This window comes from Armigeres subalbatus, chromosome 3, assembly GCF_024139115.2.
Source record: "Armigeres subalbatus isolate Guangzhou_Male chromosome 3, GZ_Asu_2, whole genome shotgun sequence".
In the NCBI taxonomy this organism is placed as follows: domain Eukaryota; kingdom Metazoa; phylum Arthropoda; class Insecta; order Diptera; family Culicidae; genus Armigeres; species Armigeres subalbatus.
Window position 1 is genome coordinate 374,747,198 of NC_085141.1, and position 274,669 is coordinate 375,021,866.

Sequence of the window (274,669 nt, forward strand, 5' to 3'; positions counted from 1 at the left end):
CTTTCTCGTACTCTAAGTACGAGTAAAGGCTATATATTCGCTCCAAAAACAAACTTTTTATCGGAAGCCCGGAGACCCATAGTGTTGTATATCAATCGACTCAGTTTTTTTCTAAACAATGGAGGGGGAATCCGCTCAACAGACATCCTGGGGAAGGAAGCGCGGGGTTAGGGACCACCTCCAAAGGCAAACGAGGGAGGCAGTACTACATCCCCGACCCGCTAAACCGTTTCCATTGCCGCCAAGTCTATCATCCCTATCGTACCAGAAAGTAATGCCTCGAGGTTAGCTGCGTGTCCTTGCAGCATCGAACATCGTGAATCACTTTTTTAGAAGAACACCATGGTATCGTGCCAGTGCATTGCCGGCTTTCCATGTGGCCTTAACACGCCCTATGTCCTCGGAAGGTCCTCTGCACGACAGGTATCAAGAATGATTATGCCGCGTGCACCCCAAATTGACCTCTCTGTGATAGGGTTTATTCGCCAACACACAGCGGGACTTGCCGATGCGGTGCCTACGCTTGCCCCAGCCTTGACGAGGACCCCTTTCCGTCCTCGGGCTCGGAACCCGCCTGGTTGACCGACGCCGCGAAAGCAACGATACCATGTTGTTCTTCGCGCGGCCACTTGTTCGATAAAAGGATCGAGTTCGACCACAGGGCACCGGTATGATCCATGAAGCCGACTCCGAACCCTTGGATCACCTCTAATTAGCGCCTGAACTAGCCTTTCATAGAGTCCACGCGCCACCTTCTGTGTAGCTTCAAGACGATTTGGGCGATAGTCGGTAAAACGGCGTTCCAGCTAACTTCATCTTTACACATCCTCCGGACTAGGTTGTCCGGGGTAGTGTCCAGACCACATGTGGCAAGCATGTAGTCACGCATTGTGCGAAAACGTAGGCACACGAACAACACGTGTTCTGCCGTTTCCTCTAAACCTGCGCACAACGGACACTCGGGCGAGGCCGAGCAAGCCAGCTACGTTACTTGCACTGTGATTTTGCAGCACACTTTAACGCCAGGCACATCGAACCCCCCATGGGGTGCTTGCTGTTCACAGCTTTGCTGGAACAAATCAAACAATTGAGAGGGTTCGTGCAGCATTGTGCCTTATGTCCCTCCAATCCGCAGCGACGGCAGAGCTTGCTCCTGTCAGAGCTATTGCAGTCCCATTGCTTGTGCCCAGGTTCCAGTCACTTGAAGCAAACTTCGGGTTGCTCGTATATGCCGACAGGGCACACCGACCATCCCACCTTGACGCACCCTAACTTGACTACCTTGGTGGCGTCCGCTGCAGATAGCCGAACCAATGCTGAACCTTTCCGTAGCCGAACGGCTGCGGTGGGCGTCTCCACTTCACACTGTCGCCGCAGTTCCGTGTCGTGCTCTGCGAATTCGGTGATCTCGTCCAGGTCTTTAACCCTTAGATTCACCTCCGTCGTGAGTGCCCTCACCTTGACCGTCTCGCCTAGGACTTCCTCCGCCAACTTCTTGTAGGCGGCGCCCTTTTGCGAGACGCCCCGCTTCAGCTCGAGAATCATCTCGCCCATCCGGGTACGTCTTATTCGACGTACGTCGGCGCCGAGTTCACCGAGCTTGACGTCACTCCTCATCGCCTTCCAGACGTCCGAGTACTTAGCCTCGTCCGTTTTGATGACAAGGGCATCGCCCCTGGAGCTATTGGCGCCTACCCTAGACTTCTTGCTACCCTCATTCGCCTGAGCCTTGTTTTCGGCCCTTGACGTCTTCGGTTTCCTCTTGTTCTTGACCAGGGTTCAGGAGGCGTCATCCCCCTCTATTTCCCTGGTCTGGTGCGGCTGAGAGCTCTCAGCCTGCTGTAACGCCTTACCACCGTCTTTCCTGGGTGAACGGACCTCTCCAGGTCCTTCCTCCTCCGGTTTTGGAGGTACCTGGCCGGGGTTCAGCTTCCCAGCCCCACTACCCTTGTTCAGGGTAGTAACCCTCCGCGTTTTGGAGTGGCCCCCAGGAAGCTCATCCCCTGGAAACTGTCTCCTCCGTTTTTGTGTCTGCTCCGTTGGAGCAATCACCCCCGACGCGAATACTTGAGCCTCAGTCTGGGTAGACTTTGGCACCACCGTCTTCGCTGGCACGCCTTCGGTCGATTCGACCTTGCCCGAGTCCGCGAATCCTTGGGCCACAGTCTGGGTAGCCCTCGATTCCACGGATTTCACGGGTTTACGCTAGGCCGTCCCGACCACCCTCTCCAGCTTGGCGTCCAACATCGACTTTCGAAGTTTCAGCAAGCTCCCCTTGAGGTCCTTACTGATATTATGCTTCGATGACGCAAAGTCGATAATGGCGTCCAGCTGTTCCGTCGCCACCTCGAAGGCCGAAAGCCCATCGCGTTTACAGTTCATCGCCCCTACAAGCCATGGGCCGTCCATAACCTCTGCCGGCGTAGCCGAGGAGAAGGTTTAGTGACCTACTCTGGCGCTGCGCACCGCCCAAGTAACATTTCAAGTCTTATTCCGCTCTAGAAGTGGTTTTCAAGATTAAATTATAAGATCGACCAAACAAACTCACTATAACACTCAGATATGGCCTCCCTGGATAACCGCTATAAACCTATTATAAGAGTATTAAAAACCCCCTTTTAAACTACCCGCGAAAAAGGGAATTTGGCTGCGGTAACTGTCAAAAAAGTTGCTTTGAAACAGAGAAATAAAACTTTGCCGAAAAATAATAACTAAGTATATAGTTGATGAGGATAATGATGATAGAGGTTACAATATAATGTTTTTACAGGATTGTCGTTCATTGTACCTTCATTAAAATGAAGTGCGCGTTCGATTTTATGGTGAAAGCTAATGAAAAAATAAGATTAATCACCAAGCGCTCTCAAAATAGTGTAGTCTTAGGCAATCAAATAAAAATAGTTAAAAAAGCAATATCGTAAATCTTCACTGATTGTGTTGATTTTCCATTTCAGTATATTTTTAATGCAAAACAATTTCCAAAAAAGTAGATTACGTGCTGAAAACATCGTCAAATCATGAAATCCAGTGATAAATATCACTGACTTGAAAATGCCTGTACCTTTTCAACATGGCCATCATCAATTTCGATCAGAAAAATGCTGTTCTTATTACAAACCGTTTTAAACTCTTCGCAATGCAAATATTCTTATTGTGGTGATTCATTTGACCACATTAGGACACAAAATTATGGCTTTATTCGAGCTTTGAAAATATGATTTATTACGCTCTTCATCTCAATCGTAGAGCTGCTCATAAGGTCAATAAGCATTTGACGTTTAAAGCTTTTTCAGCATATTTATGAGAGCTTTATTGATAGCAATGAGAACGACAATAAAACTGAGCAACTAGCCATGGCGATTGCTATTATAAATCCATTATAGGAATTGAATAAATTCAAAAAGCATGGAAATTGTTACTTGGGCGAGCTGCCGACTATTGCCTCTGGCCTCCTAGGCGGAGACCTGAACAACCCACCTCTTGCGAAGGGGTTGTCGCCTACACTACTACCACTAATTGAAGAATTGACTTGGTTTTCCATTTTGGTCCCACGAGTTGCTCGGAAAAAGAGGTCCACCACGCCAGAGCCCAGCATGACGCGGTAATGGAAAATTACTGTGGAGGGTGCCCAGGTACCCCACAAAATCCGTTAAAGGCCTAGCTCATTATTTCACCCCTCTGGCCATGCATCCCCTCGACACAGGTCGCTTAACGCCTTGGGATTAGGGGTTAGGGACGATGGTCCCTTTGGTCGCACCCACTCACTCTAGATGATGTCAGAAGGACAACAGTGCCCAGGCTGCACTACCAGTCAAGTACAAAACCCTTAGTTGGCGGTCGATTGTCATCGGAGGACCAGTGGAAGCGTGAGATTGGAACTTGTGAGGACCAGAGCTGTGTAGGTCGCTCCTGCCCAGATGTCAACTCACCATTTCGCAGCCCCCGTGTGTGCGTGGTGTGTGTGTGTGCGCACAAAATGCCATAAAAAACATTAGCCAAATTTTCACATAGAAACTCTTAACCGATTTTCTTGCAACAAGTTGCATCCGACAGAAACTGAAACGCTGTCCATCACTATTGAATTTCATAAAAATTGCAAATTGCAAAAAATAGATAATATTAAAATAGTTATGAGACATAGTCACATAGAACAATAATGTCTTATAAAAAATGCCTTGCATCTATGAATATTTTTAAAGTTCATCCGTGGCTTGCTCCCATTAGGAGTTTCATCGTTTTATAAAGATGCTAGTTTTGCACGCATTTAGGCGTAAGTGTGCTCTTCGTTCAGTTTCATAGTACTATGAAATTGTCCGAAAGTCAAAATTCGAACATTGGAAATTCGAGAAACTTTTGGCAGCACCATCTGTCGTCTACTAGTGTAAATGTATCTTTTTGCGCGAGAAAGGCACCATCACCGCTAGGTGGATTAATCTGGGTTTTTTTACAATGTGCTTTGTGTTTGTTGCCTATATGGATTCGCATTATGGGTTTTTCACAGTGTACTCTGTGTTTCGTCTTTGACGTTCAGCTTCGGCTACTCTTGTTTAATCTCAACTTCAGGTTAAATAATGGTGCACTCTGTGTTTCATCTTTGACGTTTGTCCATTGTTACGTCCTCAGTGTTTTTTTGTGACACCTCTCTTCAGTCCCTAGCTTAATGTGTGTGAGTCTACATAATTGGCTTTCCTATAAATGGTACATCATATGCAAATGCATTGTGTGATTTATCCAGTATATTTTATGCTTTGCGTTTTACAAAATCGTATGTATTATTCATTGTATCCTCCTTCTCCAGAAATCTGTTCCATTCTCCTTTCCAACTTCACTTCCTCTTCCTTTCCCGTTTTCACTTCCTTTTCCGTCAGGTAAATGATGAGAAAGGCCAGTGAAGGCGATGGCACACATCTCCCAAATTGAGGGAAACGTGCCTCCTGAGCCGACGTTCTGATACATCGCTTCTCTTCATTTATCTTTAATTATAATCATATAACTTTTATACCATACCACAAATTTGGTAGCCTTAGAGAAAGATTAGTTGATTATTGATCACTATGCTTATTATTCAATTTTATTATTCATAATCATTAATCATTAGACCTCTTCATGTTTTCAAAAAGTATCAAAAATTCAACCGGTCAGCCCAGAATCACAATTCTTATGCCAAACTAAGTCTCCTGTCAAATTTTCAGCTAATGCGGATACAATCTCGAGGTGGCTCAAGTCGATTTACTGTTTTTGGGCTATTTTCAATTTTGGAAAAAATCTAACAAGAGATATAAACGTCGAAAACTATCGCAACAGCCTCTATACGGAAGCTTTTGGTTTATTTTACAAGTCTTGTGAACAGTGCGATTCGTTCCGTTTACGTTTTATCCATGTTAAAGTGATTTTCAAGCTTTTAAGTGCATACAAATACTGTTTCCCTCAAAAGTCGTTGTTCTACAAAATTCCTGAATTTATGACAAATGATTGTTAATTTATTATATTATTATTTCTCTTTTTTACCTGGGAATTTGAGTAATATAATTGCCAATGTGCGATTTACCGTTAAATTCTTAAAAATCAGAAGCTGAACATTTGTCATAAATTTGCACGCTGAGATTTCTTCAAACAAGTTATTCAAACAAAGAAGCTTCGATTTCACTTGTTACTTCGATGCACTCAATGTTAAAAACATGCAGACATATGGTGAAATTAACAAAATTTGGAAGTCGTTTGTTGTCAGCATCAAATATCATATAATAAAATAAACCAAAAGCTTCCGTATAGAGGCTGTTGCGATAGTTTTCGACGTTTATATCTCTTGTTAGATTTTTTCCAAAATTGAAAATAGCCCAAAAACAGTAAATCGACTTGAGCCACCTCGAAATTTTATCCGAATTAGCTGAAAATTTGACAGGAGACTTATTTTAGCATAAGAATTGTGAATATGAGCGGACCGGTTGAATTTTTGGTACTTTTTGAAAACATGAAGAGGTCTATTAAACATTAATCGCATCGATTGTTGATCAGTTATCCTACACATATTGTGTCAACATTTTAATCACGATCGGTAATTATTAATTTGATCGTTAATCATAATCATTAATCATAGAGTTGAATGATTTAATCACATATTTAATTATAACAAATTTAATGATTTATTGGAAGCTTTATTCATTAACGTTCTGCTTTAATATAACTGTTTTCCGATGTGTCCGAGGACGTTGAGTTTTGCCTATAGCTTAAGTTTAAAAACAGTTTTTCGTTGTTTTATCGGAATTATGTAAAATTTTGTTAAAAAATGCTTAATGCTAATGTGAATATCCATTAACATTAGCATTAAGCAATTCGCACAAATCCGTAGAGGGTACAAGCCTATAGTGGACTGCTATTATGACTTTCATCCGTTACCGCAGATATTGATTTGTCTGATATTGTCTGACCCTTATACTGCCGTCACACGCATAGTTGTCCCATGTTTGCAGGGATTTCCTATGCGACAATTATGCGTAGAATGGCAGTATAGACTCGGAAACTATTGAGCCGATCGGCGTAACCGCCCTAGAAGAGGGAGGGGCTCTCATACATGTGAAACATATATTTCTGCATACTCGAGAATTAATCAAGCAAATGGAACCAACTCTGACATGTAGAGGTTTTTGAAGACAGCCCCTCCCCGATCCAGAAAGGAGGGCTCCCATACAAATGAAACACACATTTCTGCATAACTGGAGAACTAATCAAGCGAATGGAACCCAATTTGGCAGAAGTTGTTTTGACGTTTGATCTGCCATATGAAATCGAATCGCAGAGCAAACGTTGAAAATTTAAATTGTGAATACATAATAAACTTTTTAATTATGAGCGAGACGAGGTTTGAAGGGTCAGCTAGTAATTAATAAAATGCAACAAAAGTATGACAGCTTTCAAACACAAATAGATTTTTTTTGTTTAACTCTTATTTTTCTATTGGAAAGTTTAAGTTTTTGATTGCGAAATTTAGAAAAAAATCTGTGGAAAATTTATGAAAATGTTGCTTCATCCGCGATTTAACAAATTGGATTTCAATCATTTGAATTCGGATTCTGATCAGTCGAATTCAAGCTTGAGCAAAATCCGAATTCGATCAACTGTTTAGTGGCACTTATGGATAGCGTAGAATTGACCCTGCCTGTAATTTTTACAACGCATGTTTTACAAAACCTAGGAAGATTGTTTTATCCATTGTTAGAAATTAGAAATGTTTGTCATCAAATTGTGGCAAAGAAGAATGGAAAACATATATATTTTTAGCCAAATGTCATCCTCGCCCACAATGTACTTTAGTTTGATATGGAGTTCAATTCAGAACGTTCTCCAAGGTGTTTCATCGGTTAAATTTAGCACTCTCTTCAGTCGAAGCAAAAAAAAAACATTGATTGCGGAGAAAATGTCCCCACTTGACTCTTCACAGCTTATTAATAGCACCAACATCATCCTCTTCATATTCCAATAATCGCCACCAGGTAGTCAGCATCCCCGAAATAACTGCCTCTCAAATGCCGAAGCGGAAAATGAGACTCATCGTCCGCCCGTACCCAACCTGCGCTGCCAACCGACAAACGATCCGGCAGCGAACAACACCCGGCCAGCCAGCGTGCAGAGATGACAGCATAAACAACGTCTTTCCCCCTTCTCGCGTCATCAAACTCCGGACGCGACCTCTCCAAAGTAGCGTATATAAATCACAAACGATCTCATCGGAAAATATAGCTTAACATTAGGGTGGTTCAAAAGATCCAATTTACTTTTTGATGAAAATTTTATTGTCTTTGAAGTTGGCGCAATTTGAAGATTTTAATGAGCGACATGTAGGGAAATTGATTTTTGCACCACTCTAGTTAGCGTAGGTAGCAGCGTTGAACGGCATCAAGTCGTCACGAAGGAATTCTTCACACAATTATTCTAGAATAATAAACTGGCGGCGACGTGGCGTGCGTTACTCACCGTCCATTTAAGAATTCCTCGGGAAATCTCGCTTTTCCTTTCGCCTCGGGGCAAGCTGTTGCGGCCAATGCAAGTCGCGCAATATGTACCTAATCCACCTACGCACGAAATGTTCCCGTACTTACTGTTGCTCGATACAATTGCTGCTGTGGACGGTGGACTACCAAGGGAAGATCCATAGATAACGTTACGCGCAAATGATCATTCTCGAGCACTCTCCTTTTGTCACGCGTTGCAAAAAAAAATCCTACATCTTTTTTGAAGCATGACTTGAAATATGGAACTCCCACATAATGCATAATGAACTGCTCTGAATGCACTCCGAAACAAACTGATATCCAATCTCTAGTTAGTGAGAATATTGAAAATAAAAATGAACAATATACTTTTACTGACTGTAAATCTCTGCAGGTGTTTTAAGCTCCCTAAAATGAACACTTCTTTTAACAGCCATATAACATTACAGCATTGAATGCCTGTTGACGATAGGCAATGAGAAGTCTCAATTTTGTGAATCGATTTTTATTAAAGGATTACAAAATTCCTAAGGCAGGATAGAATGTGTTATCAGTCATTTTAGGTTATTTTTATAATGGAAAGTACTTACTGTAGTATCTTTCTCACTGCTATTTGGCTATCAATCAACGATTTAGTTTTTAAGATACTAGTCTGTATCGCGTGTAGGAGCCTTAATAAAGTCACAAATAGTTATTTTATTCTTGTTTTTTTGTTATTGTTGCATGTTTAGCTTACCGTGAATGACAGGTACTATTTCAACGTGGTTCTTAGGCTCTTTAGAATGGAACTATTCTGCATGCTTTAGGATAACAAATTTAGTTTAAGTTAGGTAATTGAGTTCATTGTTTTCTTACCACTCAAAGTAGATAATAACAAATTTAGGTAGGTAAGTAGATAATAACGAATTTAGCATAAATTTAACTTTAAGTAGGAGTAACAAATTTTTAGGAAACAATTCGACCAGCTTCACTATTGTTCTTCTCTATTGTTGACAGTTATTGCCCGGTGTACAATCCCTTCTATCGTTCGCAGGTGTGGCAGAGGTTAACGTGAAGTCTACAGGGGTGTATTTCGGTTGTTAGACGTTGCGCATTCAACATTCCCCTCTTCAATGCACCGAAGATCCGTCTGAGTTGTATTTCTGCCAACGCCAACGTCTAGTACTGCTAGCTTAACCGCTGGGCGTTCATATATCCCAGTAACCGTCTGCACCGTTGCCCATCTGACTTGACCGTCTGGTGCTTCCTTGGTGGAGATTACTCGTCCTCTAGGCCAGCAATTTCGGGGCAACCTTTCGTCGATAATTACCACGATATCGTTGATGTTGATCGGCTTCACCTTCGAAAACCACTTTGCTCTACGAGTCAAAGAAGGAAGGTAGTCGTGTAGCCACTGTTTCCAGAACTGGTTTGCCATGGCCTGTGAGAGGCGCCAATTCAGTTTCAACGAAGTAGAATCGTTTTCGAGGCAGGACCACGGAAGTAGCCCGTTAGAGGATCCAATTAAAAAATGGTTCGGAGTCAACACTGGAGATTGATCATCATCCAGAGGAATTTCGGTGAGAGGTCGAGAGTTTACGATAAATTCTACTTCTACTAGCATACTTTTGAGCGTTTCATCGGTTGGCAAGCGATTTGACCGTAGTTTGTCAAGGTTCTGTTTAACCGTACGAATGAGCCTTTCCCACGCTCCGCCCATATGAGGAGACAACGGGGGAATGAAGTTCCACGTTGTCCTGGGTGTAACAAATTCCGATGTAATCTTATTGTGATCCAACTGTGCGAATGCGGCCTTTAGTTCTTTATTGGCTGCCACGAAATTTGTTCCTCTGTCGCTGTATATTGCGACTGGGATTCCCCTCCTAGCAATAACGTTGCGAAGAGCCATGATACAAGAGTCAGCTGTGAGTGAATGTGCGACTTCTAAATGGATAGCGCGCGTGGTCAAGCAGGTGACTAGGACGCCCCAGCGTTTTTCCACTCTTCGGCCAACTGATACCGTAATTGGGCCGAAGTAATCCACCCCCATGTGACTGAACGGACGACTGTATGCTGCAAGGCGCGCCGGTGGTAGGTCACTCATCAGTGGTGGTTGTGGACGAGCTCGAAGATTTTTGCAGACTTGGCAGCTATTTCGTACCGATTTATAGATAGCCTTTAGACGAGGGATATAATAGTGTTGTTTTAGCTCGTTAATGATGGTCTGGTGATTCTGATGCAGGAATTTTTGGTGGATATCTTGCACGATGAGTTTGGTAATGCTGTGTTCCCGGGGCAATATTACGGGATTAGCGACACTGCTATCGATGAATCGACATTCGTTGGTTCGTCCTCGTATCCTTAGAACTCCTGTTTCATCCATGAATGGGCACAGGCGGAACAATGAGCTGCTTCTAGGAATTTTGTTTGTTGATTCGTGGTGGTCCATAGACAGAACTGCGATCTCCTCCCTATACGAGTGTCGCTGAGCTATTTGGTACATGTAGCTTTCGGCCTTGATAAGCTCGTCCCTTGTGAGGGGCTACAAGTTTTAGCCGTCCTCCGTGTAGTCTGCTGCATGTTTCTGATGGCTCTGAACACATACGCTGTAGCCTTCAGGAGGGTAGACCATTGGCTGAAATGGCTTGCGTCGATGATTGGGTCGAAGACCTTGAAATGGAGGTGTAAGTATGGACGAAGCTCTGTATTAGTAATTCTAACAAACTGCGATGTTGCCGGCCAGTCATCTTCGCGTTTCCAAAGGAAATCGGGTCCACGAAACCATCGACTGGAGTGTCTAAGATCAGGAGTGCTCTTCCATTTCGTTCCCTCGTCCGCTACGTTTAGCTTTGTCGGCACCCATCGCCAATCTGCAAGATTTGTCGTTTCAAGGATCTCACTAATTCGTACTCCTACATACTGGCTGTAGCGTCGATGATCCGAATGAAGCCAGCACATGACGTCTCTGGAGTCCGTCCAGAAGTAGCGTTTTTGAACTTTAACGGATAAAGACTGGAAAATTGTGTCCGCCAATCGTACCCCGATGACGGCGGCTTGTAGTTCGGACCGTGGTATCGACAGGAATTTGAGCGGAGCCACTCTACATTTTGCACCAGCTAATGCGCATTCCACGGTTTTCTCTTCCTGAAATCGTAAGTATACGACCGCCGCGAACCCATTCTCGCTAGCGTCTACGAAGGTGTGCATTTGAATTCTACTTCCCCCTGTGGAGGTAGCTGTTCGATAACATCGCGGTATCTTGATGTCGGAAACTTTGGGAAGGACCCGAAGCCAGGTGAGCCATTTTTCGTAATGTGAATCATGGATCTGTTCATCCCAGTCAACGGACGCTCTCCAAATCTCCTGTAGAAGGCTTCGGAGGAACATTAGAAAGTGGCTGATAAAGCCGATAGGGTCGAAAACCATCATTAGTGTCCTTAAGACCTCGCGTTTTGTTGGCCGCTTATCTCCGGATAACAGATCGGCGTCGAGACGGGCAGACAACTTATACGTGAAGCAGTCTGTAGTAGTGTCCCACCACATTCCGAGAACCTTTTCGGTACCGTTAGCTTCACCAATGCTCATGTTTATTTCCCTAGCTCCAGATAGGGCCACACCTCCTTCTAGCGCAGCAACCACTGCACAATGGTCCCAGAGTCGAATCTAGCAAGACAAAAATGTTTGCGCCAAAACTATTAGTTTTAGATATATAGTGGCTTTGGGAGAAAAAACCATATTTTTTGACGATTTTTCTCCATGTAGTGAAATTAGGGTGGTACCTATATTTCAGAAGTTCATAATATCAACTTTCAAATTTTTCGGTAAAGACTTGTACAATAATCCACAAAGTTGTAGAGCAATTAATTTTGAGCAACTATGCCGAAGAAACCATTCTTCTATCACTTATGGTTCGCAAGTTATGAGTTTTTTAATAAATACGTTAGGGCGGTCCCTAAAAATCGGTATTCTTCACATAACTTTTTATACATTCATTTCTCGGATAACTTTGTTCCGTGCACTTTTATGACTTTTGAAGACGCACATTTTTGTTAAAGAACCATGGATCTATCTCTTATAACAAAAAAGTTATTCGAGTTTTTGTATGAAAATCATGTTTTTTATATGCGTATATTTCAAAATGGAGCAAACCGGTTTTCAGTCTACTGGGTCTATTCTTCCGCTCACACTTTTCTGCGTTCATGGTGGGAAAACTGAAAGAGCGTTTTTTGTTTAAAGCGTTTTATTCCATTTTGAAAAAAATATGTTTTTAATCGAAAAACGGCTATAACTTGGTAAATAAACGAGATAGGTCCATGGGTCTTCAACAAAAAGATGTGCCTTTAGAAGTTCTAAATGTGGTCCATACAAAGTATCCCTCAAAAATCAATACATAAAAATATATTTATAAAAAACGGTTTTCGTAAGGAAATAAACGTTAGCTAGATCAAAGAAGGCTGGTCGACAGAGCGTATGATTTTTTTTGACGTTATTGTGCCTTGCCACAAAAATTACAACTTTCGTGATAATTTTCCAAAGCTCTCATAGATGTGAAAAATTTCTCCGCAGTACAAATAGCACGTGATATCCAAGCATTTACCGCTAGGATGCATCACGTGGCGGCCAAATGTGAAGATTTGATTTTAACGTAATAGTAATAAAAACATTTCAGTAGTTAACCATTGGTCATCTTCGCTTTCTTCCACTGGCGATACCGAAAAAAAACTAATCAAAACAAGGTAGGCTTGTAACAAAGGCTATACTTCAAAGGATTTTAACGCTACATCCATCAGAAAACCAAGCTTACTTCCATTAATATGCATAGTAGCCTGTTTTTCTGTTTGATGTTTAACATGGAACACAAAAGACATGGCAGACTCAACGCGTATGTAAACATTCAGTATGAATGATCCGGTGAACCGAGAAAATGCGTTCAGTCTACATTTATCGATCTAACGTTTATTTCCTTACGAAAACCGATTTTTAAATATATTTTTATGTATTAATTTTTGAGGGATACTTTGTATGGACCACATTTAGAACTTTTAAAGAGACATCTTTTTGTTGAAGACCCATGGACATATCTCTTTTATTTATCAAGTAATAGCCGTTTTTCGATTAAAAACATATTTTATTTAAAATGAAATAAAACGCTTTAAAAAAAAACGCTCTCTCAGTTTTCCCACCATAAACGCAGAAAAGTGCGAGCTTTTGAATAGAACCAATAGATTGAAAAACGGTTTGCCCTATTTTGAAATATACGCATATGAAAAAAACATGTTTTTCATACAAAAACTCGAATAACTTTATTGTTATAAGAGATAGATTCAAGGATTTAACAAAAATGTGCGCCTTCAAAAGTCTTAAAAGTGCTCAGAACAAAGTTTATGCGAGAAATGAATGTATAAACAGTTATGTGAAGAATACCGATTTTTAGGGACCGCCCTAACGTATTTATTAAAAAGCTCATAACTTGTGAACCATAAGTGATAGAAAAATGGTTTCTTCGGCAAAGTTGCTCAAAATTAATTGCTCTACAACTTTGTGGAACATTGCACAAGTCTTTACCGAAAAATTAAAAAGTTGATATTATGAACTTCTGAAATATAGGTACCACCCTAATTTCACTACATGGAAAAAATCGTCAAAAAATATGAATTTTTTTTCCCAAAGACACTATATATCTAAAACTAATAGTTTTGGCGCAAACATTTTTGTCTTGCTAGATTCGACTCTGGGACCATTGTGCACTGCCGGGGAGTTGGAGACCCAGTTCCGCATTTCGAACCCTCCAGAATGATGAATGTTCTTTACGTCGACCGCCAGCTGTATGGCCTCCCCCTCCGTCTCAACGCTGATCAGCATATCGTCAACGTAATGCTGATGCACGATTGCGTGAACGGCGTCTGGATATTCGGACTCAAACTGCTTCGCATGGATGTTTTTAACGTACTGTGCGGTACTAGGAGAACAGCACGCTCCGAATGACATTACCTGCATCACATAGATACTGGGATTTGTATCAGTTTCCGTCTCCTTCCATAGAAAACGTTGGCAGTGTTGATCCTCTGATCTCATCAGGACTTGATGATACATTTCACGGATGTCGCCAGAAACTGCGACGCGGTACTCACGGAACTGAATCAAAACCGACAAAAGAGATGTCAACTGGTCTGGCCCTTTGAGAAGGACAGAATTTAGAGATATTCCGTGTGAGGTTGCGGCGGCGTCCCAAACAAGTCTAATCTTGCCGGGTTTGTTAGGATTCAGTACCGGAAACATAGGGAGGTACCAGACCCTATTTGGGGATGCCGACAGTTCTTCGGCGGATAGTTTCCTAATGTAGCCTTTGCGCAAGTAGTCGTTCACCTTCGCAATTAGTTCTTCAGCTAGACGGCTATCCTTTTGCATTCGTCGATCAAGGCATTCCCATCGCCTTAGCGCCATCGATTTGCTGTCTGGAAGCCGTACTTTATCGTATCGCCATAGAAGACCGGATTCGTAACGCCCATTTACCCGTTTGGTTAGCGTTTTCAGCAGCTCGTTTGCCCTTTGGTCGTCGTTGGATAGCAGCAGTTTGATCGGTTTGCTAATTCCTAAGCTTTCCAGGGAAAAGTATTGCTTCATAGCCTCATGTAGTTTTTCGTCTGATTTGGTTTCGCATTGACAACGTTGAACGCTATGGTGGCTCACTTGATTAGCACCGTTTCTGGTTTTGGAGCAGCAGCCGTAAATCATCCATCCCAAGCGAGTCTTCACTGCTACGGGCTCGTACGATTTTCCTTCGCGACATTTTTTCACATTTCCTAGACTTGCATGGTCCAACCCGATGAGAAGTCTTGGGCTTACATCTAGATATGATTAGATGACGATATTTTTCCTGCATTTCAGGAACTAGAAGTGTCTGCGGTCGAATTTGAAGATAGACAACGGTGTGCACTTCGGAGAGCATAAACCGCTTCGACGAATTTCTGACGTTTGAAATCTGCAGGCTGACTATTTGAGAAGAATTTTCCGTCTTAATAGTATCTCCCGTCCAGCGAAAACACAGTGATCGTTTGGGTCCTTGAACACCCAGTTCATCGGCCAGACTTTACTCCATAAGTGTGACTTCCGAGCCGTCGTCTACGAAGGCGTAGGTTCTCAGTGTCTTGGATGGACCATGCAGAAGGACTGGAACAATTCTGAAGAGGATCTCGGACTGCCCTTGGTGGACGTTACAGCTTGTGCTGGTAGTTTGACTATTTAAGTTGCGCGAAGATACTGCCGACGGCGTAGATGTCATATCAATCGATTGCCTTCCTCTGCTGTGTAGAAGTGGGTGGTGCAAATACGAGCAGCCATCGGTGCCGCATTCCCTTTTCTGCTTACAGGGTCCATTGTGTTTCCTTAGACACTTCCGGCATACTTTGAAATCTCGTACCACTGCCCATCTAGAGTCACAACTGAGTTCCTTAAACTGTTTGCACTGCGAAAGAGATGAACAGCTTCCTCTACAGGCAATGCATTCTCTGCCAGACTCCTTCGATAAGTTCTTGTAGCTCAATTGAGAATCTGACGATTTTCTCACAAACGATCGGTTCTCTTCGGAATGAAGATTCAGATACCCGTCTCTTTTTTCAGTTCTAGTGCGATTTTCGGTACATGTGGATACCGAAACAGCGCTAGCGTCCTCCGCAATAGAACGTAGCCACAAACTAAAGTCCAAAAGATTAGGAGTAGGGTTATTTCGAGTGTTCTTGGCCCAATCTAGTCTTAGCGTCGGTGGTAGCCTCTCAACCAACTCATACCTTAATGACGCGTTATACATAAAGTCCCCTATCTCGCATGCCTCCACCGTTGCGACTAAATTCTCAACACTCAATGCGAACTGAATTACGGTATCCAGCTTTTCGATATTTGGACTCCGCAGTAAACGAACCTTTCTCACGATTGCCTGAATAATCGTTTCAGGCCGCCCGTATAGCATCTTCAGGGTGGACATCACTCCTTGCACGTTTGAGGGGTGTAGCAAACGGCATTTTATTGCTTCAAGAGCCTTTCCTTTAAGGCATTTACGGAGCCTCAGCATATTTTCCTCATTTGAAAATCCGCATAATTGGGTGGATGAATTGAAGACCGAAAAGAAAAGCGGCCAATCTTCTGGATTCCCGCTAAAGTCCGGCAAATCCTTCGATACGGCTTGTCTAGCGGCCAGCTGGCTCCGATTCAGCTGATACATGCCTCCGCCTTCATTGATCGTCGCGGGGTACTGCAACGATTCTGCTCTTGACTGATGCTGCCGGACCGGAGTGGATCCTTGCCTAGGAACAAAGTTTGAGCTCTCTGGAAAGATTACTCCTTCACTCCGATCCACGGTTTGAAAACGAACCTCTGAACGAGCGGTTTGCGGGCAGTGCATACGCCGCTGGTTTGAAACTGTCTCCTCATGTGACACTGCTAGCGGTAACCGTTGGTTCGGGACTCTACCACATACTGCATGGGCTGAAGACCTTGCCGTAGAATATCTTCGGGTTGTAGATAGCGATATCTGTGGTTCTGTGTTTCTTCCTATAGCGTTCGTATCCGTATTTTCTTCCAATTCGCACTCGTCGTCAGGATTCAAGTCGACCAGACCGGAATCATCACCAACCTGCTCAGTAAGTTCTATCCACTGCTGTACCTTTGACGCGTTGTCTGCAATAGATCCTGGATCGCTCACTACGGATGATGTCTCACTCTCCAACTCCTCCAATAGGGCGTACTTCTGCTCCAAGTATTTCATTTGCAATTTCCTTTCTTCTTCGAGTCGTTTTAGTTGCAGCTCGATTCTTCGCCTACCAGATGATTTGGTCGATGCTGATTCGTTGGGGGGTGGATTGGAATCTTGCTTGGATTTGTTTTCACTGTGCTTCACCATATTACGAGTGGGGTTCGGAATTTTGCTAGGGGTCTTCACTATAGTCACATGTGTGCAGCTGGGGCAAGACCAACTCACTTCTGCTATTGATTCACTCACGTCGACGCAATAGAAATGGTACCACAAATCACATTCGTCACATTGAACCATTTGGTCACTATCGGGCTCATCACACAAACCGCAACAACTGTCAATCTTATTGCGTACGCGGCGCGGTGGGTTTCGTCTCGCGTTGACATGACCATGGCTAGACTTCGTATTATTATCGGTAATATGTGCACTGACGTGTGCTGGCTGAAGCTTGGGGAATGCACCTTTTTCGGTACTCACCGTTCCAGATGCTGTTACCTGATGGCTACCCAAGTAACACGCTTAACCATACATAGGTTTATATGATCTGTTTATAACAAATTTGGTTGCCTGATTTTTGGTTCGGACACTTCTTTATAACACATTTAAACCGAAAAAAGCGCAAGAGGTGGAGTCAATATAAAACCTATTGAAGTTACATTTGATTCATTTTTGGAACATATTTATAACCAACGTAAAAAATGTAAATACATAGATCTACAGCAATGCATTAGTTCCAAACATGGACAACAATGTCTGCTTTGAATGCCTTATGATAATAACTACAAATAAGTATACATGCTCATAGATTATGTGTTTGTATAGCAGAATTTCGTCTTGCGGTTTTAGTTTCATGACAAACTAGAACATTCTAGGCCTGTATTTTTCAAACGCCACATGGAAACCACAATACTGACGTAATAAATTTCAAAATTTGGTCCCTAAATGTGAAGCCATATTGGCACACCAGCCTTCCTATCTAGGGTTACCAAATGTATTTTCATGAGAGATTTTTTTAAATGTATTTAATTTATTATTTAGCAAAAGAGATTATGAACTACAGAGAAAGATTGCCGCTGCTATCCGAAAAATGTTGGGTACAGAACTGTCAAATCGTATGGATTTTTTTCATGTCCCTATCCCAGCCAGCAAAAGATGTTTCGGACAGAGACAATCTTTCTCTGTAATTTATAAGTTTTTTATTATTAAGTTTCCATCCTTTAAAGAAAAGTTTCAATATTTAAAAATGACCTTTTTCGAACTTATAGCGCAGGTGTTATCAGAATTAGACATAGAAATCATTTTTTTGTACACGTACTATTTTCCTCTAATAGGCTAATAGTGATCCTGATGCTCGGAGCCAATTTTAAAATTACATCAACAAATGTATGCGATGAAAAAACTGCTAATTCAAGAATCAAGTAAAGTAAGTTATGGTTCATATTGTGGAAATACTAGCGGATTTCCATACAATCAGAAATTAGTTTCAAATAAATTAGTGAATTAATATTGCGTCGATGCGCATCGAACATGTAATACTACGACAAAGCTTTGTCTTTGTTTCGTGAATAATAATGCAAATTATAATCAGGAATCTAATCTTGATTACAAAGGTAGCCACATAACCCTAACAGTTATAAAAAAAGGGCGATGTAAAGCTCGATTTTTGCTTTCCTGGCGTTTATCACAAGAACGGAGATTTTTCCGAATACTTTAGCCGTGCATTCATAGTACATAATGCTGAATAATTTGACGTATACGCCGTTTCCTAATAATGATAATTGAAGATTTTGATTCATCGAAATCTTTAAATAAAAGATTTAAAAAACTAGATGTCGCAATTTGGCGCATACGTAACTTTACCTGATTGAAAATATGAAAAATTTTCAGACTGGCAGATGGGAGATTATCAATACAATCAATACAATCGATATTTTTCTACAGCAACCTGGAAGTTAAATGTTTGAGATAATACACATCATTAAACTATTACAATTAATATAATTATACAACATTTCTCGGCATTTGGGAGCCCTATATAATATCTAATTCTCATGTTTTAAATAAATATAGTAAGCAACCGATAAATAGCATGACAGGAATGACAGCTACGATTGATAGTAATACATAAGGTTTATTATAGTATTTCGGAAACAATAACAAATGGACCACCGAAAAGGAAATTTTCTTCAATTCGATTCATCCACGGTAAATTAGGAAAGACTCTTCCATATTATCAAATATGTTTTTGGTGAAGCTTTCCAAAGACGATAAGAAAAACAAGTAATACTTTTGTTCATAAATACTCTTAGCTGACCACTAATTGTTTCCCAGGTTCCTAGGCAGATGATTACACCAGAAGGAATAAACCAGTCCAGATATATTTTTTTTCCAGAATATTATTTAGATGAGGATGAGGACGCATATTTTTCACGTGGAAAACAACTTCTCAATAATTGCCGGATCAATTATAATCAGTTATCAGTTATGCAAGTTATCACCGATTATGAACTAGTGAAATAAATAAAAAGCTTTTCTGGTATTGCAATATCATCTGTTATAATTGCGTTTCAAATTTACTTCATAGTGCCATCACGTTTTGTTATTATGATTTAATTGAGTTCGAAATTAGTTGCAACTTTGCTCATTTGAAACCAATAGTTTTAATTGCGTAAAATTGAAACATTGGAGGAATTGTTTAAGAGAAGACATTTGGAGACAGTATTATCACCAGTTCAAAACTTATAGTCACGATCAATCTTAAATATAACTCATTAACAACTGCTTTTATCATTTTTCTAATATCATAATGTTGCATGTGTTACTTGGGTAGGAGGGGCACCAGCGATAACCGCCGACTGAGACTTACTTTCTTGTTGGACTACCTTCTGCGGTACTGACTGTCCAGATGGGACGATATTCTCCAAACTGCCTCGCGTCTTCTCCGGTTGAACGGTTTCTTCCGGATGGTTCATGCTGGCGATATCCACTCGTCCATCGCCGACTCCGCTAGCGGCTCGGTTCTTTTGAGAACTTCCTTTCGACCGTATACTCGCCATTCCTGTGCCTCTTACAGAATTTTGTAATTTGTTGACGATAGGCAATGAGAAGTCTCAATTTTGTGAATCGATTTTTATTAAAGGATTACAAAATTCCTAAGGCAGAATAGAATGTGTTATCAGTCATTTTAGGTTATTTTTATAATGGAAAGTACTTACTGTAGTATCTTTCTCACTGCTATTTGGCTATCAATCAACGATTTAGTTTTTAAGATACTAGTCTGTATCGCATGTAGGAGCCTTAATAAAGTCACAAATAGTTATTTTATTCTTGTTTTTTTTGTTATTGTTGCATGTTTAGCTTACCGTGAATGACAGGTACTATTTCAACGTGGTTCTTAGGCTCTTTAGAATGGAACTATTCTGCATGCTTTAGGATAACAAATTTAGTTTAAGTTAGGTAATTGAGTTCATTGTTTTCTTACCACTCAAAGTAGATAATAACAAATTTAGGTAGGTAAGTAGATAATAACGAATTTAGCATAAATTTAACTTTAAGTAGGAGTAACAAATTTTTAGGAAACAATTCGACCAGCTTCACTATTGTTCTTCTCTATTGTTGACAGTTATTGCCCGGTGTACAATCCCTTCTATCGTTCGCAGGTGTGGCAGAGGTTAACGTGAAGTCTACAGGGGTGTATTTCGGTTGTTAGACGTTGCGCATTCGACAATGCCATGCAAATAAGATATAGGGGAGAACAAAGTACACCCCTTGAGCTCTTTCGGTGTTTTTACCAATAAAAATAAGAATATCGTCATGATCTACTATTCAAAACAGTGTTTTTGTCACTTTCTAACGCGTTCAAAATATGTTTTTAAAATGGGTCTAGGGCAAAACGCCCGTAAGTTATGTAAAATGACTCAATTGCATGTGAAACAATGGTGAACGCATGGTTGTTTGTTTTGTCTCAACGGATGGAACGAAGATCTTACGGATGCGCAGTGGCGCGTGTTTTGAGCGCGTTTATTTAATAGTACCTTCATTATGCAATTTGGCGTAATAGTGTCTTCGAGACATTTAATCATGTGCTTTTCTGGAGGTATTCAACTTTTTTTTTGTTTGGGGCGTAGAACCACTGCGTCCATTGAGTTGAACTTTTGTGGTATACCCCTGATTACTATTAACTATTCGCATCTTCTAGGTTGATCACCATTTGTCAAGTAAACAACATAAGACGCGTATTTTCCCAGTCCGGTATAATTGAGGTAATAAAATCCACTACCTTTCAAGGATTTGCAGTCCAAATATCTCCTGGTTGCATAAAGTCACTATTTAGAAATTTAGATCTACCTTTTTACAATGGATCACAACTGCAAAGCAGATGTTCCGAGGTTTCACGTTCCATGTTACAGAAACGACAGATATCATTCTGAATCTGGCCAATAGTTTTCAAGTGATATCTGCTCGGGCAGTGTCCGGTTATTAGGTCAGCAAAGGTACAAAGAGCTCTCTTGTTGAGCTCCGAGAGCTTTTCGATTACTTTAACATTGGGAATTATAAATCTCTTTGATTGAGCATACTTTTTGGCAACTTACCAGTTGGTCATCAACCTTTGTGCTTCCCAGGATTTCAATTCAATTTTTATGGTACAGTATGATATACCGCAGAAAGGTTCTGGACCAATAAACTGTGTGTTTGAACCTCGTTTCGCAAGCTCGTCTGCCTTTTCATTACCTCCAATGCCACAGTGTCCTGGAACCCAGTACAGATTTACGGAGTTCTCTTGGCACATCTCTCGCAATGAAAGAATGCAGTCCCAGACAAGTTTTGATGTACATTTAAAGGCTCCCCCAGACCTAAACGACCTGAACGTTGTCGCGACGGCGACAACTAGTCGCCACGATTCTATCGTTCGGTCACTGCAGGCAATGTTTAATTTACGCTTCCATACCAATGGCGACAGAATCGCTGTCGCCAAGCGATGGAATCGCGTCGCGACTGTCGCATCGCGTGTGTTTGGGGGAACCTTAACGCTACTCAATGCTCCGCTTGGAACACCGTTGGATAGTTTCCCATTGCCACTGAGATCGCTATCCCAGGGCCGAAGATTCCTGCTCCCGTTTTTGTTCTTTTTTTTAGCCATCTGTGTAGCATTTTATGGAACCTCCGACATCCCAAACCATACGTGATGGTTCATATATGTTGTAAGGAATGTCATAGTTCTCCAGAGGTTTCATCCAGTCTCCACTCGCGGCCCGCGAAGGTTTTCTGAGAATACACTACGTGTGGCCCTTTGATAAGCAATATATGACACCGAAAGCTTTTCATCATTCCGAATATCTTGGTGTACTTGGGAATCTGTCAAGTTCATATAACTATGATGTTGAAGCACGATTTATATATCGTGGATAGTTCATTTCATGGTATCATTATGGTTCATGAAATTCACAGCTTCATACACAGATGATATGTAGGCCGACAGCAAATATACTGCGATGTTATCGCCTCGGGTTATGATAACAGCAAATTTGTTTTTAATTGCAGATTTAAAGGAATCCAAGATTGAACTAATGGAAAAAATTATGTTGTCATATCTTCTTCTTCTTCTTATTGAGCAACGTGGACAGCCCGTCACTTTTAAAAAACATCAATTTGTATGCCATCCAGTTCAGCCATTCTCTACATTTCGAGTTCTTCTGATACCTACCGATTGGGAGCTGTAGTTCTGCTACCATCCACGCCATTGTCGTGGACCTTGATTCGCCAAATCCTTCTAAGTGGTTCCCAAATCAAACAATGAGTCTGTCATATTTTTCCTCTTTCAGTTTTGGGTTCTTGAAAACTTCTTCTTGTTCTTCTAATTTTCTTCTAATTTGATGAGTTCGTCATGCCATCCGTTGTAAGAATGACCTCTTGCCCCGTTGACACCCGCCTTTTATACAGTTTGGCGTTGGCAACATTAATGTGTTGTTTTTTATACATAACCACGCCTACCATGATGCAGCAAGTCAAACTTCTGGAAATTGTGATCAGGGATTGAATCCTAAAGAGAAAGAGCAAGTCTCTCACTTATCATCTCTGTATACATTTACGATATGTAGCATACCGCGAGAATCTTTTTTCGCAAGCTGTCATGATAGAGAACTGATTCGGGATGTTATACCCCATGTTAACCAGTTATACCCCAAATAACTGGACGGACTTCGTGAAAACCGTACCACTCGTGTCAATCCCTGCCCTTCGTATTACTCCCTCCAAAGCGATGTTGAATAGCAGACACGAAAGACCATCGCCTTGCCGTAACCCTCTACGCGTTTCGAAGGGACTCGAGAATGCCCCTGAAACTCGAACTACGCACATCACCCGATCCATCGTCGCCTTGATCAACCGTGTCAGTTTATCCGTAAACCCGAGTTCGTGTATAGCTGACATAGCTGGTCCCGATCGATTGTATCACAAGCGGCTTTGAAGTCGATGAACAGATGATGTGTGAGCACGTTGTATTCGCGGCATTTCTGCAATACCTGACGTATGGGGAACACCTGGTCCGTGGTAGAGCGTTCACCCATAAATCCCGCCTGGTACTGCCCCACGAACTCTCTTGCAATTGGTGTTAGTCGGCGGCATAAAATTTGGGAGAGTACCTTGTAGGCGGCGTTCAGCAATGTGATTGCGCGGTAGTTGCTACAATCCAGCTTATCGCCCTTTTTGTAGATGGGACTCACGACACCTTCCATCCACTCCTGCGGCAGAACATCATCCTCCCAAACCTTGGTAACCACCAGTGCAGCGCTCTAGCCAGTGCATCACCACCGTGTTTAAACAGCTCTCCTGGTAGTTGGTCAACTCCAGGGGCTTTGTTGTTTTTCAGCCGGCCGATCTCCTCCTGGATTTCCTAGAGATTCTGAGCCGGAAGTCGCATGTCCTGCGCGCGTGCTCCTAGGTTCATTACCACACCGCCACCGTTGGCTGCCATATCGCCATTCAGGTGCTCTTCGTAGTGCTGCCGCCACCTTTGGATCACCTCACGCTCGTTTGTAAGAAGGTTCCCGTTTATGTCTTTACACATATCGGGCTGTTGCACGTGGCCCTTACGTGAACGGTTCAACTTCTCATAGAACTTTCGTGCGTTATTAGCGCGGTACAGTTCCTCCGTCTCTTCACGGTCTCGATCTTCCTGCTGGCGCTTTTTCCTCCGGAAAATCGAGTTTTGTCTGTTCCGCGCCCGTTTGTATCGTGCCTCGTTCGCCCTCGTGTGGTGTTGCAGCAATCTCGCCCATGCTGCATTCTTCTCCTCAACTAACTGCTCACATTCGCCGTCATACCAGTCGTTCCTCTGATCCGGAGCCACCGTGCCTAGTGCAGCGGTTGCGGTGCTTCCAATGGCGGATCGAATATCTCTCCAGCCATCTTCAAGAGATGCTGCGCCTAGCTGCTCTTCCGTTGGGAGTGCCACTTCCAGCTGCTGCGCGTAGTCTTGGGCTAGTCTACCGTCTTGTAGCCGCCCAATGTTTAGCCGCGGCGGACGACTCCGACGCGTGTTGATCACCGTCGAGAGTTTTGAGCACAGACATACTGCAACGAGGTAGTGGTCGGATTCAATATTCGCACTGCGGTAAGTGCGTACGTTCGTGATGTCGGAGAAGAATTTACCGTCGATTAGAACGTGGTCGATTTGGTTTTCCGTTACTTGATTAGGTGATTTCCATGTGGCCTTGTGGATATTCTTGCGGGGAAGAAAGTGCTTCGGACTACCATTCCGCGGGAGGCTGCAAAGTTTATGCATCGTTGGCCGTTGTCGTTCGATACGGTATGCAGACTATCCGGTCCGATGACCGGTCTATACATTTCCTCCCTTCCTACCTGAGCGTTCATGTCACCGATGACGATTTTGACGTCCCGCAGTGGGCATCCATCGTATGTCTGCTCCAGCTGCGCATAGAACGCTTCTTTCTCGTCGTCGGATCTCCCTTCGTGTGGGCAGTGCACGTTGATGATGCTATAGTTGAAGAAACGGCCTTTATCCTCAGCTTGCACATCCTTGCGTTGATTGGCTGCCACCCAATCACGCGTTGGCGCATCTTTCCCAGCACTATGAAGCCGGTTCCCAGCTCGTTGGTGGTGCCACAGCTTTGGTAGAAGGTAGCCGCTCGATGCCCGCTTTTCCACACTTTCTGTCCTGTCCAGCAGATTTCCTGCAGCGCTACGACATCGAAGTTGCGGGGATGTAATTCATCGTAGATTATCCTATCGCAACCTGCGAAGCCTAGCGACTTGCAGTTCCAAGTTCCAAGCTTCCAATCGTGATCCTTTATTCGTCGCCTAGGTCGTTGCCGATTGTATCGAGTCGTATTATCTTCTATGTCGTTCGTAATAGTTGTTTTAAAAGGTGGCTTATTGGGCCTGCGCAAACCTCCTGTCTCGTCGGAGGGCCGTCGTGTCAGGGCTGTTTAGCGTCCCACCTAACACCAGGACTTGGGCTTGTGCGCTTTGAGCGGTACACGGTCGCTTTGGCGGAGCCTATTTGTGGATTCATGCAGCTTTTTATAGAGGTTTAACAGGGCCCACTGTCAAACCCCAGCACATCCTAGGCAGGCGCCACAACTCGCAGATGGCCTGGGGAGGGATCGTCAAGCCCTTGGACATAGTCCCTGCTGCCCTCAAACTCGCACTTGTATACAAGTTTGATAAATTTATTATCATGGCTTGTTATGATTCGGAACAGTTTTTGCCTCTCTTTTATCGTTAGTCGTTATCTATAGGGCACTGCACGGAAAGATCTCTTTCTCTTTCGTTCTTCACAAATTTTGACGTTTACTGGCCTTGTTGTTTTCTAATTTCTTTGCAGCGAGAAAGAGACAAAGTAGTCCGTGCAGTGCCCTATTGAGAGCGATTTCTGCAAACCCTGATTGTGATGCAAACACTGAAGTGGCGGATTTATATTTTTTAATTGTTGAACGAAATTATGTATCAATTGGATTGATGTTGTATTCATTGATCATGCCTTATTCTCTACACTTCTCGTCAGCTCCGTGTGAGAGACCTTTTTCTTATTAGAAGGCATATAACTGCCTATGGTTATAACTACCCACTCGACAATTGTGTTAGACTTTTAAATATTGATAAGAAAATTATTTTGAGCTTTTTAGTGGAATGTCTTCACTTGTCATAAAACGAGTTTATACCATCCCATTGAATTCCACCACTTAATTATATCTTGACAGATACGTATTTCGACCTCAACAGTAAGGCCGTCTTCAGTGTCTCGTACGAGTCACTGTCGAGTCAAGTACGAGACACTGAAGACGGCCTTACTGTTGAGGTCGAAATACGTATCTGTCAAGATACAATTAAGTGGTGGAATTCAATGGGATGGTATAAACTCGTCTTATGACAAGTTTTAAATATTATTATTATTATCGTCTTTATTTAAGAGGTTTTCAGCCCTTGACTGGCTCACCTCTAAACTTTTAAATAATGTTAGTGATGTTTTTGATTTTAGTATGTCAAAGTCCGTGTTTAAAAGTAGACTTAGGAACTTAGTATAGTATAATCAGTCTGTGGAAAGACGAAGACAAGAAATAATTTGAAATTTGAAATTTGATCGTTTGTCCAACAGCCCTCCATACACTGCACAGTGGGAAAAAATGTGCATAAAGCGACAAAGAATTGCGTATCTCAGGAACGCAACGAGATTGTTCTAATAAAATTAGTGGTCCTGACACAAAAAAGTCTAAGGAATCGAATAAGAATGGTTTCGAGGGCCGCACGAAATGTTTTACCCAAATTCCCCATTTGAATACGATTTTCATCGCAATTTACCCAGTTTTTTCGTCACAATACTGGTACAAATTGTCAACAATGGCTTCTCTAATGGAATAAAGTATGGGGAATTGAATGGAGGGACTTATTTAAACCTGAAAACTAAATAGTGACCATTTTGCCCTGATTCCCCATTTTGATATAAAAAATTAACAAAAATAATTTGTATCTCTTTACAATTTGTTTTTCAATTCACCCGGAAGTACTTCACTTGATTGAAAAAGTCTGTAGAAACATATAGGTTATCTGGATTTAATAATACTAGATGTTATAATGTACATTTTATGATGTTTAATGTACAAGCAGTCCGTGCAGTGCCCTATTGATTTTTTTATTTTTACTATGCGAAAAATTGAATGCAAAACTCTTTTGAAAATGAATTTTTTGCGAATTAACTTTTAAATAGAAAAATCACTCTTATACTACATTCAAAATAATTTATTTTGACTTTGATAATGCTTCGATAGAAATGGGCTTGAACCAGTCATGCAAACGTAATCACAATACATTTTCTTCAACACATAATTAGGATAATTCGTTAAATTAAAACGGCTAAAATTTTGTCTATTTTGAGCACACGTGTTTTTCTTTTGGATGTTCAACAATAGGCAACAATTTTAAACATTACATTTATACATTTGGCGATTTCCTCTTGTACCTATAAAGGTATGAAATTGATTCAAATCCGTCAAACACTCTGCTCAGTATAGCATTCCGCTATTTCTCATCTGTTATCGTACACGCATCAACTCATGAAATTTGTAAGATCCACATATATCTGACCCAGTCAATTTTCACTTGTATCAAGTAAAGATAGTTTTAATAACAAATCAATTAAACATATATATTTTTTTATTTACACTTTAAATATATGTATCACCTTTGCTTGGTAAAAGTTGAAAGTGAGCTGTTTCTCATATCTATCTCTTATTTTGCTTCATCGCAATAATGATATTGGGCTTGCAGATTTAATCTCCTGTTTCCAGAAAAATATAGTTGAAATGAAATCCAGATTTTCTGCTAACCTCGAACGTAAATTAATACTTTGAAAAGAATGGTAAATTAGCGTTGAATGACAAAGCGAGAAAGGCATTATCACAACTAGGCGGAACGATTCATTTCTCGTTGAAAAAAATCGGAACATGACTTATCGAATGCATATTCACCTATTTGGTAGGTAGCGCGCTGTTCACAATCAAAGAGAATCGTGGAATAGAAGTACCAAAAATGTGGCCTTGATCAAGAAGCACTAACTTCTGGATGCTATTTAAATTTCTATCATTATCGAGCTGAACCTCTTTGAAAGTAATTGATCTATTCGCAGTCGGCAAAATTAGTATTCTTTTATCGATAAACTGTGTAGGATAAAAGTATATTCACTTGCCATAAGACGAGTTAATACAATCCCATTGAATTCCACCACTTAATTGTATCTTGACAGATAAGTCGAGTCAAGTACGAGACACTGAAGACGGTCTTACTTTTGAGGTCGAAATACGTATCTGTCAAGATACAATAAAGTGGTGGAATTCAATGGGATTGTATTAACTCGTCTTATGACAGGTGAAAACATTCCACTAAAAAGCTCAAAATAATTTTCTTATTAAAAGTATATTCATAATACAGTAGCGTTCTGAAGGTATGTATTTAACTAGCTGTGAGCTAATTACAAATTTATTTTCATTATTTCTCATTATTTTAGCCTACATCAGTCTCAATAACGCGTTCATAGACACGTATAATTTCCTACGAATTCGATATGGTTTGTAATCGGGACGTTTTTGATATTTATGTGACGAATAGGAAACCGAAATATGCTCTTGAATATTTGAGACAAAACTTAGCAGAGACAGAGAAAGTTATTCAGCATAGTTTCAATGAGTGGAAACGGAAGTTTGAGTCTCATTGGAAAAACATCGGGAGCAAAGGGAGGTTTCTCCAAAGAAAAAGCGCTTGGTTGGATTCATCATTTGTGGTAAGAATGAATAGTCCATAATAGTCCGTATACTAGAGCTATTCGAACAATTAATTCATTCTTGCAATCTGCAACTTCGATGGGCTATGGAAATTATTTGAAATGACTAACCCATTATATTTGCTAAGCAGCATTCACTAAAGAAAATGGGTTTGGGTTTTCCATGCTTTTCTATTTCTTTATGCTTAACCAAAAGCTTTCTTGAACAGCAATCACTAGGGTTCTTTGATGAATTCCACATGCATATAAAGTGAGAACCCATGTGATAATTTAAGTAAACTTATCGTGGAATGCTGCCAGAAATAAATAAGTCGATTCATTTAGTTCCGACCATTCGAATTTTGATTTGTTTGATTTTTTTTCCTTCGCGTTCGTTTTGTCCAGCCCTTGAAGTTTTGGTTTACTAAAAGATTTCGAACCTCGTATTGAAAGTCTTCTTGAAAGTTCTTTTTTCATTCACTTGGTTTTTCTACTTAGGACTATGTTGCTTTGGAAACCTTTCAATGAATTGTATGATACAGAAAAAATATTATTTGTTTTTCTTTTGTTTTAAGATTCCTTCATTGAAGCCAAGCACTCGATTATCATCGGGAAAACCGCTTCAAAAGAATCATAAACTGAAGCCAATTGTTATTCAGTCTGCATCATCTGAGTTCCAACAATCTCATGCTCAAAACCTTGCTCGAAATCATTGTTTGGGAGCACTATTGAGAGCTGCTGAAACAGCTGCGTATAAGAATGGAAGTTCAGCTACGAAAACCATATTGAAATTGTTGAGAAAGAATAATGAAGCGTGGGCAAAGCAGGCATTATTAAGATTATTAAACCCGGAGAAAGAACAACTTTCGGCTGAAAAATGCCTTATGTTGAAAACCATGATTCGCCTGTCTAAACGCAAATATACGGATATTGCTACCTTTATGAAGAAAGAATTGGGTCAAAGATTCATACCTTGGAAGGATATAATAGATTATAGAAATAGTATCATTCCCATAATTAAGAAACCAAATGAATCAAAAGGTTATTTGTCGGCACAAGTTACGATTCGAGACATGTTAAAAGCCGATGTCAAAAGAATTATGGACCTCGAGGATATTCGAGCAAAACTGGATGCCAAAACTGTAGAAGGACCAGTGGAATGTGTAATGCACGTTTCGGCGGGTCCAGACTCTGCAACCGGCTTCAGTCACTACAATCAAGCAAAATTCCTGGCACATGATGATTCCCTGTTCACTGAACATTATATGAGCATGAGATTAGAAACTAGCAATCAAACTTTATACATAGTTCCGAATCCACAGTCGGATACATTCTGCCGAGTGCGCACTATGTGCTGGACTAAAGAAATGGATGATTTGACTCGTGAAATGTATAATAAGTTTTTTGAGGAGATTGACGAGATAAATCTAGACCCTGTACATGTTGAAATCGATAATGTCACTCTACAGGTGCGTGCAAAGGCTATCTACTCGATGATCGACGGAAAAGCAGCAAATGCAATAGTGGGTAACCGGAATACCCATGGTTGCCCTTTGTGTCCACCTTATTATGGCATCAACAAAATGATTGGTCCATCATTCTTCCACAGCAGGTTAAACGCGGTAGAGTGGCTAATGCGAAATGCGGCGAAGAAGGCTGTTCCTGGTTATCCTGCCCAAACTCATCCTGAAGTGAGGAAAGAAGCGCGCTCTCAGGCAGATGAATTAGAGCAGTACTTTAATATGAACATAAACCGCCCGAAAATTGGAGGATGGGGTAGTTCTAATAATGGTAAAATGGCGCGAAAATTGCTTGAAAACTCGGAGCAATTTGCATCAACTCTCAATATAAATGCTGGATTGGTAAAAAATTTAAAAATCATTAGTAGCCTTGTACTTTCATCCCGTAAGCTCAAATCAGGAAAAGTGAAGGAGCTTTGGGCAATGAATTTCCATTCATTAAAAAGCTACCCCCATGCATAAATAAATATACTCATCTGGCGGAGTTTGTGGACAAATTGGTGAGGTTTTCAGTGTGTTATAAAATTAACTACTATATTTTCTATTATACAGTCGACTCTCTACATCTCGATGTTCTACATCTCGATATCTCTCCCTATGTCGATGGTTTCATCAGTCCCTGCAATCTACATACATATGGGCATCCTACATCGCGACAACCTCCCTATCTCGATATCTCTCTATCTCGATGGGCTCTGATAATATTTTGTTCGGGATTCACTCTCCTTATGTCGATATGTTAAAATTTTTAGGCTACTGGACCATCTTTGGACAATAACAAACATATCAACAACAGGAAACGACATTTGTTTTGTTGTCGTTTTTCTTAGCAACGAGCTTTTTTGGATCTAGTACCCATTTCAATTTTCCTTCCATTCCTCGATCTCTCCCTATCTCGATGGTCCCTTCAATATCGAGATGTGGAGAGGCGACTGTATATCCATATTATAGCCATATACAATGAATTTTGTTGATGAACAATCTGGTGAACGATGCCACAAATGCCACAAATTTTCTAGACCGCACCTTTCAAGAAAAACTTCAGCTGAAGATAATTTGATGGACATGATGAGGGAGGCATTAACTTGGTCCGATCCGAAGATGTCATATCTTGCGTATCGGTCATATCGTGCAAAAATTGAAAAAAACCCAAATTTATCCACCAGTGGTGATTATGCCTTTTTCGATTCAACGTGTTGAATTCGAATTAGTATGGTAAATGCAACGTAAATTGCCTACATTTAGGCGGTTCATAGCTTTGATGCGATTATATCACGCTGCTTAAAAATAACTCAACTATGAGAGTAATGGATTGCGTCACGGCTAAATTGATTAATGATTTAAAATGTGCATGTACACAGCGTATTTGATAAAAGAAAAATAGAAATATTATTCAAACCGCATGAGATATTAGCAAACAAAAACAATAGTGTCCAACTAGGAAAGTTTCTCCGTCGAATGAAACTAGTTGCACTCGAATCGGTCAAGTCCTTCTATATGAAACGTGTTTAACAATAAAAAAATCCCGGGGCTACACACACACACACACACACACAGTCAGACATGTGCTCAGTTTTTCGAGCTGAGTCGATTGGTATATAACACTATGGGTCTCCGAGCCTTCTATCAAAATTTGGCTTTTGGAGTGAAATTATAGCCTTCTGGTACAACTTTGTTGTACGAGAAAGGCAAAAAAGGTGATTTCGAAATGATAGAATATTTTGATCAAGAAAAAGAAGAAATTAAATTAACGAACAATCACGGTTATACTGAGAGTAACAAAAATTCCGGAAGCGACGAAAACGACAGTAGTGATAGTGAAAGTGAAGACAATTTAAGCGACGACGAAGATAGCGACAGTATTTGAAATGGATGAGTTTATACATATGAGATACAGAATAAATGTTCCAAATACAGATTGTTCTTTACTATTATTAATAGTATATACGTATTGCTGCTATAACGTCATAGCAGCAATAACCTAATTGTAACTATTAGTAGTATCAACAGATACGTACACTACCCGATCAGGAATGCATAACAAAATTATAACTCAATTCTATCAATTGTTGTTATTTAAAACAACGTGTGTTATAATTAGATAATTCAATAAAAATGTGTCTTCGGTCAGTTTTATTTCATATCAAAATTATAACAACATTAGTTATGAATATTTTCACAAAATAATTGCCTACATTTTTTGTAGACATTGGAAACAAAAATCGGAGGTAATCACCTTCAGTATAACTTGAACCCGCTCGATATTAATACAAAGCTGGACCAAAGTTAATTGCCTACATTATGGATGGAAATCCGGCGTGGTAGCGTACCAAATTTCTATCCGTGACGTAGGCAATTACCTTGAAAGTAGATTTTTGTACAGAAAAATCATATCAACGTTTGTTATAATGTTGATATGAAGGTATCAACCTCTGTTTTAATTATGTTACGGCTAGAGGTATTTTTTATATAATTTTTGTTATTTTAACAACTTTAACAACACATTTATAACACATTTTGTTACAATATTAATAATAAATATTAATTAATAAATAACTCCCCTTGTTATAATTTTGTTATGCATTCTTGATCGGGTATGGTCGCTTTTCATGCTGTTTCTTTACGTGATTACGTGAATCGTTTTCTACGCGACTATTTTACGCGGATTTAAGGATTCACACGGCTTTCTAAATTTATGCGGTTTTTCTGTAGCGAAAACCCGTTTTTAAGGCGGTTTTTAAAAAAGGTAGGGTACGTAAAAATCACGATTTTCGTTGAAGTCTTTTATACGTGGTGTTTTGGAATTTACGCATTTGCATTCAATTTTTCGCATAGAAAAAAAAAATCAATTATAATGGGAAATTGGGGTAAAATGGACATTGTAACATCTAGTATTATTAAATCCAGCCGAAGTAACATTTTAAGTTTTATAACGCTCTTCACACTTAAAATAAATCGCAGATTTCTGTGAAATTTCGCCGAAATCCCAACAGCAGAACTGTTCGGTGAAAATTCTACAGATTTTTTGGTGGTTTTGACAGTTGAACAAAGGAAAATACCGCAGAAAATCGGTGAAATAATTACCGAACAAATCTGCTGTTGAGATTTCGGTGAAATGAAGCAAAATTCACTGAAATCTGTGAAATGATTTAAGTGTGTTGAAGACCACAATTAACTCTACAAGAGTGTTAGAAAACCAGCATAAAACCAAAATGTTACTAGGGCAGATAACCTATATGTTTCTACAGACCTCTTCAATCAAGTGAAGTACTTCCGAGTGAATTGAAAAACAAATTGTAAGGAGATACAAATTATTGTTGTTAATTTTTTATATCAAAATGGGGAATCAGGGCAAAATGGGCACTATTTAGTTTTTAGGTTTAAATAAGTCCCTCCATTCAATTCCCCATACCTTATTCCATTAGAGAAGCCATTGCCATTGCATTGTTGACAATTTGTACTAGTATTGTGACGAAAAAACTGGGTAAATTGCGATGAAAATCGTATTCAAATGGGGAATTTGGGTAAAACGGGCATGATACTCATTCGTGCGGCCCTCGAAACCATTCTTATTCGATTCCTTAGACTTTTTTGCGTCAGGACCACTAATTTTATTAGAACAATCTCGTTGCGTTCCTGAGATACGCAATTCTTTGTCGCTTTATGCACATTTTTTCCCACTGTGCACTGTGTTGGCAGGATTTAAATGTCATTGACTTACCTATCGCCATGCATATTATGTACCATGCCAAGTTTTAGAATAATAAATATTAAAGCATTATCAATAGGTTTTTATTGAATTAGTTCTACATCCGCCATTACGCTTTTTCGTGCGAGGTACCCCTTGGGACCAGCGAAGGTATCCCCAGGGGTACATGTACCCCAGGTTGAGAACTGCTGCTCTAAACGAATGTGAAAGCTGGGGACATATATCAGGACACTTTTAAATTTATCATGAGTCATATAAATCTTTGGCATTTTTTTGTGGAAGGCAAACTGAAACCTATTTTCAAGTTCAACTATCAATTTTGACATCTTTGAATTCATAGAAAACATCTCGGGACACTCGGAACCGATTCCGGAGACCTTGTGGAAAACTCAAATCTGTTTTTTAAAGCAGCAGGTAACATATCAGACTTTCTCGGGCAGCAGGGACTATGTCCAAGGGCTTGACGATCCCTCCTCAGGCCATCTGCGAGTTGTGGGGCTTGCCTAGGATGTGGTGGGGTTTGACAGTGGGCCCTGTTAAACCTCTATAAAAAGCTGCATGTATCCGCAAGTAGGCCCCACCAAAGCGACCGTGTGCCGCTCAAAGCGCACAAGCCCAAGTCCTGGTGTTAGGTGAGACGCTAAACAGCCCTGACACGACGGCCCTCCGACGAGACAGGAGGTTTGCGCTGGCCCAATAAGCCGCCTAGAAAACCAATCATTACGAACAATATAAGAGATAATGCGACTCGATATAATCGGTTAGTCTGCACACCGTATCGAATGACAACGGCCAACGATGCATAAACTTCGCAGCCTCCCGCGGAATGGTAGTCCGAAGCACCTTCTTTCCCCGCAAAAATATCCACAAGGCCACATGGAGATCACCTAACCAAGAAACGGAAAACCAAATCGACCACGTTCTAATCGACGGTAAATTCTTCTCCGACATCACGAACGTCCGCACTTACCGCAGTGCGAATATTGAATCCGACCACTACCTCGTTGCAGTATGCCTGCGCTCAAAACTCTCGACGGTGTACAACACGCGTCGAAGTCGGACGCCGCGGCTTAACATTGGGCGGCTACAAGATGGTAGACTAGCCCAAGAATACGCGCAGCAGCTGGAAGTGGCACTTCCAACGGAAGAGCAGCTAGGCGCAGCGTCTCTTGAAGATGGCTGGAGAGATATTCGATCCGCCATTGGTAGCACCGCATCCGCTGCACTTGGCACGGTGCCCCCGGATCAGAGAAACGACTGGTATGACGGCGAATGTGAGCAGTTAGTGGAAGAGAAGAATGCAGCATGGGCGAGATTGCTGCAACACCGCACGAGGGCGAACGAGGCACGATATAAACAGGCGCGGAACAGACAAAACTCGATTTTCCGGAGGAAAAAGCGCCAGCAGGAAGATCGAGACCGTGAAGAAACGGAGCAACTGTACCGCGCTAATAACACACGAAAGTTCTATGAGAAGTTAAACCGTTCACGTAAGGGCCACGTGCCACAGCCTGATATGTGTAAGGACATAAACGGGAACCTTCTTACGAACGAGCGTGAGGTGATCCAAAGGTGGCGGCAGCACTACGAAGAACACCTGAATGGCGATGTGGCAGACGAAGATGGCGGTATGGTGATGGACCTGGGAGAACGCGCGCAGGACATAATTCTACCGGCTCCAGATCTCCAGGAAATCCAGGAGGAGATTGGCCGGCTGAAGAACAACAAAGCCCCTGGGGTTGACCAACTACCAGGAGAGCTATTTAAACACGGTGGTGAGGCACTGGCTAGAGCGCTGCACTGGGTCATTACCAAGATTTGGGAGGAGGAAGTTTTGCCGCAGGAGTGGATGGAAGGTGTCGTGTGTCCCATCTACAAAAAGGGCGATAAGCTGGATTGTAGCAACTACCGCGCAATCATATTGCTGAACGCCGCCTACAAGGTACTCTCTCAAATTTTATGCCGTCGACTAGCACCAACTGCAAGGGAGTTCGTGGGGCAGTACCAGGCGGGTTTTATGGGCGAACGCTCCACCACGGACCAGGTGTTCGCCTTTCGCCAAGTACTGCAGAAATGCTGCGAATACAATGTGCCCACACATCATCTATTCATCGACTTCAAAGCCGCATATGATACAATCGATCGGGACCAGCTATGGCAGCTAATGCACGAACACGGTTTTCCGGATAAACTGACACGGTTGATCAAAGCGACGAAACCCGCAGAGGGTTACGGCAAGGTGATGGTCTTTCGTGTTTGCTATTCAACATCGCTTTGGAAGGGGTAATACGAAGAGCAGGGATTAACACGAGTGGTGCAATTTTCAATAAGTCCGTCCAGCTATTTGGTTTCGCCGACGACATAGATATTATGGCACGTAACTTTGAGAAGATGGAGGAAGCCTACATCAGACTTAGAGTTTCCATCCCGGGACATTATTTATTTTTATTATTTATTCAGACTAAGGCCGAAGTGGCCTGTGCGGTATATAAGAGTCTTCTCCATTCGGCTCGGTCCATGGCTACACGTCGCCAACCACGCAGTCTACGGAGGGTCCGCAAGTCATCTTCCACCTGATCGATCCACCTTGCCCGCTGCGCACCTCGCCTTCTTGTGCCCGTCGGATCGTTGTCGAGAACCATTTTCACCGGGTTACTGTCCGACATTCTGGCTACGTGCCCGGCCCATCGCAGTCGTCCGATTTTCGCGGTGTGAACGATGGATGGTTCTCCCAACAGCTGATGCAATTCGTGGTTCATTCGCCTCCTCCACGTACCGTCCGCCATCTGCACCCCACCATAGATGGTACGCAGCACTTTCCTTTCGAAAACTCCAAGTGCGCGTTGGTCCTCCACGAGCATCGTCCAGGTCTCGTGTCCGTAGAGGACTACCGGTCTAATTAGCGTTTTGTAGATTGTCAGTTTGGTACGGCGGCGAACTCTATTCGATCGGAGCGTCTTGCGGAGTCCAAAGTACGTACGATTTCCAGCCACTATGCGTCTCCGAATTTCTCTGCTGGTGTCATTTTCGGCAGTCACCAGTGAGCCCAAGTACACAAATTCTTCTACCACCTCGATTTCGTCACCACCGATGCAAACTCGCGGTGGGTGGCTCACATTGTCTTCTCTTGAACCTCTGCCTATCATGTACTTCGTCTTCGACGTGTTGATGACTAGTCCGATCCGCTTAGCTTCCCTCTTCAGTCTGATGTAGGCTTCCTCCATCTTCTCAAAGTTACGTGCCATAATATCTATGTCGTCGGCGAAACCAAATAGCTGGACGGACTTATTGAAAATTGTACCACTCGTGTTAATCCCTGCTCTTCGTATTACCCCTTCCAAAGCGATGTTGAATAGCAAACACGAAAGACCATCACCTTGCCGTAACCCTCTGCGGGTTTCGAAGGGACTCGAGAATGCCCCTGAAACTCGAACTATGCACATCACCATCCCGGGACATCCCGGGACAAAAAATCCCGGGATTTAGGAAAATTCGGGATTTCCCGATTCCCGGGATATTATTTCTGAAATCCCGAAAATCCCGGGATACCCGGGACAAAAAATACTGATTCATTTGGGGCCATCCAGAAACCACGTGGTCATATTTTTGAAGATTTTCAACCCCCCTCCCCCCATGTGGTCTATCGTGGTCATTTGGCAGACCCCCCCTCCCCCCCCCCCTTTGACCACGTGGTTTTTTTTCAAGTACAAAAATTAAAAAAAAAACCTATGTAACTAAAACATGGTTAATCCGATCAATTTTGAAGATGGACAATTTCAACTGATTCAAAATCAAACTAAAACCCAGCATGGAAATTATAAATTTTCATTATTTCGAAAATTTTGATGATGTTATCATGTTGTAATGTGTATCAGGTATTAGGTTATCTAGAACTCGCATACCTTCGATGCATCATGAGGATACAAAAAAATTCAGACTCGCGAATATGTTATAAAAATTTCGACAAAAATTTGTAATGGTTTAGAAATTTTCCAAATTATCCCTATATTTTTTAATTTCTTTATTGGTGATTTTTTTAAATACATAATTGCAATTTTTGTTTTTGAAAGTGCTAATTTATTATTGTTCTGTGGAAAATTTTCAACTGTTTATGGAAATTTTGCATTATTTGCAGTAATTCTACATTTATTTACATACCCTGATTTCTTTATTGACAATTTCCTATTCTATTATGGAAAATTTCTATTTTTTCTCTAATAAATAGATTTTCAATCTAGAGCTGACTCATCTCTCAAAATTTATAATTCTTCATTGAAATTTTATTTTGATATTGACTCGTGGAATCCAATGATGCCATACTAAAAATATTTTCTCGGTCACTCTGATGACTTTCGAATAACTTCCCAAGGAACTTCTATTCCACATCTCAAATATGCTTCAGTAAATGGTCCTTTCATAAGCGACTCATAGAGGAATGAATGTATTATAGATCAATTAACATTTTGGATTTCGGATCATTCGATTTATCCAATTAACCAAATTATGAATGATGGATGATATAATATCCCATTAGGTCCATTGGGTTGATATAACAATTGTTATTTGTACAAGCTACTATAGACTTTTTAGTTAAGAAAATTATTTTGAGCTTTTTAATGGAATGTCTTTACTTGTCATAAGACGATTGTACCTTGACAGATACGTATTTCGACTTCAACAGTAAGGTCGTCTTCAGTGTTTTGTACTTGACTCGACTTAGGTTATACAAAACTTTTAGGTTTTAAAAAACGTCCTGGAAGTCGTAATGTTTGAACTACTTAATCATTCAAGTCCGGAAACCCAGTGCTTCTAAGGCCCTACAAAAAAGTCATAGTCATTGTGCAACTTGATGTTGACTCAAGATAATTTTGGGTACCTTGTCTCTTGGATCTCATGTTAATGGAAATTAGGATCATATGCATTACAAATGGACATTACAAATGTCATGATTGATCACCCGAGATGTCGTGGGCTGAACTTGAGAGCATTTTGGAGTACCTTGAGCATTTCGTATTCCTGAATATTAATCACTGGCTTAACGTTCAGGATGACCCATCTCAGTCAGAATTATTCAAACATTTCAACTTCATTTGCATGCTCTTAGAATCGAAATCTTCCCAAGGTTTCAGATAGCTGATTTTTCAGGGTCAGTCAAATTTGAGCTCCCATATTTTTTTCTGTAAAGCCAATATCTAGATGAACGATTTTACTGAAGAAAATGGTGGCCTAGCTCTCTTTTGTAATTTAATAGACAATCTAAAACGCTGGGCATATATGACCCATCCGTCCTGAAAGGGTTGAGATTTGTTTTGGAATTCAATTTCAACCGTTATTTTAACACTATTTATTAACCTAGATTGTTTTAGGAATTGGAGTGTTTTTTTTTCTGGAACACTGCCACTTTTTTTTTCATATCGCAGAACTCTTCTTAGTTCAAAGACCCTTTTATGAATTTAAAAAGCATTTTATTTAGAATTTAATGTTGATTTTTAAATGCAAACTTCTCAATGTCTTAACCTTTTTCATACGCACTACATACTAGAATTTTGAGCATTATTGATCGAAAAATTTAATAATGCACCTAAATGTTCTAATTAGGTGCATTATTAAATTTTTCGATCAATTATCCTAATTATTCAGTATCATAAAAACTAGGCTTCTCAATCCTAAATTATTGCCTACATTTATTGCTTGGATTAATTTTAAATTCCAAGATCTTCCTAATTTTCAAGAATAATTATTCTGGAGTTGCAAGGGAAACCCTTCAGAATATTTAGAAGAAATTCTTCGGAGTCTCCACGGAAAAATCTTCAGTATTTCAACGATTTTTTTTTTTAATTCTGTGGAAGAGTTCCGAAAAATGTTCGGTAGAAATTTTGAAGAACTAGAAGAATCCGCAGAAGGATCAGAAATGCATATTTACGATGAAAATTCCAATGAACATCAAATTCCGAAGAATTTCCAGTATAAATTAGAAAAAAAATCCAGCTTACTTTTTTTACAGAATCTCTAAAGATTTTTTTTCAAAATCCTGGGCAACTTTAATGAATCTTCAAAGGGATTTATTCTAAATTTCCAATAGAATTTTTTTTCGTTTTTCAAAAAAAAATCTTGGAAATTTACAGCAGTTTTTTTTTAATTCCAAAAGAAATTATTCGGAATACCGTGGGGTACCGAAATCCTTACACTTAAGCACCTTAGTATATGAAAATGTCATTAGAAAATAGGAATCGAATGGAAATAAAACGTTTTCCATTGACATAGGAGCATGAAGGCTTCTACTTTTGAAGTGTTTCACATTTACTCATTACACTACGAAAAACATAACAAAATAATGAATAAAATCAACTACTTCTGACTTGAACCACCGTGGACGGATTTCGAATCAATGGATCTAAATCCGTACAGCTATTTTTTAACTAAATATTTTAATTGAAACAGTCTGATTGACTAAACTACTACTGTAAATAGTTCAATACGCACCTTGAGAAGCGATCCCTTCGATTTGTATTCCGCTTATCTTATGTAATGATTCGCAATTAGCAAAGAAACACAGTTACTTTTGGTGCAATAATGCTCTACCCGACGTGTTGAACTTAATTTTAAAATTGAAAAAACACTTTAATAAAGAATTTTAAAAAAAATGTTCTACCCAAAAACAAGGGTAGGGAGGCAAAAACTCCGCGTTTGGTGGGTGGCGATTTGTTTTTCATTTTTTCTGTTTTAATTTCAAAGCCTTCTTTCCCTTTCTATGCCCTAAATGCTTACTGCCAAGTATCTGAACAGGACAAGATAAATTATTTCTACATTAATTAACTTTAACCCCTTTCAATTTATTGATATGTCATGAGGTGGACGGATTTCGGTGCTGTACGGATTTCGGTCCCGCACGGTATGCCAAAATATTTCCGATGGAAATTCCTAAAATTTTCTAGTAGAAAATCGAAAAAAGTTCATCTAAAACACCAATAATGAATTTCCCGAGGATATTCCGATGTTTTTACAAGTGGAAATAACGAAAAAATTGTACTTTTGTAGTACTTGTGAAGGTTGTACTTTAGAAGCAATTCCAATAGGAATTCCTTAGAAAATTAAATCAAAATTTTAAAGATTTTCTGATATGAAAATTCCTTAAAATTTTCAAATCATTTATTGTGCTTCTTTGCATGGTAAAGATTTAAAGCAATGTTTAGCTGAACCTACAAAGAAATCAAAATGACTTTCCGAAGAAGAATGAATTTCCCATGAAATTTTGGAAGATTTGGTGCAAATTCAAAAAAACATGAACCTTGAGAATTCTAAAGATTTATTCTTTGAAAATCCAAAGTATTTTTTGAAGATAATCCATAGACTCTTCCGTGGAAATTCTAAATAATGCCTCGAATAAAAAAATACTTGGAAAATTTAAAAAATGTGATAGAATTTACAAAGAGCGTACAAATTTTCATTTCAAAATTCCAAATTTGAAAACAAAAATCCAAAAACAAAAAATCATCGGTAATATCAAAATGTTTCATGTGGCATTGGCTATTTAATTTCTCATGAAAAATCAGAAGATTTTTTCTTGAAAAATTAAGAAGTCTTCTTCTTCTTCTATGGCTCCATATTCCAACTGGAAGTTGGTTCTGCTTTAGCTTATTCTATTAGCATTTCCTCAGTTATAAATTGAAAGTTTTAAATGCCAGCCATTGTACGATTATATATCTTGTGTAGCAAGTACGATGGATACATTATACCTAGGGTGTCGACAATGTTTGACACCCGAAAACATCCTAGACAGGAACGAGAATCGAACTCGTCATCTCCGGATTGGCAATCCTACGCCTTTGCTCATAAGACTAACTGGAGACTGAACATTTTGAAGTGCACTCCCTAAAATGTTCGAAAAACTTATTTTGGAAATGAAAAAGAATTTCTGGTGAAGATTCGGAAGAACTTGTCGAAGAAATTCATTAGAATGTAAAAAAAATATGAAATATGAACATTTTTTTCCACCGAAAATTATATGTATATCCCACGAGACTGTTTTGAATTTTCAGACAGAATTCACATGGATTTTTTTCGGCATTTACACTGGAGATGTTTTGTTTTTTTTCATGACCAATGTGTAGCAAAATTTACAAGCAAAATTTTCCAGAGAGAATTGTTCAAAAAACATTCTGAATGCTAGCACTTTATCAGGATTGTGAAGTAAGGTCAAAGTTTTTACAGGAAATTTCTTTACTGGATTTTTCCTGAATATCCACAAGAAATTCTTTTGAAGATTTTACTTGGATTATTGTAAAAACATGAACAGTTTTCAAAATTGTAGCTGTAGTATGCTGATGCAAAAGTGTCGGCGGCGTGATGCCGAAAACCATCTGCGGCGCAATTTTTAAAAAATACTTTTTCATTTTTCTTTCCCAATTTTTTTTGTGGACATTGAGACTGAAACGCAACCTGTTTTACGTTTATTTTTTTATGGAAATAGGATCTAAGACTAAGATGGTCAAATAACTCAGATATGCATCGGCGTTGCGACCGACGCTGCGTTACCGGGTTTTCTCGATGCTTAATGCTAAATTCTTTTTAACACTGAGTTGAAAAGACGCTACGTGGGCATCGGCCCTAAGATGCGCTTTGCGTTTAATGATAAAATCATTAAATTTTGATGATTTGTATTTTTTACACCGCTATTGTTATTCACCAAAAGTTTTTCGTGTAAAAAAAAACCACGTGGTTCGAGAGCAACACCCCCCTCCCCCCATGTGGCTTATCGTGGTCATTTTCCAAACCCCCCCTCCCCCCCTATATGACCACGTGGTTTCTGGACGGCCCCTTTCCGGTTGTCAAACAGTGTAATTTTTCTTTTTACAAAAGCTATTTGTTTTGAACGCGAAACCCAACTTAGGTGATAAACTCATATCATATTTTTATACCTCCCATCAGACATGATTTTTTCCAAGTTCGTTTATTTGGTAGGCTCAGACATGAATACGGAGCCAAGGTTCTTTGTGATGCACAATCGATATCATCTTAAATTAGTAAGAGAGGTACAGACATGAAAATATCGGAGATAGTTAATAGAACACTTTCACAAAAAATAATAGATTCCCCTATATTGCCGCTAACCGCAAGTCGAGCACATCTGTATATGGACGCTATATACATATGTGCTCGACTTGCGGTTAGCGGCAGTATATGTACCACTCAATAAAGGGCTACTGACTGATACTTTGTCCAGCAGCTATAGCTCTCTATTGCTAATCTCCTCGTGCCGCCCAACATTGAGACAGTCTTCATGAGCTTCTTGCCACCAAAACAATTCTTGATTCAATTCATGTCCTTCCAATTGACGTTAGTACAACAATCTTTCCAGTACATGCACAAGTACAAGTGGACCCTGATGCTCTGCCTAATTTTTTGGTGTATCGCTTCGATTAAAATCAACTCTTCTCAACAGGCTGCAATCAATTTGTCCAAATCTCGGCTTATGTCAAAATTGTATACCAATTTTAATCGCGTAATATATTAACAACAACGTTAAATTATCGAGTTAACTTACGTTAAATTATCGAACTCCGATAATAATTGAGTTGATTCATCTTTATTGCAGCAAGCGATTACGTTGAACACAATTAACTTTATCGGCGATAACGATAAATTAACGATTAACATCAAGATTTGGAAGCGATCTGTTCAAGTTTAGGAAGAGCTGCAGCTCTTGGCAAAAGTATCAATAAGTAGCCTGCCATGGGTTCTAGTATTGTGTTTTCTTTGTGAGGGGGTTCCCATATCTCCAATAGGTTATGGGCCCAGTGCGATTCTACTGCGCATCTTCCATCTTTCGTCACTAGGGTATTGAATGCAATCCCAGTAACTGTCTAAACCCAATGCATATTCAAAACCATGCAAACAGTCAAGCCGACTTCAACTGCCAGCGAACCCTTCTTCTCGGACTCGGCGATCATTTATTTCAAAAGGGTACTCTACCTTCCGAGAAAAACGTGAATATTATTTGCTTCTTGAAGTCGTTTTTTTTAAAGGAATCGATTCAAATTTCGAATTGAATTGAGTTTCAATTTGAAATCTGTATTTTCTGGCCTTTCTAAAATATGAACTTTACCCCTGAACATTGAATAAAATCATTTTTAAATCAAAAAATAAGTTTTCTAAGGAAACATCGAAAAATCCCGGGATCCCGGGATTTCCCGGGATATACGAACAAGTTCATCCCGAATCCCGGGACAACGAAAATGGCCGGGAAATGGAAACTCTAATCAGACTGAAGAGGGAAGCTAAGCGGATCGGACTAGTCATCAACACGTCGAAGACGAAGTACATGATAGGAAGAGGTTCAAGAGAAGACAATGTGAGCCACCCACCGCGAGTTTGCATCGGTGGTGACGAAATCGAGGTGGTAGAAGAATTTGTGTACTTGGGCTCACTGGTGACTGCCGAAAATGACACCAGCAGAGAAATTCGGAGACGCATAGTGGCTGGAAATCGTACGTACTTTGGACTCCGCAAGACGCTCCGATCGAATAGAGTTCGCCGCCGTACCAAACTGACAATCTACAAAACGCTAATTAGACCGGTAGTCCTCTACGGACACGAGACCTGGACGATGCTCGTGGAGGACCAACGCGCACTTGGAGTTTTCGAAAGGAAAGTGCTGCGTACCATCTATGGTGGGGTGCAGATGGCGGACGGTACGTGGAGGAGGCGAATGAACCACGAATTGCATCAGCTGTTGGGAGAACCATCCATCGTTCACACCGCGAAAATCGGACGACTGCGATGGGCCGGGCACGTAGCCAGAATGTCGGACAGTAACCCGGTGAAAATGGTTCTCGACAACGATCCGACGGGCACAAGAAGGCGAGGTGCGCAGCGGGCAAGGTGGATCGATCAGGTGGAAGATGACTTGCGGACCCTCCGTAGACTGCGTGGTTGGCGACGTGTAGCCATGGACCGAGCCGAATGGAGAAGACTTTTATATACCGCACAGGCCACTTCGGCCTTATAGCCTATTCAGATTACGCCATTAATGACATAATAATTGGCGTTTCAGGGTAAATACGCTTTATGATGTCATTATTTACGTAATATTCCATACATTTTGCGCTGTCAAAAGATACCCTCTAAAAAGAATTTATTACGAACAATTATTACGAGAGAGCTTCCGTTCTAACTGGAATGCAGGGAGAAATTCAACAAAACAAAACTGACAAGCGTCACGCTCTCTTTACCAGAGAGAAAATTCTCTCTGTTTTCATTTCGTTTCGTAGTTGACAGTCATGCTCTTTCTGTCGCACCAGGGTCGAATGCATGTTAGATGGAAATCTTCTGAGCGCTGAAGAATAACTCGGATTGTGATGGTTTTGTGGAAAGCATTTTATATGATGAAAAATAATGATGATAATTATTTATTCTCCACTTATTCAACATGAATTGTTTAAAAAACAGATGCTCTCTAGAATTAACATGAAGTATTTAACTTAAACCTAGATTTAATAGAACAAATCGAATAAATTTTCAAAGTTCAAGGGCCAATGCGGAAGACAATTTAAAACGTAGGAATGGTTGTAAAACGAATATATTTCATGAATAAACATGATTTCATAAATTGTTTCAATTCTGCTCCTTGAATGGCTTAATATACTTTGGATTTCAACATTTTTCACGTGGGACAACTGTACGATTTGAATGGGTTTATACATATAATTTATACATATTCATCCAACATCCAGTTTAAATTATATCACATTGACACGATTCGATTTTGTTAGAAGCTGTATCATTGATTGTCGAGTAGAACGCAATGGTTCAGTTTCCATTTTTGAAAAAAAAAAATTGCTGAGTTGCCCTTCATACATGGAGATACTGGTGGAAATACATTTTAGTTCGATAATATTTCTTGAAAATTAGTCCAATCGTCCTTTTTTTTTCATTCCACGTCGAGCATCCGAGCGAGACGGTTGTAAGTCCGCGTACGGTCTGCTTCTCTTTTGGTTTTTTTCCTGAAGTACAGGTAGAGGTTTTTTCCGAAAGTGTTTTGAAGCATAGTGCTTGAGTGGAAGTGGTGCTTAGCTGAAGCAGTTAAGTAGCCATTTCGTTGCTTTTGCAAGACAACGCAAAGTTTTGCAGTTTCTTCGGCGTCCATCGCAGGCGCAGGCATCATCGCCCCACGCCGACAGTCATCACATCATCCATCGTGCGTCTCCACCAACACAGACGCTGCCGTCCTGCCACCATCCATCCACCCAGTTGCAGTGTTGTCTGCGGCAAGAACACCAACAACAGCGTGGTTCGCTTCGACCGCACCACCGCCCCGGCGATTGTCCATCCAGTCAGTGTGTGCTGCCAGAACCGTTAGCCGGCGACACAGCAGTGTGAACGCAAGTATTCACTTGAGCTCCCTCTCGTTGTTCCCCTCTCTTCTCCATCTTATTGGAATAGTTTTTTTCCTTTTTCTTTAACTCGTCTTGTGTGTATGTGTGTTTTTTTTTCTGTCCTTGTGATAAGTGTTTAGTTTTAAAATAAATTGTGCCTCGCTGCAGCGGCGCATTTCGTGTCCGCAATGCGCGAAGGCGAAGTTGGCGGGGGTACTTCGTATTCCATGTCAGATTCGTTGCATTCGGGTGTTCCAAACCAAAATGAAATGGACACCAGCAACGCTAAAATTTCCTCTACGAGCCCCCGTCCCAAGGTCTACCCTCACGACTCTAGTGGGCCGTATGTTGTTTTCTTTCGACCCAAAGGCAAACGTTTGAATATCAGCCAGATCAGCAAAGATCTGGAAAAGCGATTTTCGTCTGTCACGACCATTGACATGGTTGGGTCCAGTAAACTCCGTGTCACGGTCAGTGATCGCAAACAGGCCAACGAGATTGCCACCTGTGAGCTTTTCACTCTCGAATATAGGGTGTATTTACCGTCAGCAGTGTGTGAGATCGCGGGGTGGTGACGGAGGAAGTATGACATGCGACGATTTGAAACAAGGTTTCGGTCGTTTCAAGAACGTTTCTTTGCCTCCTGTTACGATACTGGATTGCAAACAAATGTATTCGGTGTCGCAGGAGGGAGAGAAGCGGAGTTATTCCCGTCTGACTCTTTCTGCGTCACTTTTTCCGGGTCCGCACTGCCTGACTACGTAGTGATTGGCAAACTTCGTCTACCTGTTCGGCTGTATGTACCGAAGGTGATGAATTGTGTTAATTGCAAGCAGCTGGGCCACACCGCTCAGTACTGCTGCAATAAACCTCGCTGTGCATCATGCGGAGAGAAGCATGTGGAGGGCGCGTGCAAGACGGCACCGAAATGTGTCTATTGTAACGAAAGCCCTCCACATGCTCTTGAAGCTTGCCCAACGTACATACAGCAGCGAATACACCAGAAGCGGTCTCTCCAGCAGCGTTCTCGGCGAAGTTACGCCGAAATGTTGAGGAAGGCCGCTCCGCCACTCGTTTCTGACACCATCTACTCGTCTCTTCCTTTGGACGATCAAGGTAGCTCTGACTCCGAGGTTGGAAATGGAGTTCCCTTTGTTTTCAATGGCTCAACGAGGAAGAGAATAAAACAGAGCCAGCGACCCTCAAAAAAGCCTAGAAAACAGCCTCAAAGTGAGCCCCAATCCAACATGGTCAAATTCAAAGCGGGTGGAAATACTCAAAAACGTTCAACTTTTGTGGTTTCACATCGGGATGATCGAGAGTTTCCACCGCTTCCGGGAACATCTAAAATCCCAGATGCCCCATTTTTTGCGATTTCTCAGCCAGAAAGAGAGCATACAGAGCGAGCAGAAGAACTCCCGAGCGCTCCAATGTTCACACTTTCTGGGATCGTGGAGCTCATCCTCAACTTCTTTGATGCTTCCGACCCCGTGAAGAACATGGTCAAAACTGTTCTTCCTGTTCTGACTCCTCTCCTGAAGCAGCTGGCTTCGAAAATGCCCCTCCTCGAGTCATTTGTATCCTTCGATGGCTAACTTAGTCAATAAGGGTAACATGATTTCGATTCTACAGTGGAACTGTCGAAGTATTCTTCCAAAATTAGATATTTTTAAATTTTTAGTTAACAAATTACAATGCGATGCTTTTGCTTTATGTGAAACATGGCTAACACCAGATATGAACCTTCATTTTCCTGATTTCAACATAATCCGCCGCGATCGGGCAAATCGATATGGAGGGGTGCTTTTAGGGATAAAAAAACAGCACTCCTTCTATAGAGTCGATCTTGCGCCGATGTCTGGCACCGAAGTTGTCGCACGTCAGGTGATTATTCGAGGAAAAGACCTCAGTATCGATTCGATATATCTTCCTCCAAACACCGCGATATCTCGAAGAGATCTCTCGCACATCTGCTCGGTTATGCCCGAGCCACGGTTGCTCTTGGGAGATTTTAACTCCCACGGAACAGGCTGGGGGGAACTGTACGACGACAACCGTTCATCAATGATATACGACCTCTGCGACGACTTCAATATGTCAATTTTGAATACAGGAGAAGTTACACGAGTGGCTCCTCCAGCAAGAGATAGCCGTCTAGATCTTTCCATTTGTTCGAGCTCATTATCGTTGGACTGCACTTGGAAGGTGGTCCAAGATCCCCATGGTAGTGATCATTTGCCGATCGAAGTTTCGATTTCCAATGCACATAAGCAATCTGCTTCCATCGATCTATCATATGACCTCACGAAGCACATCGATTGGGGCAAATATGCGGACGCCATCAGCGATGGCATACAGTCTATAGAAGCACTTCCCCCGCGGGAAGAGTACAAGTTTCTATCGCAGTTGATTCTTGAAAGCGCTCTTCAGGCACAACGTCGGCCGGTGCCAGGAGCTTCGGTTCGTAGGAAACCCTACAGTCCGTGGTGGGACATCGAGTGTACGCAACTTTATCGCGAGAAATCCGCCGCGTTCAAAGAATTTCGGAAACACGGGGCGATCGTTCTTCACAAACGATACACCGCGCTCGAAATCCAGTTCAAGAAACTGGTCAAAGTGAAGAAGCGCGGATATTGGCGCACTTTTGTTGAAGGTTTATCGCGCGAGACTTCAATGAAAACTCTGTGGACCGTCGGGAGAAGAATGCGCAACGCGTCGTCCGTAAACGAAGATCGTGAAAGCTCGTCGCGGTGGATACTTGACTTCGCAAAGAAAGTTTGTCCGGATTCGGTACCGGTGAGGCAAGAGCTACGTGATGCTTTTGCAGACAGGGATGATATGGATCGTCCCTTTTCGATGATTGAATTCTCACTTGCTCTCCTTTCATGTAACAATTCCGCTCCAGGGATGGATAGAATCAGGTTCAATTTGCTCAAAAACCTCCCAGACGTCGCGAAGAGGCGCTTATTGAACTTGTTCAATCAGTTACTGGAGTGCAACATTGTTCCGGATGATTGGAGGGAAGTGAGGGTGATAGCCATCCAGAAGCCAGGAAAACCCGCGTCGGATTGTAACTCGTATCGCCCCATCGCGATGCTATCATGTCTTCGGAAGCTGTTGGAGAAGATGATTCTCTTCCGGCTAGACAAATGGGTTGAATCGAATAGTTTGTTGTCAGATACACAATTTGGTTTCCGCAGGGGCAAGGGAACGAACGACTGTCTTGCGTTGCTTTCTTCAGAAATTCAGCTTACTTTCGCTAAAAAAGAGCAAATGGGCTCAGTGTTTTTGGACATTAAGGGGGCTTTTGATTCAGTTTGCGTCGATGTCTTATCTGACAAACTCCACGAGTGTGGACTTTCACCAATTTTGAACAACTATTTGTACAATTTGTTGTCAGAGAAGCGTATGAGTTTTTCTCATGGTGACTCGGCAACTTCACGAATTAGCTACATGGGTCTCCCCAGGGCTCATGTTTGCTTCTTTACAATTTTTACGTCAGAGACATTGATGAATGTCTCATGCCAAATTGCTCGTTGAGACAGCTTGCAGATGATTGTGTTGTATCCGTTTCGGGGCCAACAGCGGTTGATCTGCAAGGACCGTTGCAAGATACTCTGGACAATTTGTCCACTTGGGCTACGAAGCTGGGTATCGAATTCTCTCCGGAGAAAACTGAGATGGTTGTCTTTTCAAAAACATAAGCCGGCAAAGTTCCTACTCCAACTAATGAGTAAGACAATCACTCATAGCATGTCTTCTAAATACCTCGAGGTCTGGTTCGACTCAAAATGTACCTTCTGGAAGCACATTGTGTATCTGACACAAAAATGCCAGAAACGGATCAACTTCATGCGATCAATAACCGGAACATGGTGGGGAGCGCATCCCGAAGATCTTATGACGTTGTATAGAACAACCATTTTGTCGGTCCTCGAATACGGTAGTTTCTGCTTCCAGTCCGCGGCTAAAACACACATGCTGAAGCTTCAAAGGATTCAGTACCGCTGTCTCCGTATCGCGTTAGGATGTATGAATTCGACACATACGATGAGCTTGGAAGTACTTGCGGGAGTACTGCCACTAACAGATCGTTTCGCGGAATTATCGCTCCGGTTCCTCATCCGCTGTGAGCTTCTCAATCCATTGGTCATTGACAACTTCGAGAAGCTGCTCGAACAAAACCCTCAATCTCGATTCATGAGTATTTACCACTGGTACATAACGCTGGAGGTAAGCCCTTCTTCGGTAGATACCAATCGTGCTAACTTCTTAGACTCTTACAGTTCCTCTGTTACTTTTGATCTGTCCATGAAGCAGGAGGTTCATGGAATACCAGACTTTCTGTGTGCGGAGGTCATACCTCCATTATTTGCAAGCAAATACGGGCACGCCAGTGAGGAGAGAAGCTTTTTACAGACGGGTCAAAATTGATGACTCCACTGGTTTCGGTGTTTTCAACGTTTTTCATAGCGCCTACTTTAAGCTCAAAGAGCCTTGTTCCGTGTATACTGCTGAGCTAGCAGCTATACACTATTCACTCGAGCAAATCGCATCCCTACCTCCTGACCACTTTTTCATCTTCACCGACAGTCTAAGTTCCTTGGAGGCTGTTCGGTCAATGAAACCAGTTAAGCACTCAGCGTATCTTCTGAATGGGATACGGAAAGCTTTGAGTGCCTTATCACAACGGTCTTACACAATCACCATGGCTTGGGTCCCTTCTCATTGCTCGATCCCGGGAAATGAGAAAGCGGACTCTTTGGCTAAGGTGGGCGCTATGGAAGGTGATATTTACGATCGGAAAATCACCTTCGATGAATTTTTCACATTAGTTCGTCAGGAAACCTTGAACAGCTGGCAACAGAAATGGACAAATGGGGAGTTGGGTAGATGGCTGTATTCAATTCGCCCGCAGGTGTCGAAGCGTCCATGGTTCAAAACATTGAATATGGGACGAGACTTCATTCGAACCATGTGCCGTCTAATGTCCAATCACTACACTCTAAATGCACATCTTTTCAGAGTGGGGCTCTCGGAAGGAAATCTCTGTGTTTGCGGCGAGGATTATCAGGACATCGATCATGTCGTGTGGGCGTGCGAGGAGCATCGTGGCCCCAGATCTGCGCTAACTGAACATCTCCGGGTCCGAGGAAAACAACCAAAGCCTATTAGGGAAGTGTTGTCGGGCCTTGATCTCGAGTACATGTCCCTGGTCCACCAATTTTGAAAGTTGCTGATGTAAAACTGTAATCATTGCCTGCCCATTCCCTTGTCTGTCATACCCCATATCGAATGTCTTCCTCTTGTTGTACATTTCCATGTCTGTCGTTAATCCCTTCCGTATGTCTTCCTCTCGTCGTTGTCTCCCAAAAAGTTTGTTTGTCCGTTACAGATGTAAAAATGCGAGGAACGTCAACTTTGTGAACATCAGCATCGTAATTACTTAAGCACCCTAAAATCCTTTCCTTTCCTACTGTATTATTGTATTCCCTAACCTCGACTAAACCGCGAGTCTTTCGGTTCCCCAAAACTAACACTATGTATAAGAATCAAGAAATGTATTGTTAAACTTGATTTCGGCTCCGTAACGCTTCACGGCAAATGAGCCTTCCAAATAAACGAAAGATAAAAAAAAAAAAAAAAAAATTCCCAAAAGTATCTAAATTTTTCTATCAAATCTCCGTTCGATCATAGTACAAAATCAAAATACTTTTTAAACTTAAAAATAAATTGAGGAATAGTCTGATTCCCCGAAAAACGGCGCACCCAACTAATGAATGTAGCTTCGCTCATTATCCTTAATGAGAGCTTCAAATATTCTTCGAAAATCCTTTTCATATTTTTTTATATTTTTTTTCGTAGAAACTTTGTTCAGAAAAAAAAATTTGGATTGTCGCCACACAAATGCTTGATTTCGCAAATTAAATTTTAAAACTCTCCTTGAATTCAACCCTGTATTAGCGTGCAAATGAGGAAGCATGGAAACGTCAAGATATATTATCTTGCTGCAGTCTGAACACCTCGTAATAATTGGATACCCTCTCACTTAACAAAGTCATAAATAGCCCAATCTGAATAGGCTATTAGTCTGATTAAATAATAATAATAACATATCAGACTTCATGATGCCAACAATGCGTAAATTTGTGTATGACAAACTCAACAATAGACACTCTAATGCCCAGAGAAATAAAAAAATCCAACCCAAAAATTGTATCATCTACCCACACACTTTGTACTTTTGCGGATAGAACCGGTACATTCGGTGAATCAAAAGAAAGCTATAATAAGATGTGTGAAATATTGCTACCCAATACGAAGTAAATGTAGTGTCGCATCCTTCTCCACGCAAAAAAAAATAAAAAATAATAAAACAACAAGTCGGAGACGCAACGTGACGCACGTCTCGGTGATTCCATGATTTTCCTGTGGGGCAATGATGGAAAAAATCCGAATTCGCGGCACCATTCTGTGACCATCACTCATGGATAAATTTAGCACATAATCAGCAATGCGTGTCAGTCACCTTTGCCGACAGAATTAACGGGGAGAAATTAAACAATGTTCAGAGTTGACCATTTTACGAAAAAGTTTTATTCAATTTTTAGTTGATATTTACAAGCCCTAAACATTTTACAACTTCCAAATTTGCTTCTATTTACAGTTTACAATTGTCATATCAATGATTGGATCTTCTGTTCTAGTTGAGTTTCTCTTAGCTATACATAGTATTTGGATTCGCTTATTTCAAAGTTTATGTTTAATATTTAATCTTTCTCCTTCTTTCTACATCTTTGACTAGATCAATCTATTTGGTTTAGTGTTCTCATCTTACAACTATTCATTGTTCTCCTGCGTAACTTATCGTTCGGTCAAATTATCACCGATATCGCATCGATTATAATCAAAGTATGTCCAGTATTCGTTCCGTATACTGCTATGTATCTCGAAAAAAAGATCAAATGTACTGCATCGCAATTTCCCTGCGATTTTCCATGGCTGTTCTGGTCACGAGAGTGGGGGTGTTTATAAGTCGATTTATAATTAGCCGTCGGTGCGAACTTATTGATGGACTGGACGTGTTTTCGTCTGAGATTGACGCAGCTCCGCTGCCTACTTAGGTGAGATGATTGACTGTGGCTCGAATTAATTGGCTTGATTTGCGCGTTGTGACGGTGTAAAAAGGGCGAATACCTGCCGCGGAGAAAGTTTGTCGCCGATTTATTCGCAGCGTTTTAATTGGCCTGCATCCTTGATTGGCGAGAAAATGTGTCACAACCGTTGGATGATGAGTTGGGATGATGTTGATGGAAAATGCGTTAGTTGAGATTTATACGTGGGTGGATTTGTGGTCGAATTACGTCGGTCTACTGACTGTCAACCGGTTTTGTCGCTTGCACGGTGGGTTGGTTGTAATTATTTGCGTTGATAACTTATTAATGTAGGTTTTTCTTGCGGAAAATTAAAATTGCCTACACTGCTCTTTGCATGTCCGTCCCATATCGAAAAACAGCAAGTAGAGAAAATATCAATTGAAATATTTTGACAATTTTCCGTTATTTCGCGTCCGCAAATATCTTTCAACTATGTATTCATCATAAATTGGTTAGAATAAGCGAGTTTAATTGAGTTAAGTTGAAAGAAGTCACTAATAGTATTTTTCCATGACGGAAACGCTAATGTTACATGCGCCACCCCCTTTTCTTGGTTTATATTCCACATTTTGTCTCAAAATCGTAGAAAGCTGAAGACAAACAAAATTTGTATGCCGTCAAACGAAAAATCTCAGTCAAAAACTCTGTATTACAAAGAGAAGTCCAAGAAGTAAATGCGAACAATCGGTGATAAGAATTTCAGTTTGGATACCGTTCTGTGTGGGATGATAAACATCCGATCGGTTTAAGTATCAACCCCAAGCAGGCACTGAATGTTATTTTGTCAGTCATAGGTACAGAAGCTGTGCTAGACTGACTTTCCAAGCCAGCCAGTTTGAAATATTTTGTCAGAATTTGGTTTATTTGAAAATAACACAAACAACTCATGCCTGCTGATTTCTAGAATTTATAATTTTATTATTTTTTCGCGACGTTTTTCTGCAACTTATAGTGCATTGTTCTTTCATGCTAAGCACATGCCGTCCTTTGGGGCAGCAGGGACTAAAGCTTGATCCACTTAGAATTTGGCCGCACGAAATTAGACATTTCTTTGCCGAATAAGTACATAAAAAGGTGGTTCAGGTTTTATTATACAGGGAATTTAATAAACTTTGAAGGAAAAAATATCGAAAAATGATTCATTAGCATTTCGGATTAATTTTCGGACTTTTCTCTCAATACCACTAGTTATTTTTTGCGCAGTAGAACGATCAACTTAATCTGCCATTTTTTCACACCTCTTCTCCTTATAAGATGGTTTTCTGATTGTTTTGTACCATTTCTCAAGTTTCCCTATGATAATTGCCTAATATTTTTCGTTGGGACGAAAATTTGGGCATTTTGGTGGGTTGATAGTTTTTTCAATAACGTCATTATCATTCGGTTCATACCATTTTATTATATCCCGTCTGTAATGGCAGCTTGTTAAGTCAGGCAACACCGGACAGTCGTGTGATTGAATCAATGGCAAAAATCGCTTCTGAAGACACTCCTCCTTGTATATTTGCCCATTTATGGTCGCTCCAGTGATGAAAACTTTAGTTTTCTTTCCAAAACTGCAGAAGCTTTGACATACCATCAATTTGTGGGCAATCTTGCCTATATATACATATTTCAATTTTCCTGGGGCATTCCGTTTGGCAAGGTAAAACTTGTATCCCGGGAATTGAAAGTCAATTTTAATATTAATTTCATTGCCTATCAAAATACATCAATTGTATTTCATCAGGACTTGCTCGACCAGCATTCTTGCGCGATGTTTGGCAACCAGGTTCTGTTTCAGGGTCCTGTTGGGACGCTTACTGACATCATACGACTTGAAACCTTCGCGCCGACAGATTATTTTAGCTGTGCTGTACGGCGTAGTGAACCTTTTCGCTAAATCACGCAAGGAAATCCTAAAATGGTTCCGAACTGCTCTGCAGACTTTCACTTGTAGTTTCTGGTCGTATGTTCCATTTCTACGATTGTTTTGTGCTACGCGATCCAGCAATAGTGTTTCCCGATAACGTTTGACAGTTTTTACAGTCAATTTCGCTAATTTTAGATACTTTGAAATCATTCCTCCTGACCATGTTGCATTTCCAACGTTAGTGTGCAAAATTTGTTCCCATCTCTCGCGTTCCATTTTCGATAACTTTTGAACGTGAGCATCAATACTGATGAAACTTTCACCATAAATTAAACATACCTTCCGCAACGATGTGATGTATTTTACTTCTCGGTACGTCCACCAGAGGCGCCGCAGTAATTGGAAAGAAACGGCCAAATACTAAGTGGATCGAGCTTTATGTCCAAGGGCTTTGCGACCCGTCCCCAAGTGACTGCGAATAAAAGAGTCTGCCTAGGACGTGGTGGGGTTCAGCAGTGGGCCCTGCTAAATCCCTCCCAAAAACCACAAGTGTCCGTAAGCAGACTCATTCAAAGCAATTGTGTGCCACTTACAAAGCACAAGCCCAGGGAGTGCCATCGGCACATAAGGGTTGATTTCAGTAAGATCCTGATTATGGTATACTGGATGCATGTTATTTGATTATGTTTTTGAATACTGCAGTATTGTGAAGCGAGGACTGGACATTCTTTTCTTTTAGAAAGGCCGGGTGGCACCGTCTTGAAACGGGGAATGGGATAATGGTCATTGTGGGGTTTGTGTAAAATGCCTTCAGCGTGAATCACACATCAGCGTGTCAATCGGCGAGCAGCAAACCATGACTTTGCCTCTTCTAGTCAGACCTCCGCGGCGTGCACACGCATCCACGGAGTGTCGCTGTCATAATTACGTTCCGGCCATTTGGAGCTACACATTTTCGGCAATCCTGCCGGTCTATTTTTTGGATCCTGTCGCTGATTTCATGAGATGAGTTTAATTCAACTGCTTAAATTGTGACGAGTGATATAATTCAGTTTACGAAATCACAAGGTGCGTCCCGAAGACCGTGGGAAAATGGTTTGTGGTTTGCTAAATCACAAGACGCGTTCCGATGACTGTCGGAAAATGGTTTGTGGTTTGCGAAATCACAAGACGCGTCTCGAAAACCGTCGAAAAATGGTTTATAGTGGCGCGTCTGAAAGACCGCTGGAACATTTTTCCAGCTTTGTGCTTTGAAGAACATCGAAGCCTCGCCTGGAAGACCGTAAGAAATTGGTTTGTGGTGTGCTAAATTACAATGCGCGTCTGAAAGATCGGTGGAAATGGTTTGTGGTTTAGAAAACTATAGGGCGTGTCTGAAAGGTGGCCGAAAAAATGTATTGTAGTTTGTGAAACTACAAGGTGCGTATGGAAGACCAACGGAAAATGGTTTCAAACTTCAAAGTCCTGTGAGCATTGATTTTGATTAAACAAATTTAGATTTCATGAAGCCACTTGGCGACGTAAGACATACCAGTTGAGCTATGATATAACGAAATCTGAGAGAAGTGGAGGAATATTCAATGCTGTACTGTTCAAAACTGTTCGGAAAGCCAAATATATTATTTAGAAATCTATCTTGGAATGTAATGATTTAGTAGCCATAGCGGGATTCAACCTGCTGGAGCAGATATATTGGAGTTTGAAAAATAATAAGGTTGCTGGATTTTACAAAACTATTCGGAAGTTTGAATTTATTATGCGTAAGATTAGTTTGAAGTTAATGACTAGCAGTACTAGTTGATAACAAATGGTTGATGGTGTACTATACGCGAAACTAAAAGTTGGATTAAATGTACGGATTTGGATTTGGAACAGATTTTAATTGGATTTTGGATTGGCTTTGTATTGGATTTGGATTGGATATGGATTGGATATGGATTGGATATGGATTGGATATGGATTGGATATGGATTGGATATGGATTGGATTTAGATTGCATTTGGACTGGATTTGGATTGGATTTGGATTAGATTTAGATTACATTTGGATTGGATTTGGATTGGATTGGATTCGGATTGGATTCGGATTGGATTTGGATTGGATTTGGATTGGATTTGGATTGGTTTTGGATTGGATTTGGATTGGATATGGATTGGATTTGGATTAAATTTAGATTGCATTTGGATTTGGATTGTATTTGGATTGGATTTGGATTTAATTTAGATTGCATTTGGATTTGGATTGGATTTGGATTGGATTTGGATTGGATTTGGATTGGATTTGGATTAGATTTGGATTGGATTTGGATTGGATCTGGATTGGATTTGGATTAAATTTAGATTGCATTTGGATTTGGATTGTATTTGGATTGGATTTGGATTAAATTTAGATTGCATTTGGATTTGGATTGGATTTCTATTGGAATTGGATTGGATTTTGATTGGATTTGGGTTGGATTTGAATTGGATTTGGATTTGGATTGGATTTGGATTGGATTTGGATTTGGATTAGATTTCGATTGGATTTGGATTGGATTTGGATTGGATTTGGATTGGATTAGGATTGGATTTGGATTGGATTTGGATTGGATTGGATTTGGATTGGATTTGGAATGGATTTGGATTGGATTTGGATTGGATTCGGATTGGATTTGGATTGGATTTGGATTGGATTTGGATTGGATTTGGATTGGATTTGAATTGGGTTTGGATTGGATTGGGATTGGATTTGGATTGGATTTGGATTGGATTTGGATTGGATTTGGATTGGATTTGGATTGGATTTGGATTGGATTTCGATTGGATTTGGATTGGATTTCGATTGGATTTGGATTGGATTTGGATTGGATTTGGATTGGATTTGGATTGGAATTGGATTGGATTTGGATTTGGATTGGATGTGGATTGGATTGGATTTGGATTGGATTTGAATCAGATTTGTTTGAATTGAATTTGGATCAGCATGGATTTTCTTATCTTTATTAATTTGTTCTTAAATCTTATTAGTAATGAAGTTCAACACCGCTTACACAGTTAACAATTCTGAAAATTACATGACATGAAAATATTTAAACGCTTGTTTTTGTGTTCAATAGCCTCTATATCTACATCCAACTTTTTCTTGTATGCAATATTGAATACAAGCTCCATAGTAACTACGTCCTGTAATTTTAAAAAGCGATGGAAAATTGAGTCGAATCGAACGGAGCCTTTTTGTTACATCATATATGCTGTAACATTTTTATACTGTGTAGTTTTGGATTGCATTTGGCTAAGCTTTGGAAGGAATTGTCATTGTATTTGACAAACAAAAGAAGGCCATTGGCTTCGCAAACGTGTTGTTCTCTAATCATCCAACGAAAGTATGATTCACGTTTTATCTTTCGCGACCCACAGTTTGGGAACCCACACTCTGAATCATTGTTCTGGTATTAAAACCATGATGTTGAGTCAAACTTATTTTGGTGTGCAGTTTTCAATGGAGTTAACCGGTTGCTCAATTGCAACCTATGTTCACCTTCGTCTCATTTAAATAACCCAGGAGAAAAACAAGCATTGTATCCTATGCTAGAAGATTTTTTTTGCGTTTTTAATGAGAGAAGAAGGGAAATGTGGGGTCAAACCCCTATCAGCGTGTCTTAATAGAATCACACATCAGTTAGGGCCACACAGTCAGGCTGTCTTCCATCTCATAAAACCGTGGCGGGCTTTGAAGCAATCCTGTCACACAGTTGTCAAACTGCGTGGGGTAGGCACAGATGCTCTTTCCTTACTAGCGCTGATCTGGCTCTGAACACGAGAGTGTCAACCCTCGCATGACCTCCCTGCATACCGCAAGGTATGCATAGATAACCATGGAATCAATAAGGCGCCAAAGGTCGCCGGGGGGAGGCGAAGGTGATGGCCATGGTGGGTTAGAAGAGGTGCCGGTCGACGTAAAAATGGACGGGCCCCCTCTGACCAAGGTCATAAACTCAGTGATGAGCAACCACGAGGATAGCGGAGGTCAGACAGGTGATTACTGACGTTTCAGATGTAATCATGTCCTTTCTGGGTAGCCGCGTAAACTACAGTAAGGTTCTGCAGCAGGCCGTATTGACCTTCTGGGCTTTAGTCGTGAAGGCGAAGTCGGAGTGGAAGACTTTGCTAGAGGTCAGTAAGAAGGCGGAGCACACGATCCGTATTCTTACTGAGGAGAAGCGGCTGACGGAGAGCCAGGTTGCGGAACTTTAAAAGCGGATGGCCATCAGCGGTGCAGCTCTGAAGCTAAGTAGGGATTCATGTTAGAGCCCTATGCCCAGTTTTGAACATCCAGTGCAAGGGTCTGGATGAGATAACCGAGGCCGGAGACCTGGTAGACGCACTGAGAGATCAAAGCAATGTCGAGATCTAGGAACCCGCGATTAGGTTACGCAAAGGCTATGCGGAAATGCAGGTTGTCTCAGTCCAAGTACCTGTGGCTGAGGCAGAGAAAGTGCTGGATAAGGCAAAATTGAAAGGTCTGGTCGGTGTGTTCGTTGTGCACAAGCCAACTAATTCAGGCCTGTTATATTATAGGTGCCTAGGCCACGGCCATAAATCCTATGACTGCAAGGGACCTGACCGCAGTAAGCTATGCCGTAGGTGTGGAGCTGAAAACCACCAAGTTCGCACCTGTAAGACTACACCAAGATGTCTGATCTGTCCCCCGGGCACAGACAACAGGCATCTTACCGGTGCTCAGGCCTGTCCGGCCTATAGAAGCGTCCAGACATGCAAGTAATACAAGTAAACTTAAACCACTGCAAGGCAGCTCAACTGCTGCTACAATACCGCATCCCTGTTGGGAATAGCAGATGGATAGCGGACAAGTCCGGTATGGTGTGAATCTGGACTTGTGGGCGATACTTGCTTACTTGATACTTGATGAGCTACAGCTCTTCTTGTGGGCGATACCCCACATAATATCATTTACTGACGATGAGGGTTTTGTCATAGCGAAGTTTATTTTTGCAGCTGCTACTGTCCTCCTAGATGGAGTATAGAGCAGTACACTAGGGTAGTCGATATTCTTGCGGCGAAACTAACTGGTTTAAAACCAGTAGTTGTAGCAGGTGGTTTCAATGCGTGGGCAGTGAACTGGGGTTCCCGGTTCACTAACGCCAGAGGTCATATCTTGCTAGAGCCTCTAGTGGTATTAAATGTAGTCCTGTTGAACCAAGGCCAAGTGCCAAAAGGTGATTCATGTATCAATGTGACCTTCTGCAGCGTGGGATGTTCGGTGGAACCATACTAGAAGGTTCATAAAGGGCATAATTCCAGTGACCATCAGGAAGTACGTTTTATGGTCGATTATACCTTCAAAGGAACCACAAGGCGGGTCGGTGCTACTGATCCAGGATGGCGCACATCACAGTTTAACCCGGAACTGTTAGAGGAAGCACTACGATGGGAAAATCGGACTACAGGACTAAGCGGCGACGAATTAACCAAGGTACGAAAACGTGCCTGCGACATAACGATGCCAAGAAAGACCAAGTGTACTGGTGGTCGAACACGATTGCAGATCTTCATAGAACCTGTCTTAGAGCTTACAAAAGGTTGTGACGTGCTAGGACCGACGCTGAAAGAGTCGATAGATGCCGGGTATTCCAGTCAGCGAGTAGAGCTCTGAACTACAAGATAAATTGTAGCAAAAAAACCTACTTTGAGCAGCTGTGCAGGATGTCCAATGACACCCTATGGGGGGATGCATTCAGAGGGTTAGGGACAAAAGGTCGAAAGACAAAACGTCGAAAGACAAAATGTCGAAGGGACAAATGGTCGAGAAGGACAAAACGTCGAACGGGACAAAAGGTCGAAAAGACAAAACGTCGAACAGGGTCAAAGGTTGAAAGGACAAAACGTGGAACGGGACAGAAGGTCGAAAGGGACATAAGTTTAAAATTGACAAGAAAGTGAAACGGAGAGAATCAATCACGCACCAGAGTTGCGCTACACAGTATAGTAAAAACTATGCTCTTTTATTTTTACAATTTTTAACAATTAAATAAAATTCATTCAATAAGTACCACTAATAGATGGATGTTTGACTGTTTGAGTTTTCTAAATGTCAAATGTCGTGTATTATTAGCCGGTGTTTTTCCAATGCGTGCGCCTGCGTGGCTGCGACGTGCGCTATTTTGACAGATCGAAGTGACATTCAGAAAATCTAGATATTCATGTATTATTGGCACTCGAATTTTATTTTACTGTTAAAAATTGTGAAAAATAAGAGAGCATTTTTTGCCAACTGTATAGGACAACTCTGTCTCACGAAATACAAGCTTTATTCATTTTTTATGACCAATCTTTTTCATCTCTTTCAGAACTATCGGGATATTCATAATATTGTCTTATAGTAATTACCCCTTCTTTGCAAATTCCTCATTCTTCAACTTTGATTGATTAGATGAGTGCGTTATTTGAGCTTGAAGTTAAATGCATTTCATAAATTCTTTTGGAATACACCCAACTTGTTTTTAATAAATTTTTTGTCCCTTTCGACCTTTTGTCCTTTTCGACCTTTTGTCTTGTTCGACCTTTTATCCTTTCGACCTTTTGTCTTTTCGACCTTTTGTCCTTTCGACCTTTTGTCATAGATTCGCATACAGGATAGTGATGGCTAGGACCAACAGCACGCCTCCTGAGAGATCCCCAGAGATGTTAGCCAGAATAGTAGAAGGGTTGTTTCCGAAACATGAATCATCGAACTGGCCCGCTACACCGTACGAGTCAGTCGACGTGGTACCGCTAGTGACTAACGAGGAGCTTATCGTAGTCGCAAAAAAACTTTAGCTTAATAAGCTACCAGGCCCAGATGGTATTCCAAGCCTGGTCCTTAAACACGCCATTCTTGCTAATCCAGATATGTTTAGGAGCTGCCTCTAGCGATGCCTGGATGAAGGTAACTTTCAAGACCGTTGAAAACGGCAGAAATTGGTGCTATTGTCGAAGCTCGGGTGATTCTTCGGCATACAGACCTATTTGCCTACTCGACACAGCCGGGAAGTTGCTAGAGAGGGTGATCCTGAATAGATTGTCGAGCTACACGGAGTGTGCTGGTGGCTTATCTAGCAACCAATATGGTTTCCGTAAAGGCCGTTCTACCATCGAGGCAAAATTTCAATCGGTAACGGACATGGCAAAGGTAGAGCGTGGTTTGAATAGGCGAGGTATTAGGTATTGCGCATTGATTACACTTGATGTAAAGAATGCGTTGACCAAGGCTAGCTGGGGAGCTATAGCTGATTCCCTGCATCGCTTGAGGATTCCGGATTATCTGTGCAGGATACTGTAAAGTTATTTTCAGAATAGGATGTTGATATACGACAGCGACACCGGTCAGCAGTCGATAGCAGTGTCAGCGGGTGTTCCACAGGGATCGATCCTCGGACCGGTTCTGTGGAATATCTTGTGTGACGGAGTATTGCGCTTAAGAACACTCCGCACGGAATCCCCTCATGTTTTCAAGGGCACACCACTCGATTCGGAAGCAACGCACAGCTGTCATTTTTGTTTTTTCAATTTTGCTGCGTCGCAGCATGCGTGAAATAATAAAAAATGACAGTTGTGCGTTACTTCCGTATCGAGTGGTGTGCCCTTGAAAACGCGAGTACTTTTCAATTTGGATTCCGTGAGGAGTGTACTTACGTCTCCCGGCCGGTGTACAAATAGGAGGCTTTGCGGATTATGCAATGCTACACTGCAAAAATTCCACACATTTTTATTGGCAAAAATCCATTAATTTAAAGTTATTAATTAGTGCACACATAACCACTCTCCACGCGAAGTACAAATATAATCTTTAATCAAATAAAATGTATGTGTGGTCTCTAATATGCAGTTATTGGATTTATGTGTGGGTACAAATTGCGTATATTTGGGTCGCCAAATTGCAAAAAATTATGTGTGCGACAAATATATTCAATATAAAGAATTTTTTCGGTATAGAGGTGACGGGTGACACTCTCGTTGAAGTCGAACTGAAGGCTTCGTATGCGATTGGCAGAATAGAGGAATGGCTCAACTCGAGGAGGTTATCCCTTGCACATCACAAGACCGAGGTCGTTGTAGTGCATAACCGCCATGGGTTGCAGCAAGCGAGGATAAGAGTAGGGACCTGCACAGTCAACTCCGTGAGGTCATTAAAGCATCTGGGTGTGATGATCGACGATAAGCTCAATTTCACGAGCCACGTCGATTATGCATGCCAACGGGCATCATTGGCGATGAAGTCTTTATCACGAATGATCGGGACAAAGTGGTAATGCCGCGTCACTCGATAAAGAAACGCTATGTGGGCATCGGGCCCTACATAACATAAGAACACGTGAGCTTCCTTTTGTTTTTAAAATTGTTAGTTGTTAAGCGCTCTCAATATTGCTGCTTAAAAATATTCAATCGAGAAAACCTTGAAGAGTCGTGAATCTTGCATGTTTGCTTTTCACGAATACTATGTAAGTAATACGTAAAGGCTATAAGATCGCTCCAAAACCGAACTTTGGATAAAGATCTTGGATAACCATAGTGTCATAAGCAATCGACTTAGCTCGACGAACTGAGGTAATGTCTGTAAGTCCGTGTGTATGTTTGTGTGTGTACAAAAAATGAGAGACACACTTTTTAGTATTTAGCTTTTTCTGATTTGCTCGCAACAGGTTGCATTCAACGAGGAATGTGGTCTAGTTTTTCACTATTGAAAGTGGGCCTAAATGCCAATGCGTTTTGGAGTCCTACATACGATGACAGGAATTTGGAGAAAATGGAAAAATATCAATTTTGTTCTAGCTTCTATGATGTGCGTCTATTAGCAAGTAGTAGTAGCGGCCATGGAAGTCGTCCAATACAGGTCAAAACATATTTTTTGTGGTGGAAAAACTGAAGAATAAACATATCTATATCAAAATTGTCATACATTCATGGTTGTCTTTAAAATAAATCCCGAAAATCACCCCTTTTCAGACCGCCAGAGTGTACTAACTAACCCCTTAAAGCACTTGTTTCACCTAATAAGTAATAGCTGTTTAAATTTGAAAACATACTTACAATATGTTGTGAATTCTGTTATTAAGTTAAATGAAAGCACGTTAAGAAAAAATTAATCATTCTGAGTATTAAATGCTACATGATATGTTGCGTAAGGGGAGCAATTCATGCAAAAATTATCAAAAAATTCAAACCAACTTTATTTTATTTTTCCTGCTAGAATATTTTTAAACAACCCTTATTCGAAAGTTTGGAATGTAACCTAACTTTGGTGAAGAAAAATCCGAGGTGCATTGGAGTTACATAATATTCCGCTTCGAACACGGCGTGCGACAGTCAAACATGCATTAATTGTCAAATAACTCATTTAGATTGTTCATTGTCCATGCATTTGGGGCTCGATGGCATCGTCTGGTGTTGGACAGCTTAAACTCATTAACGGAATAATGGCCAATGAAGTTCATCTGGACGTATCCAGTATTTTGCGCTTGATAATGGCGGCCGAATGAGTGCCTTTTTGACATTCAAGAGGTAGAAAATATTTACATATTTTAATCAATGTAGGCCTTGATTTATTGCAAAACACTGGCACTCATTTGTTATCAACAAATATATGTCAAATATGTTCCATTGTATTATTCAAGTAATTGGTAATTCTTCTATGGATTTTTGGTAATAATTTAATTTATTTTCTAGCATAACTGCAAATTTAAAAGCATGTTTCTGCTTTATGAACCTTCTTGAGCAGAATCCCGAAACCCCCTGATTTACTGGAGCGAGTCAACGGCGAGAAAGGTGGTTTAGATGTGATTCCGTATCGATGGTCATTGAATAATGCCGTAGGACGGAGGGCTCGATCGGTAATTCACTGGCGCCGGTTTATGTTACTAGCCGCGGGGCTTTGTAAGCGTCGGGGCCTGTAGACCGCAAATGGGAAGAGCTAAGGTTCCCTGTGATGGCGTCTATTTGCGATCCCAATGATGGCCGCATCAATGTTAGGAAGGGTTTGATGAACAAGTTCAGTCGGGACTCGCGACAGCAGGTTTGATAATTTCAGAGTGCATATGATTACGACCCTGGATCGTGGACCTCCGGGGGCTCCGTTTGATGGAACAACGTAGCTAGATACACCATTCAGAAGCACGTGAATGACTACGGAATGGCTACCTCCGGATACACGGGCCACTATGACCGTTCACCTGCACTTCAGCTGCATGGAAAATATATGTCCGGTCGGAAATTTGGGAAAATAAAACTCATTACAGCTCAATTCAATCGTCACCGAAATGTGCTTTTCTTGGTAGAAAATGCCCATTCTATTATTTTGATGCTTCTCGATTCGCAGGTTCACATCAACTGCCACACCAAGCTTTTACCAACACCTTCCCGCCCAAACCAACAATTACTTTTCACTTCTTGCATCCTTGAACTGGATCAATGGATCTCGTCACCCACTCGGCAACCAAATAATGTAATCGAACATGGTGCACCTCGCGCATATATCGACTGAACCATGCGCATCAATATAAAACGATCGTTGGAGTTCGTAAATCAACTTCACAATATGATACCTGTTTGGAATAGTCAAGGATCTACCCAACGTATTATTTACTTCACCCTTTTCAAAGTTGGCAGTTTAACCAACAATTAGTTGAAACTTCTTAACAATACTCTATTTTGCCGTAATCATGATTTGTTTGTTACCCGCCGTAATCATAAATTATTTGTTACCCGCCTGTAAAAGTCTAGTGGTGCCGAGTTGATCAAGGTGGATAAGTGGATAAGCATGGGAAATGCAGGGAAATGCTGGAGGTGTCTGTCTAAGTCGTCTAAGTACATGCAAATCAGTGACCATAATGCTCAAAAGTCCCCTTTAAGTATTCCTTGATTTCAGTAAGTCGAGCGTAATGAATCCATTCCTGGCTATCGTCTCACCCAGGTGTCTGGTTGCAGATTTCGTTTCCCTTAAAAGCACTAATTATAATCATGATACATTTGTCGATATTCTGTTTCTTATACCTACTATTCCTAGAAAATACAATAAATTCATTACAAAAAAGCATGATGAAAGTATCAAACCCATGTGTAACGTGAAGGAAATATTTGACATTTCGTTTGTTTGTTGATACCGGGTGAGTGCCAATGTTTTTCAATGAGTCAAGGCCTGCATTGATTGAAATATGTAAATATTTTCTACCTCCTGAATGTCAAAAAGGCACTCACCAGGCCGCCATTATCGAGCGCAAAATACTGGATTGAAGCAAAAAAAATCAGAAACCGTCTAAAAACTGAAAATGTGCCGAAGATACACATTCCAGCAGCATGGAGACCTAAACCATACGTCAAACCCGGTATCGCAATGATTCAACGAACGAAAAATTGACGTTTTGGAGTGGTCAATCACCTGACCTTAACCCAATAGAAAGTTTACAAAAAGAACCATGGCTCCGTAAAGTGTTATACACGCTGGAGCCTACCAAATAAACGAACTTAAAAAAAAAACAAGAAAGTTTACAAGTTTGTGAGTTGGGAGTTTGTGTTATTTTTTCGAGTGTTTAAAACAAAACATTTAAGTAATCTTCTAGAAAGTTTCTTCGAAATGTGAATGATTTTTAGTGATTTTTAATATTTTCAACCCACCGCGCAATCAAATCAACCTTCAACTGCTGCAAAGTCTGGAAAATGAAATCCTTCGAGTCCAAGCCTGACGTTCGACCGTGAATCAGGAGGCAAAACGGTTACATTCTGCTCTAGGTACCTATTAATTAACGTCACTCAATCTCGTCGAACGGACAGCACTGTCACAGTCGTCATCAGACAAACGTAAAACTCTTTACCTACTTCTTCGTCTATTTAGCGCAGCTAAACTCTGCTTTTGTGTTTGGCTCGGCTTCTGCATTGCATCTAGAGAGCAGCATAATTTTGTTTCAAAAGCGATTTTCTATCGATGCCTGGATTTGTTTTTTTCCCCCGTTTTGATTGTGATCTACGATTTCCTTACGAAAAAAATATTCCTATATCTACAAAAGTGAAGCTCCTCCACTGATTCTTATTCGTAAGCATCTCGTACCTTAAACCTATGACTAGTAATGGAATGCCCTTAGCTATTAGCGCCACCTCGTCGGAATTAGAACAAATGATTGGCCGCGGTAGTTTTGTTCAACCCCCCGAGCGGGTCCAACAAGTACCCGGCGGCTCCACCGCCTGCTCCCAGCAGCGAAGAGAATGGAGACGACAACGCTGCCACCGCATGGTGATGATGATTCTGCAGATTGTGATTCATGCCCAGATGGTTCACCGCCGAGGACGCCTTCTGGCTCTGCAGCAGAGGATTGCACGAGGAGCTCCATTTACTGCTGCTGCTGTTGTTGTTGTTGGTGCCGTGGTGGAGCGACCCAATGCCGCCGCCTGCTGCACCACCACCGGGTCCACCGTGGTGCGGCACCGCCAGGCCGTTCAGATCCGAATCGGAGAGTTTTCCTAAAAAAGGAAAATGGGGAAATGGCATCGTTAGGGCGATCGGTATGGGATAATAGTTTTGGCAGTTACAGATGGCTTTCCCGCATGGATGTGACGATGTGTGTTTTATGGAAGTTTAGTGTATCATAATTCATAATTCATTGACTCGCTGTGATGGAGTTTGTATGAAGTTAGGGGACGTAACAATCGATAACAAGGGACATGCAGTTCACATGAATTGTTTTCGACAAAATATTACACGGATGTGGAATGAGGTATCACCAAATGCTTTCTGGTTACCAAGCAGAAAAGTTGCAGTAGTCTTTCAGTTTTCACTTTAGCAATTTTGATTTCCAAATGTTTGTTCAATTTTAATTGAGGTAAGTAAAAAGTCGTTCTGCCTGGAACCTCGTTATTCAAATGCTCAATTTGAAGCGATTTGGATCACACCATTTTTGTTCTGCTACTTGGTTCTATTTTTCTTTTCTTGGAGATCTTCTCTTGGCACACTTTTGAAAATGGAAAAAAGCATTTCGCCACGTCTCTTTTAACAGAAACCATTTAGGATTTTCATTTTGCTCCGGATAAAACAGATGAATTTCCTCAAGACGCTTTAGCTACCTACTGCTAGTTTGGTATGGGGTGTGTGGGCCCTTCGCATCACCCTCATCCATTGCGTCTATGAAGCAAGAAGCAAGCGTATAAGAAACGGAACGCACATCACGTGTGTTTGTGCGCGTATTCCGTATACGATGCGAAGACGGCCTCACCTCCAGACTCGACACAGAGATGATGGTGACTCTTCAAGGCGCGACATTTTCCGAAATTATCTGACGTTAATTCGAATAAATGAACGGTGTAACAAGCAATTTTCTTGATTAAACAATTCCATCCATTATTCAATCCACCGACTGCCGCCTCGGTGTTCGTCTGGTGTTTAGCTGTGGCTGAGGGTGGATCAAACACACTTTAAAAATCGCGTCTCTTAAAATCGCAAGTTTCTATTTATTTGGTTATCTCTATGAAAGAATTCCACCAGTAGTTCTTATATTTTCCGATCAACCTATTTTCAACATCAAACAGTTTCTATAACCAAACTAACATAAAATTGGCAACTTATAAAGCATTAACCACCCTAACGGATAAAAAGACAATCGTAAGAGCCTTACCATTGATGGGTTTGATATCTCCATTGGACTGGTGGGAGGAAGCACTCGAGTTGGGCGTGGTGGAAACATTGGACAGCGGTGAACCCGGCTTGATGTCCTTTGGGGTCGTACTGCCGCCACCGCCGTTATTGGACGACGATTTCTGCTCGCTCTTCACCGAGGACGAGTCCTGGTTGTTATTATTGTTGTTGCTCGTATTACTATTGTTGTTGTTATTGCTTGAAACTTTCTGCTGGGCGATCCGTTCCTGTTTCCGGAACTTGGCTCGTCGGTTCTGGAACCACACCTAAAGAGGGCGAGAAGGGAAATAGCGACACATTATAACCTCAGCTGTAACTAATTATTAACGGTGCTAACGGGTGCTTATTTTTCATGATCGCACTGAAACGTGGGCGTTTATGAAAACAACATTTGAAACTGAGCATAGGAGGATGATGGCACCAACGAAAGGGGTGCGAACGGATTATGTCGCGACATTTATTAGCGCACATTTCGTTGGCTTGTTTTCTTTCTTGCGTGTGACAACGATGACTATTTTTTGAGGTTAGGTATGTCACGAACACGATACTGGTCTGAAGCTTGACGGCGGTGTGTCGTGTCAAGTAGCTGTCGGTCGTCGAGGAAAGAAAAGGGTCGTGGCAATGGGATGGAATAAATTCAAATTAATTAGCTGGTATTTGCGAGCAGATTAATAAAATGGCAATGCGTTTGTCGACGGGAAGTTTTGTGAAAGGAGACTAATAGCACTCGTTTCTGGGTTCAAGAAAATTTTATTGGTTTGGAAAAAAATATTAGAACATTTCTGGCTGCTAAATGACTTCAGAGAAAATAATATGCTGAACAATGCTAAAGTCTCTCGAGAACAAGTTCAAGTTTTTAGATGGTGTTGTTGCTTCTTGATAATTTGACATAAATGACCTTTCGTTCATACTTTTGTGCATTTCATTCGGGATCATCTTTTTTCGATCCCCGACATCAAATTTTTAACACATGAGACGATGTTAATCGTTATCAACTGTACCTCGGTGCCCATTTTATTCCAATATTCGGCTGTCGAGGCTTAACATATTCATTGGGTACCGTTCCACCTTTGGCGTAACCCAAATAAATAATTAATTCCAAATCCCCGCGTTATGCACTCAAAAAGAAACCAACCCAAGGGACCCGCCGCAATCGCTTTAATTCGATCCTAATTCGATTTGCGTTCTCCACCTCTCGATGCGAGTTGCGAAGAAAGTTTGGGTCAAATCGATCGACCCGGCCGCCGGAAGGCAACCGAAGAAAAGTCGTAAAGAAACCACCGATTTTTATAGTTTACAACCCCGTTCTCACCGTCGACGTCGTTGTCGTTGTTGGTCGCCCGAGGAAAACGTTCGCTGATTGAATTACAAGTTGGCGGGATTGCAAAATTTCTCTGCGATCATCAAAACCCGAGCCCGTTTGTTAATGTTCGTAGTGCCCGTGCATTCGTCCATATATGAGAAATCGAAATGTGCCAATAAATATTTTTACGGCCATTAAAATTCACACGTACGCAGTAGGCCATAAAAACGGAAGATTCCTCAGTCGCACGCAGTAGGTACTCTTAAATTTTGTACTGACAGCATTAAAGCGATTCAGCATTGAACTGAACGAACCAAAGCAGGCTATGCTGGGCGTAGCCAGGAGAGGAATCCATTAGTTTATATTTTTGTATGCTGGTGATCAGAAGATTTTTCCCGTGAAAGAAGCAAAAAGAAAAAAAATCTGTGCAAAGTGAAAAAAAAAATCGATGAAATTTCCAGAAGAATTTTGACGTGGGACTACGTCTGTGTTTTCTATAACGGGGAAGACATTGCGATTGCAAAAGTCTAAAAACGTTACGAAAGTATTAAAGACTGATTACAGTTCGACTTATATTTTATAGTTGTTAAGTGTACGAAGAACGGAAGACAGCTTTTCCCTTGAAAAAGACCCAATAAACGGGCCGAAACGTCGGGCAATGAGAATATAAACCCGTTTGAATATATCAGACTGAAAAAGCCAAAATATATCAGTATTAAAGACTTTGAACGAGAAAACGGCTGAGATATTGCAGCCGTTCCTCGATGGAATTTAAATTTTATCGGACCTTTCGATCAATGTAGAGTCAACGTTTCTATATAGTCTCCTAATAATACCGTAGGGGACCGAAATCCATCCAGCACCGAAATCGGTCCACGTCATAAGCTATCGATTAATTGAATGGGTTTAATGTGGCCCTCCTTAGCTGTGCGGTAAGACGCGCGGCTACAAAGCAAGACCATGCTGAGGGTGGCTGGGTTCGATTCCCGGTGCCGGTCTAGGCAATTTTTCGGATTGGAAATTGTCTCGACTTCCTGGGCATAAAATTATCATCGTGCTAGCCTCATGATATACGAATGCAAAAATGGTAACCTGGCTTAGAAACCTCGCAGTTAATAACTGTGGAAGTGCTTAATGAACACTAAGCTGCGAGGCGGCTATGTCCCAGTGTGGGGATGTAATACCAATAAGAAGAAGAATGTGAATAATTCATAAGTAACTCATCCCATCCTGTTCATATACTATACTAGACAGTAAGCTTCTAAGTCAGTTAAATGGAAAGTAGGCTTTGAAATTAAAACATCATAAATCTAAAACAACACAAATCAAAAACATATCCCCGCTCATCAAACGCGGAGTTTCTAGTCCATTCGTTCGTGTGGAGTACATAATTGAAGAAAATGTAACTGTGCTTTAATTGCAAACTGCGAATCGTATAGTAAGATTAGCGAAATACAAATCAAAATGATCGCATCTCAAGGTGCGTACCGAACTATTTACAGTGATTCGTATTGAGCTATTTAGTCAATCAGTCTGCTGCAATTTAAATATTTAGGTAAAAAATTGCTGTACGGATTTGGGTCATTTGATAAGTCCATTGTGGACGGATATTGATTCAGGAAAAATTGATTTAATTCATTATTTTATTATGTTTTTTTTTGTAGTTTTAAATGTGACTTAACTTCATGCTCCTGTATCAACGCCAAACGTTTCATTTGCATTCGGTACTTATTTTCTGTAGACTTTTCCATATAAGCACCTTAAGTGTATGGATTGTGACGCCCCACGGTATTTATTTTTAATTATTTATCATCGATAATTGTTAAAAAGGTGCGTTTAGGTTAAAGGTTAGTTTAGAAATAAGTAAACCAACTAATCCCGTTTGTGCATCCCAAACACAGCCATCAAAATCGAGCAACTTGCAGGTTTGGCTTCGAAAAATATCGATATCGATTCAACGATGACATCAATTCAGCCTCAACCATGGCGTCTGCTACAGTTTAGCGATACGTTATCGTGTGGTCGATGAGAATAAATCGAACAGGAAATGTCTTTGAAGAATCACAATCAAAGTAGACGCAATGACGCATCGAGTGATGATTTTTTTCAACAGCACTCGAATGGAATTTGCCCGCATGCTGTTACAGTCGCGATTCGCTGGTTGGGCCACGACCTCGGCCCAACTAACGAATTCGGTTTTTAGTTGGGCCAACTGACAGCCATTTGAGAACGTGTATTTCGACTTGAACATCACAAATGATGTCCAGTGACGCCCAATCCCGTTTTCCGTGTTTACATTGAATTTTGACGTACGGTTGCTTTTTAGTTGGGCCATGGCCCAACTAGCGGAGGCCCAACTAAAAAGTGACCCAAGTATTAAAATCTCAACCAGCGAATTCCGACTGTAGTGATTGCAAAGGTGTATTATTTAAAACCAGTTCATACCTCTTGAAAAGGAGGCTTCCAAGCCTCTTGCAACTGGGCTTCCAAAGAATTCTGAGCTCCTCGAATGGAGGTTTCTGAGCCTCTGAAAAGGGGGCTTCCGAGACTTATGAAGGGGTTTTTTCGAGCCTCTTGAAATGAGGATTCGGGCATCTTGAAATGACGTTTCTCAGCCTTTTGAAACTAGGCTTCTTAGCTTCTCGAAGGAAGAATTCCGAGCACCTCCAAAGGAAGTTTCTGAGCCTCTTGAAAGGAGGCTGGCTGAAAAAAGAATTCCGAGCCCCTCGAAAGGAGGTTTCCGAGCCTAATGAAAGGAGGCTTTGACTGTCTTAAAATTACGTTGCTGAGCCTTTTGAAAGTAGGCTTCCAAGCTTCTTGAAAGAAAAATTCAGAGCCCTCGATAGGGTTTCCGAGCCACTTGAAAGTGAGTTTCCGAGCCTCTAGAAAAAGGGGCTTGTGACCCTCTTTCCACATTTGAAACCTTCCTATCTTTTTGAAAGGGTGCTTCCGAATCTCTCGAAGGGGGCTTCTAAGCCCCTTGAAAAGGGTGCTTCCGACTCTTTTTAAAAGAGGCTTCCGAACCACTTCAAATGGGGCTGGCTGGAAGAAGAATTCTGAGCCCCTCGAAAGGAAGTTTCTGAATCGCTTAAAAGGGTGCTTCCGAGCCGCATTAAAGAAGTATTTCTAGACTCTTGAAGGGAGGCATTGATCATTTAGAAATGACGTTGTTGAGCCGTTTAAAAGTAGGCTTTTAAGCTTTTTGAAAGAATTCCGAGCCTCTTGAAAGGGAGCTTCCAACTTTCTCAAAAAGGGAGCTTCCGAGCCTCCTAAAACTGGCCCTTTTGAAAAAAGGCTTCCGAGCCACTTGTGGAGGTCGGCTGAAAGAATTCCGAGCCACTCGAAAGGAGGTTTCCGAGCCTTTGAAAAGGAGGCTTTTGAGCCTCATGAAAGGGGTCTTTCGAGCCTCTTGAAATGACGTTGCTGAGCCTTCTGAAAGTAGGCTTCTAAGCTTCTCGAAGGAAGAATTCCGAGCCCTCGGAAGAAAATTTCTGAGCTACTTGAAAAGGGGCTTCCAACTCTCCTGAAAGGGGGCTTCCGACCTTTTTAAAAGAGGCTTCCGAACCACTTGAAAGAAGGCTGGTTGAAAGAAGAATTCCAAACCCCATAGAAAGGAGGTTTTCAAGCCTCTAAGAAGGGGATTTGAAAGAAGGCTTTCAATCCGCTTTGGAAAAAAGCTTTTATGCGTCAGGGCTTCTGAACCTTCAAATTCAATATTTTAGTTAAGAAGTATATTCTTAACATATTTCATGATTTTGTTTCGATCAAGTAGATTACTTTTGAAGATTTTTTTTAGATTTTTTGACCAACACTGTGTTGGCTTATTTGATATGTTTTGATTTACTGATTGCTATGCATATTATGTACAATACAAATTCTTGCAATATAAATAAAATTAATAAAATTATTAAGACTTTGCCAATATTTTTTATTGGAACTGTAATACGCCATTACGAATTTTTGTCCGAGGTACCCCCTGAGGTCAGCGAAGGTACCCCCGGGGTTACATGTACCCCAGGTTGAGAACCGCTGCTCTATCTGATAGAGGACAGCTCATTTGGACAGCAGGAATTTGCCTTCCAATATTGGTTTACAAAATAAGTTACGTCCAAATCGCTAATTATTTCCGAATTTTGGGCCAATAATTTAAGTAAAATTACTTTTCTAGCACTACACACTTAGTTTTTTTTCTACTACTCGGTTAAAATCCGCAAAGCCGCGCGCCAGCAAAATAAATAACTGATAATCCGGCAAAAATTACATTTGTTAGCTGATTTTCGGCAAATCATTTGCTGATTTTCAGCAACTTTAACAGAGATCTCGGAAAAAATATGTTTGTTTGGGCACGGCTGCGTGGATTTCGGTAAAAGTTTAACATCAAGAGTGTAGGTAGTTTGCCTTAATCATATGCAAACAATTTGTTATCAAAGTGATCGTTGTATTGTGCCTTGCAGCAAAATGACAACTTTCGTGATCATTTTCCAAGGCTCTTATAGATGTGTAAAATTCATCCGCAGTACAAAAAAACACGTGCCAGCCAAACATTCAACGCCAGAATCCAGCACGTGGCGGCAACATTTTCAAAAATATCAACGTATCTTTTTTCTGTAAGTATGTTTTTCTTAGGCGAGTAAGTGGCGCTTATTTTTTTTGCGACTAAAAATAAGCGGAAGAGAAGATTTTTTATGAGCGGCACAATATTTCTGTATATAAATAAATTCATTCGTTGCTAATCACTGTACCTTTTCAGACGTTTCATTTCTATCAGGTTATGAATAGGATAGCTTCTAATAAGCGGCCTATAATAAGCCGAAAATGAAAATTTTTATCAAGAAGTTTTTTTTCTGAAACATGTCCGTAAGAAGAACGGGAGATGGAGTATTACTACCTCAAGATGGCGTTGCAATTGAAAATGTTCGTGATTCTGCTTAAGTCAACGGTTCTGGCAGCCAGTAGAATGTGGATGGTGGAGGAAATTAGCAGCAATAAAGGTCGTGACGACTATGTGGCGTGAGCGATTGGAATGCGGATGGTAATGATAAAGGAAGAAACCTGGCGTGCCATTAATTTTCCTGACAACGTTCAGATCAGTGACGACCTCTCGGACCGTGCCTTAGCGACGATTTGACGGTGTATCGAAATGTACAATTACAGTCTGGTCCAGAACGCTCGAACAGCCAAACAAGCTGGGACAAGTCTCCGAATGGCATTCCAAGACAGCGAGAAGCATAGGAAGATTAGCCTGCTGCGGAAGCTGATGAGGTTGTAGCTTGAAGGCTGTTCATCCGTTGAAGAGTATGTGGATAAAGTTTTGACAACGAGCCAGAAACTTCAAGAAATTGGTTTTCCGCTCGACGACGACTGGATGTCGTTGATTCTCACGATGGGACTGCCGAAGAGATATGAGCCAATGGTCATGGGTATGGACGCATCAGGAGTCAAGTGGAAGGCGGATTGGGTAAAACCGATGATTCTCCAGGACGTGACGTTCGAGTCTGGTTCTGGAACTGGCGCATCAAGTGGCAACATCTTGTCCGACACAAGCGGTCAAGAAAAAGGACAAATCAAACATGAAATGTTTCAAGTGCGAGAAGCTTGGGCACTACGCGTCGGAATGCCCACAGAAACCGAGTTTCAAGAACGAAAAGAATTTCCTATGCTTGAAGAAGAAGCCACTGCTGGCATGCTGGCAGAATGGAAACTAGATTCTGCAGCTGGAAACCATATGTGTAGGGACGAGGCTGCTCTTGAGGTGAAAAGCAATTGTCGCAGTCTATCTACGTGGCAGACGTATCCGATATAGCGGTTGTGGTCGTAGGCAATGTCGAACCTTCTATCTGCAAGTCGCATCTGTCAGAAAAGTTATTGCATCAATTTCGCCAAAGATGGGTATGAAGTCAAACACGAGTCTAGAAAGAGAGAGAAATTATCACTACGGGACGTGAGGAGGATGGCTTAAACTGAATCAGGTTGGACAATCGAGTGCACGTGTGCACGTCCTGCTACCAATAATCTGGAGTTTTGGCATCGACGTCTGGGCCATTTAAATGTAGACAGCATGAAACGAGTACCTGCCATGGTGAAAGGAATGGAAACTCCGAATGGAATGATGTCAACATGTGTTCCATGTGTCGAAGGGAAGCATCAACGGTCACCATTCAAGTCCAGCGGCTCAAAAGCGAGAGAGGTCCACGATGTGGGAACTAGTATTTCGTCGATGATGCCAGTCGAATGACTTTCGTCTATTTTCTGAAATCCAAGAAGGACATGTTTGAAGCGTTCAAGGAGTTCAAGACTTATTCCGAAACGCAGACCGCAAGAAATTGAAGTGCCAGCGGACTGACAACGGTGGAGAGTATGTTGGTAAACATTTAGTCGAATTTCTCAACACGCACGGCATTCGTCACGAAACAACAGTACCTCACAATCCGGAGCAAAACGGGCTAGCTGAACGCATGAACCAGACGATTCAGAAGCGAGCTAGATGTATACTGTTCGACGGAGAAATGGAAAAACGGTTCTTGGCAGAAGCAGCGTCGACAGTTGTCTAACTAATCAATCGTTCGCCGACGAAGGGCATCCCGATCGCCCCCTTTGGGAAATTTACGGGAAGCAAACCGGACCTATCAAATCCTCGTGTCTTGGAGCTAGAGCAATGTCGTATGTTCCAAAAGTCAATTGATTAATTGGCTATTCGGGGTGTTCTAAGGCCTATCGAATGTACAATGAGACAAGCAAGTTTTTTAGAGCCGTGATGTGGTGATTCTTGGTGAGCGGTATCGATTGCGGAAGAAATAGATTCAACCGATAAACCTGGGAAACTGATCAGCCAGAAATCATGGATGGTGATCAACACGGAGGAGTCGACTACGATGATGGTGCAAGCCGCACTGAAAGGGAGAATTACTGTTCGCCGGCGGGTAGTGTACTAGAAGTCACTGGATTCGCAACAGCCGCTTGCGCTCCCCTCGCATTTTTCTCAACAACCTACGATGAGGCGCAGCGAGAGAAAGCGCAGATTTCTAGGCAAGTCTTAAGATTTTACTGTATCTTGCCTCAAGTTTTCGCAACATCACAGTGCCAACGCAACCATGTGGGACGTAATTTGTTATTCGAGAGTTTGGACAGCTGGTCGCGCAGTTGAAACTCATCGATTACCAGATTTGACGCTGTGACAGCATTTCTCCAAGGCGATCTGCACGACGAGGAGATATTCATGGAACAACCTGAGGGATTCCAGTGCAAGACAGCGTCGAAGAAAGTTTGCCGGATGAAGATAGCTTTGTACAAACTGGACAAGAAACTGAAGCAAATGGGATTGAAGCGCTCAAAGTTCGATACGTGGTATACAACAAGGTGACCAACAAAAAAAATCATCATTGCGGTGTTCGTCGACGACTTTTTTTTGGAAAAAATATTTTAAGCTCTTTTTAGTGGAATGTATTCAACCGTCTAAAACGAGTTTAGTACTTTCCATATAGTTCCACTAAGTTTTGTTATCTTTGCAGATACGTATTTCGACCTCAACTGTAAGGTCGTTTTCAGTGTCTCGTACTTGACTCGACTTAGTCGCAAGGTCAACGTCGTCTTGGCGTATGACCTAATTTGGCTGCATCTTTGAGTTTTTATTGTTGATTCAGAAGCAAATCAGAAGAATTCCTCGTGTAATTTGAAGAAAGTTTTACAGTAGTTTTGAACATTTAAAATAATTTAGCCGAATTCTTTAAAAAAAATTTCAGTCTTTGGAGATGGTAATTCTGCAAAATTTTCAAGATAAATGCTACAGAAATTTAGCTGAATGAAAATAAATAAATAATGGGACATTGCAGACAAGCTGCGAATTTTACTTCAAATGATCGATTCCACCTCTCCAGAACGCAACACACTAACTACGCTCATGCTGCCGGCCTCATTCGCCAAAAGTTGACAGATGTTGGCAAGCGTTACGTGAGCAAACATTCGCCAGCACCACCGCACCAGGATGATCCGAATCACAAGGCATAGTTTGTGTACGTGGCAGGATCGTCGGCCTCTGCTGATTTCCCTGCCTGAAGGCGATAGCTTTGGTTTCTCCTCGGGTTGTTTTGCTGTTGGTCGACCGGGGCGATAATAAATGTCAATCTAACACAACAACAACAACAACAACAGCGGCAAAAACTGTGGCGGAACCCAGTAGGCCGGGGGTTGGACACCCCTCGTTCATTAGAAACGCCGCGTCACAATCAACGGGGTGGGTGCGGTGGCGAGAAGGTAACGAGCGGAAGGGTCCAAAAAGCATCGGCAGGGTGACTGGAAGCAATAAACTAAATACAGAAGTTAGCGCGGGTAGCAATGTTTATCCTCTTAGCGGGAATAACGAAGCACTTGTGCCAATATTTTTACTTCATCATCGCTGTTTGATAGCGTGGTGGACTTGAGATTGGATATATCAGACTACACGATGATTTTTTCTCACATAATAAAGTTCAACATGATATCTGGTGAATCTTTGTATAATTTCGCAAACTAAAATTATTTTAACATGAAGTTCATTCGAAGAAGGAAAATTTGTCAATTTAAGCAACAATCATTCTGAAAATATTTAGCGTGTATGAAGAAAAATGCAGATACAGAAACGTAGTGTCACAAAATTGTATTGTTAAGCAAACGATACTGTTTTTGCGCGATGAGTTGACATCTGTGTTTAACCACAATCGTTTTCTTCATAGCCTACTTAACTGAGAAAATTTTAATTTTAATTTTATATTTTTACCCAGAGTTCAACAGCAGAGATCACGGTAATCAACGCAATTCGGTAATTCAGTTGTAATTACCAAGTATATGAGGTAATAAGTTTTACTGAAATTTTGGTAACGATTACCAATGTAAAGTATGACTAAGTCTGTACACAGTTTTCCCGAGTTTCGTAAAAATCAATTCTAAAATTCAGCAATTAGAAATTAAGTAATTTTATTATTTTTTTATTCAACGTTTGTACACCTATACCTATACGCTTAGACACATACCCAAGCAGCAAATCTCAAAATTCTGTATTAAACCTGGAAATGTACAGATTCTGCAAGATCTAAAATTAGAAATATTAGCTTTTTACTAGTATTGATTTATTACAGAATTGTAGAAATTTGTTAATTTGTTTCTGTTAAAATATTCCAAAATTGTATATGCGGAAAATTAAACAGATTTTGCAAGGGTTTTATGCAGAACTGTATTAAAATCTGCCATTCGCTGGTTGGATGCAGTCATGAAAAACAAATCCTGGAAATTGGCCAAAAAAGGCTACGATTATTAAGGCTTCAATCATTACAATGTTGCGCGTGGTTCTATTTACATTTTCTTCGTCGAACATGACCAATAATCTAACTTCGCTAGTCAATGATTCCGGTATTCGACTAGATTGTGTACAAATTGGATTGGATCAACTCTATTCTGACTGCATAACAATTGAATTTTACTAAACGTTTTTCTAGAATATTTCCGAATCTAAAGAACGCTCTTGGCCTCTTTGAAGCCTCTGTAATATGAACGCCTCAAATAAAATGGTTTGCATCACTAATGCCCTTATATTTTTGTGAATGTGTATTAGACAATGTGAGAAATCTATGTTGTTAAAGTGACAAATGCCAAAGATGAAATTTCCCATACAGCAGTCTTTCAGTCAGTACAGTGGTTCGCTTCTTGGCTGCAACCTTGTTCGGAGGATGGCCCTTACAGTTCAATCAATTATTCATTTCATTAGGAAATGAATTTTGATTTCTGTCTGTCGATCTGTGGTCCGCAGCAATCCAGTGTGGTGGCACATGATTCTATCCCAAAACTGACCGGTTGTTCGTTGGTGGGTGATGGCTTCCGTTTTGTCTGGCAAAAATGACCGGAACCAATTCTGTCTCTAAAGGAAAAGTGAATACAGAACATGACGAATTCTTTCTTCAATCAGGCTCGAATATTTCTAACTATGACAAAATTATTCTCTTTTAATTTATGGCAGTAAATACCAAATCTATTTACTGTTACTGTTAAATCACATGGTAATAAAAATGTTATAAACATTTAGGATTTGTTCAAAATTGAAAAAATGTAAATCGTGTAAAAACGGAATTCTGTGTACAACGAAAGTTTTTCTACTAAATTACTTCTTATAAACATTAATGATGTTCAATGTTGTTTTTTCATGGGCTCATAACAATAATTGTCTACTAATTTATCATACACTGTTTTAAAAATTAAGTCATGTGCTAATTATATTTCGGTAAAATGGTAAAAAACAGATATTCAATTCAAAAATAGATGCTATAAGTTGTAGTTTTCACTGGCAGCATTTCTTATACAAATAAAATCAAAAACGTGTAAGTGTAAGTCACTTTAATATGTACAATTGATATAATTTTATTACCAAAAGTTAATAAGAGAGGGACATAAGTCAACGTACTCGTGGTGACTCGAGGTTAGGTTTACAATGTTTAAGGAAGGACGGAGCTTAGGATTCGGGAGAAAATATATGTTGGTCATAACTTCTGATCCGTCCAATTTTCAATAGAAAACAATGTGACACGATTTTGAGTCGAATGCATTCTCCATCAAATGTAAATTGTTGAAATGTTCTAAAAAGTGTGTTCATTTTTGGACACACATACACACATATAGCATTCTGTTACCAGTAATTTAATCAATCTGTGTGTCTTAGAAACCATGTTGAGGGCCTACGCGTATCGAACACCTGGCTAGCTTCTCATTGGAGCACTTGATCGATTTATTGGCCTTTGAAGACACTGAAGCTGTTGCCTCGTTTCTATACGAGCGGTAGCGTTGGAAAAGCCATTTGCGATGAACTTGAGAAGAGTCAATTCTGGACGATCACTAACTCAAAACCAGTTTCACTAAATCCATGATACTTCCGAGAAGATTAGCTTCGCGTAATTCTGAATCCAGGATATTGTGCTTCCAGTTGAAAACCGAAGTGAGCTTTCGCGACGATTGAGTTTTTCCTTATTTCCTGATGTCGCAACTGCAGCGTGACTAGTGCGTATCTATGCGACCGCCGTGCGGCATCATGCGCACTAGTCGCGACGCAGTTGCGACAAAAGGAAAAAACTTTATTGTTGCGAGAGCTCACTTCGGTTTTCAACTGGAAGTACAATACTTCCAAGAAGATTTGCTTCCATTAGGCATTCCACAAGGAACCGCAGAGGATTTATTTAGGGATTCCGAAGGGAATGTTTTAGGGATTCCAAAGAGAATCTCTTTAGGAATTCCAAAATTCCAAAGGGAATCTCTTTAGGGATTCCAAAGGGGATCTCTTTAGGTATTCCAGAGGGAATCTCCTTTGAAGTTCCAAAAGGAATCTCTTTAAGGATTCCAAAAGAAATTGCTTTAGAGATTCCCAATGGAATCTCTTTAGGGATTCAAACGGAATCTCTTCAGGGATTCCAAAAGGAATCTCTTTAGGGATGCCAAAGGGGATCTCTTTAGGGATTCCAAAGGGAATCTCTTTAGGGATTTCAAACGGAATCACTTTAGAGATTCCAAAAGGAATCTCTTTACGGATTCCAAAAGGAATCTCTCAAGGGATTCTAAAAAAAAATCTCTTCAGGAATTCCAAAAAAAAATCCCCTTAGGGATCCCAAAGCGAATTTCTATAGGGATTCCAAAGTAAATCTCTTTAGGGATTCCAAAGGGAATCTCTTCAGGGATTCCGAAGCGAGTCTCTCTGCGGATGTCAAAGTGAATCTCTTTAGAAATTCTAAGAAGAAACTCATTAGGGATTCCAAAGGGAATCTCCTTTGAAGTTCCGAAAGGAATCTCTTTAAGGATTCCAAAAGAAATTGCTTTAGAGATTCCTAAAGGAATCTCTTTAGGGATTCAAACGGAATCTCTTTAGGGATTCCAAAGGGAATCTCTTTAGGGATTCCAAAGGGAATCTCTTTAGGGATTCCAAAAGGAATCTCTTTAGGGATTCCAAACGGAATCTCTTTAGGGATTCCAAAGGAAATCTATTTAGGGATTCCAAAAGGAATTTCTCCAGGGATTCGAAAAGAAATCTCTTTAAGGATTCCAAAGGGAGAATCTCTTTAGGAATTCCAATGAAAATAATTTCAGGGATTCCGAAGCGTATTTCTTATGTTTCATACAAAAGCTGTGTCATAGGGGGAGGAAGGGGGGTTTTGGTTGAAAATGTCTAGTTTTTGCGTTACGTAATTAATGGATCTTCCCTTAGGGATTCCAAAGGGAATTTCTTTAGAGGTTCCAAAGGGAATTTCTTTAGGGATTCCAAATAGAATCTCTTTAAGGATTCCAAAGTAAATCTCTTTAGGGATGCCAAAGGGAATCTCTTTAGGAATTCCAAAAGGAATCTCTTTAGGGATTCCAAGTAGAATCTCTTCAGGAATTCCAAAAGAATCTCTTTAGGGATTCCAAAAGGAATCTCTTTGGGGATGCCAAATGGAATCTCTTTAGGGATTCCAAAGGAAATATCTTCAGGGTTTCCAGGATTCCAAACTTTTTAGGGATTCTTAAAGGAAACTCTTTAGGGATGCCAAAAAGAAATATCTTTAGAAATTCCAAAGAGAATATATTTAAGGATTCCATCCTTAGGGATTCCAAAGGGAATATTTTTAGGAATTCCAAAATAAATTTCTTCAGGGATTCATTAGGGAATCTCATTAGGGATGCCAGAGGGAATCTTTTTAGGGATTCTTAGAAGAAACTCTTTAGGGATTCCAAAATTAGAAATTGCTTTAGGGATTCCAAACGGAATCTCTTTAGGGTTTCGAAACGGAATCTCTTTAGGGATTCCAAAAGAAATTTTTTAGGAATTCCAAAATAAATTTCTTCAGGGATTCATTAGGGAATCTCATTAGGGATGCCAAAGGGAATCTTTTTAGGGATTCTAAGAAGAAACTCTTTAGGGATTCCAAAATTAGAAATTGCTTTAGGGATTCCAAACGGAATCTCTTTAGGGTTTCGAAACGGAATCTCTTTAGGGATTCCAAAAGAAATCTTTTTAAGAATTCCAAAAGGAATTTCTCCAGGGATTCGAAAAGAAATCTCTTTAAGGATTCCAAAGGGAGAATCTTTTTAGGGATTTCAATGGAAATATTTTCAAGGATTCCGAAGCGTATTTCTGATGTTTCATACAAAAGGTGTGACATAGGGGGGAGGGGGGTTGAAAATGACTAGTTTTTGGGTTACGTAATTAATGGATCTTCCCTTAGGGATTCCAAAGGGAATCTCTTTAGGGATGCCAAATGGAATCTCTTTAGGGATTCCAAAGGAAATATCTTCAGGGTTTCCAGGATTTCAAACTAGGGACTAGGGATTCTTAGGGGAAACCCTTTGGGGATGCCAAAAGGAAATCTCATTAGGGATTCCGAAGGAAACTTCTTCAGGGATTCCAAAGGGAATAACTAGCGATTCCAAAGAGAATCCCTCAGGGAATCGTCCAGGGATTCCCAGAGGAATCTTCCAGGGATTCCTAAAGAAATCCCTCTGGAATTCTCAACGAAATCTTCCAGAAGAATCTTCCAGGGATTCCCAAAAGATCAAGCAACAAAATTAACTGATAATTGCAGGCGAAATTATTGAACAAATCGCCAACAGCGCCATTAGAGAAAGCTAAGCTAATGGATTTTGCTTTATTAAATAAGAAATTAGTGAAAATGAATCGGATTATTAAATATTATTAATTGAGAAAAAATAGAAAAACTCCATGCGAATCGACACACGAAACATTGCACCAGCAGTTGCTCAACATTTTCTACTTTGAAATGAAATGGAAGCAACGAGTACGTAAAAAAGATAATTCGTGGAAAAGGAGAAGCGACGTGATAACTTATTTTGTGGAACTAATGTTAATTTAGTTATTTTTTTACATTAACATGAGTTGAAATTTAAATTTTATTTATTTTATTAACAATTATGGTCAAAATAAAACTCATACTGGTTCTCCAATCAAATAACTTAATTTAATTTCCAATGTTTCCAAGAAAATTCATATTTTTAACATGAACATATCATTTTCCAATCTTAGGAGCTCCATTAGATAAACTTATGAAATGCTTCATCCAGGAGTTCATCCCATTTCATAAGGCTAACTTATTATTTTCAAACTGATTCCTTGTGGCTAAATTTCATAAGGCAAGTTAATGAACATCGAAAGGTTTTTTACGGCAGTGAATAAACACTATGGATTTTTTTATCACTTTGTTTATTTATTAGGCTCAGTTGTTTATAAAAACTCTACGGAGCCAAGAGCAAATTGTTGTAATGTTATAAAAATATAAAATACAATTAATAATACGATCTCCGCACGCACTTCTTCTTCGGGTGTGCTACAGAAGCGGAACTTGATCCGGAGCCTGAACCGAATAGTTGAGCCCGTCGCTGACTTGCCGGTGGATGAGACATCGCTTCCTTTATCGCTATAGCCACCTCTTCCAATGTTACATCATCTTTTTTCCGACGAACCTTTTTCTCCGAAGCTATCGACTGCTTCTCTTTTCCAGTTTTCGGATTTTCTTCTGGAACTTCGATGATGTCCTCATCCGACATTTCCGAGGATATGCGTCCTTCTTCTTTTTCATATACAACGCAATATGTAGAACACTTCATTTTCTTTCCGGACTGCTTCCGCGCTTGAGGACACGAATCTCTCCGATGACCAACTGCTTGACACCGGAAGCATGTATCCCTAAGTTCGTCGTAGAATTTTTTTCCCTTGATGCAGGCTACATCTATCGATGGAGAAATACTATTTCAAACCTACATATATACATTTTGAACACCAGTGTACAGATGTCCTAATCCCAATTCCGAGGGAAGTTTCTATCATACAACGTGATCAACTTTTCCAAACAGTCCGAGCACCAGCGATAAGCTTTCATCGCTAACCTTCGGTGGCAAATCACGAACACGAACGTAACGCACATTCGACCCTGCGATTTCCATTCGCACCTCTACCGACGTTCCACTCGTATAAACAAACTTCCTCGGCACTGTGTTCTTCTTCATCGATTCTTTCATTGCATCACGGGAGACGAATTTTATGTACAGTGAACGATCATGTGCCGTTTTGTACGCTGTATCCATCAGCAATAGATCAGTGTCTAGTTGCTTCAAAAACCTCGTAATTTCAGCCCAAGATGGCTGTGGACTGCCTACTGGGAAACGGAACTGAAATTGATTGAAACATTGATGAAAACTTTATCACCCATTTCGTTTATTTACTGCTTTCTTCACGACAGAAAAGCAGCACCGGTGAGATAATATAATCGGAACGAGCGATAAACAACCCTAAAACAAAAACGCGTGACTGCTTGATGGCAACAAAATAACAAAGGCTGCACAAAGCACGAATATTCCGTCTGTACCTGACGACGACTGCTACTGGACTGAACACTATGGATTTGTGAGTGTTCCTAAGCATAGCTTTACGTACACCTAGTATACGAAAGGGGTCAAATAATCTTGAAATGCATGAACATTTAACTTATTCCAATACTTCAGATTCCAAAGTGCATTCCTTTTTCGAAAACAGCTGGAAAAAATCTTTTCGGATTTGTTGAAGAATGTTTTGTAAATCCTCAAAATTATCCGATTTTTTTTTGTTTTTTTGTTTTATCGACCCGAAACATTTACAAACTTATTCCACAGTTTTCACCACAGCAAAACTTTGTACAGAAATATACTTCACACCAATACTACGATAAAATTTGAATGATTCACACACTAACACGGTTAGCGCGCCAATTGTCATTTTAGGCTACGCGGAAAGTTATTTCTTTCATTCGTGAAATCAATTCTTATTTGGATCCATTAATTACGTAACGCAAAAAATGGCCATTTTCAACTCCTAGTACCCCCTTGTCACACTTTTGTATGAAGCATCTGAAAATTTTGTATGGATCGTCACACCTTAAGTAACCCCTTCCCCCTCTAAGCGTTACGTAATTTATGGATGCTCTCTTTGCCCAAATGGTTCCATTTTCCGGAAAATTTAATTTACAGGTGACCAGTAGAAAACAATTAAACGGATCGTCGAATGCAAAAGTCTTTCGGTCGAGGGTAAATGCTCAAAAAATGGAACAAGATTCCGCGTCCGTACTCAGCAAAACGCTCCGATAGAATAGAGTTCGCCGCAGTACCAAACTGAATATCTACAAAACGCTCATTAGACCGGTAGTTCTCTACGGACACGAGACCTGGACGATGCTCGTGGAGGACCAACACGCACTGGGAGTTTTCGAAAGGAAAGCGCTGCTATGGTGGGGTGCAGATGGCGGACGGTACGTGGAGGAAGCGAATGAATCACGAGTTGCATGAGCTGCTGGGAGAACCATCCATCGTTCAAACCGCGAGAATCGGAAGACTGTAGTGGGCCGGGTACTTAGCCAGAATCCGGTAAAAATGGTTCTCGATAACGATCCGATGGGAACAAGAAGGCAAGATGCTCAGCGGGCAAGGTGGATCGATCAAGTGGAGAACGATTTGCGGACCCTCCGCAGACTGCGTGGTTGGCGACGTGCAGCCATGGACCGAGCCGAATGGAGAAGACTTTTATGTACTGCAAGTCCTTAACGTGTTCATTTTACAACCTATTTCTTAGGGTGTCCCAAAAAACACTATGTTTGAAAAGTCATGGTGCCCAAGCCTTAAATCAGGCCTGCCCAACCTTTTCAAGCCACGTCAATTTTCAAAATGGCCCCTTGCTGGCGGGCCAAAAAATATTCGGTACACATTTTTTATACATTTTCAAAATAACCAAAGTAATTTTTTTTAGAATGGTATTTAGTTTTGAAGAATGGCTAAAATTGTTTAAAAAAAACTAAACATGATTTATTTGCGTTTGAACAATCTCTTTTGTGTGTGCTTTATTTTCTTCTCTTTTTATGTAAGTAACAGGACATGGAATTGTTGGCTTATGTGCTAATTGGTTTATGTAAATATTGAAAGCTCAGTGCCAACCCTCCCTTCCTGCTTAGTTACGGTTAGTCGACAACTAAGAAGCTTTACCTTAATGCAAAAAAAAGTATTTTCGGTATGTGCGGATGTGAGCGTGTATATGTGTCAAAAAAAAAGCGTTTCATACGGCCAAACACCTTTACAGTCTCTTAAAATCTTACTATTGACTCCCCCGAAGCAAACATTTGTCATCACATGGGTCTCAGTTTCGTATTGGAAGTATCCGATTGTTCCCGTAAATCTAGTTTTAACATCACCTGCAAAAATATTCTATTGTGGAGTACTTGGGTCATTGAATAAATAAATCTTATCAAAATTAAAGCCGCAGTGGTATCCTGTCCCCAAATTTTACTTTAATTTATAAAAAAAAAGACCGAGGACAGTTCTTTTTTCCGATTATTGATAAATAATCTAGGGTTGAATCATTTTTCTCGAATTAAATTCGATATTAGTGTCAGAAAAGTATTACTCAGCGGATTACCTAAAATTAATTTGATTCGTTCCAGTATGAATTTCGTTTCTGGTTGAAATAAAATCTGTCATGATTTTGCAGTACGCGATACGTGTAAATTTATTTGAAATTCAGTGAAAAGCAACCTAATAGCCTATTCAGATTACGACCATTTACGAAGTATTTGAGATGATAATTGACAATGAGAAATGAAATGAAAATAAGATCAAGATACTCTTTATCATGTCAATAAATTCGTAATCTGAATAGGCTATTAGTCTGTTATTGAAGAAACCGTTGTTATTGAAAAATCTAAATGATTGAATTACACATTGTTTCCCTGAAAAGGTATTTAACAAACAGGAAATTGATTTGGAAGAACTTTAGTAATAATTCATGTAACAACTTTCTATTCTCCTTGCTACTACGTAATTTAAGAATGCGAAAATGATAGAAGATGCTTAGAATTCCCATTTGGTGTTACGTTACTTGCACAAAGCCTTCTCTTCAATTGATGAAATTTTCCCATATTTGATTCATTATAAATCATATTTCAAACATCCCTGTATCGCATCCTACTGACCTGTTGACAGATTTATCCTTCCACATAAGTGGGATAATCACCCGACATCCATTCACACGCTTCTCATCTATCAAACGGTAGGTACTCCCGAAATGGCTCATGAATCGATTAGTAACACTTGCTTCACACAAACACCCCCTTTATTCGGGTCCTGCTCCTGTGATGGAAAAACGGCGCCTTACACCGAAGCGTGCACAAGGACACAAAACGACAAAGAGCCCATATCGAATTGCAATCGGATACACTTGTTCGTCACTGGCTGCTACGGAAAAAACGAAGGCACTTCAGGAACCAACAGAGTGGCGTGACACATTGACATCATAATAATCGCATCGCTCACAGGACTATGCTGGATCCTTCTCAAGTGGGAAATCGCTCCGAAAATAGGGAGAAACGCTTCGTTCGGCTTTTCTTCTGGCCCTAAAAGTTGGGATGTTGATTACTGACTGAAAGATAAGATCTATGGGCTTTCCGGATGGACAACGAAAAATATTCGGAAAGTTTTGCTGCTCGGTGTGCTGGTGGTGGTAACCAACGTGGGAACAAGGCGGAAACTATTCCCGGAACGAAGTAGGCCGCGTGCGACGGAGGAGTGGGTAGAACAAAGTAGGTGTAGGTATCCAATTTGTTGCGGTGAAATATTACTTTGCAAAGAGGCAGAAAGTGGCTTGCAATCAATCATATTTTTTCCTCTGTCTGGGAACTAAAGAGTGAATGCTGACGGTGAGGAAGGATATCAATTTGTGTGCTATTGGGAGAAATTTGAAAGAAAGTATTCGAGTTTCTTTAGAGCCTACTGTTTTTGGCAAGGTTTATGGAGTTTTCTTGCTATCAGTTTTTTATTAAGCATCCACCATTAGTAATTGCAGTGAATTATAGTAAAGTATGCAAACAATTGGTCTCAGTTTGAATGATTTTTGGCAACTGAATGGTTTTTCAGATTTGTGTCAAACTACACGTTTTCATGGACAGCCAGATTTTAATAGAATAGCAAGCACATGGAGTACGGTTAAGTCAGGCATTTTCGTCTTTTCGTCATAGTCTCGAAAACCAATAAGCTCAGGAGAACCGTAAGCTCAGGAGAACCGTTTTTTTCCAAGCTCGTTTATTTGGTAGGCTCAGGCGTGTATAACACTTTACGGAGCCATGGTTCTTTGTGATATATACAATCAATATCATTTTATTATACAGTTAATAAGAGAGGGGAAGGAGCCAGCGTACTCGTGGTGACTCGAGGTTAGTTTACAAAGTTTAAGGATGGACGGGGCTTAGGATTTGGGATAAGGAAATTTCAGCTTCTCATCCGGGCATTTGGCGTCAGTGACGATGTGGCGTGTCGTCATGCTCGAGGAATGGTTCGACTGGGAAGGAGAAACGTTCTGCTATAGTGGAGTTCTACCAATTGGATGTTGCTTTCGTTGGTTTTAGCCCCTACGACGATGGACGGAAATACCTGCCGTGTCCCTACCAACTTGATTATTGAGACTTGAGATTGATTTTCTCACTTTACTATTGCGTTTTAATGGTTTTTCAATATACTCAAAAAAACAAATGCAAACTCTTTCTTATAAACACAGCAGATCTTAAAGCAAATCGATTAATGAGAAAATCTTGCAAATCGGTGCATCTGCTCGTGAGTTAAATTGCCTCCAGGACAATGTAAACTCATTTTTGTATATATAGAGATATTTAAAATTAATAAGATGGCAAAATATGGCCGGATGTAGAAATGGTTTCCACCGATTTGAAAGTTCTTTGCATATCAGGCAATCTAATAGGATACGTTGAAGATGTTTTTTAAAGCTTTATTCAGGTGTTTTTTTTATCTTAAAAATAAGTTCAACACCGTAAACGATGAAGATGTAATAAGCCGACCTATCCATCTACTCATCATGCCAAGGCGTAAATCCATGACTCACGAAGTAATGATGAAAATCTTAGCATCCATTCTCCCTATCTACATTCAAACTTATAAATATTGGTACATTGTGTTTCCATATTTTTTCATGAATTCAACCACTCGCCATCGTCATCGTTTGAGACAGCAAGAAAAACCGAAGTCGAAACCCGTTCCTTTTTTCCTTCTGCTTTCCTCCACCAGCACCACCACCAACGAATGTCAGAACATTGAAACAATTTAATTCATCACGGCAAAACGTCCTGACGGTCGTCGTCGCCGAATGGGTACCCACACTCCAAGCAGCCGCCAACAACACCAACAGCAACGGTTTACTGGCAGAGAAGTAAAACGATTGTTGTTATTCGCGAAGGTTTCTTATTCTTCGCCCTTCTCCCGTTTACTTATCGTTCATCTTCTTCGCCCACGCTGCGACAGGCACCCTCGTAGATAGGAGAGAAAAACTCCTTCGCGGAGCATTAAAGTGGGTCTTAACCTTTCCGTCCCCAACGTCTGTTTTTGAGGGCTTTCAAAAATCTAAACTGCTGTAAAAATCGCATTTCTTGACCGATTCTTTCGCAACAAGTTGCATTCCATCCGGATGGATCCCAATTTTTGATTTATACTAGTTTCGAGGCCATCCACAGTACGGTTCCAGAATTATTCCAGATTCCGTTGGGGTCAGTTTTCCCCGGAATAAGTGGCCATTTACGATTTTAAGTTAAAACAGGTCGTGCGACACCTCAAACTTCATGATTTCACAAACCAATGTTGCGAATGATATTTTTGGAGTTCCTGGCCCACTCGGACTCAATCTGGCCACATCGGTTACAATCCGGGGACCTACGGAATGGCCATTTTCTAAATTGATTCAAAATAGGTCGTGCGACACCTCAAACTTCATAATTTTACAAAGCAATGATGGGAATGATATTCTTAGGGTTCCTGACCCACTCGGATTCAATCCGGCCACATCGGTCACAATCCGGGGACCAACGGAATGGTCATTTTCTAAATTGATTCAAAATAGGTCGTGCGACACCTCAAACTTCATGATTTTACAAAGCAATGATGGGAATGATATTTTTAGGGTTCTTGGCCCACTCGGATCCATTCCGGCCACAATCCGGAGGACCTACGGAATGGCCATTTTCTAAATTGATTCAAAATAGGTCGTGCGACACCTCAAACTTCATGATTTCACAAAGCAATGATTGGAATGATATTTTTAGGGTTCCTGGACCACTCGGATTCAATCTGGCCCCATCGGTCACAATCCGGGGACCTACGGGTTGGTCATTTTCTAAATTAATTCAAAATAGGTCATGTGACACCTCAAACTTCATGATTTTACAAAGCAATGATGGGAATGATATTTTTGGGGTTCCTGGCCCAATCGGATTCAATTCGGCCATATCAGTCCCAATCCGGGGACCAACGGAATGGCCATTTTCTAAATTGATTCAAAATAGGTCGTGCGACACCTCAAACTTCATGATTTTACAAAGCAATGATGAGAATGATATTTTTAGGGTTCCTGACCCACTCGGATTCAATCCGGCCACATCGGTCCCAATCCGGGGACCAACGGAATGGCCATTTTCTAAATTGATTCAAAATAGGTCGTGCGACACCTCAAACTTCATGATTTCACAAAGCAATGATGCGAATGATATTTTTGGGGTTCCTGGCCCACTCGGACTCAATCTGGCCACATCGGTCACAATCCGGGGACCTACGGGTTGGTCATTTTCTAAATTAATTCAAAATAGGTCATGTGACACCTCAAACTTCATGATTTTACAAAGCAATGATAGGAATGATACAAGGGCGTAGCCAGAGTGGGCAGGTTGGGGCAAAACAACTCGAAAAGTTTCGGGCTCAAGAATTCTCCTTGAAATCCTTCTAGAAGCTCCCCTGGCAACTTCTAAATTCCTCCGGGAAGTAATCCGCAAATTCCTCTGAAAATCGTTCGAAAATCTTTCTCATGTAATTGTAATTTCTCCTTATCTAGAAACCCCTCACTAAATTTGTTTTTTAGGAAATTCATGAGGAAATTCCTTGAAGATTTATTTTCTTCTCCAATTTTTCCTTCAAGACATTTCTTTGGCTATTCTTCCAGAAAAATCTCCGGCATTTCCTTCAGGAATACATTCGAGAGTTCCTTCAAGAATACAAACGGAATTTCCTTCCAAAATTCCGCTAGAAGTTTCTTCAGAAATTTATGACGGAAATCCTCCGATTTCGCTCCACAATTTCACTTGTAAATCTATAAGAAATTCCATCAGGAAATTCTTCTAGGAACTTCTCCGGGCATTCCTCAAGGAACTCTTCCTTTAATTCCTCCAGGATAACTTTCAGGAGTTTTTTCGGTAATACCTCCATAAATTTAATAGCGCAATCCTCTAGGATTTCATTCTGGAATTCTTTCCGCTATTACTTCAGAATATCCTTCAAGAATTCATCTAAAAATTTCTTTACAAATTTATCCAGGAATTCGTCCATATATTTCCTCGGAAATTCTTCCAGGTATTTTCCCGGGAATTGCTTCAGGTACTTGTCCAGGAATTCCTTCAGGAATTTCTCCCGAAATTTTTCCGCGTAATTGTCCTGGAATTCTTTCTGGACTTCATTAGAAATTCACTCCAGAATTTCATTCGGATATTAATTTAAAAGTTCCTCCAAGATATCTTTCAAGAGTTCTTCCAAGAAATTCTTCAGAACTATCTCCGGGAATTCATCCGGTAATTTCTTCAGCATTTCATCTGGGAATTTCTGTATTAATTCCTCCTGGTATTTTCCGGGAATTCCTTCAGATATTTATCCAGAAATTCCTTCATGAACTTTTCCAAGAATTAGTTCAGGACTTCCTTGTGAGAATTCTTCCGGAAGTGCTTGTGGGACCTCCTCCAGGAGTTTTTCCACGAGTTCCTCCGAATCCCTCCAAGAACTTCACAGGGAAATCAAGAAGGATATATGGCAGGAATTTTACGGGAAATGGGATTTCGGAAGTTCCTCTAGAAATTCAACTCCGGGTATTCCAACGACTGTTCCTCTGAAAATTTCTCCGGGAGTTCCAGCAGTAGCTTCTCCGGGAATTCATCCAGGCTTTTTTTTTAGAATTTATCTACAACATTCTCCAGAAGTTCCTCGGAGAATTTCTCTGGGAGTTGCTCCGGGAGATCTTTTGAGAACTCTTCCAGGAGTTCCTCTTGGAATTCTTACGGAAGTTCATTTGGGAGTATATCCAAAAGTTCTTACGAGAGTTACTCTAGATATTCTTCCTGTAGTTCTTGAAAAAATTCCTCCAGAAGTTCCACCGGAAGTTCCTCCGAAAAATCCTCTGATATTTCTCCGGAAATTCCTCCAGAAATTCCTCCAGGAGCTCCTCCGGAAATTACTCCAGGAGTTCCTTCTTAGAGGAACACTCGGGGGAACTGCCGTAAAAACTTCCGGAGGAATGCTTATAGAAACTGCTGGTGGATCTCCCGGAGGAATTCTCGTAGTAACTGCAGAAAGAGCTCCCGGAGGAATTTCAGGAGGAACTCCTTGCAGAATTCCTTTGGGAGGAGTTTCCAGCTAAATTTCTGAAGAAGGACTAAATGATTTCTTGAAAAAAGCCTGCATGATTTCCTGGAAGAGCTACTGGTGGAACTCCCGGGGGAATTCTTGAAATAACTTCGGGAGCAATTTCTGAAAAAACTCCTGAGAGAATTTTCAAATGAACCCCCGAAGGAACTGACAGTGAAACTACCAGAAGAATGCTCGAAAAAATTCTTGGATAATTCATCTTATGCACAAATCTCGTCAAGCTGAAACCTTTCTAGGGGTATGTAGCTGAGCTGGATCATCATCATCATCAGAGGACCTCCCGGAGATTACCTTCAGGAGCTCCCAGAGAAATTCTCGGTGAAGCGTGGAATTCCCGGAGGAACTCCAGGAGAAATTTTCAGAAAAACTTCAGAAAAAAGGACTTATTTGAGGTTTCTTTGGTAATTAATCTAGGAATTCCTCCGAAAATTCCATTGTTGATTTCAATTACGGTATAATTTCTGTATAAATTTTCGGTGAAATTGCTGGGTCCCTGGATTGTGACCGATGTGGCCGGATTGAATCCAAGTGGGTCAGGAACCCTAAAATATCATTCTCATCATTGCTTTGTAAAATCATGAAGTTTGAGGTGTCGCACGACCTATTTTGAATCAATTTAGAAAATGGCCATTCCGTTGGTCCCGGATTGGGACTGATATGGCCGAATCGAATCCGATTGGGCCAGGAACCCCAAAAATATCATTCCCATCATTGCTTTGTAAAATCATGAAGTTTGAGGTGTCACATGACCTATTTTGAATTAATTTAGAAAATGGCCAACCCGTAGGTCCCCAGATTGCGACCGATGTGGCCAGATCGAATCCGGGTGGGTCAGGATCCGTACAAATATTATTCCTATCATTGCATTGTGAAATCATGAAGTTTGAGGTGTCGCACGACCTATTTTGAATCAATTTAGAAAATGGCCATTTCGTAGGTCCTCCGGATTGTGGCCGGAATGGATCCGAGTGAGCCAGGAAACCTAAAAATATCATTCCCATCATTGCTTTGTAAAATCAAGAAGTTTGAGGTGTCGCACGACCTATTTTGAATCAATTTAGAAAATGGCCATTCCGTTGGTCCCGGATTGGGACCGATGTGGCCAGATTGAATCCGAGTGGGCCAGGAACCCTAAAAATATCATTCGCATCATTGCTTTGTAAAATCATGAAGTTTGAGGTGTCGCACGACCTGTTTTGATTTAAAATTGTAAATGGCCACTCTTCCGGGGACAACTGACCCCAACGGAATCTGGAATAATTCTGGAACCGTACTGTAGATAGCCTCGAAACTATAAATCAAAAATTGGGATCCATCCGGATAGAATGCAACTTGTTGCGAAAGAATTGGTCGATAAATGCGATTTTTACATCACTTTAGATTTTTGAAAGCCCTTAAAAACAGACGTTGGGGACGGAAAGGTTAAAGTGGAACTCACTTGAAGCGGAAATCCATGAATTAGCTTGACGAACGATTTTCTTTTTCTTTCTAAGTGAATGTAAAAAATGTGTAGAATGATAGACAACACTGAGAACAATTCATTTTTAATATTTAAACTGTCTGAGGCACATATGCACAACGATCTCGGCTAGGATGGTCCAGTTCTGAAGATAATTAGTATTTCTTACTTATAGTGAAATCACTAATTCGACAAGTTTATCTGCAATCTAGTTCTAATCCGACGAACAATTCGACCAGATTCATGCTGTTGGTCAGAAAACCAATTTTAAATCGTTCATTCATTTGGGAGGATCAATAAGAACATCAATTAACTTATTCTACTACACTGAATTTTTTTAAAGTAGAACTACGTCTGTCTTTTCGATATTGGGGTAGTTTGCAAAAAAACGAAAAACGTCAGAAAAAAAAAATGATACACTTTGGTCGTAAATATCTTAGCCGTTTCTCGATGGATTTTCGATTTTCTTGGACCATTCGATTAAGGAAGAGTTAACGCTTCATACCCGATGTACAAGTCGTTTATACGCGGTTTGTTTTACATGAATCGTTTTTATGCGATTTTTTTCACTCGAATTTCTGGATTTCCACGGTGCATACAGACATATTTTGGGATTTGCGCGGCTTTTACGTTGTTTTAATTTATGCATCCCATATCCTCCGCGTAAAAATCGACTCCAGTGTGTTACAATATTTATTTATGATAATATTTATTGAAAATTTGCTAACAGTTTAGCAATCGGTTTCGGTGAATCAGTCCATCTCGTAAGTGCATCACAAGCTTCTTCTTCCATAGCACTACATTCCCACTGGAGCTTTGCCTGCTTTTCAAGTTAGTAATCTATTGGCATTTCTTAAGTTATTAATTGAAAGCTTTCTATGTCCGCCATTGCATTAGTATGTACACTGAATTCTGTTTTTACACGATTTACATTTTCTCAAACTCATTCTAAATGTTTAACGCATATTAATTACCATGTGTTTTTCATTGATTTATTCAGGATTTTTTGGAACATGTTGTAAAAATTGTGATGGTAAATTGAATTCACACGATCAAAAATACGAGTGAAAAAAATCGTGTTAAAACAGAATCTTGTGTATCTTGTGTGGCAAATAGAATGGATACACTATGTCCAGGGTGTCAAGAATGTATCCCACCCGAAAAATCCTAGACCGGATCGATAATCGATCTCGCCATCTCCGGATTTTGCACTTTTTTGCAAGGCTAACTGGAGACCTCATGCCAGCATAGACGTCACATTAATGCAATTTACATGCCTTTAGGCGGTGCAGTTCGTTTCTGCTAACTTATACGCGCATTTTCTCTCGAAAGCTTGGGGGCGTTTGACGGCAGCTTCTCGCTTACGTCTATTGATGGCAGTAGGGCAGCACGGAATCTTTTTCGCTCGATTACGCTCCTAGGTGTCTGCCGGAGTAAACGCAAAGGCCGACGCAACTCACGTAAAGGAATTATTATTATTACTAAACTGTCAAACTTCTTTGTCGCGTCTACTCTGACTTCCTCCATAGGATGACCACCAAACGCCGTTGACAGCCCAGCTTTCATGATGGGCTTTTCTGTAATGAGCCACCGGGGTTTTAGAACTGACTAAGTGGCGGAAGATTAGCCTCTGTTCCAGTTTGCGTCGGTGATGGCTACAGCGGTACATTATCAGCCAGGGTTGTGCTGAATCATTCTCATACGATAATAATTATCGTTAATTAAATATTATTGGAATAATCATTTGATAACTTTTCAGGTGTGAAAAGTAGGCGAGTTTTCATCTGCGATAGCTTTTCAAAACACAAAATTATCATTTTAATGTAAACCTAATTAATACCAATTTAATGTCAGATATGAAGTTCAATCGGATGTTTGGCATTGTGTTTTGGTGTTATGTAGGAAAATAAGTTTACAATTATCGAACGATTCTTACTCTTTAGCGAGTTTTTATCAATTGATTATTTGGATGTGTGATCGCTTATTTCGATTATTTGAAAATTTTATTTTTGTCATCCTTTTCAAATGTTGGTCTAAAAATTATATATGCACATTACCAGGGTTTGTAATGCTCACAACGAAAACAGATTCACCCTGGACTTGAAAAACGCTGGCTTTAGTCTCATCGAACAGAAAAGTCGAAAACCTGTACATTACATACAGCTACGTAGTTCAACGTCACCTTTGCGTACAACCCGATTGGGTTGCACCTTTGATTTTTTTACACGACTTATGCGCAGGCATTGCAATATCATCTGAGCACAGGATATTATCTTTGGTTATGCAAAGATATTATCCCTAATCAAAGAGCACTCTGGAAAGATATTATCATTTGAGCATTCAATGATGATCCAGATAGCCAGCGTGTTTCGGGGTTTGTTCACGTTGCGAGGGCGTTGCTACAACAAAAACAGTGAAAAATGTTTCTCCATGGCGAACATTGCACTTTGTTTACTGAGCAGATAGATAACTAAGATCGATATCGATATCATCAGTATCTTTGCTCAGAGGATCGAATGATGGGATAAAATGTAATGTTATGCGTGTGTGCAAAAGAAAATCGTGTGAAAAAATTGAGTATTTTCGAGAAATCGTGTAAAAATAAAATGCACATTTTTTAAAAGTTACGACAAAATTATGCACAGGGTCTTCTGTTAATTATGATGGTACATATTATGTACTGCTCCGGTTATCCAAGAATTCCATAGAATATAGCGTTAAGGTCTGCTTGCATAACCAAAGACTAGGTGGATTGTTTTGCATGTGATGCATGCCCTTTGTAGATTATAGAATAGAATGTATTCGCAACAGAAATTCTTAGCCATCCGAGAAATCCTTAAAGTAAGGCCTTAGGGTCTACACGCGAAACCAAGGATCATTCGGCCTGTTTCAAATATAGTACATGCCCAGGTAAAGGACGTTTTACGGACCCTCCGTAGACTGCGTGGTTGGCGACATGCAGCCATGGACCGATCTGAATGGAGAAGACTCTTACGTACTGCACAGGCTACTCCGGCCTTAGTCTAAGCAACTAAAATAATAATAACATGCAGTCAGGCCTTAAGGTCTACACGCGTCACCAGCGATCTTTTGACCAATTTCAAAAGTGGAACATTCTCTTTATGGTACTCAGAATACAATGCGTTCATGACATATGAACATGGTCATCCAAGAAATCCCTGATGTCAGACCTTAAAGTCTACATGCGTAACCAAAGATCTACTGACCTGTTTTTAATATGGTGCATGTCGTTTTTGGTAAACAGAATGGAATGCGTTCATGACATATGGGTATGACCATCCATCAAATCCCTGAAGTCAGGTTTTAAAGTCTATATGTAAAACCAGAGATCTAGAAGTCTGTTTCATATATTGAATATGAATATGAAATAGAATGCATTCACGATATATGGGCATGGTTATCCCAGAAAATCTTGAAGTTATTTTTGAAGGCCTACACGCGTACCTATTAAACAGTTTCCACCGTGGGACATGTCCTTTGTGGCATGGTCATGAATGGAATCCCTGAAGTCAGTAGCCTGAGAACTATTGGCATGTTTCGGAACATGCCCTTTGTGGTACATAGAATAGAATGCATTCATGGCATGATATGTGCATGGTCATCTGAAAAATCCCTGGTGTGATGTCTCAAATCCGGCACACGTAACCGCAGGTCATTTGGAAAGTTTTACAGAAGAATTTGTGCACTACTTATGTCCTTGGTCATAATCTCCACTTGAGTTTTTCTCGTATAGGTCGGACTCGATTATCCGATATATTTTCACCAGGAAAAAAAAATCAAATTTGCAAGTAAATAACGTAAACCTATGTTTTATTTTATTCGCAGTGGTGTAGTAAGAAATTATTTAGGAAAATTTCGGATTAATCCACCTAGCGGTATCGGTGACTTTCATGTGTATTATGTAAAAATAATATTTTTGCAATAACTTTCGAGTCCACAGTTTGATCCTGTCAATTTTCAATATGAAATGATAAGACAGGATTACCATTTGAATGCAACTTGTCTGTTAAAAATAGCTGCCGAAAAATAACAAAAATTGAATTTTGGCCATTATTTCTGAACTCAAAGATTGATCTTGTAAATTTTCAACAGAAAGCAATGATCTGTCCGTTCCATCAAATTTTCAATAGGAAACAATGTAAAGGCTCCCTCAGACCTAAGCGGTTCCATCGCCGTAACGGTTATAACCAGTCGGCGCGATTCTATAGTTGGGTCACTGTGGGTGACAGAATCGCATTTGCCAAATGATAGAATCGCATCGCTTGTATTTAGGGGAACCTTAAATGTTAAAATACCCAACAAACAAATCGAATAAGGAAAGTGCCACAAAATTGAGTTAGATTTTGTGCACTCAAACACACAATTTATTTATTTAATCAGACTAAGGCCGAAGTGGCCTGTGCGGTATATAAGAGTCTTCTCCATTCGGCTCGGTCCATGGCTACACGTCGCCAACCACGCAGTCTACGGAGGGTCCGCAAGTCATCTTCCACCTGATCGATCCACCTTGCCCGCTGCGCACCTCGCCTTCTTGTGCCCGTCGGATCGTTGCCGAGAACCATTTTCACCGGGTTACTGTCCGACATTCTGGCTACGTGCCCGGCCCATCGCAGTCGTCCGATTTTCGCGGTGTGAACGATGGATGGTTCTCCCAACAGCTGATGCAATTCGTGGTTCATTCGCCTCCTCCACGTACCGTCCGCCATCTGCACCCCACCATAGATGGTACGCAGCACTTTCCTTTCGAAAACTCCAAGTGCGCGTTGGTCCTCCACGAGCATCGTCACTCAATCAAACACACAAACATCACCTTAATTCGCCGAGCATAGACGGTCGGTAAATAATACTATGGATCTCCGAGCAATCTAAAATATGTTTGTTTTTGGAGCGAACATATGGTCGCGGTTCTGCCAAATCACACCAAGCGCCAACAAAACATGCCGATTTTTCAGCCCAAGCTTTTGTCAACAAATCTACTTATGAATTGATATGAAATGATTTCCGTTTCTTTGGACGTACAGAATATTATAAGTCAGTTAAAAAGTTGCTTATTGCGGTTTGGCTCTTCGACCATATAGCTTTTCGGTACACTTCGTGTTCGAGAAAGACACGTTGTAAGCGTTACGAAATTGATGGATTATACCTTAAGGGGGGATTATTCTGCAAGTCAGATTCCTTTCTTCAAATGCCGAATTCAATTGTATCAATTGCACACTGGGCCACGGGGCGGAGCTAGCCCGACAAAATACCTTGGAGCTTAGGGGATGCGTAATTTTGAGCTGGTGTCTTCGGAAGAGTGTCGTGTTTTAAAAAATTTGAAGCTCAGTGTCGAGCATTAGTTCAAATTTTCGCCGCATAGGCGGTGCTGCAATACAAACTTTTTTGTTTTACGTTTTTGAGCTTTGGTGTCTTCGGCAAAGTTGTAGAACGTAAAAAAATAACTGTAGTCGCCGAAGACACCTAAGCTCTATGTCTTCAAATTGCTGAGATATAGTTAAAATTGTAAAATTTCATTGATTTTTATATTTCTCGCACTATTTTACCCAAAATTGCAAAAAAAAGCTAATCACACGCGGCAGAACTAACTGATTTACACAACTGATTATGGTTATGGTCCATGCTTGAGTTGTTTTTACTGTAACTTGGTATAAAAGTATCATAGAGTTAGGGAAGTTATTGAATTCGAAACATTAAACTATCATATTAAGATAAAGGAACCGATCAGAGTAGTCCATATTTTTATCGAGTAACAAAACACACAGTACACTAGGGTGGCTCAAAAAACACTTTTTCAAATTTTTGATGGGCCGCCCTCTTATTCGCTTCTATTTGATGCCCTGATGCTCTGGACAAAATTTCAGCCAAATCTGTCAACGTTTTGGCAGTGCTAAACTCGTTGGAAGTTTATATGGAAAAATGTATGCAGAAACATCCAAAAACAGTGATTTGCAGTAGGACGGCACAATTTACGATCGACGGCACAATTTACGATGCATAGCATTCTGTATTAAATTCTCCAAGATCTGAATGAGTATCATAGTTCTTCATCGTACGTTGTGTAGTTCAGCTGCAATTTACTATTTTTGGATGTTTCTGCATACATTTTTCCATATAAACTTCCAACAAGTTTAGCACCGCCCAAACGTTGACCGATTTGACTGAAATTTTGTCCAGAGCATCAGAGCATCAAATAGAACCGAATAAGAGGGCGGCCCATCAAAAAATTGAACAAAGTTTTTCCCATACTAATTTGAGCCACCCTACAGTACACTAATAAAAATCTACACATTTTTATTGGAAAAAATCTAAAGAAATTTCCAAATAAATTTTATGTGTGCGTTAATAACCACCCGCTATTGGAAAATCCACATAAAGGTTATTAGTTAATAAGGGTTATGTGTGTTTATACATATATGCTATGCAAATTCATATAGCCGTTATGTATGAAATGCTATGGTCAAAATTTATGTGTGCGACACATAATGGATATGATTGGATTTTTGTCAGTGTACAAATCATCGGATAAAGATCGATTTCAATGAGTTAATGCAATCTAAACGCATAACATGATTGACATTTTTAGTCATATATATTTGTTTACGATAAATTCAGTCCTACTACTAGGATGTTCAATTGGGTTGTTTAGCAAAGAAAAATATGAGATTTTTTATAGTCTAACATAAAAAGCATGCTTAGCTAATCTCGAGCAAATTTCTATTTTATTTGTAAACCTTTTATTTACATTTTTATACAGCAAACAATAAGCCATTTCAATCGATAAAATGACAATAACATTCATAGAATGACAGTTGGCCCATGCAGCATAAGATTTTTTTTTAATCCCATATAAATTTAAAATGCAAATTAAAAATAGTTCCGGGGCTCAAAAAATTCTGAAAAATGTGGTTAGGCTCAGTTTTTTATGCAGATTCAGAATATGTAAAAACATATATACCACTAAACAACCCAATTATAGTTAATATTGATAATCGATGCACGATAACGTGTTCTGCAAATATTTGCCACAACATATCGATTGAGAATCGTAGTAGGCAAAGCGTATGCTGTTGATATTAGTATACATATTTATCGAGGGTTATGCAGGTGAGATTTCAAAATCAAAACATTTCATCTTCATTAATTATGGTAATAATTATCCGATAATCGATATGGCTCAAGGTAAGTTATTTTAATCAGTTTATACATATCATACATTTATTAGTTTATCAGTATCCAGTATCACCATACGAACAATTGTCGAGAAACCAGTTTCCTCAAATGGCCAGAGATTTCTTCCCAGAATCAGTGCAACAACTATTGAAGTGTGCAAATAGAAGCATTTTCATAATTGTTTGTAGATTAGTCATTTTTTATTATTTTTTCCTTCATATGTCACGTTGTCCAATAAAAGTTGTAGTCTGGGAAAAATAATAGAAGGCAACTGAAGCAAACTGACTGCAAACTCGTTTTCTTGGTTAACCATGATATGTTTGCTTTGACCCACTAATGTTACTTTTGTACCAAACTTTAAAGCTATTTAATATATTTGATATCAAAAAAACATGATATGTTTTAATATTCAGGTTAATATTTCTCTTTCAACTTGATGAAATATCAAAAACTCTTGCATAAACCATGAGCACTATCAACTGTGACAGACTACTAGGTATTAATAGGTTATCTTTTACATTTTTCGTAAATAGTCCCAAAAAATCGAAAAAAAAGATGAAACTCTACAATTTTTACTATATCTCTGCAAATAGAAGGAATACAGCTTAGGTGTCTTCGGCAACTACAATTATTTTTCCACGTTCTACAACTTTGCCGAAGACACCAAAGCTCTAAACCGTAAAACAAAAAAGTTTGTATTGCAGCGCCACCTATGCGGCGAAATTTTGAACTAATGCTCGACTCTGGGCTTTATATTTTTTCAAAACACGACACTCTTCCGAAGACACCAACTCAAAATTACGCATCCCCTAAGCTCCAAGGTATTTTGTCGGGCTAGCTCCGCTCCGTGGCCCAATGTGAATTGTAAGGACTTCGGTGCTGATGACGCATTTCGACTTTTCGGTTTTACACATGGTCCTCAATGGAAATTGTACTAGAACGAAACGTTTTATCACAATGTCGGGGGAAAGAAAAAATCTCTGCTCCTTTTTTCACGTTTGTGTCAGTTTGTGAACCACATTGGATTGATATAAATGGCATATCCGAAGATTTTGTCTCAAATACAACAACTTAATTGACAATCGATCAAATAATTACATTAAGCATTAGCGTGATTGATCGCCACCGGTTGCTACTCCGTTATTGCCAGGTTCTCTGTAATTACACAGAGAACCAACAGAAGAAGTTTGGAACTAACATCATCTTCAATGTGTGGTGACCCAAAAATAAGCAATACCAGCGCCGGCCGTGTCCGAATGCAGGTCAATTAATAGAATTTGATAGAAGCCGACGAGTCATCTGCACTTTTATGAGAAATCTCGGGGATGTTGGATATATGGGACAGGGAGTGTGTGAATCCTGTCTCATTGTTTCTTATTGAAAATTGGCCAGATCGGACTATGGGATCAGAAGTTATGGCTGAAATGCAAACTTTTACGAAAAAATCGCGTATTTATCTTCAACTGATTTGGCCGCAATAAGTTGCATTCGACGTATAATCCTGTCCCAATGTGTCCTATTGAACCCGAGTAGCACAATTTAGACCAATTTAGTTGCAACAATTCATATATGACTGGATTTGGTCGTACATAAGTGACAGCAACTCGTTTACGACAAGTGTGCTGCTTGGGAATATTGGCCAGATTGAACTATGGGATCGAAAGTTATAGCCGAAACACCATTTGTGCCTTACTCGTATACAAACTATACGAAAAGGCTATATGTTCGCTCCAAAACCAAACTTTTTACAGAAGGCCTGGAGACCCATAGTGTTATATATTAATCGACCCAGCTCTACGAACTGAGATGATGTCTGTGTGTGTGTACGCGCACCAAAAGTGCAAAAAGTTTAGCTCACTTTTTTGGTATTTACCTTCAACCGATTTACTTGCAACAAGTTACATTCGATGCGGAATCATGGCTTATTGTTTCCTATTGAAAATTTGGCAGATTGGACTATGGGCTCAGAAATTATGGCCAAAGTGCTTTGTGTTATAAGAAAGCGTGTAAAATAGTCTAGCTCACTTGCACATACCCTCAATCCATTTACTCGCAACAAATTGATTGGACGTGGAATCCTGTTCCATTATTTTCTATTGAAAATAGTCCAGATTGGACTATTACCTTAGAAATTATGGCCAAAATATTTATTACCTTTCTTGTGCAACAAAGTTGTACCGAAAGGCTATGATTTTACTACGAAAACGAACTATCGGATGCTTCCACACTGATATACTTCCCTCCCTCTTCATACGGGAGTTTGGCAGAAGGAACGTCATGAGATTTATATCATAACAAATATTTCCCTCCGCTCGCTTGTTTTTTGAATGACTTTTTCGTTTTCTTTTTGTGTAGTCGGAACAGTTTAACAAACATCCAAGAGTGATATCTTTAAACTATATAACTGGGTAAAATAAAACAGGTATATGTACGTCAAAAAGATTGGAAAAGGAAAAAAATTGTCGAAATACTTATTAGCATATTGTAGATCAAGTTGAAAATCGAACTGAGGTCTCGCGACAATCGCATTTTCTCACATTTCCGGATGTTGTAATTGCATCGCGAGTAGTGCGAATCTGTGCCATAGTCGTGCACCACCATGCGCACTATTCGCGATGCAGTTGCGACATCCGGGAATGGGACAAACTACCATTTTCGGTTTTCAACTGGACCTACAATATCTTTGCTTGAAATAATCCGATTTTCATAGAACGGACAAAGAAATTTTTCTATTTTACCCCTAGCTCATCTATTTTCAAGCACACACATTTTACGAAGGTCGAGAAAGGCACCATCACCGCAAGGTGGGTTAATCTGGGTTTTTACGTCGGTTTTGAAGTCTACTAAGTATACGTAAAGGCTATATGATCACTCCCCATAGTATTATATATCAATCGACTCAGCTCGACGAATTGAGGTAAAGTCTGTTTGTGTGAATGTATGTATGTGTGTATGTGTACAGAATTTTGTAGACACACTTTTTAGATCTTAGCATTGGCCGAATTAACAACAACAAGTTTCATTCGATGGGAAATCCTGTCCCATTGTTTGTAATTGAAAATTGGCCAGATTGGACTATGGGATCAGAAGTTCTGGCCAAAATACTATCTTCTATTAGCAAAACACGCTAAAAAAACACTCACTTATATTTTTTAGTATTTTTTTTGTACGAGAAAGGCACCAACACCACTAGGTGGAATTATCTGGGTTTTTTACAAGGATTATACAATTTACGCAGTTTATATACAAACTGAAACAACATTTTTGACAACAACGAATGGTTTTGTTGCCAAAATCGTATGGGGTCTGTACTTCAAACCTACTCCAACAACACATTTTTTGTCCAAAAGCGATAGTGACGAAATTGGGCTTACTGAAACTGAGTTACACATAACCACCGATCCCCTCTGATTAGCCTCGCTTGGTAAAATGGCCCAACAGCGAACAAACGCTAAAGCTCAACAATAAACAACATATGAGAGGAATTCACCCTGCCCTGTACGTACGCGCTTCCCCCGTTTTATAATATTGATTGAGTTGCTGTTGCCCGGGTGTAAATTGAATTGAATAGAGAGCTGTAATGGTTCAACGGTACTTGGCCGTTAATCGCCGAATAATACACAGCCACCCCTCGTTTTTAGCCCATGTACGGGAGCTCTGCCAGCAAGCCAAGGGGAATGAACAGGTTCCTATCGAGTCGTTAAGGATTTTAGGAAACGACGAAGGGAAATCACTTTCCCGGTTGGCTTGGCTGATAGTTTCCGATGTTTATTCAATTAACTTTACACCACCAGGCACCAGGCGGTATCAGGATATAAAGTGATGAGCTCGTCAAATGGGAGGGTGGTGCCTTTCCGTGGAGAAGATAAAAAAATCATCTGACACTTTGTTCCGCTGGACGAGCGGTACTATAGTGCGAAAGATCATTAGATGCATGTTTTTTATTCATTGCCGGTCATGTTTACAAGAAGATTTACGGACGATTAATCGATGCCTGCAAGGTGCTGACAGCTGGGAGGGTGAAAGGATTCGGTTTTAGTGTTTTCGTTTGACATCTGACACCACATATGGTGCGTGAAAATATTACCAGAGGGTGAGATTTGTTCATCAATATTTTTTCTGCACGTTTAACTTGAAACAAGACGGTATCGGAAGTCTGTTGAATAATATTTATATATGTCGGAAGCGTTTGCAACACTTCCCTCGCAAATGTGACGACGAAAATCAGTCTGAAAATTGAATTGGAGTTCGCAATTTAATTATGTCACATTATATCAGTCAGTTCAAAGTTGCCTTCCATCAGTTGGACTACCAATTCGGAGTCCATCGAAGCGTCCCACAGTTGGGGAAGCAACTTCCGGAAAATGCAGAGGCCATTAATCAATACCTACGCATTATTATTTGTCAACAATCAAGAGGTCGAAGCATCGCATTCTGCAAGTGCACAGATAAAATATACAAACTGCCCGTGCTAGGATAATGGTTCTCAAGTTAGTGGCCAAATCCTAGTCCTGACCATAGACGTGGGATATCCGTGAAATATCGTTAACTAAAAATCATTCACAACGTCATTAACGAATATTCACCTGTCAAAAAACGAATGAATATGTACTATTCTTTTCAATTACACTACTTGATTAATTGTTCTAAACAAAGCTATAATAATGATTTTCTCCACATATCAATGATTAGGCGGCTTAAAATAAATTGTATTGTAGTGCATCAGACACCGAAATACTTTCCAATTATCAATTTTTCAATTAATGCACTTTGCCACTATGGACGAAGTGTAATTCCAACGAACGGTTGATCAATTTATCCAACATCCCCTACTTTGCTGGCCAAATTTGGTTGTTCAAATCGATTTTAAAATAATGATCGAACATAAAATTGAGAGTCACTTTTATGAATCGAAGCATCCTTGCTTGATGCGCCTGATCGGGGAGATGGGTACCACGAGCAAAAAAGCAGGGGGGAGGGTGTCGGATGGTTGGAACACGATGTTGATGTTTTCACTTCCCGTACGCGCGTGGATGAGTTATGATTCGCTGATGCGAATCGATTATTGATATTAAAATTTTCACTGCACCTCACCGAAGCTTTGGCACCTGATCCAATAGATTTCCATTTGCGAAATGAAATTGGAATTTTGGGAAAACAATTCAACAGTCTGTTTTTTTTGGTAAGTTTGAATTTTTCGGCTATCGTCACTGACTGCCGAAATGTGCCCATTTGTTATTTTATGAACAGATATCGTTGGGCACCAGGTCGACGAAATGTGGCGGTCTATCACTAGTCTCACTAGTTGCATTTGTTTTTGTGTGATTGTGGTTTTTTGTTCGACGGAAAGATGACGAAGTGGGTGCAAATCGATCGAAATGCGGGTAAGTCAATCATGTCTGGTTGCATAATAATTATTTACGATTGCATGCGGCGGAATTGCGGACGAGGCGCGTCACGCATGATTGAAAACTTTGCAGAGAGTTGCTGGGGTGTGAATTATTAAAAACAAATCTGAATTTAATTGCGGTTGAATTTTGCACACATTTATACTGTTTGTGTACTGTGGGTGCAGGACATTATGCATAATTATGTTTGGAAGCATTTTAAATTATGTCTAACGTGTTTAGTGGAATGTTTTCACAAATCTACAAGAACACCTAACGAGATAATCATTGAGGTATCATTGGCAACTCGTATAGCACATCAATCCCGGAGGGGATTCGTCTAATTGAATTTCATCTAGTCCCGTCAATGCCACACCTGCTGGTCGTACAAGCCATTTCCCTACAGGTCGTGGCAGAAACTCGCTGGGGGATGACCGTCCAGTCAGCTCGCAAATCTAGGCAAAACTATCAATTGTGCGACGGACAAGCTATCAATTTTCGGATGCGTTTGGTTGACACCAAGTTGTCCTGCCAGAAGTGCATCCACATGCAGACAAGAACACGTGCATGAACGCGTGCTCTTCGTAACGATCCGTACACCTGCTACCGAATGCAGTGCAGCACACTTATTCACGTGTGTGTGGGCAAGTTAAGAGGATTTGGTGGAACAGGCAGTTGTTGTTGAGTTTAGTTGGTGGATTAGAATTCGACGATTCGAATGGTGTGAATAGAAAACTATCACTTGTGTTGTGAGAGTTTCAATTTTACGGTGCACATTTGAAGAAAGGCTTTGTCAAATTGATCGAAATTGAGCTCTGAATTAATGGTATATGAAGGTATTACCAACATAATAATATCTATGGTATTACATAAAATAGTTTAAGAGAACCAGATTTCTTAAAAAAAAACTTATACTACTACTACTGCTCAAGGGTTGTGCCCGCCGCTGAGAAATACAAAAACACAAGCAACAAATACTAACGATAATGTCCTTGCTTCTATTTGCAGAGCACAAAGACAATATTGCAATCAATTTTATCTGCAACAAACAGGGGGACTGTTTCCTTTTCGATCTCTCTGAACATATATTCAACTCATCGCGAAGAAAAGAAATACAGACTAATCTTGTCGCTTCCTCTTGCTAACATGTGTGCCAACTAATGTAAAAATCCGCTTCAATATCGGGTCCCAGATCTTCTGCTGCTTTCACCGATTCATCTTTAAGCTCCCTTTAAGTTTATCGGCTAACTCCGTTAAGCAATGGTTCGCAGATGTCGTCTTAGACTTGATGGTGCTCGATTAACCTTCTCCAATGCTATGTCTGAAACTTGATTATGCATATGTACAACATGTGATAGATTTAGTTCGGAAAAGGTATTGGATGGTAACCGCCCCTTCGGTGGGCTCTGATCCCACGACCCCAGTTCGCATGACAGGTGCTTTCCCTACTAAGCTACGAAGGACCTCCGTCGTCCACCGCAGCTTAGCGGGTACTGATGAAACCAAATTCCCAGCACCAGGTATCAGCCGATCTCTCGCAATACATTTTCAGAACTTTTTGTACACAATGTCAACCAAGTAGGATGAGTATTTAATATTGTCCGGCTCCTACACACTTGCTTCATCAGCAACGGCGCTCAATGAAGTAGGGTTGTGTGAGGTTGTGCCAGTTTAGTCGTCAGATCCCAACCCGACCACACAAGCGAAGAGAGATCGCCACTCGAGTAGGGATAGCACCTGTCATGCGAACTGGGGTCGTGGGATCAAACCCCACATAAGGGGCGGTTACCCTCCAATACCTTTTCCGAACTAAATCTATCACATGTTGTACATATGCATAATCAAGTTTCAGACATAGTATGTAATTAATTTCCACTCCGGGTGGCTTAATACCCGGCATATAGGCAATTAACTTTGAATGTACCTTCTCCAATGTTTAAGGTGATTATACAATCAAGCCATGTGGTGAATTTCAAATTCACCACACGATTTTCTACTCCTATTGTCAAAAGTTCAAATCTAACGTAATAATTGTCGCACAATGCTGAAATTAAAGTCGATTGTTAAGCATGAGTAAGCAAACGATCTACGGATGTTTCATACCCATGGGCATTGAGGTTTTCTCAATTCGTGCTCTTGAAAAATCACTAGAAAAAACACGTGGTATCTAAGATGGCCGATTTGTGGCTTTGTTGTATAACCACCTTAAGCTGGGGAAACTTGGGAAGCAGCTACTCGAAAGAAATCACAGAGCTCTCACTGAGCTTATTTCAACGACTGTGAAATAATTGCATGAAGAAAAAACACGTCAAAGTCGCTTCATGGACTTCCTAGCCGAGTGTGGGCCCTGATGGAAGTCTAAAGTTTCTGAAATTGAATGCTTGTTCTGTTGAGAACGCACTTCAAGTTAAAGTCTTCATACCGGATTTCCGACTTCTGATCGATCGAACTCCAGAGGTTGGGGTGTGGCAATCGTCACAACGTGTACTGTCGAGCTTCAGGTAACCACCATTCAAGCCATATTGGAGTTGACATGAAAACCACCGTAGGCTTCATCACCACTGTGTGGTGGTCCTTCGTCTGAAACATTCGGTTCGCTATATGCACTAAAAACGATCTGTCCAAGCTGGGGTGACATTGCGCATCTCGAATCGAATCACTCGATTCGTACGTTTTTGCATTCGTTTCGAAAAAATTGCGGCATTATGTATTTCGTTCGACTTCATTCAGTCGCAGTACAAGATTTCGAATGGTGCTGTACTAGCTCAATCGAGTATGTTCTGTCAAACGAAATGTAAACAGAGAGAATAAGAGATAGCTGTCTCCGTGTTTATCATGCCGCCCGCTGGAGAGACAACCTTCAGCGCATTGCGAATGTGAGTAAACAAAGAGAATAAGAGTAATTTCATCTGCGTATAGCATGTTGCCTGTTGGAAAGGCATCCTTCATGGCACGAATTGGCAGTTAATTTATAAACAAGCAAATCGTGCTCAATGACTATAAAAGAAATATTATTTATTGAGCAGTTGAACCGATTAAAACATTATGTCGATACGACATGTTTTATAAATTGAGATGTAGCTACGACACAAATTATAAGTTACTAGTTGACCCGGCAGACGTTGTCCTGCATAGTAGGCGAGAATGTGCGTTCCGAACTGCCCATGCAAAGTTCGCATAGGAATCACAACTTTAGTTTTTCACGATTTGCTCAACTTTAATCGTAATTTTTGCATTAGGAAATATCATATAAACCCGTCGGAAACTATAACGAATGTTTCTGCTGAAGAAATGAAAAAAATCCATCCAGCCGTTTTCGAGTTATGCGGATACGAACACAGACCATTTCATTTTTATATATAAGATAATAAATTATAAGCAACTCGGCCGTACGAAAATCATTTGTTTTTGTTAAATGTCTTGGCTGTGCATGGCTTTTCTAAAGCATTTGTTTAGTTTGATTGCTGTAATTGTAATCAAGTGTCGGTCTTCCACCGTCATTAGTCGTCTGAGTACACGCGACCGCATGCAGCAATCAAACTCATCAAATGCTTCAGCATTTATTATATTTATTCGAGTTTATGCCACATATACAATTTTGAGCTAAATAATTTAAAGCTAAAAAAGGATTCGATAATAAATTACTTTGATGTTTCCATGTGTTTTAGTTAGATGCACTTGGGTCATTTCTTGCGCGTTTTTTTTTATTTAACTCAACTATTTTTACGTAGATTTTGGAAAAATATACGTTTTTACGCAGATTTTCCCCATAGATTTTTCACGCGGTTTATCGAAATTGTCAAGAAATACGTGAAAACTGCAAAAAAAAAACGATTTAAGTTAAAGTCGTTTTTACGAGGATTTCGGGATAATTAGAGACTGCATATTGTCTGGAAACTTTAAAAGTAGGTATACTACTGACATAATTTCCTTCAAGATACAATAATGAAACATTTATACTCTTTTCGTAGAGAAATAATAACAAATATAATGAAAAACTTTCAGCAAGAAATGACTCTCGAACAACATTCGAAAGCTATAAAGGTGACGAGTGATTTTCATTCGACTTGAGTCGTTTTTCAGTGTGCTATCGAGTCTCCATAATGCCAAAACATCTCGTTATTCTTGTACCTCCTCGAGCATACTCGAACGATGAGTCGTTTTCGAGATCGAATCGAAAGCCGTAATGCCAAACATGTTCGACTCGATAGAATTACGTTCGAATCGAGATGCACAATGCCACCCCTGACTCAGGGGCGTAGGCGTTACTTAATGACACTGTATATGTATATGAATCAGTTTAAGAGTCCCCCAGACCAAAGAGATTTCATCGCCGCGACGGCGACAACTAGTCGCGGCGATTCTATCGTTGCGACGCTGCTGGCAATGTTCGATTTAAGGTTCCCCCAAACACACGCGATGCGACAGTCGCGACGCGATTCTATCGCTTGGCGACAGCGATTCTGTCACCGTTGGTATGGAAGCGTAAATAGAACATTGCCGGCAGCGACCGAACGATAGAATCGCGGCGACTAGTTGTCGCCGTCGCAGCGATGTAATCGCTTCGGTCTGGGGGAGCCTTTACGCTTCCATACCACCGCGGTGGTATGGCCGGTGCACCGGCGACAGAATCGCTCTCACCAAGCCATATAATCGCCTCGCGTGTGTTTGGGGAAACTTGTATGTCTTGGGGACGCAAAATACGTACATGAAACCCATAATTTTCGATAAGGCTTTCAAAATTCTTGACAGGTACTCAGAAATGATCCATAATTGTCTGTCGTCTGTCTCTTTCCTTCCTTCGAAAAAGTGTGGTTGTGTTAGTGCAACACCAGAAATATCACAAACACTCATTCAAAAACCCAGATAAATCCACCTAGCGGGGATGAAGCCTTTCTCGTGAATTATACAAATAGTTTTTTGGCCATAACTTCTGAGCTTAAAGTCCGATATGGCCAATTTTAAATAGGAAACAATGGGACAGGATTCTGCGTCGAATGCAACTTGCGGGAAAATCGATTAGGGATAAGTGTCTGAAAAATGAGTGACAAAATTTTGCGCACATGCATACACACACACAGATACATCACCTCAATTCGTCGAGCTGAGTCGATCGGTATATATCACTATGGGTCTCCGGGCCTCCTATAAAAAGTTCTTTTTTGGAGCGAACATATAACCTTTACGTATACTTTGTATACGAAAAAGGCACAAATATGGATTTATGTGATGATGATGATGATGATGATACTACCATCTATTGTAGCAAGGCACCTGCCGATAGCACTGGCCATATCTGACAAACGATTTGATCATAATTATGCTATTGTTTGTATTTCATCAGACTCCTGTATGAAGGGCCAAAAATGGGTGGGGTGGTTCCATAAGCAAAGACGCTTATGCGAATCCACGGGATGAATAGAGAATCTCCTTCCAGAAGAAAGTTCGTACATACAATATTATAATGTAGCCCTCGTTTCCCAGATTGACCCAATAGATGGGGAGAAGAGCCCGCCCTTTATCCACGAGATGTTAACAATAGGAAGTTGGCGATTCCACTCTTCCTATCCAAATCGCTTCAATCGGGTGCCCTGGTGTTTTTTTTTGTATGGGATATAATCATATAGTTTCAATGTAATTTGGTAAATATATATAATGGAATTCTCTCACCAAGTTTCAATTCCATGTCCTGGATGAGAAAGGACCTTTCATCAACGCCTGCTAGTTTCAGAATTGAGGCACAAATATGGATTTATGTAGGAAAATAATTAATTAATCGAGTACTCATTGTTCTTTGCATATATCTGCTAAAATAATTAAGTAATTTTGATTTTGAGGTGAATCCTCGCCGAATGTACAACGTTTGGGGTGAATATATTTGCATAAGTGCCTCTCAGCCTATAGACAAAGAGCTGAAATATGCCTCAACTCAACAAATCATTGGCTCCATGCACACATAAACACCGCAGTTATTTGACACGTGATTAGAAAAAAGCAAAAGATTAAATTTCTTGTTCGGTTGATCGTTTTTAGCATAAATCTACCAAGATTTTAATATTTCTTAATTTATTAACACTAGTACCCGTTCGTTTTTTAGTTTTCAAATGTCCGTTGATAACTGAATAGTTGTTATCCGTAGTGCAAATAGTGGAAAATGATAAAAAGTGTCCACTATTATAGCGTAAATAACCCGTGGGTTGTTGATGGCGAAAACACAGCAGATTAGGCGATTTAAAATTCAATATGCTGATCTCTTTGTTGTTGAGTTTGTTGAGTTAAGGAGTATGGGTATTGTAAATTGCAGATAAGCAAATAAATTTAATAAATTTAGGGAACTTTGTGCAAGCTTTGGCTGTATAAGCAAGGAAGTCATACCCACTGCCGCAACATCTTTTCATGAACAATTTTCATGCGAAATTGATCAAAGTACCCACGATGCATCCATTTGGTTGTCTGAGATAGAAATAGACACTTTGCTCGCTATCTTATGACGGTAAGCAAAAGGTCTTTGCAGTACTCAGATATCCCTGTTTTATATCATAGTAGGCCAATTTTTATACTCAAGATCACGGTATACAGAAAAAAGGTAGGCTCGTACAGAAAATGACATTTTAAAAGTGACGTGATTGCTATCGCATTATGAACGAGTGCAAAAGAAGTCCAAACTAAATTGTTGAGCGTTGGCTTGCTTTGTCTCGAGCAGCGATAGCAGTGACATCAATTGTTTATAATGAAAATTGATGTTTACGTACGTGTCGATAGTGCCTTGTTTTTGTATGCCGTGCTCAAAATCAATCAAACCAGAACAAAAAAAATTGACACTCAAGGAATAAATAAGCACTCTTATCAACTTTATGACAAAGTGGTAGATTATAGTTTAAAGATGATTTGAGAGGCTCCTGTGAAAGGGTGCTTAATTAGTTACAGTTACAAAGTTACAAAGTTTCCTCGTTGGGTGGATAGTGAAGAGCCTTAGCTATCTGCACCACTTCGTTCATCGTTGCCGAACTCCGCACCGAGTAGCAACTGAATGCAGAGTTGCAGTATATATTGTAAAAATTACGCAGAAAATGAAGCAAGTGATATTAAACACTTACGCAGAATATTACAAAGTGATTTACATTCTGCGTAAGAACGTCGGACCTCACAAAAACGATTGTAAGACCCTCAAATAAGGCAGTCCCATTAGAAATCTGTCACCGTTTTTAAATGAAAGAGGAGTGCTGCGAATGCGTAGTCGGATGAACGAAGTTTCGGCGTATGATTCTATGGATTCTCAAAATTCGGTGATAGTCCCGCGGAAACACGCGGTGGCGACCAATTTGCTGATTCACAAATACCTACAACGTTTCGGACACGCTAACGTTGATAATGTCGTGAACGAGTTGTGCCAAAGGTTCGTGGTTAAGAAGGTCGTGAAGCAGTGTATATGGTGCAAAGTCAACAGAGCGAAGCCATCCGTGCCAAAGATAGCTGTTCTGCCGCATCCTTGGGTAATGGGCCAAACACAATTGATACGTTTGCGTGCGTTTTGACAGTTTTCCCATGGAAAAACTGTCAAAACGCACGCAAACGTACCAATTGTGTTTGACCCATAACGCCATAGTTCGCCCGTTTACAGTCACAGTCCTGGATTGCTTCGGGCCATTGATTAAAACGTGCCGTCGATGTAACGAAAAACGGTGGGTGGCACTATTTACATGTTTAACCGTACAAGCCGTACATGTGGAGGTAGTACATACATTGTCAGTAGAATCATGTAAAATGGCGATTCGCTGTTTTATATCTCGGACATCACAACAAATATTCAGCGACAACGGTACTAATTTCCGAGCTCACGAGATTGCCGAAGAAATAAAATCCATTAACCAGCCAGCACGTTCGCAACACTGAAATTCAATCCACCCTCCGCTCCTCACTTGAGTGGATGCATTCTAATATGCGAGTTTTTTGTCTTTATTAGCAAGACTTTCAGCCATAGCACACTGGGGATTTTCAAAAGCAAAAGGCTCGAAATTCAATTACTCCAGCTGACGCTGCAAAATTTCCAGAGAGTAGATGTTTCCTGAAGGGAAAAAGTGCGATAAATCGATTGCAGGGGGGTTTCGTGCTGGTCAGACCACTTTAAAGTGCCCATTTTGCCCAAATTCCCCTAAAAATCACAATATTTCTACTATGCCTTGAACTGACGCTGATATTTTTTCAATAATTATAAGTTTCTTGAAGCGAAAAAGTGTGATAAATCGATTGCGAGGGGTTTCGTGCTGGTCAGACCACTTTGAAATGCCCATTTTGCCCAAATTCCCTTGAAATCACAATATTTCTGCTATGCCTCGAACTGACACTGATATTTTTTCAATAATTATTAGTTTCCTGAAGGGAAAAAGTGTGATAAATCGATTGCGAGGGGTTTGGTGCTGGTCAGACCACTTTAAAGTGCCCATTTTGCCCAAATTCCCCTAAAAATCACAACATTTCTACTATGCCTCGAACTGACGCTGATAGTTTTTCAATAATTATAAGTTTCATGAAGGGAAAAAGTGTGATAAATCGATTGCGAGGGGTTTCGTGCTGGTCAGACCACTTTGAAATGCCCATTTTGCCCAAATTCCCTTGAAATCACAATATTTCTGCTATGCCTCGAACTGACACTGATATTTTTTCAATAATTATTAGTTTCCTGAAGGGAAAAAGTGTGATAAATCGATTGCGAGGGGTTTGGTGCTGGTCAGACCACTTTAAAGTGCCCATTTTGCCCAAATTCCCCTAAAAATCACAACATTTCTACTATGCCTCGAACTGACGCTGATAGTTTTTCAATAATTATAAGTTTCATGAAGGGAAAAAGTGTGATAAATCAATTGCGAGGGGTTTCGTTCTGGTCAGACCACTTTGAAGTGCCCATTTTGCCCAAATTCCCTTTAAATCACAACATTTCTACTATGCCTCGAACTGACGCTGATATTTTTTCAATAATTATAAGTTTCTTGTAGGGAAAAAGTGTGATAAATCGATTGCGAGGGGTTTCGTGCTGGTCAGACCACTTTGAAGTGCCCATTTTGCCCAGATTCCCCTACAAATCACAATATTTTTACTATGCCTCGAACTGACGCTGATATTTTTTCAATAATTATAAGTTTCCTGAAGGGAAAAAGTGTGATTAATCGATTGCGAGGGGTTTCGTGCTGGTCAGACCACTTTATAGTGCCCATTTTGCCCCAATTCCCTTGGAATCACATTATTTCTACTATGCCTCGAGCTGACGCTGATATTTTTTCAATGATTATAAGTTTCCTGAAGGGAAAACGTGTGATAAATCAATTGCGAGGGGTTTCGTGCTGGTCAGACCACTTTGAAATGCCCATTTTGCCAAAATTTGCAAAAAAAAAAATCAGAACATTTCTACTATGCCTCGAACTGACGCTGATATTTCTTTAATAATTATAAGTTTCCTGAAGGGGAAACGTGTGATAAATCGATTGTGAGGGGTTTCGTGCTGGTCAGATCACTTTAAAGTGCCCATTTTGCCCAAATTCCCCTGAAAATCTGATATTTTTTCAATAATTATAAGCTTCCTGAAGCGATAAAATGTGATAAATCGATTGCGAGGAGTTTCGTGCTGGTTAGATCACTTTGAAGTACCCATTTTCCCCAATTACCCTGAAATCACAATATTTCTGCTACGCCTCGATCTGACGCTGATATTTGTTCTGTAATTATAAGTTTCCCTAAAGAAAAAGTACTATAAATAGATTGCGCGGGATTTCGTGCTGGTCAGTCCACTTTATCATGCCCATTTTACCCCAATTCCTCTGAAATAACAATATTTCATTTGTGCATCAAACTGACGCTGATGTATGGAACCCTGAGTTTTCATTCGAGACATGTGTTCTCTTCTAAGACAAGACTGATAAATGCTTAAAAGTAAGGAATGACAGAGAGGGGAAATGCATGTTTCATATCCTACCTTACCGTCAGCCGTGAAAATGCATTCTTCGGAAAAAGAGATCATATCTTCTCTTGCCTTAAACCGAGGAAATGTGAATTTAAAATAAGAATCATATTCTTTCTTGCCTTCCGCCAGGTTAATGCATCCCTCAAAGAAGGGATCATATATCCCCTTGCCTTAAACCGAGCAAATGACTGAATTCAAAGAAAAAAAAAATCCAGATTGATCCGCCTAGCAGTGACTTGTTTTTCTCGTGCATTATTAAACAACCCAATCAAACAATCAAATGCATTATCGGAAAATTCGTTGAAATGCTGAATTATTTGTGACATTAATTTTAAAATCACTAAGTAAAGTATTATTAGCGTGCGCGTTTTATGCGAGATTTTTTATTATATCAGAAAGCTGCAGAAACGTTCTGGTGTTATGCGTCGTAACTTGCATGCAATCAAAGCTTGCGTTTCAATTGTTGTACATACTAAACTGCCGTTATACGCATAACTGTCCCATGTATATAGGAAATCCAAGCAAACATGTGACAAATGTGCGTATGACGGCAGTAAAGTCGTGTACTAAATCAAGTAGCTTGTATGAATTGATACTTCAAGGCATTTTATGGCATGCTATAACTTAATTACTATGTTTCATAACTATTTTAATATTTAGATTTTTCGGAATGCGCAATCGTTATGAAATTCAATATTGATCAACTACGCTTTATTCTCTGTAACTTGATGTAAGAGAATCGGTTTAGAATTAGTATGTGTATTTACACGCACACACACACATACACACGGACAAACAGACACTTACTCAGTTCGTCGAGCTGAGTCGATTGGTATATAACATTATGGGTCTCTGTTCTCTGAGCTTTCTATAAAAAGTTCGATATTGGAGTGAAATGATAGCCTTTCGGTACAACTTTGTTGCACGAGAATGGCATAAACCATATTCCCTCTTGCCTTCTGCTGGGCAAATGCTTGACTTGCCTTAAGCAAAGCGACTACACGAATTAAAAGAAGGAATCAAATATATCTTATATCTTCTTATTATTATCTTCCCTTGTCATAAACCATGAAAATACATCAGTTGAAAGAAGGAATCAAATTGATTAACATTGATTCAAGTTAAAAAAAATTACTTTAGAAGCATTTGAATAAAAGGGATTCATATCTTCCTTTTCCATATGCCGGGAAAATGCATCCTTTGAAGAAAGAATCGCACAAGACAAAGTATGTTTTAACAATATGTTTCTACCTCCTGAAGAATGTTCTTCATTGAATTTTATTGTCTTTTCCGCAATATTTCGTAACATTTTTGTTGAGAAAATATCAGCGTCACTTCAAGGTAAAGGGAAAATATTGTGATTTTTAAGAAAATTGTGCAAAATGGACACTTTAAAGTGGTCTGACCAGCACGAAACCCCTCGCATTCGATTTATCATACTTTTTACCTTCAGGAAACTTATAATTATTGAAAAAATATCAGCGTCAGTTCGAGAAATAGTAGAAATGTTGTGTTTTTTAGGGGGAATTTGGGCAAAATGGTCACTTTAAAGTGATCTGACCAGCACGAAACCCCTTATCAAACTTTTTCCTTTCATGAAACTTATAATTATTGAAAAAATATCAGCGTCAGTTCAAGGCGTAGCAGAAATATTGTGATTTCAGGGGAATTAGGGCAAAATGGGCACTTTTAAGTGGTCTGACCAGCACGAAACACCTCGCATTCGATTTATCACACTTTTTGCCTTCAAGAAACTTATAATTATTGAAAAAATATCAGCGTCAGTTCGAGGCACAGTGAAAATATTGTGATTTTTAGGGGAATTTGGGAAAAATGGGCACTTCAAAGTGATCTGACCAGCACGGAACCCCTCGCAATTGATTTATCACTCTTTTTTCCTTCATGAAACTTATAATTATTTAAAGAATATCAGCGTCAGTTTGAGGCGTAGCAGAAATATTGTGATTTCAAGGGAATTAGGGCGAAATGGGCACTTCAAAGTTGTCTGACGAGCACGAAACCTCTCGCATTCGATTTATCACACTTTTTCCCTTCAGGAAACTTATAATTATTGAAAAAATATCAGCGTCAGTTCGAGGCATAGTTGAAATATTGTGATTTCAAGGGAATTTGGGCAAAATGGGCACTTCAAAGTGGTCTGACCAGCACGAAACCCCTCGCAATCGATTTATCACACATCACATCACATCACATAATTATTGAAAAAGTATCAGCGTCAGTTCGAGGCATAGTAGAAATATTGTGATTTTTAGGGGAATTCGGGCAAAATGGGCACTTTAAACCAGCACGAAACCCCGCGCAATCGATTTATCGCACTTTTTCCCTTCAGGAAACATCTACTTTCTGGAAATTTTGCAGCGTCAGCTGGAGTAATTGAATTTCGAGCCCTTTGCTTTTGAAAATCCCCAGTGTGCATAGGCTGGCTCGTCTCGAATATGATAATTCTAATCATTAAACCAGCAGCAGCATTTAAACGACGAAGAACTGATGACCTTTCTAGCAGAAGTCGAAATGATTGTCAATTCTCAACCATTGACATTTGTACCGCTGGAGGATTCGACAGAAGAAGCCATCACACCTTACAACTTCCTGCTGATGAGTTCGAGTGGTGCGAGCACTTTATCACGAATTCTCATTACCAAGGAAGTCCACTTGAGAGTGAACTGGAAGCATTTACACTAACTACTGAACCAGTTTTAGATGCGGTGGTTCCAAGGCTACCTCCCAACCAAAGCACATCGCACAAAGTGGTTCAACGATGTTTGCCCGCTTCAGGATGGAAATCCAGTCATAATAGTAGACGAGACGGTTCGTAATGGCAGGTTACGATCAAGTAAGAAAGGTTGACGTCCAAACATCATCAGGAGTGTTCCAGTAACCTGCGATCAAAGTAGCCTTGCTGGACGACCTTTTCCAAGGCTCTCATAGATGTGAAAAAATTCTCCGCAGTACAAAAAGCACGTGCTATCAAAGCATTCATCGCCACAATCCACCACATGGCGACCAAATTTTCAAAAATATCAAAGTAGCTTATTTTCTGGCAGTATGTTTTTCTTAGGCGACTATCTGGCGCTCATTTTTTGTTGCAATTAAAAATAAGCGGAGGAGTAGAGATACAGACTTGTGCATAGAGTGAAGCCAAATCTACCCATTGAACTGTCAAACCGTCTTCCTATCGAGCAAAGTAAATAAATACTTGTTGATAGTGCGAAAGTATTGCTATCACCTGAAAATTATTATGCAAAATAAAACGTAATAAATGAAAAGTCTTAAATTTGTTTCAGAAATCTTATATATAAAAATGAAATGGTCTGTGTTCGTATCCGCATAACTCGAAAACGGCTGGATGGATTTTTTTCATTTCTTCAGCAGAAACATTCGTTATAGCTTCCGACGGGTTTATATGATATTTCCTCAGTCGGAAATCATTAGTAAAGTTGGTTAAATCGTGATAAACTAAAATTAAGAATCGTATGAAAATTTCGCTTGGGCAGTGTACAACGCGCATTTTCGCCTACTATGCAGGACAACGTCTGCCGGGTCGACTAGTAGCTAATAAAACACTTAAATACACCTCCCAATAAAGTAGCAACAAGAAACTCACTTGTTTGCAGTATTGGAATAACTTTGGTAAGGAATTAAAAAGCTTTAGAAGTGATATCTCAAATGAAGTCACTTGAAGGATTGAGACAAAATAGAAGTTACCGAAATAACAACATGAGCATTTTCCAAATCAATCCAGGGCAATCCAATCTCGAGGTGGATGTGGAAATGGATGGGATGTAATTTACGCACTATTTTAACTTTTTTTAAATGGCAATTCATTTGCATTTTCTAGCTGTTGTATTCGTTGATTAATCGGAAATCTGATTTCCCACCACCAGCATGGATAAGAACACGCTGGAATGTCGCTTTGGCTTGGAAAAGATAAAAGTTTAGTTTAAAATGCGTTGCGTAGAACACGAGCACTATTTGGTGCAGGGGTTGGTTGTAACATTTTAGTTTAAGTATGAAAGAAGTTTTCAAGTAGATCGAAGCTCTTCAGGTCTAAAGTAATAAATTTGAATAGAAATAGAAATAAATTTGAATAGAAAAATTAATAAATACTGTTCCAAAGATAAAGGGCCATTGCGGCTGGCCACTTAGCATGTAAGAAAGACTGTGTATCAAAAATAATTTTGTAAATAAATATTACTGCGTTGCAGCATGCGTGAAAAGTAATTTTCTGTTGGGTTGTCTATTCGTCTATTTATTGAGATTTGTAAACAAAATCATTAACTGTGATGGTAACATAGCGATAATGATTAGACTTGGCGAGGCGATTCAGATTTACAAACTAATTCCAAGTTCAATGCGATCACAATAAAGCTTAAAGATACAGGAAATTAATTTTGAATTTCAAATTAAAGTTGCGTCTAAGCCTATCAACTCATTATTATATAAACTCATCGTTTATTCATAACTGTCTATTCACTAGAGCTACTAAATATGCACAAAAATGCAATCTACTTCCCTGTACAGCACAGTCCAGTCATTCCTAATGCAAGTACCAAAAATGTGTTGTCCATTTCTAGCTGCGCTTCCTCATCATTCCCGCCGCTCAATCCTAGTTCTGCTTAGGGGGCCGGTTTCGCAGCCCCATGTCCGGGGCGTGTGTCATTTCCTATATAAATTTTCAACTCCCAGTGGACTAACTAATTATTTAAATTGTTTTGGAGACTGCTTGCTGTCAATGTTTTGGACCTAGCAGCAGCCGGCCGAGTGTTTAGAAATCTGACAGTTTTGCTACATGTTTGCTGCTGCGTCGGACCGGTTCAAAATAATCAGACCCCGGACCGAGACGATCAGTGTCGTCCGATTTTGTGGTTCCATAATTTATTGGCTTGTGGTGTGATGTGGAATTATATGTGGCCTGATGGCCAGACCGTGCTTGGAATACACTCCCACCATTGCGTAGCAGTGGTTGTTATGGGGTGAGTTGGTGGAAGTAGCCATTTTAGTTTATCTCCTCTCCACCCACATTTTGAGCGTTATAGGCTGCGATAATAAGTAGGGGAGATACGTATGAAAAGCGCCGGTTGGGTAAAATGCGCCACCACGTTTTCTTGGTTATTAACCCAAATTTTGTCTCAAAATCGTGAGCGGCTAAAGCCAAAAAACATGTTATTACGCAAAAAAAACTAAACGCAACGTTACGCAAAAAAATTTAAAAAATAAAATGTTTTTTTTTTGGCTTTTTCCGATGCAATTTTGGTGTTTACGTCAACAATGCTTTTCTTCACATACAAAAAATATTTTCTTCTTTTTTTTTATTAGTCTAAAATATTGACTACCTAATTGACTGAAACTAATCTTTTGCAAAAGAGTGTGACTATTTCAGTGAAAAATATTGGAATATTTTGATTATCATTTTTGGGTGGAGCATATTGCCCAGCGTCGTTTATTTTAAATGAAAATGCAGTATTTTGGATTAAATCGGTTTTCTTGTAATATTGCTGTTTTTTCTTAAAAATGGTTGGACCATATAATGACTGATATGCTTGATTATTGATAAACACTTCGAATTTACACTCGGATGAAATCACCATTAAATTAAGAGCTTAAATTAGGGGGCGCATATTGAGAGCATCTCCCCTACAGCATTTTTCCCAATAATACATTGCATGATGATGGAGTTATTTCCAAAAACCAATCTTGGAATTAATATGTGTAATGCAACCCGAACCAGCTCAGCAATGCACTTGCAAAAATTACTCTGCAAAGGACCTCAGAATGAACTAAAAATGAGCTAACAATTACACTTTAAGTTATTTTGCAATAAAGTCACACATTGGGCATCTTAAACCATGTGCTTTTTTCATTTTTTTTTCTAAGAGCACGAATTGAAGAATCATAACGAACAAAGTGGTTCTAAAGTTCCGGTTACAAAAGTATTATGCCAGATTTTTACTCTTGGAAAAGGGTGTGCAAAGGACATGTGTTGACTTTTAAAACTCTCTAGTAAAGAAGCGAATTTCCATCTAATATGTAAGCTGAATGTACCGATTCACCAGTATCGCATCATTGGAATAGCCACTCCAGCAAAATGTGTTAGGGACACGCGGCTGACTGCGGTTAGATCGCCAGGATTAAAATAACCCCTTTTTCCGGTGGCCGGTTTTCACCTATCCGCGGCCAATCATGGCAGAGCCAGCGCATTAAAGTTTACGAGCGCCAGTTTAGCATCCATTTTCCCCATTACCATCATCGGTGGACTGTTATTGCTGTAAAATAACACTCATTATTTCCAAACACAAAGCCCAGCTGTCGGCGGTGAAGCTTGGACGTGCCTCCAGCAGCAGCGTGGTGGTAATTTGGCATACAACACAGAGCCGAAGGAGGTGGCCATTTTTGCGCCATTTCTGCACATATGCTGTTGTTCCGAAAGTTACGATTATTCGCAGAACTGGTGGACCGCCATTGCCGCGGATTCCAGTTTTGGCTTGAAAGAGTGGAAGCAATGAGTTTGCAGGTATCATTCGCAGGAAGAAAAAAAATCGAGCATCCTTCGGTTGGGGCTCGGATGTGGACCGCATCAGAACGAGGGAGTGAAAAGCTATTCCAAAAATTATAATTTCCATCCGTGTGGTTTCGAGCACGGGCAAATAAATTTCAATGACGGTGCTCATATGCAGGAAGCCATACGGTGGATTTTAGATGGTAAAAGGAATAATATTTTGTATCATTTCAAAATGTATTGCAATTTTTATAATAGACCAAAAAAAAAATAAGAAGGATATACAGTAGACTGATTCAAATTTTGACTTTCTCGCTCCTCTGTGCTTAAACGATTACATTTGTTATTTTAACAATCATCCTAAATTTTTAGCTAATTTGGTTGTAATTTGAGTGAGCACGCGCAATATTAAGTTTGTATGAAAATCGATATGAAAACAGGAACTTTTGTGCAAACCGTTCCACAACGCTTCCCATCAAGCTTAAAAAAAAAACGTATGAATAAATTGGCTACATAGCAAATTTAGCAAAGAAGCAGCTCATCTTTGTTGCGAAACGATTTGATGCTTACAAAACAAGTTATTAAGGAAACGCTGAATCGTGGGAAATTCAATTTAACATGTAAAAGAATAACATCAATATCAATAATGAGCATTTTTGTTCCCTATATAACGTTGCTTACAAAAGTCAAATCGCTTCGCAACAACAACTGCATTTCAACTTAGAAAGTGTTCTATGAATTCGATGCGTTTATTAATAGTTCATGGGCCACCTCACGGAACGATCTTTTACATCAATAGCGATTTTCATAGTAATTTTCATACAAGCTTCAAATGACGTGTGAACAATCAAATTACATCCAAATTAGCTAAAAATTTAGGAGGTTTATTTAAATAGCAAATGCAATCGTTTAAGCATCGGGGCCGTAGCATAAAGCCCGTCGTACATATAAAATACTTGAAAGCAAAATAATCTTTATAAAATTTAGACCAATTCTGTTTAAATATTTACAACTACGGTCATTAGTACTACTCATTTTAGGATAACCAGCTTGGTAACCCTACAGATTTTGGACCATCCTGGCTACATTTTCTTCAATCACTGGCCAATGCGTTACGGTTCAAAGCAAACATTTTAGAACGTACACTATAAGTTCATGTCAAAATTTTGAATTTAAAATGCTATGATACCACTTCTCGTTTATTTTTTCATTCTTTCGGAATAGTGAAATGTGACAATCTCACCTCTGTTGTGAATGAATCTGTGAATGAAACGGTGCGAGTTCCTGATAGTTAAACTTATTTGTATTGTTTGCATGATTCATTTAGCTAACATTCAAATTGATCGTATTATTCGTTTTATGCAATTAGGCAGAGCGCTCAAATTTGCTTAAAATGCCTACATCTTACTCAGGTTTTTTATTATTCCCCACAAACTGACAGACGATTATCATAAATTTTTCCATAAGCTTGAAACAGAATTCGTCGAACTTGCTCAGATTTCAAGTGATGTTTTTACTGAAATAATAACAACATACGAACACAATGTGAGTTGAAATTGTTGAGCTAGGGATCCTACATTCAGAGATATTGAGTACTGTCAGAATCTGTGCCAAAGGAGCATTGTTATTTTTCTTATTATTTCTAGTTGTTGACTTCTACTGTAGTGTTGAATTTCGAGATTTTTCGGCTATGCAGTCTAATTTATTAGAACATATTTTTTAATTTGGTCCAGCGTTTCGTCATCGGGTTCGATGTCTTCTTCCAGGAGAAAAAAGTGATCGATTTTTGTTAAGTATGATAGGCGTTCCATTACAAAGAGCAAACAATTTTTTTCCCCTGAAGAAGACATCGAACCCGATGCCGAAACGTTGGACAAAATTTTAAAAATGTGTTCTTATAAATCAGACTGTATAGCCGAAAAATCTCGAAAATTTATTATTTCTGTGAATTTTGAAATGATTTCAGTTCTTCACTTTAAAAGCATTGTTGAGTAAAATACAGTCAAACCTCCATGAGTCGATGTTCTATGACTCGATATCGACTCATGGAAGCAAATTATCCCATATTAAAACATATTTTCTGGGTTACTGTGATGGCCCCTTCAAACAGATTTCCAAAGATTTCCTATTCCACATGTCGATATTTCCATGAGTCGATGGTCCCTTCAATATCGACTCATGGAGGTTTGACTGTATGCCTCAATAGTACGTTCAAATCTTCCATTTCACTTATTATAGTTCTTTTGGTAGGTATCCAATTAAATATCTATCCTCGTTCTCGTGTCCATGAGGATTTGACTAGGATCACTAGAATACACCAAAGTAGGCTTGTCAAAATTCCTCAAACTCGCTAGAGTTTAGGACGAAATAAAATTGGAAACCAACAAACACGTGTTTCAAGCAGAGTTACTGTGCACGTGCTTCAGTTGATGGTGCACGAGACGCGTCTAAAGCTTTCGCATATGAACGAAGTAGGTGATGCGCTTTCCCAATTACGCGCCTCTGCCTAGTTGCTGTGTGCCTCATGTGAAGCGCATGCGATTCGTCTCACGCGCTCGTCGCATGAGCTGATCACCTAGTGACCGAGCGCTAGGAAAAATAAACAAGGACAAGTCAATTGTATCCTACCACCGATGCAGTTTTGTTGGAAGTACTTGCAGCAGGTCCAGATGTAATTTTCGCCCATTTTTTAACATAGTTTGTGTTATTGAAAACATCGTCCAAAAGGTGTGTGCGTGAAATTCTAACGATTTCAAATGCTCTTTGTAGCTTCCAATATACAAGTTCGCCGTAGTAATTGATTGGATTGAAGAATTTCTTGCATTTTACGAACCATACACCTCCATTAGCGCATCACTGTTCACCGTAAATAGAATTTTGCTGCTTCGTCATCATGCTTTCCATAGAACCTAAGACCAACCGAAAATGAACTCAGAACGACGCGGCATATGAACCCGTTCATAAACACATAAAAACACATCATCTTAGACATGGACGGTATACTCATCGGTGTTAAGATCTATTTGGCGAGCCAAATGCATGTCATACTGCAGCAAATTCAACCGACGAAATATCGACACCACCCATGCACCTCTACGGTATTGATGTACGCAGAACTTTGTCGATGTCAATTGATAACGCCAATAACATGATTGCAACATACAAACGTCTTGAAGACTATTCAATAATGGTGACATATGTTAATGTATACATCAATAAAAAGTTGAAATATATTTTTCTCTGAATATGCTCTAACCATTTTCCTTAATAAATATTTTAAAATCTAAAAATACTCCTGATAACCTTATCCAGCAGATTATTGTAATTTTTTGTAAATGTGTTTTTACGCCAGTTTTGATGGTATGTATATAATAGACATCAACTTTCCACTGGGTTGATAAACTTTTTTGAACTGTGACGTGCTATCTTACATTACATTTCCATATAATACCATTCATATAATCGTGGGACGTTGGAGTCAAAGTACAAGACTGAACTCATTTTTTATTTCAGCAATTTTTCATTATTTTAAAAAGTAAAATGACTCCGAAAAAAGCACGTTTCACATTCACAACAAAGGCGAGACTACACGAACGATCCAGGACCAAACGAATCCCGGAAGGTTAAATCAGACACACAATGACCCCAATATGGGAATTGGAAGCTGGTTTCGGATTGAGGCAATTCACTTATTTAAATATACGATTGAGAGCACATTTTCATTAGTTTTCATCATAAAGTTTGTGTTAGTAAATTAATGAAAACAGGAATTCGAATGACAAACTTTAAATTAAAAGATGAGAAAGCGCGCGGCGACGAACGCGGGGCACGCGCACTTGAATTTTCTTAAGTGTCACATTCAAGTCACGCGCAAAATTTTGATTCGTGCGTCCTATAGATAGTAGAATCTATAGATGAGCGAAAGCATGGCTGAGTCGATTTTTTTGCCCGTGCACACGCGCATATGACGTCACAGCCCTTAACGTTTCCATTGAAATCGTGACGTCATGCTCGTTTGGAGACACGTTTGACAGTTCGTTTGGAGACAGAGGATTTATCTTCGCTCATCTATATATTCCACTATCTATTGTGCGTCCCTTCACTGTTCAGCACACTTCGATTCTTATGTGCTATGAGCTGGTATAGTAAGAGTCTCAGTAGCACATTTTTGTTCGCATGAGAATAAAGTAACTCTGGTTTCAAGTGAGTGCTTGTGCTGCAGCTCGGCGTTGCACTACCACGTCCACAGTTATAATTTTGTGGGAGACGGAAAGACACAAATGACGTTGATGACAATATGAGAAACCCTTGGAGAAACCTCTTTTTTGTGTTCAAATTATATTTCTTACATCTTAAATAAAATTATCATTAGTAACAAACAAAGTAAGGAAGAGCTAAACAAATTTGTTTGGCTTAAAGCCCCAAACGCAATACAACGGAACGGCAACGGAAACGAAAAAATTGACATTTAGTCCATATATTTTCTGTCAAATTTTCCGTTTCCGTCGCAGTTCCGTTGTATTGCGTTCGGGGCTTTACTCTTACTGATAATAATTTTATTTAAGATGTAAAAAATATAATTTGAACGCAGAAAAAAGGTTTGAACAACATGCGAGTGTGGCCGTGGCGTTGGGTGAAAGACAATTCATCAAGCCTTCGGAGCGATGCTTTGTATGTGACGAAAATCGAAAATCATTAATTAATATAATAAATTTTCAAAATCTTATGAGTTCTTGAAGAACGTTTACTAAATTACTGCTATTTATTAAATATTTCATTATTTCGCGGGACATTATCTTGAAATAAGTGAAACGCGGGACATTTCGCGGGACTCTTTTCAGCGCGGGACAAATGGCGAAATGCGGGACTGTCCCGCGAAACGCGGGACGTCTGGTCACCTTATGTCGATCTGTGATGTCGTCTGTGATGCATCGTCCAAGCAACTGGGCGGATTTTGTTGTTGTAGGGGCTGAGAATTGAACCCATGACCACTCGCTTGTGAGACAAACGTGGAGACACTACGCTGCGGGATCATCCAACATTTTTCATGTCACTATTGAACACATACAAAGGGTAAGTGGTAACACAAAACGACTATTAAAATGTCAAAACGTTGCATAGCAAACCAAAAAAATGCATGCAATATGACGATGTGAGAATAGAAAACCTGCAAAGGTGTACTCTTCGTAAATGTCCTATGAAGTGTTTATTCAGTTCATATTGGTCTTGTTTATATCTTCGATCATTTAAATGAAATCTTTTTACAACTACAGTGGTGTGCTTGTGCAATAGCTTAACCATCGAGCATGACAGCATTACACCTATTTTGCTCCTATTCGCAAGATTTACAAAAGAAACACCTCGCTACCCATGAGTTACATTTCATTACGCTGTGAAATATGTTCCACATTCCACGCAAATATGGAGCTGGAAACAAAAGGTTTAGGGTCATTTGGCCGAATGCGTTTGGTCATATAGTTGCAATCTCTTAATTGTTTGCGTGAAGTGAGAAGTGAAATATACGAGCTGAAAAGTTAATAGTTAAAAGTAAAAGAAAGACTGAGAAACTGAGTAGTGAGATGAGTGCAGTAACAAGTGAGAAGTTAGTAGTGGGAGGTGAGAAATGAGAAGTGAGCGATGAGAAGTGAGAAGGAGAAAATATTAAAAAACAGAAGCAAGAAGTTTAAAGTAGGAAGTGAGTAGTGGGATACAATGGATAAAAAAGGAATATAAAAAAGGAAGAAAGATTAAAAAAGAAGATAAAATAAAGAAAGAAATGGAGAGGAAGATGAAAAAATAAGGGAAGAGAAATAATAAGATAAAAAACTCAACTTAATTCACCGAATGGTGATACTGCCTTTCTCGCATTTAGCCAAGACACCAACCTTATATGACGCTTATATAGTTCGATTCCATTTTCTTAATAACTTTTAAACGCAATGATCGATCGTTATCAAATTCAATAGTGATCAACAAGGCTTTATCCCCTGTCGAATGCAACTTGTTGCGAGAAAATCGGTTAAGAATTACTATATGAAAAAGTGGCTAATGTTTTTCGGTTTTCGTGTGCACACACACACACACACATACACACGGACAGACAGACATTTGTTCAGTTCGACGAGCTGAGTCGATTGGTATATAACACCATGGGTCTGCGAGACTTCTATAAAAAGTTCGATTGTGAAGTGAAACGATAGCCTTTCGGTACAACTTTGTTGTACGAGAAAGGCAAAAAGAAGGCAAAAAAAAGAAGTTTTAAGAATAAAGAACGAAGAAGAAAGGAGAAAGAAATAATGAGGAAAAAGGATGAAAGTACAGGGAAGGAGAAAGAAAGTGGCAGGAAGGCATAAGGATTTATTTCACAATTTGCAATTCTCAAATCATACGTTTCCTTCCTCACTTTTCACGTCTCACTTCTTACTTTTTATCTGGGTGCTGCGGATAGAGCCGCTTTTCTGCTCTCAAGCGAGTAGAGGGATATTTTGAAATCACTCCCAGAGGTAAAATTATTTTGTAGTTACTTGGCTGTTAAACATTTCCCGCTCTTCCGATTTCTTTTTCCATGCTGTATGAGGACGCACAAATGTGCAAGACTCTACATGGCTTTGCGATGGTTTATATACATTTCTGCTCCGATCAGCTGCTGAATCTCGTGAAATTTCGTAACGAGTGCTTTTAAGTGGCGTTCCTACTAATTTTCCACTCGAAATATAATGTGAAAATATTTGTTACGAAGAGTACAAAATTCAAATTAAGTTTATTTTTATTTTTCCCCAAATAATAACAATACTTCTCAATATAAGATCCTTAACGAACAAACCCACAATCTTCAATGTTTGGCTCCGGCACAATAGAAAATTTTGGCTTCAGTTTGACAACCAAATCGATTCTATTCGCACCACCCAGCACCACAATCCAATCCAAATCCAATCCAAATCCAATCCAAATCCAATCTAAATCCAATCCAAATCCAATCCAAATCCAATCCAAATCCAATCCAAATCCAATCCAAATCCAATCCAAATCCAATCCAAATCCAATCCAAATCCAATCCAAATCCAATCCAAATCCAATCCAAATCCAATCCAAACCAATCCAAACCAATCCAAATCCAATCCAAATCAATCCAAACCAATCCAAATCAATCCAAATCAATCCAAATCCAATCCAAATCAATCAAACCAATCCAAATCAATCAAACCAATCCAAATCCAATCCAAACCAATCCAAACCAATCCAAACCAATCCAAACCAATCCAAATCAATCCAAACCAATCCAAACCAATCAAATCCAATCCAAACCAATCCAAACCAATCAAACCAATCCAAACCAATCCAAACCAATCCAAACCAATCCAAACCAATCCAAACCAATCCAAACCAATCCAAACCAATCAAACCAATCCAAACCAATCCAAATCCAATCCAAACCAATCCAAACCAATCCAAACCAATCCAAACCAATCCAAACCAATCCAAACCAATCCAAATCCAATCCAAACCAATCCAAACCAATCCAAACCAATCCAAACCAATCCAAACCAATCCAAACCAATCCAAATCCAATCCAAACCAATCCAAACCAATCCAATCCAATCCAAACCAATCCAAACCAATCCAAACCAATCCAAACCAATCCAAACCAATCCAAACCAATCCAAACCAATCCAAATCCAATCCAAACCAATCCAAACCAATCCAAACCAATCCAACCAATCCAAACCAATCCAAACCAATCCAAACCAATCCAAACCAATCAAACCAATCCAAACCAATCCAAACCAATCCAAACCAATCCAAACCAATCCAAACCAATCCAAACCAATCCAAACCAATCCAAATCCAATCCAAACCAATCCAAACCAATCCAAACCAATCCAAACCAATCCAAACCAATCCAAACCAATCAAACCAATCCAAACCAATCCAAATCCAATCCAAACCAATCCAACCAATCCAAATCCAACCAAATCCAATCAAACCAATCAAACCAATCCAAACCAATCCAAACCAATCCAAACCAATCAAACCAATCCAAACCAATCCAAACCAATCCAAACCAATCCAAATCCAATCCAAACCAATCCAAACCAATCCAAATCCAATCAAACCAATCCAAATCCAATCCAAACCAATCCAAATCCAATCCAAACCAATCCAAACCAATCCAAACCAATCCAAACCAATCCAAACCAATCCAAACCAATCCAAACCAATCCAAATCCAATCAAATCAACCAATCCAAACCAATCCAAACCAATCCAAACCAATCCAAACCAATCCAAACCAATCCAAACCAATCCAAACCAATCCAAATCCAATCCAAACCAATCCAAACCAATCCAAACCAATCCAAACCAATCCAAACCAATCCAAACCAATCAATCCAAACCAATCAAACCAATCCAAACCAATCCAAACCAATCCAAACCAATCCAAACCAATCCAAACCAATCCAAACCAATCCAAACCAATCCAAACCAATCAAATCCAATCAAACCAATCCAAACCAATCCAAATCCAATCCAAACCAATCCAAATCCAATCCAAACCAATCCAAACCAATCCAAACCAATCCAAACCAATCCAAACCAATCCAAATCCAATCCAATCCAACCAATCCAAATCAATCCAAACCAATCCAAACCAATCCAAACCAATCCAAACCAATCCAACCAATCCAAATCCAAACCAATCCAAACCAATCCAAACCAATCCAAATCCAATCCAAACCAATCCAAATCCAAACCAACCAAACCAATCCAAACCAATCCAAACCAATCCAAACCAATCCAAACCAATCCAAACCAATCCAAACCAATCCAAACCAATCCAAACCAATCCAAACCAATCCAAACCAATCAAACCAATCCAAACCAATCCAAACCAATCCAAACCAATCCAAACCAATCCAAACCAATCAAATCAAACCAATCCAAACCAATCCAAACCAATCCAAATTCAATCCAAATTGAATCCAAATCAATCCAAATCAATCCAAATCAATCAACCAAATCCAATACAAATCAATCCAAACCAATCCAAATGCAATCCAAATCTAATCAAATGCAATCCAAATGCAATCCAAATCCAATCCAAATCCAATCCAAATCCAATCCAAATCCAATCCAAATCCAATCCAAATCCAATCCAAATCCAATCCAAATCCAATCCAAATCCAATCCAAATCCAATCCAAATCCAATCCAATTCCAATTCAAAATTGATCCTAATCCAATCCAAAACTAATCCGAATCCAATTCAAATCCAAATTCAACCAAAACGAACTCAAATCCAATTTCAATTATCTACTTTCTATATGAGGTTTAAAGATTTATATGAGCTGAGATGCTAATACAATGAAGGGGTATGAGCACATTTTTATCCACTTTCCAGAAATAAAGGTATTTGGTACTGGTGGGCCGCCAGCAATATGAGATTTTGCTTGGTGGGTCGCATATCCAAAAAATTTGGGAACCTCCTGATTTGACAGAATTGGTGAAGGGTTGGTTCGAAAAAATATTTATTGAGTAGATGTCGTAGAAAGGAAATCACGTCTCCCCAAATTCTAAGATTGCATGGACCGTCGAAATAAAAAAAATGGTTCATGAATCCACACAGCAAGTCGGAAAATCTGCATTTTTTGATGAAAAATATTTGCAAATGCCATTAGATTGAAAGGGTCAAACTCCATTTGATTTTCGAAGTGAGTACAAGGTAGTGAGAAGTGAGATTTGAGGAGTGGAAGTGAGTACTTAGTAGTGAGATGAGTGCAGTAGCAAATGGGAAGTGAGTAGTGGGAAGTGAGGAATGAGAAGTGAGAAGTGAGTGGTGAGATGCGATAGTTGCGTCGTAGGTAGTAAAGAAAACAGATGCAAAAAGTGCGAAGATGGTATGATATTAGGGATGTCAAAAGCGAGATGCAGAGAACTGAGAAGTGAGTGGTTAGATATTAGAAGAAAAAGAAGAAGGAAGAAGGGTGAAGGACGAAGAAAACAGACGATAAAAGAAAGAAGAAGTAAAAGGAAAGGAAAAAGGTGGATGGAAGAGGAGAAAGGAAAAGAGACGACTTAAAAAAAAGATGGAAGGAGAAAGCAGGAAGATAGATAGAAGGAGATAGAAGAAGAACGAAGGATGAAAACTGGAGAAAGTAGAAGGAAGAGGGCATAAGGGGCCGTACACATATTACGTAAGCACTTATGGGGGGAGGGGGGGTCGGCCAATATCTTACGCTCCATATAAATAAACATTATTTGTATGAAAAAAATCTGACATAGGGGGAGGGGGGGTCGAAAAATCCAGAGAAAATGCTTACGTAATAAGTGTACGACCCCTAAAGAAAAATAAATAAAGGAAAGGGTAATGGAAAAGGAATATGGAAGAAAGTAGAAGGAAGAGGGAATAATGATGAAGAAAAAAGAAAATAGGTAAAAGTTAAAAACGAAAAATAGGAAAGGAGGAAATTGGAAAGAATAAAGATTTTTTTCTCTCAATTTTCAATTCTCGCATCTCATTTCACACTAGTCGCATCCCACTTCTCACTCCTCGGTCCTTGATTCTCACTTTTCATTTCTTCCATATCACTTCTCACTATTCACTTCTCGTCTCTCACGCCTCACTCTTCACTTTTCTCTCACTTCTTATTGTTCACTACTCACACATCACTTAGCTTTTCTCTATCTCGATTCTCACTTCTTACCTTTCACTTCTTACTTCTCACATCTTACACTCACACTTTCTTCTTATCACTTTTTATTTTCCACTTTTCACTTTTCACTTTCATTTTCCATTTCTCACTCCTCATTTCCTCTTCATTTCACAGTTTTTACTCCTCACTATGCACTTCTGTCTTGTCACTGCTCACTACTCACTTCTCTTTTAGTAAGGGAAATTAGACAAAAAACCCTGATTAATCCACCTAGCGATGTTGATACAAAAAAAAAACTTAAAAATATAAGTTAGTATTTTTTAGCGTGTTTTGCGCATAGAAAATAGTATTTTGGCCATAACTTCTGATCCAATTTTCAATAGCAAACAATGGGACAGGATTCTCAGTCGAATGGAACTTGTTGCCAATGCTAAGTTCCAAAAAGTGTGTCTACAAAATTTTGTACACATACACACATACACACACATACATACATACACACAAACAGACATCACCTCAATTCGTCGAGCTGAGTCGATTGGTATATAACACTATGGGTATCCGAGCCTTCTATCAAAAGTTTGGTTTTGGAGTATACGAGAAAGACAAAAAAGGAAAAAGAAAGAAAGTAGAAGGAAGAGAGAATAAGGAAGAAAACAGATTACTTAGCACTTCTCACTTTCCACTTCTCGCTTCTTACTTAGCACTTATCACTTCTCACTTTTTACTTTCCTCTTATCATTTTTCACTTTGCGATTTTCATTTCGAGTAAGGGAAGTATCGACTTACGAAGGGAACGCAGTATGCTAGATTCAACGGACAAGGGACCCATCAAGTTACAGAACTCTTGTGAACAACGAGCGTGCTTATTCGAGGATGTTGTATTTCTTACAACAACGGTGTGAGTCCCGGAATGTTAAAAAATAGCATTCTTCGGCTGTTGTTTTTCTACAATTATTTGGGTACTTTCCTTGTAGTTTCCTAAATGATTTTTATATTATTCAATAAAAACAGATGAGAAGCGACTTACTTCGAATTTTGAAATCATTCCAAGGAAATGCGAAGAATTGCGTGCGTTATTTAGTTTTGTTGCAAGTGGAAATTGAAATTTTCGGATTAGAAGCAAAATTGAACAAGCTGCAATTAGGAACCCATGGGGAAGCAAATTTGGATTCTGAAAAGCTTGTCCTCAATGCTTTTATGCACCCCCTCATAATTCAGTGTCTGTGTTCAACCTCGTTAAGCGATAGATTTTCCTACTTATTGACCATAAATATCCATCAAATTGCAATTGGAAAGAAAAACAACAAGCTCTTCTTCCTTAGCGGTGGTGCTTCCGACCAAGACATATAACCCAGCAGAAAGTTGACCAAAAATAAAAGTAAACTGTACCCGAGGAAAACAATCAAAGATGTTGCATCGGGGGAAGGGGTTGGTCACTTTTCCGATTCGTCGATCTTCTCGGTTCATTCTTCGGAACAAAGTTCCGCTGGCCGGTCCCGCACTAAATGAATTGTTTATTTTAATCATTTATAATCGAATAATAAATTAAGAAAGTCAAACAAGCGCACTCACATACACAACTCCTTCGCTCTGTTTGGTTGGACCTTGATGCCATGTGGATGTGTCCTTCTTATGTGCGCTTACGCTCTTTTCTTTTGTCGGTCACATTCTGTTGCTACCCGTGTGGTAATAAGGGTGGTGGCAGTTACCGAAGTTGACAGTTGTTTAAATGGCCATCTTTTCTTCGTCCGGTTGTTAAGGTGAGGGTGATAGGAAGGAGTGAAGCAAAGAAATGGATTCCGAATTCCGGTAACAAAAAAAGAAATAAAAGTTATCCTTTCCAAGAGAAGAACATTTTCTTTTCGCTGAGAGAGGGGGACGAAAACAACGAATAGGGAATCGGAGAATGGTCCGAACGGATGTCGTTGCTAATTGCATTAAAATTCAGAAGGATCCGGGTCAAGTAGTACGCGCTTCGTCATTTCGCTTGGCGAACAGAGCAGACTTCCGTTGGGTGATTTTTAAAAGCTGGACAAGATTTGCAGAGTACGATGAGCACAAAAACAGGCGGAAAACAATCGATAATCGCCCAAATCAACGACGACAAAAGGCTGAAATTGTTCCACCAGCTTCATTTAGAAGTGCAAACAACCCCGAAATGACAGTAGCTTTAAAATGTCAACAGAAGCGCCACCTTCTGCACCCATCAGGAAACTGCTCCCCATGGGCCATGGTGGCAGCGAATCGACAATCGGTGAGCCGGAGGAGAGTTGTTTGACTTTGTTTTATTTTCGTAGGGCAAACAACAATGAATCGAATGAACACGGTTTGTGTTGGCTTGGCTGGTGACGCTACTTGCTACCATGGCAACAAAGTGCTACCAACCTGGGAAGCTGTCTACTGGGATGATGATGATGAGCAAGAGTTTGTTGACAGACAGCATAGGCGGAATGAGTTTGACAAATGTTACGCCAATGATTTTTCATTTACTGGCGTCGCTTCCCACTCCACCAGGTCGAGTCCAGGTTCTTCTGGATTGCATAGTTCACCTAGAGGAAGAATGTAAGGACAAAAATCATGGTTGCAGTCGAGCGGGCAATATTATTTAAACAACCTGTTTGGGTACAATCGTAGCCATGTAAACACAATGCTCAGTTGATTCAGGTCCTAATCGAGTAATTGCGTTGATGGGTCATGCAGTCGTTGCTGGCGGGCAAAAATATAATTGATTCTACTGGCTATCTTTATATCGGCTGCGAATTCGATTGGGGGCCTGCATGTTTCCTTTTGAACTCCTTGCATTATGAAGCTCTTTCTTAAAAATCGATGGAATTCAATATCCAATCAATGCACGCTACCATTGCCCCATGTGTGGTTTGAAAACAATAGATGACTATTTAATCGCATGTTTCGAACAGAATTTTAGCAGTACTTATCCGATTTTTTCATTAAAAAATATTAAAATAGCTTTAAAACTGGCCAACATTCTAATAATTAACATTCTAATGAAACACACCTTAACGGAAGATTCAGTCCAAGACATCACATGCAAAATTCTTGTGTAGGCCTATTTTTGTTAAAAGCAGTACCCGAATTATGACGAGTGACTATCGCATCCTTTCGATCCGACATTTGACATGATATTTACAGCTTTTCTCATCATAAGCTCCACTCCTTCTGGTCGTTTTCCCTAACATCAGATCACGCCCCAATTCGACCTCTATTCAGCACACACAGCCTCGCACATCATCATTCTTGGGACGAGTGAACCATAACCTTTTTTTTCTTCTCCACACCGAGCATCCCAAACAGTGACGGGCAGGGTGACAAATTTACAACCTTTTTATGGACCAAACACAGATTGGCCCGAAACCATAGATCGCCGGGTGGCAATCAAGTGGATGTGCCATTTTGCGCCATCATCTGGAAGCACACTCACACGTTGTAACTCATATGGTCCATGTCCAAAGACCGAAGCCTTTTGCTTTTACCGCAGATGGTGTTTCAGCAGAAAAAAAAGGAACACTGGAAAAGGACCTGCAAACGAGGTGCCATAGCCTATGAAATATTGAATAGGGCACGTGTCATAAATAATGGATTTTTATGTGTGTTTTGCTCGCCGTGTACGCACGCACAGTAGGCGGGCGGCTGCTTGGCCATCCTTCAGGAGGTCGTCGTGGTCGTCGACGGGGAATGCGTGCTCAGACAGATGGGATTTTTTTTCTTTAGGAGAACGCTGCAAAAACCCCACAGCCAACTGAGTGAGGCGAATTTAATCAATCAAGACCGGGTTGCTTTGCTTGCTAGCTGGGGGTAGGAAAAAGGGCTCACAAGGAAATGGATTACCTTGCTACCTCACTCAGCCAACATGCTGACGACGATGGATTCAAGGAATTTGTATAAACAGTCAGTTCCGAGAGCTGACGATGATGACGATGACTTACCTGCACCCTCGCCTCGGTGAGGTCAATTTTCATGGCAATTTCCTCGCGGGTGTAAATGTCCGGATAGTGCGTCTCCTGGAAGGCCCGTTCCAGTTCCTTAAGCTGGGCGGATGTGAAGGTGGTTCGTATCCGACGCTGTTTCCGCTTTTCCGCGAGCACGGAATCGTGCCCGGAGTAGACCTTGTAGGGCAGGCCGGCTGTAACGGAAAATGGGGGGTCTGATTAGATGTTATATGACCGATAGCCGATGCCGTACCGTTGATGTGATAACGAAACACATGGTGGAATAATTGGGGCAAAAGGACAGACTTGTCTGTTCGCATGGGATTAAAGCTGTTATGAATTTTCACGGGAATTTATTTGGAATTTCCGCGGGAAATTGTTCCCAAATGTTCACGAGAAGTTCTTCTGAATTTTCACAAGTAATTCTTCTGAATATCCATGGAAAATTCTTTTTAATTTTCCACGCGAAGTTCACTTGAATTTTCACAGGAAAGATATTTTTTCAGCGACGTTGAGAAGAAACAAAAAGATGAAATTGTTTAAGCAATCCGCGGCGCCTCCACTGAACACAATTATGACACACTTTGTCGAAGAGTTCTGGACGAACGCACCTCTACGAAAAATTTATTATTTGCTGAATTGTTAGCTAAATCATTTTGAACCAATTTGAAATTTTGTAATTTGTAAATGAGAAAAATCTTTTCAAAATCATTAAATCGATCAACACATTGCAATGTTTTGTTTATCGTGCTCATGTAATAATGAACTCTACCAACAATCGACCATTCGTCTCCATTTTGTTCCTCAAATGTTTCCTTATTCCTATTTTCGACAGTATCGTATTTCATCGTCAAATGCTATCTTTTTGCTTTGTTATGACCGATTGACATCGGAATATGCCTTGACAGATATCCCCCAAGTCTAGAGATTATTTTATCCTTCTTCCCGTTGGTTATCTTCCCGCACGATGACGCTTGTAAATATGATCGTCCCATATGACTTTCGCCCCCCAAAAATAGAAGAATGCCATCTTCCATCCAATATCAATCAATGACCGAACGTTTCCTACGAAGCGTCCATAATCCCCGTGGAAGTCACTTCTGGGCCGGAGACAAGCACCGGAAGGGTCGAAACTTTTGTCGTTTCCATCATTTCGGAATTCACTGGGAGGCGATCCGACTTACATCGCATCACCGACCGACGCGATGCTCGGGTAATAACCTTCAAAAAGAATATGCTGGCTGGTGGCCGTGCATGCGGAATGCTACTCGGAAAGGACTCGCCTTCGTTGGGTTGTTCGAAAAAAAAAAATGGAAGAAAGAATATTCAGAATGACACAAACAACACAAGGACGAAGCGAAACAGACTTGGGTGGAGTGACAACGGAAGGCGGACCACCGTAAAACGAAGCGACAGTTTGGTCGTTTCTTCGTCCGAATGCCGGCAGTCGGAAGGTTCTGTCATACGATGGAAATAGTTTGGGACAGAAGAAATCCGGACGGAAGATAAATTCCATGCACTTAATAATACAGACAATAATAGTTTGTAAATAATTCATGGAATAAAAAGGATCTTCTTCAGCGGGGTTGCACGGGATCAAATCTGTTCTTCAAATGGGAAGTTGATGAATTATTTTTATTAACCTAGCGTGATGCTGTTTGATATTAAATTATTGCAAGATTTGACTGAATGTTTAAAATGATTCTGTTTATAATTTCACAACAAAATGTCACACATGAAATATATTTTTGCAACAACTCGTTGATATGTTAGATTTGAGGTATTACACGCTTTTTACACGGTTCTTCACGCTTGGTTGCTAATCCAGAGATGGCGAATTCAATTCTCGATCCGACTTGGTATGTTTCTGGGTGGGAAAACTTCTAGATAACCTGGGTCCCCATGCAACACAGCTTGTTTCAAATCAGTATTTGCAATACAATTATGACTGAATCTCGTTAACAGACTCTTATATACGACTTGTTTACAACCAAAAAAAGCGCAAAAGGTGGAGTCATTATATAACATTTCTTAGGTTTCATATGAAATGGTTTTAAATCTTAATGTTCGCGCACGGGCAGGACCCATTTACCGTTGTGTGATTAAATAAATAAAAATAGGACAACGTACGGTGCCATCTCGCCATGGCAAGGCTGAGTTATCAACTGATTTATTTGTCTAAAACTATACACATACAAATACATATTTATTGATTTGGAGACATATACTAATACTTGCTTTGCACAAACACTTAATTATAACTAAAATATAGCCCCCATGAAACCGGAGCTGTCATCTTATTTTGGTGAGATGTATTGCCTAATCTGTTTTGGAAATATATTTAAAAAAATGCATGATGCTAGTAAAAAAAAAATCCAAATTTACGATTGTGTTTTGTTGTTTATATGATAAAATTCCACATGCGGCTCATAATTTTTGTACCTTTATTTTTTCGATGCGCCTTGAGAAACTGATCATATAATCGATCGGTAAAAAAAATATTGCATATGCATCGTATGCTTCATGCGCGAACAAAGGATGTTCATGATTCAGATCTCCATTTTCGTCATACAGTGACGGTTGATCATGTTGTTACCTTCAGAAAATAAAATATTTTAACGGGAAAAATGTACGATATTTCATAAATATATTAAGTGATTTTGATACGCTTACTCGTGTTCAATATTATAGTTATTCATGACCAAAAGATTCGTGTGTCTGGGTGTTAGGGTGTGCTAAAATCAATACATTTTTTGGTTGTGAATCTTGTTTCGAGCCTGTCGAAACACTGAAAAATAGTCCGAAGGAAACCGCAACATGTGGTAAAATACTATACAAACTGGTCGCATCGAACAATCAAGTAAACTGTAAAGTTGACATCGGACATAAAAGTCAAATCAATTTTGAAATAGGAATTGTTTCCTCTTTCATATCACTGTAAACGTTTCCGATGAAAATAAATACAATTCTTTCTATGTACTTGAAAAAAAAGATGAGCTTCGCGAGTCATTCGGGTTTAATTTCCAAATGGCATAAAATAAGCTAGAAACATGTTTATCATTGATTATTGTTGTGTTAAATATGTTTTGAAATGGACAAACGTGTCTTGATACAAGTCCATGAAAATGACGTTTATTTTGTCCCTATTTACACCATTCCGATAGATTTGTATAAAGATATTATATCAGAACTAAAAACAATGGTGACACATGTTACAGAAATGGCCAACTACTGGTTTCTTTGAAGTGACCCTTAGGTAACCGGCCCCAAAATGGCTAATTCAAAAATTTCGCTGCATATTAGCAATATGGGTATCAAACTTTAGCATCTTGCCAGACTAGTAGGATTACGACATCCGGATATGATTCTGGGGACATTGGCCACTCTGAGATTAGGCCCCTGGGTGACCCAACAAACAACTTAAGTAGGACTATGACATCGAGACATGCTTCTGGAGATATTGGCCAACCTCAGGTCAGTAGCGAGGTCCTTGATGAAGCCTCCGGAAGCAATCGGCCATTTTTTACCGGAATGGTGTGAATAGGGACAAAATGAACGTCATTTTCTTGGACTTGTATCGCCAAAAAGGGAAGTTGTGGTCAAATTTACTGCATCTGACCCAGTGACCCACCGGAATAACTCCGGATATGGATCGCATGTGTGATTACTCCATCTAGCATTTGCGATTTTTTTATTTGCGAGACCCGGCAGTGAATTTCTCAGTCAAATTTATCAAATTTAAATTTATAATATTAATTTATTTTATTATTATATTTATCTGACAGAATGTGTAGCTTTGCTCCGGTATCATTTTTGCACCACCAGTCACCGACTTCACCTTCTTATCTTATGTGACTACCACCACCACCACCCAGGGTTTGAATCCAAAGGAGAATGAGAAAATCTCTCACTTATCATGTCTGTATACACTCTCGATATAGATAGCATACCGTGAGAGACGTTTTTCGGTAGCTGTTACGATAATGAACTGATTCGGGAAGCTACAACCCATGACAAATTTCTTTTAAAAAGGCCCAATGGCGGGGAGCACCGGTTATGATGATGCATTTCAACTTGTTTAACACAGCTGTGCGAAAAAAAATATGGTCCCCAACATGGAATGAGCGAGAACAAAGTGTTTTATCAAACCCCCTCGGTGGGGGGCGCACACTGGGGAAGCCCTGGTTCAAACATGGAATAAACCTCTCAGTCATTGAAATGATGAAATTGACCATAGGTATCTTCAGCGAAGTTTCAATATACATCAATGCCGACATTTTGGTCAATATTCATCATTTTTAGAGATAATAAATAAAAGTCTCAAACGCCAAATTGGCCAAACAGCGTTTTTAAAGTGTAATTTCTTCAGAGAAGTTGCTTATCACTTAATTTCGATGAACCTTGCTAAAAATTTCAAATTTCCAGAGCCTACTGTGATGATTTATTTGGTTAGTTTGAAAAAAGACCAAAAAATGAAATTTGATCAGTAATTGTACTTTTTCAACACTTTTACTATTGGATATAATTCAAAATTATAGATATTGGTAAATAACACGATTCGTGGCATTGATCCAGTTAAAAAAAAAAATGATTTTTGGCGATTAATCGTGGAAAAAAAAGCCTATTTTATGGAATTTTTCACATATGCCGATTTTGCGATGGGGCAGATTCGGGCAGCTGTTTTAATCGGTAATGGACAGAAAAATTGATGCCCTTTCAAACAAACACTTTTCCAAAGACATGATATTCTATGATTTTTTCAAAATTACTTTTACTGAATGCCAGTACTGATGCTATAAAAAATACCTTCTAATGATTTTTGATTAGTTAGGAGGGTAAATAATTGAACAACATGGTACAATGAATTCAATTTAAATTCGCATCGCATTTGTTTAACATATATTACCCTACCAACTAATAGAAAATCATTAGGAGGTTTCATGTATTTGACCAATATCTATGATTTTTAATAATATCCAGTAGTAAAAGTGTCGAAAAAATACAATTACTGATCATATTTCATTTTTTGGTTTTTCTTATTTTGAAAATAACCAAATAACCAAATGAAAGGCTCTGGAAATTTGATATTTATAGCAAGGTTCAACGAAATTAACTGACAAGCAACTTCTCTGAAGAACTCACACTTTAAAAACGCTGTTTGTCCAATTTGGCGTTTGGGACTTTTATGCGATTATCGCAAATAATGGTGAATATTGACCAAAATGTCGGCATTGATGTATATTGAAACTTCACTGAAGACACCCATGGTCAATTTCATCATTCCCATGACTGATAATTTTATTCCATGTTTGAACAAGGGCTGCCCCAGTGCCCCAGTGTGGGCCGCCTACCCAAATCAGTTTTTTTCAACATGTATACAAGTGCGATAGTTTTGTTTCCATGGCTTGTTATGATTCGAAGAGGTTTTTGCCTCTCTTTTATCGTTGTTCGTTATCTATTGAGAGCGATTTCTGCAAACCCTGTCACCACCATATTATTGCTGTTCAAGAGAATGCTTTCCCTTTTCCGGTTCTATTTACAAACTACCGCTGTTGTCACTCCATACATTTTCTCTCTCATTTCGCATGGCATACTTCGATGATATCACCAAATATCTGGTTTTTGTTTCAGTGTTTCAAAAATTTTCAAACCTGCGGAAGAACTTTGACAGCTGCGGAAGAACTTTACGGAATTCGTAAAATTTTCAAAATTGGCATTACATCCCCACACTGGGACATAGCCGCCTCACAGCTTAGTGTTCATTAAGCACTTTTACAGTTATGAACTGCGAGGTTTCTAAGCCAAATTACCATTTTTGCATTCGTATATCACGAGGCTAACACGATGATACTTTTATGTCCAGGGAAGTCGAGACAATTTCCAATCCGAAAATTGTCTAGACCGGCACCGGGCATCAAACCCAGCCACCCTCAGCATGGTCTTGCTTTGTAGCCGCGCGTCTTCCCGCACGGCTAAGGAGGGCCCTGATATTAATCACATCTGACTGTTTATTCTTCGGGTGCCCACCTTTCGATCCATTTTACGACCCGACATCTACTGCTTAAATCTCGGGTACTTATTCAAAAGGACGTATGTGATTTTGTAAACAAAGATTCAAACGTCGATTTGTCCGATCTGATAACCCTCCCACGCAAACCATCACCATAGGCAGATAGGGGGAGGCTTCGGCTACCTGTTGGTGGTGTTGATTTGCGTGAGTGTGCCATCAGATTGGACAAATCGACGTTTGAATCTTTGTTTACAAAATCACATACGTCCTTTTGAATAAGTACCCGAGAAATGAAATTTACAATTTGATGAGTTCTGTGTCAACTGAAAGGAAACTGACAGGTAAATCTTCCAATTTTTTAAATCTACAGAGCAATTTGTATTTTAATGCTTTTGTTCATATATTTCTTGCATTGTGTTATACAAATGAAATTAGAAAAGTGCTTAAGGCTAGTATTTTAAGAACATGTTTATAAATGTTCCTTCACGGAGGTCGTCATGAGCAACTTCGTTTAATAAAAGGTTTGATAATCGTACGATTAGGAGGTATGCCTGTATGGTTGCTTTGGTAGCTTTTTGTTTTCTTGTTCATATGTGCCATTGCGACCAGTTATGAGATCTATTGTGACATTACTCGTATCCTTAGTGTATAAGTGCATGTCGAATTACTCTATTACTATTGAGAAGCTATGCAGCATCGGTTTCGATACAGTTCTTGTTTTGTTCTGGATTTTTTTTGGCTTTCTCAGTCATGCCAGAATAAAAGACCGAAACGTTGAGCAAAACGAAACACACACACTAAGAAAGTCAAAAAAAAATATCGAGAACAAATCTTCCAGTCGATATCTCACTTTGTTTTAGTTTCTCAAGAGCATCATGACAAGGTCCCGCTATTTAGACTCTTCACAGAGAGCAATCTCATTGAAGGCGCGCCCCTTGTCAACAGGAAATCAATCCTTTCTCGAGAAACAGAAAACAGAACAGTATATTATACTGTGCCATATCCGTGTCTTGCTTCTAGAATATCACCAGTAAAACACCAAATACTGGATTTGGCTCTATCTACAAAATCATTTCAATCTAAAGAATTTGTTAAGTCACAAGGATTACCGTGTGTTCCTCGAACTACCAATACTTACCAGTTCATGAAAAGTTAGTACGTATTTAAACCCCTAAGCCTAGGACATTGATTCCGAGGTTTTAAACTAATTGCTAGAAAAGTTGTTTCCGCTACATACAGTTTAGCCTCCAACAAGAGGAATTTGAGTCTTTGAACCATCTGCAGAGTTAAGTATTTTTTGTTATACTTCAAAAACTGATATTGGTATAGAGGACTAAATACGACGAATCCCTGAATTAGCACAAGTTATAGCCCTAGCTCAAAAAATGGATTAGGCTAGGGTTCGGTTTGGTAAAACTTACACCGTAAAACACTACTTAAAAGTGATCTTCCAGCTTTACGGGTCAGAATTCCCCATAGTGGTTTGGTAAAACTTGGGGTCTAAAACCTAAATTTATCAAATGTATTTGCACTACGATTATACGACCATTTTGGCTCATGGATGTCTTGGGTGTTAGCAAAAGGGTGAAATAAGAACAATTCAATATCAATGTGGCCACCTCCAAAGAATGTGCCTAATGGCAAATGACTGGTGCATTCTCTTCAATTCCTACGGCTGCTCTAGAAATTCTGCTTGACGCGGTTGGACTATACACATATCTAAAACATTAAGCATTTTTTTATAATTACCGATTATGGGTACTTGGTTTCATGAAAGGGAATCCGGTAAACCGCAGTTCTACAAGCACACTTCACACTGAGACAAAATTGTTCTTGCTCCAGTTGATCTCTCACTCGGCAGTATTTTCCGTATCCAGCTTTTTATTATAGCCACGGATAATTACCATAGTTGATTTTGACACATACCGTGTACAGATTTTATGGTATTTGCAATCATAGTAGCCTTAGGTGACTTGCTAAACAACTTACACGTCAGAATTTTGGAATTGTTTTGATGTCCAAATAATCTATTTTTCATTCATGCTTTAAGATGTTTTGCTTTGTTTTTAATACTTCCTTTTTATTTTAGATGGGCATGCACTCAGAATAGAACAAACCCAGTTGGAAAAGCCTTTTAATCGGATCTTTAATGCATCATTTACAAAGCTACGTCTTGGCTGTTGAGATGTCCCATACAGACAAAGAAAAGCGAAGAAAATTAAATTTGAGTAAAAATATTTTGAAGATGAATTGGCCGATGGGAAGGGAATAAAGGAGCAAAAGCTTGATGTTATAAACCCACAACCAGATTACCCAAACGAAATACCGTATGGTTACACGCTTATACTCATGCGAAGTTCGGAATCCGCATTATTTCCAGTACTTCTAAAACCGATTCTTAAACGTTTTGTCAAATTATCTTTGCAATTATTTGGTTCCGCTCTGATAGTTCAGTTACTGATCTATAGCGTTCAATACAACCAATGATTACCCGCATCTTTGAATTGGCACTGATTTAACCGTCACCGTACATTGGACTTGTGAACATCCATGTTAACTTTGTTTTTTTTTTTTATTTTTTTTTTTTTTTTTTTTTTTTATTTTTTATTTTTTTTTTTTTTTTTTTTAACTAATTTTATTTGCTAATTATCTAATACATGCATTCATCTCTTAGACTAGGTGTTCCGTGTTTTCTTAACACTATCATCCTTATTTGCTATGTTACTTTTTAGTTATTATTAATACATTTCAATTGCCTCTGGCAGTTAGAATTTTTCCTCTGGTTGAATTGAGCCATGTAGGAATTACAATGTTTTCAACTTAAACTAAACTTAACCTATTTTATACTAAGGGTACAAGGAGTTAATCGTTGCAATAGAAGATTGCAACGATTTTTGTCTAAAATTGGAAATTATTTTGTTGGACATTTGTTCCAATGTCTCAATATTAGAAATTCTATGAAGTTCATTGGTACTATACCACGGAGGCAACTTCAGAATCATTTTCAAAATTTTATTTTGAATCCTCTGGAGTGCCTTCTTTCTGGTATTGCAGCAACTAGTCCATATTGGCACAGCATACAACATGGCAGGTCTAAAAATTTGTTTGTAAATCAAAAGTTTGTTCTTAAGACAAAGTTTTGATTTTCTGTTTATAAGTGGATATAGACACTTAATATATTTGTTACATTTGGCTTGAAGGCCTTCAATGTGATTTTTAAAAGTTAATTTTGATCTAGCAGAAGTCCTAAATATTTAGCTTCGCTAGACCAATTAATTGGAACCCCATTCATAGTGACAATATGTCTGCTAGAAGGTTTCAAATAAGAAGCTCTCGGCTTATGTGGGAAAATTATAAGCTGAGTTTTGGAAGCATTCTGGGAAATTTTCCATTTTTGCAAGTAAGTGGAGAAAATATCCAAACTTTTTTGCAATCTACTACAAATGACACGAAGGCTTCGCCCTTTGGCTGAAAGGCCCGTGTCATCTGCAAACAAAGATTTTTGACACCCTGGTGGTAAATCAGGTAAGTCAGAAGTAAAAATGTTATACAATATGGGCCCCAGTATGCTGCCTTGGGGACACTAGCCCTTACAGGTAATCTATCAGATTTAGTATTCTGATAGTTTACCTGCAGTGAGCGATCTGATAAATAATTTTGGATCAGTTTAATGATGTACAGAGGAAAATTAAAATTCATCAATTTTACAATCAAACCTTCATGCCAAACACTGTCAAATGCTTTCTCTATATCAAGAAGAGCAACTCCAGTCGAATATCCTTCAGATTTGTTGAGCCGAATTAAGTTCGTTACTCTTAATAACTGATGAGTGGTTGAATGCCCATGGCGAAAACCAAATTGCTCATCAGCAAAAATAGAATTGTCATTAATATGAACCATCATTCTATTTAAAATAATCTTTTCAAACAGTTTGCTTATTGAAGAAAGCAAACTGATTGGGCGATAACTAGAAGCATCAGCTGGATTTTTGTCCGGCTTCAAAATAGGAACAACTTTGGCGTTTTTCCATTTATCTGGGAAGTATGCCAATTGAAAACATTTGTTAAATAAATTAACCAAAAAGGATAAAGAGCTCTCAGGAAGTTTTTTGATAAGTATGTAGAAAATACCATCATCACCCGGGGCTTTCATATTTTTAAATTTTCTAGCAATAGATCTCACTTCATCCAAATTAGTTCCCAACGAAGGGTCGAAAACATTCTCTTGATTGAGAATGTCTTCGAAGCTCCGTGTAACCTGATCCTCAATTGGACTAGTGAGACCTAGACTAAAATTATGGGCACTCTCGAACTGCTGAGCAAGTTTTGAGCCTTTTCGTCATTTGTTAATAAAACTTTATTTCCCTCTTTAAGCGCTGGAATTGGCTTTTGAGGTTTCTTAAGAATTTTTGTTAATTTCCAAAAGGGTTTCGAACTGGGATCCAACTTCGAGACATTATTCTCAAAGTTGGTATTTCTCAGAATAGCGAAACGTTTTTAATTTCATTTTGCAAATCTCGCCAAATAACTTTCAACGCGGGATCGCGAGTTCTTTGGTATTGCCTTCTTCTCACATTTTTAAGACGGATCAGTAGCTGAAGATCGTCGTCAATAATAATGGAGTTGAATTTAATTTCACATTTAGGAATTGCAATGCCTCTGGCTTCGACAATTAAATTTGTCAAAGATACGAGAGCATTATCAATATCACTTTTGGTATCGAGAGGAATATCAACATCAAAATTCCTATCGATATACGTTTTATATAATTCCCAATCAGCTCTATGATAATTAAAAGTAGAGCTGATTGGATTATAAATGGCTTCTTGTGAGATTTCAAATGTCACAGGAAGGTGATCAGAGTCAAAGTCAGCATGAGTTACCAATCGGCCACACAGCTGACTTGAATCCGTTAAAACTAAATCAATTGTAGAAGGATTTCGACTGGAAGAAAAACAAGTTGGTCCATTGGGATATGGAATAGTATAATATCCCGCAGAACAATCTTCAAATAAAATTTTTCCATTGCAATTGCTTTGAGCATTATTCCATGAACGGTGTTTGGCATTGAAGTCACCAATTACGAAGAATTTTGATTTGTTGCGAGTCAGAATTTGAAGATCAGCTTTCAACAAATTCTTTTGCTGCCCATTGCATTGAAAAGGCAAGTAGGCTGCAATGAAGGAAAATTGTCCAAAATTTGTTTCAACAGAAACTCCCAAGGTTTCAAAAACTTTGGTTTCAAACGAAGAAAATAATTTATGTTTGATACGTCTATTAATGACAATGGCGACCCCACCACAGGCACTGTCAAGACGATCATTTCTGTAGATAAAATAATTTGGATCTCTTTTAATGGAGAGTCCTGGTTTTAAATAAGTTTCTGTTATAATGGCAATATGCACATTATGAACTTTTAGGAAGTTGAATAATTCATCTTCCTTACCCTTTAGAGAGCGGGCATTCCAATTTAGAACTTTCACACAATTATTTGGATCCATTGAAACGGAGTCCGATAACAATTTTTTGTGTGTACTTTATACCAACCTGAACAGCTTCAGGAATGGTATTTGCTTTGAACATTGCATCAATCATGTGATGCAATTGTTCAGTTAAAAAATCAAAATCGGAAGCAGTCATGCTACCTGAATCGGCAACATGACCGTTATTTTCCGTTGGGACGTGGGTATAAACTTCATTTTGAGAAGAGAAATTTGGTCTACCAGCAGCGATGTTTGCATACGTAGGTACATTGGAAAAATTGGAATTTACTGAAGTGCTTGCTACCCGTTGACGAGCGGCAAAATTTGTTTGTGAATTGTGGTGGGTATGAATTGCTCGACCGGTAACCGGTTTCGGAATTTGAGCGTTTGAAAAATTTCTACCCGTCGAATCTGTGATCCGATTGGAATTTCCCGTCATCAATTTTGCACGGGAATTCAAAACTTTTTTGCGTGAAGGACATTCCCAGAAATTGGATTTATGATTGCCCCCACAATTAGCACATTTAAATTTATTGGAATCTTCTCTCACAGGACATGCGTCCTTGGCGTAAGAGGTTCCACCACAAATCATGCATTTAGCATCCATGTGACAATGTTTGGTTCCATGACCCCACTTTTGGCACTTACGGCACTGGGTGGGGTTTTGGGAATTTCCCCCAGGCTTGCGGAAATGTTCCCATGTAACACGGACATGAGACATAATACAGGCCTTTTCCAAACTTTTCATATTATTTAGTTCACTTTTGTTAAAATGAACTAAATAAAATTCTTGAGAAATGCCCCTCTGGGAAGTACCGGAGTGGGATTTCTTTTTCATCTGAATTACTTGGACTGGTGAAAATCCAAGTAATTGAGAAATTTCAATTTTAATCTCATCCAGTGATTTATCATCACTGGGGAGACCTTTCAAGACGACTTTGAACAATCGCTCAGTTTTGTCGTCGTATGTGAAGAATTTATGGCGCTTCTCAGTTAAATACTGAAGAAGACGTTTGCGATCGTCAAAGGATCCCGGCAAAACGCGGCAGTCACCCTTCCTAGCAATCTGAAATGAAACCTTGATCCCCTGAAGGTTACTCAAAATCTCATTCCGGAAGCCAGAAAACTCGGCAACAGATACCACAATTGGCGGAATCCTTTGCTTTTCGCATGAATCGAATCACCTGGGCTAGAGGTATATTCGATTTGCTCAATTTCATCATTAATCAAATCGAACTGATTGCTCAGTTCGATTGGAGAAGAATTATTTCCGATATTAGAGTTAGAAGGAATATCTGAATTCTCCAGCTTCCTTCTATTTTTCCGCGCTTTGGCAGGACGGTCTTGAAACCTTGTTTCTTTGAAGGAAGTGGAGAATTCAGAGACTCTTCCTCTTGTTTTTATTAATGCTCATGGCTGAGCGTGGAGACGTGACCTTCTAAGAGGTTTTTTCCCAGAACGGTGTCCCTGCAGGATTACCACCGCTTGCCGGAATTTTACTTCCGCAAACGGGTCCAACGTAAAACGAAGGCACGGGTCCTTGCAGAGATCGTAACGGGATCAGTGGGTACAAATAGCGCTAAGAAGCACCGTTGAAATTAAAATAGCTTCGGGTAGTATTAAAAACTTCCTTCCGCAAAGAGAGAAAGAACCGCACAGCACGAAAGCACGATGCGGTCTGATGTTAACTTTGTATTTAGACGTTAATCACGTCCGTTAATGCTAAGCTAATCCTATAGAAAAGCGCGAAGCAAAGGAAGGAGGTGTTTAATTATTGAACATATCCTAAGAGCAGAGTGATATGACAGCTATTTTCATTCGAATCGTCCACCCAAATAGTCCAAATCCAGATCAAATGAAGGGAACTAAACATGACAATTTTGAGTTCTTATAGAGTCTACTTGAGAACCGCGGACCATACCGGAGTAATTAGCCTGGAAATAAAATGTATGTAAATAAATCTTAAAAAGAATTAATATGTTTAGATCCTATCAGTTTTGAATCTCAAAGCGAAAATTTTTGACATGTCAGTTGTTGAGAATGCCTTCAATGCTACTTTGATTGCGCTATAATATCAGTTCACGGCATGTGTCAAAACTGAATTACCATAGTTGATTTATGGTTAGCGTAAAAAGCTGGATAGGACACTTTTTCCACAATTCCCCTCGCGGGATAAGTGGACTTCTTTCTATTTGGATAGAAGTGTGTTGAGTAGCCCGATGGGGCCCTCGTTAGCCTAGTGGTAAGACGCGCGGCTACAAAGCAAGACCATGCTGAGGGTGGTCGGGTTCGATTCCTGATGTCGGTCTAGGCAATTTTCCGTTTGGACCGTCTCGACCTCTCTGAGCATTAAGTATCATCGTTTTTGCCTCATCACATACGAATGCAAAAATGGTAATAGGCTTAGAAACCTCGCCTATAATTGTGGAAGTGATTAATGAAAACTAATCTGCGAGACGGCAATGTTCCAGTAGGGGGATAAAACGCCAACAAAAAAAGAAGCAGAAGATGTCGGACAGCATAGTTTGTAACAATGACGGCTCCCTCCTCGAAGGTAGAACTGGTACAGGCGTCTATTCCCGTGAGCTGAGATTGGAACAGTCCCCCTCACTGGGTAGACACTGCACTGTCTTTCAAGCGATAGTATCTGCCATTATGTGCGGAGTGCAATTCGCACTGCAGCAACACATTATGGGCAAAGTAATATACTTCTGTGCAGGTAGCCAAGCAGATAATCAAGCTCTGGGTTCACGGAACTCAAGTTCATAATTGGTATTCGCATGTGTCCCGTAACACTAGGTAGACACCTTTTAGTGATGTGTTGCGGAGTAAGATCTACCAAACTGTAATCTTACTATACTTGTGAATACTTATGTGTGATGGTCGGAAGACTATGAGACGACTAAAATTTGCTTTAAGATGACCCACCTATTTGACCTTTGTTAGATATAGTCAATGGAGTGAATCATAAAAATGCAACTCAATCAGCCTTAGACTAGATTTGATCAGTTAGAAAAGAAGCTATTTTAAAAATTCTTTTTGAAATATCTCCAGTAATTCTTTCAAAAATTTCCCCCTGAAATTGGAAATTTCACCAGCAACTCAATGACACACTCTTTCCGGACTTTGTTTTTAGGAATTTCCTCTTGATATTCCTGTTAGAATTATCCTTTCAATTTTCTTGGTAATTTTTTCCAGCATTCTTATTGAACTTGCTCCACATGCTGCTTATGATGTCCCTTCAGGAAGGTCGAAAATTCCTTGAGAATATATTAAGTTTCTCCAGAATCCTTTAAAAATTCCTCCGTGAATTCCTTCGGAAATTGTTCCTGAAATTTATTTGAGAATTTCTCTACAAATTCCTTCAGGAATTCTTCCAGAAATCCTTCGCAAATTCCCCCAGATTTTACTTATAAACTTACCCCACAGATTAGCTAATAAAATTCTCCAGGAATCCTTCAGGAAAATCCTTAAAAGTTACTTCACAAATTTCTCTGGGAATTTCTTCGGAAATTCCTACAAAAAAACAAGAATAATCCACCTAGCGGTGATAGTAACTTTCTCGTTTCTTTCGAGTGAGTAATTTCTACGCAACTTTAGTATAAAATAGTATTTTGGCCAAAGCTTCTGAACCCATAGTCCGATCCGGCCAATTTTCAATAAGAAACAATAAGGGACATGATTCTGCATCGAATGCAACTTGTTGCGAGCAAATCGGTTAAGGATACACACATACACACACAGACATCACTCACATCACTAGGGGTATCCGGGCCTTCTATAAAAAGTTCGTTTTTGGAGCGAACATATAGCCTTTACGCATACCTTGAATACGAGAAAGGCAAAAACGTCAGAAATTTATTTGAAGATTCCTCCAAATGTTGGTTATGAAATACCCTCAGAAATTCCGTCGGAAATTTTTTCGGAAGCTTCTCAAGGAGTAACTTTAGAACTTTCTTCAAATATTCTTCAAGCAATTCTTTCTGTTTTTTTTTAAAGAATTGCTTGAGAAATACACCCTGAAATTTCTTAGGAAACTCATCCGTGAACTTCTTTCTAAAGTTTGGACCTTATTATTCTGTAATTAAAAACATTTCGTCGGGAGCTTCTTCAATATCCTCGTCAGAAATATCTTCAGATAGTGCTTATTTTTGCCCTTCCCTCAACTACCAAGGAATATGCTCTAGAAATTCTTTCAGCAGTTTCTCAAGGAGCTACTTCCTATTTTTTTCTAAAAATTCCTTTAGAAACACTCACAGGAACTGCTTTCAACATTATTTCAAAAATTCATTTTAAAAAATCTCCGGGAATTCCTTCGGAAATTTTTTTACAAATTTCCCCAGATGTTCCTTATTGTCATACCTCAGGAATTGCCTTTGAAATTCATCCAGGATTTCTTCCAAAAGATCCTCAGAAATTTACGTCGGATATTTCCCCAAAAATTCCTTTGTAACTTCTTACGGGAATTTCTTCGGAAATTCTTGCAGATGTTGCTTATGAACTTCATCCAGGAATTTTCCCGGAAGCTCCTTTGAGAATTCTTTCGGAAATTCCGCATGAAGCTACTTCGACAACTGCGTCGAAATTCTTCAAGAAATTCTTTCGGAAATTCCTTAAGACACTCCTTTGGAAATACCCACTAGAATTCTTTAGGAAACTTATCCATGGGTTCCATCCTAACGTCTTCCAGGAATTCCTTTGGAGATTCCTTTGGACATTCCCCTAGGCATTTCTTTGCAAATTTCTTCAATAACTTCATCAGAAATTTCTCCAAATAGTTATTATTTACTTCCCCTTGGAATTGCCTCGGAAATTCCTCTAGGAATTCCTTCAGGAATACCTCAAAGAGTTACTTCTTAAATTTCTCTTGAAATTCTTCTGAAAATTTCTCTAGGAACTCATATTTCCAGATATTCTTTTACAGTATTATTCCTATGGAAATTCCTCCCGGAATTCCTTCGAAAATTGCTTCACGAATTCTTTCGAAAATTCCTCAAGAAATTGCTAATGAGCTTCCCTCAGGGATTGCTTCACCGACTCCTCCAAGAAGGCTATCAGAAGTTCCTCAGGGAGGAACTTCGGAAATCCCTCCAGAAACTCCTTTGAAATTCTTCCAGATGTCCAGAAAAACTTCCTTCAAGAATTGCCTCAAAAACTCTTCCAGGAATTCTTTCAGAAGTTCCTGAAGTAGTTACTTAAGAAATTTCTTCAAAATTCATTCGAAAATTTCTCCAGAAATTTCTTTGCAATTGTTCCAGAAATTCCTTTGGAATCCCATTAGAAATTACTTAAGGTACTTCTTGGACAATTCTTCCTAGAATTTCATAGAAAATTCTTCAATGGATTCCAACAAAAAATCCTCCAGGTATTGCTTTGAACATTACTCCAGGAATTCCTTCGGAAATTATTCAAGTAATTCGTTAGGATATTATTAGTTTCTTTGGAAATTCCTCCCGGAGTTTCTTCTAAAATAGCTCTAGATTTTTATTTAAATTTCCTCCTGAAGAATTTTCAAAGAAATTCACGAAATATCACCCTTATAAAATCTCCCAGGGAGTTCTTTGGATTATTTTTTCAGAAGCTCCATCGAAAATTTCTCCATTAATTCCACAGGAATTTTCTTTATTTATTTGTTCAATTATTTTATTGGAAATGCCTAAACAAATTACTCAAAATAATCTACGAATGAACTCCTTCCGGGGTTTCCCACATAATTTTTCGAAGAAATGCCTTGCAGGAATTTATGGATGAAGTTCCTAAATAAATTCTGGGAATTTCAGAAATTTCTAAATGACCATTCGGGAATTTCTCCAGGAAATCGAGTGGAATTTTTTCGGGCCTTTGCCGGGAATTCGAGAGAGAGATACTTAAAAGAACTCGAAATAGAATTCATTCGGAAAATCGGAGGAGAATTCCTCGTGGATTCCTCAAAGAAATCAGATGGGAGTTCTGCGGGATTTCGGAGGGGAATTCTTTCAGGAATTCGAAGGGAAGCTCATCTGTGAATTTGAAGGGGAATTCAGAGAAGAATTTCTCCAGGAATTCTGTGGAAAATTCTCTCAGGAATTTGAAAGGAATACCTCCTGAAATTCAAAAGTTAATTTAATCAAAAATGTAGAGGAAAGTTTCTTTGGAAATTCGAAGAAGAATTCAATAAGGAATTTAGAGGGGCATTCCTCCGCGGATTAAAAGGGGAAAAGCTCCGGGAATGCGTAACGCATTTCTTTTGCGAATTTATTTGAGAATTCGGAGAGAAATTCCTCTGGGAATTTGAAGAAAAATAAGCACCATCTGGAGATATTTCTGATGGGGTTATTGAAGAAATTTCCAGGAGTATTGTCTTAAAGAATTTCCAAATAAATTCCTGGAAGATTTTATGAAGGAGTCCTTGAATGAGTTTCCTAAGAAATTCTAGGATATATTTATCTAGCAATTTCTAAAGAAATTTCCGAAAGAATTTCTTGAAGAATATTCGAAGAATTTTCCGAAATAGTTTCTTGAGGAACTTTCGAAAGAATTTACGGGGGAATTTCCTAAGCAATTCCTGAGACAAGTTTATTACCAACATTTGGGAGAATTTCCAAATAAATTCCTGTAGGAATTCCTGGAAAAAAAAATTGTAGGTATCTCTGAAAATTTGTTTGAAGATTTTTTTAAAGAAACTTCCTGAGGCAATCTACGAAGTATTCAATCTCTTTTAGTGGAATATTTTCAGTGTCATTATCAGTCGACTCAGTTGAGCCTTACAGTTGAGGTCAAAAAACGTTTCTGTAATGAAATGCAACGTGGTGGAATTAAATGAAATTGTACTAAATTCGTCCAAGATAAGTTCAAAAGCAACATCATAAGGTACATCCTTAAGAAATTCTAAAGGAATTTTCATGAAAACGGTGAACGGTGTAGTTTGTTTCTGCAGTGCAGTGATAAATAAAAATCAATTAACGTGTGAAATTGATCAAGTGCCGCGGGAAATACATTTCCTTTGCGTGCCCAAGTGTTTTCTGCATCGAAATAACTAGCCGACAGGTTGTCGCTGCTGGTTATTTTCGTTTAATTGTGGATTTTCTGCCCCAGCAGCAGCTGGCGGCCGGTAACATTTTTGCGCCTTTATTGTTTCTTTGTGTTTTGTGTCGTCTGCATTGGTACCGTTTGAGCTGTGTGAAGGTAGTAGCGAGATGGTTGAGTGCAGTGAGTGCGGTATGGGGTCCTGCCTAGCGATTTGCCTATGAGTTGTTCGGGTTGTGGTTGCGCTAAAGTGTACCACTACAAGTGCACTTCCATGACCAAACCATTGGCAAAGCTGGTCACGGAGAATGTAAATGTTGTGTTCAAGTGTGATCAATGTTTATCAAGCCAGTGTTGTGGCGAGCAGAATATTCTGTTCTCGAACACACAAAGTTGGAAGAAGAGATGAAGAAGATTTCTTCACTCTCTAATTCGATCGGTGGTATTCGAGACAATATTGCTGCTCAGATAAACATCGCGTTGAAAGACGGGATGGAGCAATTGGGGAAAAAGGTACAAAATGCCTTAGACAATGCAGTCTCTGGTTTTCGGATTTAATTGGAAATGAGTTGGAAAATATGAAAGGTTCATTTTTACAATTTGATGGCGGGCGGTAAGGTAGTTGCAATGAAGGTAATGCAGGGTTCATCTCGTTCGACTTGGAGTCGGCACTTAATCCCAGAGGTAAAAAGCGAAAGGTTCAGGAAGCAGACGACGCGTCTGATGATGTTTTTAATGAAAAGGTTAGTTTCGCGGATATTGTTAAGAAGAAGTGCACTGGGATGAAAAGTAATAGTAGTAATAAAACTAAGACAAAAAGTACGACCGCTAATGATGTGAAGGTTGTTCGTAAGGCTCGTCCGGTTATAGTGATAAAACCGAAAGAGTCCAACCAGAGTAGCGATGATACTCGGAAATTTTGACTACCAAATTAGATCCAAAACACACAAAATCAGTAACTTTAGAAACGGGAAAAACGGCTCTATTATTGCTGAGTGTGCAACAGGATATAGTATTAATGTTGTGAAAGAAGGCATTCAAAGCGAGTTGGGTGAAAATTACAATGCTGTTGTTCCCTCATCGGTGCCAAGGTTAAAAGTGATGGGCATGAGCGAGGAACTTTCCTCCGATGACTTCATTCAGATTTTAAAAGATCAGAATGAAGACATCGCTATCAATGATGTAAAAGTAATACGGGTGTTTGAAAATCCTCGTTTCAAATACAACAAGTACAACGTTGTGATTGAAGTCGATAAAGACAGTCATAGCTGTTTGTTGACCGCGAAGAAAGTAAATATAAGGTTTGATCGGTGCCTTGTTGTTCCTGAGATTAGTATTCTTAGGTGTTTCCAATGTGGAGAATTTGGGCACATGAGCACAGATTGCAAAACGCTATCGCGTGCTCTAAGTGCAGTGGACCTCACAAGACATCTGAATGCACGTCATCTGTATTGAAATGTGTTAATTGTAATAAAATGAATCAAGAACGTAAAACGAATTTGGACGTTAAACACGGAGCATTCAGTACTGAATGAAAAGTGTATAAAAGATTAGTTGATCGCAAAAGAGCAGCTTGCATTTCAATGAATAGCAACTAAGTTCTAGTATGAATGTAAATAAAATCTATATTTTGTATTTGAACATTGCAGGTCTCTCTACAAACTACGTTGCATTACGTCAGCTTGTAGAAGATAAACGTCCATTTTCAGTCTTTTTATCTGAAACGCATATCGTTGACAGTGATTCTTTCGAACAGTACAGTATCCCGGGTTACAGTGTAGCTGCTTGTTTATCACATTCAAGACACACTGGCGGTGTTGCTATTTATGTCAAAGAATCGGTTCAATTCAAGCTTCAATTGAACGAAGTTTGTGATGGTAACTGGTTCTTAGGCATTGCAGTTGAACGTGGCATGAAGATGGGTAACTATGGAGTTTTATATCACTCTCCCAGTTCAAATGACCAGCGATTTGTTGAAATTTTGGAGAACTGGTTGGAGATGTTCATAGATCCTAGTAAATTAAATATACTCGCTGGCGATTTTAATATCAATTGGTGTGACATCCATAATTCGAATCATTTGAAACGGTTAGCAGACTTTTTGATTTGAAACAAAAGGTCTTCGATTACACACGTATTTCTCAGCACAGTAGAACTTTAATTGATCATGTATATTCTAATTTCGATTCCGTTAGTACGGTAACGATTTGTGATTTGAAAATAACCGATCATGAAACTCTAGTAATTAACGTAGATGATAATAGTGATAATAATAGTGATCTTATCAAACTAAAGTGCTGGAGAAAATATTCAAAACAAGCTATCTCGGGTCTTGTCGCAAGAAACGTGGATTTTCAATCAAACGTCGGTTCGTTAGATCAAAATCAGCTGTTCTTACTGACGTTTTGAAAACCTGTACCAATAATCTAATAGAACATAAATATGTATCTCTGAAAAACTCGAACAGCTGGTACAATCTGGATCTTTTACGATTCAAACGTAAAAGGGACAAATTGTACAGAAAATTTTGTAGAAGTAATAATGCTATTCATTGGAAAAGGTATCAGGTCGCGCGTAATAAATATTCGCATATGTTGAAAAAACGAGATGCGAATATATTCAGAGGAAAATTGATCAGCATCAAAACAACAGCAAAGAGTTATGGAAAATTTTGAAATCCTTGTTAAAACCTAATAGTAGCAAACCGCGATCCATAACCTTCGATGGCACATTAGAACAGTCAGAACAAGTTATTGCAGATAAATTCAATCAATATTTCGTCAACAGTGTCTCACTGATTAACCAGTCAATTGAGTTAGTTGATGAGCCTGACGAAATAAAACAGCCGATTAATTTTAATTGTAGATTTGATGGATTTCACCCAATAACATTAGAAGAACTTGAAAATATTTGCTTTTCAATTGGAAAAACGGCTGGAGTCGATAATGTTAATGCCAAGGTAATACAAGACTGCTTTGATGTCATCGGACACAACTTGCTGGACCTTATAAATGAATCTTTACGAACTGGGCACGTGCCACAAGTTTGGAAGGAATCTCTAGTGATTCCGATTCAAAAAGTTGCTGGGACGATTAAAGCCGAAGAGTTTCGTCCTATCAATATGTTGCACACATTAGAGAAAATTTTGGAACTTGTAGTAAAAGGCCAGCTGCTTGAGTATTTGAATAGAAATAACTTGCTGATACCGGAACAATCGGGATATCGAGAAGGTCATTCTTGTGAAACCGCATTGAACTTGGTATTAGCTAAATGGAAGGAAAATGTAGAGCGTAAAGATACGATTGTTGCTGTGTTCTTGGATCTAAAACGCGCTTTTGAGACAATTTCTCGGCCCTTATTGTTGAGCACAATCAAGCGCTTTGGAATTTCGGGATCTGCATACAATTGGTTTGAAAGCTATTTGTCTGACAGATCTCAAAGGACTGCTTTTAATGATTCTGTTTCTAGTCCCGTGGAGAACACGCTAGGAGTGCCACAGGGAAGTGTGGTTTGGCCTATTTTATTCATTATGTATATAAATGACATGCGACGAGTCTTACGATTTTGTGATATAAATCTTTTTGCTGATGACACCGTGATATTCATTGCAGCTAAAAATTTAGCAGATGCCGTTTCACGCTTGAACGAGGATTTACACTCTCTAAGTAGATGGTTGAAATACAAGCAATTGAAATTGAATATTAATAAAACAAAATACATGGTAATTTCGCGAACCCGAGTAAATGAGGATGTCTCTGTTAAAATTGATGATGAGACAATTGATCGCGTCCGCGATATTAAATATCTTGGCGTGATTATTGATGACAAGCTAAAATTTGACATACATATTGACAATGTTATCAAGAAAATAGCCAAGAAGTATGGAATGCTCTGTCGATTAAAACACGATTTGACTATTGGTAGCAAAATACTCTTGTATAAATCAATCATCTCTCCTCATCTGGATTTTTGCCCTTCCATCCTTTTCTTGGCTAACGAAACACAAATATCGAGATTGCAGCGCTTACAAAATAAAATAATGCGTTTGATTTTAAAATGTGATAGATTCACTTCCTCAACTTTCCTGTTGGACGCCTTACAATGGCTGTCAGTGAAGCAAAGAATAGTGTACTTGACTATGGTGTTCATTTTAAAGTAATAAACGGTTTACTGCCTCGATATTTGTGTGATCGAATTGAAAGAGGAAGTGATATTCATAGTTATAATACTAGACACGCGGATAATGTGAGAACACCCTATTTTCTGTATGGCGCTTCACAAAACTCTTTGTTTTTAAAGGTATAAATGTTTTCAATTCGATGCCTTCACACATCAAACGTGCAGTCACGCTAACACAGTTTAAGAGACAATGTATTTCACACGTCAAAGCTGCCTTTTGAACAGCTACCCGGCAATTTTTACCCGTTAACACATGTATCTTGACGAAGTTTTTAACAACGGATGATTTTATGGACCATTTTTTATTTTTATCATTTATTGAGGCATTAATAAGCTATGACGTTCGCCTCGATGATGATGATGGATTTTAATTTATTGACGTAGTTTATTTTTGAACCTTTCTTTGTGTAGTCTACAAAGTTTGAGCATCGCGCGCGGATTACAGATATGAATGATTTTGAATTTATTTAAAAACTTGCATATTTCGAACTGTTGAATCATGCTCTTGAATTAGTAGTAAGCCTTCTGGTAGATTATTTTGTACTGCGGTTGTTCCGAAACTTTTGTTATCGACGGAGCGGTTACACAAGTTTTGATGTTTGGTTGTCGAACCTAATGATCCATGTTCAGATACATGTGAGTTTTAGATTGCGATATTGGTTTGTGAAAAGAACGCGATGTTTGGCGGAGCTTTTGAAATCTGTGCGAGAGGTTTCACAAGTTTAGCTTTTGATGAGCTCCATGTATCACTACTGTTGATTACAAAAATTCTAGGTGTAGTTCTTTAGTTCATTTTACCAATTTATTTTTGCTGTACAGTATGGAATTTTTTTTGGATTTTATATCTGTATATACAATCGGATCGTTTGTTTGCAAAACCGATTACATTGATCTTATTTAATTATCTTAAAGATAACTCGTCCAGCTCAAACCTTTGTAGGGGTATGTGGCGGGACCATCATCATCATCATCATCATCATAAGCAACTCCGGAGCAAGTTCCATAAGAATTTTTGGAAGAAATCACGAAGAAAATTGAAAATGTAATTCTAAATGGAATATCTAGAGGAATTTCCCAAAAAAAAGTCCTGAAAAAGTGTCGCATCAAGTTGCTGGAGAAATTTCCGAATCAAATCATTTATTGTTACAGAATAATTGTCAAGTCAAGAAACATTTCTGACGGATTTATCGTTTCTCTCGTAAATAACCAGTTTTAGCTACTGACACCAAATTATCACTTTATGTAGGTGGTGTAGTTGGGACCTTAATCAGGGTGAGAATGAATAGATCTCCTGGAGATCGGATGATAAAAGCGTTGAAAAAAGTCTCATGTAATTTGGTACATTTAATCTGATATACAGGCATTCTAAATAGCTCAAACAGTGAAAAATCATCAAAATCGCTCCCGAAAATGCAAAACTGGAAGAGTAGAAGGAATTATTAACGCACAAGTTGTGAATCAAAGCTTCATTTTAAATTCAATGAAATACCCCAACGAAGAAGCAAATAAATCTTTAGGAAAATCAGAGTGCCAAGAATCTTTATCTTAGTCTTTCATAAATACTGTAAGCTTCCGGAAATATAGAATTCCGAAGTCCTGAGAATCGCCTTAACCTCCCTAGACTCGCACCGTTGTAAAAAGTACGACACCTTCGAAAAAAAGCTCGCTTGTCGTTCACAAGAGGGGCGGGACTGCATGGGTGATCCAGGAGTATGCGAGTCCCGGAAGGTTAAGGATACCAGAAACTAAAAATATAAATTAGCTCAGACCAGCTTCGAACCAATGACGTCGCGAACGAGAGGCCCTAACGATAACCACATGTCTATACACGTTTCGTTATGCAACGAGCAAAATGTGCGCGATACATGGTGCTCTTTTTCAATCACACCTTCATTGAAATTTGATTGAATTTCTCCAAGTCCAAATCATAAACAACAAAGCCAGTAAACGTCAAGACTTAGAAGAATTTTCCCTAGCAACCCGCTCGTGCAGTGTCGTATTGCGACTGGATGATGAAGCCAGTAAAACGTCATTATTGCTTGACTATAAATATGGACGGTGACCAAAATGACAAACCTGGTCAATTAAGTATTAACCGGTATACTATTTTGTGAACAATTACCCACCAGCCCTTTTGCCTTCTCAAAACTCCACCCAACCATAAAAGCTGACAAATCATGTACGGAGGAACAGCAGGCGAAGGAACGTCCCTGTTGCAGGTGTATTATTTGAGAGTTAAGTTATAAAGGAGGAACTTTCGGAGGAAATTCCGGAGGAACTTCTGGAGGAATTCCTGGAGGAACTTTAGGAGGAATTCCCGGAGGAACTTCTGGAGGAATTCCAGGAGGATTTTCCGGAGAAATTACTGAAATTTCTATAAGAGCAGTTTCAAGTTCAAACAGAATACTTTGAGCTCCTGATGTGTTTTCATGATGTTTGAGCAGTCGCATGCCCTGTTTCATTGCAATTGGTGATATGGCCCCTGCCCTCCCCATTTTCACTCCTAAATCCGGCCCTGGTAAAAATTTCAGAAGATCAATTTCCATTTGAAACAGATTTCTTTGAGCTCCTGATGTATCTCCATGATGTTTGAGCAGTCGCATGCCCAGTTTCATTGCTGTTGGTGATATGGCCCCTGCTCTCCATATTTTCACCCCTGAATCTGGCCCTGGTCGAAATTCCAGAAGATCAATTTCAAATTCAAACAGAGTTCTTTGAGCTCCTGATGTGTTTTCGTGAAGTTTGAGCAGTCGCATGCCCAGTTTCATTGCAATTGGTGATATGGCCCCTGGTCACCCCCATTTTGACCCCTTAATCCGGCCCTGATAAAAATTTCAGAAGGTCAATTTCAATTCGCAGTGTTTCAAGTGTGCAATCCGAAAAACTTCCTAAATCACGTTAAATAAGAAATCAAGTAAAAGTAGTAGTAGAAAACGACTGCCTCATTTCTTCTTAATAGCAATAGAATAGGAGACATGCACTAAACAAAGGACACGGTCAGTATTAGTTTAATTATACTCAAATCTCAATCATCGAGGCATCATGCACGAACCAACTCGTTTGCAATTCTATTGGGAGAGCATCACGCTTGAGTTTCTCTGACAGATTCGCATCGCTCACTCGCCGAAAAATGATTTCGCTCTAAAAAGCGTCAAAACGCAATTGAGGCGTCTATTTTGTTTACATATGAATTTATTAGCCATTGTTTTAAGCAAAAAAGTTAATGCAATGCAATCAACATTGAAGAACGCGCAAACATTATGCAATGGTGCAATTCGCGATTCAAATCATGAGCGATCTCTGGGCCATGATTCTTTTGGGATTTGACTCACGCATGTTTTGAATCGCCGATTTGCTCGCATCAAGTTGCATTCGACGCAGAATCCTGTCTCTTTATTTCCTATTGAAAATTGGCCGAATCGGACTGTGGGCTCAGAAGTTATGGCCAAAATACTTTTTTTCCCATACCAAAAGTGTGTAGAAATTACTCACTCGATAAAAACGAGAAAGGCACCATCACCGCTAGGTGGATTAATCTGGGTTTATTTTTTCTATCATCCACACTTGTTTCCTTTTTGTTCACTCGCTATTCCATCAGGTCTATGATGAGAAAGACTGTGAAGGTGATGGCACATAACTCCCAATTTAAGGTGAACGTGGCCATGGAGCCGACGATTTTTCATAGTAATTTTAACTCGTGAAAAACAATGTAATTTATGGTAATAAAACAAATAAAGGGTGAGTCTGCCAAAAAAGATTCTGCACTTTATTTTCTGAAAAGAACATTTTTTTTTGGATGTATGATTCCAGCTTAATATTCGGATTGCCTACTCTGGGATTCCTTGAAAAAGGTTACGTCCTCATGAATACCAACGAATTTCTGTTTTATTGAATATAAATTTTCTTTAAAATGAAAACCTATCAATATACACAATGTTCAAACATCGGTAATACCTAGTAACATTGACGTATTTATTATGATTTTAGAGCATATTTGAAGAATACATCACTATCTTCAAAAGTGTTTAAAAACCATGTGATTACATGAATGGAACAGTATTCACATTAGGAAATATGAATGTCATTTACCGGTTTAAAAATTTCGAAGAACAGAAGTTCAAAATACGTCTTCCACTCTAAATTTAATTAAAAGTCCGACAGTCGGTCATTTATTAAAAGAAAACTTCGACAACACTTGCACAGTAACTCTCCTCCCAGTTGGCGCTCTCCACCCACCGATGAAGCATCCCCTCATGGCGCGTAATAATGAAGCTCATGACCATTCGGTGCGGGCTCTGATTAAATGTAAGATTGCTAATTAAAATTACCATTACACGCAGACTCGAGGCTGAGGGCTGCGAAAACAACTCAAAAGCAACAACACGAGCAAAAACCGCGTCGGTAAAAGTGAAATAAAAGTTTCGATTGCTCTCCCGCGGTTTCCTTCCATAATGCCGCCCTTGTCTGGGGCTCTGTTTCGCAGAAGTAAGCTGCCTTCTGTATTTACGCCAACCAAAATGGGTATACTTTTATGGACACTTTTCACTTTATTCACGGCGTGTATCTGGCATTTTGAGACTTTACGATTGAGATTTTGTCGTGGTCCAATTCTTGTTGAAGCTTAAAGTGGACTTCTGGATTAGTACAATAATTTTCAGATTTATTCTCACACTGCACAATTCTGACAAGAGAATTTGCGTTTGTTTCCACCCAAAACCAACGCAAATGGTAGATCTATCGTTACGAATCGAAATTCCTCGCACAAAAGGAAACCTGTTGAAAAATCAATAAAAGCGAAAACCTAACTTCTTGCACAACGTTTTCTTTAGCCGTGGTTTTGCCACTGCATAGCTCTTGGCTGTTAAACAAATTCGAATCGATTTGAACAAGACATGAACGTGGCATAATACGGAAGACTATCAGTGAAAAAAAAAGAGCTGAATTGAATTCTATGCCCGTTCTAGCACGAAAACCGATATTTAATTTGACGAATCCTGTCTTCGATTGGCGGGTTAATTTTACACTCCATCGAGGTTGGAAAATCTGCTTGACTGGGTGGATCGAATGGCAATGCAAGAAGCTCTGCGGCAAACGATTCCTCTGTTTAACTGCTGACTATGCTTGTTTAGCAAATTTAGGAAGTAGGAAACGGTTCTGCGCTGTTTGCAAGGTGGTTTTTGTGTTTGATATGTACTTGTTCGAGGATGGATTGGGCAATGAATTGACAAAAATGATGCTTCTACAAATCGAACTATTCTATTATATTTTTGAAAGCGAAATAGACAATATGTCTGAAGCTGAATTTTCTATTAGAAAACCACCAGTTTTGAATAGTAACAGAAACTGTACTGTACTATGCCGTAATCTGGAAAAGTGACGCAACAGCCATTTTACAACATGCATGTTTTCCATTTTTCTGTTAAAGAGCTCGATGAGTAGTACTAGTTAACACCATTTTTGGAAAATGGCGTATACGTCACTTTTTCAGATTACGGCAGTACTGTACTCAGCACCTCATATCAAACTGGGGTCTTTACTACATTATTGCTTGCCTTTTGTGGCACCGCGGCGCAGTTAAAGTGCATCTGACTTTTGGGCGAAGTGCTGCTGCCAATAAGTTAGAATCCCTTTGATATTAGGCGTTGGCGTTGAGGTTTCCGATAAGAATGGATTTGTTGTAACTTGCATTTTCCGGGATTTACATGTTTCTGGTCTGTTGTATTGTATCTTCTACAATGATGCGAGCCTCTGGCGGCTTACAATATTATTGTGCTAGCAGTTATCGAGAAACATGTTCCCATATGAGAAAATATCTAGCAACTTTAGTAAACAAATCAAACGTGATATCCACTCATCCAAGAAACTTTGTTCAACCTACAAAAGTCATAAAGCACCTTTACCGTAAGCACGTGCAGACATTTTTATCTGCCCGCTGAAAATCGTACGCCGGTTAGCGAAATAAATATATCGTACCCTCGTGGGGCATCAAACTCCCACCATAAAAAAAAATCGTAGAACGAAACAGCAATTGGAACACGTGAAAGAAAGGCTAGCACACAGCACCGTCAGCGAGCACACTTCACCCACCAAACAAGCCTCTTCGAGTTGGCGCGGGCCGAGCACTACCGACGGCGATATGGAGGCGAAGCCATTTTCCACGACGAGTTTCACCCCAAAAAGCAAAGCCCAGCCAACCGACGTCAACTTCATCGTTCCCCAAACTTTTTTTCTCCCCCTCCTTGGGCTTTGTTTTCGTGCAGACCGTTCCCCCACCCAGGCCACCAGGCAGCTAGGCGAGCTCGGCCATTATTCATTTGAGCATAAGATAAATGACGACATTGCTGCTCGGTTCCCTTCCATCATGTTGCTGCTGGTGCTGCATCGGTCTTCGCTTTGGCTTCCCTTTTGCCCGTGATGTCGGTGACGGCTCGCTGCATAGGTTGGTGTTCGTGAGGATTTTCCTTGTACGTTTGCTTTTCATTTTCCACTCCAGGTTTTTCCTGGTGATTTCGATTTTTCTTCATCGCCGGGAGCAGCACCAGCTGAGTTTGATACGGGGGGTGTGTGTGTATGTGTGCAGAATTTGGGTTGCTGATGAGTTGGTGCGCATGTTTTTTCAAGGAATTCGAATGAGTTGTAGGTTACTAGACGCAGACATATTAGCATATTTAAGGAAAGATTTTTAAAACGTTATATTGCCTTCTTGGCAAGTTTATCAAGACGCTTACCTTTCCCCAGACATTCTAAAGCCAGCCACTAACCAGAGCAAAACCATACAATGATTTAGTTTTCAATCAAGATGTTGCAAATTATAGCGCTGTGATTCGTTAAGACATGAAGGGCAGGAGTATGAGAATAACCACACAGGTGACCATACAGTTTGCTGTTGCAACTTCTTATTGTTAAAAAAAATAAATAGATTTGCACAGAGAAACGAAATATTTATCAAATTGATTTGGAATTATTATTACATGATCTCCAAGCATCAAAACAATTACGAAAAAATCATAAAGTACTGAAATACATTCTTCATTAGCCTTATTAGAAGATCGGATTTTCGCATAACTCGAGTACTAATCAAGCAAATGGAACCGAATTTACCATGTGGAGAAAACAGAAGTGTTGACATTGACTCTGCGATTACATTCTCCCCTTCTGAATACTTTATCGTCTCAATTAATTTTAGGCGAGATCAAGTTCTACGGGTCAGCTAGTCTTCTTCTTGTATTTTATATACATAAAAATGAATTTGTCTGTCTGACCCTTATAAACTCGGAAACTACTAAACCGATCGGTGTGAAAATTTTCATGCAGAGCTTATTAGGGCTGGGGAAGATTCTTAAGATGGTTCGAGACGCCTCCCCCTTTGGAAATGCAGGCTCCCATACAATCGAAATACAAATTTGGAATGTGGAAATTATGGAAGGGAAGACACGTTGTTGTGGTGGTTTGAAACCCCTTCTGGAAAGGAGGTCTCCCATACAAATGAAACAGAAATGTCTGCATAGCTCGAGACTCGAGAGCTAACCAGAGACAAGCTCAGTGGTCTAGCGACTACTGCTTCTGCCTCATAGGCAGGAGGTCGTGGGTTCAATTCCAGGCTCGTCCCTTTCCTACTTTGTATTTCTATCTCAGTACTTTCTGTGTGTCATGTTCTATCAGAACGATTCCTCCTGTTATAACCTTCCTCACCAACAATTCCAAAAAAAACCACCCGTGGCACCTATGAGAGGTCGTAGAGCTCTGTGCATCTTTCTTCTGTAGGTATCCAACTAACCATCCTTCCCTTCCTCAGCATTTGCAAGGACTTGGCCAGGACAGATCTCCACTATTGGAGAGTGCATTGCTATCATCTAAGAGATAGTGATTAGTCCTAAATCAATATCTGTGGTAACGGATACAATAGTAGAGGCTTGTACCACCTACGAATTTGTGCGAATTGCTCAATGCTAATGCCAACTCGAGACTCGAGAGTTAACCAGAGAATAAATCAATTTTAGGCGAAACAAAGTTCGACGGGTCAGTGTAAAATAAAAACGATTCAAAGACATTTCTGATAGTCGATTTTGAATATAAGAATCTGTAGACGTATAAAGATCAAAGTAGGCTCTGTGCGTGGCCGGCCGTGTTTTGTTTTCTGACAGCGTATTTTTCCTTGTTTTGGCTTGTTTCCGCTGATATTGTTTGGTTTTGTCTGGTGGTATGCCACCGGAGTACAAGTCTCGCCGAAGTAAGTGATCTAACTTCTTAGTAGTTCTAGATTTTGCTCGAGTAAAACTGTTCCATTGCGTGGATTTTCGCCAAACCACAGTCCCTATATAATAGTTTGAAGCTACAATGCTCGGTTTGCGGCTAATTGGTGAGTGTTACTGATAATGTGCTGTATTTTGAGGCCCCATGCACAGGTGTAGTGAGGATCAGTTATGGAACTCTGATGTGTTACTTGAATTTGATGTGCGCGCTACTATTTCAATCAATATCATTTCAATCTAATACTTTCAACGCGAAATATCAGTTCCCGGATATGGATTAATTTGGTGAGATTGTTTCAACTTGTTTCTATTATGATTTAATTTCTGAAACTAAATAGCATTGGCTCATCCAATTGATGTAAGATAATAAAATCAGGATAAAAACATTTAATAAATACATATAAAATTTCACAAAATACATGCAAAATTAAACTATAAAATGATGGGTTGATATCAAGGAAGGATCGTCAAATATAGTTCTGCTTAATACAAGTTCCTATCTCACACTTCCACGGGTCGATCGATGAGAAGTTCCCCAGTGAGGGGAACTGTTGTCCCTCTGATATCAACTAAAGTGAGAAGGTCTAAATAGTGTTTGCCTGGTATCCAGCGGCTGATTAACGGAATGCTGTATCGCGTCAGCTTTGCCACCATCGCAATGCAGGAACGCGACGCTGGTAAGGTAGCTTACTGAAGCCTTTCAAATACCACAAAAAATTGTGAAAGAGGAAAAAGAGAACGTTGTCTTTGGCAACCGACCCGGCAACAAAATGTTAGGACCCTAAATGAATCTGGACCAGTGAGCCTTCTGGCTCATGGGCTGCAAAAGGCCGGAGTGAACGTGGCTGGTGGTCAAGATTCGGAGAACGCGAATTCAGAGCAGTGCTTGCATAACAATATAACATCTTATTTTTATATATATTTATATATTATCGGAGACGCTAAATCCCAGGTCATTAGACAGGTCTTTTTCCGTCTCATAATTAGTAGCGAGAGAGGGCTGCTTCTTCGGCAAGTGGGTGACACACTCCCAAGTGGTGCAAGCAATAGGGAGCTGGGGGTATGCCCCCACAAAGTGAGGGACCGCATGTATGGGTGAGCACACAAGTAAGCCTCGCATGGTACGCATGCTCTGTAGTCGGCCTGACAGGAGTGTCGGGGGGCTTATACCTCTGCAGCACCTCAGAATTAGGGGACACTAAAGTCTCGATATGCCTATATGCAGGAGTGTCGGGGGGTTGATGCTTCTGCGACACCTCAGAAATTGAAGACATGTAAGGCAAGTGGTGCCACTCTGTTGCAAGACGGGTGACCACCACACTGATTGAGGACTATCTGGGCTACGAATTACCAACAGGGGGGTATCTCCTGCACGGTACCCATACGGGGTCCCTGTTGGGTATCAAAGTCCGGGTAGGTGAGTGTTAGGCACGTGTGACGCCCAAAACAATGCAGAGGAGGTGAACAAAATGAAAACAAATGAGAGATGGGGGTATTACAAACCCCAAGGAGCGAGAGACTGTATGTTAGAAGAGTGGTGCTGGCGAATGGGTGAAGGGGGTATTGTAAGTAATACCCCCACAAAGTGAGGGCCTGAATGTATGGGCGACACACAAGTAAACCTCGCATGCTACCTGTGATCAGAGTGAATACTTAGGCAGTGGTATGATCCGACTGCCAGTGACGGATTGAGTGAAGTCGTTCACGTTTGCATTATTGAGGGATTTTTTTTTTTATTTATTGGATATACCCTGATTTCTTTATTGGCAATTTATTTTTTTTTTCGAGAAATTTCTAATTTTTAGGGGAAGTTTTCATTTTAGCCATTTGCTGACAGATAAAACTAAAGTGGCTGTCAGGTGGAAGCTACATTTCGTCCAGGTGGACTTTCTTGACCAGTGGAAGTGACGTTGCATCGGTGAACAGAATAAACATTGACAATGTGGACAAGCTGTGGAGCCGCCTAACGTTGCTGGTTTGGTTAGAAAAGCCATTGAAGAGCTGATATACAATAAGGCTGCGGAGAAGAACTTCTCAAACTTGGCAGTTAGCAGCTTTATGAAGTTCTGCACCTTATTATGTCGAAAATGTGGGAAGACGATGAATTGCCTGCTAGCAAAGATTTTAAAGTACAAGATAGTCTACTCTTAATTATCTTATATAAGCCGCTGGCAAACTACTTTCGTGCAAAGCAATTCCAACTTCACTGTCCAACTGAGTCAACAAGAAACATGATGAAAGAATTCGAACTAGCTAAATTATGTGAAGATGCCGCAGCCGATGACATCGAACATTTCTAGTAAGTACTCCAAAATATTTATCAAATAATGGTTTAAGATGTACCTATTGCACTCAAATAAAGTATTAGGTAGATTGTAAGTGAATATTTCAATTGCATGAATTTTTCCAGCTTTACGTAAATCGCTTGGTAGGGTTTGGGACATCTTTAGTATTAAGATGGGACATATTAGTTTATAACTTTTATATCTTTAGTTTATTGATATTTTTCGGTAAAAACTAAACGCACACTTCAGAGGCTTTGCATGACGTTTCGACCTATTGCCTTTCAGCCATCATCAGATCTAAAAAAAATATTGAAAATACAAAAAATTAACAATTTTCATTTAAAAAAAAATACAATTTTCTTCCATAAACAAACTGGAGGAGAAACACATACCCATGAAGATATACCGCCGCTACGTAGATGACTGTTTCTGCATTGCTAGAGACGGACCAGGGAATCAATTTTTCGTCAATGCGCATAATGGAACGTACACACGGTCAAGCAGTTTGACCAACATTGACTCCACCTCTCGTTTATTCAAACATTCGTCAAGTTTCACCAACAGCGACACGAACAATCAATTTATTCGACCAACAATATCACACACGAACGACCGAAGCACCAACTCGAGCACCAACCATCAAAAAATATATGGGAGTTTGTTCAACTTCACTACAAATGCTCAAACATGTTCGGCGAACCTTGACTCCACCCCCATCAAACCGTTTTAATTTTTTCCAACCGAGCCGCCAACTGTCAAATGGTTGTTCGAACAACTTCACACACGTTCAAACAAAGCAGCAACCGATGCGTTTTCTTGGGGGCGGAGTCAATGTTCGTCCAACTGCTTGACTGGTGTGTACGTTGCATAAGAAACAAGCGACAAAAGAGAACCAACGACATAGCTTTGTTTTTGTCGGAGATAATAATGACAAAGATCCGAAAAATTTTGTCAAAAAAGAAGACAATTTTGTTGCTAGCTTTTCATTCCGTTATTTTGCAATCTCTCTAGAGCAAATTTCGGTTTTATGCTATCGTAGTTTCTACTTTCATGGAAATATTAGAGAATCGAACGCTGATTACAAAAATAGCATCGTATTCTCGGAAATATCAGAGCATGCAACTCAAATGATTGTCATATTGTGTTCAGGTTCTGACAAAGACCTGTTGCAAGGTGCGTTTGTCAGTAACAAACTCTGTTGATGACAAAGGGTATATTGTTAGGCGTTGCCCTGCTCGAATTATTTAAAATTCACGGTAGAAAAAGAAGAGAACCACAAATTGAATTTCTTGACATGACACTACACACGAACCCATCAACATTACAATACCCTACAACCAAAGACAACACGAGGAAGGAAACGAAATTTGGGTCTACACCCTACAATCCCTACATACCATGCTCGAGTCAAAAACTCGGAAAAATACCCAACAAACAGAACATAACACTAGCACATAAACCTTTACGGAGACGAGCCAACCTAGGGCTGAAAGTCTCCTTAATAAAGATATAAGCAAAAATCTTTATCTTTTTTTGCAACTTTCATCAAAAGAAGCGGAATTTATTCAAATTTCTGGGATTTCATAGATTTCCAGGGTTGGCCATTTGCTGCCGGAGTAATTCCGGATTTAAAATGGGTGTTAGTTTTTGGCCATTTCCTAGAACGCATACTTCGGAAATGATTATTTTAGATATTTTGATTGGAAACGACATATAAACTATGCCAAAATTGGTCAGGAATTTGATCGGTCCAAAATATGGCCTGTATTCCGAATGCGTGACGTTCTGCCGTAATCTGTTACGGGGTCACTTAACGGAAATAGGCGAATACCATCATACGACACATCAAACTACATGATTTCATAAATTATGGCATTCTTTGGTAATTTTGTACTTTCTGGACTATATTTAAACCGATTGGAATCGGTAAACGGATTTGCCGAGTACCGGTGCAAGGGTCAATTTTGGGGAATAAGTAGAATCAATTATGCGGCATTTCGTACTTCATGATTTTCAAAATGTCAAAATCGTTGCTGATCAATTGCTTCACTGTGAGATTATTCGAAAAAGCAAAAAGATCGGCGTATTCTGATCGTTGCTCTTGGATTCGTTTCGAGAGTATCGAATAAGTTGGCGGAAATTCTGTCGCTTGATTTAAAATTGCTCCAACATAAAATGGAGCGCCTCGTCGATTTCATATAGTAGAGTGTAGAACTCACGACAGAGTTGCTCGAGAGCAGCATGAACAGGTTGGAGGGCTTGAGTTATTCCACCTATAGCCAAAGAATCATCATCACCAAAGTTTTTCACAATGTAATATATTGCGGAAAAATTCTCGACGATGTAAACAATGTTCATCGAAGAAAAAAGGCATTGGCAATTAGACAGATAGGTAAGAGAATTCAGCAATTTGTATGATTAATGACGATGTTGTTCGATCGTTGTTGATCGTTGTTGATCGTAAATTTTAGGGGGGTTGGTGAACCCAGACAACCACACATCGCATAAGATAGCATGATTCAAATCGTTTTCCGATACAAATTTCATCGAACTCGCATTGTGGTGTGAAGCTTATCAGTTTAATTATAAATTTTCCCGCACAGTAGGCTATTTTACGAGTTCATCCCAGCTTCAATTGTTGACATCGCATATTCCTACAAACAAACTCAAGTTAAATCGGATTATCTGTCAAACGAAGTTTATTATCACATACTGCATCGCAATGAATAACAAAATAACTCGCTTCAAAATCGTACCCATCGCATACACCACCGCGCAATGTCGGATAAGAAATACACTGATGCCGTAGACAATTCCTAAAAGCTTTGTCGGGTGTACATTAAGGAGTCCGAAGTTGTGGTCTTGAGGTCCCAACTATATGCCAATCCTTTGCGTGTAATCCAGAAGCAAGTGTGAGCTGACCTCTGAGTACTTGCTCCACATGTTGTTCACATGTTTTAATCAAGTTTTGCTTCGAATTGCCGGACGCTTCGAATGCCGGACACTTCAATTGTTATTAGACTTTTTTTACCATCTCAACAAGTATTTCTTGGGTTATCAATGCAGGGAACGATTCTTGACTTGAAACCATTTTAACAAATGTAAGTAATCCGTGATTTGTGGCAAAAACTTGAAAATTTGAGATAAAAGTTGAAAGCATGTCATAATCAACGGTGAATTTCTTTTTTCTTGAATGCAGTTCAAGACTCAACATTAGAGAAACTAAGCTCATATTTTCTATATTCTATCATTTGCAAGGGGTATTAGTGATTTATTGACATAATATGATAGGACTCTTTGTCATGAATTAGAGAAATTGTTTGAGAATTCATAGCTTTATAATTTTTATTACATTTTCCGTATGTCCTGACTTCGAGGCAAGTTTTTACAATTGCTTCGATTACCGGACATGCTGAAATGATGTTAAATAACTGTTTATCAGTTAAGTTAATTGAAATCAAATGTTTTGTAATAAGCAATCAATGTTACAATTTCATTAGATTTTAGTTGCTACACCCCAAAAGGAACATTGCTTGCTCTCAGCTTATTATACACATATTGTAAATGGTATCACTTTATCCAGCTTTCCACGCTCGCCATAATGGCGGATGCTATAAAAAGTTTGACATTAACTGCTTCCAGACACTGAACTGAAATCATCGTCTAAGCATGCATTGATGTTCTTCGTCGCCAACGACTACCCAAAATTTGTTATTTTTTTGTCAACAATCTATTCGAGTATCAAACTTTACAATTTTCACATTTTTCATGATTACATTTTAATTTTTAATATGCTTTATTCCAGAATCAAAAAATGTGTTCAGACAAAGCAATGTGAGGTGAAATAGATTTCGGATACCCTTGCCATCGTTAATCCACTTTGAGGGGCATCGTCAAAAAAGTCTTTTGGATTCGCTCTCACTATTGCATGGTAGCTTGTCATTAAAGTAGAGAACCAACATTACATCTAAGGTAATAGGGTCTTTGCTGCTTCGTTTTGAAACTACTTTTGACACTGGGAGTTTCCTCCGTTCCAGAAGGAGTTGTACCTAAGCCTCAAGCTGATGGTATTACGTCAACGGAGGCTCTAGGGTGGGCTCGAAAGTAATTCTCGAACAGATTGCGGCCTGCGGCGGTTTGAATTTATCGGCATCGAATCGCTGGAAATCTGCTGGTGGTTAATGGGTATTGCAGGAAAAGCCGCAGCTGGTCCTGGGCTTCGACAACTCATTCATCAGCACGCCATATTGATGGGAGGAAGGCAATTTTTGTTAGCGAGGAAGCTAGGGCTTAATTCGACAAGTACGACGTTGTGCGGGATAAGGTTTGTTCTAAGTGACCAAAATCAAAATGGGATCCTGGTCAATAAACACATTTCATTTCAGGCAACTCCGGTTTGCCTTAAAACTTCTCGCAATACGACCACTAGACTTTCCAGCAGAACACTCACTGTCTCTAGTCGAGTGTTGTCTATTTTCTCGTTTTGCGTTTCTCGGCTTTCGTAGATGCCTCTTTAGTAGTTGTACCTGTGTTGCCCCAATAATATACTAAACTGCTTCGTTATGCACAATAATTAACATTACGATTTACAACGAACGATGGATACCTACTTCTATAAAAATTTATCTAAGACCCACATCAAAATTAAATGTCACGAAATTAAATGACCCACATCAAAAAAACGAATCACGATCGGCATTGGTTCTGCATGCTTTGTATGCAATTGGGTCTACTACAGCATTGTGGATTTTTTGTACGACAGGGTGTGCTGTAGCAACTTTTCGTGTTGGGATTTAGAATACACACCGGTATGGTCCAGTTCATAGAAATATTATCCAATGCTACGTATGAAATTTAAGGAAATGGAGCATAACACAATTATTAAGTGTAACTAAAACGATTGGAAGACGTTTATTACTTCATGTACATGCAGCCATTTATCAGCACCTTACGAAAATTGAGCACAAGGATAATGTTTGAATTTGCGACCAAAAGTCCTAAAGCTTATTTAAAAATTTATGTTGACATTTGTATTGACCTTATAGGTATAGTATCACCTTCTACCGAAGGCCAGATAACTTCTGAACCCTACTTCAACTCTAGTCATTGCATTGATGGAGCGTCACACGTTTCCGACGACAGAGAGCTCATCAAGTTTCTAGCGATTCGTTGCCGGCAAAATCAAACCGCTAATGCCCCACAAAATTGCCCTATGGATGACAGGCACGGGTATCCGAAATTAATTTCAAGAATCACCTCACACAGCGATGTCTGAACAAAGATTTCTGAAATAAAGCATTAAAAATTAAAATGTTATCTTGGAAATTGATTATATGAAATTGGAAAATAGTAAAGTTGGATACTCGAGTATAGATTGTTGACGAAAAAATAACAAATTTTGGGTTGTCGTTGACGACGAAGAACATCAATGCATGCTCAGACGATTATTTCAGTTCAGTGTCTGGAAGCAGAAGCAGTCAAACTTTTTATAGCATCCGCCATTATGGCGAGAATGGAAAGCTGGATTAATTGTACACAAGTAGCAAAACTTGCCTTCAGTTTCTAGTGAAAGGTTGTCTTCAAATGTATTTTTTTTAACCATTCACATTTTTGTAGAAAAAAAAACAAGTTCGTAAAACTAGATTTTTTAACAGAATTGTATGAAAAGACACATTGTGAACGACTCCCGTCAAATAATAAAACACAACATTTCTCAGACACGCCCGGATTTAAGAAATCCGCATGAATTCATTATTTCAATAGCTCCTTTCAATCCTTGATTTCTAAAAGCAAACTAAAACGGATTTCAAAAGACACATAAATACCACTATTTGCAGCTTACCCACGTTGAATTTGAGAGGATTGAGATTGAAGAAAATATTTCATTACCCACAGACACGTCAAATGTCAAAGAGGCGTTCTACCTTGAAAGGGGAGAGGGGGGAGATTGTATGAAATTATTAGATTCCCAATGTTGTATATTGCAGTTAAATGCTCCCGCTTGGTTTCAAATGCTGTTTTTTGGTAGTCCTAGTCAATCTAGGAGCAGAAACTTCGGATGGTACACACAACCGGGGGATGCCAGATTTTCATACAAATGTGTATAGAAACCTTACTTTACGGATTTATATTAATCGAGAAATATGAATGCTATATCCTAGTTGTCTTAGATCGGTTTAAATTGGCTATTTGAGAATCAATATATCCAAACTTGAAGTGTCCGGAAATTCGAAGCATAATTGTCCGGTATTTGAAGCATCCCTTATACTGTGTCCGGATTTCGAAGCAAGCAATGTTCAATGTTTTCGATTATATTAGCTATTTCGTACATATAAAATGTCATTTTCACTACACTACGGCAAATTTGATAAGTTAATCTTGACAGGGTGTGTTATCACTCAGTGTAAAGTAGTTCATTCCGTTTGAAATATTGAACTGAAAATTCAGCAGTGCTTAGGTGTCCGGACTTCGAGTCAAAACGGTATATGGGCTCTGCGTTAAAACTAGCAATTCTATCAAAATATTTGATTTTTATTTGTAAAAGTAAAAAAATCGCCAGACAGGTAGCGTTTTGCTGTTCCAATAGATATGACGTTTAGAGTTTGTTTTAATTCTTTTGGCAGCAACAATGAGCTTCTACGCGTTGATTTGGAATCAACGGCGCGTCAATGCGGCGATATGAAGGTAACGATGCGACCCCACGCATTGCTGTGATAATATAGCTTGACCGCCAACCGTTGATGTAGCGCTGGAGTCGTGTTGGCCTGTTTTTAGCAAGAGTGAATTATATTGTTAATATATAATATTTGCTGCCAGGTGATTGACTGATCCTATTTTGATCAACAGATTGAGACCGGATGAAGAGTCCTTTGAATACCAAACAGGTTTTCGGGAGGGCCGATCAACGACGGATCAAATGTTTACTCTGAGACAAATCCTCGATAAATTCCAGGAGTACAACTTGCAAACACGTCATCTGTTTATCTATTTCAAAGCAGCGTACGATTCAGTGAACGAATTGAAGTATGGCAAATAATGCTAGAAGATGGTTTTCCAGCAAAACTGAGACGGCTGATTCGTGTTACGTTGAACGGATCGAAATCAAGTATAATGGTTGCGGATGAAATTTCGACATCATTTGTAACGTTAGATGGATTGGAGCAGGGTGATGCACTCTTGAATTTAATGTTCAACATAGCGTTCGAGGGAACGATTAGGAGAGCTTGTCTGCAAAGAAGCAGTACCACTATAACAATATCGCATAAATTTTTCAAATCTCATAGGGAATGCGCTCTCGCAGCATCACTGATAGGTAGCGATAGTTTGTTATCTCCCAACCGCCGCCGGTGTTGCTATCGATCGACCGTACGACCCCGTAGAGCAATACAATTATTTACAGTTCAAAATAACGTGTTTTTCGGTGGAAATAAATTTCGATAGTGACCGTATCACAAACTATATCAATTCTCGTTCCAAATAAGCTTCCGCGGGTGCAAACGGGGAGATTCCCAACAACTTCTTCCTGGAGAAATTCTTGGAGACATCCCCGGAGATTCCTGAATAAATTTTGGGAGAAATTACTTAAGTGATTTCTGGATACACTTATGAGGAACTCTTGGAGACATTTCTAGAAAAATTCTTGAAGAATTTCTGCAGAATTCTTGGAAGAACCTTCTAAAGTCCTGAAGAAGTTATCTGAAATTCTTTGAAAAATTATTCAGAACTTCCGAAAGAACTCTCAAGAATATCAAAACCAGTGGTGGAAATCTGTGAGCCAAAATCGAAGCTATGAAGCTGCTACATGCACATAAACTAGAAAAACGAACCTCAAAAATGTTCAAGAAGCTGAGCCAGCCTAGTGCTGAAAATTTTTTTAACACTAGGATACATTCGCTGAAAAAACTTACGCGGATACATTCGTGCTGAACATCAAAATATTGTGTCTAGGTGTGTTCAATTTTTCGGTAGAACTGTGGGAGTAAAGCAACTCGAGTTCTTATCAAAGGCTCATCACGCGGTCTCGACCCAATCTCGTTATCCTAGTATTTGGTTTAAATTTGCATCTTGAATCCAAACATGTAAGATGTTGTAACCAGGTATATGAGATGTGGTAGGAAATTTTCTCTAGAGTTCGAATCAAAAGATTCAAATGATCTCCCGAATCAACCACGACTTCCATATTGTCCCAAGCCGCGGAATCGACCCCATTATATCCCCCGAGCATTTGTATTCCATTTGCCTCTCAAATCCAGACATGTGAAATGTTGTAAGATCTTCAAATTGACCTGGAGTTTGAATCAAATTGTCTACCGAATCAACCACGTCTTCCATGATGCCCCAGGCCACAGTATCAACCCAATTATGTCCTTTGAGTATATCACATGTTGTAGGGCCCCCAAATTGTTCAAGAGTATGAATCAAATGTTCTACTGAATCAACCACGAATTCCATGACGCCCCAAGCCGTGAAGTAGACTAGAAACTAGAAGAGACACCTAAGAGATGGGTGAAAAACGTGAGAAAATCTATTGAAAAACCATTGAGTTATAGCCATTTGAAAATTTAGTTACACTGATTTTCTGAACGAATAAATCCTAGTGTTCACATTTATTTTGTTGAAATCAAAATACCTACAGTTTAACGTTTTGAATCTAGAGAAAAATGCAGTTTCTTACTGGTATATCCACCAGTAATCAGAACATGTGAAAAGGGGCTTTGAGAAATATGTAATAGATAAGTCATGTCCCATTGTTATCATTGAAAATTGGCCAGATCAAGCTATGAGCTATCGCCAGAATACTATTTTAAATAGTTAAAGAGAAAACATTCGAAAAGAAACCCACATCCCGTAAATTGTAAATGAGTCCAGTTGAAACCCGCAAGAATGAATGAGGATTGAAAGTCAATTATTGCAAACAACTTTAACCAGCAAAAGAACCGAAGCGCTGAACCTCATATTGATTTTCGACACACATTCCCCGTGCACGATTTGTTTGCCAATTTTTCGGTATTAACAACACAAATGAAAGCTCTGAACCCAACAATGGTCATTCGTCGCGACAAACCCGTATGAATCTTACATCACAATTCGTCTGCATCATCGACACACTACATACTCAAATCAATCTCTCGAGTGAGTGTCGCAGCCAGTCGCCGTAGGGACCCGTAGTCAGTGCAGCGAGCTGTGAAATTATGACCCGTCACACTCAATCATTCACTCACGCACGGCACTGGACAGAGGAGAGCCCTGAGGAGACTGCAACAATCCAGTGGATGCACATCAAGCCCATCGAGGGCGGTCGGACGAAACGGCCGATGCGCGGACGTAGAATGGTCCTCTCCGGAAGCCCCAACCCGCTGGGGAGGGATAATGAAATATGATACCCAATTAAGTGGCTACTAATTGCCGGGTAATCCAATTTCGGAAATCATTCTCAATTATCAACAATTACCGCCCGGAGGCAATCGAATTAAAACCAGATTTGAATCTTGAAAACCCAACCGGAAGCAGATTCTCCAGATCGTGGTTGCGGTGTTGGTGTGAGTGCTCGTGTGTGTGGTGCATGTTATCTGGCGGTTGTTGAATTTATTATGACTTGGCAACGAGAAACCGAAGAAACTTATAGAAGCGGTTTACGGAGGACGATAGGAGAGGATAGTTTGCATACAAGCCTCTATCTAAAGCTCCGTGCGGTTCAAACGGTGCTTGTAGGCTTTCGAGATACGGTCGTACCTCTTCCAGGTCTGAAGCCCATTGGGGCCGCATTCCGTTCTGCGAAATGTTGTAAAGGCGGCATTGTCCCACAAAGAGAGAAGAGTGACATTGTACAGGCGTACCTCGATATTACCTATGAACTAGTTCTGCTGAATCCTAAACATCGTATCTTATAATAAGTTCTTCAGTGACTTATAAGATGAGATAATATGATCAGATAATCAGTACATCAGTTTCAAGATGTATGTAATTTTGAGGTTCATGTAATTCGAAGCATTCCTGTAGCACAAAAACCAAGGATTAGAGGTGGCTTTCAGAGTATAAATTTATGGTCCAAAAGCTGTTAATTTATTATTGCACTAGCAATTATGGCGTCAGTGATAATCATCGTCAGCCTGGTTCGTTCCAAACACATATACACATGTGGTGAGGATAGTTAATCCTTATGACAGGATTGAAATCCCTTGAATAGGGTTCCCATAACTCTGCTCACACGTTGGAACTAAACTCGATTGCGGAACAGCATCGGCTTGAATAAATTCCATGAACAACACAAAAACCTATTCTTCCGTTTCATCCTTCTGATTGTGCACAATTGCCCACTCCTGGGCTCCCCAAGGCAACTGTCACCCGGCAAAAACCGAGCACCAAGAATCCACTCTTGGAGGAATTATTTATGAGTGACTATTTCATTCTCAGTTGCGTCGGTTTCTCATTCCCGTTCCTGGTCCCTGTGGACCCTCAATTATCCGGCCTTGTCTCGAGCAAACAGAACAGGCAGAGATGGCGGAAACAACCTCAAGCCATGAACCTGACATGCATGCAGCCAAGCAGGAAACACAACAACACGGCACATACATATCACTACTTGTGTATGGGAGAGCCTACAGTCGGACGCGTTCTGTTTCTGCGCCTGCATGTAGACGATTGTAGGAAAGACACTTGCTTCTAGTTCATTGTTGCCCGCTCAAACTATCGGTTGGAGCGAAACAAAGCAAGATGCGAACTGAATTTAGTACCCGATGCTATTAACGCAATTAGACGCCGTTTTAGAAAGCTAATGCGGCCTAATTGCGGAAGTTTGGGTTGGTGGTCGGACAAAGATAGATCTCACGTACGTAGCCGTAGCATAGAGCATGGCTCTGATTTAGGCGATTTGTTGGTACCGACGCTATCTACTTTAAGGCGCCGCTATCTTGTGGTCGGAGCCTGGCTGGAGCATGGTTTGAATGCTAGTTGGAGCCAGGTGCTGATTGGAATAGTTCCTGGCTGAGATTGTGCGCTGGAGCGTGGTGTTGGCGATTGTATGCGGTAAATGGGAATTCAAAGTGAGTTTGTTTGGGATGAACGTACACGCTGCCCTTGGAACAATAGGAAAACACTTAATAAAATCATGCGGATGATTGCATGTGAACTGATAAATGGGTTTACCTTTGATTCGTTCAGGTCATTAATTTGGATAATGGAATTTCAATTAATGTTTGCAGAGATAGCACGTTGCTATGAAGGGAATGACAAAGGTTCAAGAATAGCATCCAACAAGTGAATTTTACTTTTGTTTAAGTTTCAAGGCGATAAATGCTGGTGCCTTTAGATCTTATTCCGTTGCGAAGACTATACTAAAATTACATGATGATGATGATACTACCATCTATTGTAGCAAGGCACATGCCGATAGCACCGGCCATATCTGACAAACGATTTTATCATGATTATATTATTGTTTGTATTTCATCAAACTCCTGTATGAAGGGCCAAAAATGGGTGGGGTGGATCCATAAGCAAAAACACCAAAATTACATGAGATGAGAAATTAACGTAGAAGCTTGTTGGCCATCACCTCGACCGTATTATTGACGACTTCTTTCATTTTTTTCTGCCTCTAATTGTTTACAGATTACTATTCCGCCCTTACTCACCTTCACATTTTTTCTTAGTTTTCTGTTATATATTAAAGGCGTCTTTTGATAAACATCAATAGTCGTTGAGTGTTATAAACCGATACAATTCAGTTAATATATATTGGCGTCAAGAAATAAATCTGGATTGTAATGCGATGGTTTGAAAATATTTATATACCATTATTGATACGTCAGATAACATTTGTCACATCAGTCTTTATGTGTACGTACCAAAATGAAGCGGAAAATTATTTACTGGTCCGCTTAAAATCAATAACACAATTTTGTGTTCCAATCACACAAAACAGGCCTCTTCTAAAAAGCACATATTAAATGTAGCTTCCATGCCTCTCCATTTTAGTGTAACCTCATTGAATTTTTTCATGTTGGAGTAAAAATTAGCAAATGTTTTCATAATTATTCTAAGGATTTTTCAAATGTTTGGAAGAACGGAACAAAATCCGATGATTGTACATACACAGATAGAAAAATCTACTGACATTTGCGCTAAAAATCATGCACATAAATGGAACGCCATATTAGCGTTATTCCACATGGGATATAGCCTAAATATAAACAATATTTGACGTGAATCGTCAATATTACATACAAGTTGTTAGCTAACTTGTTAGCAAGAGGACCATTTCAGCATGGGATAGCGTAAATTTCCGCTTGTCAAGTTTTACGCGTTTTTTTTATTTTTTCATTATTTGTTTTCTGTGTAGTCACACATTTTTATTGTTCCACCATCGAGCTTCCACCGAAACAGATGTTTTTGTTGTGTGTGATGCATAGGGGAACTGGGGGTAGGACGTCCACGTTAAGGAAAATGCCGTTTTTATCAGAGAAAACTACCAATTCAGCCAGTTTTTACCAGCGCAAACTGAAGAACAGCTTATCTGCTACTGACTACCGATGACGGTTATCTAATTTAACATTTTATTGTACAGAAATATAATTTTCAAAAAGCACCCGCAAAAAATTGATTTTGAAATCATGGGGGGTGAGATGGGTTAAAACGCGCATGTGCTGATCGTACTGATTTTCATTTTAATTGCCTACATTAACCGGATGTTTCAGCTGTTTCGGTCATACGAAATGAGCATGAGCTCAGAAGTTTGAGGGCCCATAAAATCGTGGCTCATGGCTTAATTTTCAATTTATCAAAGTATAACAATGATAGAAAGACTAAATGCCACCGAGCCAAAATTGCATCAAAACAAGCAAAAATCGTTTTTTTCCAGTTTTTTATGTATAATTACAGTAAAATCATGAAATGTATGTATGTATGTATCTAATGGCAATATTTTCCACTGCTTTATCGTATAGACTATTGAAATTAATCACAATGAGGATATTTAACCTTATTCAAGGGTGGGGCGTGCTACCCCCAGTTCCCCTACTAGAAGCATTCTCCATCTTAGCGATCCGAATAAGTTTTGACAGTTAGAAACAAAGTCAATCACACAATCTGAAAATAAAAGGTATTACCAGGGATTGCAGAAATCGCTCTCAATAGATAACGAGCAACGATAAAAGAGAGGCTAAAACCTCTTCGAATCATAACAAGCCATGAAGACAAAACTATCGCACTTGTATACAAGTAAACCAATGAGGGGGTTTGATAAAACGCTTTGTTCTCGCTCATTTTATGTCTCAATCAGTTTCGGCTCAACAATAAGTGGGATAATACTGATTTTGACCATGCATCGGTACTGAAGTTCAAACTTATTTTTGCTTCTTCTTATGAGTTCCGAATTCGTTTTTGTATAGAGATCTGATTTCATTGCGTTTGGCATTTCCGAATCTCACCTTTACACAGAGCTCTAATCAGTCAGAGGGTTCAGCAGATCCACCAAATTCGTATCCGCTTCTTTCCTAAATAATCAGCGCTCTGGAGCTTGGAGATTCATGTCGTCGGCTTCGAAAACCAGCCTAAGGTTGAGTTACGTTTTTACAATTTACTCCATTGACTCCATCCAAAAGGAGCAAAAAATGGGTCATCTAAAAGCAAATTATAGTCGTTCCATACTCTTCCGACCATCACTCATAAGTATTAACAAGAATAGTAAGAACTAGAGCACAGTGTGGTAGATCTTAATCCGTAATGCAACACGAAGAATGTCTACCAAGCATTACAGGCTCCGTTAACTGCCTGGCTAATTGTTTCACCCACCAGGCCATTCATCCCCTCAGCACGGGTCGCCTGACACCTTGGGATTCTGGGCTAGGGACGTCATATTGTCAGCTTCAATGTTGTACCGAGCCTGGCGATATGACCGGATTTACACCGTTACGCACTACTTCAGAGTATCCATATCCCAGCGTAACGGGAAACTTCGGTATAAAAATCGGTCTAACTTTTATCCGGATAGACAATATCGTAACAGCTACCGAAAAACGTCTCTCACGGTATAATACCAGGGAGTGAAGCCAGCCCGGTGGCATCCCTATCTCACACAAGGGGCCATCCAGAAACCACGTGGTCATATTTTTGAAGATTTTCAACGCCCACCCCCCCACCCCCCATGTGGCTTATCGTGGTCATTTGGTAGACCCACCCTCCCCCTCTCCCCCCATGTGGCTTATCGTGGTCATTTGGTAGATACCCCCACCCATGGTTTTATTTAAGTACAAAAATTAAAAAAAAAACCTTATGTAACTAAAACATATGGTTAATCCGATCAATTTTGAAGATGGACAATTTCAACTGATTCAAAATCAAGCTAAACCCAGCATGGAAATTATAAATATTCATGAATTCAAAAATTTTGATGTATCCGTGTATCGCTAAGCATCCAAGCAGGTCTATTGAGCCGATGCGATTTCATTTATTACTTTCACAAGCTACAACAGGCCTTCCATGAGTCGATGTTTTAAGATACGATATCGACAGAAGTAAAAAATCAGCCTGAAAATTTTTAAAAGTTTTCCAAAACAATTAGGAAATTTCCAATAAAGAAATTATGGTATGAGCAATAAAAAATATCAAATTTTCTACAAATAATGCAAAATTTCCATAAACAATTAAGAATTTTCCACAAAAAAAAAATTAACACTTTAAAAACCGAAAATTGCAAATATAAAAAAAGAATTTTTCATAAAGAAATCAAAATTTTCCACGGAAAAAATACAAACATTCCATAAATAAATCAATATTAGAAATAAATAATTACAAAATTTTTAAAAATTTACTAAAAATATTTTCTCGGTCACTCAGATGGTTCTTTCGAAAATTTTTCCAGGGAACTTCTATTCCACATCTCGAATATGCTTCAGTCAATGGTCCTTTCATAAGCGACTCATAGAGGAATGGATGTATTATAGACCAATTATTATTTTGGAGTTCGGATCATTCGATTTATCCAATTAACCAACTTATGAATGATGTATGATATAATATCCCAGTAGGTTCATTGGGTTGATATGACTTCAATTATTATTTATACAAGCTACTACAGACCTTTTAGGTTATACAAAACGTCCTGGAAGTCGTAATGTTTGCAACTTGATGTTGACTCAAGATAATTTTGGGTACCTCGTCTCTTGGATCTCATGTTAATGGAAATAAGGATCATATGCTTATTGCATCGGATTGGGTATATACCGATGATGAGGACATTGCAAAATATCTACCAGTATCGTGGGCTGAACTTGAGAGCATTTTGGAGTACCTTGAGCATCTCGTATGCCTGAATATTAATCACTGGCTTAACGTTCAGGATGACCCATCTTATCTGAGTGTTCAGAATGATTCAAACATTTCAATTTCAATTGTATGCTCTTAGAATCGAAATCTTCCTAAGGTTCTTCCCAAGTTCTAAGACCCTTTCATGAATTTAAAAAGCATTTTATTTAGAATTTCATGTTGATTTTTTAAATGCAAGCTTCTCTATGTCATAACCTTTTTCATACGCACTACTAGAATTTTGTGCATTTAGAACATTCAGGTGCATTATTAAATTTTACGATCACTTATCCTAATTATTCAATACAATAAAAACTGATCTTCTTAAGCCTAAACTATTGCCTATATTTATGGCTTAGATTAGTTTTAAATTCCAAGATCTGTGGAAGAGTTCCGAAAACGTTCGGTAGAAATTTTAAAGAACTATAAGAATCCGTAGAAGGATCCGAAATGCATATTTACGATGAAAATTCCAATAAACATCAAATTCCGAAGAATTTCCAATATAAATTAGAAAAAAATCCAGCTTACTTTTTTTACAGAATCTCTAAAGATTTCCTTCAAAATCCTGGGCAACTTTGATGAATCTTCAAAGAAAATTCTTCTAAATTTCCAATGGAAATTTTTTTCGTTTTCCAAAAGAAATTCTTAGACATTTTCAGCAGTTTTTTTAATTTCCAAAAGAATTAATTCGGAATATGCCAAAATATTTCCGATGGAAATTCCTAAGATTTTCCAGTAGAAAATCGAAAAAAGTTCATCTGAAATACCAAAAATGAATTTCCCGACGAGTGGAAATAACGAAAAAAATGTACTTTTGTAGTACTTGAAAGGTTATACTTTTGAAGCATTTCCAGTAGGAATTCCTTAAAAAATTAAATCAAAATTTTAAAGATTTTCTGATGTGAAAATTCCTTAAAATTTCTAAATCATTTCCTGTGCATCTTTGCATGGTAAAGATTTAAAGCAATGTTTAGCTGAACCTACCAAGAAATCAAAATGACTTCCCGAAGAAGAATGAATTCCCGATGAAATTTTGGAAAAAAGATTTATTCTTTGAAAATCCAAAGAATTTTTTGAAGATAATCCATAGACTCTTCCGTGAAAATTCTAAATAATGCCTCGAATAAAAAAAAATACTTGAAAAATTAAAAAAAAATGTGTAGAATTCACAAAGAGCGTAAAAAAATATTCCGAAAAATTTTCATTTCAAAATATAAATTTGAAAAAATCCAAAAACAGAAGAAGTGTTTCGTGTGACATTGGCTGTTTAATATCTTTCGGAAATTCAGAAGATTTTTTCTTGAAAAATTTAAAAGTCTTCTTCTCTTCTACGGCTACCGAAAGTTGGTCTGCTTTTCAACTTAGTATATTCTATTAGAATTTACTCAGTGGCATAATTTCCAAGCAAAATGTTTCAGAGAGAATTGTTCAAAAATCATTCTGAATGTCAGAATTTTATCAGGATTATATGAATTAAGTCAAAGTTTTTACATGAAATTTCATTATTGGATTTTTACTGATTACACTAGTCAACAGTGTTTTACTCCCTTCAACCATTCTCAGTGTACTTGAAAGATTTTTCTTCGCTGAATTCAGTCATGTATTCAGATTTTTTGTAACACGTCCAGTTTTTGAGAAAAACGGGTTTAAATTCACAGAACTACGTATTCTTATGGGAATTTGGTTTCTCTGTTCTGTAAAGCTGGTTTTCGGTTTAAAACTTTGAGAAAGAGGTTTGAATTATATTGACGAAATCGTACAAGATCTAAATAATATGTTGAATCTTATTTAACACGTTCATTTGTTGTGAAAAACGGAATTTATTTCACAAAAGTACGTATTTTCAAAGAAATTTGGTTTCTCTCCTCTGCAAAGCTGAATTTCGGCTCCTTACTTTTAGAATAAAGTTTGAATTTTGTAGAATGGGCCTTGTAGAATGCATGTGGGTTGTTGGATTTTATTTGGCACGTACATTTGTTGTGAAAAACGGAATTTCATTCACAAAAGTACGTCTTTTCATAGAAATTTGCTTTCTCTCCTCTGCAAAACGGAATTTCGGCTCCTCACTTTCAGAATAAAGTATGAATTTTGTAGAATGGTCCTTAAAGAATGCATGTGGGTTGTTGGATTTCATTTGGCACGTACATTTGTTGTGAAAAACGGAATTTCATTCACAAAATTACGTATTTTCCCAGAAATTCTTTTGAAAGTTTTTTTTCTTGGATTATTGTAAAAACATGAACATTTTTCAAAATTGTAGCTGCGTACGCTGATGCAAAAGTGTCGGCGGCGTGATGCCAAAAACCATCCGCGGTGGATTTTTTGAAAAAATATTTTTTCATTTTCCTTTCCAATTTTTTTGTGGGAGTTGAGACTGAATCGCAACCTGGTTTTCGTTATTTTTTTATGGAAAAGGATCTAAGGCGTTACGACTGACGCTGCGTTACCGGTTTTTCTCGATGTACACCTACGTCTTTTCAACGCTGAGTTGAAAAGACGCTACGTGGGCATCGGCCCTAAGATGCGCTTTGCGTTTATTAATTAAATCATTAAATTTTAATGATTTGTATTTTTTTTTCACCGCTATTGTTATTCACCAAAAGTTTTTCGTGTAAAAAAAACCACGTGGTTCGAGAGCAACATCCCCCCCCCCCCCCTGTGGCTTATCGTGGTCATTTTCCAAACCCCCCCCCCCCCCCCCCCATATATGACCACGTGGTTGCTGGACGGCCCCCAATAGGTTTGTTTTGCAGCCAACATTACGTGACCGTATCCTACTGACAGTTCTGTATCCTAATGGAAATCAAATGTGATGTTTGTAAACAAAACACATACTATCATGAACTTTATACTGAGATGTTGGTTATAAAAACAAGCCTTACCCCGACATGTGCGACATCTGGATTCTAAAATGTAAACAACAGGCAATTTTTATGCACACTTTTGTTTTTGATATTTTTTCAAAACCAACCACTCAATCATGCAGCAATGTAACGATGCGGTATGATTGAGACACCTGCTTGATTATAGCGACTCGAAAAAGAATTTATTTGCAGTAACTAACCGAATATAAATATGTTCGCATTAACGATTGCGTCCTAACACCGGTTCTAAGCTTCGATGCAGAGTACACGAACTTTGTTCGCCAGTGACAAGTGTACGGAGCCCTTGTATGATACCTATCGAGAGTGTATACAGACATGATAAGTGAGAGATTTTCTCATTCTCCTTTGGATTCAAACCCTGGGTATTACATAGCGACTGTGTACGTTCTACATAAAATTTTCACACAGATTGAGATCATGTGGTGGACAGATGAACATATTTGGAGCATGAAAATAAACGCAAAATCAAACGAATATGCTATAATTTCAAATCTAAATATATTTAAAATTACAAGATCGTGTAAAAATAAAGCTAATTTCATTGAAATTTAAATAATCATAAATTTAAATTTCATGACGGTTGTGAGTACATCAAATATAGTTTAATTTTACATTAGACATTGTTTTACGTGTCGTATAATTTAGGTTCTGTGTGGCGTCGCCGTGGTATCCAGGTAGGTGGCGTCGCCGTGCAATTACAAATGCATTTTTCTACGGATTGTCATTCCATATGACGTTTACTTTCAACATATTTTAAATTTTCTCCAGAACCTGGAACCAACTTGCTGATCAATGCTGGCTACAGATCAAGAATCCCTCAGGAATACTCAGATGTATTCACAATTCAAAAAATTAATAAAATGTTAACAGAAAGGAATAATGCAATTATGGATATCTAACTTTATGGTTTTAAAAGACGATGTTAGTGACCACTTCTTTCTTTATAGCTGGTCCCAGGGCCTTCCGGAGATGTGGTGGTCCGTTTTGAAACTATGAAACCATATTGGTGTCCTTTTTTTGTTTTTCTAGTTCTACGTTGAATATATAATCTACTAGCTGACCCGGCAAACTTCGTCTTGCCCAGAAAGGGCAATTTTCAAAAAGAATACTTTGTTAATCTATCGGTTCTCCAAAAAGTTTTTTGTCATTTTTGCCTTTCTCGTATACTAAGTATACGGTAAAGGCTATATGATCGCTCCAAAAACAAACTTTTTATAGAAGGCCTGTAGACCCACAGTGTTATATACCGGACGACTCAGTTCTACGAATTGAGGTGATGCTGTGTGTATGTGTGTGTGTATGTCTGTGCGCACCCACCCAAAAAAAAGTGTAAGTCATTTTTATACTTAACCGATTTTTTTTATTTTTTATTGCTCTTTATTGATTATTTTGTGGAATTTTTTTAATTTTTTATGGAAAAAACCCAACTTAATTCACCGAGTGGTGATACTGCCTTTCTCGCATTTAGCCAAGACACCAACTTTATATGGTATTGATATTGTTCGATGTACCGTTTTCTTTATAACTTTCAAACGCAACGGTCGATCGCTTTAAAATTCAATAGTGATCATCTAGGCTTTGCCCCCTATCGAATGCAACTTGTTGCGAGAAAATCAGTTAAGAATTACTATATGAAAAGTTGTCTAATGTTTTTCTTAGCTTTTGTGCACACACATTAGGGTGGCTCAAAAAACACTTTTTCAAAAATGTTGATGGGCCGCTCTCTTATTCGGTTCTATTTGATGCCCTGATGCTCTGGACAAAATTTCAGCCAAATCGGTCAACGTTTGGGCGGTGCTAAACTCGTTGGAAGTTTATATGGAAAAATGTATGCAGAAACATCCAAAAACAGTGATTTGCAGTTGGACGGTACAAGTACGATCAAGAACAATGATACTCATTCAGTTATTGTAGAATTAAATACAGAATGTAATGCTGAAAACCGCTAGAAGATTAGAGTTTATTAGGCAAAGATATTAACATATTACTGGAGTGTTGTAGGGGTGAATTTATTTCTTTTCAAATATAAAAGAAACGAAATTTGCTCAAACCCTCTACAGAGAAATGCTAATAACTCAGCCGGGCCAACTCTAATCTTCTCGCGGTTTCTGCATAACATTCTGTATTAAATTCTTCAAGATCTGGATGAGTATCATAGTTCTTCTTACTAACTTGTGCCGTCCAACTGCAATTCACTGTTTGTGGATGTTTCTGCATACATTTTTGCATATAAACTTCCAACGAGTTTAGCACCGCCCAAACGTTGACCGATTTGGCTGAAATTTTGTCCAGAGCATCTGGGCATCAAATAGAACCGAATAAGAGGGCGGCCCATCAAAAAAATTGAAAAAAGTTTTTCCCATACTAATTTGAGCCACCCTAACACACATACACACACATACACACATACATACACACGGACAGACAGACATGTGCTCAGCTCGTTGAGCTGAGTCGATTGGTATATAATACTATGGGTCTCCGGGCCTTCTATAAAAAGTTCGTTCTAGGAGTGAAATGATAGCCTTTCGGTAAAACATGTGCAATAACAAATTGGATTGTTAAATGTTATCGTCTTGGAGAAGATTTTTTTTTATTATTATAGAGACTTGCGAATTGCGATCTTGATGTTTGAATATTTAGGAATTGAAAATCCACTTTTCCACTCAAAATTCTGGAGAACATTATTCGAACAATTCGTAAGATATATATTTATTCCATAACGTTCCTCCATCGTTCCCCAATGTCTAAATATTATTTTATTCTGAACAGAGATGAAAAACTAGAAATGTGTAAACTTCAGTAGAATCACGCTAAAAATAAAACCGACAAGATTTGTTATTAAGTTTCAATTGCTGGTTAACAGTTGTGCTCGGTAATTTTGGTAGTATGTTTTACGTGGTGTTCAGCAAAAGTATTTTTTACGGCAAGTGTCTGTTTTTTTTACCGTACAGTCGAACAAAAATTTACTGCCGAAACAGTTAGTAGTTTTTTTGCGGTCTTCAGTACTTTTATGCCCCTTAAGGACACGGAATCCAAGTTTCAAAGTGCTCGCGTTTTCGGGGCACACCACTTGATACGGAGGCGGCGCACAACTGTCATTTTTGTTGATTTAGCTTTGCTACGGCGCAGCATGCGTGAAAAAATAAAAATGACAGTTGTGCGTTACTTCCGTATCGAGTGGTGTGCTCCCGAAAACGCTAGCACCTTGAAACTTTCCAGCTCCATTTTTGTAGAAAAATTATTTGTTTCCATTTTAGTCTTAATATTATTGAAGAAGTTCTTTGGGCATGCTTTTATTTCATTTTATATTTTTCTGTTATACTTTTTATGTTATACTATGATAAAATTTCTTCATTATCTGTGTCTGGAATGAAATCAGCATTGCGTTGATTGAAATCCCCATAGATATGTATTTTGACCTCTGCGGAGACAGCGTAGACAGATGTGACCGAATTTCTGCAGCGTTTTGAAAAAGGAGGAAAGTAAAGAGAAATAAATATGTGCTTTTCAACTGTTAAATTAGGGTTTTCATTGTTTAAATTGTTCAAATTTTCTGGAAGAGATGATTTCTGAGTTGAACTTGGTAGAAATGGCATTAATGCCTCCTCCTCCCTACTTTCTTTGAGATAGATCCAAGTTACGGTCGTCTCTATATGAGCATGAGCATGAGCATGATGACCGTGCATTTCGTAGTTGCTACTCCGTGATCAACCAGAACAATCGCAATTGCACAGGGAACCAATGGATGGAAGCATGGGATTTGCTCTCCAACCTCAATGTGCACAGTCCGAGAGCTCTAGTATTTTGGATGGTCGATAACGGCGCTGGCCACGTCCTCACGGTCATCGGGGATGGTAAGGAATTGATGATGCAGTCACTCGCCCACTGCAAGCCGAGAACACATCTGCACTCGCCACGAGTTCCTGCGGAGTTTTATTGGAATCTGGGGGTTAGGTTTTATGGCAGAGGTTGCCAATGTGATAGTAATGAAAGGGTGGTGTATATTCTAATTGGAAGCCGAAACGATCATTTCGATTTCTAACAGTTTCCTGTTAGAACTAATCAAGTTGTAGATATAGGGACAGAAGATGGAAACGGCGTGAAAGCCCATTTCCAGCTGTAGCGATTGCTAGAACATGAGAATTATATGAAAAGATGCAAAGTAGGAGGAATGGAACGGGCCTGGGATTGAGCCCATGACCTCCTGCGTATAAGGCAGAAGCGGCAGCCATATGACCACCAAGCCCGTGCAGATCCAAGTTACGGTCGTCTCTATATACATTAAAATCACATCCGAATTTTTGTACACTTTTTAATCTCTCATCCCGACTTGATTCAGTACCTAATAAGACTGAAAACGATGAGCATAATATATACATATATATTATTTAGCTGATTTCTTCAATTTTTGATGCACTTTTCATGACAATATTCAGAATTTCATTTTCATATGGTCGTGAGGAAATATTCAAATGATTGTCATTATTTAATATATTACATAGGGGAACTGTTCTATTTTCTATCTCACTGAACATATATTCATCTCATAGCAAAACAGAGAAATACAGCACAAATCTAGTCGCTTCTTTTTGCTAACATGCGTGCTCACTGCTGAAAAACATCACAAAAATAAAAATAAAACAAATCAAATTCCTTTTCATTGCTTTGTTTTTGATGGGATTGAAATGGGAGCTATGAGATGAAGTGCCGAACCGTTTCCCCATATCATTTGATATCTTGCAATAATCTTTCTCGTGCAAGTGCGTCCAATCATTCAAAAATATTACACTTACGCTTACTAAATGTTTTAAATTTGCGATGTTTGTCCTCAATTTATTCGAAACATATGCGAAAGTGAAATAGTTGTTACGTCAACTATGTAATCATGGGCAGAGCAAATTGTTGAGTTGTGGGGCGATAACCCCGCACTGGTGGTTGAGAAAATTCGACTATTGCTGCGGCAAAAAGACCCTTGTCCAGTGGAAAAGAACGAGCACCGCGTTGACCACAATACGGAGGACCTCCGGTATGGCCATTTCCTAAATGTATACTTTAAACTTCATGATTTCACAAAGCAATGATGTTTTAGCGTTCCTGGGCCACTTGGGTTCTAAATTAAGTCAAAACAGGTCGTGTAACAGCGTAAGCTTCACGATTTTACAAAGTAATGATGGGAATGATATTTTTAGGGTTCCTTGGCGACTTGGGTTCAACCCGACTAGACTAGACTTAATTTGGATAACCTTTTTTGATCAAATTGAACAAGTTTTCCTTCAGTAGGTTTTACAGATTGTAGCCAAATTGGCCAATTGGCCTGAGTTGCAGATCTTCGGATTGTGGCCGATGTGACCGAATTGATCCCAAGTGCTCCAGGAACCCTAAGAATATTTTTTCCATCATTATTTTTTAATATCATGAGACTTAAGGTGTGACATGATCTGTTTTTACTCACTTTACTCAATCAAATGGCCATTCCGTAAGTCTTCCGGATTGTGCCGCTTTTTTAAGGGTGGTAGGGTAGCAAGTAGCTCAGGAACACTAAAAATATCTTTCTCATTATTACATTGTGAAATCATGTCTGTCCTCCGGATTGTGGCCGGTGTGACCAGATTGAACCCAAGTGGCCCAGGAACCCCTTAAAATATTCTTAACATTGTTTTGTGAAATCACGAAGTTTGAGGTGTCACACGACCTACTTTGGTTCAATTTAGGAAATGACCATTCCGGAGGTCCCCCGGATTTGAAATCATGAATTTTGAGGTGTCGTACGACCTATTTTGGCACATTTTGGGTCCTGACCTGTCTCCCGGATTGTGGCCGGATTGAACCTGAGTGGCCCAGGAGCCCCAAAAATATCATCTCCATCATTGTTTTGTGAAATAATGAAGATTGAGGTGTCGTACGACCTATTTTAAGTTATTTTAGGAAATGTCCATTCCGGAGGTCCCCGGGATTGTGGCCGGATTAAATCTGAGTAGTCCAGAAACTCTAAAAATATCATTCCCGTCATTGTTTTGTGATCGAAATGATCGGAATGGTCGTTCAAGAAATTTGGTTTTTACAACAGTTTTAATTTTTGAAAGCCCTAAAAACAGATGTCAGGGACGGAAAGGTTAATATGCAATAACACAGGAAATTATCTTTATTTTTAGATATTTTAGATGGCCGTTTGCACTAAGAGGACAAATTTGCGTTTTATTGATCCTTGAGCGAATCAATTCCAAACCATATTGAAATGGAGGCGCATGATTTTTCAAATTGCTCAATAAAGGACATGAAGAATGTTCACACCCGCGAGATATTACTTGAACATTTTTCCAATAGTTATGTTATTAGAATCGTAACAAGTATTTCTTTTTTACGTTCAAAAAAGTATTGATTTATTGTGCATTCTTGTAGTACTTACTCTTTCTCGCCCAAATTTGTATCAACTACTGTAGTACCTCCAACATCAAAAGAACCTGCACTTCATTGCTTTCAGATATAATTGCATGTTGTTTAAAACTAGTCACACTAGTCACGTACAAGAAATGAAGCATATGCTCTGAAATTCCCTCTGCAACATTCCTTCCATTACAAGAAAAACAGAAACTACTCACATTGCAAATTCATCGACGTCTGGAACATGGACGCCCGGTGCACATCCTGGTGGCTGCGTCCGCCCATCACCGAGCACTGACTTCCGGGACCGGCGGCCGCCGCTGCATGGTGCAGCGCACTCATCGTCACGTTGCCCGGTCCAACGCCGGATCCAACCGGGTTGTACGACCGGGCCATCGAAGCCGCCGCCGCCGTATATCGTGTGTAGGCCGCCTGGGACATCTGGCTGCACGAGGTCAAATCACCGTAGGTGCACGGCATGTTGCCCAAACCGGTCGGATCCATACCGCCCTGGAGGCAGCTGGAATCGAATCCGGCTGCCGCCTGGTTCAGGTAGGAGTAGTCCATCTCGTGGGGATAAATTTTGGCGGTTTGCTGTTCCGATCGACCGGGGGGTAGCTTCGATTACTATAATGCTGATTCGCTTTTTGGGTTATTCGTTGCAAGGGGCGCGAAGCTCCAAAAATGAAATTAAATATTAATCGTACGGCTTTTTTCTGTTCCCGTTCTGCTACGCGCGATCCAAACACGGTTGCTGATTTCTGGCTGCTCTTTTTATTTTCGGGTGTTATTTATTTTTATTATCCATGAGTTCACCTCGTTCAACACCTCCGCCGATGGGGATTCATGCCTTTTTCATGAGCCACTCACTCCCTTTCCGTACAGCAAACAATTCTGCTCACTAAGGTGGTTGGGAAATGTGTTTGTTTTTTGCACCTTTTCAACACTCACTTTTCGCGCAATTCAAGTTTCATGAGGAAAATTATTTTTTATGAAGATACAACCTTGTTGAAAATATTTCGCTACCACAGCCAACGTCGAGATCGTTTCAATCAGATCGAAATCATTGTTACTGTTATCGAATCACGAATAGATTATTAGATTTGCAAAGGTTCAAATCGGATTATCTTCCACCACCCTCGTAGTTGGCGCCCTACTTTTGACGCGTGTCGTTTACTTAAAGACGTCGACGTCAAGTCACGCTATGCGCAAACACATAACCTCACTCACTTCACTTCACTTGGAACACACCACCCAGCAAACGCCTGCTTCGATTGTTATTTTTCGCGATCTTTTCCCACTCACTTGCGATAGAAAAACAACCCTCAATTAAGTGCTCGGAGGAAACTCTTCAATTTCATCAACACCTGTCACACCTTTTTTTCCTGGTGAACGAACAAGAACTCACGAAAGCACTTTGCGCCTCAAAGATTTGTGTGCAAAACCGCAAAACTCTGACAACTTCCCAGACACAGGCTTCCGGTGGAAGAACTCTCCCGAGCTGATCCAGACAAAAACGCAGCACGCGACCGGTTGCTTCCCGTAGCCAAAATCAAATGATAAGCCTAATTCAATAACGTGAACTCAAAACCTGCTTCGATGCCGTGTGATGATGCTGTGATAGCCCCCTAACACAAGTGCCAGGCAGCATATCGCACCAAAGGACGAGAACATCCCTAGTCACAGCCTGTTTCCCTCCGCCACGGCATCGCAGCATCCTCGACGGGAGGCGTGGTTTACGAGCCAGACCCGAGCCAATCGCCGTCGAGCACAAAGCGGAACACAATCAGTGACGTCACCGTTCCACGCTGTGTTGGTGCTGCGCTCGGGACGAGTCCTTTGGCAGTCGTCCTTCTACTTGAACGCATACAAACTCACCTACAAAGTTTGGTACGAAGCACAGCAGCCGTATGTGACGGACGAATGACGACGAAAGCGAAACAGGACGATAGGGTTCGGACTCGTTTCGTCAGTTCTTTGATGGGACTAATGAAAGGGGGAAATAACATATCGTATGACGAAGCGCTATGTGACCCTACGCCACTAGTGCAAGAAAACAATCTGCAAACGGGAAAGTGCAACATTATATTTGCTCACTTTTGTTTTGTGGCACGCTTGCGAGCATATTTTTAGGGTTTCGATATCTTTTGAGTTTTGGTCCTTCTAGTTTTTTCGTTTTTGTTTGCTTCTAAGTGTTCTACTCCAGTTAGAAATGTGTGCTTTAAACAAGGATGTTATCAATCATTTAGTAATTTAGGTTCGATCATTTAGTAGTTTGTCAATAACTCATTGCAGAGGCTAAATTTCAAATTGTGTTGTAAGGCGAAATTCTTGTTTCTTCTTTCTTGAAAGGTTTTCTACAACTCTGCCGAACAATTTAATTCTTTGAATACCACTTATAACGGACTTATAGCCCTACTTACAGTGACTCATATTAAATGATAACAAAATTCTAATAATTTAATTTAAGGAATTCAAACAACTAGCTATTAGACGGAGTTGTAGAAAAACCTTCGCATTAGATATCCATAATACAACATACAACATATTTTGAAATTCAGCCTCTGGAATGATCTATTTTCAAACTACTAACGACTCTTTCGGCCAAACGACCTTTTTGGGCAAATGGTATATTCGGCCAAACAACTTTCGACCTAGTGGCATTCGGCCAAATGACATTTACCAAATTGTTCTCAATTAAAAATTACGTGAACCGAGCATAATTATTCTCATGTTTCTTGATTATTGGGTGAGAAATCAATGCATTTTATAGACACATTGCCTTATTGTTATTGATATAGGAACAGATACCCAGATATTGATATTCTTATGTCTTATGGAGTCTTAATGCACAAGAACCAAATTATTAAAAGATAAAATTATAAAGCACTTTTATTTTCATTTTCCTACCTGTGAACTGTTGGTTTGATGCACTGCTCGATTGCTACTAGCAGATTCATCTGTTTTCACGCCGTTGTTTTCCACTCAATTTCATGCTAACACAAGTGTACTCTTTCAAAATTCACTTCACAACACATAAAGCACATCACATTTTCACTATACATATAAAAATATTTGAAAAACCAACGCGATTTCCTATAGTTTGATATAGGTTTATTTCGAACAACGTCTAAATTATCCTTGTCCATATTTCAAACTGTTTACATGCCTTGCAGTACTCTCAAGGGTTGCCGACCGAGATTTTTATTTCAAAAATGCTTGAATTAACTTTTACTGTGAAATTCAACTTTTATGTTTGTAAAATAAGGTATATCGAAAAGATATTCTAAGACAAACATAAAATTAATCTGATAAGTTGAAAACCTACAACAAAAACTGCAATTTTGTAATAATATTTCAACTCAAATACAACACATTGTAGAATTCGGCATCACTGTAATCATATCGTTACGTATACACACAAGTAATAGTGTGCGTATTTTATGTTGGAAAGAGTATTATTGATATAGGTACAAGCATAGGATAAACTGCTTTTGAATGTTATTGAAATAGGTACATGGCGGTGATGATGTTTTTAGCTAAATACTTCTATAATGTGATATTTTTATTTTTGAAGTTACCCAATTGTTTTCAATTAAAAATTACGTGAGCCGAGCATAATTATTCTCATGTTTCTTGATTATTGGGTGAGAAATCAATGCATTTTATAGGCACATTGCCTTATTGTTATTGATATAGTAAATGTCGTCTGGAGAAGTAAATCCGGCCGTTTAACATCGAAGCCAGAGAGTGAACAATTGCGATACGATTTAGAATTCACATCACATATGTGGTTCTATTCACCGATGGAATGTTTTTGCTTGCGACATGTCTGTGATCCGCACTCAAAATAATCTACACGTCAATGCTACGTGAAAACATATGTGACTTTTTTCCATCATACTTTTCACGTAACAGTTACGTGAACCATAGGTGACCAAAGCGTAAATGAACTCCTATCTTTTCACCACATATTTCACATAACTAGATGTTATGATTGAAAGGTACCAAAGAAAATGAACTTCTATAGTGTCACCACTGTTTCATGTAACAGCTACGTGGTTTTTCGGTAGCTTTAACGTTATTTTTCAATATATCATAAATGATGTTCCCCTAGGATTCAGTTAAATTTTCTTATACAGTTGAGGTGTAAAACCCTCCTAATAACAATAATCATTTGAACGTTTGAATTACTGAAACTCGTACACTAATAATACTATAACGATCCCAGCAATTCAGATGGTTCTTTGTGCACTTCAATACAAAATTTTCAAAACGACTTATCTGCTTTTGTAAACAAAGATTCAAACATCGATTTGACGAATCTGAAAGCACTCCCACGCAAACCAATACCATCAATACGTAGCTGAAGGCTTCTGCTACCTGTTGATGGTGTTGGTGTGCGTGGGAGTGCTTTCAGATTCGTCAAATCGACGTTTAAATCTTTGTTTACAAAAGCAGATAACGGGGCGATCCCTATACCACGTGAACACTTTTGGGGGGAGGGGGTTGCAGCGATTGTTCATGGTTCAAACAAATTTTTGAAATTTGTTATGAGCAATTGTCCACGCGGAGGGAGGCGTATCTAAAACTGACCGAAACCTGTCCACGTGGTATATGGACAGCCCCTAAGTCGTTTTGATTTTTGTTTTGACTTTCACTTAATTCTGTGTACACGCTAAAAATAATTGGGTGTCAGGCCATTAGGACGAACGGTCATTAGGTCGAATAAGCAAAAAGAAACAAAAAGTTAGAAATGAGAAATTCTTTCTTCCTTCTCCCTTTTTGCATCTTCCTTCTTATATCTGTCTTCTTCCTTCTTCTTTCATCCTTCTTCCTCCTTCCATCTCCTTTCTTCTTCCTTCTCCTTCTTCCTTTCTTCTTCCTCCTTCCTTCTTCCTTTTTCCTTCTTTCTCCTTCCCTCATCCTTCTTCCTTTTTCCTTCTTCCTTCTTTATTCTTCTTTCTTCCTTCTTCCTTCTACCTTGTTCTTTCTTCCTTTTACCTTCTTCCTTCCTTCTTCTTCCTTTTTCTTTCTTTCTTCTTCCTTCTTTTTTCTTCCTTCTTTCTTCTTTCTTCCGTCTTCATTCTTTCTTCTTCCTTCTTCTTTCTTCCTTCTTTCTTCTTCCATTTTTCTTCTTCCTTCTTCCTTCTTATCTTCTTCTATATTCCCTCTTCTTTTTCCCTTCTTCCTCCCTGCTTCTTCCTTTTTCCTTCTTCCTTCTTCTACTTACTTCTTCCTTCCTTCTTATTTCTTCTTCACTTTTACTTCTCGATTCTTCCTTCTTACTTCTTTCTTCTTCCATCTTTTCTTCTTCCTTCTTCCTTTTTCCTTCTTCCTTTGGCTTCTTTCTTTTTCCTGTTTTCCTTCTTTCTTCTCTCTTCTTCTTTCTTCCTTCTTCCTTCTTCATTCTTCCTTTTCCTTCTTCCTTCTTTCTCCTTCCCTGTTCCTTCTACCTTCTTTTTTCCTCCTTTTTCCTTCTTCCTTTATTATTCTTCCTTCTTTCTTCTTCCCTGTTTCTTCTACCTTCTTCTTTCCTCCTTTTTCCTTCTTTCTTCATTATTCTTCCTTCTTCCTTCTTCTTTCTTTCTTCCTTCTTCGCTCTTCCTTTTTCCTTCTTTCTTTTTCATTTTTACTTGTTTTTTCTTCCTTCTTCTTTCTTCCGTCTTTTTTCTTTACTGTTCCTTTTTTCTTTTTCCTTCTTTTTTCTTTCTTCTTTTTTATTTCTTCTTCCTTCTTCTTTCTTCCTTTTTCCTTCTTTTTTCTTCCGTCTTCCTTCTTCCCTCTTCCTTCTACCTTCTTTCTTCTTCCTTCTTCCCTCTTCCTTCTACCTTCTTTCTTCTTCCTTCTTCTTCTTCCTCCTTCCTTCTTCCTTCTTCCTTCTTCCTTCTTCCTTCTTCCTTCTTCCTTCTTCTTTCTTCCTTCTTCCTTCTTCCTTCTTCCTCCTTCCTTCCTTCTTCCTTCTTCCTTCTTCCTTCTTCCTTCTTCCTTCTTCCTTCTTCCTTCTTCCTTCTTCCTTCTTCCTTCTTCCTTCTTCCTTCCTCCTTCTTCCTTCTTCCTTCTTCCTTCTTCCTTCTTCCTTCTTCCTTCTTCCTTCTTCCTTCTTCCTTCTTCCTTCTTCCTTCTTCCTTCTTCCTTCTTCCTTCTTCCTTCTTCTTCTTCCTTCTTCCTTCTTCCTTCTTTCTTCTTCCTTCTTCCTTCTTCCTTCCTCCTTCCTCCTTCTTCCTTCTTTCTTCTTCCTTCTTCCTTCTTCTTCCTTCTCCCTTTTTCATTCCTTGCTGCTTCCTTCTTCCTTCTTACTTCTTCCTTCTTCCTTCTTCCTTCTTCCTTCTTCCTTCTTCCTTCTTCCTTCTTCCTTCTTCCTTCTTCCTTCTTCCTTTTTCCTCCTCCTTCTTCTCTTTTCCTTCCTTCCCTTCCTTCCTTCTCCTTCTTCTTTCTTCCTCCATCCTTCTTTCTTCTTCCTTCTTCCTTCTTCCACCTTCCACCTTCCTTCTTCCTTCTTCCTTCTTCTTTCTTCCTTCTTCCTTCTTCCTTCCTCCTCCTTCCTTCTTCTTTCTTCTTCTTCCTTCTTCCTTTTTTCTTCTTCCTTCTTCCTTCTTCCTTCTTCCTTCTTCCTTCTTCCTTCTTCCTTCTTCCTTCTTCCTTCTTCCTTCTTCCTTCTTCCTGTTTCCTTCTTCCTTCTTCCTTCTTCCTTCTTTCTTCTTCCTTCATCCTTCTTCCTTCTTCCTTCTTCCTTCTTTCTTCTTCCTTCTTCCTTCTTCCTTCTTCCTTCTTCCTTCTTCCTTCTTCCTTCTTCCTTCTTTTTTCTTCCTTCTTCCTTCTTCCTTCTTCCTTCTTTCTGCTTCCTTTTTCTTTTTTCCTTCAACATTCTTCCTTCTTCCTTCTTTTTTCTTCCGTTTCCTTCCTTCTTTCACCCGTCTTCCTTCTTTCTTTTTTCTTTCTTCTTTCTTCTTCCTTCATCCGTCTTCCTTCTCCCTTCTTACTTATTCCTCCTTTTTCTTTTTTTCTTCTTCCGTTCTACTTCTTCCTCACTTTGCACTACTCAATTCTTACTCCCCAGTTTTCATACGGCCTAATGGCCATTCGGCCTAATGACCGTTCGGCCTAATGACTATTCGGCCTAATGGCCTACGGCCTAATGACCCAGCATCAAATAATTGTTGTGTTCCATTCACATGTTATAATCTATTCAATCATCGTACAATGTTTTGTGGAATTGATCTTCAACATACCAACTGCGCTTTTTGCAAATTTGGGAATCGAACTTTCTTAACCAATTTCCAGAATGAAGAGTGACGGAGGTGTATATAAGCCCCATATAAGCCCCATATAAGCCCCAAATCAAATGCGCCAGTTTATGCAACCACCGATTAGCTGGCATTTTAAAAAAATTGTCTCCTCAATCAAATTCAAAATCCTGAGGGGTGCCCGCACAATCTGAACACTTTTCGTCTACCCATACTAGGCTGGGCCAGTCTATTGAAGACTTTATCAATCAATGGTTAGAATGTTGCTCATTTGACGAGCTGTTGGTACATGTTGTTCCCGGGCCACCGAGATTGCTTCCTCGAAGGAATTAAGCTGCCGGTCGATGGCTTTAGGCGTTTCCGGTCGTGCCTCGTAGTCGACGTACACCCACCCTGTGAGGAATGCGTATAAATTGCGGAATAATCCGAATACGCAGTTCACCATCAGGCGCATACACCCAATTAACGGATGGAAGATTCAATATAGTTCCGCCTTAAAACCTTGCAAAATCTGTAAAAAAATGACATGTAGAATTTTTTTTTATTATTCTTTTATTTATTTGGTAGGCACTCTGTGTTACTTAACCGCTACTGTGCCGTGATCTACTGTGGTATTCTGCTGCCAGAATCCACACAGAATCTATTTTTAGATTTTTCATTATTCATTGTTGTTGTCATTGCTGGTCCATCTCACCGTGAGTCCATTGTGTCCATTTTTCCGTGTAGTGAATTCAATGATCGTTGCGCATTGTTCGGTTACCATTTATCCGGGTACGTTGGAGGAATGCCTACGAGAAGAACAATTTGTCAGTCGTCATCAGGCAATCGTAACGGCAAGGACGCTCCCCAATACGCCACCGTATAAGGCTGCGCATCCGGCGACTGACGAAGGTTTGGTGGAGGGGCTGGGAATCGAACCCATGACCATTCGCTTGTAAGGCGAACGTGTAGCCAACTACGCTACGGGACCCCCCTTATGTATAAATTTGGAAGACATTTTATCTCATAGCTCCCATTTGCATCCCATCAAAAACAAAGCAATGAAAAGAAATTTGATTTGTTGTTAGCAGAAAGGAGCAACGAGATCGGTGCTATATTACTCTAAGATGAATATATATTGAGTGAGATGGAAAACGGAACATACAGTGGGTCCAAAAAGTATTCGTCTAGCTGCATATTCTTTAGTAAAATGTAAAACTTAGGCGTGATAGAAGTGAGATCAAAACACTTTCTTCTAAATTTGGTAGAAAAGTTATCAACACATGATTATTATTCAAAAACAAATAGAAATTTCAATTACTTTTCCTGGTATGTAGAGAATATATAAATTTCGTCAATTTCGCTCGCTCAAAAAGTATTCGTCTATTCAGAAAATAATCGAGTGAAACACGAATATAATAGTTTTATTCGCATGTAGTTACACTATCCCACTCTAGTGATGTCTAGCAACATTTTTGTCAATATTCAATGACAGATCAAATAATGTTTTTGTTTTGTTTGAACTTGGCGCGGGAAATAGAAGCACCATGGGTGGGAAAAGTGAAAAAATGAGTCCAAATGAAAATAAAAACTTATTCTACGCCTGCATAATTAGTGCAAGTTGACTTATGACTTTGCGAGAAATGTGGGTAGACCAAGGGTAGCAAGAATTCAACCATTTAATTGGTGATTGATCGCATCAGCGCCACAAAAATCTATCAAAACAAATAATAGAGTGGTCGTCAGCGATGATAAACTGATAACGATGAGCGATTTATTGTGCGGAAAATAAAAAAAATCCTTAAAAACGAGTTCACCCATATAGGCAAATGAGTTGGAGAGAAGAAGTGCTCAGATATGAACCAATACGAACAGAAATACCTGTGAAAAGTATGGGTATAATGGGCAAGTATCATGGAAGAAAATTCAAGTGAGCCATCAAATTATCAAAAACAGCTGGATTTCCGCTAAAAATATCGCTGGAAGAAGGATGAGTTTCGGAAACAAGTCATGTTATCTGACAAAAGCAAGTACAGCATATTTGGATCAAATGACCGATGTATGGTATGGCGGAAAAGGGAAATTGAGATACAGCCGCAGAATCTCTTTTGAGCAGTAAAGCATGGTGGGGGCTCCGTCATGGTCTCTGAGGTGCTTGAGCGCAACCGGTGTGGGAAAATTTCACATTATTGAAGGAATTATATATCACAAAATGTTCATCCGCATTTTGAAAGAAAATTTGAACGCCAGTGCTGAGAAATTGGGCTTGCAGGGAACATACATCTTACGGGGTGATAATTATCTCAAGCACACCGCCCAAAGTACTAAGCTGTAGCTACTCTATAATACCCCAATCAACTCAAAACGCCTCCTCAGATCCCAGATATATATCCAATTTATCTTCATTGGAAGGTTCTGGACGACAAACTTTTCGTGAAATTCGTGAAAGTCATATTTCGAACAACAACGAATTGAAATTAGTGTTGAAAGAAAAATGGAAGAATATTCCGTCCCCCATTAAGGCTGATTTGGTCAGTTCCATGCCACAAGAACTATAGCCCGTAATAGATACACAGGGGAATCCAACGAAATATTGAATTCCATTCTACAACTCCTGTTTTCGTTTCAAAAGCGCGCTAAACCTGACTAGACGAATACTTTTTGAGCCCGTATTTAATGAATTGTTATGTTTTGTTAGCTTTGTTTTTGTTATTGTTTCATTTTTCTGTTTGGTTTTAAACAATAAAGATGGATTGATTAATTTACTACACAATGTAATCGATAGTTTTATTTTTTTGAGCTTACTAGATTCTATATTTGACTTTTTGTAGAAATCACACAGCTAGACGAATACTTTTTGGACTCACTGTATCCGCTATTTAAAAAAAATAACGACATAAAAAAATACATTTCAAGTTTTAATACCATGCAGAATTGTATTAGGGGAAACCGCCAAGTGTTGAACGGCTAATTTTGTCGCCTATTGTTGAACTCCCATAAGAAATGCACGTGCGTTCAACAATAGGCGAAGAAATTAGCTGTTCTACATTTGGCGAATTACCCTATTTAATGCTAATGCTTGTGAGATGGAAGTGAAAACAGTTCTCCTATATTCTCTCAAAATTTTTATTAGGTTTTTTTTTTGTGGTAATCACTCTCTTCAGGTCAAGGTAATTTCCTCATGTTTTATATTAGGATAATTTCGTTTTCAACAGTGTGTCTATTATAGTATAATGAAATCGGCATAATGTGCTACTACTAAAGCATTTCATTAAGGTAATCAAAACGAGTATAATTAAGCAAAATGACGCAATCACTTGTGCAAATGATATGAGCATAAAACAGAGCTGATCAAAATATTGCAAAGCTGTTTACTTACTGTCTATACAAAATTTAAACTCGCTTTATTTGACTCAAACAAAAAGTGACAGCCGCCTACTTTTTGACAAATCCAAGATAAACAACCCACCCACCCCATGACTCCGCTGCAGGCTAATAGTGTTCGATAGGAACTTCCACGTCCGCACCACCCAATATTTGCACAACTGTCACGCACCACCAGCTAGGAGTTGGTGTGCAAACTGATTCATTGCCATGCCAAAATGCAATCAGCCGCGTATAGGCCGTTGTTGTTTTGTCGGAATCATTCCACACACTATGGCGCGACAAGTTGCAACCGGCCCGTGCGTCCGTGGAGTGTCACAATCCTAGGTGAAATTAACGAAATTAGTCCTGCCAAGTGCAGTTCCAGGTACCAGGTACCAGAACCAGAACCAATTAGCAGGAGTTGTGTTGCTGTCTATAAAGTAATTAACACTCACGCGTTTCCGGTTCAATGTTTTGTTGTACAAAGCACAGTGGGCTTTCTTTGGATCAATATAATTTTAATTTTGAGGCACTGATTTCTATTATCTTAATACCTTTTTTAAGAATCGATACAAGTCTTTCAGTGTGATAGGAAATGAGTCATTGCTTCGCAATTGACAAATAAATAAATTAACAATAAAAGGAGAAACATCACTTCCAGATTTTATCCTTCAATATTATTTGGTACGGATCCGACATTTTTTATAAGTCTCGATTTCAAATTTCGCCTGAATAATTGTAAATATTATTTAGTTTTTTCACCTCAAGTCACCCTTTATGCATTTTTGACTGATGACAACCTACGAGTTATTTGCATTCCGCATGGTTCATATGATCAGTCAATGCATCGACACCGATCCGATGACGCTTCTACTGTGCCGATTTTCAGTTGTAGGCTGTTGTAGTTCTTGAATGTTTTTCCGTCTCATTGCTCATAATTCGAAGAGCCCACATCGATAACCAGTCAACCAGGCTTGCAGCCATGGATCTCACGACGACGTGGTGAGCGGAAAATTCGATTAACGTCAATTACAATTTGCATAATACTTTCGCATCACAGGATCAGCGGGGCGAACTTATGACTGAGTGCACTGGAATACAACAACCCGCTAATAATTCTCGGATTGTACCTAGAGCTACATACAAATCATCCGGAACCAAGTAGGAAGTCTGATTGTATGCATTCGCCATCGATGCGGAACAGGAAGTGAACAAAGAGTGTATGCACCTACGTGATGTATGTTTACAAATTTATAACAGCTGGATTGCATGGAGCTACAGCAGCACACATGCGGTTTGCTGGAGTGATTTTTGCTAAGATTTATGATTTATGGTATGAATTAAGGTATTCCACTAAGTTGTAACAAATTGGCTCAAATGTAGAATGAGCCCAACTGAGATAGTGTTATCATGTGAAATGTCTATTATATCCTATCATATATTTTAAAACTTTGTTTTTGTCAGGACGTATCTGCTCAGATAGACGTTTAATCCTTTCAGGACGACTTTTTTTACGCAGATTTGACGTACAAATTAGGTTTTTTTTCATTGGATCCTGCCAAAACTAGTATAGAAAGAACAGATAACGCATTGACATATTTTTTTCGTACAAATATGTCCAGAAACAAAATGTCCTAAACCGAAAAGTATGTTCAAAACTATCCATGTGATTATGATACATAAAATAATCGAGTTTTGCATAAACGTAAACTATTTCAAGCTCTCCAAAACATCCTGGAGTTCAGAATATGTGATCTACCCAATCAACCAAGTCCTGAACAATATATCCGTGCATCACTGAACATCCCAGCAGGGGCCTGTAGCATAATCGAAATTTTACTAATAATATTAGTAGAGTAGCTGAGTAGAGAAGCTTAACGCACTAATAATATTGGTAGAATTTACAAGTAACTGTTGCATAAATAAAATATAGCATAGCATAGCATAGCATATGTGATTGTACAAATCGTGGGTGGCTATACAATGCTCAATTGAGCAATCTACTGTATATTGTCGCAAATTGGTACTTGGGATTAGTACCTTTTCCTATACAGTAGCAGTTGTATACCTGGCCACGTCCTTACAATCACGGAAGGAAGGGAAGGAATGTTAGTTCAACATCTACTAGTGAAGATGCAGGGAACCCATACTACCTTCATAGATGTCTCGGGAAGGAAAATTTGTGTTAGTGGGAAAGGTGAATAATAGGGAGCTCTATTCGACAATATAGAGCGTTTGTCAATAACAGTATATGCTGTAAAAATAATAAAATATATTCATCAATTTACTTACGAACCGTCCTAAGGATAAACAAAACAAAACACAAAATTTCGGCAAATCGCGCGATCGTTCTGCCGTCCGAAACAAGAGCCAACACGCACTGAACTAATTAACTTTATTACCGGCCGCGCAATGCAAAACACAAAATATCGGCAAATCGCGCGACCGTTCTGCCGTCCGAAACAAGAGCCAACACGCACTGAACTAAAAAACTTTATTACCGGCCGCGCAATGCAAAACACAAAATTTCGGCACATCGCGCGATCATTCTGCCGTCCGAAACAAGAGCCAACACGCACTGATACTGAACTAATTAACTTTATTACCGGCCGCGCAATGCAAAACACAAAATATCGGCAAATCGCGCGACCGTTCTGCCGTCCGAAACAAGAGCCAACTCGCACTGAACTAACTGTTGCATAAATAAAATATAAGCAGAAAATATTACCGTTGGCTTGTAGTTTCTTCTACCAGTATGAATGATGCTGTAATTTAATTTACAAGTAGCTACTAAAAGCTATCAGCTGTGAAACGTAAATATGCATAGTTGTATTGTTTTAAACGACCTAACTGAGAATGAAACTTGTATTTAAAGAGCTTCAAATTACCATGAAGTGAAATACCATGCATTAAGAATAAATTTCTCGTTCCAACAAGTATTTTTTTTTTCAAATGACTCTGGAGATAGCAAGAATACTTTAAGTGCTGATATCAAGTATTCAAATGGTGGTAGCGCTAAAGCTCATTAGCAATTATGCACTACACGGATACCCAAAACTACTCAAAAGCGGGTTGTTTTAGCTTAAAACCGTACTTTGACTCAATAACCCAATTTCGATTGAAATGCCACTAGGCAGTTTAACTTTTTCATCGTAGAACATATTACCCTAAACTGAAAGTCAATTCATTTAACTTGAAATTTAGAATATAGGAATTAACTCGAATTTAGGTTATTGTACTGAACAATCTTGGTTGGGAAATCATGGGAAAGAAAGGAAAAACTTCCTAAATTCTGAGTAGAATCAACAAGTATTTCGAACTAAAGTTTTGAGATGATTTATCTGTCAAGTAAAGTTTTCTGTAAAAGAAATCGCTTAAATTTTACATCCGGACTAAAAGCCAAATCCGATCCACACAATACTTGCAAATTGAAACCCGCTTCAAAAACACACGTCAAACGAAGCTAGCGGGATTACATTTTTCATGAAGGATACGTTCGCGTAACTTACATATCGACTGAATTAAAACTTATGTGAATCCCAAGATCTGCCAATAAAACGTAAAAAGCGACTCCAATCTGCATTGAATAAGCCTGGTCAAGAATGCCGAATGCCCCTTGATAGAAGAATTCCATGCGTCTTGAAAGAAGAAAATAAAAAGAAGCTTCCCAGCCTCTTGAAAGAAGGCTGCCGAGCCTCTTGAAAGGAGGCTGCCGAGCCTCTTGAAAGAAGGCTGCCGAGCCTCTTGAAAGGAGGCTTCCGAGCCTCTTGAAAGGAGGCTTCCGAGCCTCTTGAAAGGAAGCTTCCGAGCCTCTTGAAAGGAGGCTCTGGATTTTGAAAGGAGGCTTCCGAGCCTCTTGAAAGGAGGCTTCCGAGCCTCTTGAAAGGAGGCTTCCGAGCCTCTTGAAAGGGGGCTTCTGAGCCGCTTGAAAGGAGGCTTCCGAGCCTCTTGAAAGGAGGCTTCCGAGCCTCTTGAAAGGAGGCTTCCGAGCCTCTTGAAAGGAGGCTCTGAGCCTCTTGAAAGGAGGCAGGCCTCTTGAAGGAGGCTTCCTGAGCCTCTTGAAGGAGGCTTCTCTTGAAAGGGGGCTTCCGGGCCTCTTGAAAGGAGGCTTCAGAGCCTCTTGAAAGGAGGCTTCTGAGGCCTCTTGAAAGGAGGCTGAGCCTCTTTAAAGGAGGCTTCCAGGCCTCTTGAAAGGAGGCTTCCGGGCCTCTTGAAAGGAGGCTTCCAGGCCTCTTGAAAGGAGGCTTGAGCCTCTTGAAAGGAGGCTTCTGAGCCTCTTGAAGGAGGCTTCCGAGCCTCTTGAAAGGAGGCTTCCTGAGCCTTGAAAGGAGGCTCTGAGCTTGAAAGGAGGCTTCCTGAGCCTCTTGAAAGGAGGCTTGAGCCTCTGAAAGGAGGCTTGAGCTCTCTTGAAAGGAGGCTTGAGCTCTTGAAAGGAGGCTTCCGGAGCTCTCTTGAAAGGAGGCTTCTGAGCCTCTTGAAAGGAGGCTCTGAGCCTCTTGAAGGAGGCTGAGCTCTTGAAAGGAGGCTTCCGAGCCTCTTGAAAGGAGGCCTCTTGAAAGGAGGCTTGAGCCTCTTGAAAGGAGGCTTCCGAGCCTCTTGAAAGGAGGCTTCCAGGCCTCTTGAAAGGAGGCTTCCAGGCCTCTTGAAAGGAGGCTTCTGGAGCCTCTTGAAAGGAGGCCTGAGCCTCTTGAAAGGGAGGCTTCTGAGCCTCTTGAAAGGAGGCTCTGAGCCTCTTGAAAGGAGGCTGAGCCTCTTGGAAAGGAGGCTTCCGAGCCTCTTGAAGGAGGCTTGAGCCTCTTGAAAGGAGGCTTCCAGGCCTCTTGAAAGGAGGCTTCTGAGCCTCTTGAAAGGAGGCTCTGAGCCTCTTGAAAGGAGGCTTCCGGAGCCTCTTGAAGGAGGCTTCCGAGGCCTCTTGAAAGGAGGCTTGGAGCCTCTTGAAAGGAGGCTTCCAGGCCTCTTGAAAGGGAGGCTTCCCTGAGCCTCTTGAAAGGAGGCTTCCTGAGCCTCTTGAAAGGAGGCTTCCAGGCCTCTTGAAAGGAGGCTTCCAGGCCTCTTGAAAGGAGGCTTCCAGGCTCTTGAAGGAGGCTTCTGAGCCTCTTGAAGGAGGCTTCTGAGCCTCTTGGAAAGGAGGCCTGAGCCTCTCTGGAAAGGAGGCTTCGAGCCTTTGAAAGGAGGCTCCTGAGCCCTTGAAAGGAGGCCTGAGTTTCTTGAAGGAGGCTTCCTGAGCCTCTTGAAAGGAGGCTTCCTGAGCCTTCTTGAAAGGAGGCCTGAGCCTCTTGAAAGGAGGCTTCCGAGCCTCTTGAAGGAGGCTTGAGCCTCTTGAAAGGAGGCCTGAGCCTCTTGAAAGGAGGCTTCCGAGCTCTTGAAAGGAGGCTCTGAGCCTCTTGAAAGGAGGCTCTGAGCCTCTTGAAAGGAGGCTCTGAGCCTTCTTGAAAGGAGGCCTGAGGCCTCTTGAAAGGGAGGCTTCCTGAGCCTCTTGAAAGGAGGCTCTGAGCCTCTTGAAAGGAGGCTTCTGAGCCTCTTGAAAGAGGCAGGCTTCCTGAGCCTCTTGAAAGGAGGCCTGAGCCTCTTGAAAGGAGGCTTCTGAGCCTCTTGAAAGGAGGCTTCCAGAGCCTCTTGAAAGGAGGCTTTCCAGGCCTCTTGAAAGGAGGCTTCCGAGCCTCTTGAAAGGAGGCCTGAGCCTCTCTTGAAAGGAGGCTGAGGCCTCTTGAAAGGAGGCTTCCTGAGCCTCTTGAAGGAGGCTGAGCCTCTTGAAAGGAGGCTTCCAGAGCCTCTTGAAAGGAGGCTCTGAGCCTCTTGAAAGGAGGAGGCCTGAGCTCTTGGAAAGGAGGCTCTGAGCCTCTTGAAAGGAGGCTCTGAGCCTCTTGAAAGGAGGCTTCCTGAGCCTCTTGAAAGGAGGCTCTGGAGCCTCTTGAAGGAGGCTTCGAGCTCTTGAAAGGAGGCTTCCGAGCCTCTTGAAAGGAGGCTTCCTGAGCCTCTTGAAAGGAGGCTTCGAGCCTCTTGAAAGGAGGCTTCCTGAGCCTCTTGAAAGGAGGCTTGAGCCTCTTGAAAGGAGGCCTGAGCCTCTTGAAAGGAGGCTTCGAGCCTCTTGAAAGGAGGCTTGAGCCTCTTGAAAGGAGGCTTCCGAGCCTCTTGAAAGGAGGCTTCCGAGCCTCTTGAAAGGAGGCTTCCGAGCCTCTTGAAAGGAGGCTTCCGAGCCTCTTGAAAGGAGGCTTCCGAGCAGGCATTGCAATATCATCTGAGCACAGGATATTATCTTTGCTTGTGAAAAGATATTATCCCTAATCAAAGAGCACTCTGGAAAAATATTATCATTTAAGCGTTTGATGATGATCCGGATAGCCAGCGCGGTTCGGGGTTTGTACGCGTTGCTACAACAAAAGCTGTGAAAAAATGTTTCTCCATGACGAACATTCCACTTTGTTTACTGAGCGGATAGATAACTAAGATCAATATCCCATTATTCCATCAGTATCTTTGCTTAAAAGATCGAATGATGGGATGGTTTGCAATGCCTGCTTCCGAGCCTCTTGAAAGGAGGCTTCCAAAAAAAAAACAGAGAGAAGCATCTCAAAGAATTCCAAAAGAAACTTTCTAACTTATTTCTGGTGGAACCTTCGGAAGTATTTCTGGAAAAACTTCCGGATGAATTCCTGAAGCAAATCATGGAGGAACTTCTGGAGGAATTCTTGGAGGAGCTTCAAGAGAAATCCCTGGCGGAACCTCCGGGGGAATTCCCGGAGGAACTCAAGATGAATTATTGGAAAATCCTTTGGAAGAATTTCTGATTGAGCTTCTGGAGACATTTTTGAAGGAACTTCTGGAGGAGTTATTGGAGGACCTTCCGGTAGAACTCCTCGAAAAATTTCCTAAGTAATCCTTTAAGAAACCATTTTAGTAATTCCTGGAGAAATTTGTATGGAACTTTTATAGGAATTCCTGGGGAAGCTTCCCAACCAATTCCCGGTGGAACTTCCGAAGAAACTCGTGGTCGAACATCCGGAGGATCTTCCGAAGAAATTTGTGAAGGAACTTCCTAAGGAATTTCTGAAGAAATCTCCGGAGGAATTCCTGGAGGAACTTCCGGAAGAATTCCTGTTGCAACTTCCGAAAGAATTCCTGGAGCATCTTCTGAGGGAATTTGTGGAGGATCTGCCGGAAGAATTCCCGGAGGGCCTTCCGGAAGAATTTTTGTAGGACCTTCTGCAGAAATTTATGGAGGAAATTCTACAGAAATTCATGGAGGAACTTCCGGAGTAACTCCTGGAGAAACTCCTGGAGGAACTTTTGGAGAAACTACCGAACGAACTGCTGGAGGAATTCCAGGAGGAACTTCTGGATGAATTCCTGGAGAAACTCTTGTAGAAACTTCCCGGAAGAAATCCTGGAGGAACTGCTGGTGGAGCTTCAGGAGGAATTACTAGTAGAACTTCTGAAGGATCTCTTGGAGGAAATTCCGGAGGAATTCTTGAAGGATCTCCTGGAGGAAATTCCGGAGGAATTCCTGGAGGAACTTCCTGGGGAACTCCTGGAGGAACTTCCGGGGGAACTCCTGGAGGAACTTCCGGAGAAACTTTCGGAGGCACTCCTGGAAGAATTCCTGGAGACATTTTCGGAGGAACTCCTGGAGGAACTTCTGGAGGAACTTCCGGAGGAACTTTGGGAGAAACTCCTGTAGGAACTTCGGGAGGAACTTCCCAGATGAACTCCTGGAGGAACTTCCGGAGGAACTCTTGGAGGAGCTAAAAGAACTCTTTGGAGGAGCTTATAGAGGAACTCCTTGGAGGAGCTTCCAATGGAGCTTCCGCAGGATTTGCTGGAGGAATATCCAGGAATGAACTTCTAAACGAACCCGTTGAGGAACTTTCGAAGAAATACCGGACGTTTAGAATCGGTTCACGCCGACCCATACCACCGCGCCGCCGCCATCGGCTGAAAATTATCACGTCGCCGCCGGAAAATTTTCAACCGGTGCCCACGTCTATGTAGTGCAGTTTATTGAGAAAATTGATAACTTTCATTTCCGATAACTCCGGGGCTTCCGGAGGACCTGTATGGGATTCATCGGGCATAAAGTATTTCCTCCAAGGTAATATATTCTTCTTCTGCTTCTTCTTCTTCAATGGCTCTACATTCCAACTGGAACTTTGCCTGCTTCTCAACTTATTCTATTTGCATTTCTTCAGTTAACCATTGAAAGCTTTTTTATGCCCGGCATTGCATGAGCATGTATCTTGTGTAGCAAGTACAAAGGATAAACTATGTCCAAGGTGTCGAGAAATATACCAATCCAAATACATCGTAGATCGGACCGCGAATCGAACTTGCCATCTCCGGATTGGCAATCCTACGCCTTTGCTCGTAGATCCCTGGGAGTATCTATCTTCTTTATAATTTTTCTGAGAAAATCACGTTGACATAATTTTAATTGGTTTCAATATAAAGGATTTTGGGACTGTTGTACGCGGTAGTTAAAATCCTATATAGTCAGAAGAATATCATCGTTTCAAGAGCCCCGCTTCTACACGGGTAAACTTATCTACCCTAAATGGAGTTCGAACAAGTCAAAATTAATTTGGACCGATTTTGGGCGAAACCAATATTGAATGAATGGCCCAACCCGAAAAGAAAAGTACCCAAATACTAAGTTGTTTCCACTTTACAAAAAATCTAAATTTGAGCTTAACCTCTTCAACCTAATTTATAAACTCATCCTATGTGCAGATTTTTTTTAGCCTCATGATATACGACTGCGAAAATGGTAACCTAGCAGTTAATAACTGTGGAAGTGCTCATTGGGCATCAAACTGCGAGGCGGCAATGTCCCAGTAGGGATCCTAGTCGCAATTTTGTCATACAATGTTGAGGCTGTAGTTCGCGCCCTCAACCAAAATTGATACATTCTCGAAATGCATCCGAGATTGCAATTGCAAAAGCCGCCGCACGCATCGGTCGACCAACGAACGAACGCTGCATCCATCACGTGATTGAATTCGACATCAACCACCGCAGTACCATCACCAAACCGGTGTGGGCTGCCGGCATGCTGGAAAGGGATTCTCGTTTGACACGCGGCACTGCCGTGCAACGGTCTACACAGGATCGTCGATTCGTTGGAAAATAATTAAGAAAATTAAATGAATTTATTTGTTTTCCACGCACGACTACGTGTTGGAATGGAGCGACTCACTCTGGAAGCGAATCCTGCTCGGAAATAGGCAGACCTCGATTTTATCCAACGGTGTCACAGTCACGATTTATTCGGTATTTACAGTGAAATATGGAGTCCATTTGGAGCGATTGGAAATAGTTTTGAACCTCCCGGATTATGGATTGCATTGTTGGAACTGACTTCACCTTCCTTCCTTTATCCGCCATGGCATGGTCGGGATGCGAAACGATGGCGCCACCTTCAACCCGCCGGAATGCATACAAAACCAGCATCGTTTCAAAATATGTAAACAGAGCAGCACATCACCATCATCGAGGCAACCATAAGTGGAATCACCATTACCATTATCGTCATTTCCATTTCATTACACATCCTCATGAGAGTGCATCGTCGTCGTCGTCGTCATCATCATCATCGCTGCAAACGACGTCGTCCTCCTAAAGTGGTTTATGCAGTCAAACATTTTTCTTGAACGCCAAGCAAAGCCCCAACCGACATGTGTGTGTTGTTGGGTACCCAGCAACTATCACAACACATAAAATATCCCATTCCATGGGACTGAGATTCTGGGCGACTGAGACCGGAATAAGGAAGAGCAACTTTTTTTTTGCAAGCTACTACACCTCCGTAATTCGAACCGATGCGATGGAGCAACTTGCTAGAAGCTTCCACTTTGGGATTTTCCTCAGCTTTCCGCCACATCCTCAGGCATCCATCTAACGTCTTCATTGCATTTTAAGGAGATAGTTTGTGCAGTTTTCCGGCAAATAAGGTAGAAGTGAGCGGTTTGACATCGATTCAGTGGCCCATAGCCCACCGAAAGCCTTCATGTTCCTATGCACCCTGACTTTGGAAGCTGATTCAATAGGCCAAGAAATATAAACCACGGAGAGAACAATGCATCCATGGGAATAAAAACTAAGGTTGTATATGAATTTAGTTTTTACTCACGATCATCTTTTATCAAAGCAGCACTTTTGAACGATTCATTTTGTTCATGCTGAGGTTTTTCATTACAAACTGTACACAAATAAGCAATTGGTTGATGAAACTGTCACTCACTTATCTACGTTAAGTGAATCCTGTGCTGAAAACAACAAACTTGTTGTCCTCAGATAGATTCTACTTATCATCAATTACGGCATGCTAGTTAGGAAGAATTAAAGCAAAGAGTTTACATCAGAATAAGATCAACATATGTGAATGCGAGTGTTTTAGTTCCCTCTCAGTGATGCTTTGGTGAGTTTTTGAAAATATTCAGCTCACGCTGTCAAATATTGAAACATTATGTGATTCAATAGCATAAAATAACAATTGTTTGTTATAAAAATATGTATTTTACTAGCCTAAAAATTTATCTCTCCGACTTCCCCAATCTGAGGATCATCAAGCCAAACAAGACTGACCGACCGCACATTTCCCTCGACAGACAGTCTCAGTGGCAGTACGCTCCATAAACAGTCCGTCGTTGTCGGCGTCGTCGGTCGTCTTCCTTGATTCAGTTCATTTCGTGCGGAGCTTTACGATTATGGTCCACACTCTGTGACATGCTCGTTCCGTTCAAATCCAAAACAAACCTGTCTTAGGTCAAGTCTCGGCCCCCCCCGGCGGGGAAAGGTGCCCGTACTAACATCTTAAGATATGCGAAGAGTGTTATCCCTTCCGACGTCGCACGGGCGCTGTCCAGTGTTAAAAGTCCGTAATCGTTAGAATCAAATTTTATAGTGCTGTCCTGTCCGGAGGGATATGGGCCAGCAGGCGGGCTAGAGTTTCCGGGTTTTAAACTTTGCACCGAATGATGATGGAACAGAGGAAATTTGATTATCACATTTGGGAAATTACACGAGTGGATTATAATCAATCAATCATGGGTTTCGCGGAAGAAACAGCTGAATAAAATCGCTTATTAGTCCTTCTGCATATTTTACCCACAATAAAAGTCAACAGTTTTCTGAATCTGAGCAACAATGTTGGCGTGACAACAGCAAAACATAAGAGGCGAAAGCCATTCTTTCGAGTACGTGCGTTTGGTGCTACAAAGTGCACGGAAGTAATTATGCAGATAATGAGCTGCGGTAAGATTTTTACGACAGTCATAACTTTCTCTCGGTTGGTTCAGATTTTTCGATGCACAGCAGATTTTCGGAATCAGTTGGGGCTACGAGTTAATTTTTGTCTTGGTAAGAAGAAAACATGGAATCATGGAATATTAAAAAAAAATATATTTCTTGACGAATCATGCAAAAAAAAAGCGTTCCCGAATTCGTGAACCAGCAAAAATACACCGTGATTTAATTCATGGATTCGGGAACACCAGTCACGTTTTCAAGAACGTTCCAGAAAACGTGAATGTGTTCCCGAATCCGTGACTATTCTTCACGAAAAAATACACCGTGAACTTGTTAGTTCACGAATTCATGAACCCTTTTTTTTTTGCGTATACCTACAATTAATTAACATGGAGAAGCAAATTTCATACAATATTCCAGACCTATATCTTTATCTTTCCTTGGGGCCCTCCTTAGCCGTGCGGTAAGATGCGCGGCTACAAAGCAAGACCATGCTGAGGATGGCTGGGTTCGATTCCCGGTGCCGGTCTATTTTAATTTTCGGATTGGAAATTGTCTCGACTTCCCTGGGCATAAAAGTATCATCGTGTTAGCCTCATGATATACGAATGCAAAAATGGTAACTTGGCTTAGAAACCTCGCAGTTAATAACTGTGGAAGTGCTTAATGAACACTAAGCTGCGTGGCGGCTCTGTCCCAGTGAGGGATGTAATGCCAACGAAGAAGAAGAAGAAGAAGAAGATCTTTATCTTTCCAGACCATTTTTTTATGAGCCGCCCTCTTCTATTTGATGCTCTGATGCTCTGGAGAAAATATCAGCCAAATCGGTCAACGTTTGGGCGGTTCTAAACTCGTTGGAAGTTTATATGGGAAAATGTATGAAGAAACATAAAAAACAGTGATTTGCAGTTGGACGGCACAATTTACCTTAAGACCTAACTCCAGGGATTTCTTGGATTACTGAGAACCTTTTACGTTGGCTAATTTTGTTCTTCACATCCAAAAAGGCATGTAGCACAATTAAAACAGTCTTTAGTTACGCGTGTAGATCTTAAGACCGAACTCTAGGGATTTCTTGGATGATCGAGAACTTCTTACGTTGACTCATTATAGTCTGCTCATTCAAAAGGGCAAGTACCATATTTTAAAAAAAAAAGTTTGATTGATCTTTCGTAACGCGTGTAGATCTTCAGCCCTTACTTCATGGATTTCTTGGATGCCCAAAAATCTATGCTGAGAAAAGTTCTATTCATTGTAGTCTTCACACTATTCACTTCTCTTCCTTCGTTTCTCACCTTGCACCTCTCACGTCTTGCTTCTAACTTTTCACATCCCATTGATCAATTCTCATATTTCTCTTCTTGCTTTTCACTTCTCATTTTTCACACAGAGTATCTCGCTTAATATTTCTCACATTCTACTTCTTGTCTCTCATGTTTCACTGATCACATCTTATTTCGCACTTCTTACTGCTTGCGTATCGCTTATCAATTATCAATTCTCATACTTTCTTCTAGCTTCTCCCATCTCGTTCCTCACTTCTCATATCTCAAACCCCACACGGATCCGCAAATAAACTCACTATTGGATTCCTTTCACTCAAATCCGCCCATGTGTGGAAGAAGCCAAAAATAAGTAAAAAGCAAAAAAAATCCGGTGAGGATTTTGTCTTTACTCCCGTGTTAAATTTTGATTCACCACTAGGTTTCACCAACTCAAATTTATGTTATTTTCACTCACCCGGGATTATGATGAAAACATCTCAAATTTGGCTTCTTCCACGAAAGAGCACACGTTCCCGAGCAGGAGTGACGACGATAACAGAAATTGGTATGAACTAGCCTTGCATAAGAGGTAAAATACCAAAAACTTATATGCAGAATGCTTGAGGCATAACATGCTTAGGTATTTCAATACCAAACGAATAATAATTTGTTATGCATTTGGTATTGAAATAGAATTTAATAACAGAGTATGTTATGGCTCAAGTATTGTGCATATTAATGTTTGGTATTATTCCTTTGGTATTTTACCTCTTATGCAGGGCTAGATCATAACAGAGTATAGTATCAATAACAGAATGAGGTATTATTGAGCCAATTGCTCCTCCTCGGATCGGGTCTATGCAGCTCTCTTTGTTTTAATATCATTCATGAGAGGGAGTGGGAAAACTACCTATTAGTGAGTTAAAAATTGGAACTTAGAACTCAAAGTTAAGTTCTTTAAACTTTTTTTAGGTTCTATATTTTTTCAGTGCAATTAACAAATCCCGATTGATTATAACATTATTGAGTGCTTTTTAGTGGCATTTCCAATTTATACTTCTCACTTGTTGTTTCTCACTTCTCACTTCTCATCACTCATAACTTCTCACTCATCACTTTTCACTTTTATCTGCTCATTTTTCAACTCCTACTTCAACACTTTTTAATTGATAATTATTTAAAAATAAATTATTAGTAACACACGCCCTTATCATACTATGTCATCTATAGTCAAGCATATCTGATGGGCGTTTTATCCTGCATGCAAAGTTTTTATTGAAATGTGTGTTTTTCTATGAAGAATGTAAAAATGTCAACTTTTTAGTAACTTGGCATAATCTTAACTAATTTGGTTTTCTAGACATATACAAAGATTATTGGAAAAAACATGGTCACGTGCTGATCGACGAACGACATTTCTCGGATGTTATAGATCGATTCGGATCACTATCTTGTAGTTGTAAAAATTTGGCCCGCGACTTTCCAGCGTCACGAATTCTCGAAACACCAGAACGATGCGGTTCAATATCCAACCCGGATCCGGCGACGTCAACAGATCCGGCGGATCCGGCGACGTCAACAGATTGTGGGAAAATATCCACAAAGCTGTGACTACAGCAGCGCAGGAAGTGTTAGGCACTGCTCAGCGACGCCAACGAAATGGTTGTTTTGATGCCAGCGAGTGACGGACGAGAAAAATGTTGCTCAAATGCTAGTGGCTCGTACCCGTTCCAATAGAGAGCGGTACAGCGTAGCAAGGGCAGAAAAGAAACGAATCCACCGCAGGAAAAAAGGCAACACAAAGAGAGTGTGATAACTGAAGCGCAGGAGACGATGCTAAACGAGCTGAAAAACAGTAAAGCTGCTGGGAAGGACGAGATCCCGGTCGAGGTTCTCAAACACGAAAGTGCGCAGCTGCATCAATCAATCCACCACATTATCCAGAAAATATGGGAGGATGAAGAACTGCCTGCCGGCTGGTTGGATGTTCTTAGATGCCCAATCTATAAGAAAGGGCACAGACTAGAGTGTGCCAATTACAGAGGGATCACCCTTCTGAACTCTGCGTACAAAATCCTGTCGCGTATCCTGTTTAACAGACTGAGACCGTTTGAGGAGTCTTTCGTAGGCAGGTTTTCAAGAGGGCCGATCAACGACGGATCAGATGTTAATCCTGCGGATGATCCTTAATAAATTCCGGGAGTACAACTTGCAGACTCACCACCTGTTCATTGATTTCAAAGCAGCGTACGATTCAACATCCGAACATGGTTTTCCGGCTAAACTGATTAGACAGATACGTGCAACGCTGAATGGCTCGAATTCAAGTATCCGGATTGCAGACGAAGTGTCAACCTCGTTTGTGACCTTAGACGGATTGAAGCAGGGTGATGCACTTTCGAATTTATTGTTCAAAATTGCACTCGAGGGCGATATTAGGAAATCTGGCGTGCAGAGGAACGGCACTATCATCACTTGGTCGCATATGCTCCTGGGCTTTGCGGACGACATCGACCTCATTGGAATCGATCGCAGAGCAGTAGTGGAGGCTTTTGTCCCACTGAAGAAGGAGACGGCGAGGATAGGGTAAACCATTAACTCTACCAAGACAAAGTGCATGGTGGCAGGTAGAGATAGAGGAAGACCTAGTCTGCCCATGATTTCATAGTTGACGTAACAACCATTGCAATTTCGCATATATTTCGAATGATTTAAGGTCAAATACCACAAATTTAAAACATTTCAACCCGTAAACGCTCAAATGAGATTCAAAACATGCAACGTATCGATGTTGCAGCGATTGAATTACTCTAGTAAAGGCGTAATAAGTCAAGTTCGCTGAAATTTGGAATGGTTGATACGTCAACTATGAAATCATGAGCAGTAATGAAGTGGTGTTGGTGCTGAGGTAGTGCTTGATTAGGATGTGTTTGAAGCTGTTGATGAATTTGTTTACCTTGGAACACTTGTGAGCGGTCGCGCTGCAGCAAGGTACCCGGCAGAACGTGGAACGTTATAGACGAAAGTGGAAACAGCAGACCCGCCTTTTCCAGGAGAAGAAACGCCGCCGGGAAGAAGCGGAGTGCGAGGAGATGGAACAGCTGTGCCGTTCTCAAGAAACACGCAAGTTAAACCAGAAGCTCAACGCATCCCGCACAGGCTTCGTGCCGCGAGCCGAAATGTGCCGGGATAAGGATGGGAGCATCATGACGGACGAACGTGTGGTGATCGAAAGGTGGAAGCAGCACTACGAGGAACATTTGAATGGCGCTGAGAGTACAGGCAGTGAAAGTCAAGGCAGCGGAGGAGATGACTTCGTCAGTTCAGCGGACGATGGAAGCCAACCAGCCCCCAACTTGAGGGAAGTTAAGGATGCCTTCCAAAAGCTAAAGACCAATAAAGCAGATGGTAAGGATGGTATCGGAGCTGAGCTCATCGAGATGGGCCCGGAAAAGCTAGCCACTTGCCTGCACAAATTGATAGTTAGAATCTGGGAAACTGAACAGCTACCGGAGGAGTGGAAGGAAGGAGTTATATGCCCCATCTACAAGAAAGGTGACAAGCTGGAGTGTGAGAACTTTCGAGCGATCACCATCCTTAGTGTCGCCTACAAAGTGATATCCCAGATCATCTTCCGTCGTCAGTCACCATTAGTGAATGAGTTTCTGTTCCATCTGTTCCACCCACCATCTGTTCGTTGATTTCAATTTGGCATACGACAGTATAGACCGCGTAGAGCTATGGAAAATAATGGACGAGAACAGCTTATCTGGGAAGCTTACCAGACTGATAAAAGCAACGGTGGATGGTGTGCAAAACTGTGTGAAGATTTCGGGCGAACACTCCAATTTGTTCGAATCGCGCCGGGGACTAAGACAAGGTGATGTACTTTCGTGCTTGTTGTTCAACATTGCGCTAGAAGGTGTCATGCGGAGAGCCGGGCGTAACAGCCGGGGTACGATTTTCAACAGATCCAGTCAATTTATTTGTTTCGCAGATTTGCAAAGGTGGCAGAACTGTACACCCGCCTGAAACGTGAAGCAACAAAAGTTGGACTGGTGGTGAATGCGTCAAAGACAAAGAACATACTTGTGGGCGGAACCGAGCGCGATAGGGCCCGCCTGGGAAGCAGTGTTACGATAGACGGGGATACCTTCGAGGTGGTTGAGGAATTCGTCTACCTCGGATCCTTGCTAACGGCTGATAACAATGTTAGTCGTGAAATACGAAGGCGCATCATCTGTGGAATTCGGGCCTACTACGGGCTTCAGAAGAAACTGCGGTCAAAAAAGATTTGCCACTGCACCAAATGTGTCATATACAAGACGTTAATAAGACCGGTTGGACAATTCTCGAAGAGGACTTGCAAGCACTCGGAGTATTCGAGAGACGGGTGCTTAGGACCATCTTTGAGGGTGTGCAAGAAGACGGTATGTGGCGGCGAAGAATGAACCACGAGCTCGCCCAGCTCTACGGCGAACCCAGTATCCAGAAGGTAGCTAAAGCCGGAAGGGTACGATGGGCAGGACATGTTGCAAAAATGCCGGACAGCAACCCTGCAAAGATGGTGTTCGCTTCCGTTACGGCAGATACGAGACGGCGTGGAGCGCAGCGAGCGAGATGGGCAGACCAGGTGCAAAACGACATGGCGAGCGTGGGGCGTATTCGAGTATGGAGAGATGCGGCCTTGAACCGTGTATTGTGGCGTCAAATTGTTGATTCGGTGTTATCTGTTTAGATGTAGACTAAATAAATGAAATGAAATGAATGACGGACGGTGACAATGCTATAAATCAACGGTTCTCAACCTTTTTTTTGAGAGGTAACCCTTCGAAATTTTGCATTAATTGAGGTACCCCCTCTCGGATATTTCTGGTACGGGTCAATACGGCCAATCATCTTGAAGAAATAATTCCGAGCCCTTTGAAAGAAGGCTTCCAAGTCTTTTGAAAGAAGAATTCCGAGTTTCTTGAAGCGAGGCTTCTAAACCTCTTGAAAAAAGGCTTCCTCTCCACTTCCAAACCTCTTAAAAAGAGCCTCTGAGCCTCTTAAAAGGAGGCTTCTGAGCCTTTTGAAAGGAGGCTTCCAAGCCTCTTGAAAAGAGGTTTCCAAACCTCTTGAAAAGAGGTTTCCAAACCTCTTAAATGGATCTTGAAAGGAGACTTTCGAGCCTCTTGAAATAAGACTTCCGAGCCTCTTGAAAGAAGGCTTCCGAGCGTCTTGAAAGGAGGCTTCCGAGCCTCTCGAAAGGAGGCTTCCGAGCCTTTTCAAAGGAGGCTTCCGAGCCTCTTGAAAGGAGGCTTCCGAGCCTCTTGAAAGGAGGCTTCCGAGCCTCTTGAAAGGAGGCTTCCGAGCCTCTTGAAAGGAGGCTCCCGAGCCTCTTGAACGGAGGCTTCCGAGCCTCTTGAAAGGATGTTTTTGAGCATCTTGAAAGGAGGCTTCCGGAGTCTCTTTGAAAGGAGGCTTCCAGGCCTCTTGAAAGGAGGCTTCCAGCCTCTTGAAAGGAGTCTTCCGAGCCTCTTGAAAGGAGGCTTCCTGAGCTTCTTGAAAGGAGGCTTCCGAGCTTCTTGAAAGGAGGCTTCCGAGCTCTTGAAATGAGGCTTGAGGCCTCTTGAAATGAGGCTTGAGGCCTCTTGAAAGGAGGCTTCCGAGCCTCTTGAAAGGAGGCTTCCGAGCCTCTTGAAAGGAGGCTTCCGAGCCTCTTGAAAGGAGGCTTCCGAGCCTCTTGAAAGGAGGCTTCCGAGCCTCTTGAAAGGAGGCTTCCGAGCCTCTTGAAAGGAGACTTCCGAGCGTCTTGAAAGGAGGTGTCCGAGCCTCTTGAAAGGAAGCTTCCGGGAAGTGTAGAAGGATGCTAGAAAATAACTTTCATGTCACTCAAATGAAGGATTCCGAACCATTAGATTCTCGATTTCAATTCAGAAGCATATTCCTAACATATTATTCATCCTTTTGTTTCCAACAGGTATATAGATTGCATTGAAGAAAAAAAAAGTTCATTCGACGTTTTGTTCCGCAGCCCTTCTTACATTGTGCTGGTTGTGAAAGGCAGGAATCAATTGGCTTTGATTTATTGAACGCATTCCATTTTATGTACAAGACAAAATTTTGAAATAAAAAATACACAATTATTAAAGCTTTATCAATGAGTTTTGATTGGAATTGTTATACGTCCGCCATTAGGCATTTTTGTCCGAGGTATCCCCTAGAGTCAGCGAAGGTACCCCCAGGGGTACATGTACCCCACGTTGAGAACCGCTGCTATGAACAATACATGTAAATTGAAGTAAAATAATAAGTGGGTAATTTTCGCTGAGACCGGGCCACTATTTGCACAAGGTTCTTTTTTTTTTTTCTTTGTCTGTCATATCGAGCTCGGACCTAGTTGATCCATCTCGCTCTTGCACAAGGTTCTTAAAAATGCCTAAATTTATATTCTTTCGAAAGCTTTCGGCGAGTATATTCAGGATCCGAGTTGAAATTTTCAGAAAAATGAACCCATCGTTAGTTATACACGAAATCATTTTGATGGACCCCTCGATTTTTGTCAATTCTTGACTCACTAAAACTATCATAACTCCAACATTTCTCAACCGATCATAGAGATTAGCATATCGTTGGAAAGAAGAAGAGTATATCCTCAATTTGCAATAAATAAAATAGAAGCAGCCATATTGAATTTTGCCGCCATCTTGGATTTCTTTTTGAAAACTATTTTTCTGCCAGGTTCGCAACCACCGATTTTAAATATTGATACATCGATGAAAAGCTTAGCTTATATTGTGCATTGCGTCCGAAAATCTCAGGTGTATGTTTTTTCTATCAAATACTATAGGTACATTTATTCAAATTAATGGATCATGAGACCTTCTGTAGCCCGCCTGACGGCGGACTAACCCTCTACTAGTGCGCTAGTAATTGTTTTAACACATGGCTTAAGCGCCACCTCTTCAGAGGACCACTTGTCGTTTTTGTTGCCCGGCTAAACTCCGCTTCAGGGCGGGTTCGAATTTAAGTAACTACCCGAACGTGCTAGTAGAGGCTCTAGTTCTCGAAATACTCGGTTCGCAACCCCTAACAGTTTCAGAAAAGTAATCCAAAGTACGTTTTTCTACCAGACGATGCACATGAGCGACGGTTTATCATCACTGGCCAAGTTCTTTCCGTTAACCCTATCCGAAAGCTTCAGAGACAGAGTGGAGGACTGAGTTTCCCAAGCAGTCCCAACTCGGAGTACAACAACAACAAAACTACAACAAACGAACCGAACGAAACGTGAAAATAACCTTTAGACCAGTGCAATCATCGGAAGGAAGTCTACATATATCATCAAACACCTATAACAGACTATTAACATTTATTTATTACAGCTAGTCGTCATACTTTTAATCGGGTACCCTATGTCTCACTTCCTTTCCATTAATTTAAACTTCAGCATAACTACCTAACTGTGCGGATTTTCTACATGCTTTAACCTAGGCTATTCCAATAAGAAAACTCTTCCAAGCTTCGCTTTCTCGAAAACACTTTCATCCATACACTACATTTGTAGGTCTCCGATCACAAGCTTACTCACGTGCTTCTACTTTACCGAAGTCTTCCTCCTGCGTCGCGTCGCTGTGACCGCGCTGGTTCACCCAGTGAACAAAGCGTGTGGAGTGAATGGCACCTAAATCGAGCGGTTGGTGGGCCAATCTCGACGTCGTCGCGTGAACGGTCTTCAGGCGCAAATTTATGCTCTTCCGGAGTGCGATGTTGTCGGCGCGACTCCCTTCCAACTCCGGCCGGGCGTTGGGGAACTTTATAGCTGGCACGTGGGGTCAACAGTGTGGAAAAAAACGTGTCGCTAAAGGGGCGGTGTGCCGAGCAGGAGGAGCGGTGGTCCAAAAAATACTGGGAACAAAAAGCCGTTGGACGGCTGCATACATGGATGAGCTAAGGATCGAGACTCAAAGCGATTAACATTTCTTTTTGTTTTTACCTTTTGTTTTCTTATCTACAATCACGCACAGTACCGCACTTGCTAATTTATTAATATTTAGCACTGCCTATGGAAAGGAAATCTAATAATTAATTACACTGGATATAAAGACACTTTCACGTTGAACAAACCTCCTAAACACACCGCGAGTATAAAAATTAGATTCTTCACACTGCTGCCTCTTCCACGGGTCAGAATAAAGTGGACGAGTCAGAACTTGGAATGCCTCAGATAAGTCGCAATGGGGGTTTTCGCATTCGTTCCGGAAATCGTGGCCCGATTTTATCAAAAGACGATTTCGGATTACCTTTTGATCCAATTATTAGTTTTGTCCCTTTCTCTCTTGAATCCTTCGCCTCTATCTAGTATATTCAGAACCTTTCCAACGATTTCTTATTCTTAACCCCTAGAACAACAAGTGGTCCAAATGGGAGGTATTTCTCCTTCCCGCTTGATCCAGAGCATGTTTCGCTGGATGAGTGAACGAGCGCGCCAAGTGAGTGAACGATAATAATTTTTCATAGTGAACTTCCATGCAGTAAGTGGCATGAATTCATTTATTGTATGCGAGTGATCTTATACTGCTGTTCGTGATAACTTTACTGAATTCCGGTATTGACTCTACAATTAGGTACAATACAACGCAAACATAATTAACTAATCTAGAATACCGCTACACTTCTTTCATAGTTCATATTCATCTTTTGTGGGGTTTTACTCATGATGCATTGATTACCGGGCTGACGAATAAAGTTTATGATTCATTTGACTATTTTAGTGGTGAAAGTAAGGGCTGTCGTATTTTCACGGGAAGATACTGTGTTTCTAGCTTCCATACCGTTTTCCCCGCACATAATTTTGAGAAAACCAATATGATTTGTACCGAAATTAGCGCAACCCTATTGTATGAGAAGAAAAAAAGTAATGCACTTTCCACCCATACGCTCAGCAGAAAACGGCATCGAGGTTCTCCCACCGGAACGGTTTCATCTCTGTGGTTTACATCCCGATCCCCGTTTCGGTGTAGTGTCTAGTTGTTGTTTATGTTTCCAATCCGTGGTGGCATCCTAGTTGTAATGGAAATTTATCGAGCTAATTTGGCGGACGTGATTTCCAGTCGCTGGGTTGGTTCCATTGTTTCTTTTCTGCAACCCGGTGGAAGATGTATCTTATGTGTTACATTTTGTTGTATGATAATCACGGGATTTGTGCGCTGAATTTGCTGAATATGTAGCGGACGGTTGTAGGAAACAGCAAGATTTAAAGGTTATATCCTAATGTGATTATTACTAACGATGGTGCTGAGGAGGAATTACATGCAATAGAAAATGCAGTATTAAGTAGAACTGGTTGCGGAAATTTAGAAAATCTTTTAGAAAAGCGAAAGGATATTGGGACTCAAACTCATATTAATTTTAACATTTTCCTAAACTAAACGTGACGTTATGAGAATGAAAGTCAATTAATATGAATGAAAATAAGACTCCGAGTAGTATTATTGGTAAAATTGACTTGCTATAGAAATATCAAGATTCGGATGAAAAATTTAGGAACTCCGATGAAAAATCGTACATACTGTGACTGTCATAAACATAATTTTTATTTAGTCTTAATCGTTCTGCAAGCTTTTTCTTTAGCATTACAACTGTTTTAAGCACAATCTTATTTAAGAATTGCAGTAGCACGGCTCGACCCGTCATCCATGAGCCCATAAATTAAGTAATCCACATTCCATTTAGAGAAAACAACATACAATATTTTACTAGGAAGCCCCGTACTGACACGCATCGTATATACCCAGAAAGTGTCTCCGACGCTTCCGTTCCAGCAGACAAATAAAAACACTTAAGTAATTAAATTGCACGTGCATAAAATACCAACATCCCTCCATTTGAATGGCTTTAGTTTGAATCTGAGAGTGTAATGAAAAATAAGAAAAACGGAAAGCTTGCTTTGTTCTTCTTCGTTAAGGGGGCCAAATCAAAGCAACCACCAGATTGACACATTTGTCCAAGAGACAGGAAATTTAATCAATCCACTCTCGACTACATTTCTTCTCCTTGAGCTTATTGTAATTTCTCCATGGAATATATTCGAGGTTGATCATATGTTAGCTGGGGAAAAATACGCCCTTGCACACAACTCCCGCTCAAATTTTCTCCTTTGAAATACGACCACTGCGTGATTGCATTGGGCAGATGCGACATACGCTCACATATCATCCTGTCCTGGCACACAAATTGGCAACGGAAGCAAGGAAGTGGGAAGCATTCCCAGATCATCTGAGTCCCGTAGATTGCCAAAAATTCAACCGGAATAAAGGTAGGCCTCTGTGCTTCCGCAGTCCAGGTGTGTACGTACCTACTGGGGTATGACTAATTGCTCTGGGCTTCTCAGTTTTGATTCCACACGAGCCCGGATGGGAAAAATTAGCAATCTGGAATACAAACTGCAAGCTAGGCTCAACCAATCTCAATTTCCGGTGTCGTTCGGTGTGTGGCTATATGTTGAACATTTTTGTTTGTTGAAAGGAAATGTTGTCGAATGAAATTCATGAGGAAAGTAATACGACTTTTATTGCATAGTAAAATGGTCCGAGTTCAGAACTTGTGCATTTTGAAAGGAAATAGTTGGGAGAAACAGCTATTTTTTCCCATTTTTTTAATTGGTTGCAATAAAACGTGTGTACAAAACCAGTGCTGATAAATTGCATCTCATTCATTTGAATGCTGAATAGTAAATCTAGTATAATGGTTGTATTAAAATCTTCTTAATTTTTATATTCCCAAATGTTATTCAGATTTTGCAAGGTTTTACTGAAAAACTTACAAAAACTTTGTGGAACCTAAATTTGAAAATGCAAAATGAAATACAACAGTTTTGAAAATCCGACTTGATAACTGGATAACAGGTGAATGCATCCCATTTTTCCCGGATGCTACTGATTAGATAGAAAAAATCCAACAGCCTCTTGTGAATCCCCCACAAAGCAGTCTGTCGTCCGATCGTTCAGTATCGGTTTTAACCACATGGTGCACAAGTTTCGTTTGAACTGGATTCTGATGGAAACAACTGGAATACCAGCTGCGCTTCTCTAATCCCGTCCGGACTCGGGAAAACCAACCGACTACCAAACTACACGTTGATTGGGATGATTTAGAATCGGTTCTAATTGACGTTAATTGTTGTCGCACGGATTAGATTAGGGCAAGCTGAGCTCTCTTCTGGTCTTGCGAGGGTGTGGGGGGTGGTGTTGCTATCAAAATTCGCGTTTTTCTGAATGTACTCTGGAGCCTCTGTGCTTGTTATCAGAATGGAACCAGGTTGATCCGGCCGAAGATCCAATTGCAGCAACAAAGACTGGGCCGGTGGCAATCATTATTGAGTGATGGGAGCAACGTGACGGCACGCTGGCTGCTGCCAGCAGGTGACGAAGAATAATGGCTTATCTCGATTGCCGAGAGGGTTAATTGATGGATTAGTCCTATTTTTTGGAATGGTCTTTTTTGGGCGATGCTTTTTGCGGAAATTAATTTTTCGTCAGTGAATTGTTTACCAATTCAAAATGTAGATTCATCACAAATGAATAAATAAAAATGTATTTGCTTTTGAAACCGAAGTTCCATCACGGGTTTTATGAAATTATAATTTTGCAGATTAACATATGTTCTGATCTTTCCGAAAACTACTTTTAGGACTCATTCCAAATGAAGTCACGTTTTGTCAGGAGAAGGATGAATATTTTAACACATACCTATCGCAAGCTGCCTGTTTCTCCATTTCCAAGCTGCAAACATTATCAAAATATAACTTTTATTGCATAGCGTAATGACTTAATCACTTCCAGCTTGGCGTGGTTTGCATTGAACAGCTTCTTCGCCGACTCACGAGTGCGACACCACTCACAGCGCAAACGAACCATTCACTTAGCGGAATTAGATGACGCTTCTATTGTTATTAAATGTATATTTATGAAATTAGATTACATCCCCTAGTCTCCCTTTTCTTGGCTGTGTACAGAGCGACGCATACCCGCATTACAATGTTGCAGTGAGAGCAGTACCCGCCACCCCCTGAAGATTTGGATGTGTAAAGGGAAACAAAGTGGTCATACAAAGGAAATTTCGGAATCATTTGAGCTCCCACGTAGGGCTTCCTTGTCACTGTGGTTCGTAAATGATTTTTTGATTTCGAAATGTAATATTCACGCGTATTCCATTATTCTGTTTTCAGCCAATCGAATATGGTCAAACTAAGTCAAAATATCAAAAAAAAAATTGTCATTTTTATTCTGAAACGGTATGGACTATTTTATATTCGTCTTATTTTATTTCTATTAGGAGATGCAAAAACACGCAAACGCGTTAATAAACTGAATGAAATATGTGCAGAATTAAAAGGAGACTATCACCCAACCAGCAGATGGCAGATTTTAATACAGTTCTGCATAAAAATCTTACAGAAACTGTATAATAATTTGACATGTACAATTTCGCAAGATTTTAATACAACCGTTGTATAGAAATCCTACAAATTTGTATTATTTTTATGCAGTATCTGTATGGAAATCTTGCATTTCTTGTAGGGTAGATGTACTATATTTCGGCACCTTGGTAAAACAAGTTGTTTCTTAACCCTTGTAACCGTTCGTAAAATCGTTAGGGGTTTTCGATAACTTTGGTGGCTTGTAGCGCCACTCTCACGTGTGAGAGACCACCAGTCTGTTGATTTGCCCGACTTTCTTGAGACAATACCTCAGGGGAAATCCTCGAACGGTTGCTGGCTGAATATTCCAAACCACTTGCCAAACCAACGGAAACCTAAACTCGCTCTGCTTATCCCTTATTGCCCCTCGTACTCGCTTAAGCTCGTTCATCCCAAAACTCACTGACTGAAGAGGAATAGAAGTCTGAAATAACCAATCTACCAACGGAATAACTGAAACGTACGAGAACAGTGTGTTCTGAACGAAAATGCTGCAAATAAAATCAATTGGCATCCAGATCTTCTAATTCAACATATTTTATTATCAAGGGAGTTCATTCGGGTTGGACGACATGCTAAATGGGCTTAATATTTATATGGGAAACTTCATGACTATGATTACAATTTTTCCACGTACATGCGCAGGTTTTTCGTAGCGATGGCGGGATTCCGGCGGGTGCCGAAGACGAAGGGCTTTCCGGCGGGTGCCGAAGATGCTGACTCTTCCGGTGGGTGTCGAAGATGCTGACTTTTCCGGCGACGTGCTGAAGATGGGGAACTTTACGGCGGGGCGCCGAAGACTTAGGTTTCTCCGGCGGGGTGCCGAAAACGCTGAACTGTCCGACGAGGACGATGACGACTCGTTCGACCGTGCTGGTGACGTCGGTGTCTCTGGAGCGTCGAGTTACCGGCGGCTTGCCAGTGGGCGATCGCTGCTCCACAAGATGGCGGTGTGAGCTCGTGCGCAAATGGTCGAATTAAAGGTGCGGAGGGAGAGGCGGCTGGACGGAAGACTTCAGATTTACGATCCTCGAGAGCGTCCGGAATACCGTTCCCTCGAGCTAGTAGCCCACTTTCCCTTACGACCCGGCTTCACGTACCTTTCCGATTCACCGGGCGAGGACTAAAAGGAAGCCACTAACTCTTGGTTCAGGTTCGGTCCAGCGTACGATAATTAGCGACGTACGGGGACCGTGCTCTCGGAACCTGACCACCGGGGGTTGTAGCGTACGGGTGGTTCTACGACAGTTTTTGACGACTGTCGGGTCAGTTTCGCTCGACTGACTGGCGAACTTCACTCCTCTCCGTTTAGCTACCTCGAAAGTCGGGCCTTAGCGGACACACGAGCTCGAATGGTCGCTCTGCGACCCACAACGAAATTCGGATGGGAACCCCAAAATGACTCCGCTGGTCGCTTTCAAATTTCCAGCCCGTACAAAAAAAGCGCCTATGCGCTGGAAGTCCAACGCGAATGGCGAATGCTAGTCAAAAGTAATTAAAATCTATTTACACGAGTTACCTTTTTTTTCAAATAATTCCTCCGGCAAATGGAGTAAAATTGCGTAATCGTCAGGCGCACTGACAGAAAATAAGCTGTATCTGGAAAACATCAAAAGATTTCTTTTACATCACTTCACTTTTTTTAAAACCACTGTTCTCAGTTTTCTACCTTCGACAGACTTTGAAGGTACACACTAAGGTGGCTCAAAAAACGCTTTTTCAAATGTTTTGATGGGCCGCTCTCTTATTTGGTTCTATTTGATGCCCTAATGCTCTGGACAAAATTTCAGCCAAATCGGTCAACGTTTGGGCGGTGCTAAACTCGTTGGAAGTTTATATAGAAAAATGTATGCAGAAACATCCAAAAACAGTTATTTGCAGTTGGACGGCACAATTCACGATCAAGAACCATGCTACTAATCCAGTTCATGTAGAATTAAATACAAAATGTTATGCTGAAAACCGCGAGAAGATTATAATATTAAAAAAAAGGAAAAAGTTTTTCCCATACTAATTTGAGCCACCCTAGTACACACGTTTCACTTTGAAAGTATTATTCACCAAACTCGGAACTGAAAAACCGCGATACTTCTACTCCTCTAGTGCGAGCGAAAATGAACGAACTTAAGGGTTCTATCCTTCAGGAAACCTTGAATTGCTTATTCTTTAACGATTTTGGAATGTCGATAGAAGTTTGGCGCCTTCCTAGATTTAAGCAAATGGTTGAAAAAGAGCTCTTTACTTTCAGGAGCCATTGCTGTACTCATTGAAGCAGTATACTACTTCGCTCAGCCGAGACGCAAACCGCACGAAACATTTCATTACCTCAAGTTAGGCTGACCAGATCATTTCGGTGAAAAAACGGGACAAAACCGCTGACAAAACGTGACATGTAAAAAACAATGTGCACATAAATACATACATGGAGGAATACAAAAAAAAAATCTAATAGATTGGTAAAACCTTGAATCATTCTGAAAATTTGGCATAATATTATTTATCTGTATACATTGCTATATGGAACTATTAAATTTATAATAATTATATTTTTTTATGGGCAAAAGTGTATAAAAATCTAGAATGTGAGTAATTCTCGCTGAAACCGGGCCACTATTTACACGAAGTTCTTAAAAATGCCTAAATTTATATTTTTTCGAAAGCTGTCGGCAAGTATATTAAGGATCCGAGTTAAATTCTTTAGAAAAATGAACCCCTCGTTAGTAGTACACGAAATCATTTTAATAGATCCCTCGATTTTTGTCAATTCGATGGAAAGCTTAGCTTATATTGTGCATTGTGTCAAAAAATCTCAGGTGTATGTTTTTTCTATCAAAAGTTATATACTATTTACCAATACCAAAATTCTTGAATTATTTAATACAATAACTTGAAAACGGCTCCGTTATGCTCAACACTTTTGAGCCCTTCAAATAAAATACTGTAGTAGATTTGCTTTTCATTTTTGAAACATATTTGGCTTAGAATAGTGTATGAAATCAAGGAACTGACGTCGTAGTATCAAATTAACCAAAAAAATAATGTTCTTTGGTCAGATGGGCCTTCAAAAAATAATTTGGTAAATCGTACATAACTTTTGATAGAAAAAACATACACCTGAGATTTTTTGACACAATGCACAATATAAGCTAAGCCTTCCATCGGTGTATTAATATTCAAAATCGGTGGTTGCGAACCTGGCGGAAAAATAGTTTTCAAAAAGAAATCCAAGATGGCGGCCAAATTCAATATGGCTGCTTCTATTTTGAATATTGAAAATTAAGGATACACTCTTCTTCTTTCCAACAATATGCTGATCTCTACGATCGGTTGAGAAATGTTGGAGTTAAGATAGTTTTGGTGAGTCAAGAATTGACAAAAATCGAGGGGTCCATTAAAATGATTTCGTGTATAACTAACGAGGGGTTCATGTTTCTGAATAATTTAACTCAGATCCTCAATATACTCGCGAATAAATAGCCAGATGGGCCTTTTATTTTATCTAAGCCAAGCCTTTTATTTTATCAGTTCTTCTTAAAGGTGAGGTCATTTTAAGCTTATATATAACAGAAAATCAAAATCGTCAAAAATCGACATGGGACTCTTATGCAAATCGCGGCAGTATACATAGACAAAGAACTGGAAAAAATAAATTTTGGCTGTTACGCCCTTTTTAAACGTCTACAAATAGTTTTAAGAAAAAATGTCAAAAGATAAATGAGAATAAATTTCAAATCTTATCAATTCACAGTCCTTTTTGATCGGAATTGATTTAAATGACGCTAAAAGTCGTCTCACACCTCGGGAATCTTGTCCATTGATTTTATTCCCATGTGTTCCCAGAAAAAGCGGGACTCATGCAATTTCATCGCTAAAGATAAAAAAAATCCGGACCAATTATTTAATAGTCTGGTTTACAGCTCGGACTCTCCGAGATATCCGCCGGATTTTATTTTAAATCGGGCCGAATTTCTAATTTTTCATATCGGAATCCCATAAATCCCGTCCACACACATGGGAGCGAAACTTCCAGACTAGCTCCTGATGTGTATAGCCTTAAAGTACGTGAGAACCTTAAATCTAGCATTTAATCCGAAATAGCCTTTCCCTTGATTTGAAACTCGATTTTGTTTAATTGATTTATGAATTATTTTTCCATACCCGTTTCACAGGGGATGATTTCGAAATTTCAGAATTATTCAGAAAGATTCTGAATGATTCTTAATGTTTCGAAAAGAATCAAATGATTGAAAAAAATATGTGGTAAAGAAGATTAAAAAAAAGGAATTACCTTCTTCGGAAGATTTAAAAGGAATAATCGAAAATGATCTTGATTTGAAAAATAGAATGGCTGTCCCTGCGCTTAAATTTATTGACGTTGAGGCGTGACCTGACCTGACCTGACCAAGTAACTAATTCTGTTCTATCTACTGATGAAATCGATGAAATTGGCTAAATTTTATTGCCTCTAGAATAAGCAGAAAAAAATAATTGAAATGAAACGGTATGAAAAAATCTCTCTCGGAACTGTGTCATTAACTGTTAAAAACTTTAATAAAAGTCGATCAATGGAAAACATAAAACGGCATAGAAATCATTATTTTGAAAGCAACACTAATAACATAACATCTCACAATTTTGTTTATTGATTTCTTCCTTTGTTGAGAGATGAGCCAGCCGAGGGCTGTAAATCTCTCTAATAAAGGGGTTATTTGGAAGAATCAAAAACGGGACAAATTGAGGATTTTTCAGATTACGACGGGACAACACAATAAGGTCCAAAAAATGGGACTGTCCCGTTAAATACGGTACGTATGGTCAGCCTTGGGCCAAACAGTCAAGTAGTCAGGCAAAGACTGGTTGTATTTTGGTCTCGCTTTGAATCGTCAAGCGGACTTAACGAATTCTAGCATTATTTTGCTTAAAAAGAAAAAAACGTTCAAAGCTAAATTAATTAAAATGAAATAAAATATATACAGAAAAGAACTCAAATAATTAATTTACAATAATTAAGCTTTAATTCAATCTAAATATTATTCTCTTTAATTTAATTACAATAATAAAAACTAATTTCAAAATTTATTTACAATTGATTTTGCTAAAGCTTTTGAATTTCTTTTAAATTTAATTCAAAATATCCGTCGAACGTTACACCCTCTAGTGCAATATTTTACCTAACTGTATTAAACAATCATACAGCTCTAGTAAACATGCATACGTTAACTAAAAATGTTGTTATTATAAATTTACGATTACTAATGAAAAATGCATCTAAAAATAGTTGTCTCGATACCATGGCAATTTTTGTCCGTTTGAAGAACAGAACAAATAAACAAATGCCGGAAAAACTGATCAAACCTTCAAAATTATGACCAATATACGTATGCAATCATAAGAACTATTCAGAAATGTGATTATTAACGGTTTTATACAAAAGAGTTTATGTTTTGTCTTAATTTAGTTAAATAAAAGGTGGAGAAATTTAGCACATCAAATTTGGTGATTTCAATTATCGCCACTGGCGAAATTCCATTCATAGTTCTGAAATTTAAACCTGAGTTAATTTCCATCACCATTAACAGCATCGGCTGTCTTCTTTTTATTTTTATTTGGATTCGTCTATTCAAAACAGATTTTTTGAGTGTGCAATACGTGTTGCCTAAGCTCTTAGCGTTAGTGAATTCAACATCCGATCAAACCACCATTTCAAGAGGACAAGAAAGAGGTGGCGAAAACTAGATCACGGAGGTGGCGAAATTTGAAAACGTGTGGCAAAATTTGAATCTAATTATTGCTAATTATACTGCATATAGCAATAATTTATCGTCATTATTTCATTAGATTAGTTAGGTAAGGACCAGTTTTACATAAAATACCGACACCTCCACAAAAATTAGATTTTTTTTACATTTTGTGTCAATTTGAGAGATAGACGTATGTTTGGGTGGCGAAATATAGTGCTTCCACCCTGTAATCTTGAAGAATTGTATATGCCAAGATTTTATACAATAATTGTAAGATCTATTTTTTGGGTGTATTTGGGTATAGTTGGTGTGTTTGGGTATAGAAAAAAAATACATCAAATTGAAAACCTATTCTATTTTAAGTTGAAAACAAATTATTTTGACCTAGAACCAGCCTAGAAAATATTAGATGTCAATTAATTAATTTAAAATAATCTATGAAAATTCCAAGTTTAAGGACAATCCTCACGGAATCCAAAATTAAATGCACTCGCGTTTTCAAGGGCACATCACTCAATATGCGTTGCTTCTATATTGAATGGTGTACCTACCCTTGAAAACACGAGTACTTTTAGTTTTGGATTATTTGAGGATTGTGATAGATAATATATTATATAAAATTATATATCGAAAACTACGACAAATTTCATCTACGCGTACACTGTGCGTGCTCTCTTCCAGTCAACAAACAGACCAGGACGCAAATGAAAGTAGTCTCCGCTTCTCTGATTAAATCGTAAATTACTTGTCGTAGCAGTTGCGAATTTTCTCCGGCAAACCAAGAAGACAACGCTGACGACGATATGCTACATTTAATTCAATCGTGGGACCATTTCAATTTTGTTCCGTTATTATGGGTACCCTAACGGTACGGAACAAGTGCAACATTTCCACATTCAGTAGATTTTCCCACCAGATATCCACAACTGTGGAATGTTCCTTTTTTTGTGCTTCTCTATCGCGCTATCAAATCTATTATTTAGCACTTGATCCTTTGATAGTGGCCTCGGATTACAATATCTGTGTGGATGAAATTACCCCCGGAAATAATGTAGCAGGGGTAGAAACGCACTGAATTAGACGGCACTTGACGCTGGATGGCTATCATACGCAGTACGAATATTCCACAGTTTGCCATTCTGCACTTGTTCCGTGAGAGTTCATGTGATCTGCGATGTATTTGGCCGGGAGTAAATGATACGAAACGCGACTGATGATGCAATGACTTCGCGCGGGAAAACAAAACTCCGAGTAACGAGGGCAACAAACGAAACACTCGAAATCGTTCACGGAAGGGTAGATCATACTGATGAAGAGGGTTGCTTTGACGAACAGTGCTGTCAACTTGTTAAATCCATAAATCCATGGTGGAAGCTTTCAACAAACCCACATATTCGACAACACTGCGCTAGTTTTCTGTCGCACACACTTCATCTGGTTCCGAATATCAACCTCATTTTCGGAGGAGGGTGAGCGGTCCTTGCTCGCATGCCAAATATTCGAATTCACTTATGGAAACATTGTTTAGCGATCAAAACGCACGCTCATGGTGGAAGTGCGGGACGGTTGTTGCTGGTGTCATAAATATGTTTTATATTCATATACCCACTCTGCGGATCGGGATCGGGACCGTACCAATAGTCGGATGCGATATGGCAACCGGAGTCACATTATATGCTAGTTTACGGACGTGGAATATTGATGCCTGCGATGCTCTCCACTCTGCCTCATCGCTAGCATTGCTGTCAGGATGTGTTTTTGTTAGTCCTTGGGGAGGATTCATGCAATTTATTTTCACTTTTACAGGCTTGTTTTTTGGTGGAAGAGAAAAATTTCTCACGCTGTGAGAAACCTGTTCTATCGACAGGGAAGGGTGACACTTGTTTAGTTTAATTTCCTAATGAATAGATAAATCAACGCAACATGAATGGTCTCACGAACGGCTTGCAATTGCTACAAAATGGTAATAAATTAATTAAAGAAAGTCTTGACATGAATCATTGACAATGCTTGCAAAACACCAGTTTGAAACCATGCAGAATATGTTCCAGTGAAAATCTTGTGCCATTAAAAATAGCTCCCTAAGAAATCGACTAATTTTTATTAGATACTGGAACAAATAATATTGAACCAACTATGAAGATCCATCATTTATAGAATAAATACCAAGAGCAAAGAATATATATTTTTATTTCCACATCAATGCTGCATGGTTTGGTTTAATTTTTGTCTGCTACTCCAGTGCCAAAGAAACCGGGCTTGGATATTATGGTTTGAATATCTATCTATATAGAGAATCTATATGCACGCAAAAAACTAGATTCTGGTTTTCATGAATAAATAGTCATGAATATCTGAACTAAGAATTAACTCGAACTCGTGACGATGTTCCCATTTTCATGATATATTGAGTCACGTTTTCGTGGGATATATTCCAAATCAAGGAACAAATGTTACGATTTTCCAACTGTGGATTTGAATTACAGCGTCATGTAGTAAAATTCCTGTATACGTGACTTACGATCCCGGAATCATGAACTATATTCACGGGTGGACTACCGAGCTGTCACTTTTTGTAACGCATATGTTGAAAAAAAAAAAATAAAAACAAGTCAATCCCAATTGCCAATGTGCCAACAAAGAGGTGAGCATTAAAAAACTGAATTGAAATAAATAACTAAAACTAAGTGAAATCAATTAACATTATATTTTTCAGTTCAATGCTTCAGTTTTTCAATGCTTCCAAACAGCAAGTGTTGGAGCTTTTGCGACAAATGCAGACCGCAGAAGTTGCTCAAATCATTGAGCAAGCACCAGTCCTACTCAATCCAACGGCGGAACAGAACCCTTCTGGAAGCGCGGCTCCGGTCAATTCAATGGCACCTATCAATGTAGCACAGCCATTAGAAGTAAATAACAAACCCAGTGACTCGAATAATGTGTTGGAAGATGATCTCGGTGTCCAATATGTGGTAATTGACGAATCGACCTCTCATGTGGATGGGTCCAACGCACGAAATGATCTCGACGATCTTCTACAATCCAAGGGTCTCGGTTGCTACATTGCAACTCTACAGAAGGATCATGGAATCATAAACATTGAAATGTTTATCGAAATGGAGAGAGAGGATATCAACTTATTCTGCCATGTTATCAGCCACCGAATTCTGTTCCGGAAAATGTTGAACAAATTGGTAATATTTAGACTCTCGTGTGTATGTTATCAGCTTTATGTGTGATATTTTTTTTAAAGAAGTCGGATTCAAACCATTCATCAAAAGGTCATCTATTCGATACCTCCGTTCCGCTTGAAGCCGATTCGATGGCTACTGGCCAGCAAAAGGTTTGTACACATTGCTTTTTGGTTGAAAATAAAAAAAGTACATTCAAATAAATTGTATAGTTCCGCTGCCTTCGAGATTTTCTCCAACATCGGCCGGAAGGAAAATCAATTTTACAATACTATGAAGTGCACAATGTTCTGTTGAACGCAATGCGCAACGAGCTTGTTCGCATTTTATTGCTCGAAGAATTAAACAAGAACCTGACTTTGGACAGCAAATTTCACCTGGTGATGACAGATAAGATTCACGAGTTATTCCCTGAAGAGAAAAAGGTGAGTGATTAATATTGGACAACAACTTACTTGCAAATCCTTGAACAACTTTTTTATAGGAAACCTATTATCGAGCAGGGTATACTGATGCTAACGGTAACCGCGTTCCCCCATGTGGAAAATTCATTAAAAGGAAAAACGTCGGGCTAAGCACCAGTAATCAAGAAGCGGGGACATCTACCGATGGCCTTGTAAATGAAGATCTTCAAGTACAAGCGACAATGGGACATATGCTTCGCGCGACGAAAACAAGCTATTCTTCGAGAAAGGAACCTTAACACGATTTTTAAACAGTATCCAATAATACAGGATTCAAAAGGAGGCGTTTTGGTAATATATTCAAAATCTAATTTTTCACATAATAAATTATATTCAAAATATTGTTTATCACAGATTTCTGCTGATTTCGACCGGCTCTACCTGGATGCGACACGTAAATTTTATCTTCGATTCCCATTACTTCATCAAAAGCTGAAAACATATATTGAAAAAGTCGGAGCGATCAAAAATGAAGAGATACACAAGATACTTTGTACGGTTTTGCCACTGATCCTGCAAACGAACTACAGAGTGAAAGGAAATTGGCGTTCATCCCTTAAGGAAACTCAAATGAGTTTCATTTTGGCAGTTCAGGTAAGTTTTAAATATAAATAACGACTTTGATGAAGAATGTTATTTTGTTTATATCTGTTTGTATTTTTGTTATATATTGTTATATAGGGTTACGGATGATATTCTCGGCAGAGTCCAATTTCTGGCGCAAGCTCAAAAACCAAGGATTGGAACATTTTACAATTTTACAAGCTTTTCGAATGTGTACTTGAAAATGCAATTGCGCTTTTAGAGAGGATATCTGCCAATATCATATCGCTTCAAAAACGACCGTTTTGTAGACTTGGAGACTCATACTGTTATATACCGATCGACTCAGTTCAACGAAATGATTATATGTGTGTGCATTAGAGTGATTCGAATTCTGATTTTTTTGCCCCCTGATACTTGAACGATCGCATTTGCCATTTTAATAATCCTCCTAAATTTCTAGCAAATTTGGATGTAATTTGAGTGAGCACGCGCAGTTTGAAGTTCGTATGAAAATTACTATAGAAACAAAATACCTTTTATGCAAAACCGTTTCCCGGCGCTTCCCATTAAGCTCTAAAAACATATGAGTACATCGGCAACATAGGATTTTTTTTTCAAGAAAACAGTCTTTGTTGCGAAATGATTTGATGCTTACAAGAAAAGTTATTGAGAGAATACCCGAGTAGACGAAAATAGCTTAATAATATCAAATGATTACAAGATAACAAAATGAGATATGGACATGATTGATATAAGAGATAAAAGATCAGACGACAATATCAATATTTTGCAATAAAATATCATGAGGAGATCAAGTTATGCTATTTGTAAGAAGTGATCAATATCATGTGCCATTAGTTTGTTCTTATTCATAGCATATCTTGATATTTAAATGATATTTCGGTGCAAATTTTTGATATTGTTGCCTGTTCTTTCATCTCTTATATCAATCAAATTCATATCATGTTTTGTTATTCTGTTCATGGCTTCTGCCCGGGTACTGAATCGTGGAAAATTCAATTTAACACGTAAAAGAATAATATCAATATCAATAATGGGTATCAATCGACAAATCGCTTTGCAACAACAACTGCCTTCCAGCTTAGGAAGTATTCTACGTAGTCAATGTGTTGATTATTAATGAATAGTTCATGGGCCACCTCACGGAACGGTTTTTCACATAAGGGTCGATTTTCACAGTAATTTCCATACAAACTTGCGCTTGTGCATGTGAATACACAAACAATGTCAGATCAACATTTTCATATGTGATGGTACTTCACACAATTGCTTAGCAGATAAATAATATTGAGACAAAATTGAGTCAAGAAATTATATACATATTAAATATTTATTTCAGACAACAATTCCGTTCTTGAAATGCCAAAGGTCACAAAGGATTTGATAAGAGATCTCTCAGAATAGATGCTCACTGGCGAAAAGAGCAAATTGCTCACTATTACCTGCTTACGTGTATAGTTCAGTCACAGAGAACAGACATGGATGCTCGAACAAAATTTCGGTAAAAACGTGTGTAAAGATTTAAATCGCACCTCAGCGCCGCCAACGCAGGCTGCCCGACATAAAAACTCAATCTCACTAAGTGATGGCGTTGGCATACACTACATAAACAATGTAGTGCTGCCACCTAGGAGCGAGCCTAGGAGCAATTCGGAATGAACACTAGCGCTAAAAAGTAAAACACGGCAAATTTTAACCATATTTATCGGCACACTAGCACCGCGCAACGGGGGCATAACGACATACTTCAAAATGACCAGTACAAACTTTTACACAAGCACGCGAATGAAGATGAACGTCTGTTCTCTGTGGTTCAGAGAACTACAATGTCATGAGCTGAATAATAAAAACATCATAACCATTGTTTGTTTTTCAAATGTTTTTTTTTTATCAAAAAATATCATTTTATCCGAAAAACTAAATTATTGCAAATTATTGTTCATGTAGGTTCTGGAAACGGACCATGAATTATGTTCCCGTTTCCGTGAATTTAATATCATGATTATCAGAACAAAGTTCACGATTTCATGACTTTTGTTCTGCAGCCACGTTCAGAAGGTGCGTTACGTAGGCGTTACTTATTTTTGACGGAAGTTTGTTCGGGATTTCGTGATATTAATTCATGGTGTATTTTCGTAAAAGCAAAATTGGCTTGTTCCCGAATTCATGACTTGATGTTGACAAATTCCAGAACGGATTTTTTTTGCGTGTGTTATTTATATATGTATATGTTATATACACATGATATTTGTTGTCATATGAATGATTCACTAGCCTTTGTTCTACTGATCCCATGCATATTTTGTACAATAACTGACTTCTCCAAATGTGTGCCTGATTCCACTGTATTCCTTTCGAAGCGCTATATAAAGTTTTGCTGCAACTGGATTACCACCTACTTTTAATTTATACATCCTACACTGTAACATTAGTGTTGGTGATTCAGATCAAAAAGTATACAATTTCAAAATAAATTTTCTATTTATCATTTGTTTTGGAATTGTAGTGCAATATCTGCCATTAGGCATTTGTTGTCCGAGATACCCCTGGGGATACATTCACTGGCATGTACACCAGGTTGAGAACCGCTGCCCTACATCTTATATTGGGGTTCCAATGGGAACTTAAACAAAAAAAAGTTCCGAATAATTATTTGTGAAAATACTTATAACACACTATATGAGAAGCATGACTTGTTTTAAAGAATTATTGGTTACAAAATGGATTTCGATTCAGATATGCTTGAACGAAAATTCCCGAACTCTCGCACATCCGTTGACAGCTTTTAAGTCATTTATGCATGATATCAACTCATGATTTTAATTCTGAGATTTGAATCGACACTCGGGAATCATAAATGACGTATGCCAGATTCATAAATTATGATTCTGTGTCCATGACTTCAGTTTATGGTTCCGGAGCCCATATTTCAAGACAAAATTTTCAAAATGACTTATCTGCTTTTGTAAACAAAGATTCAAACGACGATTTGACGAATCTCTCCCACGCAAACCAACACCATCAACAGGTAGCGGAAGCCTTCACCTACCTATTGGTGGTGTTAGTTTGCGTGGGAGAGCTATCAGATTCGTCAAATCGTCTTTTGAATCTTTGTTTACAAAAGCAGATAAGTCGTTTTGAAAATTTTGTCTTGATTTCATGATATCATGACTCAGTTTGCCACTTTTCGTCGTCAAATATTGAATACGTAACGCCAAGCATGCGTTACAGCAAAATTAGTCATGATTTTATCATGACTTATTTTGCCACTTTTTAGTTCCAATTTTTTTCCCGTGAGGTAGGGGAAATGTTTCGATCTCCATCTCACTGTACATATATCCATCTCATCGCTAAACAAAGAAATACGGCACCAAATTCGTCGCTTCGTTTTGTCAATATGCGTGCTCACTGCTGAAAAAAATCACAAAAATAATAAACAAACCAAATTCCTTTCCAGTGCTTTGTTTTTGATGGGATTGAAATAGGAGCTATGCGATGAAGTGGCGAACCGTTCCCCTAATTAAATAATTAATTGTATGCTGTCTTCACTTTTAATTATTTCACTCAAAATCAGAACATTTTACAGCGTTACTCCTAAGTAAAGGTTCATTCCAGATATGTATTTCAACCTCAACTGTGAAACCGTCTTCAGTGTCTCGTACTTGTTCGAGATACTGAAGATACGGCCTCACAAGGCCCGCATTGTTCAGACCGCATCGTGCTTTCGTGCTGTGCGGTTCTTTCTCTCTTTGCGGAAGGAAGTTTTTAATACTACCCGAAGCTATTTTAATTTCAACGGTGCTTCTTAGCGCTATTTGTACCCACTGATCCCGTTACGATCTTTGCAAGGACCCGTGCCTTCGTTTTACGTTGGACCCGTTTGCGGAAGTAAAATTCCGACATGCGGTGGTAGCCCTGCAATGCAAGGATACTAAAAAAAAACCTCTTAGAAGGTCATGTCTCCTTGTTCAGCAATGACCATTAACAAAAACAAGATGGAAAAAGAATCTCTGAAATCTCCACTTCCATTAAAGAAACAAGGTTTCAAGACCGTCCTGCCTAAGCGCGGAAAAAATAGAAGGAAGCTGGAGAATTCAGATATTCCTTCTAACTCTAATATCGGAAATAATTCTTCTCCAATCGAACTGAGCAATCAGTTCGATTTGATTAATGATGAAATTGAGCAAATCGAATATACCTCTAGCCCAGGTGATTCGATTCATGCGAAAAAGCAAAGGATTCCGCCAATTGTGGTATCTGTTGCCGAGTTTTCTGGCTTCCGGAATGAGATTTTGAGTAACCTTCAGGGATCAAGGTTTCATTTCAGATTGCTAGGAAGGGTGACTGCCGCGTTTTGCCGGGATCCTTTGACGATCGCAAACGTCTTCTTCAGTATTTAACTGAGAAGCGCCATAAATTCTTCACATACGACGACAAAACTGAGCGATTGTTCAAAGTCGTCTTGAAAGGTCTCCCCAGTGATGATAAATCACTGGATGAGATTAAATTGAAATTTCTCAATTACTTGGATTTTCACCTGTCCAAATAATTAAGATGAAAAAGAAATCCCACTCTGGTACTTCCCAGAGGGCATTTCTCAAGAATTTTATTTAGTTCATTTTAACAAAAGTGAACTAAATAATATGAAAAGTTTGGAAAAGGCCTGTATTATGTCTCATGTCCGTGTTACATGGAAACATTTCCGCAGGCCTGGGGGAAATTTCTAAAACCCCACCCAGTGCCGTAAGTGCCAAAAGTGGGGTCTTGGAACCAAACATTGTCACATGGATGCTAAATGCATGATTTGTGGTGGAACCTCTCACGCCAAGGACGCCTGTCCTGTAAGAGAAGATTCCAATAAATTTAAATGTGCAAATTGTGGGGGCAATCATAAATCGAATTTCTGGGAATGCCCTTCTCGCAAAAAAGTTTTGAATTCCCGTGCAAAATTGATGACGGGAAATTCCAATCGGATCCCAGATTCGACGGGTAGAAATTTCGAAACCAGTTACCGGTCGAGCAATTCATACCCACCACAATTCACAAACAAATTTTGCCGCTCGTCAACGGGTAGCAAGCACTTCAGTAAATTCCAATTTTGTACCTACGATGCAAACATCGCTGCTGGTAGACAAAATTTCTCTTCTTAAAATGAGGTTTATACCCATGTCCCAACGGAAAATAACGGTCATGTTGCCGATTCAGGTAGCATGACTGCTTCCGATTTTGAAATTTTAACTGAACAATTGCATCACATGATTGATGCAATGTTCAAAGCAAATACCATACCAGAAGCTGTTCAGGTTGGTATAAAATACACACAAAAAATTGTTATCGGACTCCGTTTTAATGGATCTAAATAATTGTGTGAAAGTTCTAAATTGGAATGCCCGCTCTCTAAAGGGTAAGGAAGATGAATTATTCAACTTCCTAACAGTTCATAATGTGCATATTGCCATTACAACTGAAACCTATTTAAAACCAGGACTCTCCATTAAACGAGATCCAAATTATTTTATCTACAGAAATGATCGTCTTGACAGCGCCTATGGTGGGGTCGCCATTGTCATTAATAGACGTATCAAACATAAATTACTTTCTTCGTTTGAAACCAAAGTTTTTGAAACCTTGGGAGTTTCTGTTGAAACAAATTTTGGTCAATTTTCCTTCATTGCAGCCTATTTGCCTTTTCAATGCAATGGGCAGCAAAAGAATTTGTTGAAAGCTGATCTTCAAATTCTGACTCGCAACAAATCAAAATTCTTCGTAATTGGTGACTTCAATGTCAAACACCGTTCATGGAATAATGCTCAAAGCAATTCCAACGGCAACATTTTATTTGAAGATTGTTCTGCGGGATATTATACTATTCAATATCCCAATGGCCCAACTTGTTTTTCATCCAATCGAAATCCTTCGACAATTGATTTGGTTTTAACGGATTCAAGTCAGCTGTATGGCCAATTGGTAACTCATGCTGACTTTGACTCTGATCACCTTCCTGTGACGTTTGAAATCTCACAATAATCCAATCAGCTCTACTTTCAATTATCATAGGGCTGATTGGGATTTATATAAAACGTATATCGATAGGAATTTTGATGTTGATATTCCTCTCGATACCAAAAGTGATATTGATAATGCTCTCGTATCTTTGACAAATTTAACTGTCGAAGCCAGAGGCATTGCAATTCCTAAATGTGAAATTAAATTCAACTCCATTATTATTGACGATCTTCAGCTACTGATCCGTCTTAAAAATGTGAGGCGAAGGCAATACCAAAGAACTCGCGATCTCGCGTTGAAAGTTATTTGGCGAGATTTGCAAAATGAAATTAAAAACGTTTCGCTATTCTGAGAAATACCAACTTTGAGAATAATGTCTCGAAGTTGGATCCCAGTTCGAAACCCTTTTGAAATTAACAAAAATTCTTAAAAAACCTCAAAAGCCAATTCCAGCGCTTAAAGAGGGAAATAAAATTTTATTAACAAATGGCGAAAAGGCTCAAAAACTTGCTCAGCAGTTCGAGAGTGCCCATAATTTTAGTCTAGGTCTCACTAGTCCAATTGAGGATCAGGTTACACGGAGTTTCGAAGACATTCTCAATCAAGATAATGTTTTTGACCCTTCGTTGGGAACTAATTTGGATGAAGTGAGATCTATTACTAGAAAATTTAAAAATATGAAAGCCCCGGGTGATGATGGTATTTTCTACATACACACTTAAATCCAGAATTTCAGCTCGGTAATATTTTTTACTGATTTTAACCGGTAAAAACAAGTTTCAACCGAGATATCAGTAAATTTTTAAGAAATAACCGGTATCTGTAACAATTTTCGCCGACGTCTCAGCAGATTTAAATAAAATACTGAATTTCAGTTATACAATTTACCGATCTACTCCGTATTATAACAATCTACCCACACTTGTCAAAAATAAACCGATTAGTCAGTAAAAAATATATGGTTTACTGAGTACACGGTAAGTTAAATACCGGGCTCTCAGTATCGACCAAAAATTATGATGGTTCAAGTGACGCCATGTTTTTTTCAGTCGAATCAAAAAATTAGAAGCGGTGTTGACATCGGTTCGTGCAGCAATTTTGTATAGTTATAAAAATTCATGTAAGTAAATATATAAGAAAATAATTATACATTCTGACCTTGATCCTGACAATGTTTTCTTTGGATTTTGATACTATATTCTGAAATTTCAGATAATGGTATGCTTTTCGCTATCTCCGATTTGGTGGCGTAGCGCTAGTGATGTTACTGTGTATATCTGATAACCGGAAACAACACAACAAGTATCTTTTGGGAGTAGAATAAGTTGCAGCAATGTACATATAACCATTGTATTCACCGAAATAAACGGAAATATTCATGAATTTTGCATTTTCTGTTGTTTTCTTTTTTTTATTAACAAGAAATTCCATTACAAATTGGTTACATTTTATTCAGTAGATCAGGATACAACAGAAGTCTGCATTCTTTTTACAGATCCACCCGTACTTTTTTTTACCGATTGCTCGGTAAGCTTTGCAGTTTTACTCGGTAATTTTTGACATTTCATCTGTAGGCATGCTGAACCGAGAGCTCGGTTATTCAAATTGATTACCGAGGTGACTACCGAGAGCTCAGCTGTTGAGAAATCGGTAATTCGTTTACCGAGTCCGGTGAATAGATTTAAGTGTGTACTTATCAAAAAACTTCCTGGGAGCTCTTTATCCTTTTTGGTTAATTTATTTAACAAATGTTTCCAATTGGCATACTTCCCAGATAAATGGAAAAACGCCAAAGTTGTTCCAATTTTGAAGCCGGACAAAAATCCAGCTGATGCTTCTAGTTATCGCCCAATCAGTTTGCTTTCTTCAATAAGCAAACTGTTTGAAAAGATTATTTTAAATAGAATGATGGTTCATATTAACCACAATTCTATTTTTGCTGATGAGCAATTTGGTTCTCGCCATGGGCATTCAACCACTCATCAGTTATTAAGAGTTACGAACTTAATTCGGCTCAACAAATCTGAAGGATATTCGACTGGAGTTGCTTTTCTTGATATAGAGAAAGCATTTGACAGTGTTTGGCATGAAGGTTTGATTGTAAAATTGATGAATTTTAATTTTCCTCTGTACATTATTAAACTGATCCAAAATTATTTATCAGATCGCTCACTGCAGGTAAACTATCAGAATTCTAAATCTGATAGATTACCTGTAAGGGCTGGTGTCCCCCAAGGCAGCATACTGGGGCCCATATTGTGTAACATTTTTACTTCTGACTTACCTGATTTACCACCAGGGTGTCAAAAATCTTTGTTTGCAGATGACACGGGCCTTTCAGCCAAAGGGCGAAGCCTTCGTGTCATTTGTAGTAGATTGCAAAAAAGTTTGGATATTTTCTCCACTTACTTGCAAAAATGCAAAATTTCCCCGAATGCTTCCAAAACTCAGCTTATAATTTTCCCACTTAAGCCGAGAGCTTCTTATTTGAAACCTTCTAGCAGACATATTGTCACTATGAATGGGGTTCCAATTAATTGGTCTAGCGAAGCTAAATATTTAGGACTTCTGCTAGATCAAAAATTAACTTTTAAAAATCACATTGAAGGCCTTCAAGCCAAATGTAACAAATATATTAAGTGTCTATATCCACTTTTTAAACAGAAAATCAAAACTTTGTCTTAAGAACAAACTTTTGATTTACAAACAAATTTTAGACCTGCCATGGTGTATGCCGTGCCAATATGGACTAGTTGCTGCAATACCAGAAAGAAGGCACTTCAGAGGATTCAAAATAAAATTCTGAAAATGATTCTGAAGTTGCCTCCGTGGTATAGTACCAATGAACTTCATAGAATTTCTAATATTGAGACATTGCAACAAATGTCCAACAAAATAATTTCCAATTTTAGACAAAAATCGTTGCAATCTTCTATTGCAACGATTAACCCTTTAAAACCCTTAGTATAAAATAGCTTAAGTTCAGTTTAAGTTGAAAACATTGTAATTCATACATGGTTCAATTCAACCAGAGAAAAACCCCTAACAGCCAGATGCAATAGAATAATAACTAAAATAACTAAAAATATAACATAGCAAATAAGGATGATAGTGTTAAGAAAACACGGAACACCTAGTCTAAGAGATGGATGCATGTATTAGATAATTAGCAAATAAAATTAGCTAAAAAAAAAAAGGCCCGCATTATGACCCACCGTTTTATTTTCGCGGGGTATAAAAAGACCCATGATTCGCGCCTCATTTCTGTACGATGATCCTCGGTACGAAAGCGAACGATAGCGTTATCGTCGGCGTCAACGGCACTCTTGCATGTTTCTGGATCTGGTTTTGTTGCAGGACCAATAAATTGGTTCTTTTCAGGACTACCATTTTATACTAGGGAAGGTTGTTAAGTGAAGAATTTTGATCAAAGTGCAAATTGACATTGCGACACCAGAAAGTTGCCGTTCCTAGCAGATTCACGAACGCGCGTTGGAGGGAGATGCTACAAATATTTATTCGCATGGACGGCATCAGTGGCAGCCGAGTGAAATTTTCTCAAAATTCTGGTTTGGTTTTGTTATTGTTTGTGACTAGGAAGGCGAATTATTGAAAGTCAATCGGTTCTTTTAAGTATCACAATTTTATAGAAGGGAAGATTTAGCTGAGACGAATTTAGTTTAAAGTGCTAATCATAATTGCTTGGTGACACTAGAAAGTTGCCGTCGGCAGTAGAATCATAAGCGCGCGTCAGAAGGAGAAGCTGCAAAAATGTGTTCGCATGGGTTCCGGCCATTGGTTTCCAAAAACTGAAACAAAAAAGGAGCTTAAAATATTTATTCTAAAACAAATAGTAGACTACATACTAGAGTGGGGCGTCATGGTCATTTTTTCAAATCAATGGTTTTCCGGTTCCATTCTGGGTCCTCAACAACTGTGCAGAATTTGGGACCGATTGGTTGCTTCCTCGCTTTCCGCATCGCGTTTGAAGTTTGCATGGAAATTAGTATTGGAGAATGTATAGTTTTGCATTTCTACTACTAGAGGTTTCAGTTCATCGTAAACCAAGTGGCACATTGCGTTAAAGTATAACCCAAAGGATGCCGAAAAACTTTGCTGAAGAAGGCACGTTGCTGGAACGTCCACGAAAAAAGTTATAACGCTTCGAAGATTGAGTGTTCAAACCATATGCAAAAAATCGTTTATTCTGCCAGCACTGCCGAACTACGTAGACCAATAATTTAATTGAGTGTTATTTCAAAATAATTGATCTTATAGGGCTTTAGAGCTAATGGGAGCTATCCGGAATCATTTCACAAAGAAAACAATCCGACAAGAAGGAAGATGGGTTTTGCCCTTCGATATCCATATGTCATCCGGTAGTGCTGGCAGAAACATTGATTTCTTGCATATGGTTTGAACAATAAATTTTCGAAACGTAATAACATTTTTTGTAGACCTTCCAGCTACGTACCTTTTTCGGCAAAGCCTTTCGGCATCTTCCAGACTATATGCTGACGTATTGAGTCACGTGATTGATGATAAATTGAAACCGCTAATAGCAAAAATGTAAAAAAGAATGTTTTCCCATACTAATCTCCATGTAAATTTAAAACGCGATGCGGCATGCGAGTTCGTAACCAATCGAGCCCATATTTTACACAGTTGATTGGGGTCCCAAAAAGGTCCAGAAAAACCTTGATCTCACTTGATCGGACGAAGTTTGCGTTTTTCCATACAACTGCACCCCACTCTACTACATACTAAAATTATAATCTGGACTCTTGAGGAGAAATTTCACTTGACTGCTACTGCTGCTATCCATGCACCCAAAAATGTTGTGTGACATTCTTTGTATTAGGCGTTTTATAGCGTTTAGAGAATGCTGGTTTATTTGGATTCAATCAATACATCTAAACGTATATCGTTGGCTTCTTCTAGAACAAGTATCTGCATCGTGTACAACAATATAACTTTGACCCACACATTTTTCCCGATTCCATTTATTACGCATTGCAAGAAAAATTTGGAATCCTGGAAAATTCAAAGCGCCTCTAATGAATATTTTCCTGGCTAGTGATCAAAGATAGCTATGCTAAATTTGCTGCGTTTTGTTTATAATTATAATTTTAGTATTACTAAATGAATCAATTTAAAGAGGAACAGAATTAGTGAAGATGTTGAAGGCTCTTCTTATTCGATGTCTCTTTATTCTTACTGGAAATTGCCAGTGGGAAATCGCACAATTCCGAAACAAAAATAATTTACTACACGAAAGAATAACTGACCGAACAGAAGAGACTTATTCCATGAAATTTATAAGTTAAAGATTATGGGTTTTAGGGGACAGCGAGGACTATTCCCAAGGACTTGACGACCCCATTCCTGGCCACTGCGAGTTGTGGAGCTTGCCTAGGCTGGAAGGTTTGACAGCGAGCTTATATGAAAAGCAGCATCTACATGCAGACGCTACCTAAGCGACTGTGCTTCGCTCATAGCGCATTAGCCCGAATTCTGGTACTGGGTAGTATTCTCTAACAGACTTGATACGTTGGCGTCATGGTAAGGCAGAAAGTGAATCCAGGTTCATTAGGCCGCCCGTAACTAATCATTATATATAAGAGTTTTAGGACATGAAACTATAGCACTGAAGCACTGAACTAATGTATATTAGATTTTTATGCAGTCAACACCAACATAATCAGGAACACTTTTGGGGTAAAATTAACTTTACTAGAATGGTTTTCATAATACAACATACCAAGAGATCAATTCTCTCTTGAATCCAAGCTTGAATCTGTTTATACATTTGGTAGGGCACTGACTAAGACAAATTAGTCTTTGGTGTTAGAATAATTATTTATTACATGTTTATGTACACAGCATTCAAATTGTTGGGACTTAATGACAATTGATTTGTTCAATTATTGAATTCAATTCAACGCACACTATGTATGATTTGTTCTAAGCGGAGATTGCCCTCTGTGCGTTATTTTCGTGTAGCCTTCCAAATTTTTCTTTTTCACGTAGCTTGATGACGGACACTAATTTGCACGGTGCTTATTCATTTGATTGGATTCATATTTTATTTGAAAGCGAATAGTGGTCCCTGCATCGGCGGATTTGCTGAAAAAATTTTTATTCCAGCACATGGCGTGATTTGTGTGATCGTCGTCGACAGCCGTTAGTGATTCGAGAGATGCATTATTAGAAATTGGGCAAGATTGGGCGAACCGTTGCCGTGCGTAGCAGAGTCACGAGTGCTTATCGTACGAAGGATATTTTCTTGACTAACATTTGAAAAGGGCGAAACAGCCAAAATTTACTTCTTCTGATTTTTTGTCCACATATATAGCTATATATGTTGACAAAGAATAAGGAAGAATAAATTTTGGTTGTAACGCCCTTTTTAAATGTTGGCCTAGATTTATTTGCATGTATGGCGTCAGTGGGACCCAAGTGAAATTTTCTCTCAAGATTCTGATATTGGTTTTGTTGCTGTTTGTGATTGGAAAGGCGCATTATAACCACAGTTCTATGGAAGACAAGTTTTAAACGTGAAAATGCGTTTCATCCGTAAATTTTCGAGTGGATGATTTTGTCATCAATAGCAACTAAGAGAAGTTCTCTGGCCAGATTCTAGTGAAACGACGGAAAGTGTTGATTTAGTGATTGGAAAGGCGCATAATTAAAAGGGCATTGGTTATTTTTATGGCCAAAGAGACAATTTGTGTGCCTGATGTGTGCCTGGGCAGACCAGGTGCAGAACGACTTGGCGTATCCGAGGATGGAGAGATGCGGCCTCGAACCGTTTATTGTGGCGTCAAATTGTTGATTCAGTGTTATCTGTTTAAATGTAGATTAAATAAATGAAATGATATGAATTGTGTGCCTGATAGAATACTGATTGTGATTCGAGTGATGATTATCGACTATAATTCTTTTCAATAGAATAGATTCTTTTCAATCAATTCGAACAATGAATAAACATCAAAAAATCAAATAAAAAAAAATCGGTAATAACCCTCTTCTAGTGAGTATTGTTTTTAAACGGCAATGTAAAGAAAATCCCATACAAAATTTTTGCAAAGTGGCTCGATTTTGCATGATTTGTCGAGAAATCATAAAACTTTTTTACACGGATTTTCAAATTTTGAACTGAAAACTTTTTACACGAAACGCATCCCCGTGTAAAAAAAGAATCGGTGTACTTTGATTTCCTCCGCCAGCCCTTCCGCTTGCTGTTCTCCATAACTGCTGCTAGCTTCTTTCCTTTTTCTGCTTATTGCCCCTTTATCAGCCATTTTGCAAGAAGAAAACGCGTCTGATCGCTTCGAAATGTTCAACAAATCAACACGCGAGCAGGAGAACGCTTTGTTAGTATCCAATAAAATTAAACCAGAAGCTCCTTCCATACGTTGGTAACATTTATTAAGGGGGCGGGATTCCGGCAATGAAATATGGAAAGTCATACCTCCTGAAACCATTTGATGTTAAAGCGCTTCCCTAACACAAACATCAAAATTGAAGAACAAAGTGTTGATAGAGAGACAATTTCATTTTAGATCCCCCAATTGCTAATTGTCCCAAGATATCACTCGAATTATTTAAAGGAATCATTTCAAAATTTGGAATGGTATACCGGCAATTTGTAGGAGTGAAAGGTTTTCAATTACTTTTAAAGACAGAATCAAGATTCATTTTATTCGGAGCTAAAGGGTTCATTTTCATTTATTTAGTTAACATCTAAACAGATAACACTGAATCAACAATTTGACGCCATAACATTACACGGTTCGAGGCCGCATTTTTCCATCCTCGAATACGCCCCACGCTCGCCAAGTCGTTTTGCACCTGGTCTGCCCATCTCGCTCGCTGCGCTCCACGCCGTCTCGTACCTGCCGGATCGGAACCAATCACCATCTTGGCAGGGTTGCTGTCCGGCATTCTTGAAACATGTCCTGCCCATCGTACCCTTCCGGCTTTAGCTACCTTCTGGATACTGGGTCCGCCGTAGAGTTGGGCGAGCTCATGGTTCATTCTTCGCCGCCACACACCGTCTTCTTGCACACCGCCAAAGATGGTCCTAAGCACCCGTCTCTCGAATACTCCGAGTGCTTGCAAGTCCTCCTCGAGCATTGTCCATGTTTCATGTCCGTAGAGGACAACCGGTCTTATGAGCGTCTTGTACATGACACATTTGGTGCGGTGGCGAATCTTTTCGACCGCAGTTTCTTCTGGAACCCGTAGTAGGCCCGACTTCCACAGATGATGCGCCTTCGTATTTCACGACTAACGTTGTTGTCAGCCGTTAGCAAGGATTCGAGGTAGACGAATTCCTCGACCACCTCGAAGGTATCCCCGTCTATCGTAACACTGCTTCCCAGGCGGGCCCTGTCGCGCTCGGTTCCGCCCACAAGCATGTACTTTGTCTTTGACGCATTCACCTCCAGTCCAACTTTTGTTGCTTCACGTTTCAGGCGGGTGTACAGTTCTGCCACCTTTGCAAATGTTCGGCCGACAATGTCCATGTCATCCGCGAAGCAAATAAATTGACTGGATCTGTTGAAAATCGTACCCCGGCTGTTACACCCGGCTCTCCGCATGACACCTTCTAGCGCAATGTTGAACAACAGGCACGAAAGTCCATCACCTTGTCTTAGTCCCCTGCGCGATTCGAACAAACTGGAGTGTTCGCCCGAAATCTCCACACAGTGTTGCACACCATCCACCGTTGCTTTGATCAGTCTGGTAAGTCCATAATTTTCCATAGCTCGACGCGGTCTATACTGTCGTATGCCGCCTTGAAATCAACGAACAGATGGTGCGTTGGGACCTGGTATTCACGGCATTTTTGAAGGATTTGCCGTACAGTAAAGATCTGGTCCGTTGTCGAGCGGCCGTCAACGAAGCCGGCTTGATAACTTCCCACGAACTCGTTCACTAATGGTGACAGACGACGGAAGATGATCTGGGATATCACTTTGTAGGCGGCATTAAGGATAGTGATCGCTCGAAAGTTCTCACACTCCAGTTTGTCGCCTTTCTTGTAGATGGGGCATATAACCCCTTCCTCCACTCCTCCGGTAGCTGTTCGGTTTCCCAGATTCTGACTATCAGTTTGTGCAGGCAAGTGGCCAGCTTTTCCGGGCCCATCTTGATGAGCTCAGCTCCGATACCATCCTTACCAGCTGCTTTATTGGTCTTTAGCTGTTGAATGGCATCCTTAACTTCCCTCAAGGTGGGGGCTGGTTGGCTTCCATCGTCCGCTGAACTGACGTAGTCATCTCCTCCGCTGCCTTGACTTTCACTGCCTGTACTCTCAGCGCCATTCAGATGTTCCTCGTAGTGCTGCTTCCACCTTTCGATCACCACACGTTCGTCCGTCAAGATGCTCCCATCCTTATCCCGGCACATTTCGGCTCGCGGCACGAAGCCTTTGCGGGATGCGTTGAGCTTCTGATAGAACTTGCGTGTATCTTGAGAACGGCACAGCTGTTCCATCTCCTCGCAATCCGCTTCTTCCAGGCGGCGTTTCTTCTCCTGAAAAAGGCGGGTCTGCTGTCTCCGCTTCCGTCTATAACGTTCCACGTTCTGCCGGGTACCTTGCTGCAGCGCGACCGCCCGCGCTGCGTCCTTCTCCTCCAGAATCTGTCTGCACTCTTCGTCGAACCAATCGTTCCGTCGACTACGACCCATATACCCGACGTTGTTCTCCGCTGCGTCGTTAATGGCTGCTTTGACTGTATTCCAGCAGTCCTCAAGAGGGGCCCCATCGAGCTCACCCTCTTCCGGCAACGCTGCCTCGAGATGCTGCGCGTATGCAGTGGCGACATCAGGTTGCTTCAGTCGCTCTAGGTCGTACCGCCGCGGTCGTCGGTACCGAACATTGTTGATGACGGATAGTTTTGGGCGCAGTTTAACCATCACCAGATAGTGGTCAGAGTCGGGTCGATTTGTGATTCTGTCTGCAGTGGTGATCTCCAGGTGTACCGATACGGGAGGCTGTGTTGGAAGTAGGTGCTGCGAATGGCCATATTCTTGGAGGCAGCGAAATCAATTAGTCGTAGGCCATTTTTGTTCGTCAGCCGATAAGCGCTGAACTTTCCAACAGTCGATCTAAACTCCTTCTCTTGGCCAACCTGAGCGTTCAAATCTCCTATGATGATTTTGACGTCGTGGCCTGGGCAGCTGTCGTACTCACGTTCCAGCTGCACGTAGAATGCGTCCTTAGCATCATCAGTGTTCCGGAGTGTGGGCTATGGACGTTGATTATGCTGAAGTTGAAGAACCGGCCTTTGATCCTCAACCAGCACATTCTTTCATTGATAGGCCACCACTCGATCACGCGCCTTTGCATATCGCCCATCACTATGAAAGCTGTTCCCAGCTCGTGTGTGTTGCCGCAGCTCTGGTAGATGGTATGACTACCTCTAAACGTTCGCACCATTGATAGCTGAAGGGTAGAATGGTATTGAGCAAACGACAATTAAGCGTAACACAGTTAATCATAACAGCATATAGATTGAAAATCATTAGGTGATTACTTATGAAGTTATGAACCATTGTAAAATAGTTCTACTGACTACTGAGTAGAAAATATGTGAGAAATAGTTTTAAAATTTGTGCAAAATCATGGATTCGAAGCATTTGTGCAAAATCATGATTTTGCACACATTTTGTAAACTACTCTGCTCAATTAAATCGAGATTGATACTCTGCGTATTTGATTGTACTTGGTTGCTTACCCTTGGAGCAATTCATTTCACGTGGAGCTTTTAGATTTCAGTGTTACGGTAGTTAGCTTCTTGTCCACAGATACATTCAATCTTTTCTACAAGCATTCTAAGTACTTGAAACAGTGACCCATTCTCACCCCCATTTGGTTGAGAGTGTTCTTACTTTTTGCCTTTCTCGTACAACAAAGTTGTACCAGAAGGCTATAATTTCACTCCAAAAGCCAAATTTTGATAGAAGGCTCGGAGACCCATAGTGTTATATACCAATCGACTCTGCTCGAAAAACTGAGCACATGTCTGACTGTGTGTGTGTGTGTGTGTGTGTGTGTAGCCCCGGGAATTTTTTATTGTTAAACACGTTTCATATAGAAGGACTTGACCGATTCGAGTGCAACTAGTTTCATTCGACGGAGAAACTTTCCTAGTTGGACACTATTGTTTTTGTTTGCTAATATCTCACGCGGTTTGAATAATATTTCTATTTTTCTTTTGTCAAATACGCTGTGTACATGCACATTTTAAATCATTAATCAATTTAGCCGTGACGCAATCCATTATTCTCATAGTTGAGCTATTTTTAAGCAGCGTGATATAATCGCATCAAAGCTATTAACCGCCTAAATGTAGGCAATTTACGTTGCATTCACCATACTAATTCGAATTCAACACATTGAATCGAGAAAGGCATAATCACCACTGGGGGATAAATTTGGGTTTTAGGTAAGATTTAAATTGTACTCTAAAAATTGCATTTTTTTTTTTTTACTTGATAAGAAGGAGCACACAATAAAGGTTTCGCCAAGGGAGCTGGGAGTCCACGCTACGGCCCTGTCCGTTGATCAATAAATGATAGAGCAAGCAGAACGCATTATTTCACTTCATCTACCATCATGTTGGAAACTTACACAGTTTAAAGTTCCATTATTGTAGTGTCTGAAAAGTGTCATCAAATGCAGGAGTATATTTAGCTACCGAGGAAAAGCTATGTCAAAGTGAAGAAGTTTTTAAGTCATTTTTAGACGCTCTGTGAGGGATTTGCGTCACATGCGAAAAGTTTTCAATCGACTCGCTTGTGGAATGAAAAATCTTTGCATAATTTATCACATGAAATACCGCACCAACAGCCGTAGAACACGGTTCAATGCCACACGTGTACTTTGGAAGAGACTTCGGCAAAGCTTCAGATAAATGAAAGGAAAATTCTCTGCGAAATTGCACCTGATGTAACCCATTAAATCACCCATTCCCCTAACGCAACGGCAATGTATGTGATGCCAACGGCAAAATCGACGGTAAAAACGCCGTTCGATGGTCGATACATCGTTCGTCTCCATCACCATGAAATCGCTTCACGACAACGAGATCGGATTAGAAATGGCGTGTTTGTTATCAATAAAACAGCGCACATCCGAATATTCCCAGCCATATTCTCTTGAAGTAGGTATTCCATTCCGTTCTGTACGTCCGAGCAACAACAGTTCGAATTGATGGAGAAATTCATTGACCTACAAATTATTCATCATGGCAAACACCATTTTATTATTCAATCTTCATTTTCTATTTATTGCCATCTACTGGCCGGACCGAGATATCCGTTACGAGCAACTACCGAAAATCGTAAAAATGTTGTTCTGCCGATTTTCCTTCTGGGTTGGATTGGAATATCTGAAGGGGGGTTGCTTCGCTTTCCACCAGGAATTCCACTTTCCATCACTTTCGATTCGATGTGGTCCTCCGCGCTTCCGTTGCCGTGTGCAATCCTTTTGCAGTAGGTACTGGTTCAGATCGACGAAATGAAGAGAATCATGATGTTGTGGGATGTTCGGCTCGGACGAAAGATATACAGTAGATTGGAGTCAAAGCTCGAAGAGCTTATTCTTTTCGAACTTTGACACCTATAGAAAAAGTATTTTTTATATATCTCGGGTACTTATTCAGAAGGACGTATGTGATTTTGTAAGCAAAGATTCAAACGTCGCACTCTCACGCAAAACAACCAACCGGTAGCCGAAGGCTTCCCCTACCTGTCTATGATGATTGTTTGCGTACTATTAGATTGGACAAATCGACGTTTGAATCTTTGTTTACAAAATCACATACGTCCTTTTGAATAAGTATCCAAGACATCTTTATTAAGGAGGCTTTTAGTCCTTGGCTGGCTCACCTCCGAGAAAAAGGTAATTGTGTTTCTTACTATATAGATGACAATTTACCTAATAGTTAAAACATTCTAATAACTTTTTCAAATCAATGACGTGATATGATTTTTTTTAATTTTTTTTGTTGAGTTTTCAATGTTTCATATTATTGAAATGAAGAAAAAACACAGACTTACATTTTTATCTTAGCTTTTATCTGCCTATGATCGCATATAGTCCCATCTTTGCTGGATTTCTCATCCAAATGGGACAAATATGCGATTGAAGGCAGTTATTCACTGAGATGATTTTTTTGCCCCAACATACCCTGCTTTTCAATTTCAGTCGAATGATGGTTGCTTCGATACTGAACTATGCCTTCATGTGATAGCGTCATGGTTTGCCTGACGAATTCCATTTCGTATGTCCAACGAAAAAAAAAATCCTTTTCCATGAAAGCTCTAGAATCGCATTCATCTTTCAAAATTTCAATGATTTCCTCGTCAAATGGACATACAATTTCGTCATAGGATGGACGAATCTGGCCCTCGCATGCAATCCCCAAAGAGTCCACAATCCGCTTCTATTGATTCGTCACACGACATGGTAGCCGGTCCTGCGATAGAGCTCCTCCGTACACAATCCTATATCAACACAAACCAGCCCGAAAGGAGGGCTTTCTTTCACCTGTTTGACAGCGACCGTGTGCTTTTGCAGGCTGGGCTCATCATCGTCCATCGGATGGCTTTGTGGAACGTTCATTTGCCTACTTTCCGTAACCGTTTGGATACCGACCAGCCGGCATGGCACAGCCGACTACGTCCTCTTGGGTTGCTGCGATGCTATCGATGATGCTGGCGATTTTTCCTAGGTGTGTATTAGCAAATAACATAAAATCCGGAATTTGTCGTTTGCGGGAGTGATTTGACGACGCTGTCGTTCGTTTTCGGTATAGTGACCGTACCTGGCCCGGTAGATAAAAGACACCATTTTTGGAGTTGGGGGAAATTCGTTGGAAAAATAGGATGGCGTCGTGTCTTCTGTTGGGGTGGCATCCTCGTATCGGTTAGATCTGTGTTGTGAATGTTTGAAGGGCCGCCTCGGTTCCCGAAATAAAGCGAATCCTACTCGAATATGAATGAATGGGAAAATGTTCCAGGCTCTAGAAAAGACTCATTAGCTCTTCAAATATGTATTTAGGGACATTTCAGACGGTAGTTTCTGTATATATGGTCAGAACATATGGAGATTGTTTTGATATGGCTACGAGAAAACGAAAACTTATACAGTTTACTTTTTCTAATTTGATGCTATGACTCCAGTTTTTCTTACTCAATGAAAAAACCTTTCAATCCTGTTTTATTCTTAAATAATTTTATTCTCTTCCTTACTCGAATTACTCTGAGACAAATCGAGCAAGATTTCTAAGAAAACTTAAATATTACTTCAAAAAATCCTTAAAACTGAATTTGGATTAAGTTCGAATTGATTTGGATTGGATTTGATTGATTTGATTGGATTTGGATTGATTTGATTGGATTTGGATTGGTTGGATTGATTTGGATTGATTTGGATTGATTTGGATTGGTTTGGATTGATTTGGATTGGTTGGATTGATTTGGATTGGTTGGATTGATTTGGATTGGTTTGATTGGATTTGGATTGGATTTGGATTGGATTGGATTTGATGGATTGGATTGGTTTGGATTGATTTGGATTGGTTTGGATTGATTTGGATTGATTTGGATTGATTTGGATTGGTTTGGATTGATTTGGTTGGATTTGGATTGATTTGGATTGATTTGGATTGGTTTGGATTGGATTTGATTGGTTTGGATTGGATTTGGATTGGATTTGGATTGGATTTGGATTGGATTTGGATTGGATTTGGATTGGATTTTGATTTGGATTGCATTTGGATTGGATTTGGATTGGATTTGAATTGAATTTGGATTGGATTTGGATTAGGTTTGGATTGTATTGGATTTGGATTGGAATTGGATTGGAATGGATTTGAATTGGATTTGGATTGGATTTGGATTGGATTTGGATTGGATTTGGATTGGATTTGGATTGGATTTGGATTGGTTTGATTGGTTTGAATTGGATTTGGATTGATTTGGATTGATTTGGATTGGTTTGGATTGGTTTGGATTGGTTTGGATTGGTTTGGATTGATTTGGATTGGTTTGGATTGATTTGGATTGATTTGGATTGATTTGGATTGATTTGGATTGGATTTGGATTGGATTTGGATTGGATTTGGATTGGATTTGGATTGGATTTGGATTGGATTTGGATTGGATGGGTGTGGGTGGATGGGTGATAGGTGTGTATTAGCAAATAACATAAAATCCGGAATTTGTCGTTTGCGGGAGTGATTTGACGACGCTGTCGTTCGTTTTCGGTATAGTGACCGTACCTGGCCCGGTAGATAAAAGACACCATTTTTGGAGTTGGGGGAAATTCGTTGGAAAAATTGGATGGCGTCGTGTCTTCTGTTGGGGTGGCATCGTCGTATCGGTTAGATCTGTGTTGTGAATGTTTGAAGGGCCGCCTCGGTTCCCGAAATAAAGCGAATCCTACTCGAATATGAATGAATGGGAAAATGTTCCAGGCTCTAGAAAAGACTCATTAGCTCTTCAAATATGTATTTAGGGACATTTCAGACGGTAGTTTCTGTATATATGGTCAGAACACCATATGGAGATTGTTTTGATATGGCTACGAGAAAACGAAAACTTATACAGTTTACTTTTTCTAATTTGATGCTATGACTCCAGTTTTTCTTACTCAATGAAAAGACCTTTCAATCCTGTTTTATTCTTAAATAGTTTTATTCTCTTCCTTACTCGAATTACTCTGAGACAAATCGAGCAAGATTTCTAAGAAAACTTAAATATTACTTCAAAAAATCCTTAAAACTGAATTTGGATAAAGTTCGGATTGGATTTGGATTGGATTTGGATTGGATTTGGATTGGATTTGGATTGGATTTGGATTGGATTTGGATTGGATTTGGATTGGATTTGGATTGGCTTTGGATTGGATTTGGATTGGATTTGGATTGGATTTGGATTGGATTTGGATTGGATTTGGATTGGATTTGGATTGGATTTGGATTGATTTGGATTGGATTTGGATTGGTTGGATTGGTTTGGATTGATTTGGATTGGTTTGGATTGGATTTGGATTGGTTTGGATTGGTTTGGATTGGTTTGGATTGGTTTGGATTGGTTTGGTTGGATTTGGATTGGTTTGGATTGGTTTGGATTGGTTTGGATTGATTTGGATTGGTTTGGATTGGATTGGTTTGGATTGGTTGGATTGGTTTGGATTGGTTTGGATTGGTTTGGATTGGTTTGGTTGGTTTGGATTGGTTTGGATTGGTTTGGATTGGTTTGGATTGGTTTGGATTGGTTTGGATTGGTTTGGATTGATTTGGATTGGATTGGATTGGATTTGGATTGGTTTGGATTGGTTTGGATTGGTTTGGATTGGTTTGGTTGGTTTGGATTGGTTTGGATTGATTTGGATTGGTTTGGATTGGTTTGGATTGGTTTGGATTGGTTTGGATTGGTTTGGATTGGTTTGGATTGGTTTGGATTGGTTTGGATTGGTTTGGATTGGTTTGGATTGGATTTGGATTGATTTGGATTGGATTTGGATTGGGTTTGGCTTGGATTGGATTTGGATTGGATTTGGATTGGATTTGGATTGGATTTGGATTGGATTTGGATTGGATTTGGATTGGATTTGGATTGGATTTGGATTGGATTTGGATTGGATTTGGATTGGATTGGATTGGATTTGATTTGGATTTGATTTGGATTTAATTTGGATTGGATTGGATTTGGATTGGATTTGGATTGGATTTGGATTGGATTTGGATTGGATTTGGATTGGATTTGGATTGGATTTGGATTGGATTTGGATTGGAATTTGATTGGATTTTGATTGGATTTGGATTTGATTTGGATTGGATTTTCATTTGATTTTGGTTTGATTCAAGATATTGATCAAACTTTTTTTTTCAAATGTTTGTTGGCATTTCAATTCAAATCCAATCAAAATAGATTCCAGATCAAATCCTAATCCAATCCAAATTTAAATGAAATCCAATTCCAAATTGAGTGAAGAACTGATTCAAATATCAAAATTCATTTACAATGTTAGAAAATGTATTCCCTTCGAAGGGACTCGAATCCATGACACTACACTACGCTAGACTGGTCCTTTAACCAACTAAGCTAGGAAGGACCTCCCTCGGTCTTCACAACCTAGCGGCTATTGAATGAGCACGAGGTTCCCAAATTGGACGCATAGTCAAATCTCTCGCAATCCATCGCTCAAGCCAACACTTTGATCATTATTCACATTTATTGAAGAACAAATCTAGACCAACATTTGAAAAGGGCGTAACAACCAAAATTTATTCCTTCTGATTCTTTGTCTTCATACATAGCTGTATAAGTGGACGAAGAATCAGAAGGAATAATTTTTGGCTGTTACGCCCTTCTCAAATGTTAGTCTAGAAATATAAAACATCCAAATCTAATCTAACCCAAAACCAATAAAAATTCTATCCTTTTCAACCAGACATCCTTTCGACTAAGCTTGTCAAATATTCGTTTTAGTAAATATCATTCAATGCATCAATTGTGCCAAAGCTCTGTTTTGATTTTCAGCATGTTTTGCAAGCATAGTTTAACAATCCGAAGATGGAAAATTTCATTCCCCATACAGTCTTTTCAAGGAATGAGAACTCAGCTTGTTTGTGCTAAAATGAAAACCAGGAGTGACTTCTAAACTATTTCTGAAAATTAAGCTGCTGTAAAAGGAACAACCTGAAATTTTCATTAAACGTATAATACTGCATAATGTCAATCAGTTTCTAAGAAGCGTTCTAAATCTTAACCATTTAGTATCGGCACAGGTGAACTCGGCTTAATGGCATGGGACAGCTGAATGGGGTACCCAAAAGTCGTTCAAATTTAATTAAATTTTCAACGTTGAACCCGTTTCCAGATTACATTCCATTATCCTTGGCTAAGTTTCGCGAGAAAAGGTTACCACTGATTCATCGAACCGACGGTAACTTTTTAATCGTCATTCTCTCGCTCGTTTCGAAAAGTCCTCAAACAACGTTTTATGACAGTCGTAAAATGGGAAAACACTCCTCCCTTTGCACCCAGCCCTGTTTCAATTTCGCGTACATATAGGAAAAGAGGAAAAGTGGCATGTGCGCTTGGGAACGTATGGCACACGCAGTTCCCGACGCACCGCCATCCAGCCAGTGCGCAGCAGTAAAGCAGCTCTTCCCCCAGTCGACGAACGATCGTTTTTCCTGCCTGATTGATTATCATCATTTTCACGATTGTTATCCTACCCGTGCTGCTTCGAATCTGTATCTATTTTAATGCATCCTTCCGCTGCGGCGAGCAGAACAGAGCCGAGGCACTTGACTACATATAGGAAGCTATTAGCTCGGGATTCCACCCCCTCTGAAGCGTTATTTCATTGTCACTGAGCTATCACCAACGACCACCGCACCGTCGTCATCGCAGCATGCGTTTACTTCGATGAGAGCTTCTGGAGCGCCTGCTGTGACCAAACAAAAAGAGCAACAATCACCCCCAGCCTACTTTATCATTGCCTCGCTCGTTTGATGTAATGGCATTTCGTTTCTTTTTGTGTAGTCGGAGCTTCAGTTCAATTTACATCCAAAAGTGATATCCTTAAAATATATGACTGGAAAATAAAACAGGGGTATGTACGTCAAAAAGATTGGAAAAGGAAACAAAATGTCGAAATTCTTATTAGCATATAGATCAAGTGAAAACCGAACGAGGTTTTCGCGACAATCGCATTTTCTCGCATTTCCGGATGTTGAACTGCATCGCGAGTAGTTCGCAACGGACAAAGAAATTTGTCTTTTTACTCCTAGCTACTAGCTCATCTATTTTCAAGCACACACATTTTACGAAGGTCGAGAAAGGCACCATCACCGCTAGGTGGATTAATCTGGGTTTTTAGGTAAGATTTCAATTGTACTCTGCAAAATGCATTTTTTTTTTACTTGATAAGGAAGGAGCACACAATAAAGGTTTCGTCCACGCATATCGTCCGTTGATCAATAAATGATAGAGCAAGCAGAACGCATTATTTCACTTCATCTACCATCATGTTGAAACTTACACAAGAAGTTCCATATTGTAGTGTCTGAAAAGTGTCATCAATGCAGGAGTATATTTAGCTACGAGAAAAGCTTGTCAAAGTGAAGAAGTTTAAGTCATTTTTAGACGCTCTGTGAGGGATTTGCGTCAATGCGAAAAGTTTTCACGACTCGCTTGTGGAATGAAAAATCTTTGCATAATTTATCACATGAAATACGACCAACAGCCGTTCGGTTCAGCCACACGTGTACTTTGAAGAGACTTCGGCAAAGCTCAGATAAATGAAAGGAAAATTCTCTGCGAAACACCTGATGTAACCCTTAAATCACCCATTCCCTAACGCAACGGCAATGGTGATGCCAACGCAAAATCGACGGTAAAAATCGTTCGATGGTCGATACATCGTTCGTCTCCATCACCATGAAATCGCTTCACGACAACGAGATCGGATTAGAAATGGCGTGTTTGTTATCAATAAAACAGCGCACATCCAATTTCCCAGCCATATTCTTCGAAGTAGGTATTCCATTCCGTTCTGTACGTCCGAGCAACAACAGTCTTGAATTGATGGAGAAATTCATTGACCTCAAATTATCTCGGCAAAACACCATTTTATTATTCAATCTTCATTTTCTATTTATTGCCATCTACTGGCCGGACCGAGATATCCGTTACAGAGCAACTACCGAAAATCGTAAAATGTTGTTCTGCCGATTTTTCTGGGTTTGATTGGAATATCTGAAGGGGTTGTTGCTTTCCACCAGGAATTCCACTTTCCATCACTTTCGATTCGATGTGGTCCTCCGCGCTCTCTTGCCGTGTGCAATCCTTTTGCAATAGGTACGGTTCAGACGACGAAAATAAGAGAACCATGATGTTGTGGGATGTTCGGCTCGGACGAAAGATATACAGTAGATTGGAGTCACAGTTCGAAGAGAATAAATTATTGTTTTTTTTTCAGTCGAGCTTTTAATTTCACATATTTTTGAAATGAAAGTAAAAATACATACATACATTTTAATATGAGGTTTTATTTACTGAAATGATTACCCCAACATACACTGCTTTTCGATTTCGGTCGAATGATGATTGCTTCGATACTGAACTATGGCTATAGCGTCATGGTTTGCCTGACGAATTCACTGTATGTCCAACGAAAAAATCCTTTTCATCAAAGCTCTTGAATCGCATTCATCTTTCGAAATTTCAATGATTTCCTCGTCAAATGGACATACATCGTCATAGGATGGACGAATCTGGCCTCGCATGCAATCCCCAAAGAGTCCAACATCCGCTTCTATTGATTCGTCACACGACATGGTAGCCAGTTCGCGATAGAGCCTCCGTACACAATCCTATATCAACACAAACCACCGAAAGAGGGCTTTTTCACCTGTTTGACAGCGACCGTGTGCTTTTGCAGGCTAGGCTCATCATCGTCCATCGGATGGCTTTGTGGAGCGTTCATTTGCCTACTTTCCGTAACCGTTAGGATACCGACCAGCCGGCGTGGCACAGCCGACTACGTCCTCTTGGGTTGCTGCGATGCTATCGATGATGCTGGCGATTTTCCCAGGTGTGTATTAGCAAAACATAAAATCCGGAATTTGTCGTTTGGTGGAGTGAGACGACGCTGCGTTCGTTTTCGGTAGTGACCGTACCTGGCCGGTAGATAAAAGACACCATTTTGGAGTTGGGAAATTCGTGGAAAATTGGATGGCGTCGTGTCTTCTGTTGGGGTGGCATCCTCGTATCGGTTAGATCTGTGTTGTAATGTTTGAACGCCTCGGTTCGAAATAAAGCGAATCCTACTCGAATAAATGAATGGGAAAATGTTCCAGGCTCTGTAAAAGACTCATTAGCTCTTCAAATATGTATTTAGGGACATTTCAGAGGTTTTTATTATGTATCAGTACAACATATGGAGATTGTTTTGATATGGTACTGAGAAAAACGAAAACTTATAATAGTTTACTTTTCTAATTTGATGCTATGACCTTCTTACTCAATGAAAAACCTTTCAACCTGTTTTCTCAAATAATTTTTCTCTTCCTTACTGATTACTCTGGACAAATCGACAAGATTCTGAAATAATCCAAATACAATAATCGATCGAAATAGATTTGAAGAAAATTGAATATATGATTATTTGATTGATTATTATTGATGTTGATTGATGAATTGAGATTTGGATTGGATTTGTTGATTGTGATTTGGATTTGGATTGATTTGGATTGGATTTGATTGTGATTTGGATTTGATTGTTGTTGTTTGGATTTGTGATTGATGGATTGGATTGGATTGTGATTGGATTGTGTGATTTGGATTTGGATTGATTTTGGATTGGATTTGATTGATTGATTGTTGGATTGTTTGGATTGATTTGATTGATTTGGGATTTGGGATTTGTGGATTTGATGATTTGGATTGATTGATTGATTTGATTGGATTTGATTGATTTGTTGATTTGATTGGTTTGGATTGATTTGGATTGATTTGGATTGGATTTGGATTGATTTGGATTGATTTGATTGGATTTGGATTGATTTGATTGATTTGATTGTTTGTTGATTTGTTGATTTGGATTGATTTGATTGGATTTGGATTTTGATTTTGGATTTGATTGATTTGGATTGATTTGTTGATTGTTGATTGATTGATTTGGATTGATTTGATTGGATTTGATTGATTTGGATTGGATTTGGATTGGATTTGGATTGATTTGGATTGATTTGATTGATTTGTTGGATTTGATTGATTTGATTGATTTGGATTGATTTGGATTGGATTTGGATTGGATTTGATTGATTTGATTGATTGATTGGATTTGGATTGATTTGATTGGATTTGAGGATTTGTTGATTTGATTGATTTGGATTGATTTGGATTGATTTGGATTGATTTGGATTGGATTTGATTGATTTGATTGATTTGATTGATTTGGATTGATTTGGATTGGATTTGGATTGATTTGGTGATTTGGATTGATTTGATTGATTTGATTGATTTGGATTGATTTGGATTGATTGATTGATTTGGATTGATTTGATTGATTGGATTGGATTTGATTGATTTGGATTGATTTGGATTGATTTGATTGGATTTGATTGGATTTTGATTGATTTGGATTGATTTGTATTGATTTGATTGATTTGGATTGATTTGGATTGATTGGATTGATTTGATTGATTTGATTGGATTTGGATTGATTTGATTGGATTTGGATTGATTTGGATTGGATTTGGATTGATTTGATTGGATTTGGATTGGATTTATGGATTTGGATTGGATTTGGATTGATTTGGATTGATTTGGATTGGATTTGGATGGATTTGGATTGGATTTGAAATTGGATTTGGAATGGATTTGAATGGATTTGGAATGGATTTGGATTGATTTGGATTGGATTTGGATTGGATTTGATTGATTGTTGGATTTGATGATTGGATTGATTTGATTGATTTGGATTGATTTGGATTGATTTGGATTGATTTGATTGGATTTGATTGATTTGGATTGATTTGATTGATTTGATTGATTTGGATTGATTTGGATTGGATTTGGATTGATTTGATTTGATTGATTTGATTGGATTTGGATTGATTTGATTGATTTGATTGATTTGATTGGGATTTGATTGATTTGATTGATTTGGATTGATTTGGATTGATTTGGATTTATTGATTTGATTGATTTGATTGGATTTGGATTGATTTGGATTGATTGATTTGATTGTTGGATTGGATTTGATTGGACTGGATTGGATTTGATGGATTTGGATTGGATTTGATTGGATTTGGATTGGATTTGGATGGATTTGGTGATTTGATGGATTTGTTGATTTGGATTGATTTGGATTGGATTTGGATTGATTTGGATTGGATTTGATTGATTTGGATTGATTTGATTGGATTTGATTGATTTGGATTGATTTGGATTGATTTGGATTGATTTGGATTGATTTGGATTGGATTTTGATTGGATTGATTTGGATTGATGATTTGGATTGGATTTGATTGGATTTGATTTGGATTGGATTTGGATTGATTTGGATTGATTTGGATTTGGATTTGGATTGATTTGATTGGATTGGATTTGGATTGGATTTGATTGATTTGATTGATTGGATTGATTTGATTGATTGGATTTGGATTGATTTGGATTGATTGATTGGATTTGGATTGATTGATTGATTTTGATTGATTTGATTGGATTTGGATTGGATTTGGATTGGATTGGATTGGATTTGGATTGATTTGGATTGATTTGATTGGATTTGGATTGATTTGATTGATTGGATTGGATTTGGATTGATTTGATTGTTGTTATTTGATTTGGTTTATCAAGATATTGATCAAACTTTTTTTTTTCAATGCGCACAAATTCAATTCAAATCCAGAATAGAATCCAGATCCAATCGTAATCCAATCCAAATTTAAATCGAATCCCATTCCAAATTGAGTGAAGAACTGATTCAAATATCAAAATTACAATTAAACATATAGTACTATTAGAATTGATTTGAAAATGTATTCCTCTGATGGGACTCGAACCATGACCCTACAGCTAGACTGGTCCTTTAACAACTAAGCTGAGGACCTGTCGGTCTTCAACCCAGCGGCTACGAATGAGAGATTCAAATTGAGCATAGTCAAATCACTCGCAATCCATTCCTCCAGCCAACACTTTGATCATTGTTCACATTATTGAAGAAAAAATATAAAAAATCCAAATCTAACCCAAAACCAATAAAAATTCTATTCTTTTCAACCAGACATCTCCTATTACGATACTCGACAGTGTCATTTGTCAAATATTCGTTTTAGTAAATATCATTCAATGTATGAATTGTGCCAAAGCTCTGTTTTGATTTTCAGCATGTTTTGCAAGATAGTTTACAATCCGAAGATGGAAAATTTCATTCCCCATACAGCTTTTCAAGGAATGAGAACTCAGCTTTGTTTGAAAATGAAAACCAGGAGTGACTTTAACTATTTCTGAAAATAAGCTGCTGTAAAAGGAACAACCTGAAATTTTCATTAAACGGAATACTGCATAATGTCAATCAGTTTCTAAGAAGTTCTAATCTTAACCATTTAGTATCGACAGGTGAACTCGGCTTAATGGCATGGACAGCTGAATGGGTACCCAAAAGTCGTTCAAATTTAATTAAATTTTCAACGTTGAACCTGTTTCAGATTACATTCCATTATCCTTGGCTAAGTTTCAGAGAAAGGTTACCACTGATTCATCGAACGACGGTAACTTTTAATCGTCATTCTCTCGCTCGTTTCGAAAAGTCCTCAAACAACGTTTTATGACAGTCGTAAAATGGGAAAACACTCCTCCCTCTGCACCCAGCCCTGTTTCAATTTCGTGCATATAGAAAAGAGAAAAGTGGCATGCGCTTGGGAACGTAGGCACAGCAGTTCCTGACGCACCGCCATCCAGCCAGACAAGTGCGCAGCAGTGAAGCAGCTCTTCCCCCAGTCGACGAACGATCGTTTTTCCTGCCTGATTGATTATCATCATTTTCACGATTGTTATCCTACCCGTGCTGCTTCGAATCTGTATCTATTTTAATGCATCCTTCGCTGCGGGCGAGCAGAACAGAGCCGAGGCACTTGACTACATAGGAAGCTATTAGCTCGGATTCCACCCCTCTGAAGCGTTATTTCATTGTCACTGAGCTATCAGCAACGACCACGCACCGTCGTCATCGCAGCATGCGTTTATTCTGAGGAAGTTCTGGAGCGCCTGCTGTGACCAAACAAAAAGAGCAACAATCACCCCCAGCCTACTTCGGCAGCCAGTTGCTCATGTGGTGATAAATTATTTATGTAATTCATCCGATCCGAATCCCGAATCCCGATCGAATCGTGACTAGGTTGTTGCGGCTGTTCATCATAGAAGATGATCCCCTGAGTGGCGCGGATGATCCGATAATTTGTTTGTCACTGTGCCACACTCGTCGGTTCGTGCTCTTTGCTGCTGCAGCAGGTTCATCCTGGTTGTAATAATGGGATAACAAGTGGATGAGGTCAGAGAAACAATATTTTCCTTGATTTAACTGGCGGAGTAGCTGGGATTGGAGCTATGGTTGGAAGAATTGAAAAGCGAGATCTGTGGTGAATTGTTGAGAGCAGCAGTGATGAAGTCACGTGACTACGAGGACACGTGTCTGGCGTTCGTGTTGATGTTTGATGATGTTCGAACAGGCTTGAGGCTATGAAATGACATCAACAAAACAAAATTTAGTTTGTTGGTATCAAACTATATTACACCGAACGATTGAAAATAAAAGTTTATTCGAGCAAAAGTCAGATGGAAAGAAAATAAAATTCGAATACATACAGTAGCCATGCTGCTAATGCACATCATCTGGAGCATATTCTGAAGCTCTGATATCAACAGCAAGCGCCTAAAAAGCAAGGTAGGTAGAAGAAATAGAGGTAGAGAATTTCAAGCGTCGTTATTTTAAACAGTTCAAATCAAAATTATAAAATTTAAATTGCTTTTTATTTAAAAAATCAAGAATAAAAATCAAATCAAAATTATACAAATTTAAATTGCTTTTTTATTAAAAAAAATCAAGAATAATCCACTAGCGAGATGGTGCCTTTCTCTGTATTATAAAACAAGAAAAGGGGTCCAACAATGATGTCACAGGCTTTGGGGGAGGGGTCTAAGATTTGAGACACTGCCATACTAGGTATACAAAAAGCGTGAGAGGGGGTGGGGGTCTAGAAATCTCAAAAAGTAGGATGGTCTTATTTGAATCGTCCCAAACACATTAGAGTAACAAGAAGCATATAAGAGAGGTCAAAATTGCACTTTGCGGAGATAGATTCAGTTATTTCCATCAATTCACATTTATTTGCGTTCATTTCATGCATTGCAGCAGCCTTCAAAAAAATTTCTGTATTGAACTAATCTGTAGATTAAAAACACTTGAATAAAGATTAAACAAAAATCCAAGGAGGGACCCCTGGAAAATGAGGAAAAAACTATGTTTTTAATAACTCCGAACGCAATGGCCGATTGGACCAATTTTCAATAGCAGAAAATTAGGAAGGATTCCGCGTCGAATGCAATTTGTTGAAAGAAATCGGATAAGGCTAAGTACAAAAAGTGTGCATTTTTGTACACACATACATACATACATACATACAGACATCACCTCAATTCGTCGAACTGAGTTCATTTTTTAAGAAAATTATTTTGAGCTTTTTAGTGGAATGCCTTCTTTATAAGACAGTTTACAATCCCTGAATTCACCACTTAATGTATCTTGACAGATACGTATTTCTGACCCAACAGTAAGGCTGTCTTTAGTGTCTCTACTTGACTCGACTTCCAAAGTCAAGATACAATTATGGGTGAATTCAATGGGATTGTACAAACTCGTCTTTTAACAAGTGAGTTCATTTAGTATATGACACTAGGGTCCTGAGCTTTCTATCAAAAGTTCGGTTTTGGAGCGATCCATAGTCTTTACTATAGTCTTTTACTATACTTTGTATACAAGAAAGGCAAAATAGATCATGGCTTGCAGAATTCTACAGGATTAAAAATGGAGAATCTGTTCAAAACTTACATCAGAGGTTCTCCAAATGTGGGTCGCGATCTCCCCAGGGGGTCGGGCTGTTCAGTGGTG

General features: G+C 39.7%; 2 protein-coding genes across 3 annotated transcripts; both read right to left on the minus strand.

The window, feature by feature from the left end:
* Positions 1 to 8,646: 8,646 nt before the first annotated feature.
* LOC134223668 (uncharacterized) lies at positions 8,647 to 10,492 on the minus strand. The gene is made up of 2 exons (XM_062702852.1): positions 8,725 to 10,492; positions 8,647 to 8,659 (listed from the first exon to the last, which is right to left on the minus strand). Exon 1 carries the CDS (start codon positions 10,468 to 10,470, stop codon positions 9,046 to 9,048), a length of 1,425 nt encoding a protein of 474 aa, XP_062558836.1. The 5' UTR covers positions 10,471 to 10,492; the 3' UTR covers positions 8,647 to 8,659; positions 8,725 to 9,045.
* Positions 10,493 to 66,690: 56,198 nt separating this feature from the next.
* On the minus strand, positions 66,691 to 238,941 carry LOC134223671 (paired mesoderm homeobox protein 2B-like). 2 transcript variants are annotated; one of them, XM_062702857.1, is made up of 6 exons: positions 238,770 to 238,941; positions 197,137 to 197,501; positions 196,648 to 197,023; positions 138,639 to 138,835; positions 68,735 to 69,020; positions 66,691 to 67,586 (listed from the first exon to the last, which is right to left on the minus strand). In XM_062702857.1, the coding sequence occupies exons 3-6, from the start codon at positions 196,994 to 196,996 to the stop codon at positions 67,234 to 67,236; spliced, it is 1,185 nt and encodes a 394-aa protein (XP_062558841.1). In that variant the 5' UTR covers positions 196,997 to 197,023; positions 197,137 to 197,501; positions 238,770 to 238,941; the 3' UTR covers positions 66,691 to 67,233. The 2 variants fall into 2 exon arrangements, with proteins under 2 accessions (XP_062558841.1, XP_062558840.1); XM_062702856.1 differs by lacking the exon at positions 238,770 to 238,941 and having other exon boundaries at positions 196,648 to 197,945.
* Between the last annotated feature and the right edge of the window lie 35,728 nt (positions 238,942 to 274,669).

Bases quoted from the DNA above. Each gene is read 5' to 3' on its own strand.
- LOC134223668 (XM_062702852.1), bottom strand. From the start codon at position 10,470: ATGTACCAAATAGCTCAGCGACACTCGTATAGGGAGGAGATCGCAGTT.
- LOC134223671 (XM_062702857.1), bottom strand. From the start codon at position 196,996: ATGGACTACTCCTACCTGAACCAGGCGGCAGCCGGATTCGATTCCAGC. The intron at 69,021-138,638 runs GTAAGTCATCGT...CGCCCTCTTTAG, and splicing joins TCACCGAGGCGAGGGTGCAG to GTGTGGTTCCAGAACCGACG. The intron at 67,587-68,734 runs GTAAGGCTCTTA...TTCCTTTTTTAG, and splicing joins AGATATCAAACCCATCAATG to GAAAACTCTCCGATTCGGAT.